The sequence below is a fragment of the Mesoplodon mirus genome (assembly GCF_964341445.2).
Source record: "Mesoplodon mirus genome assembly, chromosome: 1".
In the NCBI taxonomy this organism is placed as follows: domain Eukaryota; kingdom Metazoa; phylum Chordata; class Mammalia; order Artiodactyla; family Ziphiidae; genus Mesoplodon; species Mesoplodon mirus.
The window spans coordinates 41,246,567-41,534,924 of NC_138976.1; the positions used below are offsets into that span (position 1 = coordinate 41,246,567).

A 288,358-nucleotide genomic window follows, 5' to 3' on the forward strand; every position below is an offset into this window, starting at 1 on the left:
CTTTTCCTTGGTCGTTGAGCCCCCATATACGCAGGATGCACTGACATAGGTCAACTGTGGGTAGAATCTCTGGCAAAATGCAATGCTGAGTCCAGACCTTGCCTTGGTGAACCTGGATGACCAATGCTCCATCTGGGAAGCTTCTGTTCTTCTCCCTCTTCTCTTGAACATTCTCAGTAAAATAATAAGCTAGTCAAAAATGACTTTCTTGGGACTTCTCTGATGAGCTGTGGTTAAGACTCTGCGCTCCCAATGCTGGGGGCCCGGGTTTGAGTCCTGGTCCGGGAAATGGATGCCACGTGCATGCCGCAACTAAGAATTCACATGTCACAACAAAGGAGCCCACCTGCTGCAACTAAGATCCAGCACAACCAAACAAATAAATAAATATTTTTTAAAAAAATGACTTTCTTGACTTCTAGTGGGCCGATTCAATTTATCCTGGCAAACTGGACTTGGCAGCTGACATGAACGAACCGTTGCCTTAAAGTTTCAGCCTCTAGGTCCTGACTTACTCATAACCTAATGAAAAAGCATTGGTTTGTTGTAAAAGTATAAAGTATGTGAATGCTTCATTACCAAGTGGAACAATGAAACAAACCAGGTACCTGGTTTGGGAGCAGTGATTTCCTTATATCGTGTTCCTGGGGAAGGGACAGTAAGCCCACCCTGGTTTGTTTTCCTCCCATTAGCACTTTCACTGAGGAACTTGGTAGTGACTATTTTCAAGGATTCTCAGAGGGACCTTGGCCATTGTCCTCCCAGCAGTCTCTTCTGTTCCTTCTTACTATATTTTTAGTTAAAAAACAAATAAAACAAGTGATCATTATGAAAAACTTAGAAAGTACAGAGAAGCAAAATGGGAAAAAAATGCATTCAAAATCCCACTGGCCTCTTGACACCAGTAGACAACTCGGAATGTACTGTTTACTCATGCACACTCTGTTTTGAGTTATGGCAGTTGCTCACTGTAATAACCCTTGTCCCCATTTTACAGAAGAATAAACTGAGGCTTGGAGAGGTCTGGGGACTTCCTCAGCTGACAGGCAGTGTAACCCCAGACAAGCCAGCATGCAGCACCACAGGACTGTCTCAGACCCAGATTGAAGGTTGGTGGTCATTAAAGATCATTCAAGAGAATTACAAGAGGACAATAGTTAATGCTTTATGCTTATATGACCTTTCTCACAGTCCAGGGGAACAGCACCCAAGAGCCCACATCCTTCCCAGTGCCCTACACCAGGTCATTCTAGATACAGTCCCTCACCCTCTGCCACTGTCTCCATTGAAACATTTCTTGAAAGGGCTTCCTGTGCTCTGTGACTCTCCTCTAACTTAAGGGGAAATCCTATCTAGGCTGATCCTAGAGAGGGTGGGCTCTACAAGGTTCCCATGTGCTGGCTTGGCATGGACAGGGCAGGTCACACATCGTGGAACGACCAAGGGTGGCAAAATAGACTGCCCATGAGACCCCAGGCCCTTGGCACAAACTTGGGGAGGAGGAGTGGCTCCATGAAGAATGAAAGAGACTAGATTTTGCATGGACGGGGTCCAAGCCAGATTTAAGAAGAAAGGAATATGATAGCTCTTGACAGTGTGGGAGAGTGACTAGGTCCAACGGCAGGGTTACATTCATGGATGAATCTGAAAGGGGGTAATTAGTTCCCAGAAAATGGAAGGAAGTGCAGAGGCTGGATGAAATCTGGAGAATTCAAGTTTCCAGTTTCTCCTGAGGCTAGTCCTACAATTCCAGTGGACACAACTTAACTTCCAGTCCTACTCAGACCCTAACAAGGATGAAGTTTGACAAACAAAAAAAAGAACATGCCAGCCTCTCTGATGGGTTAGGACACTGTTGACGCATATCAGCTTTGGGTTCATGTTTCCTGGCAGGTGAACTCCCTTCCCACACTCCACTCTCCTCCGCCCTGAGTTCTATACAAAAAGGGAACCGTTCTTGGCTGGTGCCCCATGATCTGCCTCACAGAGAATTCAATGAGCTCAGAAGGATCTAAACAGTCTGGGCACAAATCCAGCCCAGGTTGTGTCAAATGCTATTTTTAGAATGGCCAGGTCTTCATGACAGTGACCGCCTATACACACGAGAGCCACGGGCCCATGAGCACATGGCTTGAGCTGAATGCAGTTGAAATGTGGTCCCCACAGCAACTTGGAGCAGTCCTCAAAGTACAATACTGTTTGCAGGGACTGGGTGGGTCACAGGCTGCTGTGTGTAAGATACACGGAGCGTGCTCTACCCCTGCTTGCTCAGAGCTCACGAGCGAAGATAATTCAGGCAGGCAGAAAGTCAAGGCTGGTCTGTCATACTTAAACTATAGTACCTGTAGCCGGACGTGTCTTGCTATTGTTACCGAAACCTCGGCCTCTCTGTACACCGGTGCCCAGTCAAATCTTGGAGACGGAGTTTTGGGTGTTTGGGTGAAGTAGAAAAGGATAGCTTTATTGCTTTGCCAGGCAAAGGGGGACACAGCAGACCCTTGCCTCAAAAAACTATGTATAGGGCTTCCCTGGTGGCGCAGTGGTTGAGAGTCTGCCTGCCGATGCAGGGGACACGGGTTCGTGCCCCGGTCCAGGAGGATCCCACATGCTGCGGAGCGGCTGGGCCCGTGAGCCATGGCTGCTGAGCCTGCACGTCTGGAGCCTGTGCTCCGCAACGGGAGAGGCCACAACAGTGAGAGGCCCTTGTACCGCAAAAAACAAAGAAACAAACAAACAAACAAAAAAAACTATGTATATGTCCCACCCCGGGAGGATTTGATGAGTGTTATATAACAGTGGTTCAAGGCTGGGATCTCTGATAAGACTAGGGTGTGAGCAGGGCCTGCTCTCCTTATTCTCATCTCAGGTTGTTTCTTGGTTGCTTCTGCCTTGATGAGCAACTGTTCAAATCTGCCCTTTGGAACTCAGGGAAAGTCATGGAGGCTGAAGTCTTGCCTACAAGAAATGGGACAAAAGGGCCTCCGTGCCCGGCAAGCCCACAGGCTCTCACTCGGTTTCACTACTTCTACCCATTTCCCAGGCACTCAGCACTGCCCTCCTAAGAGCAACCACCGCCGTTGTTCCCAACTTCCTTCTTGTTCTCTTGACAAGCTGGAGCCAGAGATCTTCCTTTACTCACCTGCTCACAGGGAAGCAAGCGTACTTTTCTTTATTGTGGTAAAATATACATAACACAATTTACCATTTGAACCAGTTTTGATTGAGTACATTCACAGTGTTGTATAACCTTCACCACCACCATCCATTACCAGAAATTTTTCATCATCTCAAACTGAAACCCTGTACTCACTAAATGCTAACTCCTCAATCCTCTTTCCCCCCAGTCCCTTAATTTCAGATATGATGAGAACAGTATTTTGAAATGATAATGTTTATTTCTTGCTGACCGTCTTATATGCAACCCTCCCTTGATTCAGCCTGCAGTTTCCATTCCTTGGGAGGTGTCAGGATTATTAAAGGAGAAATGAAACGAAAAAGAGACAAATGTTCAGGCTTTGACTTCCAAAATAGGACTTTTAAGCTCCTGGCGTTCAATAAAAATCTGGAGATTTTTATTATAGAGAAAGGCAAATTGTCCTTCCGAAGCCCAACGCGTCCTGAGAAGCTGGGTGGCCACCTCCGATGTCCTGACTCCAGACCCTCTTGTCTTCCACGACACAGAAGAATCAGCAAGCAGCGCAATAACAAAAAATGTTTAAGTGGCTATTTTGGATGACAGTCAAGATTTCTCTGTAACCTGGAAGACAGAACAAGGATGGCAAGTGTCAGTGCACTTATGAATCAAAACCTGCTTTTGTAATTCTCCAGCCCTGGGGCTGTTGGAGCAGAGACCGACTGACCCTTGCCATTCCTGGCGGGGTCATGCCAGGCCACCCGCCTGACTTCCAGGTTTCTCCTAATGCTGAGATCCTGTGACCTTCTTTCCAGAGCAGCCAGAATTTCCATGCTTCCTAAAGCCTGGCCTTGCCTGGAGAACAGTAGGTGAGTTTTATAGTTCTCAGGGGATGGAATCAACATGGCCTTGAAATATTTCACAAGAAGGGTCCTGTGGGGCTCTCCCTGCACTTCTATACACAGCAAAGAGCAAAGGCTTCTGGACAAACAAAACAACAAACTTTAAAGCCACACTGCCCATGACCAACTGGTCACTAGTCTTGTGACATAAGGAGAAAATAAGGACCACTGGATCCTAAGATTAGATTATTCAATTGAAAGAAATGTCCTTTGTCTAAGACTCTAACTTACCTTCTTTCCTTTTCTTTTTTTTGACATTACAATGTTTAAAAACTTTTTTTGCAATGACTGATGACATCATTTGGTAGCTGTTGCTGTTTCTAAGTGGTCTTTGCAAAACAAAGTGTCAGGCCCCCGTGACCTTTATGACATTTTACTAGTGCATGAAATTCTCAAAGTGGAATCACTGACAGTAATGCGTCTCAGGGTTCAAGAGTCAGTAAAACGAAAAGCTACTTATGATGGGAAAACAGCTTCAGGCTATAGCTTTTGGGGACAGAGAGAAGTAAAATTCACGTTAATTTCTCATTTTCAGGATGGCATTCTTGCCAAAATGATGAATGAGAATCAGATCGAGTCTGCCTTTGTCCAGTGTATGGAAAGAAAAGTAACATGTCATGAGGCGAAAGCAGTCAGCTAAATTCACAAATTAGAACCTTCTACAAAATAACCGGATTTGCATGTTTGCCCTGGGGCTGGGTGTTCTCTTCATGAAAGGGTCTTTAGTGGGGATCTTCACTGTCTACAGCCTGTTTTGACAGATAAGTTCATCCAGTAGTTTCCCAACATGCCAGACAGAGACCCAGCTGGACGGCTGGCTCCCAGGGTCAGCAATGTCTGTCGGCTGGAGAACTGGGACCCCTGAGCGGGATGGCAGGGGAGCCACACAAATAGAAGAGACCAGAGCACCAGGAAGTGCCTCCCCACTGACAGAAGCCTGCACAGAAACTCAGGACATCAAACCAGACTGAGAAGGATATCCCCCATGACAACTGGTTAATGAGTGTTCACAATTGCACGAACATATAAAATAAGTCACTAAATGAGAAAACTCAACATGTCAGAAAATCCTACAGCTCATATGTGTGTATATATATATATATATATATATATATATATATATATATATATACTTGATAGAGGTTCCCAGATTTGAAAACAATTCTCAAAATTTATATGGCATTACTAAAAATGAGTTTTGAAGCTGAGAGTTTTCTAAACAATCAATAACTATAATTATTAACTAATCATTTTCGTCTCTCATGATGGTGGAAAGACTGCATTTTCTTTCCATTCTTGCTAAAAGAATGATATTATAAAAGCTGTTATAAGCAGCAAAAAATGTAGTAAGAAAGCATCATAAGGTTAGTAGATAAAATAACGTTTTTCTGGGAAAATAGAAATCTAGACATTAGATTTCTATTTTCCCAGAAAAGAGAGCAACACAAATGCAATTTTTTACTCAGCAATAAACGCCTCTGTCCTTGGATTTTTAATTGTCATGTGACCACTCCCCACCCCCACCCCCAAATGTTTCATGTCTAACCCAAAATGTAGGGGGAAAATGTGCAAAAAGATGTTTATCCCAATTTTATTTATAATGGGGGAAAATGTTTGAGTATTTCATGGTAAGGAACAGTTAGTTCAATCAGGATATGACAACACTATTTGAGTATTATGAGCCATTAAAACTAATGTTTCTGAAGAGCTTCTAGTAACATTGAAAAAGAACTGTCATGTTACATTAAAAAAAAAAGCAAGTACACCAGAAACTAATAGGATATTATACGTCAGTATACTTCAATTTTTAAAAAAGCAGCATATAAAATTGTACATTTTGTGTGATTTCAGTTCCATTAAAATATTGTATGTCTAGGAAAAAGGTGAAAGGAAAAAAAAACTTTCATTGCATTGCAATTGCCCCGAAAGCCAAAGGGGCACTGTTGAGCCCCAGGGAGGGCTGGCATGGAAGGACCTTGGTTTGCTGCCTTTCAGCACAGAGGTGGGAGCATGGACTGTCAGTAATAAATGCCTGGCTTCTCCTTCCCATGCGAGTACTGGTCACAGAATCACGTGATTCAGAGGAAGCAGCCCTGGCCTCCCTCTAGGGTGACTGGCCTTCCCTTCTCGGAAGACAGGAAAGTCATCACTGACATTGGCTGTGATGTAACCCGAGGGCTGTGCAGAACCCCATAGGGCTCACACTGGAGGATGGCATGGAGTGGGGGGTAAGAAAATTCTTGTGATGCTCTGTTAGTCACCCTGGTTGTGGGAAATGGGCACTCATGGCTGAATCAGTGGCAATCCAGGCTCTTGGCCAGAAGAACAAGTCGTATGGTCAGGGAATCCCTTACCTCATGCATCACATATGCATACACACACTTATACAATACACACATCACACACATACACTTATACACATATACACACATGCATACACTCATACACAAACGTATACATGTATATATACATGTATATACACACATACACACATGCACATACACAGTTACATGTATGCATGGGCACATGCACACGCCACACATACACATATACTTATGCAATACACTTGTGCACACTTGTGCACACACACACACACAGTATACACACATACACGTGCACTCACAACACACCCACTACATTACAATATAAATACTTAGCAGAGTAGTATAAAGGGCCCCAGTTGTGGTCAGAGGGCCTGACATTTAGTCTAAATTGTTAATAATTGAATCGTGCTGTTTGGTCTAAATCTCTCTTTTTTTTTTTTGCGGTACGTGGGCCTCTCACCGCTGTGGCCTCTCTCGTTGTGGCGCACAGGCTCCGGATGCGCAGGCTCAGCGGCCATGGCTCACGGGCCCAGCCGCTCTGCGGCATGTGGGATCTTCCCGGACCGGGGCACGAACCTGTGTCCCCTGCATCGGCAGGCGGGCTCCCAACCACTGCGCCACCAGGGAAGCCCTGGTCTAAATCTCTTAAACTCTTTCCTTCCAGCCTCCAAAGAGCATGGTTGAATCACACCATCTGTAAGATCTCTTTTCATTGTAATATTCTGTGATTTCGATGGGACAAGACACATTATTCACCAGAAGCTTGTCCCGGTCCTTTTGCTGTACTGCTGACAGGAACCCCACAGGCCGAGTCACAGCCTTTGGTGCCTGGCCAGGCCACCCTCACCAAGCGTCAGCCCCTAGAGTGACGGGCATCAGAGTCCGATCCCAGGGAAGTCTCTACTGTAGGTACCTGTGAAGCTTCTTTCCTGCCCCTCCTCCCCACTCCCACACACTTCTTTGATTCTTCTGGTCCAAGACTTGCCTTGTGAACAAGAGTCACGGGCAACCTTCTGAGGCTGGGCGTTTCAGCCAGGACTAGCCGCCGTTTCCTGGGGTCATTTCCTGCTCCGCCACACACATTTCCAGAGATGCAGATGGAAGGGGGCTGACTACTCCTTCAGTCCCCTTTCAGGGGCACCTCCCTGACCAGGCGTTCAGTGGGGACAGAAGTTTCTGTCCCTGACGTGGCCCCTGCCTGGCAGCTGCTGAGTCCTCTCACCAGCATGTGACCCTTGGTTGCAATGATAAAAGTGACCTCAACCTCAGGTGGCCATCCAAAGTACAGTCACAGTCCCTGAAAATAGCCCCCTGAGAGCAAATTCCTCGGACAGTCGAGTTGAGCCCCAAGGCTGGTTAGGGGAGCAGGTGCCAGCCCACCAAGCTCTGTGTCCCTGTTGTGAGCCTGGAGCTGGCACCCATGATAGGCAATAGGTGCTCAGCAAACGTCTGGGGAATGATGAATCAGAGCATGTTACCCTCATAAATGGTGTGGCCTAAGTCGCCAAGAATCCAAAGTCCTGGGGCTTCCCTGGTGGTGCAGTGGTTAAGAATCTGCCTGCCAATGCAGGGGACACGGGTTTGAGCCCTGGTCCAGGAAGATCCCACGTGCCACGGAGCAACTAAGCCTGTGCGCCACAACTACTGAGCCTGCACTCTAGAGCCCATGAGCCACAATTACTGAGCCTGTGAGCCACAACTACTGAGCCCGTGAGCCACAACTACTGAAGCCCGTGCGCCTAGAGCCCGTGCTCTGCAACAAGAGAAGCCACCACAATGAGAAGCCCACACATGCAACAAAGAGTAGCCCCTGCTCGCTGCAACTAGAGAAAGCCCATGCACAGCAACAAAGACCCTACATAGCCAAAAAAAAAAAAAAAAAAAAAAAAGAATCCAAAGTCCTTAAAAGACTGTTGGTGCCATCTGAGGTATGAATTCGAACTGAAAAACAAACAAAAAAACCCCAAAACACTGAACAATCAACAAAAAAAGAAAAGAAGCCAAACAAAATTCTCACTTCTTCCTCCCATGATAACCATTTTACAGGTTTTTAAAAAATAAAAAATATCAAATCTTCTTAAAAGCAATCTTTCATTTTTTTAATCCCCCCTTCCCCATAGTAGGGGGCACAGGCTTTGCTGGGCTGCTCTGAACACATGGGTAGTTCTGTATATTACTCAGCAAGCTTTACTGTTACTGGATATTTTTAGGTTCCAGCTTTATCTTTTTTCTCTTGTTCTTAAAAAATTGTGCTAAAATAAATATAACATAATTTTTTTTCATTTTAACCACTTGTAACTGCATAGTGCAGTGGCAGTAAATACATTGACATTGTGTGCGACCATCACCACTATCCACCTCCGGAACTTTTTCACGTTGCAAAACTGCAACTATGCTTTTACTCTTAATGAAGCTTTTCAGCTCAGATCTACCCTTTGGTTTTACAGCCTGGCTGGCATCTAGCTGCTGTTGAGGCAGGAATAGCCAGGCCCAGCCTTTCATTTTGGAGTGGCTTTTCTGGGGTCACACCATCAGGGTTTGGTAAGACTGGTGTAGACTCTGGACACTGATAGGACCACATGTTAGTTTTATGGTTTCAGGAAATCCTGTAGTTTTAATTGTAAACCCCTTTCTGCCAAAAAGACCACCCAGAGTTCTGATTCTTATCCGAAGGTGTGGGATCCAGATTCTGGAAACAATCAGAACTCTCAGAAGTGCCCTCCAGCCCATGCCAGGGAGGCTTTGGGTCCCTGGGATGCTCTTGTCCATAGGGGAACCTCAGGTACCCCAGGGTGGCCACAGCTCCCAGGGGATGAGGAACCTGTTGTCCGAGTGCATTTTACAGCAACTCTAAGAAAAAGGGTCCATGAAAGGCTGCTTCTGGCTCCTGAGAAACTGTACCTTTTGATGCCCACTGTGGCTGCAGGAAGTGAGCTAGGAACGGCCTGGTTTCTCCCCTTCTGCAGGAGGCAGAGCCGGCTACCCATGCTGGGGCTTTGCCAGGCAGTTTCAGCCTAATCAGAGTTCATGGCACTGAAGACTCCGAGATGCCACCTGGAATGACCCCACAGCATTTCCCAGGGCAGGGCAGTGAGCTCAGTGGAACTTAAACTCTTCAAATTTGTGTAGTAATGATTCCGAAGTATGGCTTCAACATTTCAGGAGCTTAGGTGGTCCCATAGCCTTATGGACAGGCACCTGCTTAAAACAAAAGTATAAAGACTCCTGCAGTCTTCTGCTTCATTTGCACAGCATCCTCCCTCTGCCCCTTTCTCCTGTTAACAGGACTCCCTTCTTGGGGGAAACTGCTCCTTTCCCAACACTGTCCTAGGGTCCCCAGGGCCAGGCCAATCTTGTGACTCTCTCTCTCCCAACCACTGGGATGGCTCCATGACCCAGACTGGAGCAGTCAAAATCCTTCTTAGGGATTTTACTTACTGAGGCTGCCAGAGGCAGCCCTTGCCTCCTGGGTCCTAGATCCTGGTGTCAGATCCTGTGATATGAAGCACTTTTTTTTTTTTTTTGCGGTACGTGGGCCTCTCACCGTTGTGGCCTCTCCCGTTGTGGAGCACAGGCTCTGGACGCGCAGGCTCAGTGGCCATGGCTCACGGGCCCAGCCGCTCCGCGGCATGTGGGATCTTCACGGACCGGGGCACGAACCCGTGTCCCCTGCATCGGCAGGCAGACTCTCAACCACTTCGCCACCAGGGAAGCCCATGAAGCCTTCTGAAGCAGGAGAGATGAAGCTGATGTTCGGGAGGGAGTTGATTCACGAAAAGGAGGTTCTACTCCTCTAAGGCAATCACGATTTCAATTTCAGTGTCATCCTTTTGACGCATATTTACGTGTAGCTTTTAATTTTACTCCATTAATATTTCTTTTCTCCTTATAAAAGTAAGTCATGTTTATTACGGACCATTTAGGCAAAACAGAAATGAATTCTACTCCCACAACCGTAGAGAAAATCACCCACAACATTGTAGTCTTTTTCCTTCCAATCTTTTTTCTTTGCCCATTTTTTTTTTAAACCAGTCTTGAGATTTTACTAAAAATGGGTTTTGTCATTAGAGCTTTTGTCACTTACAGCTACCATGCAGGTCAAAACTAGGGTTTCTAGTTGATAGCCTGCAGTAGTGTGGTCTCTAAGTAAAGATGGGCGGGAAGGTATGTATCTTTTGTAGCAAGTTTTCTCTTGTTCCGCAGGAGCTCCCTCCACCTTTGTATAGGAATAGAAAGCTTCCTCTGTTCCCCCATTGCTGAGCCTGAATGATCCAATTTGGTTCGGGGGTTCACCCAAGGAAAATGGAAGGGGCCTCTTTTCTTTAAAGCAAAAATACACGTGAGGGGCTTCCTTGGTGGTGCAGAGGTTAAGAATCCTCCTGCCAATGCAGGGGACACGGGTTCGAGCCCTGGTCTGGGAAGGTCCCACATGCCGTGGAGCAACTAAGCTCGTGCGCTACCTACAACTACTGAGCCTGCGCTCTAGAGCTTGTGTGCCACAACTACTGAAGCCCGTGTGCCACAGCTACTGAAGCCGCATACCTAGAGCCCGTGCTCCGCAACAAGAGAAGCCACTGCAATGAAAAGCCTGTGCACCGCAACGAAGAGTAGCCCCCGCTTGCTGCAACTAGAGAAAGCCTGCACTAAGCAACAAAGACCAAACGCAGCCAAAAATAAAAAAAAATAAAAATAAATAAATTAAGAAGAAATACATGTGAAATCACCTGAGCTCTTTCTGCTTCCCCACACCATTCCCAACTTTAGTAATAATTAAGTACCTAATAAACTGGGTTGATTTCCACCCCTGAGAGTTTAGGTTTAATCACTTTCTGGACTGGTTTGTCCCACGAGGTGGGGTACTGGCAAATGAAAACAAAACAAAGAAAAGGAATTCCTTTTGAATTAGACACCAACAAACTAATGCAACAAGCAACAGTTTATTTATTTAAAAAAACGGAAAAGAAAAAAAAAGAACTAAAAAGAAAAGAAAACCTTTTTTACTACATCTTATAGATTAAGTAAAAATACCTGTATTAATATATATGTATATACATACTGCATATATATATATACATATGATATAACATTAAAATTACATGCTTCTCAGGACAGAAGAATTAGGACATGTTCCCTTATTTCGATTTAAAACTCTATCACAATTTAAAATCACTGCAAGAAAACTTGCTTCCTTTATTTTCGTTTTGAGACTTCAAGTACAGGAAGTTATCAAACCAGGATCTAAATGTGGAGAACCATCTGCTATGCACAAATGACAACAAACTGCCACAAATCATGAGTCGGGGGTCTTCTGAATTCTCACACAGGTCTTGGCTCCCTACAACAGTGTCAGCCTTCTACCTGAGATGACAGGGGATGATGAAGCGTGACAGTCTGCAGGTTCCACGTGGATGTTCACACTGACGTTGAAACAAAAGCAAACACAAACATGTCTTATCGTAGCAACAACACTGGCCATGAAATTGCTCTAGAGGAGGTTTCTTTCTCCCCTTTCCTTGTCAAAGGAAACATAAAAATTGCCAAAAAAAAACAAAAAAAAACACAAACCCTCGGGTGAAGCACCTCTGGCGATGATCAGCATACAGCAAGAGACAGAGAGGGAGCGTTTCTTTCGCGACAGCTCCGGGCTGACTTGGATGATTTCAAACACACCCTCTTCTGCAAAAGGCACTCACATATTGTCTGTTTATAAATCATACAGTGGGATTCCTTACATGGGAGTTTTTCCTACAAATATAAAAGAGATAAGCTGAGGACATGGTGTAACAAAGAAAAAAGTATAAGAAATACACATTTTGGATAAATGTGCACTTTTTTTAAAAAAGGACAATCAATATAATAGTTTAAAAAATTTCATTGAAAAGTTAGGAATTCCAGTAAAATTATCAGTAAGAAGCAAGGTACTAGAGGATGAGGGATGGAGGGAGGCTAGCTTTTCAAATGGCCAAAGGAAAGGATAGGGTCTGCTCTTAAACTAGAAAGACCATTCACACACAACGCAATGTGTGAGAGGAGGGAGGTAGTAGCAGAGAAATAGGTGAAGCAGAAGGGAGGGTGGCGTCCTTCAGGATGTGGGCGTAGGAAGGGACGCGCCAGAATCTGCAGTGGGAAAGATGGGCTGTGTTCCCCTTGCCTCTGCAGTTGGAAGAGACCCTGCCCAAACCAAAGGCTGCCCTCACCGGGACACGACCGAGCTAATGGAATTATAAGATGTGCCACTGTTGCAGCTTGAGGCGTAGGCCTCCTGGCCGTTGCCGTCGAGGTTGATTTTGAACACAGAGGACGCCTTCAGTAGGAAGTCCGCCGCATCCCGGCGCCCCAGCTCCCTCAGTTTGGACATGAGGATGCCGACCGTGCTCTCGGGGTAGGAGGTCCATTCCAGGAGCAGGGCGTGGACCGGGCTCGGGAGGAACTCCTTGGGAGACCCGTTATTGGTGTTGTACTTTGCCACAAGGTCGGGGAGACCCAAGTTCATGGCAAGAAGGCACCAGTCCTTCCCCATGGGATCGGGTGGGTCCAGCAGGCGACTGAGTTTCCTCCGGGTCAGGAGGTTCAGATCTGACGCATGGATGTCCATGCCCAGGCTGGCCTGTGAATAGACGTCGTGACAGCCGAAGCACATGATGCTGCTGAAGCTCTCCTTGTACCCGCCCATGGTGTTAGTCAGCGAGGTCTCCTTGAGGGTCTGTGCCCGGAAGAAGTCTCGCGGCTGGTAGATCATGACGGGCTCGTGGTGCTCTCTCAGCTGCTGGGGGCTCAGGTAGTGCTTCACCGTCAGCAGCCCGGGCAGCGTGGTGGCCATGACATTCTCGATGGTGCTGCACACCGAGTCCAGCAGGAGGCAGCACTTGATCTTTTCTGTCTCCAGACCGCGCACCTGGACCTCGAGGCCCTGGCCGTGGTTGACCAGGAGCACCAGCAGCTCGGCCCCACGGTTGGCAATCTTGCAGCCGTGCACCCACAGGCGGATGTCCGCGTCTCCCTCCGCGCTCTGCTGGTGGATCCACCTGCACAGGTTCACCTGCACCTTGTGAAAGATGCCGCACGGGAAGGGCGTGACGTGCTCCACGGGCACGATGCGCACGCCGCCGTAGACCCGCACCTCGTCCTCCTCATCCGTCCATGACCGGTGCAGGTTGTCAGTCTTGATCAGGGCGGGGATGTCCACCATGGTACCGCTGCTCAGGTCCCGGGCGCAGATATCCATGGCATCGAGAATCTGCAGCAACTCCTCCACGTCGCTGTCGGGCACCAGGCGCTGGACGTCCTCCATGGTGTAGCGGCCCCGGTAATGGTGCAGGGCCCGTGGGGTCTCGACGGAGAGCAGCTTCCCCAGAACGTTGGTGCAGAGCCAGCGGGGGTCTAGGAGCAGCACGTCCTGCACGGTTTCACTCTGCATGATGTTGATCTGCCAGAGGGGACAACGGGAAGTCACACATAGGAACATAAATGGCCAGATGCTTCAGCTGCTCAGAGCACTAAAGGGCCTGAGCAGGGATGAAATCTGTGCAGATATTGTAAGGAATGACTCAGCACATTCATATGGACAGATCTCAAAAATCAATACTGAGCCAAAAAACCAGCTTGGCAATGTCATAAGGGAGATTCTGAAAAGACTACCTTTGACCCCTATAAAAGGTCAATGTAATAAAAGACAGAGAGAGAGAGAGAGAGAGAGAAAGAGAGGGTAGCCAAATGCAATGGGTGATTTTTGACTGGATTTTGAATCCCCAAATAAATACACAAATGAATAAAATTAGCTATAAATGAAATTACTGGGACAAGTGGCAAACACTTGAATGAGGACTATAAATTCAACAATAGTATTATATCAATGTTATGTTTCCAGGAAGTGATAATTAATTATATTGTGGTTATGTGGGAGAATGTCCTTCTCCTTAGGAGGTACAAGCTAAATTTTTTAGGGGTGAAAGGTCATGATGTTTGCAAAGCAAATAAATAAATAGAAGAGAAAGAGATAAAGCAAATGTAGCAAAATGTAAACAACTGGTTAAATTAGGTGTTCAGGATATGAGGAGATATTGTACTAGTCTTCCAACTTCTCTGAATGCTTGAAATTTTTCAAAAAAGATTCAGAATGTTACAATATTAGACTGTTAGGTAAAATTTTAACACACATACATATAAAAAAGGTCTAGAAAGATATGCTACCACGACAGTGGTTGGCCCTGGAGTGGGGAGAGAGGAAAGTGGCGAGAGGTGGCCAAAAGGGACTTAAGCTTTTCCTGTCACATTCATTTCTTTAAAAAGCAGAAGTCAGAAAGAAAAAAAAAAAAGTGACCAAAAAATAGAAGCAACTTTCCCCTTTACGGAACACGTACCCATCCCTCCCTTCCCTCCCTACTCTGGGCTAGTTCTACAAAGAATGGTGATCCAAGGTGGACTCCGTTCTCACATGGAGGCTGAGACCCTGGACCTGTCTGCACAAGAAGTACTTTTCTCCCCACAGTCTGGTTTAAATCTTTGAGATGCCTTGTAGATATGATTCTGTTCAAAATTGAGACTTAGAGTGTACATTTCTGGAATGTAGAGCAGTATCTACTTAATTTTTGATAAGGCATTTGGTGGAATACTGCCTGCAGTTCAGTCCTAGACACAACTATCTCCTCAGGGTCACAAAAGACAGACTGATAGACTGTCCCGTATTGGAGGAGACTAAGGAGACAGATGACTGAGTGCAGTGTGGGATCCTGAGCCGAAAAAAGACAGGACAACTGATGAACTCTGAATAAGATCCTTAGATTACTTACTAGAGGGCAGGAATAGTACTGGAGGAGGGGCTGGAGGCCAATGAGAATGGGGGCCACCTGATTTAGATTTCCCTTCTTTGTTATTCTGTCTTCATTTACTTATTAAAGTCTCAAGGGCAAGGAGGGATGTGATGCCAAATAATGTGGATTAATCACTATGAGCTAGAAAATTGCTGGCAAATGCCACAAGGCAAGAGAATACTGTATTAAAAAGAGTGAGTTTATTATTATGGTTACAATATGTATTTTTATATCTAGCACTATATTACAAGGTAAGGTTTGATCCCTTGTTTATCCCCACCCTTGAATTCAATCATTTAAAGTACTGCTGGAGAGACCTTCAAGATGGCGGAGGAGTAAGACATGGAGCTTACCCTCCTCCCCACAAATACATCAGAAATACATCTACATGTGGGACAACTCCTACAGAACACCTACTGAACGCTGGTAGAAGACCTCAGACTTCCCAAAAGGCAAGAAACTCCCCATGTACCTGGGTAGGACAAAAGAAAAAAGAAAAAACAGAGACAAAAGAATAGGGACAGGACCTGCACCTCAGGGACGGAGCTGTGAAGGAGGAAAAGTTTCCATACACTAGGAGCCCCTTCGCCGGTGGAGACAGGGGGTGGGCGGGGGGAAGCTTCAGAGTCATGGAGAAGCGCAGCAACAGGGGTGCAGAGGGCAAAGTGGAGAGATTCCCATGCAGAGGATAGCTGCCGACCAGCACTCACCAGCCCGAGAGGCTTGTCTGCTCATCCGCTGGGACGGGTGGGGGCTGGGAGCTGAGGCTCGGGCTTCGGAGGTCAGACCCCAGGGAGAGGACTGGGGTTGGCTGAGTGAACGCAGCCTGAAGGGGGCTAGTGCGCCACAGCTAGCCAGAAGGGAGTCCGGGGAAAAGTCTGGACCTGCCTAAGAGTCAAGAGACCATTGTTTTGGGGTGCACGAGGAGAGGGGATTCAAAGCACCACCTAAACGAGCTCCAGAGATGGGAGCAAGCCGCGGCTATCCGTGCGGACACCAGAGACGGGCATGAGATGCTAAGGCTGCTGCTGCAGCCAGTAAGAAACCTGCGTGCAAGCACAGGACACTATCCACACCTCCCCTCCTGGGAGCCTGTGCAGCCCACCACTGCCAGGGTTCTGTGATCCAGGGACAACTTCCCCGGGAGAACACATGGCACGCCTCAGGCTGTTGCAACACCTCTGCCCGCCACAGGCTCGCCCCGCATTCTGTACCCTTCCCTACCCCCGGCCTGAGTGAGCCAGAGACCCCTAATCAGCTGCTATTTTAACCCTGGCCAGTGTGAGCAAAGAACAGGCACCCTCAGGTGACCTACACACAGAAGCGGGGCCAAACCCAAAGCTGAGCCCCAGGAGCTGTGCGAACAAAGAAGAGAAAGGGAAATCTCTCCCAGCAACCTCAGGAGCAGCAAATTAAATCTCCACAATCAACTTAATGTACCCTGAATCTCTGGAATACCTGGATAGAAAACAAACCATCCCAAAATTGAGGCGGTGGACTTTGGGAGCAACTGTAGACTTGGGGTTTGGTTTCTGCATCTAATTTGTTTTTGGTTTTATGTTTATTGTAGTATAGTATTTAGAGTTTATTATCATTGGTAGACATATTTATTGATTTGGTTGCTCTCTTCCTTTTCTTTTTATATATAGATATATATATATATTTTTCCTTTTTCTCTTTTTGTGAGTGTGTATGTGTATGCTTCTTTGTGTGATTTTGTCTGTATAGCTTCGCTTTTACCATTTGTCCTAGGGTTCCACCTATTTTTTTCTTTTTTAGTATATTTCTTAGTGCTTGTTATCATTGGTGGATTTGATTTTTTGGTTGCTCTCTTCTTTCTTTCTTTTTTTTAATATTACTTAAAAATTTTTTAATAATATTTTTTCTTTTAATAACTTTATTTTCCTTTCTTCCTCCCTTGCTCCATCCCTCTCTCCCTTCCTCCCTTTCTTTCTTTTTTTGTGCCTTTTCTTCTGAGCCATGTGGCTGACTTGGTGCTCCAGGCCTGGTGTCAGGCCTGTGCCTCTGAGGTGGGAGAGCCGAGTTCAGGACATAGGTCCACCAGAGACCTCCCAGCTCCACAAAATATCAAACGGTGAAAGCTCTCCCAGAGATCTCCATCTCAATGCTAAGACCCAGTTCCACTCAATGACCAGCAAGCTCCAGGGCTGGACAGCCTATGCCAAACAACTAGCAAGACAGGAACACAAACCCACCAATCAGCAGAGAGACTGCCTAAAATCATAATAAGGTCACAGTTACTCTAAAACACACCACTGGACGCGGTTCTGCCAACCAGAAAGACAAGATCCAGCCTCATCCACCAGAACACAGGGACTAGTCCCCTCCACCAGGAAGCCTACACAACCCACTGAACCAACCTTAGCCACTGGGGGTAGACACCAAAAACAACAGGAACTACGAACCTGCAGCCTGCGAAAAGGAGACCCCAAACAGAGTAAGTTAAGCAAAATGAGAAGACAGAGAAATACACAGCAGATGAAGCAGCAAGGTAAAAACCCACCAGATCAAACAAATGAAGACGAAATAGGCAGTCTACCTGAAAGAGAATTCAGAGTAATCATAGTAAAGATGATCCAAAATCTTGGAAATAGAATGGAGAAAATACAAGAAACGTTTAACAAGGAACTAGAAGAACGAAAGAGCAAACAAACAATGATGAACAACACAATAAATGAAATTAAAAATTCTCTAGAAGGGATCAATAGCAGAATAACTGAGGCAGAAGAACGGATAAGTGACCTGGAAGATAAAATACTGGAGATAACAATCGCAGAGCAGAATAAAGAAAAAAAATGAAAAGAATTGAGGACAGACTCAGAGACCTCTGGGACAACATTAAATGCACCAACATTCGAATTATAGGGGTCCCAGAAAAAGAAGAGAAAAAGAAAGGGATTGAGAAAATATTTGAAGAGATTATAGTTGAAAACTTCCCTAATATGAAAAAGGAAATAGTCAGTCAAGTCCAGGAAGCACAGAGAGTCCCATACAGGATAAATCCAAGGAGACACACGCCAAGACACATATTAATAAACCTATCAAAAATTAAATACAAAGAAAAAATATTAAAAGCAGCAAGGGAAAAACAACAAATAACATACAAGGGAATCCCCAAAAGGTTAACAGTTGATCTTTCAGCAGAAACTCTGCAAGCCAGAAGGGAGTGGCAGGACATATTTAAAGTGATGAAAGGGAAAAAGCTACAACCAAGGTTATTCTACCCAGCAAGGATCTCATTCAGATTCGACAGAGAAATGAAAACCTTTAGAGACAAGCAAAAGCTAAGAGAATTCAGCACCACCAAACCAGCTTTACAACAAATGCTAAAGGAACTTCTCTAGGCAGGAAACACAAGAGAAGGAAAAGACCTACGATAACAAACCCAAAACAATTAAGAAAATGGTAATAGGAACATACATATCGATAATTACCTTAAATGTAAATGGATTAAATGCTCCAACCAAAAGACATAGACTGGCTGAATGGATACAAAACAAGACCCGTATATATGCTGTCTACAAGAGACCCACTTCAGACCTAGTGACACATACAGACTGAAAGTGAGGGGATGGAAAAAGATATTCCATGAAAACAGAAATCAAAAGAAAGCTGGGGTAGCAATTCTCATATCCGACAAAATAGACTTTAATATAAAGACTATTACAAGAGACAAAGAAGGACAATACATAATGATCAAGGGATCAATCCAAGACGAAGATATAACAACTGTAAATATTTATGCACCCAACATAGGAGCACCTCAATACATAAGGCAAATGCTAACATCCATAAAGGGGAAATCGACAGTAACACTATCATAGTAGGGGACTTTAACACCCCACTCTCACCAATGGACAGATTGTCCAAAATGAAAATAAATAAGGAAACACAAGCTTTAAATGATACATTAAACAAGATGGACTTAATTGATATTTATAGGTCATTCCATCCAAAAACAAGAGAATACACTTTCTTCGCAAGTGCTCATGGAACATTTTCCAGGATAGATCATATCTTAGGTCACAAATCAAGCCTTGGTAAATTTAAGAAAATTGAAATCATATCAAGTATCTTTTCCGACCACAATGATATGAGAGTAGATATCAATTACAGGAAAAAATCTGTAAAGAATACAAACACATGGAGGCTAAACAATACACTACTAAATAACGAAGAGATCACTGAAGAAATGAAAGAGGAAATCAAAAAATACCTAGGAACAAATGACAATGAAAACAGGATGACCCAAAACCTATGGGATGCAGGAAAAGCAGTTCTAAGAGGGAGGTTTATAGCAATACAATCCTACCTCAAGAAACAAGAAACATCTTAAATTAACAAGCTAACCTTACACCTAAAGCAATTAGAGGAAGAAGAACAAAAAAACCCCAAAGTTAGAAGAAGGAAAGAAATCATAAAGATCAGATCAGAAATAAATGAAAAAGAAATGCAGGAAACGATAGCAAAGATAAATAAAACTAAAAGCTGGTTCTTTGAGAAGATAAACAAAATTAATAAACCACTAGCCAGACTCATAAAGAAAAAAAGGGAGAAGACTCAAATCAATAGAATGGGAAATGAAAAAGGAGAAGTAACAACTGACACTGCAGAAATACAAAGGATCATGAGAGATTACTACAAGCAACTATATGCCAATAAAATGGACAACCTGGAAGAAATGCACAAATGCTTAGAAAAGCAAAACCTTCCGAGACTGAACCAGGAAGAAATAGAAAATATGAACAGACCAATCACAAACACTGAAATTGAGACTGTGATTAAAAACCTTCCAACAAACAAAAGCCCAGGACCAGATGGCTTCACAGGCGAATTCTATCAAACATTTAGAGAAGAGATAACACCTATCCTTCTCAAACTCTTTCAAAATATAGCAGAGGGAGGAACACTCCCAAACTGATTCTATGAGGCCACCATAACCCTGATACCTAAACCAGACAAAGATGTCACAAAGAAAGAAAACTACAGGCCAATATCACTGATGAACATAGATGAAAAAAATCCTCAACAAATACTAGCAAAGAGAATCCAACAGCACATTAAAAGGATCATACACCATGATCAAGTGGGGTTTATCCCAAGAAGGCAAGGATTCTTCAATATATGCAAATCAATCAATGTGATAAAATATATTAAACAAACTGAAGGAGAAAAACCAAACCGTATTAACAAACTGAAGGAGAAAAACCATATGATCATCTCAGTAGATGCAGAAAAAGCTTTTGACAAAATTCAACACCCATTTATGATAAAAACCCTTCAGAAAGTAGGCACAGAGGGAACTTAGCTCAACATGATAAAAGCCATATATGACAAACCCACAGCCAACATTGTTCTCAGTGGTGCAAAACTGAAACCATTTCCTCTAAGCTCAGGAACAAGACAAGGTTGTCTACTCTCACCACTATTATTCAACATAGTTTTGGAAGTTTTAGTCATAGCAATCAGAGAAGAAAAAGAAGTAAAAGGAATCCAAGACAGAAAAGAAGAAGTAAAGCTGTCCCTGTTTGCGGATGACATGACACTATACACAGAGAATCCTAAAGATGCTATCAGAAAACTACTAGAGCTAATCAATGAATTTGGTAAAGTAGCAGGATACAAAATTAATGTACAGAAATTTCTTGCATTCCTATATACTAATGAATGAAATACCTAGGAATAAACCTACCTAAGGAGACAAAAGACCTGTATGCAGAAAACTATAAGACACTGATGAAAGAAAAAGGATGATACAAACAGATGGAGAGATATACCATGTTCTTGGATTGGAAGAATCAACATTGTGAAAATGACTCTACTACCCAAAGCAATCTACAGATTCAATGCAATGCCTATCAAACTACAAATGGCATTTTTCACAGAACTAGAACAAAAAATTTCACAATTTCTTTGGAAACACAGAAGATCCTGAATAGCCAACACAATCTTGAGAAAGAAAAATGGAGCTGGAGGAATCAGGGTCCCTGACTTCAGACTATACTACAAAGCTACAGTAATCAAGACATTATGGTACTAGCACAAAAACAGAAATATAGATCAATGGAACAGGATAGAAAGCCCAGAGATAAACCCACGCACATATGGTCACATTATTTTTGATAAAGGAGGCAAGAATATATAATGGAGAAAAGACAGCCTCTTCAATAAGTGGCGCTGGGAAAACTGGACAGCTACATGTAAAAGAATGAAATTAGATCACTCCCTAACACCATACACAAAAATAAACTCAAAATATATTAAAGACCTAAATGTAAGGCCAGACACTATCAAACTCTTAGAGGAAAACATAGGCAGAACACTCTATGACATAAATCACAGCAAGATCCTTTTTGACACACCTCCTAGAGAAATGGCAATAAAAACAAAAATAAACAAATGGCTCCTAGTGAATCTTAAAAGCTTTTGCACAGCAAAGGAAAACATAAACAAGACGAAAAGACAACCCTCAGAATGGGAGGGAATATGACAACTGACAAAGGATTCATCTCCAAAATGTACAAGCAGCTCATGCAGCTCAGTATCAAAAAAACAACCCAATCCAAAAATGGGCAGAAGACCTAAATAGGCATTTCTCCAAAGAAGATATACAGACAGCCAACAAACACATGGAAGAATGCTCAACATCACTAATCATTTGAGAAATGCAAATCAAAACTACAATGAGGTATCACCTCACACCGGTCAGAATGGTCATCATCAAAAAATCTACAAACAATAAATGCTGGAGAGGGTGTGTAGAAAAGGGAACCCTTTTGCACCGTTGGTGGGAATGTAAATTGATACAACCACTATGGAGAACAGTATGGAGGTTCCTTAAAAAACTAAAAATGAACTACCACACGACCCAGGAATCCCACTACTGGGCATATACCTTGAGAAAACCATAATTCAAAAGAGTCACAGGGGCTTCTCTGGTGGCGCAGTGGTTGAGAGTCTGCCTGCCGATGCAGGGGACATGGGTTCATGCCCCAGTCCGGGAAGATCCCACATGCCGCAGAGCGGCTAGGCCTGTGAGCCATGGCCGCCGAGCCTGCGCATCCTATGCTCCGCAATGGGAGAGGCCACAACAGTGAGAGGCCCGCGTACCACAAAAAAAAAAAAAAAAAAAAAAGAGTCACATACCACAATGTTCATTACAGCTCTATTTACAATAGCCAGGACATGGGAGCAACCTAAATGTCCATCGACAGATGAATGAATAAAGAAGATATGGCACGTATATACAATGGAATATTACTCAGCCATAAAAAGAAACAAAATTGAGTTATTTGTAGTGAGGTGGATGGACCTAGAGTCTGTCATACAGAGTGAAGTAAGTCAGAAAGAGAAAAACAAATACCGTATGCTAACACACATATATGGAATCTAAGAAAAAAAAGAAAATGGTTCTGAAGAACCTAGGGGCACGACAGGAATAAAGACGCAGATGTAGGGAATGGACTTGAGGACATGGGGAGTGGGAAGGGTAAGCTGGGACAAAGTGAGAGAGTGGCATGGACATATATACACTACCAAATGTAAAATAGATAGCTAGTGGGAAGCAGCCGCATAGCATAGGGAGATCAGCTCTGTGCTTTGTGACCACCTAGAGGGGTGGGATAGGGAGGGTGGGAGGGAGACGCAAGAGGGAGGTGATATGGGGATATATGTATACATATAGTTGATTCACTCTGTTATAAAGCAAAAAATAACACAGCATTGTAAAGCAATTATACTCCAATAAAGATGTTACCAAAAAAAAATAATAAAGTACTGCTGGAGGGGCCAGTAGATTAGCCTGTAGTTTCATTGGAATTCAAAGACTGACACAATCACTGCTTGAGGCTCTAGTTTCTAGGGTCGCTGGCTTCTTGATTCAGGTAGAATTTTAAACCTATGTAATCCATGGCCAAGGGCCCCACATGGCACCTGAGACTGGGCAGGGAAGCTTCTGGTTTGTAAAATTCCTGGAACTGCTTCTGGTTTTTCATATTCAGAACTGTTCTTCTTAGCCCATACTAGCTTACACTGTCTCCTGATTTTACATGATGGAAGAATGTGAAGGCTATGGCCCCTTGAGAGGTACAGGCAGCATATGAAGCAATTACAACAGGGTTCCCAAACTGTAGCCCAGAGCTGAACCAGGAAGAGAGATTCCTATCTCTTGGTCATTTCTGGGGATCACTGCTTGCCATGTCTTAGTGTCTCCACATGTTCTCTCCCTGAAGATACGTCACTACTATTTCTTGATTGTGTGTGAGCCCAAGAGGTCTGTTTGGAGCTGATACACTCCATGGAGAGCAGCCATCCTGAAGGCTGCAGGAATCACAGCTAAGCATCAGCTGCCCCAGGGAGAGAGAGGAGAGGCCCAGTCACCCAGTGTAGCAGGAACTGTGCTCCCAAACTAAGAGAAGCCGGAAAACAAACCAACCAAAGCAAGACAAAACAACAGCTCTTAAGGTGAACAGCAGAGCAAAGAACCGCAGTTCGGGGAATCACTTGAGGCTTCCTGTGATAGTCGCACGTCTGGAAACATCATGGGTAGTGGGCAGTTGCCACTCAGCCTCTGCAGCTCATCCCACCTTCAGACACCGGAAATGCATCCCAGGGCCCCCTCCCAGACCCTTGCCAGGGCTGGAGCCCTCACCTCGCCGGCACTGTGGAGCTGCTGGGCGATGCGCCGGAGGTCCACCTCGCTGGCCAGGGGGTTCAGCTGGTCCTGCACGTCGTACACAAACTGCTGCAATGACATCAGCTGGTTGGGACCATTGAGCTTCCTCCAGGAGGGCAGCGTGGAGATGATTTTCTCACACAGGTGAGTCATTGGAGGGCAGACCTAGAACATGCAGAACAGGCAGGTCAACGCACAGCTGTGGGGACTCAGGAGGAGCCGGGATATAACGATGCCGCTCACATCTGCACAGTTGCATGTAATTCTTTGGATGCACCAGTGATTTTTGGTTAAGTACTGGGGAAGTTTTGTTTTTTCAGTGTTGCCTTTAAGCAGAATCTATTGAACAAATATAAAATTTTATAGAGGCTTTCATTTCCACTGCTCGTCTTAAACAGATGGTAAGGATTCACAAACAACGGCTTTGGAATTGTGGACTCAATTAACTAACGTTCACTAACTCCTAATGTTTTCCTCCCTCCCTCTCTTGGAGTGAGGGTTTCAGCCAGGTGATGGCCACTTTATGAACAAAGAGACAGGAAAAGAGAGTAAGTATCTTTATCAATATTAGATGGCTTTTTACCAGTAAATCAGGTATTCATGGTAATAGGTATTCATACTGTTGAAATATTTCGAATTTGATTAATTCTTGGTAATTGGCTTGAAATGAGTTTTTACTCTCTTAACTTGGTTAAATAAATCAGTCTATGTTACAGACTCATAATCAGCACACTTTCCTAATTAAAAATGCCATGAGCCATACACTGCACTGCATCATTAATCAGGCAGTCCCTTCTCGAATCTCATCTTTTTTTTTTGTGGTACGCGGGCCTCTCACTGTTGTGGTCTCTCCCTTTGCGGAGCACAGGCTCCGGACGCACAGGCTCAGCGGCCATGGCTCACGGGCCCAGCCACTCCATGGCATATGGGATCCTCCTGGACCGGGGCACAAACATGTGTCCCCTGCATCGGCAGGCGGACCCCCAACCACTGTGCCACCAGGGAAGCCCTTGAATCTCATCTTTTACACCCCCTACCTATACAACGAACAATATTCCCAGGGATAAAGGCAGTTTGTTTGGTGAGCTTCATCTGCCTGACGGCAGAAGTTGGGGGTGTGCATTATGTAAAGCAGACATTATGCCACACCCCAGCTCAAGACTCTTCAGGGAGCACAGGCCCTCATCCCACCTGGTGAGCAGGCGCTGAGCCAGTCACAGACCACTGTTCCTGATCGCCACCCACTGGTTTCCGTGACCAGGTTCTCCAAGGCCCTCCAGGCTTACCCCCTGCCCACTGACTCTGCTGTAGTGTAGCCCCCTTTAGAAAGCGAGGGTCAAGCTTCACGAGAGAGGAGAGGGTTCCTGAAAATTCCAAAAGCATGTCTAGAACTGGAGCCTGGTATTGTAAGCACAGCACTTCTATCAGGCAAATGGTGAGTTATAACTAAAGACGGCACCTGCCAGGCAGGGGAGCAAAAGCCATGTCCTCCTTGTTACACTCGAGCTTAGAAGCAGGAACAGTCCCCGGAGCATTTTTTTTTAGGAGTTTTATCTTGGGATATTTGCCCATTTCTTACCTATTTCAGACAGCTTTTTTTTTTTTTTTTTTTTGCGGTATGCGGGCCTCTCACCGTTGTGGCCTCTCCCGTTGCGGAGCACAGGCTCCGGACGCACAGGCTCAGCGGCCATGGCTCACGGGCCCAGCCGCTCCGCTGTATGTGGGATCTTCCCGGACCGGGGCACGAACCTGTGTCCCCTGCATCGGCAGGCGGACTCTCAACCACTGCGCCACCGGGGAAGTCCCAGACAGCTTTTTGAATATTACGGATAGCAACCTTTTATATGCCAGGGGCATTGAGAATATTTTTTTCCCAATCTATCTCACCTTTTAACTTTGTCTATGGAATTTATTTGCCAGAAAAATCTTCTATGTTGTCAAATGTATTTGACAAAATATTGGTGTATTTTCTTTGAAAACTTCTGAGGTTTTCTAACTTGGCTTAAAAGGCTTCTCAAAGCACTTCTAAGTTATTTTAAAAATAAATTATCTTGCATTTACATCAAGATATTACTTTATTTTTTATATTTAAAAGCTTTAATCTGCCTACAGTCTATTTTTACGTTATGTAGTGAGCAGGAGTTCAACCTAATTTCCTTCTAGGCAAATAGCCAGTTGTGCCAGATCATTTATTAAATAAACATTTTCCCCATTAAATTTAAATAACATCTATGTTCTCTATTAAATTTCTGCAGATGTTCTGATTTACTTCAACACTCACTAATCTATTCCAGTTATTTATTGGTTTATTGATTACAGAGCCTTTATAACACGTTTCATTTATTCTTCTATTGAAATTTTAAGACAAAAACCCAATCTCCTCAATCCCATTCAGATGCTAACTGGAACTGTATGAAGTTTATATAACTTGGGAAAATGAAACACTTAGTAATAAAATCTTGCCATCCAAGAACACCATCTTATTCCATTTGGACAGCTATTATTTTATGCTCTTCAGTGAATTTTGTTGGTGACTGTTTTTCTACTTTTCTGCATTTCCCAAATGTTTCACAGTAAGTCACTTTTTTTGTTTTTTGTTTTTGTTTTTTTTGCGGTACGCTGGCCTCTCACTGTTGTGGCCTCTCCCGTTGTGGAGCACAGGCTCCGGACGCACAGGCTCAGTGGCCATGGCTCACGGGCCCAGCCGCTCGGCGGCATGTGGGATCTTCCCTGACCGGGGCACGAACCCGTGTCCCCTGCATCGGCAGGCGGACTCTCAACCACTGCGCCACCAGGGAAGCTCACAATAAGTCACTTTTGCATTGCTTTTGTAATTTCTAACAAACAATTTTACTTTTAAACAAACAACCAAAACCGTCAGAATTTCATACACTCTAACCTCGCCCATAACAACGCTTCATCTCACGGCCATCTCCTTGTTTCTCTACTCTTCCTTCCTTACCCCAGGGTAACAGGATAAAAACATGGCCACGCAGACACCACGTACTGGGTCCCATGAAAACCAGACCAAACCCAGAGGGCCACACAAAGAGGCCCAACTCCTGGGTCACTTAGATGGTCCGGGGGAAGGTTGGGTCCAGCCCTCCCCAGGTATACTCACCGAAACAATCTGGCTCCGTATTTCTTGCAGGTGATTTCGAAGTACCTTCATGTCCTTAGACCCAGAAGCCCCAGCATCCAGAACAAACAGCTTATTTGAAATGTGAAGATCGTTCCCAAACCTAAGGGAAGAGCAGTGACCTCCTCAGAGTGACGCAGTCTCACCGGGTGTTTCCACAGAGGGCCAGGCTCCTGCTGGCCCAAAAGGCTGGTGGGAGGCAAGGAAGTTCTGGTGGCCTTGCAGAGACACCCCACACCTGCTGTTGGCTGGACTCTGTAACGTCACCCTGGGGTGGAGGCCTGGGGACACCGCCTGCTCCGGGTGCAGACAGGTGCCCCAGCTTCCACAAAACGGGGGAAACAGCTTCCCCCGAGGCAGGAAAGGGGAGGCCTAATGCACTCACTTTACAAGGCAGGAGAAGAGATGCTTCTGCAGGTTGATGGAGTGAGAACAGAGGGATGAGTACGAAATAACACCTTAGATCTAAATATTAGTAGAAGCCTTATTTCTCACATCAGGAAGATAACAGAGAAGCGTTGTCAGTTGATAAACCAAGAATTCAAATGACTAACATATTAAATAGAACTGCAGGTTCAAACTGTTTTGGGGATAGACACTAAGTAAAAATAGATACTTTTACATTGTGATTCTGTGCACATCCATATTTATAAGTGAAAAAAAAGTTTTCCAAAAATACTTGACACAAAATGCACTCTGATATTTTCCATCATGTCCTTCTCCCCTCCACTCCACTCCAGACCTCCTAAATGAATTTCATGATCTACATTTTGAGAAATACTGATGGATGTTCTCACCAAAAAAAAAAGATAAATGGGTGAGGTGACAGACATGTTCATTAACGAGATGGAGAGAATCCTTTCACATTGTATACAGACATCAAATCACCACTTCATACAATTTAAATATCTTACAATTTCACTTGTCAATTATTCCTCCCTAGAGCTGAACAAAAATACATAAAACAACTAAAAGGAGTTACCTCTGGGCAGTGGTACTCGGCGGTGAGGACAGAAGTGAGAAGGCTGCTGATTTTTATTATGTGCCCTTTACTTCTGTTTGATTTGTTATTATGTGTATTTGTGGCTTTGGTAAAAAAAATTCGACCAAGCCAAAGAGGCCTTTCAGTTCTTTAACTCCTTTCTCTGGGTCACATGACTTTGGCTGTATCACCCCTGAAGACGCAGCAGCCGACTTACCTGTTCCTGACCTCTTTCAGCAACGAGGTGTCTTTGTCATATCCGAACTCGCCTCCAGCTGGACGAGGAATGTTCATGATGTCGGCGTGGGTGGCCACCAGGACAACTCGGAGTGGGTTCTTCAGCTTGCCACCAAAGGCTGAGGGCAGAGAGCAAGCCGTTTCACAGGTGGGTCCTCCATCCTGCCCAGCTAAGGTTGGGTGCTCTGCCTGAGGCCTGGGCCGTCTCGCCAGGTGGACATGCAACTTTGCCTGCAGACCTGAGGTCCCCAGGCCTGCTGCTAGGAGTGACCTCTGGAAGGCCTAGGCCTGGCCCAGAATGGAATGAGCCTATTTCCTGGGCCTGCAGGAAGATTGCTCAGAAGTGGACTAGAAGCGACCACAGGGCATAAGGCAGCTTCTCAGATCTTCCTCCAAATGGGCCTTGTTTGCATGGTGAGGAGAGATCTGGCCAGGGGGACACCTTTTGTAAGACCAGAGCAAGCCCGCTGAATGCAGCACCAGCACAGAAATGGCTCAGAAGGGAGACTCCTGCAGTTCACACAGGCAGAGAGCCTCTCACTTATGGGCGTGTTTAAAATGAAAACATGAAAAAGAATGAGAAAGAAAGAGGCAAAATTGGAGGTACCCTGAGGGGAATTAGCCCAATTTATTTTATTATTGTAAGCTTTTCAAAAAAAAATGACTGCTGAGTTTTGCATTTCATCAGGGAAGGCTGCTTCTTTTTTTGTATGAAAAGAACAAAATAAGTCTGTCCACACTGTCTTTTCCTCTAGGGATAAGGCTAAGATAATGCATTCAGTTAACATGGTTCCTTTTCTTTCATTTTTGATGGAACTACAGAACGAAGGAGAGCTCATTCTATTAATTATGTACCCATTAGGTAAGGCACAGTAGCTGTCAAAGGAGGTATTCCGCTTTGCACCTAACAAAAATGACCACAGCCCTAAAATATAGAAAGAAAGCGAGAAATGGCTCTCAAGGAATTGCTCAGAATTGAGTCTTTGTGGCAGAAATATGCAATCATGAAACAACTTCTTGCAGAACAAAACAAACAGCTGAGCCCTAGGAAACTTCCAGAGTGGAAATCTCCTGATAGGAAGCAGGAACAAGGGTGCCCGCAGCTGTTGGCCACAAGCTGCTGGATCCGGGCATGACCAGGTGCGAGGCCGGTAGGAAGTGCACGCCCTCCCTGAGGGGCACCTCGGCTTACCTATGGGTTCTTCAACCGGGACAAGAGACTTCAGAAAACTGAGCCAGAAAATCACTTGATTCAGCTGGATCTCGTAGGGTTCTTCTAGACTGAAAACGATGACATGGATGGACGTGGGATCATTTGCAGCAAAATAGTCATAACAGCAGAAGTATACAGGATTTCCAGAGAACTCCCACACACTGAAATCACCAACGCCTACAGAGAAAAAGAAAAAGAAAGATTATGATTGTGAAACACCACCACCAAATTTCAATCACAGTTTTTCTCAGCACTTTAGGGATGACCAGTAGGGACAGTGACATTCATAGCATTCATCTATTTATTTATGCATCTACTTAAGTATAGACCTACATATGGAATATTTACATTTCCCTATTTCTATGTCTATGTCTGTTTTTACATCCATGCCTTTTACAATATCTATATCCATAAACCTACTTATATCTGTATCTGCTTATCAATTTTCCTTAATGCCTTCATTATTGTATCATTATTGTACAGCCACTATGGAGAACGGTATGGAGGTTCCTTAAAAAACTACAAATAGAACTACCATATGACCCAGCAACCCCACTACTAGGCATATACCCTGAGAAAACCATAATTCAAAAAGAGACATGTACCAAAATGTTCATAGCAGCCCTATTTACAATAGCCCGGAGATGGAAACAACCTAAGTGTCCATCATCGGATGAATGGATAAAGAAGATGTGGCACATATATACAATGGAATATTACTCAGCCATAAAAAGAAATGAAATTGAGCTATTTGTAATGAGGTGGATAGACCTAGAGTCTGTCATACAGAGTGAAGTAAGTCAGAAAGAGAAAGACAAATACTGTATGCTAACACATATATATGGAATTTAAGAAAAAAAAATGTCATGAAGAACATAGGGGTAAGACAGGAATAAAGACACAGACCTACTAGAGAATGGACTTGAGGATATGGGGAGGGGGAAGGGTAAGCTGTGACAAAGTGAAAGAGCGGCATGGACATATATACACTACCAAACGTAAGGTAGATAGCTAGTGGGAAGCAGCCGCATAGCACAGGGAGATCAGCTCGGTGCTTTGTGACCACCTGGAGGGGTGGGATAGGGAGGGTGGGAGGGAGACGCAAAAGGGAGGGGATATGGAAACATATGTATATGTATAACTGATTAAATTTGTTATAAAGCAAAAAAAAAAAAATGCCTTCATTATTGTATCTGTATCTCTATCTCCAGCACATCTACTTATAATACCGCAGAGTGGTACACACACACACACACACACACACACACACACCCCACCCCACACACGTGTGTGTATATGCATGCCTATAAGCATAGATGGAAAGGTGTACGTGGACACATATATTTTGTTTTTCACCCCCAAATATTGGTATATTCACTATGAAATGTAACCTTAATTTTCGTTAAATGGTGACTAAATTCACCTTCCACAGGTGAGTGAGAGACCTGTTTTGGTCGGTCAGAAGGGAGCAGGCTGCCGTGCACAGGTGTAAGGTGAGGTAATTGATGAGCGGCTTTGCACAGGAAGGATGTAAGAGGAACTGAGGAAATTGGGTCCAAGAGGCCACCTCTGCTGGGGAGGTGGCCGAAGGGGCGGGGGGAGGAAGGCTGTGGGTGTGGGTAGGGGGGCAGCTACTCTCCCACTCTCCCACACAGGAGCTCTGGGGGCGGCTGCTTTTCCCGCAAGTGTCATGGGTGAGATTCCGACCTGGAGTTCCTACGCACCCGGAACTTCCTAATGACTGTGCAGACACATGGACACAGTCACCTCTACGCTGCCACATGCCACCAGGTCAGTGACCACCCACCCACTGGCCTCCGGGAAGCCAGGCAGGACCACTTACGTTATAGGATTTCAGGCTCCCTTTCCCTAATTTTTCCCCTTGGTGCTTATCCTGTGCCAGAAATTCTGCAGTCGAGAGTCATTCTGGAAGATCCATAGGGCGTTTCTAGAGCACAGGCGCTCCTGGGGAGCATGGCCCTCTAAGTCTGGCAGCTAAGGCCTTAGTGTGAATAGTTCTGGAACACAGAAATAGGCCCTTTGAGCTTGGGGAGCACTGCGAGCCAGACGTGGGATGGGGATAAGGCCAGGGGAGGATGAGGGATGAGGGTAGGGGTGATGGGTGCTGAGGACACACTTCTGCTCTCCCTATGCTGTGGGGCCAGCTTTGCTCCCGAGAGCTCAGAGAACACTCAGCTTTTAAGAGAGCAGAATGCACATGGACTTTAATTCTATTTCATTAGGGTCGCTGGCCCAGCAGCAGCATCACCAAGAAACTCCCCAGATGGGTTGAATCAGACGCTCGAGGGTGGGCTGGCAAGTCTGTGTTTTCACATGCCCTCCAGGGGATTTGTGCGTATGCTGGAGTCTAAGAACCACTGCTTTAGGTAAACACCCTGAGTATTCTATTTTTCACTGGGTTTAGTATAATAAAAGGACCTTCATGAAGATGCTCCCAATTTCCACTTTTTGAGAGCTTCTCCCTGCTAGACATTATACTAGGACCTTTAATAAACACGAGCTCGTAAAATCCTCACAGCTGTGGGAACTTAGCCTCAGAGAAACTGCTCTACCCGTGCTCCGGACCGTGTCTCAACGAGGCTTGTGTTCTAGTGCCTTGGGCCCAGCTGGGGGCCCTGGGAGCACCGGGGGAGCAGCACTTGGGTTTCAAACTCGGGTATGTCAAAATGCTAGTGCGACCGTATTTTATGAGATTTCCCATCCAAGTGGAAGTACGGCAGTACTTAAAAAAAAAAAAAAGGACTAATTTACCCAAGTCATTTATTAAGCACCTCTGTGTGCCCAGTGCTTTGCCAGGTGCTAGGGACACCAGGGGGTTTAGTTTTACTTTTTGGGGCTGTTAACCAGCCATGCTTCAGTCCTGGGTCACTCCCAACATCACTCTGCACTGGCCCTTCTTCCATCCTTTGTGTGGCTGTGATGGATGCCCGCTGGGCCAGGCTCCCCGGGGGAAACTCGAGGTCCTTCCCATTTGGGGTGGGAGAGCCATACCATTCAAATAGGCGTTCTGGATGTCGATGGCCTTTGTGGACTGGTCATCGGCGGAGCAGTGCGGGTGGTGGGACGGGGCCCCGAACACCTCTAGCATCCCCTTGGTGAGGCCCGGCTCGAACATCATGCTGCGGCTCCTGACGTTCACATTCTCACAGCCCGGGTACAGGTTGTTGATGCTCACGGAAACTGCAAGCCAGAGATCAAGCACGTTAGACCTTGCCCCCTGCCCTCCATCCCAGACTTTGCCCTCTGCCCTTGCCCCACCCCTGCTTCAGGCTGCTTTGTGTGTGTGCCTCTTGCGTATGCTGGGCAGCAATGTTTCCCAGGGACATTGTGTTGATTGTTTGCTTCACCTCCCGCATCCCTTTCTGCACTGCTCTGTGTCCCGAGAGGCTAACCCCATGGACTGCATCTCCCAGGCTTGCTTCCCATTTGCCTCCGGTGAGGGTCCACCAATGGGAGGCACTGTAGAGGCTGGGAGGAGAGAAAGGTCGAGGTGTATATTTTCCCTCCTCACTGCCTGCTGCTTTTCTGACACCAGTTGTGTCTCTGACCCTAGACCCCCTGGCGGCTTCTCCCCTGGAGCCCCAGCTTTCCCAGGATCATGAATTCTTCCTCTTGCCTTTTCAGCCTCAGGGGTGGTAACTAATGGCTCCCTTCTCTTCCTAGCCTCCGGATGCTTCACCGTCTCTTGTATGTTCCTATGAATTGTGCCTGTGACTTTGAACTTTCATTAAATCTCCACCAGGACCCTGACTGATACGGATGAGATGAGTACCACTCTGGTACACGAGATTGCTAGGTTGAATGCAAAATGATCTTAGACAGTAGCAGGCCATGGCATTAAGTAATGCTGAATCACACGGTGAGAAGGCCATTCCTTTATTAAATCCCCTTGAAGGTCTTTAAATTGCTCTAGTAGCAAGTCTCAATGCGTGACATTAAGTTTTTAGCATGTCTTCAATCCTTGCTAATCTTCCCTTTTAATAAAGAGGGAGTGTAAAAAACTATACTCCAATAAAAAAAAAAAAAGAAAAGAAAAAGATGGAAGCATGTTCTTCCTCTTTCTAGGAAAAAAAAAGAGGGAGTGGGCAACAGTATATAGCTAGATTTTAATCATATTGCTGTTCATTGCATTTATTTTTATTTATTGGTTGTAGTGCTATGGGTTTTCCATTTATGGTAAGGACATTATCGATTTCACTTTCAAACCTATGTCTTTTAGTAAATAAAAAGAATCAGTTTAAAAAATATTACATAAATAATAATGGTAGAACTTCGTGGGGCAGGGGAATCAGCTGAATAACACATTTGGGTCCCCTGGGCCAGGAGCGGTGCCCTGTGTGCCCTCGGTCCTGACCTCCTTCCGGCTTTTGCCCGTCTCTCCCAACAGACCCCCGACAGCACTGTGAAGGCAGAGCTGGCCTCTCCGCTTCAGGGCTAGAACTGGGGTGGGCACAGGGGGAGGCTCCGTGAGTGCATCAGGGAGGGGCTCAGTGAAGCGAATCGCACCATATAGTTCGTACCTTTGGTTCAGAGTTAATAGTGACAGTCACTGCAAGAGACTGAAGAAATGACCATTTCATCTGGGCCACCTGACTTTTAAAATTGGTGATCCAAACTCAAAGGTAACCCTTGTTTAAAGACCAGAGACTTCAGACTGAGGACAGGACAATGGGAATATCCAAGGGGTTGGCGGGGAGGAGGAGAAAACTGGAGCTCCCCACCGGCCCGGCTTATAAAAGTAGAAAACTTGGCAAACAGAAATGCAAATTAGAAAACAAAATGACTCAACTCTCTAGGCCAATGTGATGGACATTTAGTGTATTTCTTTAGAGATCGTTAGTCCAAGTCTGAGTAAAGCCATGCGACTTCACAAGAATGGGTTTGTCCATTTCCCTGTGCCCAGAAACAAGTCTGAGGAAAGCCATGTGACTTCACAAGAATGGGTTTGTCCATTTCCCTGTGCCCAGAAACAAGTCTGAGGAAAGCCATGTGACTTCACAAGAATGGGTTTGTCCATTTCCCTATGCCCGGAAACCTGTGTCCGGGACGACCCCTGTCGAGCATAAGCTTTGTCTTAGTGGCACTGTTGGGCTGGGGCTTGCCGAGGGAGACCAGAACGGATTCGGTAAATGACAGGCACTCCGGCACCTCATGGACAGTTTTTGTTGGGAGGATGAAAGGTTAGGACAGAGTTTGTATACAGTATTATTAAAATAACAATTTCACAGGGAAACATTAAAATCATAGGAGGAAAACATTTTTTGCTAACCACTGACCCCTAGTGGTAAAAAGTGGCAGGCCCCGAGGGAGAAGCCGCTTTTGCACCCTGGTCAGAAGAGACTTCCTGCAAACACTCCTCTTGGGTGAGCAGGCAACAGCCTCCTGCAGTGATCTTTCTGGCTGCGCGCTCCTCTGCTGGCACCGGGGGTTTCCTTCCTACCGCAGAACCACAGTGCAACGCCTGTGGCACTCAGCTGGCCACAAAGGCAGTGTGTGCGTGGCAGCCACGTGCCGTGAGCGGCTGCCCCCAGGTCCCCACACCACCCCATCCTGTCTCCTGGCTGGTGGTTCAGCCTTTAGCCTCCAGTGCAACGCAAAGCCAAGTTTCTAAAGGCAAACGACCTTCCTGCTGCCCGAGTGATGTAAATGTGCCCACGTGGGCACCTGTCCCAGGGAAAGGAAGAAGGCCTGACCATTCTAGCAGAGGTCAGGGGCATCCAGAGCTCTGGCCTGGGACACAGCAGAGCATGGCCCCCAGGCACTAGCAATGCCACTGTGAAGGGACAATGCTGTTGTTTCTGGAGACGGACTTCCTTCCCTGGAGACCACACTCCAGAGTAGGCTTTCCTCAAGTGCTTAACAAAGAAACGCGGCTCCGTCCATTCCCCTAAGGCACACGAGGCCCCTAGGGCCTGCCAGACGCCTCCGGCCAGGTCTCCCGCAGGTGGCCCTCCTGGCGCTTCCTATTTGTGCCACGCTGCTTTTCCCAGGACTCCCTTCTGCTGTTTTGTTAGGGCCAGGCCCAGTCGAGGACTGGTGGGGTCCAGGCCCTGCAGGCTGCTGCGCTCACTCAGCCCAGGGTGTGCTCGCCCCGCACTGGGCAGGGCAGGGCAGGAGGAGGGCCTGCTCCGGAGCCTCCTGCAGACACAGCCTCCTGGCTCTTCCCGGCCTCAGGCAGGACTAGAATTAACTGAGGACGAATCTTGTCACCTGCAGGGGCTGTCTGGATAGAAACTTCACCCACGCCCTTGGAGCAGACCGGCCACTTGGGCATGAAGCAGCGCGGGCCTCTTCCGTCCTTGCCCAGGCCCTGCGGGAGGCTGCCTGGCTCTGGCCAGACAGCTCTGGGATGAACTAGGTGTGACCTTAGTCCAGGGGTCACACACTCCAATGCACTCCTGAAATGTCATTTCTGCCACAGGGCAAACCTTCGGACATGGGCGTGGAGGGGTCTGCTCCTGAGCTTTCCCTCCTGGAGTTAGGGCGCTGTGTGAGACAGGGTGAAAGGCAGAGCCTGGGCCCCTCTACATGGGGTAGCCCCTCCTCTCCACTAACCGGCTCCAGGTGGAAATGTGAATCCAGTGTGGCCAGAGCTACCAACTTGTTACAAGAAACCAAATAGCCAACTTTTAAGGTGAGACCTCTTGATTTTATTTATTTATTTATTTTTGGCTGCATTGGGTTTTCTTTGCTGCACACGGGCTTCTCATTGCAGTGGCTTCTCTTGTTGAGGAACACGGGCTCTAGGCTCAAGGGCTCAGTAGTTGTGGCTCGCAGGCTCTAGAGCGCAGGCTCAGTAGTTGTGGCGCACGGGCTTAGTTGCTCCATGGCATGTGGGATCTTCCCAGACCAGGGCTCGAACCCGTGTCCCCTGCATTGGCAGGTGGACTCTTAACCACTGTGCCATCAGGGAAGTCCAGACATCTTGACTTTTAAACGTTGGAAGCTAATTCAATGTTCCTCCTTCCCCTCATACTACACAGAACGCTGCAGCTCACCAGGCTGCTGACCTCTGACCTTATTTCCCAGCGCCTCGAGTTACTTTTCTCTCTGATGAGGGTAGTGGGGAGTTTCTCCTGGCCCAGAGCACCTGTTGTCCTCGAGAGAATCTTGTGTCAGTCAGCGCCATGACCCAAGTCTCTCTAAGCCCTGGCTGAAGGACACAGTGAGATTTGCTGATAATCCAGCCATCCTGAGCTGCATTTTATCAAGAATCTACTTCTGGATTCTTCCAGGTGTGGGAAATTGACCAGAAGGAAGATGAATGGAGATATTACTTCTGAGGGGTGAGGGCTGAGCCGTCCTCCCTCCGGGGGAACCCAGATGTCACTTGATACGTGGCTGCTTCAGTTTAGCCCATGGGCTCCTGAGGCATAAATTCATATCCAATACGACTTATAAAAATTCCAGGTCACAGATCTGGATAGCTCTCATCTCTTTGTCTTTCTCTGTCTCTGCTCTTTGTCTCTGTCTCTCTGGCTCCCTGCCCCCGACCCCCCCAGACTCAGATTGGAGTGACCTTAACCCACATCAGGAGAGAGCTGGTTCCCTCTAGGGGTGACACGAGGAACTTCTAGAGAAGCTCACTTTGAACCTTGAAGCAATACTGGTCTGGCCCACACATAAGAGGCTCAACTTAATCATTAAACCTGGAAAACTATTGGCTTTTGAGAAGGGGTAGACCTATCTTACATACTGAAATTGAGCAAAATTACAGTGGAAAATGGAAAACATGAGCACAAATATGCCCCAAGTCAGACGGAGTTATAAGTATCATTAATAAGCCCTGGCTCAGAAGCCAGACACTTCATGAATCGCCAGCTGTGTGACTACGGGCAGTCTACTTGACCCCTCAAGGCTTCAGTAAAAGGGTGATAAAAATGCCAATAAGGCTGTCACGTGGATTAAATGAGGTGCCACACGTACCACAGTTTGCCCAGCTCCCGGCACGTAGTTAGTACTCAGTGTGCATTAGCAACACGTGTCAGCAATATTGTACTCATTGTAATTATATATCCATTTTGGTTACACTTCTTCCCCTAGTTGCAATTCTATTGCTGTGTTCAGAGGGGAGAAGTTGAAAGGGGCGTGCAGCTGTCCCTCACTCCAGCGAATGCTGCCCAGACATCCTTCCTCATGGAGACAGAAATTACATAGAAACACAAACTTTAAAACGTTTGTTTTCACCCTAGGGAACAGATATGACACCTTCGTAATACGTACAGAAAGTGAGTCTGAGGCACAGAGCTTCAACACTGACATTGTTTAGGAAACTCCCTGAAGGTCTCTATTCTTACCTTTGAAAACCTTAATTTCCTCACTCTAAAAGGGTGGGTTGGGGCTTCCCTGGTGGTGCAGTGGTTGAGAGTCCACCTGCCGATGCAGGGGACAAGGGTTCGTGCCCTGGTCCGGGAAGATCCCACATGCCGCGGAGCAGCTAGGCCCGTGAGCCATGGCCGCTGAGCCTGCGCGTCCAGAGCCTGTGCTCCGCAACGGGAGAGGCCACAACAGTGAGAGGCCCGCGTACAGCAAAAAAAAAAAAAAAAAAAAAAAAAAGGGTGGGTTTAGGAAAAATGACACCCCAGACTGCACCACTTCCTCTTGCTCGCTGCAGGTGTTTCTCCCTGGGGAGGGACAGGCCACCCTGGAGTTCCGGGTGTGAACCCGTTGATAATCGTGTCTGTGGGAGGTGGAGGCAGACGGCAAAATCGACTTCCCGACTAGGGTCCAGGTGAACAGACGGGCTAACTGAAAAGCCATAAAGGAGCCTTTCAAAGCCACCACCCCACTTCCAGATATATGAGGACGGGCTTCCCCGTGCACCCAGTTTTGTGGCTCTGTGTCCTCGCATTCCTGGATGTGCCCGCAGCTTTCCAAGAAGAAAGCATAAGGGGTGAGGACCTGTCCTGTGGGCTGATATTCCATCCGTGCAACCTTGAACCTATGTCAGTCCAAACAAGCTCTTTGTGTCTTCAAGGGCAGAGTCCCCAAGCAGAACACGATTGTGCTATTTTGCACGTTCGTGATTGTGGACCGTGATTTCAGTGAGGCCCTTTCCTCACTAGCACCAGGGCAGGGTGCGCTCACTAGCCAAGAGCCGGGAGGACCACACCTGGAAGCCACCAAGGTGATGGGAACCGGTCAGCCTCAGGCCAAGTGCTCCAAACAAAGCCACACCTCCTCCCAGACCTTGACCTTGGAAGTACCCAGTGGAGAGACAGGGGCTGGTGGGGTGCCTACCTGCTGGTTTGGAGGCCAGGGGTGAGGGTGGGAACCGGGTGGAGTTGGTGGAGGACAGCCGGGGCCGGCGTCTTCGGAAGAAGCTCCTCAGCAGCCCACACTTGAGAGATTCCACCAGGGTGGTCTTCCCAGACCCTGAGTGGCCGAACAGCTTCAGCTTGATTCTCGGCTGCAGGTTCTGTGTGGGTCTCAGTTGCTGGATGAAGAGTCCTCGGTGCGTGTCCTGAATATAGATGAGAGAGGGCCTGTTAGTCACAGGAGAAGAGCAGCCCCTGAGCAAAAGGCACACGCTGACTCCCACGGTTCAGGACCCCTGCTGCATCCTTCCGGTCTGCGAGTTTTCTTTGCTTTTAAAAAAAATTGAGGTATAAGTGAACTCTAACATTATATTAGTTTCAGGTGTACAATGTAAATGATGCGATGTTTGTATATATTGTGAAATTATCACCACAGTAAGTCTAGGTACCATCCATCACCACACATAGTAACAATTTTTTTCCTTGTGATGAGAATTTTAAAGATCTATTCTCATCAACTTTCAAATGTGTGGTACAGTCACCATGCTGTATGTTACATCCCCAAGACTTATTTAACTTATAACTGGAAGTTTCTACCCCAACCTGCAATTTCTACCCACGTGGCAGATACAGTCTGTTCTGTCCCCACTGCATTAAAAAAATTTAAATGTAAAATAAACATACAATTCACCATTTTAAAATGAACCATTCAGAGGCTTTTAGTGCATGTACAATGTTGTACAACCATCACTGCTATCTGGTCCCAGAGTGTTTTCATCCCCCCACAAGGAAACTCCGTGCCCATGAGCAGTCACTTCCCAGGCCCCTCTCTGCCCGGCTGTTGGCAACCACCCATGTGCTCTGTCCCAGTGGATTTGCCTACTTCCATTGCATTTTGATGCACAATGAATTGGATGGAGCAATTCCTGCCAAGTGGTCTATTTAAAAGTGAAACCAGGTCAGCCCCGTTAGACTGGTCAGGTGACCTCCTCCTTCTGTGTGGAGGGGTCTTGTTCCTTTACGACGCTCTGAAGGTACAAGATGATGAGAAGAAGGACATCACAAGGTACAAAGCTAAATGCTGGGGAGGGGCCTGGAGGCCATGACAACCTTTCCGCTTTCTTCTTTCTCAGCCCTACAGGGGAGAAGCAGGAGTCTCCGCAGCCCTGGATAATTCACAGATTCATCATCAAACATTTATGGAGGGCCTCCCGTGTGCTGGAACAGGAAGGTCTACACCCGCCCCAGATCCACAGTTTTGGGGGGACAGAGACATGCGAACAGTGTGACATCAAATGTAACATGGGTGCTTTTGAAGGGATGGTGTTGGTGAGGTGCTCTGTGCCCCCAGAGAACCCACCTCAAGGGCTACGTTGGGGGGGCACTGATCATGCCACCCTGGCTCCATCCAGCCTCACACACCTGGCCTGCTTCCCAGCTCCTAACCCAGTAATAACAGCCTGTCAAGAGCTGTGGCTTGCAGCTTGAGGTCGAGCCCTTCTCCCCTACCCACGATGATCCCCTCTGCTTTAGCTTGTTAACTTCCACACATCCCAGGAGACCTGTCTTGCTGTGGCCTCTCCAGGAGGTTTCCTCACAGGCAGGCTCAAGCGCACATGTGGCTCTCCATCGTCACCCCACTAGACTGTAGGGTAATCATGTGACACTCTTCTCTGTTAGACTCAAGGGCCAAACCTTGAGGGGAGAGATGGTATCCCCAGCACCTGGCACAGGTAGGATGCCCAATAAAGAGGTGTTGTGTAAATGATGTACTCAGGGGGTGACCCACGCAAGAGCGTTTCAGAGGCAAATGTCTGCCTTTCCCTTTCAGCGTGATCTCAGACCTGGCCGGACCACTGCTTCCAGACCCAAATCCTGGGAGGCGCTGATTTACTGCTGACCTCTTGCAGCTGAGCCACCGTTACTTTCTCCACCAGCGACCAAGGATGGGAGCGTGCTCAGTAACAAACACGGCTCTCCTGAGTTCCTACCCCCATTTTCTCTTGGTAAACTCTGACCCATCTTTCTCAGCAGGGGCAACACTGTCCCCTAGCTGGCATTTTGGAAATGGACGGTAGCAGCTTTAGTTCTCAGCATTGGGGGATACTGCTGGCGGTGGGTAGGTGGGTGCTAGGGGTCCTGACGTGTACATACAATGTCCTGAGCGGTAAGAATTCTCTTGAGTCTGCCTGACTTCTGAGTGTCTGCTGAGCATTTATATAAGAGAACAACCTTGTTTATGATCATCTGAGCTTAGGACTTAATTGCACGTTACATATGACCCAGAGGGTTTTGGGAGGGCTTGGTTTAATACATAATGACTTTCCCAAGAACGCAACTATTTTATACACTGGTGGAATTATATATACATGGGTTTGTTTCCTAATCTTTCATGCGCTGTGATCCCCACTTCTGAAACGTCAGCCTGTTGCTGCTGTATTTGAGTTGCTATCCCTCCCACATCCGTGGCATCTGAAGGTGTTACATTCAGTGATTCTGCAGATGGGTCCAAGTATCTGCCAATTTCACAATGTCTCCTCTTTGCCTGTGCTCCGCATTTACATACACATTCTATTATACTACATATATTCCTTCGATGTCTTTGTTATATTATAGTTAGGGCACTCTATTGATCTTTATTTTATTTGTATTTTAAAAATATTTATTTATTTGGCTGTGCCAGGTCTGAGTTGTGGCATGTGGGATCTTTAGTTGCGGCACGCGGGCTCTTAGTTGTGGCACGCGGGATCTAGTTCCCCGACCAGGGGTCAAACCTGGGCCCCGTGCATCGGGAGCACGTGAGTCTTAACCACTGGACCACCAGGGAAGTCCCTCTATTGATCTTTGAAAATTACCTGTGTAGGTACATTGTTATCTTTGAATTTTATTTTGGGAGAGTAAAGGGCACCACAATATGTACATTATAAAGTATTGGGTCAGCTAGGGTTGGAAACCATGGTTGGGACAGTGATCTGGTTTCTTTTTCTAACCTCAAGCACTGCATTGGGTGGAAAAAGCTGGGGTATCTTGCCAGCAATTCCCCTGAATTATTACCCAAGTCAGTACAGAAGCTGAAAAGTTCTACCCTGAGACAGTTACTCACTGGGTGCTGCTGAGCAGGCATGAAGAAATGGGGTGCTGGCATTCTCCCCCATGCCATCTACTGCTGCTGATGAGCCCATGACCCCCTGAAAGAAATCTACCATCTCTCATTCTAATGTAATCTCCGAAACCAGCCCTTTATCTTCCCTCTAAGTCAGGCCCCCGCTACACCTCCACCCACCTCACGCTGAGTGTCTGAACTGTGAGCATCCCCTTCTGCTAGGAGTACCTCACCGAGTAAATTAAAAACTTCTCCACCTATTTCATGACCCACAGCCACCTAACACGCACAGCTCCTTCGTGTGAAGCCAGTATCTGCTTCTCCTGACACAGTGCAAAGCAGAAAACCTGCTTCCAGCCTCAATCCCGTCCTTACGTCTGGACGCACCGTGCAGTGAATCGCTCGCTGCTCTCTTCTGTTTCGTGCCTTCCTGATTCTGGCACTGTGAGCTTTGGCCAACATGTCTGTCCTGTGTGAAGGGGTGAGGGCACTTCTGTCCCTTCTGCACGAGTCCCTGCAGGCCCTTCCTCTCTGAGCAGACTTGCACCGAGGGAACCGATGGACACAGGTGCTACCCTGCGTGCTTCCAGCAGCAGCTCTGAACAAAGGTGGGCTTGCCCCACGCAGCTGAGAGATGGTATGTCTCCACTTTGCTCAGCGCCGCCTGAGGCTGAGAGCCCCGCTCACTCCTCCCCACTCCACGCAGGGCAGTGGCGGGCCGGCAGCGGCTGGCGATCTGTTTGCCTGCTTCCCAGGTCAGCCCCAGAAATGGAGGCAAGAGGGAAGAGAAGCCAGTGACAGTGGGCTGTGACCTTGGTCCTGTTAGTCCAGGTTAAACAAGAATCCTGCAGGGTCACGTTTACAGAAAATCCCCCACCCCTGATATCTGAGCAAATTCTTCATGCCCAACCTTGATACCTGATCACCCTGGCGCGCCTTCAGCAAGAATCCAGATGAATATTATAACCTTTAAAACTTCCTGTTTTCCCGCTGCCTCAACGTCCCCACAAACAGGCTGTGAGTGCCGGCCCAGGTGCACCGGTGTGTAAGGTGGGCTCAGCCACAAGTTCCCCTTCCTACCCTCCCAAGGGTGACCCCGTGACATTCAAACGCACCAGTGACACTGCCCCCCGCTTCCCCTGCCTTTCCTCATGTACCCACCCTGATCCCTAGTAAAGACACTTGCCACGGGGGCTCGCAGCTTGCCCCTGGCTTGAGTCCGAGCTCTGTGACAATGCTCTAACCCCTGTCTTTCTGGGACCTATGATATAAAAAGCTGTTTTGCCCTGAGCCTCCCCTCGTCTCCTCTTGTGGCCACAACCGGCTGACCATCTCATAAGAGAATCCAAAGCAGTCAATCCAGCAAGAAGCCTCCCAGCCTTTGGGTTTCCTCTTAGCAATTTTCCACTCACTGACCTCCCCCCACCCTTGCTCCTTGGCTATAAATCCCCACCTGTCTTTGCTGAAGTTGGGGTTGAGCCAGTCTCTTTCCTCTGCTACACGCCCACGGCAGTACCCCCGGAAGGGTCATGAATTATTCTTTCATGAACAGAGGGAGGAGTTGTGACAGATGCATTTCCTGTCTGCAGGAGCAACTTCCACATTTGTATCTTCCAGCTTATGCTGGGTTTTCACTCACATCCCTTATTAAACCTCAAAGAAACCTTTGTGGTTAATGTGGTTCTCCCTTTCAGATGTGGAAACCAAGGCTCAGAGGGGCCAAGGCACTTGCCCAAGGCAAAGACAGAACTCACCACCAGGTCTCTTTTCTACCACTGCTGTCAGTGAAAGGGAGGTGGTGGGTTTCTCAGAAGGGGACTGGGGAGCAGGGAGCGGTAAACAAGGATTTGCAGATGGAGAGCAGAATCTCAAAGTGGGGATGTCTTGAGTTACAAGCACTGTGAATATCCAAGGAGGGCCGTTTCCAGTTTGTCCCACTCAGAAGACACTTCCCAGTTAGTGCAAGGTCCCGATTTAAAGTAAGATTTATAAGTCATTGCTACAATAAAGGCAAGTAGAATGAGAAGGGGGCCCCCCTGCTCTGGATTTGCATGGACAAAGGGCACATTTCGGCACCTCATTTTTCCTAAGCAAATGAATTGGATTGCTGGCCCGCGTTAACAGGCTCCACGTCTTCGGGGAGCCCCAGGGAGGCTTCAAGTTTTTTTTTTTTTTTTATGAAATTGCAGATTGAGCCTTCATCTGGAGGGGCTGTGCTCATCTCAGAACCCATCACTAGCTCACATGTTGTTTCCCCAATAATAACTGTCCTCAAGAAATCTTTTTTTTTTTTTTTTGCGGTACGCGGGCCTCTCACTGCCGTGGCCCCTTCCATCGCAGAGCACAGGCTCCGGACATGCAGGCCCAGCGGCCACGGCTCATGGGTCCAGCCCCTCCGCGGCACGTGGGATCCTCCCGGACCGCGGCACGAACCCGTGCCCCCGCATCGGCAGGCGGACTCCCAACCACTGCGCCACCAGGGAAGCCCAAGAAATCTTCTTTTGTCCAAGAAAATACTGCTTCACTGGACTGACAGCTCGGCTTTTACAATGTCCTCAATTCCAGACGATCATACGAACACACATGCATTCTCACTTTTCAAGTGGAGGTGAATGGCGGGCAGGTGAGAAAAATAATTCGCAGGCCAAAGAAAGGGGTACAGGGGTTGCAAGCCATCCCACCTTCCTGCTCTCTGCCCAGGGCCTTTGCACATCTCCTGGCCCTTCCTTTCCCCTTCCACCAGGACCTGCTGGCCTGGGCTGGGATGGACTCATTCACCCTTCACCTTGCCCTTGGGAAGATGAGCCAGGAAACTGCTCTCCATCAAGACTGACAGAATCCACCATTATCTTGAAAGGCAAGGAAAAGCAAGATATACTCGAGATTTCCTGTCTAAGGAAATTTAACCTCGTCCTCGGGGATGACCCCTCTTCGTGCTCACTAAGAACTTTGGAGAATCTGAACACAACTGAATTTGATATAGCAATCTGAGACAGAAGTTTCTGAAATCTCTCCCCTCCTGGTGGGTGATGAGTTTCCACTTTTCACCACTAGATGTCGCAGCAGGGACGGGTGGCGCATCCAGACCGGGGTCCCCAGGAAGGCAGCTTGCATCAGCCTAAGAGTGTGTGCTCTCCAATGCAGACTATGGTTTTGATGCGGAGAGGGGCAAAGGAAGGTACGGAGTGTGCTCTTGGCTAGCTCTAGAAGGTGGTAGGATATCGATTTCTTTGGAGGGGGAGCACTGAAGTCCATCCGTGGTCTATATTTAACAGAAGCTCTAAGACCCTCCCTGTGCCTGGGCTGGTCAGGTCCTCACTGGCTGGGCCGGGGGAGCATGAGCAGGGACACTGCCCGGGGGAGTGGAGGGTTCTTTGTTACCCAAGTCTTGGTTCATGCGTTGAAATATTCTTGTGTCCTGTCCCCCTCTCCCCCAAAGGCTGGCGGATGTGGCTGGGACGTGGTGAGGCCTCTTGCAAGCAGGCTGGGAAGCTGGGGGGAAGCAGCAGTGAACCCCGAGGAATCAGAACCCTAAACCAGAACCTGGGCTTCCAGGTGCTCACAAAGGTGCGTTTGTGAAAGTGGGAGGCTAGAGCACATATTTCCCCGTTAGCTTTAACTATATACTTTAAATATTTACACAGGAAAGTGAGCTCCCATTTGTATTCTTGCCCAAAGCTCACAAAGTAATTGAGCCTGGACAACTCTGGTCCAAGCAGCTGTCCTATCTCACCTGGCCGCCAAGACCACCTTCTATCTGGTCTCTCGGTCTGAGCAGAGGGAGATTCCTAACCTACTTACTTAACACACTTAGACCAGTACCCAATCACCTCACCAAGATCTGTAAAACTGGGCCTATCTTTCAGATCAGATCTCCTCGGGCATCATTTTCTGCCCCAAAGACCACACTCAAACTCTGTTGCTAACCCCATCGCCCCTTCCTTTTTGATCTGTTTCCTAGAACACACCCGACTCTTTACTGCCTCAGGACCTTTTCACTCATTCCCTCTGCCTTCTCCCAGCCCTTCCCCTGGTTGGCTCCTCTTTCTTGGCTTTGGGTGTTGGTTTAAATGTCACCATCAGAGAGGCATCCCCACACCAGTAAGTGGAAAGCAGCCACCACCTGCCATCCCCTTACTTTCTCTCATTTCACCCCATTTGAATCCCCTACACTTACACCAGGGGGCAGCAAACCTTTCTGTAAAGGACCAGGTGGTCTCTGTTGTGACTGCCACGTATGTGTCTAGAAACCAGCCAGAGACAGGAGTAAATGGAGGGGTGTAGCTGTGCTCCAGTAAAACTTTATTTACAAAAACAGGTGATGGGCTGGTTTTGGCTCTATGGCCATTGTTTGCCACCCCCTGACCTATCTGGCATTTTCTTATTTGCTTATCGGTTGGTCTTGCCTCTTGTTCGCTGTGGTCTCTTTGGTGCCTAGAACAGTTCTTGGCCTATAGTAGATACTGTGACTATCTTTTAAACAAGTATTATTTGGAAACTGCATTGCTTTTTGAAGGCCTGGTTAATTTGGGTTTCTAGTTTCCTTTCTTCCAGCACCTTTTGCCCCCTGGCAATTTAGCTTTCAGTTTCTCATCTGCAAAGGTAACTAAACATCAGCAGATTGACAGGGAGGACCATCTCCAATCTGGGAAAGCCAGATAAGAGCATGGAGAAATGACATGGCTTTCCACACGTGGCAGGATGCAATTAGACCCAGCAGGATGGGAGCGGCAACTCTTAATTATGCAAATGCAGTTTACTTGTGGTGAATTTTAAATTCTGGGCAAACTCCCAACTTTGTCCTATTTTTCAAAATATTCCTGGGCATGTTTCTTCACTGTCTAGTCTCAGGCTTAGGAAAAGCAACTACTTTTAATATCAGTTTACAGAAAAGCTGATTAGAAGGACAATCAAACAAAATAAAAATAAGCCAACTCCCCAAACCCCCTTGAAAGTAGTCTTTTAAAATCAGATGAGAATGGACCTTGCAGTGATAGTAAAAATGGATGCCAATGCAAAATCTAAGTGCAAGCCCTCCCCGCCTGTCCTAACATGCACTCCTCCTTTCTCTAGGAGAAGGAGAAGTGGTTTGGCTAAGTAACAACACAGTTCTTGGGCAGGTTTGGAGGGCTGGAGGGGGCTTTGTTTAGTAGTGGGGGTGAGCACCGGGGACAGTAGAGGGTGCAGCTCCTCTTTATAAGAAGGTGGTGCCTACAATGCAAGGTAGAATTGTGGGAGCCTCCAGAGACCCCGTAGCAATGGTGTGCTGGAAAACCAGCTCATTGCAGGGGGCTTGGGGCGGGGGTGGGATAGGCCTGATCTGTAGTGTTTGCTGATTCCTGTGGTGTAAATACCACCACCATGGCTGATTTCAAGCCCTGAATGTGATGGCACTGGACACGCAGCTGGGGAGAGATGTGTATGGGGGGCTCTCCCAGACAGTACCTGGGGCCCCAACATGCCACTACCCCCAAATCATCTCCTGTTGAACTGGATCAGAGACGAAGATGCACTGCGTTCTTCCTAACCTCACAAGCCCCAGCTCGGCCGCCCTCTCCCCACACCTGCCCAGATGTGCTGGCTGCAAGGGTCTCACTTCCCCGAAGTCAGCCCCCTGCTCAAAGGATCAAAATCTTCTCTCATTTTCCTCCGGCCCACCCTCTGCTGTCCCGAGCTGGTCAACATGGTGACTTTTCTTTTTTTTCCAAATTTCTGATTTCCGTGATTGGAAAGAGTCATGCATTCACTAGGGAAGAACAGACTAGAGAGGAAGATGAAGAATAGACTTTTAAACACATCAGGTTTGTGAATCATCAGATGGAGATCAGAAGATCTATGGACATGGGCTTCCCTGGTGGCGCAGTGGTTAAGAACCCACCTGCCAATGCAGGGGACACGGGTTCAAGCCCTGGTCCAGGAAGATCCCACATGCCGCAGAGCAACTAAGCCCACGTGCCACAAGTACTAAGACTGTGCTCTAGGGCCTGCGAGCCACAACTACTGAAGCCTGCACGCCTAGAGCCCGTGCTCCACAACAAGAGAAGCCACAGCAATGAGAAGCTCGTGCACCACAACAAAGAGTAGCCCCCACTCACCGCAACTAGAGAAAGCCCACACGCAGCAACGAAGACCCAATACAGCCAAAAAAAAAAAAAAAAATCTATGGACACGCAGGTGTGGGCTTCTAGAAGGAGATGAGGGATGGAGGGAGGGTTGGGAAGTCCTCAGTACGTGTCAACAGTTGAAGTCAAAGGCAAAGATGACACTACCCACTGGGAGGGGGTTAAGAGTGAACAGATGAAACTCTGGGACGTACCAACACCTGGATCAGGCAGAAGAACAAGATGACTTTGGTTCTATTTCCAGAAGAGAAAGCTCCATGGCTTACCCCTAACAAATGTTTTAAAATACGTTCCTAGGGGCTTCCCTGGTGGCGCAGTGGTTGAGAATCTGCCTGCTAATGCCGGGGACACGAGTTTGAGCCCTGGTCTGGGAAGATCCCACACGCTGCGGAGCAACTAAGCCCGTGAGCCACAACTACTGAGCCTGCACGTCTGGAGCCTGTGCTCCTCAACAAGTGAGGCCGCGATAGTGAGAGGCCCGTGCACCGCGATGAAGAGTAGCCCCCACTCGCTGCAACTAGAGAAAGCCCTCGCACAGAAACGAAGACCCAACACAGCAAAAATAAATAAATTAATTAATAAACTCCTGAAAAAACCAAACAAACATTCCTAGACTTGCCAACTGATTAAAGGTGAAAACACAGGGAACACTTCTGTTGTTAATTTGGCCCTTAGAAACCAAATGGCATAGCAAAGCAATTTAAGGCCAACCTCCCTGCTGTCCCAGATGCAGACTTCTCCCCATGACTGTGCTTAGGATTCACGTGGGGTGGGTAGGACTGAGGGTGGCAACACCCTAAGGGGTGTTAGGAAAGGTGTAGAGGCAGTTTTTTTGGTTTCCACAATGAATGGGGGAGGGAATACCTTAGACATTAGACGCTTGGGGGTCCTCATGTCCTCCAAGGACAGGAAGTTCCACCCACCCAAAATGCTGCAGCTGATAACACTCTGGTGAGAAACACTGGCAAATACGGAGGAGACAATGACATTGAAAGGAAATGGTGATAAGATGCCCCTAAGTATAAATTACCCTCTTCCCGTTCCCCTCATCCATTGTACCGGGTTGTGGACAGTCTCTTTCTGCAGATGATCCAGGTTATGATTGCACATAAATGTACTTTCTTGGCTTTCTCTTGGCTTCTCAAGGAGCAAGTAGAGCCTGCTCCTTGAGGCAACCGCCCACAAGTCCTCTGCGATGCATTCTCCAGGGAGGCACTGGGATATCGCGATCATTTTCAAGAATCAGGGTCCAGTGCTGGGTATCCCCAAATCCCAAGCAGTTATTTATTTTGGGATTTATTAAAAAAAAAAAAAAGACAGAGGGTGGTTAGAAATGCTTGGCAGCCAACTCCTCCCTTTCTGGTGACTCAGAAAGCTGAGGCCTAGAGCCGTTTGAGGGAATGACAAAGGCAAGCGAAAACACATGTCTCACTGAACACAGAGTTGGGGAAAACTCTGCTGAAGGGAATGGGGCTCTGGGTGACCCAGCGGAAGGCGACCCATGCCTGCCACAAAGCACGTGAGCTCACTGGGGGAAAGGACCATCCCTGGCTGGCGAGGAATCAGCATCGAAGAAGCCCTGAGCCCCTGATCGAGCCCTGAAAGCAGATATTTCTGTTTTGGTCTGGATCTCTGCTCTGCACTAATTAGTACGTTGCTCAACCTTGTGGAGTCCAGGTTTCCTGCAGGAACATCCCCATCTCAGGCATGTAAAATTACAGTGCTGCCACACATACCGAGGAGTAAATGGTGGCTGTTACTAAAAATGACTCTCAAGTGTACCCTGCCACATTTGCCATTGCTGACGCCCCACCATCTGCTCCTGGTTGGGGGGGTCACAAGAGGAGCCTCCACAGAAACCTCCATGTTTCCCCAGGACTCAGAGAGTGGTCCACAGGATGCAAGCAAGGATGCCGACTGTGGCAAACACATGGTGCTTACTGTGTGCAGGCACTGCTCTAAGGACATCATTTACATCACCCATCCGACCCTCATCACCATCCCGTGAGTAGCACTATATTCAGCCCATTTAACAAACAGGGAAAGTGAGGCCCAGGGCCGTTAAACAGTTGGCTAGTTCATCCAGCTAGGTGGCAGAGTGGGGACTCCTGAGTCTGTGCTCTCAGCCTTTACCCCAAATTTTGTCTCTCAAAGCAAAGATGAGAGGGGAACCTTTAGGTAGATTTTGGGCTCTAACAGGGATGATGTACTATATTCACAGGCATTGAAATGACTTTCTTTGTCTCCTTACAAAAACCACAGGATAATGGTAAAATACTAAACGTTGTAATATTTCCTCTTAAAAAAAATCTAGACACACAAAAAAACAAAGTGCAAATTAATGGAAGAGAAAAAAAAGGGAAAGCCAAACTGGGACCAAGCAAGAACACACACCACCCGGAATTCAAAATTCTGGTCTGGAAACAGCCACCGTTCCCTGAGATGCGAGGAGCTGCACCTCCTATATATATTCCTAATTATAAAAGTAGTCGAAACATATTACACCCATCCAATCCACCCAACCTCAGCTATCGTGTTGGGTGCTCTCCTTCCTGTCTTTTTTCTGGGCATTTATCCCTTGTTTCCAACCTGCCATAATAGACATCTGGGTTTGCACCCAGCGTAGCAATCTGTTTTTAAATAAAAGGAGGGATCTTCCTAAGGGGTAGATGGGCAGTAAAACACAGCACAGTCCAAGGAAAAACCTCGCCCCTCGGCCAAGGGTGACCCTCAGACCACTGGAGATCGTGGTTTGCAGTTGATTTTTGCTTAAAGATGAATAGACTGCACCTTCCCCTGGGTCACTGCTGTATAACAAGAGTTTCTGAGATGGTGAACAGCACTCCAAGAAAGTATGTGGCAATGGGATTGTCCAGAGTGCTACACTTGTGAGGGGGCTCCCCGTGTGCCAGCTGAGCCCACAAAACACCTGCAAGGACAATGCTGGGGCTCAGATCAGGACGATGGCGCCGGGAGTGGCAGGTGGGTTAAAATCTCAGTCTGTGGAATTTGGGAAACCTGAGAATACCTGACTCAGCATGTTTATATACCTGCTAAGGTGTTAAGCCTAATAAAGTGTTTCTTTCTACCAGTGGACCATACTAGAGGCTAAATAATTAACTGTAAAAATGTGTGCTCATCCAGCCTGTGGAAAGGCCAGATTTTGTTTCAGTTTCTTTCCACTATGGATGAATAATATAATGGGGAATCAACTTAAAACAGCTCTTATATTGTGACAGTTTGTCTATGAACGTAAGACTCCACACACACTCAAATGTGGGGCTCCCTACTATAAAATCCAGCAAAAGTCAGAGGTTGCAAACCGGTGGCCTGAAGTTGTGCTTCATTTGGCTGAATATAGCTTCAAATAAAGTGAATTTTAAGATTAGGAGGTTTTATGTGAAAATTCATTATTGATTTGCTGACAGACTCATAGGCTCCCCTGCACCCCCCCTTGTTTTGCCTGTAAACAAAAAGTTTTCTCTTGTTTTTCTAGTTCAAATTCTCCCTCACAATGAGACAGTCCGTGGTGGTACAGAGTAGGAGAATTCGAAGCCCAGAGTTAATTTAAGTCTTTCCTGTAAGAACGTGTGAATAAGGAGGGATCTCTTTCTAGAACCTCTAGATCAAAGGGGAGACTGAACCCCTGCAGTGGCCTGGGGGATCTCAGTGTTTATCAGTTCACAGGATCCAAAGCACAAAGGTGTGAAAATGAATTATCTTCCCCAGGTCAACTCCGAGCACTGGGGAAGAAATCATTCCAACCTATGTATGTGTCCCTTCTCACTGCCCCCTCAACCAGGGCCAGGAGACCAGGGGACCACTATGAAAATTCAAACTTTCAGTAGCTGTGAAAGTTACTGTGATTATAAGACATTATAATCCCTCCCCCGGGCACTTTTCCATTTATATGGCAGGATCTTTGTAGGATACCCCAAGCTTATTGTGGACAATACCTTTCAATGAGCACTTAACTGAGTAATTTTTTTTTATTTTTATAAAGTTTGTTTTTTGAAAAATTATTACATGATTATTATAGGAAATTTGAAAAAAATACAGTAATGTTTAAAGAAGAGTGTTAATTAAAAAAGCAAAATCCAAAGTCACCACTGTTACCCTTTTCTTTCCATGCATTTTAAAAAGACATAGCTGAGATTACAATGTGCACATAATTTATCTTCTGCTTTGAAGCCCAGGAACATCCTAAGCAATAAACTCCTGTTACTAAAACCTCTTCAAAAACATTTTAACGGCCCCAAACCACTCTCTTTTATATGTCTGTCAATTTACTAGACTTCAATGTTTCCAATTTTTATTACTGTATTATAAATAATACTGCAATGGACATCTTTGTGCATAGAACTTTTTTTCTCTGCGTTTCTTCCATTTCTTCAGGATAGAGTCACAGACATGGAATCCCTAGCTTAAAGGGTGTGACTATTTTGAAGTCTCTCAGTACATACTGCTATGATGTGGGCTGGAAAGGTACACCTGCATTTACTAATTTTTGTCATGTTTCCTCAAACCTTAGAGCAACAGTGTTTGATAAACTGGAGCACAAGTGATATCTTGGAGCTCGAAACATTAAGAAGGAAAGAAGCAGAGTCAGCTTTCTCATTTCCCCTCTACTTCACAGTGGGGAGGGGGCAGGTATTACAAAGCGGGTAGGAGGAGGGAAACCAGGCATAGCGACTGCAAAGAGGCCAATGATTTCCACGTCTCAATACAGAAGAAATCAGAGAGGCAGCCAATGTGTTCATGCAAATCGATATGCAAACCACAGCACAGGACCAGTGCCTTTTGGTACCACTTGTGTGTCCAAAGCCTCTTTTGTTCATCCTCATAGTTTACAAGGGAAAAAACAGAATCTTTCACATAAAAACAGAGCACTTCAGACCACAATTTCTCACCTTTCGGAGTCTTGTGAGGAGACCTGCTATCTGTTCATGCTGTTCCGATTTAGCAAGATCTTCTGCTGTCTTTCCATCCTGTTGGAGAAAAACGATTAGTATTTTCCTTCACGCCAGAGAGCTGTGTGTTCCATACACCAGTACTGCCATCTGAGGCAGAAACAGTGTAACAGGCATCAGAAGCAAATAAGGTGGACAAAAGACCATGTCCTGGATTATTTCCCTTTCTGTGGGATCCTTATTTCACTTGATTGTCCAAAAAAGGAAGATAAGAAGTAGAAAACAACGTGCATCGGTGCTTTGAGGGCCAATGGCGAGAAGTCTCAGGCCCACAGGCTTTAATCAAACCAGGCACCTTGTTAGCGGGCAGATTACCCTGCGTCCTGAACCCCCTCTCTTCAGTTAGGCCAACGATAAAGACTGCCATTTGCTGGCAAATTCTAGTTAGTGGAAGCTAACGTCTTAAAATCCTTCCATGGACAATCTGCATATCATATCAAGCTAGTTACTGGTAATTACTGTGCGTTTCAAAGAAAAGGCAGAGTTTTACAATTTTTATCTGAAGATTTTCGGTGAACATAAAAGGAGGAAATAAGGGTCCACAGCACTTTGGTGTTTGCTTTTTAATTAGAGAATTTTCACAGGGCTGCAGTTTCACACTGAATGAATTCCTTTCTGTTTCCAGGCCGTGAACATGCACGATGATGGCTAACATTTATTGAGCGACTCCTAATAATCTCAGTGCGCCGTGTGCAGTAACCTCAGAGCCACTCCAGGGTGGCAGTAACGCCGGCTGTTCACGCACTACCAAGGAGGGAACGGAGGCTGAGGGATCTTTCTGCTGCAGTTTTAGGAATTATTACAAATTTAAAAGTAGAAAAGATGAGGGCTTCCCTGGTGGCGCAGTGGTTGAGAGTCTGCCTGCCGACGCAGGGGACACGGGTTCGTGCCCCGGTCCGGGAAGATCCCACATGCCGCAGAGCGGCTGGGTCCGTGAGCCACGGCCACTGAGCCTGCGCGTCCGGAGCCTGTGCTCCCAACGGGAGAGGCCACAACAGTGAGAGGCCCGCGTACCGCAAAAGAAAAAAAAAAAAAAAAAAGTAGAAAATATGAGAGGCAACTTCAAAAGAAATAAAAGCAATATTTTTTTAAATAAGAAGACTAAGGGGCCTTTGGCCCATCTCTCAGTGTTCACCAGTGACAGTTAAAGTTCTATTCCCTGGTGAGGCTGGGGGAATGCCCGGATCTGACTGACAGCACACCTGCCAATCTCTCAACCCAGGTCACAATCCCTGCCGTCAGATCAGCTTTTCTCAGCCTCAGCAATAGTGACATTTTGGCCAGGCTGATTCTCTGCTGTGGAAGGCTGTCCCGTGCGCTGTGGGATGGCTTGCATCACCTTGGCCTCCATCACTAGACACCAGTAGCATCCCCCTTTCACCAGTTGTGACACCCCTGTGTTTCTGGACATTGCCAAACATCCCCTGGGGGGTGAAACTGCCCAGCTGAGAACCACAGCCGTAGGCTGTGGTCGAAGCTCAGGTGGGCACTCCGGAGGAGGCGTGCTTTATAGTCATGCCACCCGCCTCTCTTTGCCCCTCCTCAAGCGCTGAAATGGCTCCAATGGGCAGACGAAAGCTTCTAGTTTGCTTTGGGGTGAATTAGGTAATTTTTCAGACACCACATCCAAACCAGGGATGCATGCCAAACTGTCTAGATCCTTCCTGACATGATAAGAACAGGCCTTAGTTCCCAAATCTCACAGCACATTGGAATCACCAGAGTCTTTAAGAACTCCTGCTGCCGGGCTCCCACCCGTATGCTCTGCTTCTACCTCTCTGGGGTGCAATCTGGACATTAGGGTTCGAAAGCCCTCCCAGGTGATTCTATTGTGCAGCAAAGTTTGGGGACTGTTGCCTTAGTTGGAAGAAATCTGAGCTTCGACTTAAAGTTTCTGTCCTCTGGTGTGACTGGCCATGAATTTCTCTTGAAGACCTCAGATCTGCATAGCACACAGACAGAGGATGTTCACTGGCAGAGTTACTCTCCACTGTTAAGTCTCTCAAATGTCAGGAAAACAGCCATCAGTAACAATTCCTTACGTTTACACAGCACTTCACAGTCTGCAAAACATGTTGCTCTAAAGGACACTGTTTGGGCTTCCAAACGCAATGTCTGCCAGTGTAGGAGAAAGAGTTTGAACTTTGGAGTGAGAAGAACCCAGGTTTAAGTCCGGATTCTGCCCCTCCCCATCTGTCTGGTCAGTCACTCGGCCTCCTGAAGCCTGGGTTTCTTCATCTACAGCATGAGAAATGACACCGACTGCATAGGTTCTTGAGCAGGTTAGAGAAAACCAAATGGAAAGAACCAACAAAGTACCAGGCACAGAAAAAGCAAGGAGCAGTAATCATCAAAAAAAAACAAAGAGCTGAGAGTGTCCCAAAACTCCCTGACTTTCTGTCCAAGAGGGAGAAGGGTAGGAGCTGGAGCTCTTCATTCTGGCCCTGTGCTACCATACACCCCTAAGCAAGGTGCCAGCTCTGCAGCTGGCCCACGAGCGATCCTAGCACTCACTGCCCTGCTTGTCACACACAGTGGTCTGGGAGGTCTCACTGGGAAGGTTTTATATATATACATACATATATATATACACATACACATATATATATATATATACATATACACATACATATATATATATATATATATACATACACATACATATATATATATACACATACATATATATACACATATATACACATACATATATATATATATATACACATACACACACATATATATATATATACACATACATACATATATATATACATACACATACATACATATATATATATATATATACACATACACACACATATATATATATACACATACATACATATATATATATACATACACATACATATATATATATATACACATACATATATATATATATACACATACATACATATATATATACATACACATACATATATATATATATACATACACATACATATATATATATACATACACATACATATATATATACATATATACACATACATATATATATACATATATATATACACATACATATATATATATATATATACACATACATACATATATATATATATATATAATTTTTTTTTTTTTCTGGTACGCGGGCCTCTCACCGCTGTGGCCTCTCCCGTTGCGGAGCACAGGCTCCGGATGCACAGGCTCAGCGGCCATGGCTCACGGCCCTAGCTGTTCCATGGCACGTGGGATCCTCCCGGACCGGGGCACGAACCTGCGTCCCCTGCATCGGCAGGTGGACTCTCAACCACTGCGCCACCAGGGAAGCCCGAGAAGGTTATATTTGAGTCAAAACCTGAAGGAGGTGAGTGAGCAAGACATTTGGATACCTGAGGAAGTCTTGCAAAGAACAGCAAGTGCAAAGGCCCTGAGGCAGCAGGATGACTCTCATGTTTGAAGAATATCAAGGAAGCTCATGTGACTGGTGCAGGTGGAGCAAGGGGAGGAGGAGGAGGAAGAGATGGGGACAGGGAGGCAATGTGGATCTTTAGGGACATCCCCATCACAAGGACTTTTACCCTGAAGGAAGGTCTGAACAGATGAGGGACATGATCTGACGTATGTCTGCACAGGGTCAGGCAGGCTGCTGTGTGAGGAACAGACTGGACAGGGCAGGATGGGAGCAGGACACCAGTTAGGAGACCAGGACAAGTTACACATGATCATGGCCAAGGGCTCACAGCCTCATGGGAGAATCAGCGGTCAATTCCAACAGAGCAAGAAAGGGGGCAAATCACACCCACTGAAGAGGACTGGGAAAGAGGAGGTGTCCTGGGGCTCTACTTGAATACTGGAAGATGACAAGGAGTTAGTATTCTGGAATCTTCCTGACACCAACATCACACACTACTATGTGCCTGGGTGCCTACTAGGCACTGAAAGGCTCTCCCTGTGAAGGCAGAAGCATGTCTTATTGCCTCATGGCAGGGTTATGTGTGTGTACGTGGGGGCACTATGTACAAGGGGTGGGGCTGGAAACAGAGAAGGTTCCAGAGGGAAGGAACAGCATATGCCAACTGGATGAGGTGGGAATGAGCGAGGTCCCAGGACCTGCAAATAGTCCCACTCAGTTTGGTATAGCCAAGGGGGTGCAAGGTGAAGAGTGAGGTGGGCAGTGGGCAGGGACCAGGCCATGGAGGGCACATCCTGAAGGCAACGGAGCCCCGGGATGATTTGCAACTGGAGCCCACTGCAGACCGGCTTTTCCAGAATGATAAATGTGGTGCTGGGTCAGAACTGTCAGGAGGGCCATGAGGCTACAGATGAGGGACCAGTTCCGAGGCAGAGCTGGTCCTGGGGGAAATACACAGTGAGATTTTAACCAAGTGGAGGCAGAGGACGAAGAGCTGTGAGTTCGAGAAGAATCCAGGATGTGGCCACCAGCGTGATGCCAGGGAAGAGAGCATCCACATTTCCTGGACCAGACGATTGGATGTACGCAGAAGGCTTTTGCAAAGGGCAGACACTGAGGGAGGAGAGCAGACCCGGAGGGCGAGGATGCAGCGTGGAGGCGGGGGGCCTTCCAGAGGTGGTGTCCACCAGGCTGGGTCCCAGCGCAGTGCTCAGGGGACAAGTGGGGCCGGAGACCCGGATGTGGACCTGAGTTCTCAGGTGCAGCTGCAGCCCTGGGGCTGGTGAGAGGAACAGGGGGCAGAGAGCGGGAGGGCAGCTGGCCAGGTTGGGTGGAACAGCAGCAAGAAGACTTGGAGCTGGAGGAGGGCAGCAGAGACGGGAGGGGAAGCAGGGGCAAGTAGGATTTTCTTATCCAAGGCTGGAGAGACTGTCAAGGAAGTGCCATGTCCTGGAGAGATAACTAGACATAACTGCTGGCGCTTAGGTGAGAAAGACAACAAAGAAAGGTAAGGAAGGAAGTGATTATAGTACAACAAAAGTCAGAGTGGGGCTTCCACTGGGGGCGGGGGCAGGGGTGAGCTGCAGCTGGGACAGGCCACCGGGGGTTTCTGGGGTGGCCTCGAAAATTCTACCTCTTGACCTTAGTGGGGTTACAAAGGTGTTTGTCAAATCCACCAAGTTTTACTTTTGCTCATGTCCTTTCCTCAAAAAAAATCTGTTTTATTTTACAATAAAAAAATTTTGAAGGCGAGGTGACTGGGGCTTCTGCAGAGTCGAGGGAATTCCGGGAGTTGAGGACACACTGTGGCGGGCGGAGGAGGGGTTGGAGGGAAGGAAAAAGAGGACCGGACCTTCAGAAGACTCTTCTCAGTTATCCCGGCTGAGGACAGACAGGGAGAGGGAGGGTAACAGCTGGAGGCGCTGTAGGGTCCAGGGAGGTGGTGCCCGATGGGAAGAACCCTGCAGGCAGGCAGAGGGGAAAAGCTGGCCCACAAAGAGGGCGGGGCTGTGCCGTCCAAATAGGCGGCAGCCCAGCCCACACGCGGCTCCGCGGGGCTGGAAATGTGGCCGAGCTAAGATGTGCTGTGGGTATAAAACGTACCCAGATTTCCAAGACTTCAATCATAGAACTAGAAGTATCTCAATAATTTATAAATACTGATTACAAGTCAAAATGATAATATTTTGCACGTTATTGGGCAAAATACATTACTTTATATGTTCCTTTTAACATATTAAAATGTATTAGTGAAATTAATTTCCTCTGTTTCTTTTTCCTCGTCAGATGCGGCTACTAGAAAGTCTAGTACAGCACAGGCAGCAAGCTGTCCTTCCACGGAGCCGGCCTCAGCCCGCAGCATGGCACCTCTGTGATGACCTGCACCCTGCGTGGAGCCCACGTGGCTTCCCCACCCTAGGATACCCCCGTCTCCACCATGCCCGCTGGGGGGCCATGCACATCCAGCCCCACCAAGCCCCACCTTGGCCGGGCCAGTCCGGGCTGCGCTCCAGCTCACTGTCCTTCCAGCTCCGCCGGCCTGGGCCCTTCCTTCTCTCTCCACTCTCTCTGTGGAGTGCTCCTGACACCCCTGGAAACGTCCCTGGGGACTCTGGCTCTTAATTCTCACGGGTCCCATCTAGTAGCTGTATACTTACTGCTGTGACCCTTGGGTCTGACTCTCTCCCATTATTTTATTTTATTATTATTATTATTTTTTGCGGTACACAGGCCTCTCACTGCTGTGGCCTCTCCCGTTGCGGAGCACAGGCTCCGGACGCGCAGGCCCAGCGGCCATGGCTCATGGGCCCAGCCGCCCCGCAGCATGTGGGATCTTCCCGGACCGGGGCACGAACCCGCGTCCCCTGCATCAGCAGGCGGACTCTCAACCACTGTGCCACCAGGGAAGCCCCTGACTCTCTCCCATTAGACTAGAAGTTTCCAGAGGGAGGGGCCGCTTGCCTGACTTGGCCCCTCTGTGTTCGCTGTTCTGTGCCTGGTGCACAGTGTATGCTCAGTATCTGCTGAATGAATAAATGACTGAGGCCCCGTGGTGGACTCGTAGGGACCAGGGAGGAGCGCCTGCAGTGAGCTGGGAAGGGTGGGGAGCAGAGTTATCCCCGAGGGCCTCTTGGGGGGACGCCAAAGGCAAGGGGAGATGACCGCGGGCTCACAGTGGTCAGGGGGCAGCCTAAGGACCCAGCAGAGGCCGAAGGTCACACATTTGAGAGGTCCCGGCCCACACTGCCGGGTGGGCAGGAGCAGCTGCTGGCATCTTCACAGCCGTTCTCGACAGTTTACTTTTTTTTTTTTTTTCTTTTTTGCGGTACGTGGGCCTCTCACTGTTGTGGCCTTTCCCGTTGCGGAGCACAGGCTCCGGACGCGCAGGCTCAGCAGCCATGGCTCACAGGCCCAGCCGCTCCGCGGCATGTGGGATCTTCCCGGACCGGGGCACGAACCCGTGTCCCCTGCATCGGCAGGCGGACTCTCAACCACTGCACCACCACGGAAGCCCGACAATTTACTTTTTATGAGGCCACATCTGTAACAAAAAAATACTTCTCCCCATCAAAATGTACATCAATGCTCTATCGTGGAGTAGCTGGACCGAGTGCCAAGGCATGGATGGTCAGGGTTTGATAATGGCTCGTCGGGTCATTGCACGGCGGTAGGTGGGTTTGTGATGGGTGAGGAGGTGCCCTAAGAAGGGACAATCCCAGGTAGAGCGCTGGTAAGCACTGGGCCTGCAGAAGAGCCCAACTCGGGGCTCAACACTGCAGAGAACAGACCCACTGCTTGTGGGGAGGGAATCACATCCCTGTCACATTAGCGCAGCCAGGGAGGAAATGTCCTAGGCCAAGAGCCAGTACCCATTTTCTGTCAAGGGCCAGGTAGCAGATATTTGGGGCTCTGAGGACCATAGTGTCTCTGTTGCAATTGCTGTCTGCCCTTGTAGAGTGAAAGTGGGCACAGACAATGTGTAAACAATGGGCGTGGCTGTGTCCCAGTAAAACTTTATTAAAAGAAGCAGGCAGCAGGCTGAATTTGGCCTGTGGTCCACAGTTTGCCAACACCTGTATGACTCTCCAGCCTCAGAGCCCTGATTTTCCCAAGGTTGGCCACCATATTTCAAGACTCCGATGGGTCTCCTTAGAGAAACACTTTATGTCAGCAAAGTTCTAGTGAGTTTTAGGAATCTCCCACATGAGCAACCAATCCACTGTTGGGCCAGAGACAACTCAAATGATAACGTTTCACTGCAGCAGTAAAACAACAATCTTATCTCTTAGCGGACATATTTTTCCTCTTTGGTATTTCTTGAAATGTGAATCAAAGGGTTTCTTCTGCAGGGAGGTACCAGGTCTGGAATGGGGAATGTCGAGAGTGAGACACTTAAAAGAAATGAGATTTAAAGAAATCTCATTTTAAAATATGTTGTGGGCTTCCCTGGTGGCGCAGTGGTTGAGAGTCCGCCTGCAAATGCAGGGGACACGGGTTCGTGCCCCGGTCCGGGAAGATCCCACATGCCCCGGAGCGGCTGGGCCCGTGAGCCATGGCTGCTGAGCTTGCGCGTCCGGAGCCTGTGCTCTGCAACGGGAGAGGCCACAACAGTGAGAGGCCTGCGTACTGCAAAAAAAAAAAAAAAAAAAAAAAAAAAATGTTGTGGGCCTAAGAGCAAAGCTGGACTTTTTAAAAAAGAACAGCTCTTGTCACCTGTTCCCCCCACGCTGGGGGCCCTTCCTCCTCCCTCCCTGAAAGGAGAGGGCATGTTTAGAAAAGATAAACACACAACCTAACAGAAAACACAAAGGCCTGTTGTGTAACACAGGAAACGAAAAGGCCAGTGGGAAACAGCAGGTGTTCCTGGCAGTGCAGGCCTGGTGGAAGAAGAGGATGAGGCATTATCGGATCTTACCCCGGGTTTGTGTGGGCAAATGTTTACGTAACTGCAGCGGAGGAGCTGAAGCTTAACGGCAGCCTGTCTGCTCTGGAGTGCAGTTGCCAAGCAATACCTTTCCCCTTGTGCCCTCGAGGCCTGAGGGGTTTGCAACTGCTTTCTCCTGCCAGAGGGCTACTCACCGAAGTCAGCGCCTCCACGTTGGCGCCTGTCAGACAGAGGTAGCGGACTACATCCAGAATCCCGTTGTTGGCTGCAAGGTGCAGAGGCGTCCGTCCATACTGGAAGAGACAAGAAAGACCCAGGAAAGTCCTCACGGCTGCTGCTGAGGTTGACATTTATGGAGTGACCTCACAGGGCCATCATTGTGTAGGGATCTGGGATCCTCCAAGAAGAAATAGGAGGCGAGGTCTCCCTTCTCCAGAAACTTGCCATCTCCTTGGGGAGGCAAGCCGAGCAAAACATTTTCAAGTATTTCTCAGTTAAAAGAGTAACTTTAAAATAAAACTTAAAAGGATGAAAGAGTGGGAGGCTTATCATAAGATAACTAAATTAAGTCTCCTGCTGCGCCAGCAGAAAGGAGGCATGAGTCAGGGCTCAAGGGCCCCAAAGTTCCGGATAGATCTGCACCACAGTTCAAATTTAGATACAGCAAAGGAAAAAGGCATGGAAGCACAGCCACTGAAGACACTCTAATGAGGTGAAATTCCAAGGCCATACCCACCATTTTTTATGCCTATGGGTTCCCAAACCCAAGGCATCTGGAGGCACTACAGTGAATTCATGGGGCACTGAGGAACATTTTAAATTTTTGATGGAACCAGCAGGTTCAGACACCAGGGAAACTACTAGCTCCAGGTAGTTCAAAGTCTCAAAGTAGCTGGTACTGCCTTCCTTTCGATGACGTCATGTATGCACGGCAGGGGGTTGGTCGCTGCTGTGATAAGAGGCAAATATCTTGAGAAAATCCACGTAGAACAGGATATAGGGTGGTGGGGTCCACTCTGAGTCCAAGGTTTGAGGAGTTATGAGGTGCCCAACAAGCATACGCATGTCATTAATATACAACTGGAGTTAAATAAGAATGAAATAAAAATAGTTTTCTTTCAATTTATGTGGATCATTTATTCCCACAGCTACTAAGTTGTTAGGACATACATACTAGGTTGTTTGGATTGAACGACTTAACAAACAGAACTTTAGGTATTTCTTTTGCTCTGGGGGAGCCATGAAAAAGATCACTAAGACACTATGGAAGTTATGAACTGAGCAAGTCTGGGTATCTCTGCTTTATGCTGTTTATGTGCAATACAGGTTTCTGTTAGAAAGTTAACACACGCTCAGGTAGAATATCCAAACAACACAGAAGGATATATGGTAGAAAAATGAAGTCTCCTTCCCTCTCCCCCTCCCCCAAGTTCCCCTACTCAGAACTAGCCCTACTCAAACCTTCCAGGCTTTTCTCTACGAATCCATAAATGGAGAGAAATAATCTGAAAAGCCAAGACATTAATCACACTCCACCTTCTATTCTGTCCCTTGCTTTTTTCACCTAACAATAGGTTGTGAATAATTTTTCATGTCTATAAGGAAATCTATTACATGCTTTCAGATACCTGAATAACATTCAATATACGGCTATATCATAACTCATTTAGCCAGCCTGCTGAGGATGGACACTTAGGTGGTTCCATTTCTTGCGATTATAAATAACGCTGCAATGTATGTGCATATTTATGTTTTGTTTACTGTTAGCTTCTAGAGTGATTTAGAAAGCAGATACGAAGCTTTCAAATACCCTAGAGTTAAAGTGAGAAGGAAAGGAGGAGGTTTGGAAGACCTGGACGAAGAGTTTGGATTTCTGTGTAAGGAAGATAGTCTTGCTTACAGGATGCATAGTTTTATAGAAGGGAAGAAGGTCAATGAAGAGACGTGTGATGAATAGAATGGACTAGGAGAGTTTACACTTTTGATGGCCCCCAATGATTGACAGAACAAAACCCAAACTCCTTAGCATTACATTCAAGGTCTTTCACCATCTGGATTCAGTGCCCCTTTCTAGCTGCCTCCCTCCTCTTCTTGAAATAGGCTTTCCCCTCTTCTTCATCTGTCCAAGTCCTACTCGTTTAAAATGATCACCTCTGAAAAGCTTTTCCCAGTTTCTTTAATGTCCAGATGTCCATGTTTCTGGAGCACCTGTACCTCTATCACAGCAGTGACTGCAATATGAGATGCTGTTATACTGAAATGTCTGTGTGTCTGTCCAAAAGCAGCCCGAGGGCAAGAACCATTCCCTGCTGTCCATGCCCTGACTACCCCTGCTCCCCACCTGCGCCTGGCACAGTGTTGTCACAGAAGGGCATTCATCAATGCTTGGCAGGCACGGAATTCTCTTGCAGGCTCCTGGATGTGTGCGCGCATCTGTGTGTGTGTGTGGGTGCACACACACGTGTGTATCGACATGCTTTTTCTACTTTCGCTGATAAGAAGAGCCAATCCAGAAAGGAAGAAAGGGTTAAGGGCCGTGCACTCTGTATCATCTAGTTCCTCTCCTCTCCTGTATTTCCTGATGTGGCTGAGTAAATAGCCACTCTCTGGATTTTCACATGAGAAGAATGCAGACAAAGACATGTCTGTTTCACTGCAATGAGCGTCAAAAATAGTGACAAGTTCCTGTCACGTACTGCTGACAGGGGTAGGATCTGAATGACCATTTTTATCTCCGGGGGAATTGAGTCCAGGTAAGGAAAAGGCAGGACACACCATGGGAAAGGAGTGACAATCTGCCTGTGGGACATGGGCCGTCACTGTGCCACCTCCACGCTGACAACCGGTTACCGGGGTGAGACCATGTAAAGCCAGATGTGCTTTCTGGAGAAATAATGCCTTTGTCTTACTTTTCTGTGCATCTTTTAAGCTCCCCTACAGCTCCCATCATCTTTCCTAAAATAAACAGCGAAAAAATGAACAGGAAAACAAGCTGACACCAACCCTTCTGAAGAAGGCGTGAGACCCACAAAGTCGCGGTGTACAATGGCCAAGTCAAAGGTATTCAAATGAGTGCCACGAGGTTCCTAAAGCTGCTTTTTACTCATTTAAAGACTCCTGGAAGGAAAGCCAAGGTCTTGATGCTGCTTAATATTACATTTAGTTTCCTCCTTAAGCCACTTATATAACTGACTTGGCAAGGTTAGAATAGGATAAACTAAGAAAGCAACCAGCAGCTAATGGTTAAGACCTAGTATATTGTCTTTTCATATTTCCAGAATATGAAGATTACCAGTTTCAATTCCCATTAGAATTAATCACATAATATGCAAGAGGACTATTTTTTTGATAGAAGCATCATTTTCCAGTTGTTTCAAATATTAATTCTTTTTACCTCAAACAAATCATAATAAAATTCTGCTGGTATCATGTCGACCATTTATAAACAAACATTTCCTGCAATTAAAAAATTAATTCTACTTGGACTTTGTTTTTAACATAATCGTAACAGAATAGTGCTTGCCCTTCATACAGTTACAGGGCTGAAACCACATGAATATCCAACTGTTCTATCATATTTGGTAATGAAAATCTAGATGGTATTCAGGGAAAAGAGAAGGTGTTAGCTAATTTCTAGGAGTCAGCATATGGGGATTTTTATTTCTTTATCATTCACCAAATGATAGTATCCCCTTGGTCTTACCAAACTTATTCAGCACAAAAAAGATGTTATGAACTTTTGACCATAAAACTCTCAGTGGGGGAAACTGGAGAAATCTGGCCCTAGGAATTTCAATCACATCAGAACTCATTAGGTGTTTTCCTGAAGACTTAGTGCTCCAGGAAGATGCCCCAATTTGTACCACGTTCTCCGATTCCTCTACAGGAGGGGATGCGCGTGCGTGCGCACGTAGGCACACACACACGTACACACACGTTCTCTCTCTCTCTCTCTCTCTCTCTCTTTCTCGATGCCCATAAATGGTAAGCCAGGCTCAGCAGGAAGTACTTATTAATGTAATTTTCTGTTAGTTTAGGAAATTATTCAAAAGTCAGATGTAAAATATACTTAAAGTGGAGAGCCCTATAAAAATGAACAGGTTCATATAAGCAATACTGACTTCGAACAATGAAAAGATGAGGAGAGAACCTTGCCCAAACCCAGAAACACGTGGACAGACAGACACAGACAGACTCTGCAGGGATCTTCCTTCCAGCTTTACCTTGTTGGAGAGATCCAAATTGCAGTTGGCTTCACAGAGGGCCACCACAATCGGCACGTTGCCATCTTTGCAGGCCACGTGGAGGGGGGTGTTGCCATGCCTGTCTTGGAAATCGACGGAACAGCCCTGGCTGATGAGAGTCTGGATGACCTCCATCTGACATCGTCTCACAGCAAGATGCAGAGCTATGTGTCCGTCCTGAAAAAAACACCAGGGCCGTGAACGCTTTCGCCTGGGCACGTGGGCCTGGCCGCTTGCCTTTCCAGCTGTACTGGGCCAGGTTTAATTGGCAATGGGACCATTACTGCAAAGCCTGAAGGAGGATTAAAACCATGAACTTTACTCCTGGTGGGGTTGGGGCAAGGCCCCATACATCTCACTCTGAATAATCACAGACCAAGCTGACCGTCAGCTTAATTAACCTAGGCTTGGCCAGTACATTCGGGTAGGAAGACTCCACACTCCTTTTTGTCTCTGAATTTATAGGACTTCAGTTATGTTTGGTACTCCAGTGGCCTGTTTTATCAAGCATTTGAAAAACACTTTTCAAAACATTTGCTCAGCAACCTTTACTAACTTCCTAAGTAGAAAGTTTATTATTTTATTTTACACCAGGAGAAACTGAGAGAGCAAGGCGACTTGCTGTCATGTATATAAGCATCAGTCCAGGAATTCATTCCACCTGCTCTAGAACCCCCGGTGAAGAAGCGTGTCGAGTTTTAGGAGCTGGGTAGACAGAGTGTGGAAACATCTCTGTAACGTACTTGTTCTAGGGTTGCTCAGTGTCAGCACTACTGACATTGGGACCTGTCCTGGGAATTGTAGGCTGTTCAGCAGCACCCCTGGTCTTTATCTTCTAGATGCCCCACCCTGGCTGTGACAACCAAAATATGTCTCCAGCCACTACCAATGTCTCCTGGGGGCAAGGTCACCCCACTTGAGAACTACTTCTCTGTACCCAGAAAATACTCCACAAGTGGCAGTTCCTAAATTAACCACAGTGTGCCAGATCTAACTATACATAGCAACATCACAGCCTCATTGTAAGTACAAGCTCACAATAAGAACAGATTATGCTGAATTTGCTTAATTAAAAAAGGAAAACCTGGCCTGGAATTGAGACTGCCAAACAAATAAGAATAGTTTATTGTTTTTCTACAAAATAGCAGGTGATGGAAGTAAATAAACCACCTATTTCTTTGTCTGTCTACAAATTAATAGTGTGTTGCCAATTTCAGTCCTAAATGAGGATTTGTCTTGGGCTCTGTGATCATCACTGTACCTGCTGCAAAGCTAAAAAGGCTAAAAATAGAGACCTGAGTCATCTGACCAATTCATAAATTTTGTTACACCCCACAAATGAATATTAATTATTAAACAGAATCTAGAATCACAGAATCTTTGGATAGGAGAAGAGAAAGGATAATATAACTAGTTGCACTCAAGTTTGTTATTTTAGGTCAACTAACTGAGAAGTCTTGTGGTCCCTCCAGCCCCCCAGATCACTTTTCAGCGAGTGGGATATATTGACCCACTAAGCACCTTGTCGGATGCATTAAGGTCGGCTCCGTGCTCAGCCAGACACTCCACAATGTCGTGGTAGCCCCTGGCAGAGGCTGTCAGGAGGGGGGTCTCTCCTTCCCGATTCTTAATGTTCACATTGCAGCTGGCTTCACAAAGGGCTTTGGCCACAGAGTAATAGCCGTGCCAGGCAGCACAGTGCAGGGGTGTTTCTTCTTCCTGGCCAAGGAGACAAGTACATAGAGGAGGAGAATGCAAGACTATGAAAGAAAGTACAGGCATGGTGAGAGCCCTGGCCAAACCTGGCAGCAAACTCAAGGCAGCAGATTGAAAGAGCTTGTAGCTATTGGAGCAAAATGTTAATGTGAAATAATGGGCATGGGTCTGACGGCTTTCCTTAATTCGAATTCAGCTTTCTCAGCATTTTACTGACAACTGACTTTGCGGAGCCTACTGGAACCATGGCTCAGCTCTTCTGAACAATAGAGCCTCTGCGTGGGTGGATTTATAGCATCTGTCTTGTAAAAGTGCTGTCTGTCCTTTACTTCATTGGAGACTACGAACCATGGGACAGCACTTCTCTGAGCAAGAACTCTTCTAGCAATCTTGATGCCTCAAGATTCCTGTCATGTATATAGCATAAAGGTGAGTCACATAAATTGATTACTGCTCCGGCAAAGAAGGGACCAAGACAAGCAAGCTTTAACAAAAATGATTGGTCGTGAGGTCTACATATTCATGATCAACCTCATTAGACACATGTATCTGTCTATGAGAGGCTGCTGTACTGTAGTGGTTATGAACACAGACTCTGGAACCAGACTGTGTGGGCTTGAGCACTGGCTCCACCACTGTTGAGCTGTGTTACCTTGGGCAAGTTCCTGAACCTCTCTCTGCCTCAGTTTCCTCATCTGTAAAATGAGAATTATAGGGTTGTCCAGAGGATTAATGAATGAATGTTAGTGCTTTTGTTCGAGTCCCTGCCCTCTGTAATCTAAGCAGAAAACCTAACTTGGATAAAACTCCGTAAGACCTAAACACATCATCTGGCTGCCTGTATACCCATGCAAAAAGCAGAAAGAAGTGAGGACAGCATACCATGACCCACCTTGTCCTGGAAGTTGGGATTTGAGCCAAAGCTGCACAGTAACTGAACCACATCAGCATGGCCATAGCGAGCTGCCACATGAAGGGCTGTCTCTCCAGACTGCAAAAGACACAGCCAAAGATTCAGAGCCCCCCGGGAGCCATCCCACTCCCACCCATGCCTGGCTCCACATCCTCCCCTGAGGTGGTACCTACCCCTCTCAGGCCAGATGTCCCTTTGGTGACTGGGCCAAGGACCCTGGGGTGGGGCACCCACTATGTAGCTAGCGTTAAATCCACACACCTGGCTCATCCTGTGTGTGATAACCCTCCCTCCCTAAGTAAGAGTGCATTCCCTTTTTTGTGATAGCTGGTCTCAATTTTCTTTATATACTGACGCTTCCAGCTAGGTGATTTTTTTTCAAAACACAAAATTCCTTTTTTAATATTAAGTTCTTTAAACACAGGGTTTTATTTATTAGCAAGTTTCTGATTTCATTTTGTCTCTGTTTAGAATGTAATTTCTTACATTCTCAGAGATTTTTAAAAACATTACCATTAGCCCATAAAATAACATTCTATGAATTAGTAATAGATGCAACTTCCTTAAGATATTTTTTTCTATCTGCCATGAAACTGTCAGAATAAACTGATCTAAAAACATAACAGAATGAGATACTTGTTGCCACCCGACAGAAAACTGCTATAATAAATGTATGTCGGGACTTCCCTGGTGGTCCAGTGGTTAAGAATCTGCCTTCCAATGCAGGGGATGCAGGTTTGATCCCTGGTCAGGGAACTAAGATCCCACATGCCACGGGGCAACTAAGCCTGCATGCCGTAACTACCGAGTATGCGAGCCACAACTACAGAGCCCACATGCTCCAGAGCCCACGGGCCACAACGAAGAGCCCACGCACTACAATGAAAGATCTCAAGTGCTGCAACAAAGACCCAATGCAGCCAATAAATAAATAAATATTTAAATATTTAAAAAATAATAATGAAAAATAAAAAAAATAAATGTATGTCTTTAATGTGAATGTCCTCCCTTAGATATGGTGCAGTGCACAATCCATACAACTGTATGTGGCAGCCCTGACTGAACATGACAAATCAGTCTACTAGTAGTAGAATCAGAGAGGGGTTGCATAATGGAATACATAACAGATGAGAAAATAGGAATCTTAAGTTCAGGTCCCAGCCCTGCAATTAATTCACAGGGCCGCTGTGTGGACTGAATGAAACATGGGTACGTGAAAGTAAGGTATCTTCCTAAACCAATCATTTTGATAACATCTTTACCCCAAAAGCCTTACTTTACATGCATTGTCTCATTAACCCTTCTAGTGCCAGGGATCGTTAAGGTCAGCACTGTCAGTCACATCAAAGAGGAAGAGAATGGTAGAGATGTGCACATGGCGGGTCAAGAAGAGGACCAGGACTCAGGTCACTTTCTGGTTGTCTTTCTGGCTGAACTTTGAGTTTTCATGTTATGGGGAAGATAGTTCGCTGCTTATATAACATGGAAAACACTTGGCAGATTTCAGCTAAAATCAGATTTTAATATTAGACTAAGCCACCAGCAAAAAGAAACTTCTACTTAAATTCTCTATAGGAAGATTTTGGTCCTGAATCCTTATTCTTTGGGTCATGATGCAGATGGCATGCCTTTTATTACTTTCCTTAAGAAGAGAAGTGGCCTTACCTTGTCTTTAACATCCAAAGGGCATTTGTTCTCATTGAGAAATTTCAAGGTATCTACGTGGCCATGCCGAGAGGCCCAGTAGATGGCATTGGATCCACCCTGTACAAAAACCAAGGCAGAGTCACATTCCCAGACTGGATCTGAATGCAAACATCACTCAGTTGCTATATTTCCCTTCCTATGTGATGACAAACTCCAAAGGAGCAACTCCCAAGAGGAATAAAACCCCATTTCGCTTTTCAGTTTGACAAAGGGACCAAGGTTATGTAAGACATTAACATTCCAGGAAGCTGGGTGAAAGGGATAAGGGAGCTCTCTATACTATTTCTGCAGATTTTTTTGGGTAAATCTAGAATTATTTCGAAATAAAAAGTTGTTTTCTTTTCCTAAAACCTTCATTTCAACTTCTGGTTAGAATTCCCTATATTGTCAAGGGCCAGATCTAGTCCGTTTATGGCTCAGTTGAAAGTCTATGCAAGCTGATGACAGACCCGTTGTAATGACGCTTAGCTGATCATCACTTGTGTCTACACTTCCAATGTGGTCTACACCTCAAATCATATCCTCCTTACTCTGTTGCCCTAATTAATGTGTGGGCAAATACATTTCTGATGAGATTAATTGGATAATTAAAACATTTTCAATGTGACATCAAATAACACTGCTGAGTAAATATGATCAGTAAGGAGTCAATCTGTGATCTGTGATCAGTAAGGACACAAAGAAAGGATGATGTCGAGCAACAGAGCCACGAGGAAGATGAATGTTTGCCTTTTTTTCTGTAACATGTTAGACAGGAACAGGCTATTCAAGTAGTTCATCTTCCTTTATAGGAAACTGAGAAATGAAGTAGGGCATATGTGTTATTTTTCTCTATTACCTTTTGATTAGAGACATTTGGAAATACTTAAAAAATTAATTCATTTGCAATAAAACAGAATTATGACCTTATCCTGGACATCGATTCTTGAGCCTCTTTTAATGAGCAACTGTAGTATTTGAATATTCCCACAGCCAGCAGCAATAAGTAATGGTGGTGTCCCATGCTGGAAAAGGCAAGAAAAAAAAAATAACTATTTTTCAGGTTTGGTAGGAAAGGAAAAGTCCAAACTACCCCTGCTGCCCCAGACACCTTCCTGTGTCTCCACAGACACAGGACACATTCTTGTCCTGCGTGACAGGAATGGAAGACAGTCAGAAGGACACAACATCTTCCTCTTTTGGATTCACAATCAAAAGTGACATTTTCATTTGCATGATGAGTACATTTAAAATTTCATGGTTAGAGGCGAGTGCTAGGTGCGTGTAGAAAGGCCCTCAATGCAAAAAGACCTTATTCCTAACTCAGCTCACTTTCTAAGCAGAAGTGATTTTCCCCACAGTATGGAGTTTACAACAGTAAGGGAGAATGAAGAGCAGATGGGGTCTTTCCACCTTGGACTTGGAGGTGCCCAGTCACCATGACCCCCCGACCCCCACTACCCCTGGCAGGACAGCATCAGACCTTGTTGGGTTGGTTAACGTCATAGTTGGACAAGGAGCCCAGGAGGTGCTGCAGGCCTGGGACGTTGTCATCGTTGATGGCATGGATGATAGCTTTCATCACGAAGGAGTCTTCCTCATCCTTGAGAGAGACATGGAAGAGGGAAAAAGTGTTAGATTGCTGGTCATGCTGCTCCTTTTACCAACATCAGAGAAACCAATGCTCATTTATTAAAAGGAGTGTTCAGGGGAAAGTAAGCCATTTAATCCCCAAATCCACCTGGTCATGAAGGGAAGCAGGAGGTCATTTTTTGCCCCTTCCATGATGGGAACTAGAAGCACCTACTATTTATCTGTGTCTTTATGTTGCCTGCATTATAACCCAGAGAGCAAACACCTCTTAAGATTCAGATTTAGAACAACAATTGATGACAAACTACACTTGGTGTTTATCTTAGGAATCTTTAAAAACATACAGTCCCAGAAACCACTGTAGAAAATTTCAGGTGTAACTCAGATTCTAAAAACCATAGAACCAAGGAAATGATATCTTTGAATAAGAAAGTCTTACTTTGTAATTTTTGCAATTACAGATTTTCATTTTTTGAGCACTAGAAATTCTTCATTCTCTAGGTATTCTATAACATAGCAAAATTCTCTGAAAGCTGGTCACAATTATTTAAAAAAAAAAAGGTAGGAAAAGGGGAGAAATGTAAAAATAAAGGCCAGAAATGGGAAAATGGATACATTTCATTTACAAAGAGAAAATAACTAGATACTGTGGAACAGTAAGTTTGTTAAATTTTTGCTACTTTGTTAAAGTACTTCTTAAATATAAATAATAAGAAATTTGCACAATATGGTAAATTAAAACCAAAAAATAAGCTAGAAAAGTCCCAAACAGAAGTTTTGGACTTACAGAGGTACTGCTACTAAAATTTCAAATCTGGAAAAGCGTACCTACAGAGGCTGAACCTCTGCCTGTGAGGGGTGGAAGGGAGAAAGCATTTCTCTGAACTCTGCTTTCTCTTCTCTATAAATCTGAATCCAAACAAGCTTCATGAGGGACGTAATAATATCTGCACAAAGTACATGTTTAAGAACACCACTGGTTTTGCTTTTCTATCACAATCCAAGTTGAAGACTAAGAGACATTTGCCTGAAAGTGAGAGTGACAAGATATGGGAGAATGGGAGGAATAAGCACGTTGTTGTAACACGGCCTCACGATCAGCAGGACACTGAGATGATGAGAGAGAGACCCTGAGGGCTGGGGAGGGGGTTCTTCCCACCTGGAGCTTCTACACAAGCCCTGTCCCTCTCTTATCCTAAACTCTTCATTGCAACAAACTGTCTCCCAACTGATTATTCAGGGCAATTTTAATTTATAAGATTTCATTGTTCTCATCACCTTACTTAGATTAATAGTTTATATCTTGTCCTGGTTCCACTGCCACCCTCAAACAATTCCCCAGTCCAGCCTTCCTCCTCTTTCTCTCCCTTCTCCTCTTAACTTGCTTCTCTCCTACTTCTTTTTTTCTTTTTAAAATTTCCTATCTCTTTTCAGGCTATAAGGTTAGATCTGGAACTTGAGTAAAACTACTGGCTTCAGGGAGTAAAAAAAGAGCTGGTGTCTGCTGATGTGTGATCCTGCCCTTGGAGTTCCCGGATTCCACTCAGGAAACACTGACTATTCAGTTACAGGAGCAGGCTGGTTCCCACAGAACCACCCTTTCTGCCTTTTCTGGAGTCCCCTTTACCTCCAGGGTTCACAAAGCCCCGTTGTCTGACTGTTGGGGAAAGTCTCGTTGAATTCTGATGTGTCCAGTCATATCTGAAGAGTTAATCTGTGATTAGGTTTCAGTTTGGATTAAGGGAAAAAAGTCGTGGAATTGTTCTCAAGGGCCTTTGGAAGTCAATACAACATCAACAAAGTGAGTGGGTTTAGCCTTTTGGTCTACCATGAACTATATCAGCAAGCCCCACTGCATTTCCCCTGATTTTCTGGTGTGTTAGTGTGTGTGTGTATGTGTTCAGGAGGGTTGTCTGCCCCTTTTGTACTATTACAGTCTAAGATTCTCCAAGGTTGGTGGAAACAGAGGGCTCTCGTTTTAGTTCATGAAAATTAGAATGTGATCTTTCCTCTTCTACTGGCAAGCCTCTCTTTTATCAAACTGTATTGGGGGGAAGAGGAGGGTGGGAGGGTGGTAGTGTTAGAGGTAGTAGGTATAGCCAATCAAAACAAAGAGGAAAAAGGACGAAACAGTAATAGAGTAGATCAAATCAGCCACCCCAACTCCCCCACTCAAGAGGAGGAAGAACAGGCCTGATGTTTCCAAGACTTCAGGTTTTCTGGGTTGCTGAACAAATTAAACCACCTAAACACGGTAAATACACAGTGCTAAGAACAAACCTATCTGGGGAAAAGGTTTGCTTACCAGAGTATCATCGCTTCTGGCCACACTCATGTTACTTCTGGACAAGAATGACCTGGATAATCTTTGGCACAGTGATATCAAGCGAACAGATTGCTTTAAAAAAAAGAAAGAGAGAGAGAGAGAGTGTGTGAAAAAAATGCAGGGGGAGAGGAGGAGAGAGAGCTTACATAACAATACTCAAATTAGTGCAAATGACAAAGCCTTTGAGATAGCATTCAATGCTGACAGCATGTATTATTCTTCAGGGGTGGGCGATCCCACAAGCAGGTTGGAACATATTTGCTTAAAGAAATTTCTAAAGGTCTTATAAATCAGGACAACAATAGAGAGAGATTCTCCTGCATTTCGTTATTAAGCTGCAGAACTGGATGCATCCCTTCTCTCTCCATATTCACTCTCTACTCTTTGAGGAATGGGATCTTACCCTAACAAAGCCCTTGCACATCCCCCCTCAGAGAAGCATGGTATGCGAGGGTCTTGCCCTGTGTCCTTGGTGCCCAGGCAAGTTGGTAATGGCAGACAGTGTGACTCTCAAAACTCATCCAGTCGTTGGAAATCAGCAGGTTGGGGACTCTTTAGCCTATAGGACAAACACCTCTGCATTTACTCTCAAAGGCAGTAACAACAGGTAAAGAATGTGTGTGTGTGTGTGTGTGTGTGTGTGTGCGTGTCTGTATATGAATGAAAGAGAGGGAGAGAAAGAGAAACTTACGGTGGTTCACTCTACATTTTAAGCCTTATTTTCAAGGCTCCTTTGAGACTAAGAGTCAAGTCTTGAGTAACCCATGGCTGTGGTCCTCCTCATCTCTATCAAGGCATCCCCAACCTGATGAGTACAATGAGGTACACTTCTGGCCCAGTGATGAGGAGACATGGCGAGTACCTGCCTCCTCTGGGCTTGACATGACCCTGTGCACAGGAAGCCATCCTGTCCCCTTCTTAACCCTGAATTTTTATTTGTCCAAGTTTGGCTGGAATGCCCTTTAGAGCCACATCCTACTCAGCCCCTGCAGAAACCATCCACACTGAGAAGGGATCACATTGCAGATGCTCATGGTCACACCCCACCCCCATCCCAACCACTCACAGACCAAGGCTGGATTTAGAGAACCATTTACACAAGTTCTGGTATAATCATAATGCTATGGTGCTTACCACAAGAAACAAATCTATTTAAGATGTGGCTTGTTGCCTTTAGAAAAAGACTGCACTATAATTTTACTGTACTGATTTAAAAATTTGCCTTGGGAATGGTTTTAATTTTAAAAAAATGCAAAATTACATGTGAAAAGATGAGTTAATAGGACTGAAATAGTATTTTTGATTGTCTTTGAAAATAGGGTAATGGTACAGATGACTACAGAGTGAATTTTTAAAAAGGATGCAGTCCTGCATTGCCAGTATCAGAAGAAGTGAGCCCTGAACAGAGGGAGAGCCACAGGGGACACAGAATTAGTTAATCCCTTCAAATCAAACAATCTTACTTTCCATTTTTTCCGGGCTGCGAACTTCTTGAATTTCTCCATGTTTACTGCCGATGCTTTTCTACTAAGTGCTTGTTGGGTATCTTTAGGCTAAAATGAAAATCCAAGAAAGACAATTTAGAGCTCTCAAATTATAGACATGTGTTACATGACAACCTTTGAAAACCTCTCATTATTTGGGATGCTTACATATTCACCCTGCTAAACTAACAAAATGAGTTGGGATAATATGCCTGATCCAGGAACCTAGTCTCCAGAGGCTAAACTCTTGTGGCTAAGGGTTTGAGCAAATCCATGAAGACTGGATCTTGAGGGAAAGTTGAAAAGTTGAGCTTGGACAAGCTGAATTACAACTTTCCATAAGAGAATCTGGGAATGGCATGATTCACGGTGAGGCCATATTGCGAGGCATGTGAACTTATCATCAAGTAATTTAGAGCTGGTTGGGACCTCAGATGTTAGCAAATTCGGTCTATCTTACAGCATTAAAATCCCTCCTACTGCATTTTTTCAGGAGGCCATGCAACTCTACCTCTGAAGGAAGGAGACATCGTTGCCTTCTAGGGAAGCCCAGGCAACTGCCGGGAGCTGGCACAGGCAGAGGTCTCCAGCTGCCCCAAACCTACTTCTGCAATGCAAGTTACTGCACCACAATCCACTTATTGGTTCCATGATTTTATTCTGTAACTGCCATGCTTCCCCACCCTTAGTCCTTTCTGGTCTAGCTGAAGCAACTTCAGTTCTTTAACCCAAATGCTGACAGGCGCCAGGCAAATAATGTAAAGGTGTATATACGTCGGGGGTGGCTGCTGGCCTGGCACAAAGGCAACTGGGCAGAGTTTCTGGCAGCCTTGCGGAATGAGGGCTCAGTGTTGATAGATCTTCAGATTTTTCAAGAGAAGCTGGAAATCCAGATTTGATATGATACTTAAATGCTGGAAGTTAATTCAGGAATTTTCAAAAATATTGTTTGGGCTAATACCCCACAATCAAACTCAAGGCTGTTGAGTGGACCTGCCCTTCAGCTCCTCATCACAGTCCTGCACTGTGGTAGCTCACTCCTTTCTACCTCCGTTATCATGAGGGTCCTCTCAGCTGTCAGCTGTCTTAAAGTATGGCACCAACAGCGAACACAATACCCCAGATGTGACCGTGGTTAGAACCCAGTGCCTAGTGATACCCTAGGACAAACGAATTCCAGGTCGCCCTATCATCCCCAAACCAATCGCAATACGCAACTTACCTTGATCCAGGGATGCTGCAAACTATCTTGAATTGTCATTCTCTTCCTTTGTGGGGGGAGGGGAAAGAAAAAAAATGCGGTGACCATAGAAGCAAACACTAAGGTTGTTTCCATGCCGGCTGGGCCTACCAAGCAGATGCTCTGGAAAATGCAGTTCAGGGCCTGCTTCACGGAGCCGAAAACAACATCAGTCTTTGTGTGATTATTTCACTGTGCCCACAGGGGCTGACTGAGCAGGTACAAAGGGCCCTGCCTGCATTTTCTGAAGCGTTTCACATGGCATGCTTCTCTTTGCCAGGAGGAAACAACCAGGGTCGCATAAACGTGGCCGTGTGCACAGGACAGGTGCTAACTCTCGTCTAGCTGAGGCCACAGCTGGGCACCTTTCAGGTATAATGGACACTCACTTTGGATCCTTGACGAGGAGTCTTCTTATGAAATCTTTGGCTAGGGCACTGGTATTACTGAAGTATTCTTCCTCAAATTCGTAGTTGACAGCAGATACGTTCGCTAACGTTTCTTGTTTAGTGTCTCCAAGAAATGGGGAGGCCCCACTTAGGCTGTTAATAAAGCAGGGCACAGAACATGAGTAAGTCCCTCTTGTGTTGTCATTTTGTTCCTACAATATCTGATAAAGGGAGTGAGGAATAACATTATAATCTGGTGCTTGAGCAGTCACTTTAGAATTCAGTTACATTTTATAGGGCATTTAATTGCCATGCACAAAAGCTTCAGCTTAATGCAAAGGACAGTTAATTTAGAACAGCATTTAGTAGTTAAAAAAAAAAAAAGAGGGCTTCCCTGGTGGCGCAGTGGTTGAGAGTCCGCCTGCCGGTGCAGGGAATACGGGTTTGTGCCCCGGTCCGGGAAGATCCCACATGCCGCGGAGCGGCTGGGCCCGTGAGCCATGGCCGCTGAGCCTGCGCGTCCAGAGCCTGTGCTCCGCAACGGGAGAGGCCACAACAGTGAGAGGCCCGCGTACGACAAAAAAAAAAAAAAGAAAACCTTTCCTATTTTCTCAGCAGTAATAGACAGCCATGCTTTCTTTCAGTGATTATGCTGCAGTTTCTGATGACTCATTTCAAATTAGGAGAAAATGTTTAATTAGTATAAACTAAACATGTTGTGGAGGTGTAAAATGAATATGTTTAAAAAGCATACATAAGCTGAACTGATCAACATGACACATAGAATGGTCAGTAAAACATATGGTCTCAAAGAAAAAGGAAAAGAACATGAGCTGTGGATTTGGGTACTTACAGAATATAGGTTATTACCCCAATACTCCTAGACACAAAATAAAAAGAAAAACAACGTCAGAAGAATAGTAAAATAAATTAGAAAGGTGACAACATCAAGAGCATGCTCCTTACCACATGTCTGCCTCAAGACCAAGAGGTTCATAGTTGACTATCTCAGGAGCTAAGAGGAAATGAACGCACATTTAGTTTTGGAAGAAAGTGAACCAACAGATTCTAATCTTCATGTATAAACCAGAAACATGTACCAGGGAAATGATGCTGCAGCAGGGTGAATTTTGCCAGCCTAATGTTTAAGAGAAATGAATGATCACAGGAATAAGAAAACTTACCAACAAACTCTGGTGTCCCAAATATGTTCTTGAACTCATTTCCAAAGTCAATTTTATGGGCCAACCCAAAGTCAATGATCTTGATCCGAGGTTTGGGAACATTTCTATCCAAAAGCATTATGTTTTCAGGCTTTAAAAAAAAGAAAAATAGTACAGCAATGTTCATAGGTGGAAGTAACATGACGCCCATCAGATGAATGGATAAACAAAATGTGGTCTATCCATACAACGGAATACCATTCAGCCTGAGAAAGAAAGTAAATTCTGACATGTGCTACAATATGGATGAACCCTGAAGACACTATGTGAACTGAAATAAGCCAGTCCCAAAAGGAGAAATAGTGCGTGATTCCACTTACATGAAATACCTAGAAGAGGCAAAATCATAGAGACAGAAAGTAGAATAGTGGATGCCAGCAGCTGGGGGTAGGAGGGTTGGGGAGTTAGTGTTTAATGGATACATAGTTTCAGTTTGGGAAGATCAATAATTTCCAGAAATAGATGGTTGTGACAGTTGTACAACAATGTGAATATACTTAATGTCACTTAACTGCATACTTTAAAATGGTTAAAATGGTAAATTTTATATTATGTTTATTTTTCCACAATTAAAAAAAAAACCTATCATATGTTATGCTGAGGACAGGATGGCAGGTAGTTCTTCCTCTTCCCTGAAAAAACAACCAAAAAGTAGGGATGAAAGAGTAGTTGCAAGAGAACACTAGGAAAAATAAATGTCTTGGTTTAGATTCTCCCAGGAGCAGACATGTGACATGGATTTGGATGCAAGCAGCTTATGTAGGAGGGGACTCCAGGGAATACTTGGTAGAGGAATGGGGAGACAGGAAACAGAAGGAAGGAAGCTGATACAAAGTGTCTTATCAAGGTAGGGGTGACTGGAGCACAATCCCTTTGGAGGACTTGGGGAGAAAGGGCAGCACTCAGAATTTTCCAACTGAAGCACGAGGGAGTTGGGGTATTTATCCACCTTCTCCCCAGCTCCACTGCTAAGAGCTGCTTCAGTAGGCATTTACTCTTTGGCATTTCCAGCTCCCAGCAGCAGTCTTTGGGGTGTGTGTTAGTGTGTGTTGGGGGATCCAGATGGGGTCTTGACGGCTCTGCTACAATAAGTATGGAGAAAATCTTCCCTTCTCTTACATCTATCCTAGCTCCAATGATCTGAATCATTCACTTGGCAATCAACCACACACTTTTTGTGATAATCTTCTCGCTGCCTCGGATTGTACCCTGAATCTTACATTGCCACTTCTGTTGCTCATATGTATATCTTCCCCTCTCAGAGAGACCATCACCTCTGTGATGGATGGGAGTATGATGTGCCTTTTTATGTCCGATAATGCCTTGCCTCCAGCCAAGCAAAGACCACAATTAGCCAGTCTCAGAGTTTGGCTTGATTGATTGCCAGAGACTGAGTCAGCCCAGAAGCCTTTGCATCAAGAGGGAGAGTAGAGATCAAGACACCTTCCATCTTATATGCCTTGTAGCCAGAAGGGGATGGAAACTGGGCAGCCAATGGGTACTCTAGGTTGAAAATACCCCATAACCAACAGCAGCTCCCTTCCTTAAAGACCTGGTTGGTAAGACCCCTTGATTCTTCCCCAAGAATTCTCAAATGTAATCATTAATCTTAAGCCTCTATCTCACACATTGGTTAGGAATTCCTGTAGTAGGCATGCATTATACACTTGCTGATTTATATTGATAATTTCATTTGTTAAACTCCTCTAGGGAAAAAACATCTATCTCTTTCGGATGCCCTCAATTTTTCTTAGCAAATAGTGAATGTTGTGGTACGTGTAAGCTTTCATCTGATTCACACCAAGCAACATACCTTGAGATCAAAGTGGGCAATCTGAAGGGAATGCAGGTAGTAAACACCATTAAGAATTTGTTTGAGAAATTCAGTTGCTTCCTCTTCAGTCAGAGATTCCTTTTCAGCTAAGAAGTCAAAGAGCTCACCACCTGCAACACTGAAAATCAAGAGGCAGAGGTTACTGATGACAGTTCTGTCTCACATTGATTTGTTCTCTCATAGATGATTTGCACGCTCAAGTGTCTGGCAAGAAAATAGCATTGAGGACATGCTGAAACTGCTAAGCAAGGAATCAGAATTCTCTGTGCTTCTCATTGTTGGATAAGAATTCTGCATTCAGGTATATTTGTGCTTGAAAGCACTTGGGTACTGCTTTCCTAATGTGCTAGGTTCACAAATAGCGGAGAGAGTAGAAATGTGATGGGGAAAAAAATTAATGCATCTTTCAGACATCTTAATTAAACATGTTAGAGATGAAGTCTTAACTCACTGATTAAAAAAAAACTACAATCCAACTTTGTATAGAGTTTATAGAATATATCTTCCTAGCCCAATCAGAGACATCTGGAAAGTTCAAAATCTCGATATTAGTCAATTTTTTTAAAACCCAAATCACAATATATGGCCTGACAAGGATTTTTTGTTTGTATGCTTTGCATTTGTATATATGTAAATACTTCTACATTTATAAAAATCACATTTAGTAATGAATTTAACAAACACCTTAACAAATAAGAATAAACATACACAAAATTGAAATGCCCGTGGTTGTTGGGGATTTGATGAATCTGTCTCCCTGGCCAGACTGTAAATCCCTGGAGGGCAGCGGTCAGCTCCTGGCTGCTGGCCCACTGCGCACAGTCTCCCCATCCTTGCACAGGCCCGGCCAGCCATGCAGCAAGAATGAAAAAACTTTTAATTAAGTGGATGAATGAACAAACTCCCCTAAAAAAATCCATGGTACTGATTAATGGCAAATAACAGGGAACTTTTAATAAGAGTTTTTATAAGTTAATCTTTATCGAGTTTAACCATATGTTCACAACATAATAATTAACTGCAATTATGCACATAACCACGTGTGCATTATCTTTCTTTCAGCAAGACAGCTCCATAGACATACCTACCACATCTACATCCAGAATAAGAAAACTGGTGCCCCTGAGATTAAATTATAATGACAAAAAAGCTATTTTTGTAAAAGAAAAGTTTCAGATCCTGCACCTTCACCCTCCAAGTGGGTGTTTTTCTTAGCCTGGCTCAGGATCCCCTGGCACCAAAATTGCCTGGGGTGTTTTAAATATGCGGATTCTGGGCCTCACTTCCAACCTGCTGCATGAGTTTCTAAGAGTGGGGACCAGGAAGGCAGCATTTTAAACAAGCACCCCAGGTGATTCTTAGCACACTAAAAACTGAGGATCGGTTTTTGGAAGTCTTAATTGCATCCTCCCGCTGCAAATCCTCCCTCTGATATTTAAATTCAGGATGTTTATCCGGAGGGGAGGGCGAAGTGACTCCTCCGCCCCCAGGACCTGAGAGCGTTTCTGCCACAGAGCCTGAGCCTTGCCTGGGGGGCAGAGGCCTGCAGCTGATGCAGCAACGCCCCTCCACCAACGCATCGTCCCAGCCTCACCGCCCTTGGCCTTGTGCCCCTACACTGGCTCCCTGCCCAACTCCGTGGAGCCCTTTGCGTCTCACATTTTGTCTTCTTTATTCCTCTTAAAACCAACAAAACGGGGAGAGGGAATCCTTCAACTCTAGGGAACAAAAAGGAGGAAAAAATGGGAAGTTGTGAACCAACTAACGGTGAGAAAGATGCTCTATCATCCGTTTGCTTCTTTGCTCTCTGGCCCGCGCGGCCATTCCTTAGGTAAACTGTGGCATCACGGCCGCACGGTGGGGAGATGGTCCAGAGCTGGCACATCCAACGCAAACCTTAATTCTGCGGCCAGAACGTTACTCCTTCTTGCTGAGCCTCGTTTTCTTATCAAATGGGAATCATAGGACCCATTCCTCTGAGGGTTTTGAGGACTAATGATAATAAATATACGTAAAGCCCATGGCAGGCAGGTCTAGCTTTAGGCTGAGTCCCAGTAAGTGGAACCGGTACTGTTATAAAGGAAGAATCCATGCCACCTGCCTAAGGGCAGGCTCCATCATGAAAGTCCCCTTCCGGCCCTGCTTCTCCCCTCTCCCCATTTTAAGTCCATTGGTCTGGCTTAACCACTGTATTCCCGGTCAGGGGAGCATTACAGGCGCTCCTGTAAACGTGGTGTCGGCCTTTCCTCTCTTTGCCTCCCCTTCAGCGGCTTCCCCACTCCCCCTTGCTCACACAGACTGCTTGTGCCTTTAAAACACTGATAATGGGTTTCCCTGGCGGCGCAGTGGTTAAGAGTCTGCCTGCCGATGCAGGGGACGCAGGTTCGTGCCCCGGTCCGGGAAGATCCCACATGCCGCGGAGCGGCTGGGCCCGTGAGCCATGGCCGCTGAGCCTGAGCGTCCGGAGCCTGTGCTCCGCAACGAGAGAGGCCACAACAGTGAGAGGCCCGCGTACCACAAAAAAATAATAATAATAATAAAATAAATAAAATAAAACACTGATAAGTTTCCTGACAATAAGAAAGGGCTGGGGTTTGGTTGCTAGGAGTTGGGGCGAATCTTCCAGTGTCCACACAGCTGGGCACGATGTGGAGGCCTGAGTCCTTCCCAGGAACCCCACGGCTGCCCCGGCCAGGCCTTTGCTCCCCTTCCTTCTCTGGCTGGCTCTCCTCCCTCTCGCCCAACCTGAGCTTCCCTCAGGCCAATGACAAGGAGCCTATTTCATCTTCCTGAGACCTGGCGGAGGGTGAGGAGACCCTGGTTCAAATCCTGCCCAGTTACCCACTCTCGCCACACCTGGGACTCCTCTTTTGTGAAATAAGAGACACCTCCTAGAGTTGTTCTGATGTTCCAGGATATGTTGAGTGCCTCGGCAATCAATCAGCACTGCTGTCTTTCTTCTTGCCTTGCTTCAAATCGTAACCCCCGCTGCCCCAACCGTGGCAGCCGTGGTGTGCTGGGCCATACTTAACAACCGGCTCTCTGGGGTTGGGGTGGGGCAAAGCCCATCCCCGAGGTGTCATATTCCCACCATGGTCATTTCAAGCCACCCTCATGATGATGGCGACTGTGGAGGTGGGAAGGATGTGCTCAAACAGCTCCGAGACCCGGCCCACTGAGGCACTGTGGATTTTCCAAAGATGGTGCAACAGCACTTCCCGCCCCCTGCTCTGTGCTGTGATCTTGCATCTTGGGCTCCATCCCCTTGAATCTGGATGGGCCCCATCATAGCTTTGACCAATAAGACACAGCAGAGTGATGCTGTGCCATCTCCGGCATGCTTTTTCATGGGCCCAGGGCTTCCACATCCTGCCTCTTGAGTCTCTCCTGTAAGAAGTGTGATGATCCCGAAACCACACCGTGACATGGAGAAACCCCAGAAGATGAGATGCCCCATAAAGAGAGAAAGAGGCAAAGGAACAGTGAGTGAGGAGGGAATCTTGGCAGTGAACCCTCCAGCCCAGATGAAGCCATGGAGGTCAGACTGTCCACCTGAGCCCTTCCAGAATTCCTGACCCACCAAATGCAATGGTCATTTTAATCCGCTGTGGTGGACACCATGAGCACTGCCCACATTCCCCTTGAGGAAGGACCTGCTGTCCCCAGTGCTGGGCGTGGAAGCAGCACAGCCCTCAGCCCTCATCCAGCAGGGCTCACCTCTGCTGCAGAGCCACTGCCCAAGGTCTTGTCCTTTCCCTGGAAGCCCACAGCCAATGGCTACTGTGGAAACATAAAGCTGAGGTCGACTCACATCTAGAAATGGCAAGGTATTAAATATTTTAGGCTTCGTGGGCCATGCAGCTTCTGTCACAGCTACTCAGCTCTACCCAAGCAGCGTGAAAGCAGCCTTAGATCATACGTAAACAAAGAGGTGGAACCGTGTTCCAGTAAAACTTTATTTACAAAGACAGGTGGCCACCTGATTTGTAAGCCATGCCAGTTTGTGCACCCCTGACATAAAAGCCAGGTCATCTCAGCCTAATTTGGGGCAACTCTCAAGGGTCATTCTGGCTCCAGGACTCTGTTGGGCCAGCCGGGACTGTCACTGAGCTGCAAGGCAGCATGACTTTCTCTGCCCACTCCTACTGCTTCCTCTTCCTTGGAAGACTTGATTCTAAGAGTAGTTCTTAAGGAACATCCTGCATGCTCTTCTCCAGCTCAGAGTCTGCTTCCCAGAGAACCCACACTGCACCCCACTAAATTTGGGGGTAGTTTGTTATGCAGCAATAGCTGACCAGAACACTCACCATCTTGACTGGGTCTGTTTAATCAGTTCAGCCAAAGATCAGGTTTGCCTTTCTACAGGCTGGCCACCTCGTGCCCTGTCCAGTCTTCCTGTCCCGAGTAACTTAACTCCACAGTGCTTCCTGACAAGGGAAGTGAGAACTGGGAACAACCCTGGAGCCCCTGGAGTGAGGGACCAGACTGCAAAGTGGCAGTGCCTGATCACAACTGAGGGGAAGGAGGCAGGCGTCATCTCTGATTTTCTCTATCTACCCTGCTCGCAGGCCCTGTGCAAATCCCATGCTGTTCACGATGAGGTGTACACCATCGCTTGTGCGATGAGCTTGTGCTGGGAGCCAAATCGTTCAGCTAGACATCAGGAGGGTTAGGACACCCCCCATCTCACTGGGCCTGGAACCATCACCGGTTTCCTGATGCCCTGAAGGTCTTATCTACATTCTCATTCTCCTTCACGCCAATATGGGAAGGCAGATGTTTTAGCTGCTTACAAAATCTTTAGTGATTAATCAAAGTAATTGAGACTAAGCGATTTCAGCACAGGTTGGGGAGCATGATAAGCATCCTTTGTTAATTTACCCCCATTTGTCCCCCAAACTCAGAAGGTAGACAGTGACTTGAAGATTTTTTTATGTGGGAACTTTCACAGACATGCTTAGAATCAGAACTCGAATGCTTACAATGCAGCTGCCATACAGCAGAATACTGTTAACAAGAAGATCAGTCAAAACCCTAGGATCTTCCCTCTTTGTTCCAAATTTTACATTTTGCTCAAGAGAAGGAAGATTGATGGAGGGAGAGATGAGCAATTTGTTCAGCAAATTTAGAAAGCTAGTTTCACCTCCCTTATTAGGTCTTTCAGTCAGTGTTTTAAATTATAGCATCATCATGGAAATTGTGTGGAATGCATGCTAATAAGCATTGGCTGTTTTCATCAAGAGCTCTGGAAAATATGAAGTTTCTCTCTGCTCCCCATGCCTTTCATTACCACCAAGGCCTCCCCTCAAAGCTAGCTATATCAGAATGTCATTAGAACACATTACAGCTTTAAAGATAAGGTAGGCCTTCAGAGTGACATAAGAGAAATTATTATAGCATTCCAATTTCTAAATTAAAACACTATTCCGGGTCCCCGACTCTTGCTAGGAATGTCCAAGATATAACAGGACTTGATTCTGGACTAGATCTGGTCATAATCTAAACTGCAGGGGACTCTTGGTTATAAGCTGATGAGACTTTTCAAGGAAAACGCTGTGATTCCACAGCACTGGGCTGGATTTCCCTGTTGGTGTCTCAGAGCAAGTATGTGTGGTTGTTGAATTGGGGGCCAAGGCAACAATTCAGGAACCGAGTATGCTCTGCCAGGGCACACCATCGGGGTCCTGGCCAGCTATGATGCAGAGCCCTGGGAGGGGCGTGGCAAGAGGACTGGATGGGCCTCAGCACACACGTCCCCAGCTCCAGCTCTGGCCTCAGGTTGTGAGTAGCTGGAAGGAAAGTATGGAGGTCATGTCCTTTCTCTGGACCTCAACTTTGCTATCTGTACAATGACAGGGTTGAACTGGTAAGTGACTCTCTAACCTTAGTGTACATAACAAGAATTGGGGGGGGGATTTGGCAAAAATCAACTGGCTAGAACCCACTTCCTGAGGTTCTGACTCAGCAGGTGGGGCCCCAGAATCTGCATTTTAACAAGTCCCTCAGGTGGTCCTGATGCTGGTGGACCACACTTGGAGAAGTCGATCTCTCATGTCCCTTCCAGTTCTGATAATGTAAGATTCTATGAGCCAGCGTGCGAATGTAGCAGAGCTATGATCCCATTACACTTACCTTTTCCTCCTGGGTGCACAGCTAATCTGCACTTCCCAACTCCCTTGAGTCAGGGACTAGTTCTAGCCAGTGCAATGTGGACCAGAATGACGTGTGCCACTTTCAGACCAAGCCCCTGAAACATCTCACATGATCTTCCACTCTCTCTCTACCCTTTCTCTTTTTTTTTTTTTTTTTTTTTGCGGTACGCAGGCCTCTCACTGTTGTGGCCTCTCCCGTTGCGGAGCACAGGCTCCGGACGCTCAGGCTCAGCGGCCACGGCTCACGGGCCCAGCCGCTCCGCGGCATGTGGGATCTTCCTGGACCGGGGCACGAACCCGTGTCCCCTGCATCGGCAGGCAGACTCTCAACCACTGCGCCACCAGGGAAGCCCCTACCCTTTCTCTTTGGCTACCTGAACACAGATGACCCAGCAGAGGACCCCAAGGAGGACCGGGGACAGCAAAGACATTAGGTAGAAGGAATATGGATCCCTGAGTCAATGCTTGTAGGAGAGCCACCCAACCTGTAACATCCACATTGGACTTTGAGTGAGTGAGAAGTAAATACTATTAGGTTAAATCATTGAGATTTTGTGGTTATAGTCTGTCTTCTCTAAATATAAAACTGTTTAGTCAGAAGTAAAAATTCAATCCATTTTTTAAATTAAAATTAAAAGAAAACAACCAGTGCAAAGCACAGAGTACACTAACTGTCCCAGACATCTACTGCTGTATAACAAACCTCCCCAGAACTTAGCGGCTTTAAATATGGCAATTATTTTGTGATCTCTTAAAGCTTCTATGGATCAGGAATCCAGGAAGGGCTGGACTGGGCAACTCTGGCTCAGGGTCTGTTATGGGGGTGCAATCAGATAGTGGCTGAAGCCGAAACCGTAGGGTTGCTGGAGCATCTAGGGGCTGTCTGGGTATCTCTCTCCATGTAGTCTTGTGTCTCCATGTGGTCTCTCCATCTGGGGTAGTATGGGCTTCCTCACAGCACGGAGGACTCAAGACAAGTGGACTATTTACACGGCAGTTCAGGGCTCCAGGGCAAGTGTTCTAGGAAACAGGGTGGAAGCTGCCTCAGAAGTCATAGAACATCAAAAGGAAGTCACAGCCTATCCAGGTTCAAGGGGAGGGGATTTAGAATTCATCTCTTTTTAAAAAAAATTTATTTATTTTATTTTTGGCCGCATTGTGTCTTTGTTGCTGTGCACGGGCTTTCTCTAGTTGCGGTGAGCGGGGGCTACCCTTCACTGTGGTGTGCGGGCTTCTCATCGCAGTGGCTTCTCTTGTTGCAGAGTACCGGCTCTAGGTGCACAGGCTTCCGTAGTTGTGGCACGTGGGCTCTAGAGCACAGTCTCAGTAGTTGTGGCACACAGGCTTAGTTGCTCCACAGCATGTGCGATCTTCCTGGACCAGGGAGTGAACCCGTGTCCCCTGCATTGGCAGGTGGATTCTTAACCACTGTGCCACCAGGGAAGCCCTAGAATTCATCTCTTGATGGGGGAATTTCAAGGGTCTAGACAGACATGTAGGACAGGGGATGATCTTGCAGCCATCTTTGGAAAATATAATGTCACATTAACTATAACAGATGAACAGAAATTCTCAATCTTATTTATCCTACATGTGTATTTTATAAGGGTTAGGTAGAGGTAGCTGTATTAGTTTACTAGGGCTACACGAACAAACTGTATGGCTTCAAATAACAAATCTATGGTCTCACAGTTCTGGAAGCTAGAAGTTCGAAATCAAGGTGTCAGCAGTGCCTTGCTCCCTCTGAAGCCTGTAGGGGAATCTTCCTTGATTCTTCCTAGCTTTTAGTGGTTTGCCAGCAACCTTGGGCTTTCCTTGGTTGTTGATGCATCACTCAAATCCTATACCTGCACATGGACTTCCTTCTCTCTGTGTCTCTTCACATCATCTTCCCTCTGTGCACGTCTGTGTTTATGGCTAAATTTTACCCTTTACATAAGGACACCAGTCAGGTTGGATTAGGGCCCACCCTAGTGGCCTCATTTTCACCTGATTACATCTGCTAAAGCCTTATATTCAAATAAGGTCACATTCTGAGGTACTGGGGGTTACAGCTTCACCACATCTTCTTTTTTTCTGGGGCGGTGGGGCACAATTCAAACCATAACAGGTAGTAATTGCTCACGGGCTGCAAACAAAGTATTACATACGGGATGTCTAAAGCAACTCAGGAAAAGGAAAGGATGCAACAGAGAGAGAGGATCATTAGAATCTACTGATGTTTTTTGTTAGTCTTGCTTTCAGATTCTCCTGTGAAGGAAGGGTTCATTCATGCACTATTATAAAAATTTTTAAATTCAGGTCAGAAAATGTGGGAGAAAAATGCATATCTGATCCCATGCTGAAGTAATTTCCCCATCACTTTGAGATGCTGCTTCTTTGAAACCTAACTCTCCTGGTGGACCGTGCTGTGAAGGTGTGAGGGGAAGTACCCAACCACTTCTCGGCCCTGCCTCTAAATAAACCCCAAATTAAAACCCAAGGCTCCATTGTCATCACCAACTGTTGAACACTCTTTCTTGTTAATCTAGGGGAAGTCCTGAAGGGTTTTCACATGCTCACCTCTCACACTCTAAATTTCCTGGGTTACTGAGGACTTTGAGGAATGCAAAACTGAAGCTGGGGAATCCAAAGGAAAGACGCAACATGATACCTTCCTTTTTGCATCTGTGAAATAGGTGTGAATTTAAGGTCACAGTAGGTTAGGAGTCTGCGAATACCATTCTCTGATTATATACTGTTGCCTCAAATCACATAAATAATATCAAAGGAGTCCTAACCTTCAGGCCTCCTCTTGAATTAGTGCAAGCTGTATCTGCAAACACATTTTCTGTCTGTTTTCACTTCAAATTTAAGCAACAACTTAAAAGGAGTTCTGGGCATTCTCAAGGAAAAGAATGCCCGGCACTCAAAATTCATGGGGGAAGTGATCTTTCATTTCACTCTGGGAGGTTGTGCACAAAGCAGGGAGGAGATTTCTGAAGACTTCTAGAATGAAATCCCTAAAGGAAGAATATGGCTCAGGTTAAAAAGCATTGGAGGCAGGCATTCTGGGTTTCAGTCTGGACTCTGTGACCTCAGATAGGTTAAGTTCCTTTCTGAGGCACAGTTCCTTTGCTTGTAGAATAGGAATAGTAACAGCTACTGTTCATTATTACCTCTGGGGATGAATGGGGATAATATGATGTAGGATGAGTGTGTCTGCCACACGGTCAGTGGGTCAATATTCCATGCAGCCATCCTGGGCCTTCACTCCTCTTAACCACAGGTGTCTGGGTGAGGAAAACCCTCAAAGCTACTCTCTGTGTATCTCTTGTCCAGCTGCCATCGTACGGTGTGGGCTTCTGATGTGGCTGTCATGCTAATGGCACAACGAGACCACACATTTGCCTACGGTTAAACAGAAGAGTTTTCCTGAAATGGGGGGACATACCTGGGGCCAAAAATCTGGGGAAGAGGTAGGTTCCTAGACATGAAATAGGTAAGTTGGAAGGGTGCCTTGGCCCATTTTCCTTGGGTCTAGACATAGAGGAGTCTAGACGTGCCTGAGAGCAGTCGGCAGCGCAGGGATGAGAGCCTTAAGGGAAAGGTGGGAGGGGCGGGCAGAAGGCAGTGCTGGTAACCTCAACCCAATAGGGTCCATCTAATGTGACTCTGGTGCCCTTGCTCCTGGCCAGCCTCAATCTTGCAACAGGAAATTAAGGACAAAAGCTTTTCCTTGCTTAGGCACAAGTGTTAAGAGAACATTGAGGCCTGGACGAAGGTGAGAGAGAGAGAGTCCTCAAGGGAAGTTCAAGCTCATGGGCCAAAGTGAGCACCACTCACACACCCCTCCCCAAGTGGTCCCTGCATGGCCAACCTGGTAGATGTGGGCTTAGCCAGGGAGATGGCACATTCCCTCACAGAAGCCCTTCCCTGTGGGGAGGACCGAACTTTAATTTGGTCTCTTGAAAATATTATACAAGAAATACATAAATATATTCTCCTTAAGAAAAATTATAACATCCATATATAAAACTAAAGTTCCTTCTATCTCCCCTTCTCCCCAGTCCTGGCCCTCTCCCTCCCTACACCCTCCACAAAAATACAGATGGTGCCAATTTGACTTATGATTTTCCAACTTCCTGATGGTGCAAAAGCCATAAGCATTTGGTAGAAACTGTATATCGAAATATGAATTTTGATCTTTTCCTGGGGCTAGTGATACATGGTACACTCCTCTCCCGTGATGCCGGGCAGCAGCAACCATGTGATCACGAGGGGAAACGACCAATACTCTATAAGGTACCATGTTGCCAGCATTTATTGTGTATTGTATTTTATGTTTCAAATCCCACCATGTCTACAAAATGTCCATCTGTGTCTCCTGCTTCTGGTGAGAAGAAGAAGAGGAAGGTAATTACTCTTGAGCTTAAACTCAAGATAACTGCCCAACTGTAGGCTGATGAGTGTCCTGAGCATGTTTAGGGGAGCCCAGGCTAAGCTACTGTGCTTGGGAGGTTGGGTGTATTAAATGCATTTCCAACTTATAATGGGTTGATCAGGACATAACCCCATCATCAGTCAAGGAGCACCTGTGTACACTATTATGGTATATAGGCCCTTGGAACTTTCTATGGATGTTCTACGGACTACACAGCATTCTTTCACCTACATTTTAAGAACATAAATGGTACTCGACTGCCTGAGCCGTTCTAGAATTTGCTATCTCACCTCAGCAATGCCCGTTGGTACAGAGCTCCTGTGTCCTCTTTTTCACTGCTGCCTGGCGCTCATAGGGATATCTAGATCAGAATATACTTAGCTATTCCCCGACTGAGGGGCTTTATGTTGTTTCCAATTTTTCACTACCGCAAACTACAAGACGGATGATCTTTTTGTGTCCCTGCCTCCTCTGAAAATGTGAGGTTTTTTCTAGGCCCGATTTGGAATTTCTGGGTCAGCGGTTATTTTGTAGCCATGATGGGATTTGAAACATAAAACACAATACGCAGTAAATGCCGGCAACACGGTACCCTGTAGAGTGTCTGTCCTTTCCCTTCGTGTGGCTGACTGGAAGCTGCTCAGCATCATGGGAGAAGAGTGTACCATGTATCACTAGCCCTGGGAAAAGATCAAAATTCAAACTTCAAAGTATGGTTTCTACTGAGTGCTTATTGCTTTGGCACCAGCATAAAGTTGAAAAATCATTAAGTTGAATTTGGACCATCTTTACTTTTGGGGAGGTGGGGGAGGGAGGGAGGGAGAGGGCCAAGATTGGGGAGGAGGGGAGATAGAAGGAACTTTAGTTTTGTATATGGATGTTTTAACTTATGTTCTTCCAGCTGCAGTCAATGAATGTGCTCTGATCACAGCCTCACTTGCTTGGTATTATTACTTTGGGCCAATCTGATGGATGAAATAAATGAATCCCACTATTATCCCATTATTTCTCTGCTTAGTAGTGAGACTGATGTTCTTTCATGCTGAAAGGCTAATCATCTTTCTTACATTTATCAGCCTTTCGTATTTGAGTAGGTATACACTGTACGTCCACACCCTTTGCCCATTTTTCTACTGGACTGTCTTTGTTTTTAATTTTAATTGATTGATGGGTGTTTTTTACATCCTTTCGACACTAGGCCTGGATCTCTTAAGATTCCACATGTTTTCTTCCAATCTGTCATTTACATTTTACCTTTGCTTAAAGCGATGTTTTCTTAAACGGAAGTTCTCAACTGGCATGCAGTCCAACTTATCACTCTTTGTAGAAATCCAGATTTTCTAAACCGAATGTGAGGCAGGAAATGGCAGTTGGAGTTTAGCAGCTGTGTAATCCAGGGCACGGTACGTAATCTTTCTGCGCTTGCAGATGCTAACGATGGCTGCCCAGAGAGGCAGATGGAATGTCGAAGGTTTCCCAGCACTACTGTCCCTCCCTGCACACCTGCAGCTCTCCGCAGTGGGAGCTACTGGAGGGCAGCATTATATAGCATCGATCCCCGGAACCCATCACAGTGGTAAACTGGAACTCCTGCAGCCGATTATGTGCATCTCTTCCCAACTCCACCTTTCGTGACATCGTGTCGGAACTGAAAACTGACCATGGTTTTCAGCTGTGACCACGGTGGGATTTGTACCAAAGAAACAGACACACATTACACGTCAGGGTTTTTCTTCCCTGGAGAGCTGGTCGTGACACATTTACCAGCACACCACTGGCAGCAGCATCCTAGGCACAGCCCTCTGCCTGCGTGGCCTTCAGCTGAGAGCTGCTGTTCCTGCACGTGGACAGCTCTACACAGAAAACTCTTATGTGGACCTGAAATCTAGCTCTGCTAACACAGTGCTGATTCTGCCTTCTAGAACAAAGGTCAACTAACTGTTTCTGTAAGAGGCTTTGCGTGCTATACAGTCTCCGCTGCAACTCTTTGACTCTGTTACATATTTTTCTTGCTGTTTTCTTCAACCATTTAAAAATGTCAAACTATTTTTTTTCTCGAGGGCTACACATAAACAGGTGGCAGGCTTTGGCCCACCGGCTGTAGTCTGACAACCTCTGCTCACGAACAATACAGGATGCAGAATATAAGCCACGCCGTGACCTACACAACCAGCTTTCCCGTATCTAAAAATGGTTCTCACGTACCCCTGGGTCTTTTCTTCTCAGGCCTAGGATTCTTCCAGGGATGTTCTTAAAGTCAATTCCAAATACAGGTGAAGTGATTTAGGAATGTTTCTAGAACCTGCTTCACTGGGCATTGACACTACAGACCCAGTTAATGGCAGGAAAAGGTACAGAAATCTGGACTGAGGTCTGTCAGGTGCTCTGGGCACCTCGGGGAGTGTCACAGGATCTAGAAGATGCGGAGCAGAGGGGACCTGTCAACGTGCTAGCTGTGTGATCCAGGACAAGGCACTTAACCTTTCTGGGCTTGTGGAGGATAAAGGTGGCTGCCAGTTTTTTGCCACTGCCCACTGAGAGCTGTGGCCTCGGTCTCCTCGCCTCACACCTGAGCATGCTCTGTGTCTGCTTGACCAATAGAAGATGAAAGAGGGCCTCCCTGGTGGCGCAGTGGTTGAGAGTCCGCCTGCCGATGCAGGGGACACGGGTTCGTGCCCCGGTCCAGGAAGATCCCACATGCCGCGGAGCGGCTGGGCCCGTGAGCCATGGTTGCTGAGCCTGCGTGTCTGGAGCCTGTGCTCCGCAGCGGGAGAGGCCACAACAGTGAGAGGCCTGCGTACCGCAAAAAAAAAAAGAAGATGAAAGAAGTGATGTTGTGTCAGTCATAAGACACTGGCAGTTTCTACATCCTGTTTGGAATTCTTGCCCTTGGAACCCAGTTGCCATGCTGTGGGAGAGCCCAAGCAGCTCTGCGGAGAGGCAGGCACACATGGAGCAAAGCCAACACCCCCGGCTGAACTCCCAGCTGACGGTCAGTACCACCTGGCCCGTCAAGTGAGACAGCTGTCTTAGAAGGGGGTCCTCCAGCCCCAAGCAGTCACCTGCTGATGCTACAGGGAGCGGAGAGGAGCTGGCGCCATTGATCCCTGCCCACATCAGAGATTCAGGATCAAAACAAATGACTGTTGCCATTTTAGGTCATTAAGCTTTGGGGCGGCATTATGCAGCAAAAGACACCCATTCTGGGGCCTCAGAACACTACCTCCTTGGGATTTTGTGTGCTTAATTAGCTCAATGCCTGGCACATACAAAGTCCTCAGTAATGTCAATTACTATTCAGAGAAAATACAGCTGCTTGAGTTCCCTTCCAGGGATAGGGGAAATGTTTTACTTCCTTATCTTAGGGGGTTTGCTCCTAACGCTGAGCTTTCTAAAGAGGCTGATGACTTTTGTGGCTTCTTCATTCAGAGAGATTCTATGAAAAGCACTTAGCAGAGTATGGCATAAAGTAGTTGCTCATGAAACATCAAAAACCCTTCTGCTTTGGCGTTCGGAAACTTTCACACAAGCTCTATCTCATTTCACACCTCCACTCCCAACCCACCCTCCAGCCCACCATGCAACCACTACACCTGGGCAGCTCTGCCTGGTCCTCTAACTCTTCAAGAATGAACAATTTCATTTCAGTTCCTTTGCATCCCGGTGGACATGGCACCTCCATGATTCAAGAATGATTGACTGAAGTAACTGGCAAGAAAACCTGAAATGGTATTAAATAAATAGAGAGTTGGTCTATGTGCTTTTAGGGGTGTACACTTTGTGCAAGAGGCACCAAACTTGTTAGCTCTGCCAGCTGTGGCAAGAAAAGGAAGATTCCAGTCTTGTACAAAGACATACATTTGGAAATAAGCTGGGGTCCCCAAAAGGTCCCTTGCCTCAAATATCTGGTCTTCTATTGTCAGGAAGGACCAATCTGTGAAGCTGGGTTAAAGTATGACTTCTGTGAAGAAATGAAGATTTTAAAGCAGTCACTTTCATTCATGAATGAAAGAGCAGAATCATGACTTTCTTTCAGTATCCAGGATGGAAATAGGATGCTGGACTGGTAAACAGAAAATGCATCATGATTTATCAACACAGCAGGCACGATGCACAGGGCCAGGCCACATCACTCCGCTGTTAAGAAGATGGCAGTAGCTGTGGACAAAGCATAATGAGCGATTGTGCCCCAGTCCGAGTGGTCCCGGATGCGATTATCCAAGCCCCTCACTTAAATGACCACAGGCTCAAGTTCAAGGTCGAAGGAGAGAGCCGCAGTTTGCTGAGGCAGACTTTCAAACAGGAGGCTTCAGTTCTCAGCTAGACGTGGTACTAAACAAAATCCCTAATTTTTTTTTTTTAATTGAAGAAGCTCTATGTGGAATATAATGAGGCATTTACAAAACAAGCCAACAAACCAAAACCAGTTTTGTTTCTTTCTTCCTCTTTCGGGAATCAGAATCTACTTGCCCTCTACCACTGACTAGCTAAAAATCATTATGACTCTTGAAAATATGTTATCGGTTCAGAGACGTGGTTTGTTAGTGCAGGTCTCTGGAGAAGAAAACCTTGATGGCTGTTTTTTAGGTGTCAGGGCCTGCTGCTCAGGCAGTGGGGTGACACATCATGCTGCAGGATGTCTTATTTAGGTGGTTATCACACCTACAGTAGATTCATGTAAGCCACAGCCCTCCCACCCCCAACCCTGAGCACTGCCTCATTTCCTGATCCCCTACTTGCATTTTTCCCCCATACTGGCTAGGGAGTAAAGGGACATGGGAAAGAGAAAGGGATGGGGGAGGGAACATAAAAATATGCCAAATAGATAAAATCAGTTTCAAGTTTCCAGAAACCTCCCAGAAACAAAAAATGATGGAGTATATCAGTTTAGGAGGGAAAAAAGGGAAAAAGGTATAAGACAGCAAGAACAAAAACCTCTGTAGAGCAATGGCTCAATGTGCTTCCCCGATAATTCCATGAGACCGAAGGATGCCCTTGGAGAGAGGGAATAGTGTGCGAGAAAGGGCCGTGTTGGGAGCCCAGCATGCTGTCTGGAGAACCTTGCGTTTCTGAGTTAGAGGGATGAGCAGCCCCGGATCTGGGGGCACCCAGGCCTCTGTTCTAATGGGGGTGGTGGGGAAGAAGAAAGGGAGGGTGGAGAGGGAGAGTCAAACATGTCGACTCCAGGTGAAATTATAAAAAATTCAGATGAGAACAAGCAGATGCTAGCATGCAAGGAAGGGAACTGGCATCAGAGGAGATCCTCAGCCACTTGTGCTGGGAATGCACAGTGGATTTAAAACCTGAAGACAAGTGGTTCCCCATCCGTCCACATCCTGAGGAGAGCGCACAGTCCCAGCCCTACATTTCAAGAGAGAGATAGAGTCTGGAGGATCCCCAGGAAATGCCACGCCAACAATGAGGGCGATACACATGAGGCTACATGATACACATAAAGACTGCTCATCCCTGAGGAGCTTAGGGAGGTCAGGAGATGCAGAAAGGCCAGACACAGGTGGCCCAGGAATGCAGGAATCCCAGCTGAGGTGGTTCAGGCAAGAAGCTTGCTAGAAAGGCCACATGTAGCCTCCTGGGCATGGTGTCCCAGAGTTCAGTGGCCGAGCCTGCCAACTGGGTTACCACAGGTGGGGTACAGATGAACAGAAGTAGAGGGGTCCCAGCCTTCAGGTGTCTGGATGGGGCCCAGGGGTGCCCATCTGAACCTAAAGTATGGTCACCTCCAGCCATGAACAGCCTCATCAGTTTACCCCAAACCAGTGTCACATGACAAGGGATGAGCCGCACTGCTGTAGGCTGGGGGCTGGTAAAGAAGGTGCTGAGAGACAGACTGGTCCCTCCTTTCAATATGTCCATGCAGATTTCTTCAACAGAAGAAGGTACTCACGTAAAGGGACACGAGAAACTCAACAGCAAGACTGACCACGGCATCTGATAAGCCTCTTTCTACTTTAATGGCTCCAGAGGTCGATCAAAAGTGGGGCAAATGGAAAAGCTGGGCAGCCAGACACCTCTTCAGCCTGGGTCATTGTAACTGGTGTGAGAACAAAAGGCCAGTGGGAAGTAAACCACACTGGAGCAGCCAGAGATGGAGGCTGTTTCCAAAATCATTCTGGCTCGTCTAGTTGCAAACAAGGCAAGGCTATTATCTGGGGAAGCACAGGGATCTATCTCCTCCAACTACTCCTTGATCAGCTTTATTCTCTATGACAATCCATCCCGAAGGGCTCAGATGAAAGCTGCTGACTATTGCTAACGACCTGGAAATCACAGGATGAAAGACCAATGGCCTATCACATAGGTGGCACCGGCCAATCTGAAGTACACACAGTGTGGGCCAGGCTACCCGCGATGTGGAAAACTGTGATTTTAAATAGGTGTAGAGCAAAGTGGTCTTTCCCTTGAGTTTGAGGATGGATTTGAGGAAGAGGAATAAGAGTTGGAGGAGGAGGGGGTGGAAAAGGTGAGGGAGTTGATAGTCACTCAGCAGGTGGGAGGCTCTCAGGTCATGCCCTACTTTGGCTTCCCCCTGACAGCACCAAAAACATGGCCGCCGGCAGAAGGTGGGGAGTCATGGGTAGAGGAGTGGTGTGGAGCTGAGCGCCTCCTACTGGCCACCTTGGTCGGTAAACGGAGGGAAGGAAAGGGAAGCCTGAAACCTACTCCTTGGAAGAGGAGGCTGAGAGCAGAGAGTCACCCCCCCACCGGAGGCCTCGAAGAAAGATGGAGATGGGATTTGGATCTCTTTTCCAACAGCATGGTCAGCCTGGGACCATACCCGGGTTTGAGACGGGCAGGCTCTATGCAGAATGCTATAATGGGCAAGGGTGACTTTTGATGGTCTGAAAAGCTTTCTTTCTTTTTTTCATTTGCATAAATGTTTATTGAGTACCTGCCATGTGATGGGCATTATTATACCAGATGCCAGTGACAATCAGCAGCTTTAATTTTAGCCACTTACCTCTGATTGTCATTGGCGTCACAATGTCAGGCATATTGTAGGTTCTCAATTCCTGACCCTTGGAATCCCATCAACTATCCTTCTATCCTACTCTTTCCTCATCCCATGCACCCAGCTTAAACATATGGTCCTATTCAGGACCAAGATAGAAATTAGCTAAGGTGACCAACTGCTCTGTTCTCAGGAGAGAGGGCAACTTTCACAGGTCACAAATGAAGCAGAGCTTTTGGCTTTGTTAATTCTTTTCATCCCCACTGTCCTAACTCTAGAAAAGCTACTCATCGCTGTTCATCAGGATCTCCCTGCTAGTCTCCTTAACTGAATTCAACTTCAGGTGCTTTTACCGGGCACTGCCTGCGCACTAGTATTTATGCCCTCTTCTAGGGGCTTGAGACGGAAAGACAAGTAAATAAAACACTAGCATATCTCCTGGAAAGCTCACAATCCATTACAGGAGAACAACACAAAAAATATATATAAAAGTATATATAAATATATATAAAATATAGTATGGTCAGTGCTATAATCAACACACTTCTCAACGGCGACGAAAACACACAGGAGAAAGCAATTAAATCTAACTGGGGCAGATAGGAAAGCCAAAGAGAGAGGGTGATGTGTGAGCTGAGCTTTGACAGATGGGTAGGAATTCTCCAGGTGGACAAGGTATGGTGTGAGAGGCAGAGGGGGCAGCATAAACACAGGTTGGGGGTGCCTAGAAGCCTGGCAAAATCTGAAAAAGACAAGAGATTCTCTGTGAATCATGCATCAGGGGCACAGGAAAAGGAGTGCAGGGGAAGTGGTTGGATATAAGGAGGGGACTGGACATGGGTTCAAAGATCCTACACCATTCTATGGATTGTGGGCTTCATTCTGCAGGCAGGAGGGAGCCATCAAAGATATCTTCTAAAGCTTTCTTGAGATATGACTTCCTATATAATTGACTCTTTTAAAGTCTACAATTTGGGCTTCCCTGGTGGCGCAGTGGTTGAGAGTCTGCCTGCTGATGCAGGGGACACGGGTTCGTGCCCCGGTCTGGGAAGATCCCACATGCCGCGGTGCGGCTGGGCCCATGAGCCATGGCCGCTGAGCCTGTGCGTCCGGAGCCTGTGCTCCACGACGGGAGAGGCCACAGCAATGAGAGGAAGTCTACAATTCAACGGTTTTTACTATATTCATAGAGCTGTGAAGTTATCACTACAATGTAATTTTAGAACATTCTCATGGTCCCAAAAGACACTTCATGCCCATTAGTAGCCACTCCTCATTCCCTGCCACTGATACCCCACGTTCTTGAGGCAACCACTAATCTACATTCTGTCTCTACAGACTTGCCTATTCTGGACATTTCATATTCGTCAACCATATGATATCTGGTGATATCTTTTGAGACTGGCTGTTGTCACTCAGCATAATGTTTTGAAGATTCATCCACAGTAGCATGTATTAGTACCTCTGCCTTCTTTACTGCCAAACAACAGTCCATTGTATAGTACATTGTATAGATTTTTGTTTATCCATTTATCAGTTGATAGACATTTGGGTTGTTTTAACTTTTTTGGCTATTGTGAATAATGCTGCTACATACTTCATGAATAAGTTTTTGTATGAACATATATTTCCATTTTTCTTGGGTATAATCTGAGGAGTGGAAATGTTGAGTCATATGGTAACTCTATGTTGAACATTTTGAGGAATGGCTAAATTGTTTTCCAAGTAGCAGAACCATTTTATATTCTCACTAGCAATGTAATTATGTTACATTACATTTTAATTACATTGCAATGTTAATGTTTTGGAAAATGTTCCAATTTCTCCAAAATCCCACCAACATTTGATATTGTCTGTGTTTTTTTATTATGGCCATCCTACTGGATGTGACGTGGTCTCACTGTGGTTTTGATTTGTAGGGATACCTAATGATGAACGATATTGAGGATCTTTTCACATGCTTATTCACATCAAAGATTTTTAAGCAAGAGAGTAGCTGTTTTATAATAAATCTGGGGGTGAGTTGGACAGAAGAGAAACTAGAGGATGTTGTAATAACTCAGGGGAGAGTTAATGAGATCCTGGACCAGGGAAAAAGTATGAGCATGGTAAGAAAGAGAGGGATTCAGGAGCTCTTTCAGAAGCAGCACCCACAGGATGTAATGAAAGATTGGCCGTGTAGGTCAGTGGGGAGTGAGGGGAGAAGGAAGTGGCAAGGGTGGTGCCAAGGTTTCCAGGCTGGGCAACCAGGACTATGGTGATGCCACGAACTGAGCTAGAGAAGGAGAGGGGAGAAGTAAATTGGGGAGTGCAAGATAATGAGTTCAGTTAGGACATGTTAAGTTTGGGGAGATCCATTTGGGTAGAGATGTTGAATAGGCAACTGGAGGAGCAATTGTGGGGCTGCAGAGAGACTGAGAGATATAGCTGTAGGGATATCAATATATTGGAAGGTGATAGTTGAGTATCATGGGTTGTATATATATTAAAGAATTTTGCGAATCAGAAAGCTCTGGCAAGAGTCCTTTCAGTGGCAGATAGAGAAATGGAAGGTAGATTAAAGTGATCTGAAGAGGGAATGAGAATCACAGGAAAGAAGATACACAGTGCTTCCCATCTCCATGGAAATCCTTCCCACTGCCGCCATTAGACACATGGATGCCAAGGAGCATGAAGACAACTCCTGTCCCTTCAGAGAGGGACACAGCACTCAAGGGGTAAAAGAGGCAGGATGAACACAACTCTCCTGCTGGGTGAGTTACCCTGGCAAAGGAGAACTGCCGCCTGTCAAAGAGCCAGGACTCCGAGCCTTGCCCTCCATGTCTCCACCTCTTCACTCCAATAGAGTTTTTAATAAAGTGAAAAATGGGGAAAACAAAAGGGAGTCATGTTTCAAAAAAAGTACTTCCTTTTTACAAATGTGTGATGGGCACACAGCCTTTGATAAAAGAGGGCATGAGATCAAATGGATCCTAACCATCCAGTGACAAATTGGTATTTTTCAGGTCTGGACAGACTTCATGAGGGGGTGCCAGGAAGTTTGGACTGTAACTACTTAGTGTCAAAAGGATTAGAGAATCAAGAAAAAAAAAAAAAACCCTCTAAACCCAAAGCAAGATTATTGTCTATTTACCTCTCCAGGTCCATGTTCTACTCTTCTCCATCCACTTCTGGGTGCAGGGAGGCTGCTGACTGAGACTGAATGAAAAGGTTCCCTTGTCAATTGGCTTCAGGTTTGGTTTGGTTAATAGGCAGCATCCACAGGGAAGGAGAGTGAGGTCAACCTTGTTTCCCCTGCCAGGTTGCCAAGGAAGGTCCGAGTCCCTCTACTGAGCGCTCAGCTCAGGTCGGGTGGTTCTTCTCTCCAGGAAGTTATCCTTTCCTAAGCCACTCCCTCTCCTACCCTTCAGATCTAAGGGTGGTGGGAGCACCTTGCTATCATTAGTTCCAGGGTGCTTTCCCAGCACTTGTTTTCTTTAACCCTTGGACACACCTTTATTAATTGTCTCTTTATTAAATGCTCTTCAAATTTCCCTGCTTGTGTGTGCCATCTGCTTTCTGGTAGAATCCAGACTGACTCAAACCCTCAGGTTGAAGGTTTTATTCCTTACTCTCTAAGAAACTTAGTCAAGAGTACTACGTTTCCTGAAGCCCAAGCAAGTCAATCAGCATCTCACAAAGAAAAATGTCTCCGTCAGTGGTCAGCTGGCTCTTGAGCCACATGTGACCCCTTCCATCATATTATGATGTTCTTCTGACTCTATCTGGACTTTGCATACATTTGTTGGGCCAAGAACAGTCTTAAGTGCTGTGGGACCCAAAGCAGGACATGGTCTTGCCCTCAAAGAAACATATTGAGGGGGGCAAATACACACACCAGGGCCCTCACAAAGCTGCCCTGGACACCATCATTCCCAGGGGAACACTAGAACGTTTTCTGCTCTCTCCCAACGTCATGGAAATACTAAGAAATGAGGGGTAAGAACAACATGACTGTCGGAGAAGCAGAACCAAAGAGAGAAACAGAAAGGTCCTCAAGGTCCAGATTGGCTTTCAAAAGCTGCTCAGTCACTGCTTTGAAATTGAGAGGAGCAAATGCAGCTCAAGAGCCACTGGAATGAGCATCACTGCCCTTGAAGGTCATGGTCCAAGGTGACTGCAGCCCTAGATGAGGAAGAGGGTGAGGGGGCACACCTGGAACACCCTCCCTGCTCCAAGATGGTCTTTTATTTCATTTACCGCCTCCCCAAACCCCAAAGATGACAGCTTAGCCCTGTAGGCTAAGTCCTACAGGGCCTCAGTAGAACTTCAGGACTCAAACAAAAAATTTCCCTCCCTGAGAAGCTGTCTGAGAGTTAGAATCCCCCATCCCTCTATCGGGATTGGATAGGCACAGCTTTCCAAATCTGGACGGTAGTGACAATACCATCCTCCTGGGCTTGTGCCCAAGGACTAAATGAGAAAACATAAGGCAGAGGCCCCGCAGAGACTGACTGACCCGAAGACTCAGTGAACTTCAGCTTCTCTTTCTTCTCCAAGGAAAGTCTCTCTTGTCCTTTATCCTCTCTCTCAACGAAGTTTATAAAGATCCACACCAACTGCACATGACTCAAAACAAGTGAACATTCTACACTGTGTTTCTTAAACAATCAATTCTACTTGAATTTTATCATCAAAATATTGGGGGAAAATATTCTGTATCTAGGGAGAATGAGGTCCTTTAGCCCATGTTTCACTTACACCTAGTTTCATCAATATAGCAGCATTCACGTTTCACTGCAGCCATGACTGGTAACTACATTCGTGTAGAGGCTGGAAATGAAACTGACATTTCAGGATGGAACAAGCAAATACCGACTGCTGAGCTTCCTCATCGGCGTTAGAGTGATTTTGACCATAATGAAAACAAGTTAGACACATGATAAAAAAAAAAAAAGAAACATAAGAAAGTGAGGTAGGGCTTCCCTGGTGGCGCAGTGGTTGAGAGTCCATCTGCCGATGCAGGGGACACGGGTTTGTGCCCTGGTCCGGGAAGATCCCACATGCCCCGGAGCGGCTGGGCCCGTGAGCCATGGCCGCTGAGCCTGCGCGTCCGGAGCCTGTGCTCTGCAACGGGAGAGGCCACAACAGTGAGAGGCCCGCGTACCCCCCCCCCAAAAAAAAGAAAAAAAGAAAGTGAGGTAATATTCAGTTACTTGGAAAGACAAATAAGGGAAAAAAGCAATATAAGGTTGCTTTTAGAACTATTTCTGTTTGTTCTTTTTTTAAAAAACATCTTTATTGGAGTATAATTGCTTTACAATGTTGTTAGTTTCTGCTGTATAACAAACTGAATCAGCTACATGTATATATATATCCCCATATCTCCTCCCTCTTGCATCTTCGTCCCACCCTCCCTATCCCAGCCCTCTAGGTGGTCACAAAGTACCGAGGTGATCTCCATGGGCTATGCAGCTGCTTCCCACTAGCTATCTATTTTACGTTTGGTAGTGTATATATACATCCATGTCACTCTCTTACTTCATCCCAGCTTACTCTTCCCCCTCCCTGGGTCCTCAAGTCCATTCTCTACATCTGCGTCTTTATTCCTGTCCTGCCCCTAGGTTATTCAGAACTTTTTTTTTTTTAGATTCCATATATATGTGTTAGCATACGGTATTTGTTTTTCTCTTTCTGACTTACTTCAGTCTGCAGGACAGACTCTAGCTCCATCCACCTCACAACAAATAACTCAATTTCGTTTCTTTTTATGGCTGAGTAATATTCCATTGTATATATGTGCCACATCTTCTTTATCCATTCATCTGTCAATGGACACTTAGGTTGCTTCCATGTCCTGGCTATTGTAAATAGAGCTGCAATGAACACTGTGGTACTTGACTCTTTTTGAAATATGGTTTTCGCAGGGTATATGCCAGGTAGTGGGATTGCTGGGTGGTTTGCTAGTTCTATTTTTAGTTTTTTAAGGAACCACCAAACTGTTCTCCACAGTGGCTGTATCAACTGACATAACCACCAACAGTGCAAGAGGGTTCTCTTTTCTCCACACCCTCTCCAGCATTTATTGTTTCTAGATTTTTTGATGATGGCCATTTTGACTGATGTGAGGTGATACCTCACTGTAGTTTTGATTTGCATTTCTCTAATGATTAGTGATGTTGAGCATCCTTTCATTTGTTCGTTGGCAATCTGTATAACTTCTTTGGAGAAATGTCTATTTAGGTCTTCTGCCCATTTTGGGATTGGGTTGTTTTTCTTTTGATATTGAGCTGTATGAGCTGCTTGTAAATTTTGGAGATTAACCCTTTGTCATTTGCTTCACTTGCAAATATTTTCTCCTATTCTGAGGGGTGCCTTTTATCTTGTTTATGGTTTCCTTTGCTGTGCAAAAGCTTTTAAGTTTCATTAGTTCCCATTTGCTTATTTTTGTTTTTATTTCCATTTCTCTAGGAGGTGGGTCAGAAAGGATCTTGCTGTGATTTACGTCATAGAGTCTTCTCCCTGTTTTCCTCTAAGACTTTTATAGTGTCTGGCCTTACATTTAGGTCTTTAAACCATTTTGAATTTATTTTTGTGTATGGTGTTAGGGAGTATTCTAATTTCATTCTTTTACATGTAGCTGTCCAGTTTTCCCAGCACCACTTATTGAAGAGACTGTCTTTTCTCCATTGTATACTCTTGCCTCCCTTATCAAAAATAAGGTGACCATATGTGCACAGGTTTATCTCTGGACTTTCTATCCTGTTCCATTGATCTATATTTCTGTTTTTGTGCCAGTACCATACTGTCTTGATTACTGTAGCTTTGTAGTATAGTCTGAAGTCTGGGAGCCTGATTCCTCCAGCTCCGTTTTTCTTTCTCAAGATTGTTTTCGATATTTGGGGTCTTTTATGTTTCCATACAAATTGTGAAATATTTTTTCTAGTTCTGTGAAAAATGCCATTGGTAGTTTGATAGGGATTGCATTGAATCTGTAGATTGCTTTGGGTAGTACAGTCGTTTTCAGAATGTTGATTCTTCCAATCCAAGAACATGGTATATCTCTCCATCTGTTTGTATCATCTTTAATTTCTTTAATCAGTGTCTTATAGTTTTCTGCATACAGGTGTTTTGTCTCCTTAAGTAGGTTTATTCCTAGGTATTTTATTCATTGGTGTATAGGAATGCAAGAGATTTCTGTGCATTAATTTTGTATCCTGCAACTTTACCAAATTCATTGATTAGCTCTAGTAGTTTTCTGGTAGTATCTTTAGGAGTCTCTATGTATAGTATCATTTCATCTGCAAACCGTGACAGCTTTACTTCTTCTTTTCCGATTTGGATTCCTTTTATTTCTTTTTCTTCTCTGATTGCTGTGGCTAAAACTATGTTGAATAATAGTGGTGAGAGTGGATAACCTTGTGTTGTTCCTGTTCTTAGAGGAAATAGTTTCAGTTTTTCACCATTGAGAATTATGTTGACTGTGGGTTTGTCATATATGGCCTTTATTATGCTGAGGTAAGTTCTCTCTATGCCTAGTTTCTGGAGGGTTTTTAACATAAATGGGTGTTGAATATTGTTGAAAGCTTTCTCTGCATATATTGAGATGATCATATGGTTTTTCTCCTTCAATTTAACATGGTTTATTACATTGATTGATTTGCATATATTGAAGAATCCTTGCATTCCTGGGATAAACCCCACTTGATCACGGTGTACAATCCTTTTAATGTGTTGTTGAATTTTGTTTGCTAGTATTTTGTTGAGGATTTTTGTGTCTATGTTCATCAGTGATGTTGGCCTGTAGTTTTGTTTCTTTGTGACATCTTTGTCTGGTTTTGGTATCAGGGTGATGGTGGCCTCATAGAATGAGTTTGGGAGTGTTCCTCCCTCTGCTATATTTTGGAAGAGTTTGAGAAGGATAGGTGTTAGCTCTTCTCTAAATGTTTGATAGAATTCTCCTGTGAAGCCATCTGATCCTGGGCTTTTGTTTTTTGGAAGATGTTTAATCACAGTCTGAATTTCAGTGCTTGTGATTCGTCTGTATTTTCTACTTCTTCCTGGTTCAGTCTTGGAAGGTTGTGCTTTTCTAAGAATGTGTCCATTTCTTCCAGGTTGTCCATTTTATTGGCATATAGTTGCTTGTAGTAATCTCTCATGATCCTTTGTATTTCTCCAGTGTCAGTTGTTACTTCTCCTTTTACATTTCTAACTCTATTGATTTGAGTCTTCTCCCTTTTTTTCTTGATGAGTCTGGCTAATGGTTTATCAATTTTGTTTATCATCTCAAATAACTAGCTTTTAGTTTTACTGGTCTTTGCTACTGTTTCCTTCATCTCTTTTTCATTTATTTCTGACCTGATCTTTATGATTTCCTTCCTTCTTCTAACTTTGGGGTTTTCTTGTTCTTCTTTCTCTAATTGCTTTAGGGGTAAGGTTAGCTTGTTTATTTGAGATGTTTCTTGTTTCTTGAGGTAGGATTGTGTTGCTATAAACTTCCCTCTTAGAACTGCTTTTGCTGCATCCCATAGGTTTTGGATCTTCGTGTTTTCATTGTCATTGGTTTCTAGGTATTTTTTAATTTTGTCTTTGATTTCTTCAGTGATCTCGGTTATTTAGTAGTGTTGTTTGGCCTCTATGTGTTTATATTTTTTACAGATTTTTTTTCCTATAATTGATATCTAGTCTCATAGCATTGTGGTCAGAAAAGATACTTGATAAAATTTCAGTTTTCTTAAATTTACCATGGCTTGATTTGTGACCCAGGATATGATCTATCCTGGAGAATATTCCATGAGCACTGGAGAAGAAAGTTTATTGTGTTGTTTTTGGATGGAATGTCTTATAAATATCAATTAAGTCCATCTTGTTCAATGTATCATTTAAAGCTTGTGTTTCCTTATTTATTTTCATTTTGGATGATCTGTTCATCGGTAAAAGTGGGGTGTTAAAGTCCCCTACTATCACTCTGTTACGGTTGGTTTTCCCTTTTATGGCTGTTAGCATTTGCCTTATGTACTTAGGCGCTCCTATGTTGAGTACATAAATATTTACAATTGTTATATCTTCTTCTTGGATTGATCCCTTGATCATTATGTAGTATCCTTCTTTGTCTCTTGTAATAGTCTTTATTTTAAAGTCTATTTTGTGTGATATGAGAATTGCTACTCCAGCTTTCTTTTGATTTCCATTTACATGGAATATCTTTTTCTGTCCTCTCACTTTCAGTCTGTATGTGTCACTAGGTCTGAAGTAGGCCTCGTGTAGACAGGATATATACAGGTCATGTTTTTGTATCTACTCAGCCAGTCTATGTCTTTTTCTTGGAGCATTTAATCCATTTACATATAAGTTAGTTATCGATATGTATGCTCCTATTACCATTTTCTTAATTGTTTTCGGTTTGTTACTGTAGGTCTTTTCCTTGTCTTGTGTTTCATTCCTAGAGAAGTTTCTTTAGCATTTGTTGTAAAGCTGGTTTGGTGGTGCTAAGTTCTCTTAGCTTTTGCTTGTCTGTAAAGGTTTTAATTTTTCCATCGAATCTGAATGAGATCCTTGCTGGGTAGAGTAATCTTCATCACTTTAAGTATGTCCTGCCACTCCTTCTGGCTTGCAGAGTTTCTGCTGAAAGATCAGCTGTTAACCTTTTGGGGATTCCCTTGTATGTTATTTGTTGTTTTTCCCTTGCTGCTTTTAATATTTTTCTTTGTATTTAATTTTTGCTAGTTTGATTAATATGTGTCTTGGCATGTTTCTCCTTGGATTTATCCTGTATGGGACTCTCTGTGCTTCCTGGACTTGATTGATTATTTCCTTTCCCATATTAGGGAAGTTTACAACTATAATCTCTTCAAGTATTTTCTCAGTCCCTTTCTTTTGTTCTTCTTTTTCTGGTACCCCTATAATTCGAATGCTGGTGCGTTTAATGTTGTCCCAGAGGTCTCTGAGACTGTCCTCAATTCTTTTCATTCTTTTTTCTTTATTCCGCTCTACGGTAGTTATTTCCACTATTTTATCTTCCAGGTCACTTATCCGTTCTTTTGCCTCAGTTATTCTGCTATTGATTCCTTCTAGAGAACTTTTAATTTCATTTATTGTGTTGTTCATCATTGTTTGTTTGCTCTTTAGTTCTTCTAGGTCCTTGTTAAACATTTCATGTATTTTCTCCATTCTATTTCCAAGATTTTGGATCATCTTTACTATCATTACCCTGAATTCTTTTTCAGGTAGACTGCCTATTTCCTCTTCATTTGTTTGGTCTTGTGGGTTTTTACCTTGTTCCTTCATCTGCTGTGTGTTTCTGTGTCTTCTCATTTTGCATAACTTACTGTGTTTGGGGTCTCCTTTTCGCAGGCTGCAGGTTCGTAGTTCCCGTTGTTTTTGGTGTCTCCCCTCAGCGTGTAAGGTTGGTTCAGTGGGTTGTGTAGGCTTCCTGGTGGAGGGGACCGGTGCCTGTTTTTTTTTTTTTTTTTTTTTTTTTTTAAATTAATTAATTTATTTATTTTTGGCTGTGTTGGGTCTTCGTTTCTGTGCGAGGGCTTTCTCCAGTTGTGGCAAGCGGGGGTCACTCTTCATCACGGTGCAGAGGCCTCTCACTATCGCGGCCTCTCTTGTTGCAGAGCACAAGCTCCAGACGCGCAGGCTCAGTAGTTGTGGCTCACGGGCCTAGATGCTCCGCGGCATGTGGGATCCTCCCGGACAAGGGCTCGAACCCACGTCCCCTGCACTGGCAGGCAGATTCTCAACCACTGCGCCACCAGGGAAGCCCCCCGGTGCCTGTTTTTTAGTGGATGAGGCTGGATCCTGTCTTTCTGGTGGGCAGGACCACGTCCAGTGTTGAATTTTGGGGTAACTGTGACCTTATTATGATTTTAGTCAGTCTCTGTGCTAATGGGTGTTTTAGTGTTCCTGTCTTGCTAGTTGTTTGGCATCGGGTGTCCAGCACTGGAGCTTGCTGGTCGTTGAGTGGAGCTGGGTCTTAGCGTTGAGATGGAGATCTCTGGGAGAGGTTTTGCCATTTTATATTACATGGAGCTGGGAGGTCTCTGGTGCTGAACTCAGCTCTCCCACCTCAGAGGCACAGGCCTGACACCTGGCTGGAGCAGCAAGACCCTGTTAGCCACATGGGTCAGAAGAAAATGGAGAAAAAAAGAAAGAAGAACAGAATAAAATAAAATAAAATAAAGTGAATAAAATAAAAAATTTTAAATTATTAAAAATTTAAAAATTAAAAAATAATTTAAAAAAAGAAAGAAAGAGAGCAACGAAACCAAAAAACAAATCCACTAATGATAACAAGCGCTAAAAACTTTACTAAAAAAAAAAAAGAGAGAAAAAAAAACCGGACAGATAGAACCTGAGGATAAATGGTATGAGCAAAGTTATACAGACAAAATCACACAAAGAAGCATACATATACAAACACACAAAAAGAGAGAAAAGAAAAAAAATATATATCTCTATATAAAAAAAAAAAAAAGGAAGAGAGCAACAAAATGAATTTAAAAATCTACCAAGGATAATAAACTCTAAATACTAAACTAAGATAAACATAAAACCAGAAATAAATTGGGTGCAGAAAGAAAACCCCAAGTCTACAGTTGCTCCCAAAATCCACCTCCTCAATTTGGGATGCTTCGTTGTGTATTCAGGTATTCCAGAGATGCAGGGTACATCAAGTTGATTGTGGAGATTAATCCGCTGCTCCTGAGGCTGCTGGGAGAGATTTCCCTTTCTCTTCTTTGTTCGCACAGTTCCTGGGGTTCAGCTTTGGATGTGGTCTCACTTCTGCATGTAGGTCGCCTGAGGGCATCTGTTCGTCGCTCAGATAGGATGGGGTTAAAAAAGTAGCTGAGTGGGGCTCTGGCTCACTCAGGCCGGGGGGAGTGAGGGGTACAGATGCGGGGCGAGCCTGCAGCGGCAGAGGTCAGCAGGACGTTGCACCTGAGGCACGCCGTGTGTTCTCCTTGGGAAGTTGTCCTTGGATCATGGGACCCTGGCAGTGGTGGGCTGCACAGACTCCCCGGAGAGGAGGTGTGGATAGTGACCTGTGCTCGCACACAGGCTACTTGGTGGTGGCAGCAGTAGGCTTAGCGTCTCATGCCCGTCTCTGGTGTCTGTGCTGATAGCCGTGGCTCGTGCCCGTCTCAGGAGCTCATTTAGGAGGTGCTCTGAATCCCCTCTCCTCACGCACCCCGAAACAATGATCTCTTGCCTCTTAGGCAGGTCCAGACTTTTTCCTGGACTCCCTCCCAGCTTGCTGTGGCGCACTAGCCCCCTCCAGGCTGTGTTCATGCAGCCAACCCCAGTCGTCTCCCTGGGATCTGACCTCTGAAGCCCGAGCCTCAGCTCCCAGCCTCCACCCACCCCGGTGGTTGAGCAGACAAGCTTCTCGGGCTGGTGAGTGCCAGTCAGCACCGATCCTCTGTGTGGAATCTCTCCGCTTTGCCCTCCACACCCCTGTGGCTGCGCTCTCCTCCGTGGCTCTGAAGCTCCCCCCTCTGCCACCCGCGGGTGCAGCGAAGGGGCTTCTATTGTGTGGAAACCTTTCCTCCTTCACAGCTCCCTCCCACTGGTGCAGGTCCCGTCCTTATTCTTTTGTCTCTGTGTTTTCTTTTTTCTTTTGCCCTACCTAGGTACGTGGGGAGTTTCTTGCCTTTTGGGAGGTCTGAGGTCTTCTGCCAGCGTTCAGTAGGTGTTCTGTAGGAGTTGTTCCACATGTAGATGTATTTCTGATGTATCTGTGGGGAGGAAGGTGATCTCCCCGTGTTACTCCTCCGCCATCTTGAAGGTCTCGACCTTCTGTTTGTTCTCTAAACAACATTTTTCAATGACGAGAGGCAGAAGGGAGGCTCCCAGGGAGTCATCGATGTTCTGGAGAGATTGTTACTGATCTACTCTAAATACTAGCCTAATAAGGGAATCCCACCCATGACCTGTGATCTGGATGCTCTCTCTTCTGCGGCACTGGCTTGGGGGAAGTCCTCCCCAGGTTCTTGTTCCCAGTTTTGGGAACCACACCCCAGAATTCTGGGCACAGTGTGCCTAGACGTGGGTGTTGTATGAGCAGTGTGAGGCAAGCCAGGCAGAAGGTCTGGACTGAACGTGGACCACCAAACCAGCAGCCCTCGACCAGGGAGGGACCTGGGCTCTGGGGGCAGAAAAGAAGCTGAGCAGTGCAGCGAGGCTGGGATTGTGTCCAGGATGGCCCCCACCTCGGACATACGAAACCAGAGCAGCAAGGAGAGGGAGCAGAGCAAGAGGGGAAACCAGAATGCCTGCGGGTCATTTGAAGCCACAATTCCACAGAGTAACCTTGTGTTGCATGCTCTTGAAGTGTTGATCAGGAGAGTGGTTAACCAAGACAGAAAGAATAATGAGATCTGTGACATGGCTGTGAGTTTCCAAGAGGAAGTGTGAACAGTTCCTAGGGATTTGGAGTACCCCAGAGCATCATAAAGTAGAATCTGTGGTCCCTGAGGAGGGATTAATAGCCCATCACTGCAGCTATGGAAGTCTCTGAGGCTGGCAGGCAGCAGTGTTACCCCAGTTTACCAAACCTTAACAATTATACACCTTTCTTGGAGATAAGCAAAGATTTCAAATACTCACTATCTATAACTTATGTATAAAGCACAGAGTAAATCGAGCCAGATATTAAAATTATGAATATATGATAAAAACTGCACATCTATGAGCTCACAGATACTATGTGTGATTTGTTTTTACGATATTCATTGTCCCAATTTTTCTAAGACCATCTGGAAATCAAATAATCCATTTAAGTGAATAAAAATGTCCATTTAATAAACACTAAGGAAACACTTTCAACCGAACTAGCAAGAAGTAAGAGCATGGGGGAAGACATACATATAGGGTTTTATTTCTCAAGAGAATGCCTGAGTGGAAAATAACCTATTCTACACAAATTTAATTCTGTTGTGAAAGGTTGAGACTGTTGCCAAATGCATTTCAGTTCTCTGTTCTTGCCTAACAGTAGATATCTGAGGATCCAGAAGCCAAAAGTGTAACCCAGAACAGTTCTTGAAATTACTTTTGTGAATAAAAACAAAAGTTCAAAAAGTCAAAAGAGCTGGCTGGAGCTCAGAGAAGAGAGAAAAAAATGTAGCAGCAAAAAGAAAAAAAAAAAAGAAGGAAGGAAGGAAGGATAGAAAGAAAGAAAGAGAGGGGGAGAAAGAAAGAAAGAAAGAAAGGAAGGAAAGCATTTAAGCAATCTTAATGTGTTTTTGTGTCTTGTGAGGACCAGGAGAGCAGTAGAGAATGGGGGTGGGGGACTGAAAGGCCCCTGGCGTCAGATACGCCTCATTTACCAGCAGCACTTATGTCCCTACAACTGCGTTCAGCTTAGTACAACTTTGCCACTTTTAAGGTACCCTGAAACCATCACTTTAATCACTGCATTTGCTTCTTGAAAGGCCCTTGCAATTCTGGATTTGCTGTCAGTGAAGCATGAACCTATCCACATACATCCACTGTACTGAGGTACAATGAAACAATCATATTTATATTCTTATAAGTCTGCATCTCCATTTGGCTATGAGAGAGTGAGCCAACTTAACAATGACCCTGCATAAAGTGTTCTAATATTACACAAATATCTGAATACAACTCGGCAGTTGTTTGCAATGAACAAACTGAATTCCAGAAATTATTAACTTAGACAAAGTCAAAAAGAGAGCTGAAAAGGAGAGTTGTTCTTCCATTGGTATAGAGTTTCCATTTTGCAAAATGAACAAGTTCTGGAGATATGTTGCACAGGTGAATATGTTACGCTACTGAACTATATACTTAAAAATGGTTAAGATGGTCAATTTTATGTTATGTGTTTTCTACCACAGTAGAAAAAGTAATAAAATTTACTTTATTAAATAAATAAAAATAGAGTGCATTAATTCCATGTCCTGCACCTGGCTATAACCACTGCATACTGCACTAATTAAACTGAATTTCCTATGAGAAAGAGAGAGAGAGAGAGAGAGAGAGAGAGAAAGATTACTCTAACTTAAAGACCTGCTTTAAATTCCAAGCAGAACAAATAAAGGGGAAAATTTAAGGTTGGAGACCCAAACTGGCTTGATTTCTTTGGAACGATCCACTATGCCAAGTTTACATGGCAATTCTAGGATTTTTACTTTATAAATCTTAACAGGGTAATCTTTCAGACAGGTCATCCAAAGCTCAGGTGACCCTCCTGAAGCAGGCCATGACAGGGTGATGTCCATTCCTGACTTAAGGTAGACCCAGGATCACCTACCCCGCTCCAGCCCTCCTCTGCGCAAGCTTCCTGCAGGGAGGAAGAGTCACACATCCCACTGTTTCTTGGTTGCCTGATGGAACTACCATGATTAGGTGTTTTACTTTGTTGTTAACTGGCTTACAGAATTTTTGGTTAACACATGAGTGGGCTCGCAGTCCAGCAACGGGTAGTTTTCTATTCTAGTGCTTCTGTATGAGTTTGCTAAGGCTCCTGTAAAAAGGACTACACAATGGGTGGCTTAAAACAGCAGAAATTCATTGTCTCACAGTTCTGGAGGCCAGAAGTCTGAAAGCAAGGTGTGGGCTGTGGCTCCTTCTGAGGGCTCCAATGGGAATCTGTTCCAGGCCTCTCTCCTAGTAGCTTGTAGATGCTACTATTGCATCACTTCAATCCTCCATCTCCACATGGCCTTCTCCCCAGGTCTCTGTCTCCACATGGCCTTCTTCTTATAAGTTCACATGGGATAAGGAGCCCTCTCTACTCCAGTATGACCTCATCTTAACTAATGACATCTGCAATGACCCTATTGCCAAATAAGGGGACACTTTGTGATAAAAGGAGTTGGGACTTCAACATATCATTTTGGGGGAGACACAATTCAACCTACTACAGCTTCTCAAAAGGTGAACCCTAGACCAGCAGCATCGGCATCACCTGGGAATTTGTGTAAAATGTAAATTCTTGGGCCTTACCCTAGACATACTGATTCAGAAACTCTGGAAGTGCAGCCAAATAATGTGTATTTTAACAAGCCTTCAGGAGATTCTGAAGCACGCTAAAGTTTGAGAACGACTGTTAAACCACACTGGACATTTAAAAAATCATTTTGTAATGCTAAGTGTGTATCTTGCCTTTCCAACAGAATTGCTAGCCTTTTGGGGCTGTCTCTGACTGTATTTATCACATGCTGCTAATACTTATTGCTTACATAAAACAGGCTAGAATCTGGAGTTCTGTGAAGGCCACATGTGACCTTCAGGAAGGTTTTATTTTGTCTGCTCATGAATACTATGAACTAACTGCCAAAATTAAAAACCTAGATACCAGACTTTTCTTGAAAAAGATCGCAGGATCTGGCAACACTGGATCCAAAATCCCACATGGCAACAATCAACTGAAGAGTGACTGAGGGTTCAGTTAGCCACTGTTCCCACCATTCCCTGATGCCTCCCTGATTCTGAGGCTTTGTGTAGACCAACCTCACTCATTTACATCACCTGTCCAGCCCCTAAAGGCATTTGGGTTTGACCCATGTCTGGGCAGAGGGAACCTAAATTATCCACAGCTTGAAATACTTAGCTGTTTCTGAGCAGCAAGTTTAGGAACAGAATTCTAGAAGCCAGTGTCTCTGATTAGCACAGACTTTGTTTGGCTTCACTTTTCACCAGGTAACAGGGCAAGTTATGAAATGACTCATTCACTGAAGATCAAAGTTTTGTAGTGGCTTGCCCATGTGACAATGTACGGGTGAGCTGTAACAGAACGAAGAGATTTTTGTATGACCTCATTATGGAGCAATGCGATGTGGAGGACATGGAATTGTGATTTTGAGACATCAGGTTTGCCTCCTTGGTGTATATGCTCTGCTGAGCTGCAATAGCAGATAAGGTGTGGAAAGATTCTTTTCCAGAGAAGCACGTGGGGGAAATATCATTCTTTAAAACTACTTTCAGGGCTTACAGAAATTTTAAGTCAAATCCTGGAGTAGGTCTTGACAACTGTGCCTTTAACACAGACACCAAGTAGCTTCTGTATAAAGGACGGAAAAGATATCATTTCTGTATCTCGCCCAGATCATTGGGGGCAGCTCATTAAATAGTGCATGGAGTGGCGGTTTGGGGTCTCTGTCTCAGTGGTAAGGACAGGGCCAGATGTGGGAGTGAGAACTCACACATCCACGTGGAAACAGGCTTCAATGAGGGAAGTTTCAACAAGGGAGCAAGCTTCATTAGTAAGCCTGAAGGAAGCTCTATTGCCATGGAGTTCATCCCAAAACAATAAATCAAAAAAATGTATCCACTTAAAGATTACTGAACCAGAGGATACAGACAAGGGGCCACTATTAGGTCATAGGGCTAGTTTCTGACAAATTCTTACATTTTATTCTCTCCTTAACCACCACTGTATCCCAGCATTCTTAAGAAAGGAAAGAAGAGATGGAATATGTCACTGATGACTAAATCGTCCTTTAAAACTGTTAGAATTTACAACAACAATAATTTTCTCAAAGGCAAAGATGACTCTTTCTCCTGGGCAGACCTAATATTTTGAATAGTCTATTAAAAATTAAAACACCTCTTCATGGCAAAGTAAATATAGATATAAAATGGGACAGACTTGTGATGTGAAAACAAGGGTGCACTTTCCCTCCTTAGCCTTTGGTACCACTGTATTCGTCAGGGTTCTCCAGAGAAACAGAACCAAAAGGATGTACAGATAAAAAGAGAGAAAGAGATTTATTTTAAGAAATTGGCTCATGCAATCATGGAGGCTGACAAGTCCCAAGACCTGCAAGGGGAGTTCACTGAACCCAGCTGGTGACCCAGGAGGGCCAACATATCAGTTTTAGTCTGAAGACAGGAAAAAGCCAATGTCCCTGCTTGAAGGCCATCAGGTAGGAGGAATTCCCTTTTATTCAGGGTATGGTGAGCTTTTATGTTCCATTTGGGACCTCAACTGATTAGATGAGGCCCACCCCCATTGGGGAGGGCAATCTGCTTTACTCAGTCTATGATTCAAATGTTAACCTCATCCAGAAACACCCTCAAGACACAACCCAGAATAATGTTTAACCAGATGTTGGGACACCCTGTGACATAGTCAATTGACACATAAAAGTAACCATCACTACTCCCCACATGCCCGGTGGGTGAAAAGGCTAGGACAATCAGCTCACAGGGAATGCTGGAATCTGTAAGGAGCAAATACCCAGGGAAGACAAACATGCATCTGACCCTGTGGGGGAGGGGCCATCTTCTAAGACTCCTCCTGCTCCTTCCACCTAACAGTTGCTCTTTGTGAGCTAACTCAACTTTTTATTTTTTTATTTTTTTAAATTTTTTTGCAGTACGCGGGCCTCTCACTGTTGTGGTCTCTCCCGTTGCGGAGCACAGGCTCCGGACGTGCAGGCTCAGCAGCCATGGCTCACGGGCCCAGCCACTCCGTGGCATAAGGGATCTTGCCAGACCGGGGCACGAACCTGTGTCCCCTCCATCGGCAGGCAGACTCTCAACCACTGCGCCACCAGGGAAGCCGCTCAACTTTTATTCAAGGTCTCCACATAATGAACTATGTAAAGCTGTGTGCCACTATCCATCTAATAGAATGGCTACAATCAGAAACAAATATTGACAATACAAAGGGTTGATGGAGCAACTGGAACACTCATTCATTGCTGGAAGGGCTGTAAAATGGTGAAGCCACTTTAGAACACAGTTTGGTAACTGTTTGTAGAGTTAGATGTACACTCACAACATGACCCAGCAAACCCACTCAGTGGTATTTACCCCAAAGAAATGAAAACTTATGTTCACACACAAGTCTGTATGTGACTGTTTATGGTAGCTGTATGCATGATCACCAAATATTAGAAACAACCCAAATGTCCTTCAATGGGTGAATAGATAAACAAATACCACACAATGGAATACTATTCAGCAATAAAAAGGAGCAAACGACTCATGCACAAATCTCAAAAGCATTATGTTGAGTGAAAGAAGTCAGTCTCAAAAGATTGAATACTTTATAATCCTACTTATATAATTTTTGAAAAGACAAAACTACAGTGATAGAGAATGGCTCAGTGATTGCCAGAGGGTAGAGGGAAGAAGGTTGGTGTGACTAGAAGGGGAGAGTACAAGGGAGTTTTTGGGGCAATGGGACTATTCTGAATCCTGATTTGGGTGGTGGTTACACAAATCTATACATGTGTCAACTTTCATAGAATTACACAACCCTCCCCCAACATCAAATTTACTATATAATAATTTAAAAAAATTTAAATCAAGTTGTAACAAAAACCTGTGTGTTATCCATTTTATGCACAGGATAAATGCACCTAGTGGAAAATACCTATGAACTGGGAGTCAGTCAACAGAAGCTGAATCCAGAATATACACACGCAGGTGGCAGTAACTCCCCGGCATCATTTGTACATTCTGATATACAAAGGGAGCAAATTATATTCTTGACTTACTACGCATGACCTGGTAATTCTCTGAAAACGCAAAACAGTTGTGATCTACATAATTTCTTTCCCAGGAACTTTGCATTCATGGTCTCTGACAACAGCCTTAAGGGAGGAAATTTAGGCTTAGAGATAGATGGTAAAGGATTTGCCCTGGATTTTGATCTTGGTTCTGTCTGGTTTCCAAGTCATCATATAAAGCCATAGCAAGGATTACACTCTGATTCCTGTCTTTTCTCTGCTGAACCCTGAGCAGGCCCCTTAATCCTCTGTGCCCTTAAAACCCTGCTCTTCCTTTAAAGCAGTGGTTCTCAAGGAGGGGGTGGGGGGATGGGGAGGCAGGTAGGGAGAGAAAAGAATCTGCCCCCCAGGGGACATGTGGAAGTGTCTGGAGGCATTTTTAGTTGTGACAGCTAGGGAAGAGGATGCTATCTGGTGGGTAGAAGCCAGAGATGTTGCTAAATATCCTACAACACACAGGATGGCCCCCTGAACAAAGGATTATGCAGCCCAATATGTCACTAGTGCAGAGGTTGAGAACTTCCCAGAAACATGTATTAGACACATCCATGAGCCAGACATGTTTATGTTCTCATCTCATTTATCTCCTCAAAACCCTTTGGGGTAGGTATTATTGACCCCAATTTAAAGTGAAGAAAGTTGTTGCTCAGACGCATAAAGGTATGTGCCCAGATCCCAACGGTGAGGCAAGAGGCAATGGGCATCCCAGGCCCTTGTGACTGTAAAGCGCAGGTCCCCATAGTGCGGGGCCCCCAAGGCTGGGCTCCCTCTGTATACCTCCCTTCACTTCCATCTCCCCTGGTCTCAAAAATCACCTCTTAGCCCTAAGAGATCTGCACATAAGGGGGAGCTGCTGGGCTGGCAGAAGGACACATCTTAATTCGAGGCTCCAGGAAATGGGTGGTTCACTAAGAACCACCCAGGATTGCTCCATGCATCCCTCCCTCTGCCCTCAGGGTACTAATGTGTGTCCTCCATCCAAACAGCCCAGAGACACTCCCAGTTGCGTGTTCTTGATGACTTCCTCTCCTCTCCTGCCAGCCCATGTTGCTGGACTCAAAAGGAGTGGGGCGCCCTCAGGCAGAGGGCCAGGGACAGGGGGACAGAGTCACAGAACATCACGCTACAGTTTCCCACAATAACATCCGATGGGCAGGGTGTGCCTGAGAAAATCAGCAAAACGCTTTAAAAACAAGTCCTATAATCACCCCTGAGTGATTCTGGTTCCATTTTACCCTTTCATATGAGTGTTGACAGTTCCAACAGTTAAAAATAGGGTGTGGTAAGACAGAGGGAAGAGAATACAGAAAGAAAGAGGAAAAAGAGAAGTAGGAAAACAGAGGGAAGGCAGAGGAACAGCATGACAGGAGGGAAGAACATAAGCCTAAAGCTTAACAAGAAACTCAAAACTCAGACGACCTCATGACAAACGAGGAAGAACCCCACTGGGGACCCGCTTGCAAATCAAGTGGGACCATATCAATGGAAGCTGCTGCAGAATTACTCCAGGTAACTGCAGCCAGCCTCACGGCGCACCACCCACTGCAGTTCTCGAACTTGGCAAAGCCAAGTCAATCCCTGACGAGGCTCCGGGGCTGGTCACTGCGCTGTCCAGCTGCCGGGGAGCCTGCAGCCCACCCTCCTCCCCGCCCAGCCACAGCACTCACAGTTCCAGGATCAGGATGACGTCCGTCTTGTTCTCATAAACCTCGTGCAGGGTGATGACGTTGGGATGCTGGATCTCTTTCAGGATGCTGACCTCCCTCTCGATATCCTCACGGCTCACGCCCCGCCGGCTGGATTTGGTCCTCCTTTTCTTGATGAATTTGGCGGCATACTGTAGACCGGTGCTTTTCTCACGGCATTTCTTCACGACTGCAAACTGCCCACTGAAGAGAGAAGGCAGAAGAGGTCCCAGGTCATTTATACATTCTTTATTGTTCACTAAAACCCAGGTTTGGGCAAGGATGTGGCTCCATGCCGGTGGTGGGGTGGGGAGGCGGCCGGGGGAGGACAACAGGATTACAAATAGGAAAGTCCAAATTGTGGGAAATTAACAAATTCACCAGAGAAATTTCTTCTATATTTCAGTTCCATTAAGCCTGTCTCTTTATGAACATTGTTGCAAAGAACAAAAATTTATTTTCTTGAATTAAATTTTATTCATTGGTAATATGCCCCCGTTTCTCTGCTCTCCTCCTTCTCCCCCATTTCAGATTCAGGGGCCACAGGAAGGAGCTCCCTCCTGTCTGACCTCATTTCCTTGTTCTTATCCTGTATGTCTAGGAAAGCAAGGGGTCAGGACCAACAGAAAAATATATAGGGCCCTGCCTTCAATGACATATTTCTAGCACCAATATTTGTCAATTGAAACACAAAACAACAACAAACAACACAGGTATACCTCATTTTATTGTGCTTCACTTTATTGTGCTTCACAGATATTTTTACAATTTGAAGGTTTCTGGCAACCCAGTATTGAGCAAGTCTGTTGGCTCCATTTTTCCAACAGCATTTGCTCACTTTGTGTCTGTGTCACGTTTTGGCAATTCTTGCAATACTTCACACTTTTTGATTATTGTTATATTTGTTATAGTCATCTGTGATCAGCGACCTTTGATGTTATCCCTGAAAAAAGATTACAGCTCGCTGAAGGCTCAGATGATTGTTAGCATTTTTTGGCAATAAATTATTTTTTAACTAAGGTGTCTACATTGTTTTGTTTTAGATAAAATGCTATTGCACACCTAACAGACTACAGTATAGTATAAACATAACTTCTATATGCATTGGGAAACCAAAAAATGCCTGTGACTCATTTTATTGTAATATTTGCTGCATTGCCGTGGTCGGGAACTGAACCTGCGATGTCTCTGAGTCTGCCTGTGTATATTTTGTTCACACTTCAGGGACTGATAAGTCACATGACCTAAGTAAGACCTTTTGGAGAATGTGAGACAAAGATTTTTTCTGAGACACTTTGACCCCCAAAATCTGCTGCCAGTCATCTTGTGACCACTCTTTTTTTTTTTTTTTTTTTTTGGCGGTACATGGGCCTCTCACTGCCGTGGCCTCTCCTGCTGCAGAGCACAGGCTCCGGACGCGCAGGCTCAGAGGCCATGGCTCACGGGCCCAGCCGCTCCGCGGCACGTGGGATCTTCCCGGACCAGGGCACAGACCTGTGTCCTCTGCATCGGCAGGCCGACTCTCAACCACTGTGTCACCAGGGAAGCCCTTGTGACCACTCTTGATCTAAAGCAGAGGCAAAGCTGGTAAAAGGAAAGAAACCAGTAACACTGCAGTAACACTGTGGAGTGGCTGGATCAACCTTAGCCTGAAGTTATCTGCCTTTAGATTTTTCAGCAACATAAGCCAATACAATTCCCTTTACCACTAAAACCAGTTTGATTTGGGTTTTTTATTTCTTGCAGAGGAAAGTATCCTAAATTCGACAGCAAGCAACCAGAGTCTCCTATCCACATATACAAGAATATAATAACAGAGCTTGACACAAAATAGTAAAGTGTGACTATGTAAGCAGCTGAAATCTTGAGAAGCAAGTAGGCTACCCTGAAAGTAAGCGAAACACAATGGAAGGATGCTTCCTGTGTCAATGGTGGCACCTTCACCTCCTCCCTAACACCCTAGTGCCCAGAGTCCATCCACTCATCACAGGATATGTATATTTCTTGGCACCTTCTGGGGAACTGCTATGTGGAGAATTATCACAGTTATTTCTAGCTAGCTTTATTCTCCTCACATGAAGACAAAAGGGAGATAGAAAAATAAAATTAAGGTTAATATTTTGATGTTAAAGAATCGATACTTTAAAACGTTACTCATTTACTTTGGCAGCGGGAGGCCAGTGAAGAAAAAATACATAATGAAGGATTATTTTTATGGCAGTGTCAATTTTTTTGCATGACAACTTATTAATACCATCTTTCCCCCTGCAGCAGGATAGCAGAGAAGCTGAAGAATAAATCACATCGTAACACTAGCAAGTATTGCCCATAAACTCACAACCTTAAAGAGTCATGGGATCTGTTATGACTTTATTACAACCATTTCCTGATTTCTTTGGGAAGTGAAGAACTGGGCTTTCTCTCTGGTGGGGGGTGGGGGGTGGGGGGTGGGAGGTGGGCACAGAGATGGGGCTTATGGAGGAAAGAGGAAGAACAGCCTGAATACAAAACAAAGTTAGTTACTGCTTTACAGAGGCCAGTGAAGTGGTGCTTGTATCCCCTCTCCTCTCAAAGACAGTACCATGTCCCCACTGAGTGCTCTCAAGGGGCCCCAGGCCAGCCGAGGACCCCCAACCCACAGCAACCCATGCTTCCAGGAGCTGGACCTTGCACATATCTTGCAGTCACAGTCACTTGTCTCAGGGGCTGTAAAGGCAGACGCAAAGCAAACTCAGTGGTTTGAATCACACTGCTTTAAAAAACAAAAGCAAAGAGCCAAAAGCTTGCTGAATGAAAGCCTAAACTCAAAGACTATCCCGAATGTGTTCTCACTGCCAAATGTTCCATGCTGACCTTTTTTTTTTTTTTTTAAGTTTTGGACATTCTTTTTTTTTTTTTAAGCTAAACTTAAAAAAAAAATTATTTGTTTATGGCTGCGTTGGGTCTTCGTTGCTTTGCGCAGGCTTTCTCTAGTTGCGGCGAGCGGGGGCTACTCTTCATTGAGGTGTGCAGGCTTCTCATTGCAGTGGCTTCTCCCGTTGCGGAGCGCGGGCTCTAGGCACCCGGGCTCAGCAGTTGTGGCTTGCGGGCTCTAGAGCACAGGCTCAGTAGTTGTGGCCCACAGGCTTAGTTGCTCCGCGGCATGTGGGATCTTCCCGGACCAGGGCTCGAACCCGTGTCCCCTGCACTGGCAGGAGGATTCTTAACCACCGTGCCACCAGGAAAACCCTTCACGTTGACCTTTGATGCTTTTAATTATGGGAAGTGAGAGCATCAGGCCCCCCAACCCTAAGGGCTGGGTTCAGGCATGGTTCTGAACATCCTATGTGTCGAGGCCAGTAGTGTGTGCACAGATCTAAGCTGACCATGTTGCCCAGGTTTGCAGTGAAACATCTGGAACCCATCCCCTCACCAAATCATTGATCCCCCAGTCACACTTCAGGGTCCCCTCATGAGGGGTGCTGGTGGGAGAGGAGGGGCCGGCAGGTGGGAAAGGCCCCCGCGCAGGAGAGGATGTGATTCTAGTGCCCCACGGCAGCGTGCTAATGTTCTGGATAACCTTGGCTGCAGAGGGTCGGACGAGGGTGTAGAACAATTTTGGAAAACACCTTAGACTTACCTCAGTGCTGTCTCTTTAAAGACACTTTTCCTTATTTATTGCCAATTCCTGAACAATCTGCCTCCCCACTCCCTTGCTGCAATCACTGCTGCACCCCTGAGTCCACAGGGAACCTCATACCCCTCTGTGGCACCTGCTGTTTCCTGTTTCTTGCCCATTTCCACCCCTCCCAAGACCGTAATCCCTTCAGGACCGAGGGCTGTTGGGTGCATCTTCTATCCCCAAGGCCCTTGGTGCAGGGCCCCGCCAGGAGCCCATGCACAATGCTGATGTCCTGCTCCTGAATTCCGAATCTATAATCCTAAAAACCAGAGGTGCTAACCTGAAGCCGCCTCACTGTAATTCCATAGAGCCGTGGAGCCGTGAGGGGCTCAGACTGCCTGTATTTGAATGCCTAGTAGCTGCGTACGTGTGGGCTTACTTAACCTACTTAACCACTCTGCCTCACTTTCCTTACCTGTAAAGTGGGTACAATATAGTGCCTACCTGGGAGGGTTGTTGGGATGGAGGGAGCAGGAATAAATGAGCTAAGATGGGTCAAGTGGTTAGAACAGTTCCTGGCAATAGTAAATCTTCAGTAACTGTGAGCTATTTTCTTCCAAAACTGGAGGATTTTTTGTTTTTCTTTAATTTATTTTTTGGCTACGTTGGGTCTTCATTGCTGAGTGTGGGCTTTCTCTAGTTGTGGTGAGCAGGGGCTACTCTTCTTTGCGGTGCACATGCTTCTCACTGTGGTGGCTTCTCTTGCTGCGGAGCACGGGCTCTAGGCATGTGGGCTTCAGTAGTTGTGGCATGTGGGCTCAGTAGTTGTGGCTCACAGGCTCTACAGCGCAGGCTCAGTAGTTGTGGCGCACAGGCTTAGTTGCTGTGTGGCTGTGGGATCTTCCCGGACCAGGGCTCGAACCCGTGTCCCCTGCATTGGCAGGCAGATTCTTAACCACTGCGCCACCAGGGAAGGCCCCAAAACTGGAGTTATTGTCATTAGCTCATGGTTGCTCAAATCTCAAAGTGCTGCAGTATTACCCCAAAAATGTCACCTCTCAGGACTGCCTGGGGGAAGAGAGCCCTAAAAGGAAAAGCAATACAAAACACACACACAGCAGGGCGATACTCTGCTAAAGTATGTAAAACTGCTGCTAAATCTGGAGGCTGGCTCCAGCCTTCCAACACAGCCTCCCGTCCCCCTTTTTCTCACTGCCCCACCCCGAGGGAGAGCAGCTGCTCAGGACTCCTGGTCCCTGAAGCTGGCTGCACTCAGCGCCTGGGACGAGGATGGAGTCCCAGCTGAGCCACATGCAAGGCCCACGGGGAGGGGCTTGGTGTGACTCAGTGACGCTCGTCGGGCATTTCCACAGGGCCACCTCCTCAGGTGACCAGCAGGCTGAGGACAGACTCCTCGGAGAAGACATTCTTCGCTAACACAGTGATTTGCTTTGCGAGGCCTAATTCCAGTGGGGCTGTTGGTTAACTGTTGCTGTCATCCTTCCCTGCCTGGGCGCCTGGCCCCCGTCTCCCTTGCGCCCACATTCCACCCTGGATTTGGCCACATTGGGGGAAAGTCCTCTTCTCCAAAGCCCCCCCAATTGAAAAGACAATTTGTTTGGGATTTTTGTGGCAAGGGCTTTTAAATTGTGGGCTCCCAGAGCAACATCCTGATCCAGCTTCCAGGGTGAGCTCTGGGCAGGAGGAGAGTAAGCACACACAGAGAAGCCAGGCCACCACTGCTGCCCACTTGGGGGACTGCTTGTTGCTCCAGCCCCCATCCCGTGACAAACACTCGAGGCTCCTCAGTGAATGATGTCCACACAGGCTGTGGTGACGGTTCTGTGGATGGGGAATGTACCTTCCTCACTAGAAAACAAAAACTCACTGTATATTATCATTTAAACTTGACGAAACAGAGTATAGGCTATCCTCATTTCTTGTGGGATCCATATTTGTGAATTCACTTACTCCCTAAAATTGATTTTTAACTGAAAAAATCAATACTCACAGTACTTTTGTGGTCATTTGTGGATTTGAATAGCCAGATGTGCATGTTCCCAGCTGAGCTCGGTCAAGGCCACACTCTGCCTTCCTTTTTCAGCTCTCACACTGTAAACAGTGTCCACATTACAGTCTGTTTAGTGCCGTGGTTTTTGTTTTGTTTTTTGTTTTGGGGTTTTTTTTTAAATTGCATTTTGTGCTTTTTGTTTGTGATTTCGCTATTTAAAATGGCCCCTAAGCATGGCATTGAAGTGCTGTCCAGAAGCACAGACGCTATGGTGCACCTTACAGAGAAAACGTGTGCTAGATAAGCGGTGTTGGCTGTGAGTTCAATGTTAGTGAATCAACAATATATATTAAATAAGGTGCCTTTAAACAGAAACACATACCAAACAAGGCTTTGCATTGATCTGTTGATAAAAATGTGACCAGAGGCTCACTGGTACCTAACCTTGTATGTCCTCCAGAACCAATGGTTCAGTATCCATTAATTCAGCTGTTTGTGGTGAATTTATAGAACATACCACAATGAGAATTAACTGTGTGTCATTTTAAAAAACTCTACTAACATTCCGTCATTTAATAACTGACAGTTTGCTGCACTAGGTACAGACAGCCACACTCATTTTAAAATGAAAATTGTCACTTCAATGTAATAAACATTTATAAACCTCTACTGGTCAGATGAGTATAAAAAGAAGGAGACCCTTCCCTGCATTAAAGAATTACCTATTTAAAAAAATGTGTTTTTTACATAATCACAAATTTTATTAAAAAGAGAAAAACTTAAAGGGCAGACAGCAGAAGCAAGAAAAACTACAATCCTGCAACCTGTGGAATAAAAACCACATTCACAGAAAGATAGACAAGGTGAAAAGGCAGAGGGCTATGTACCAGATGAAGGAACAAGATAAAACCCCAGAAAAACAACTAAATGAAGTGGAGATAGGCAATCTTCCAGAAAAAGAATTCAGAATAATGATAGTGAAGAAGATCCAGGACCTCGGAAAAACAATGGAGGCAAAGATCGAGAAGATGCAAGAAATGTTTAACAAAAATCTAGAAGAATTAAAGAACAAACAAACAGAGATGAACAATACAATAACTGAAATGAAAAATACACTAGAAGGAATCAATAGCAGAATAACTGAGGCAGAAGAACGGATAAGTGACCTGGAGGACAGAACGGTGGAATTCAGTGTCATGGAACAGAATAAAGAAAAAAGTATGAAAAGAAATGAAGACAGCCTAAGGGACCTCTGGGACAATATTAAACGCAACAACATTAGCATTATAGGGGTCCCAGAAGGAGAAGAGAGAAAGGACCCATGAAAATATTTCAAGAGATTATAGTCGAAAAATTCCTTAACATGGGAAAGGAAATAGCCACCCAAGTCCAGGAAGCACAGAGAGTCCCAGGCAAGATAAACCCAAGGAGAAACATGCCGAGACACATAGCAATCAAATTGGCAAAAACTAAAGACAAAAATTACTGAAAGCAGCAAGGGAAAAAAATGACAAAAAACAAACAAGGGAACTCCCATAAGTTTAACAGCTGATTTCTCAGCAGAAACTCTACAGGCGAGAAGGGAGTGGCAAGATATACTTAAAGTGATGGAAGGGAAGAACCTACAACCAAGATTACTCTACCCGGAAAGGATCTCATTCAGATTCAACAGAGAAATCAAAAGCTTTACAGACAAGCAAAAGCTAAGAGAATTCAGCACCACCAAACCAGCTCTACACAAATGCTAAAGGAACTTCTCTAAGTGGGAAACACAAGAGGAGAAAAGGATCTGCAAAAACAAACCCATAACAATTAAGAAAATGGTAATAGCAACATACTTATCAATAATTACCTTAAATGTACATGGATTAAATGCTCCAACCAAAACACACAGGCTTGCTGAATGGATACAAAAACAAGACCCATATATATGCTGTCTACAAGAGACCCACTTCAGACCTAGGGACACATACAGACTGAAAGTGAGGGGATGGAAAAAGATATTCCATGTAAATGGAAATCAAAAGGAAGCTGCGGTAGCAACACTCATATCAGATAAAATACACTTTAAAATACAGAATGTTACAAGAGACAAGGAGGGACACTCCATAATTAATGATCAAGTGATCAATCCAAGAAGAAGATATAACAATTATAAATATTATGCATCCAACATAGGAGCACCTCAATACATAAGGCAACTGCTAACAGCTATAGAAGAGGAAATAGACAGTAACACAGTAATACTGGGGGACTTTAACACCTCACTTAACACCAATGGACAGATCAAAAAAACAGAAAATTAATAAGAAAACACAAGTTTTAAATGACACAGTAGACCAGCTAGATTTAATTGATATTAATAGGACATTCCATCCAAAAACAGCAGATTACACTTTCTTCTCAAGTGCACACAGAACATTCTCCAGGATAGATCACATCTTAGGTCACAAATCAAGCCTCAGTTAATTTAAGAAAATTGAAATCATATCCAGCATCTTTTCTGATCACAATGCTATGAGATTAGAAATCAATCACAGGGAAAAAAAACTAAAAAACACAAACACATGGAGGCTAAACAATACGTTACTAAATAACCAAGAGATCACTGAAGAAATCAAAGAGGAAATCAAAAAATACCTAGAGATAAATGACAATGAAAACACGAAGATCTAAAACCTATGGGATGCAGCAAAAGCAGTTCTAAGAGGGAAGTTGATAGCAATACAATCCTACCTCAAGAAACAACAAACATCTCAAATAAACAATCTAACATTACACCTACAGGAACTAGAGAAAGAAGAACAAACAAAACCCAAAGTTAGTAGAAGGAAAGAAATCATAAAGAGCAGAAAAAAATGAAATAGAAACAAAGAAAACAATAGCAAAGATCAATAAAACCAAAAGCTGGTTCTTTGAGAAGATAAACAAAATTGATAAACCATTAGCTAGACAAATCAAGAAAAAGAGGGAAAGGACTCAAATAAATAAAATTAGAAATGAATAAGGCGAAGTTACAACAGACACCGCAGAAATACAAAGCATCTTAAGAGACTACTACAAGCAACTCATGCAATAAAATGGACAACCGGGAAGAAATAGACAAATTCTTAGAAAGGTATACCATTCCAAGACTGAACCAGGAAGAAATAGAAAATATGAACAGACCAATCACAAGTAATGAAATTGAAACTGCGATTAAAAATCTTCCAACAAACAAAAGTCCAGGACCAGATGGCTTCACAGGCGAATTCTATCAAACATTTAGAGAAAAGGTAACACCCAGCCTTCTCAAACTCTTCCAAAAAATTGCAGAGGAAGGACAACTCCCAAACTCATTCTATGAGGCCACCATCACCCTGATACCAAAACCAGACAAAGATAGTACAAAAAAAGAAAACTACAGACCAATATCACTGATGAATATAGATGCAAAAATCCTCAACAGAATACTAGCAAACAGAATCCAACAACACATCAAAAGGCTCACACACCATGATCGAGTGGGATTTATCCCAGGGATGCAAGGATTCTTCAATGTATGCAAATCAATCAATGTGATACACCATATTAACAGACTGAAGAATAAAAATCATATGATCATCTCAATAGATGCAGTAAAAGCTTTTGACAAAATTCAGCACCCATTTATGATAAAAACTCTCCAGGGGCTTCCCTGGTGGCGCAGTGGCTGAGAGTCCGCCTGCCGATGCAGGGGACACGGGTTCGTGCCCCGGTCCAGGAAGATCCCACATGCCGTGGAGCGGCTGGGCCGTGAGCCATGGCTGCTGAGCCTGCGCGTCCGGAGCCTGTGCTCCGCAATGGGAGAGGCCACAACAGTGAGAGGCCCACGTACCGCAAAAACAAACAAACAAACAAAAAAAACTCTCCAGAATGTGTGCATAGAGGGAACCTACTTCAACATAATAAAGGCCATGTACGACAAACCCACAGCAAACATCATTCTCAATGGTGAAAAACTGAAAGCATTTCCTCTAAGATCAGGAACAAGACAAGGATGTCCACTCTCACTACTATTATTCAACATTGTTTTGGAAGTCCTAGCCATGGCAGTCAGGGAAGAAAAAGAAATAAAAGGAATACAAATTGGAAAAGAAGAAGTAAAACTGTCACTGTTTGCAGATGACATGATACTATACATAGAGAATCCTAAAGATGCCATGAGAAAAATACTAGAGCTAATCAATGAATTTGGTAAAGTTTCAGGATACAAAATTAATGCACAGAAATCTCTTGCATTCCTATACACTAATGAAGAAAAATCTGAAAGAGGAATTAAGGAAACACTCCCATTTACCATTGCAACAAAAAGAATAAAATACCTAGGAAAAAACCTACCTAAGGAGCCAAAAGACCTGTATGCAGAAAACTATAAGACACTGATGAAAGAAATTAAAGATGATACCACAGGGCTTCCCTGGTGGCGCAGTGGTTGAGAGTCTGCCTGCCGATGCAGGGGACACGGGTTCATGCCCCGGTCTGGGAAGATCCCACATGCCGCAGAGCAGCTGGGCCCGTGAACCATGGCTGCTGAGCCTGCACGTCCGGAGCCTCTGCTCTGCAACGGGAGAGGCCATAACAGTGAGAGGCCCGCGTACCGCAAAAAAAAAAAGATGATACCACAGATGGAGAGATATACCATGTTCTTGGATTGGAAGAATCAATATTGTGAAAATGACTATACTACCCAAAGCCATCTACAGATTCAATGCAATCCCTATCAAATTACCAATGGCATTTTTTACAGAACTAGAACAAAAAATCTTACAATTTGTATGGAAACACAAAATACCATGAATAGCCAAAGCAGTCTTGAGGGAAAAAGACGGAGCTGGAGGAATCAGACTCCCTGGCTTCAGATTATACTACAAAGCTACAGTAGGGCTTCCCTGGTGGCGCAGTGGTTGAGAGTCCGCCTGCAGATGCAGGGGACACGGGTTCGTGCCCTGGTTCGGGAAGATCCCACATGCTGCGGAGCGGCTGGGCGTGTGAGCCATGGCCGCTGAGCCTGCGCGTCCGGAGCCTGTGCTCTGCAATGGGAGGGGCCACAGCAGTGAGAGGCCCGCGTACCGCAAAAAAAAAAAAAAAGCTACAGTAATCAAGACAGTATGGTACTGGCACAAAAACAGAAATATAAATCGATCAATGGATCAGGATAGAATGCCCAGAGAAAAACCCACACACCTATGGTTAACTAATCTATGACAAAGGAGGCAAGGATATACAATGGGGAAAAGACAGTCTCTTCAATAAGTGGTGCTGGGTAAATTGGAGAGCTACATGTAAAACAATGAAATTAGAACACTCCCTAACACCATACACAAAAATAAACTCAAAAAAACAAAAAGCAAGAGAAAAACTTTAGCTAAAAGGAGCAAAGTTTCATATAAAACAACCTAATCTAATTTCCAATCTGATTTTTTGGTCTAATTTACCAATATATCTAATTTAAACAGTACCCTTGTAGTCACTCAGTGAACTGTATCCAGGATGCTATGCAAGGCATTTTACACGTATTATCTTATGAATAACCACAACTATGAGATTCACATTATCACTGTCTCTTCTATCAATGAGAAAACCAAGCCTCAGAGAGATTTTTAAAATCGCCCCAAATCATTCAGCAAGTAAGTTGCATAATTGAGAAATGAATTCAAACCCAAATGCATTTGCCTCCATAGCTCTATTCACTGAGCACAGTTGCTGTGCTGGGCTTGTGTCCATTTTGTCTGAGATACAAGCCACTCCTGTGAAGTCACAGACAGGACTGGAGCATCATTCAGGAAAGAGTTTTGTGAGGGCAAGGCAAAGAGAGGGGCCTTGTGGTTAAGTAAGTTTGGGCAATGTAGCCTCCTCCTCCCCAATGAAAACTCAGACAGTGTTTTAATTAGGTGAAACCATGGCTTTAACATGCTCAGAGGGGCTCTGCAATAAAAAGAGAACCCTGTTTGTATGTGTGCTTAGGAAGCACGATACTAACAATGAGAAAGAACCACAGAAGGTTCATTCTCAAGGTCAGCACACAAGGATCACACACAGTTGGTGAAGCATTTGTGTATATTTCACTGCGCATTAAAAATAAACTTATTGTGGGACTTCCCTAGTGGTCAAGTGGTAAAGCCTTCCAATGTAGGGAACGCGGGTATAATCCCTGGTCAGGGAACTAAGATCTCACATGCTGCAGGGCAACTGAGCCAGTGTACCTCAACTAGAGAGAGAAAACCTGCATGCCACAACTAGAGAGAAGCCCGTGTGCTGCAACGAAGAGCCCACGTGCTGCAACGAAAGATCCTGCATACCACAATGAAGATCCCACGTGCCACAACTAAGACCCCATGCAGCCAAAAATAATACATACATACATACATACATACATACATACATACATACATACATACACCTGTTGAATTTTGTTTAATCCAGTCAGGATTTTATTTTATCTTATTTTATTTTGGCTGGGTTGGGTCTTCATTTGCTGTGTGCGACTGGGTGATACCCTTCGCTGTGGTGCGCGGGCTTCTTATTGCGGTGGCTTCTCTTTTTGTGGCGCACAGGCTCTAGGAATATGGGCTTCAGTAGTTGCAGCACGTGGGCTCCGTAGTTGTGGCACATGGGCCCTAGAGCGCAGGCTCAGTAGTTGTAGTGCTTAGTTGCTCCGCGGCATGTGGGATCTTCCCGGACCAGGGATCGAACCTGTGTCCCCTGAACTGGCAGGCAGATTCTTAACCACTGTGCCACCAGGGAAGTCCCCAGGTTTTGTTTTCAAATTCGTTTCTCTGTGGCAGTTTTGCCCTCACTTGGGGAAAGACTGGATGGACACACAATGTCAGAGAAAATGCTGCATTTAGAATGAAGAGCAAACTGGCTGGAGTGACAATTTTTTCTACCTTATGGGTTGGTACCTACCCCAGGGCCTGACATTTTCATCATCGACCTTCATCCAGACACTACATTTGAACAAGCTCCCACCAAGGAAGGTGGGTGCAGATTCAAAAAGAGTGACTAAAACAGGGTGTAATTTTTTCTTTGATTTTAAATATGTATCTACCCAGTGCATATGATAGTTAAAATTATTTTTGGTAACTATTTATGATTGTGACTTCCCCACATTAATGCTGGAAACAGATCTGGATTAAATCAAACAGCTGATCAGTTCCATCTCTCCCCTCCTCCCAAGATTTGCAGAAAGGTTTTTAATTAACACAAAATAATTTTTACTTTTGAATTCATATATCAAGCCCATGGCAAAATTTTAGTGTTGGTTTATGGGTCATCTATTTTTCTTGAAGAGCTGCATTCTGAGAGTGGCATTGACTCAAATCCTGCTAGAATACTGAAATTACAGGTCTTATATAAGAGGTGAGGTGACAGAAAAGATTTTTGAAGGACGAGTTAACATTTGATAATAATTCACATTTATGGCAGGGGATACAAACCCCAAAGGGTTTATAGAATAAAGGAGGGAGAAGCATGTAATGCTATAATGTGGAAAGGGCCACAAAGAGGACATAGCCACTCAGGGCCACTCCAGGGGAGAGGGTGAGGTCAGGAGGCCCAGGCTGTGTCCTGAAGGCTGGGCTCCAGCCAGGAGAGGAAGAAAGTGTGTGGTGGAGGGATGGCTTCCAAGAGCAGGAAGAGCGTGACCTGAGGCAGGGAGGCATGAAAGAGCCTGCATAATATTTCTGAGGGAGGAGGAAGTGATGGGAGAGGCATGAGGGATCCCCACAATCATGGCCCTGCCCAGAGTGGAGCAATGCCAGTCCTAACTCTGCCAACAACATGGGAAAGCAGGGACCTCGCGGAGCCTCAGTTTCCACATCTGTGCAAGGGCAATGGCAACATGAAATGAGGCCACTCATGTGAGTGCAGCACATCAAGCACATGTAAAGAATGAAAATTAGTATGCTGTCTCAGCTTCAGATTTCTGAAAGAAGCCAAGATGGTAGTATTTCAGAGGCTGAAAAGCAGCACCTAATTTCTTCTTGGCATTTTTCTTCCCAACATCTTTGAAATCAGAGTGTTAAGTCTCTACATTTTTTTTCCCCATTAGGACTCAACAAACCTATTTTCATTTTGGGTGGGACCTATTTGATTTTTCCCCCCTTGGTTCCTAAAGAACCTTGTGGCTTTGTTTGTATGCTGAAGTTTTAGCCTGTGGGTAGGTGATGGGAAGCAGACTGCATTTTGTAAAGATGGCCTCAGCCATACCTTCCATCTCACATGCTCTTCCGCAGTGTGGTCCTGCCTCTCCTATTATCCTGGTCCCCTGGAATCTGAGCATTGCTTGACCACTAGAATGAGGCAGAGGTGATTCTGGGGTTTCTGCCTGGGTTGCTCAGCATGCACATTCTTCGGAGCACCCTCTGGTAACCCAGCCACCATGCTGGGAGAAGCCCAAGCTCTTTGGAGAGACCATGTGGATGTGTTCCCGTCAATAGCTCCAGCTGAGCTGACAACAGCTTTAAAAGGCCAGCCAGGAGATTGGTTTAAGATGGCAGAGTGGAAGGATGTGCACTCACTCCCTCTGGCAAGAGCACCGGAATCACAACTAACTGCTGAACAATCATCGACAGGAAGACACTGGAACTCACCATAAAGATACCTCACATCCAAAGACAAAGGAGAAGCCACAATGAGATGGTAGGAGGGGCGCAATCACAATAAAAGCAAATCCCATAACTGCTGGGTGGGTGACTCACTAACTGAAGAACACTTATACCATGGAAGTCCACCCACTGGAGTGAAGGTTCTGAGCCCCACGGCAGGCTTCCCAATTTGGGGGTCCAGCAATGGGAGGAGGAATTCCTAGAGAATCAGACTTTGAAGGCTAACGGGATTTGATTGTAGGACTTCGACAGGACTGGGGGAAACAGAGACTCCACTCTTGGAGGGCACACACAAAGCAGTGTGTGTATCAGGACCCAGGGGAAGGAGCAGTGACCCCATAGGAGACTGAACCAGACCCACCTGCTAGTGGTGGAGGGTCTCCTGCAGAGGCGGCAGGTATGGCTGTGGCTCACTGTGGGGACAAGGACACTGGCAGCAGAAGTTCTGGGAAGTACTCCTTGGCGTAAGTCCTCCCACAGTCTGCCATTAGCTCCACCAAAGAGCCAGGTAGGCTCCAGTGTTGGGTTGCCTCAGGCCAAACAACCAACAGGGATGGAACCCAGCCCCAGCTATCATCAGACAAGCGGATTAAAGTTTTACTGAGCTCTGCCCAACAGAGAAACACCCACCTCTACCCACCAGTCCCTCCCATCAGGAAACTTGCAAAAGGCTCTTAGATAGACTCATCCACCAGAGGAAGGACATCAGAAGCAAGAACTACAATCCTGCAGCCTGTGGGAAAAAAAACCCGTATTCACAGAGAGATAGGCAAGATAAATAGGCAGAGGGCTAAGTACCAGATGAAGGAACAAGACAAAACCCCAGAAAGACAACTAAATGAAGTGGAGATGGGCAACCTTCTAGAAAAAGAATTCAGAATAATGATAGTGAAGATGATCCAGGACCTTGGAAAAACAATGGAGGCAAAGATCGAGAAGATGAAAGAAATGTTTAACAAAGATCTAGAAGAATTAAAGAACAAACACCTAGAAGAATTAAAGAACAAACAAACAGAGATGAACAATACAATAACTGAAGTGAAAAATACACGAGAAGCAATCAGCAGCAGAATAACTGAGGTAGAAGAATGGATAAGTGACCTGGAAGACAGAATCATGGAATTCAGTGCTACAGAACAGAATAAAGAAAAAAAGAATGAAAAGAAATGAAGACAGCCTAAGAGACCTCTGGGACAACATTAAATGCAACAACATTCACATTATAGGGGTCCCAGAAGGAGAAGAGAGAGAGAGAAAGGACCAAAGAAATTATTTGAAGAGATATAGTAGAAAACTTCCTTAACATGGGAAAGGAAATAGCCACCCAAGTCCAGGAAGCGCAGAGTCCCAGGCAAGATAAACCCAAGGAGAAACATGCCGAGACACATAGCAATCAAATTGGCAAAAACTAAAGACAAAGAAAAATTATTGAAAGCAGCAAGGGAAAAAATGACAAAAAACAAACAAGGGAACTCCCATAAGGTTAACAGCTGATTTCTCAGCAGAAACTCTACAAGCCAGAAGGGAATGGCATGATATATTTAAAGTGATGAAAGGGAAAAACCTACAACCAAGATTACTCTACCCGGCAAGGATCTCATTCAGATTCAATGGAGAAATCAAAAGCTTTACAGACAAGCAAAAGCTAAGAGAAATCAGCACCACCAAACCAGCTCTACTACAAATGCTAAAGGAACTTCTCTAAGTGGGAAACACAAAAGAAAAGGACCTGCAAAAACAAACCCATAACAATTAAGAAAATGGTAATAGCAACATACATATCGATAATTACCTTAAACATGAATGGATTAAATGCTCCAACCAAAACACACAGGCTTGCTGAATGGATACAAAAAAAGGACACATATATATGCTGTCTACAAGAGACCCACTTCAGACCTAGGGACACATACAGACTGAAAGTGAGGGGATGGAAAAAGATATTCCATGCAAATGGAAATCAAAAGAAAGCTGGAGTAGCAACACTCATATCAGATAAAATACACTTTAAAATACAGAATGTTACAAGAGACAAGGAAGGACACTCCATAATTAATGATCAAGTGATCAATCCAAGAAGAAGATATAACAATTTTAAATATTATGCACCCAACATAGGATCACCTCAATACATAAGGCAACTGCTAACAGCTATAAAATAGGAAATCGACAGTAACACAATAATACTGGGGGACTTTAACACCTCACTTAACACCAATGGACAGATAAAAAAAACAGAAAATTAGTAAGAAAACACAAGTTTTAAATGACACAGTAGACCAGCTAGATTTAATTGATATTAATAGGACATTCCATCCAAAAACAGCAGATTACACTTTCTTCTCAAGTGCACACAGAACATTCTCCAGGATAGATCACATCTTGGGTCACAAATCTAGCGTCAGTAAATTTAAGAAAACTGAATTTATATCAAGCATCTTTTCTGACCACAATGCTATGAGATTAGGTGTCAATTACAGGGAAAAAAACGTAAAAAACACAAACACATAGAGGCTAAAAAATACGTTACTAAGTAATGAAGAGATCATTGAAGAAATCAAAGAGGAAATCAAAAATTACCTAGAGACCAGTTACAATGAAAACACGATGATCCAAAACCTATGGGATGCAGCAAAAGCAGTTCTAAGAAGGAAATTTACAGCAATACAAGCCTACCTCAAGAAATAAGAAAAATCTCAAATAAACAATCTAACCTTACACCTAAAGGAACTAAAGGAAGAAGAACAAACAAAACCCAAAGTTAGAGGAAGGAAAGAAATCATAAAGATCAGAGCAGAAAAAAATGAAATAGAAACAAAGAAAACAATAGCAAAGATCAATAAAACTAAAAGCTGGTTCTTCGAGAAGATAAACAAAATTGATAAACCATTAGCTAGAAAAATCAAGAAAAGGAGGGAGAGGACTCAAATCAATAAAATTAGAAATGAAAAGGAGAAGTTAAAACAGACACCACTGAAATACAAAGCATCCTAAGAGACTACTACAAGCAATTCTATACCAATAAAATGGACACCTGGAAAAAATGCACAAATTCTTAGAAAGGTATACCCTTCCAATACTGACCAGGAAGAAATAGAAAATATGAGCAGACCAGTCACAAGTAATGAAATTGAAACTGTGATTAAAAATCTTCCAACCAACAAAAGTCCAGGATCAGATGGCTTCACAGGTGAATTCTATCAAGCATTTAGAGAAGAGTTAACACCACTCCTTCTCAAACTCCTGCAAAATATAGCAGAGGGAGGAACACTCCCAAACTCATTCTATGAGGCCACCATCACCATGATACCAAAACCAAACAAAGATGTCACAAAAAAAGAAAACTACAGGCCAATATCTCTGGTGAACATAGATGCAAAAATCCTCAACAAAATACTAGCAAACAGAATCCAACAGCACATTAAAAGGATCATACACCATGATCAAGTGGGGTTTATCCCAGGAATGCAAGGATTCTTCAATATACGCAAATCAATCAATGTGATACACCATATTAACAAACTGAAGGATGAAAACCATATGATCATGACAACAGTTGCAGAAAAAGCTTTTGACAAAATTCAACACCCATTTATGATAAAAAAACTTCCAGAAAGTAGGCCTAGAGGAAACTCACCTCGACGTAATAAAGGTCATATATGACAAACCCACAGCCAACACCATTCTCAATGGTGAAAAAATGAAACCATTTACCCAAGATCAGGAACAAGACAAGGTGATCCACTCTTACCACTATTATTCAACATAGTTTTGGGAGTTTTAGTCATAGCAATCAGAGAAGAAAAAGAAATAAAAGGAATCCAAATCAGAAAAGAAGAAATAAAACTGTCACTGTTTGCAGATAACATGATACTATAAATACAGAATCCTAAAGATGCTACCAGAAAACTACTAGAGCTAAGCAATGAATTTGGTAAAGTAGCAGGATACAAAATTAACGCACAGAAATCTCTTGCATTCTTATACACTAATGATGAAAAATCAGAAAAAGAAATTATGGAAACGCTTCCATTTACCATTGCAACAAAAAGAATAAAATACCTAGGAATAAACCTACCTAGGGAGACAAAAGACCTGTATGCAGAAAACTGTAAGACACTGATGAAAGAAATTAAAGATGATACCACAGATGGAGAGATATACCATGTTCTTGGACTGGAAGAATCAACATTGTGAAAATGACTATACTACCCAAAGCAATCTACAGATTCAGTGCAATCCCTATCAAACTACCAATAGCATCTTTCAGAGAACTGGGACAAAAAATTTCATGATTTGTATGGAAACACAAAAGACCCCGAATAGCCAAAGTAATCTTGAGAAAGAAAAACGGAGCAGGAGGAATCAGGCTGTTGGATTTCAGACTATACTACAAAGCTACAGTAATCAAGACAGTATGGTACTGACAAAAATACACATCAGTGGGTCTGGATAGAAAGCCCAGAGATTACCCATGCACATACGGTCACCTTATGTTTCATAAAGGAGGCAAGAATATACAATGGAGAAAAGACAGTCTTTTCAATAAGTGGTGCTTCAAAAACTGGACAGCTACATGTAAAAGAATGAAATTAGAACACTCCCTAACTCCATACATGAAAATAAACTCAAAATAGATTAGAGACCTAAATGTAAGATGGGACACTATAAAAGTCTTAGAGGAAAACATAGGAACAACACTCCTTGACATAAATTACAACAAGATCTCTTTTGATCAACCTCCTAGAGTAACGGAAATAAAAACAGAAATAAACAAATGGGACCTAATGAAACTTAAAAGCTTTTGCACAGCAAAGTAAACTACAAACAAGATGAAAAGACAACCCTCAGAATGGGAGAAAATATTTTCAAGTGAATCAACGGACAAAGGATTAATCTCCAAAATATACAAACAGCTCATGCAGCTCAATATTAAAAAAACAAACAACCCAATCCAGAAATGGGCAGAAGACCTAAATAGACATCTCTCCAAAGAAGACACACAGATGGCCATGAAGCACATGAAAAACGGCTCAACATCACTAATTATTAGAGAAATGCAAATCAAAACTACAATGAGGTATCACCTCACAGCAGTTAGAATGGGCATCATCAGAAAATCTGCAAATAACAAATGCTGGAGAGGGTGTGGAGAAAAGGGAACCCTCCTGCACTGTTGGTGGGAATGTAAATTGATACAGCCGCTGTGGAGAACAGTATGGAGGTTCCTTAAAAACTAAAAATAGAATTACCATATGACCCAGCAACCCCACTACTGGGGATATACCCAGAGAAAGCCATAATTCAAAAAGACACATGCACCCCAATGTTCATTGCAGCTCTATTTACAACAGCCAGGTCATGGAAGCAACCTAAATGCCCATCGACAGACAAATGGATAAAGAAGATGTGGTACATATATACAATGGAATATTACTCAGCCATAAAAAGGAACGAAATTGGGGCATTTGTAGAGACGTGGATGGATCTAGAGACTGTCATACAGAGTGAAGTAAGTCAGAAAGAGAAAAACAAATATCGTATATTAACGCATATATGTGGAACCTAGAAAAATGGTACAGATGAACTGGTTTGCAGGGCAGAAATAGAGACACAGACATAGAGAACAAACGTATAGACACCAAGGGGGGAAAGTGGGGGTGGGTGGGTGGGGGTGTGATGAATTGGGAGATTGGGATTGACATGTATACACTAATATGTATAAAATCGATAACTAAGAAGAACGTGCTGTATAAAAATAAAATAAAATAAAATTCAAAAAAAATAAGGCCAGCCAGGTGAGTCTTCAGATGGCTTAAGCCCCAGCCAACATCTTAGTGCTACCATGTGAGAGACCCCAAGCAAGAACACTCACACAAACCACAGAAGAATGAGCTCATAAAAAATTGTTGTTTTAAGCTATCAAGTTTTGGGGTGTTTGTTCCACAGCAATGGATAAGTGGAACAGCCACTATTTTTGTTTTTTAAACTGATGACCCCAGAAGCTACATGAAGAAAGGATTCAGTACAGAAGGTGAGGCGCCAGAAGGTGACCCGTGTTGCTGATGAGCCTAAAGGGAGAGCCTGGGAAAGGAGTGAGAGTGTCCAGACCATTCTGAACGCAGGTCCCCCTGGGGTGGGGTAGGGCCTCCCACAAACAGTCCCCTCGTTACATCAGCACATGTGGGCTCACTTTTCAGATTCTTTGCTTCTCATCTTGGCAGAAATTCCCCCTCTTTCAAGAAAAATGCTGCATCATTTACAAGGGACCTCTGTGCCAGAACCCCAAACCGATGACAACAAAACCCAAAGATCTCACTGAAATGCTTTCGCAGATTTCTGCCTGAGCTGTGCTCATCTCCAACCTACCTTTCCCAGTCTCTCTGGTGAAGCAGGTCCCCACTCTGGGAAACACACAAGAACCAAACTCTCCAGCAGGACCCAGTAAACATATAACTGTTAATCTCCATCCTGACTGCTCTGAATGTTCAGGGCCTACCCCTAGTGACATCACCTGTAGGGGTCTCTGGTGAAGAGGAAGCACTTTGTCCTCGTTCAGAGGAAACCTCCCCTTCCATCCTAACCCACTGGCTGCGCAGATTTCAGAATATGATGGTGGCTAACTCAGTATGGGAACCTGGTACTTCAGCACCAAGTTAAATTCCCTTGGAATGTTTCCATGGTGCAGCCCACACTTGGAAACTGCTCTCTTTCTGCCTTTTGAGAAGCTAGCTACATGTGACAGCAAGGGAAACCACTTTTTACAAAAAAAACAAAACTGGTGATTTATCACTATTATTATTATTAAAAAAAACAACCCTCCAAAAATTATTTTGAACTGCTGCCAGGGGTCAGTTAAAATGGCACATGATCTGGAGAACAACAGTTCCCCCACCAGTGAGAAAACAGAGCAGGTTGCCAGGGCACCAACAGGGAGAAGCAGAGTTTGCCAAGGGGATAAACAGCAGCACGTCACGCCAGGAACCGGGACAACACATGCGAGTCAGATGCAGAACACAAGTGCTGCTGGAGGGTGTGCTGGGAGCCACACACTGGGCAGAGGAGCTCGGACCAGAGGCCACCCCCTTGGGGAGAGCATCCTCCCAGGAGACAGGACACAGAGAACTCCAGGAGAACAGGGCAAGACCCAGGACCCATGGTAAGGGCAGGCAAGGGTCTCACTTCCCACCCAAGTGTGGTGCTGACAGTGGGTCAGAGAAACCAAATACACGGAGTATCAGGTGGCTAGAGCAGCCTCATTATAATTAAGAAATTAGCAAACCAGAGCAGGTGAAGACTCAGAAATAAGGAAGATCAGAAAGAGAGCAGTGGATATCTTTGTTCACTCCACTTGTCCCCAGGATACCTCTTTGGAGGGGGAAGGTCTGAGATCCACCTGGAACAGCATTTCCCAAAGTGGGTTCTCTGGAGCTCATATTTGGGATTAGCAGATGCAAACTATTACATATAGGATGGATAAACAATAAGGTCCTACTGCATGGCACAGGACACTATATTCAGCATCCTGTGATAAACCATAATAGAAAAGAACATGAAAAAGAAAGTATATATGTAGAACTGAGGCACTTTGCTGTGCAGCAGAAATTAACACAATATTGTAAATCAACTATACTTCAATAAAATTAAAAAAAAAAAGGCTACTTGGAGAAAGAGTTTCATGGCTAAGCACTTTTAGGGAAAACTGGGTCAACAGAGTCACAACAGGCCTCTGTGTGAAGGACCCAGCAGAGGGGGCACAGCATTCAGCGCTTCAGCAGGTTGGAGGGTGTTGTTCACCTCTTTTTTTTTTTTTTTTTTTTTTTTGTCGTGAAGTCCAGTTTTCTTACCGAGTTTGCTTTGTTCCTCTCTCCCAGTTAATGGTCAGCTTCTTAAGAGCTGGGACTAGACTTAGAGAAGGAACTTATGGTTACTGGGGGGAGGGGTGGGGGAAGGGATATTTAGGGAGTTTGGGATTGACATGTACACACTGTTATATTTAAAATGGATGACCAACAAGGACCTACTGTATAGTACAGGGAACTCTGCTCAATGTTATGTGGCAGCCTGGATGGGAGAGGAGTTTGGGGAAGAATGGATACATGTGTATGTATGGCTGAGTCCCTTTGCTGTGCACCTGAAACTATCACAACATTGTTAACTGGCTACACTCCAATATAAAATAAAAAGGTTAAAAAAAAAAAGAGCTGGGACTGACTCTGGATGCACTGTTTCCTTTTCCTTTTCAACCAAGAGCTGCATTTTGAGGTGTTTCCTAAGGCACAATGTCAGTCACAGGCCTGGGTGGAGCTGAGTGCACAGCTCGATGGAGGTGTCCATGGGGGTCCAGACCCTTTTGGGGCTCTGGCCTATTAGAAGAGTGGGGACCATCTGAGTCAGGCCTGGGAGAGGAGGCCACCTGCCGCCTCGGGCCTGGGGCTCCCCGGCCTCCTTCTGGCTGCTGGTCTGGGCTGCTCACAGGAGACAGGCAAACGCATGATGGCCTCAGTCCTAACAGAAGCCCAGTACCACTGGAGACCAGCAGGGAATTTTGTGTTTTCCTTTTCTTTCAGACTGTCAGTTGGGTTGGGTATTTACCGTGGCAACTGAGAACAGGCTGAGTAGGTGTGGAGAGTGGGAGCTCCAAGGCAGAGCGCAGTGATACTTGCTGGATGATTTACAGGTGACGTGTGGAGCCCTTGCCACCACCTTGGACCATAAGCACCAGCCCTGAGAGGAGTGTGGTGGTGGGAAGGAGGCTGGATCCTGTGGAGCCCTTAAAGTGAGTCCTGAATGGCCTCCCCCAGCACTTGATTTGCAGGAGCCTAGAAAAAACATCTTGTTCTGGGTGCAGTTCCTTCGGTTTGCATTACTCATGCCTAATCATCTTGCCTGATTCAGATCCGATCTGTGACTTAAGGAACTTACAACCCACAGGGATTAACGAGACTTTATACATTTCTCTATGACAGAGCTGCGCATGCTACGTGATGGAGGTGTGCAGAGCAGGTGGGTGTCCTGTTCCAGCTGAGGGCTGAGGGGAGTTTTATCCACTCTGCTCAGCACCACTCCTGGTACCGAACTCAGGGCCGGGTACAGAGCACGGACATGGTGTTTGAGAGCTGTTTGTTTTTTTTTGTTTTTTTGTTTTTTTGCGGTAGACGGGCCTCTCACTGTTGTGGCCTCTCCCGTTGCGGAGCACAGGCTCCGGACGCGCAGACTCAGCGGCCATGGCTCACGGGCCCAGCCGCTCCGCGGCATGTGGGATCTTCCCGGACCGGGGCACGAACCCGTGTCCCCGGCAACGGCAGGCGGACTCTCAACCACTGCGCCACCAGGGAAGCCCTGTTTTTGTTTTTAAAGCCAAAAGGGAAAGGAAAGAAGAAAACGAGTACTGGAAAAGTGTCATTTAATACAATCTAAACAATGCTCCAATGGACCAGACAAAACAAACAGCAATACTCCAGATGTTTTCTCCAAATAGTAAGTCCCACATCGGAACCAGGATTGCTTGTGGATCCAGTTTTATGGAAAGTCAAATGCCTTTACAAAGACAGGGTGTCACTCCAGGGTCAGCTCGCCCATTTAATGAATGGTGACCACATCGGGGGACTGGCGATTGGGGCTTCCTGCCCCAGAGAGCTGGAGCTGCAGGGGGCCCTCCGGATGTCCCATCGAGACTCAGAGGGGTCCGTCCCTTGTTTGATCACTCCAACCTCAGCAACCTACCCCCTGGGCCAATCCCATTATTTGATCATCCTGACTTGGTCATGGAATCCCCTTCTAGCTATTGGGCTAAAGGTAACTGGGCCATAAGGTACGATCTGTTTTTAACTCAGCAAGCCGTTCTCAGGGGAAAAAAACAAAAAGGGGGCAGGAGGTTCACATAACTTCACGGGAAGAGAGAAGACAAACGAGGAGCTGAGCTGAAGTTCCTTATGCCTCAGCCAGAGAGAAAGGTAGATTCGTTCAAGGTGCTAGGGTTCAAGATGAGGGAACGTGCTCAAGGGAATGAGAAAGGACCAGTTCCGCAATCTGATGGGTATGGGTTGTAACTGTGCAAATACCGTATTGAGTTGCATAGACTAAATGTAACTTATAGGAACTGTGGGATGACTCTGCCCAGTTCTGGAGCCTTTGAGGTGCTGAACAAAGTTGTTTCACTATTTTCATGTCTTCCCTCTCAGTTTAGGTAGAAATACTATTTCCCTGTGTGTTTTCATGAGCAGGGTTGGGACCCTCCGTCACACTTTGTCATGGGAAGAATCAGCTCTATCTTATTCCAGGAAGTCGGGTCTATATTAGTGAAGAGTTTGGACTTGAGTGACTTGAAAGAAATTCAAATACGCTTGGTGTTACATGGCTTTTAGTGCAGCCATAGACCGATGATCTTTGGAGACACTGCTCACGGGCCTGTCTGGCTCTGGACACTGAATACAGCTGGGGCAGTGGCTTCCTGAGGGTTTGTCTTCTCTGGGGCAGCAGAAGTCGCAGGCCCAGGTCTCAATGGGGCAGCCAATTGCTGTCTGGCCATCAGCTTATCTGGGAGGAGTCCTTTCACAGCGCTCTTGGCCAAGTCTTTTCCCATGATGTCTATGGACCTGTCACCTTGGCTCTGAATCAGGAGGGGACTCACCTCCCGGAGGAAGTCTGGGGAGAGGAGAAAACAGGTAGAGGACCGAGGGGGTCACTTCAGGCCAGGCAAGGAGGGGCTGGCAGGGAAATTCACTGCTGGAGTTACCTGAAGAGAGAGCCACGCAGATAAAACTGAAAGATGATAAGTTAAAGAGAAACCAGAGCCCCCGGGAAGGCTGAGTATTCCCTCAATGGAAGCAGAACTCCCTGGAAGCCTGCCACGTGGGCTGACCTCACCCCTGCGCCCTGACCAGAGCAAACACGAAGCTTATCGCTGGAGGCCGGGAGGGCTGTAAACGGCCCAGCCCAGAGCCCGAACACACGGATGACGTTTCTTCTCCCGGGAAGGGAGACTTCTGAGGAGCAGGTGTCCCTTATCAGGTCTTAGGTCAAACATAAAAGAAAATGAAAAATAAGTCACGTGTATGAGATATGAAAGTGATTCTTCCCGAAGCAGGGGCTTCAAACCCCAAGGCCTTTTCATGACATGTCGCTTCCTAAGCAAATGTGGAACCTGCATTCAGGGAGACTCAGAGTGATTGTGCGCAGGGGCTTCAGAAGCTTTGTCTGCTGGAAACTTCTGGAACGGCCCCTGAAGAGGTACAGGCGAGAAACCCTTCTCCCGCTTCCTCATCTGCAGTGTGGGGCACTGAGGGTCTCTGCGACCCCACCCCGGCCCCACTGATGGCCTTGGACTCCACAGAGCTGAGTGACGCTGCTGAAACACCTCCCCGGAAGGTCTACACTGTCTTGTCACCTGGATCAAGAGCCTGTGCTTATCTGCAGTTTCGTAGAAACACCTGGGCCAGGCTACTTGCTTTAAAGATCCACAACTTCGGGCTTCCCTGGTGGCGCAGTGGTTGAGAATCTGCCTGCTAATGCAGGGGACACGGGTTCGAGCCCTGGTCTGGGAGGATCCCACATGCCGCGGAGCAACTAGGCCCGTGAGCCACACTACTGAGCCTGCGCGTCTGGAGCCTGTGCTCTGCAACAAGAGAGGCCGCGATAGTGAGAGGCCCGCGCACCACGATGAAGAGTGGCCCCCGCTTGCCACAACTAGAGAAAGCCCTCGCACAGAAACGAAGACCCAACACAGCCAAAAATAAATAAATAAACAAATGTGGGGTTTAAAAAAAAAGAATATTTAAAAAAAAAAAAAAGATCCACAACTTCTGGGCAGGTAATGAGGCCCAAAGGAAACACGGCTATGGGCCTGGAGCAGCAGACAATCTAATGGGAATAAACACACTCGTAATGCCCTAGGCCGGCACACCAGAGGTTACGTGCAACACTCCAGGTCACTTGTTTAGGCCTTACGGTCTAGCGGCTGACTTCTGGGGGTTCTAGAGCAACTTGAGAAGGGAGGGCAGCTGGACTCAAGTGTGGCTAGGTGGCTTCATGGTGACAGTGGCTGCAGAAGTCCAATATACACAATTTGGAACTAACTTTCCACTTAACAGGCAAGTGAATGGCACAAAAGTAGAACCCATTTTTTTAGCTACTCTGTGACCTGTTAGGCATCCATGAGAGATACACCACTAGTTATGACATTTAGAACCACAAAGAAGTAACATTAGAAGAATCGTCTATTATAGAGTCTGAATTTTAATCCCCTTCATAGTGATCTACCAATATATTAACTTCTAAAATATTGTTTATATCACATTTGTATACAGGATCCTTCCTGAAAATTGACACCACTACTGAGTACCAAGAGACCAACATGATGCATTCAGTACAATTTTGGAATTAATACATGTTGACTCAATCACCTTACAGGTCACCCTAAATTTACATGCTGACTAGTTAACTGTTTAAATTGTTTCCACTGACCTTCTGGACATGGAAAAACAGTTGTTCCAGTATTTTAAAATATCACACAAGATGTCTCATCATTAGCTTTCAGAACTTCCTGGCCCTAGGCAGTCCATGTGCATTTACTTTTCTCCAAAATTTACTGGGCTCCAGCCTTGTGCTAGGTCCCAACTGGCCCCCCTGGGAGCTGCCCACCTGCATTAGAAGCTGTCAAAGGGACAATCAGTGCATTTGATCTTGTACATTCATTTAAAAAGCAAAGGTATATTATGGTTATCATAGGGCTATTGACACTTCTCGGAATTCCCCCAGTCTCCTTGGGGCTAAGGTCTCCTTAGGGCCAAGTGCTTTTCCCAAGCAGTTGCCTTAGGTTATAACTTTAGGTAAATGGGTAAATCCCCTAATTGAAGCACAACCTAAAGATTTTTTAAATAAGAATTGCTCATAGTCATTAAGCAATTTGTAACTGGCCCTTGAAAGTCCAATGCAATTTGCAAACTCCATGAGGTCAGATTTCTGAAGAAGAGAAAATGAGGAGGTTAGTCTCATGCTCTCATATGTACACAACAGGAACCCTAAATGAACTAAGATTTGGAAAAAAAAAACCCTCAAAAACTTAACAGACAATGGATAGAAAAGGGCTAAAAACGGCTGGTCAGAGTCGACGGTGTAATAGACATGTAGGAAACAAAATTAATTCTCTTCAGCTTTCATTTTTTTAATGTATGAGGCCAGTGGTCTTCCCTTAGGGAAGACTGGTAAAGTGGAACCGAAGCTTGAGTTTAGAAAAGACATGGTAAAAGATTGTCTGGCTTGACAAATAAAAGAAATTCCAATCTACAGGTCTGGGAAAGTTAAACCTCAGTGTGGCAGAAGCAATCTCAATTGCTGGTAATCTTGGACAAATGTTAAGGAGTGATGTTGAACTGATGTTCAAAAGAGGACCCACTGGATCCCTATCTAAGATCAATTAGCTTGTTATTAGTACCCAGCAAAAACTGAGGATCAGTTATCAGTCAGATGAATTAAAAACAGCAAGTGATCAATAGCATAACCAGCAAGAACTTTCCCACTGTCCCAACTGCGTTATAAGACAAGCAGAAATGGGAAATGCTACAGACAAGAAAATGTTTTGATTTCAGCAGGGCCTGTGACATAATTTTTCATGACATTTTTGTAGCTGAAATGGTGAATCACCATGTGGCGGATTTTGGCAGGCCATAAGACTCTCGAGTTTAGCACTGTTCTAGACATTTTTCAGGGTATCAGATGAAAGCATACTTACCACATTTTAAAATAACTAGTCTAAAAGTAATGGCTGTATTTACTGACAGAACCTAGAGTCTAAATTATCCCAACAGGCTGAATAATAAAATTCATAAGAGAAATAGATATCCCTAAAGTTAAGTTCAAGGAAATGAACCTCACGGGACAGCAGTTCTTATAGAAAACAGATGATGGTTCTATCTGACCACACATGACATAAGCACAGTGTAACCTCACTGTCCATACCGTGCACTTGGTCCCAGTGTGCTGAAAGGGTGCACTGCTCCTGCTCTCAGCACGAGCCTGGGCCTCATGCTGGGCACTTGCACTTGGTAGGAAAGACGCTGGCAGTGTAGGTGGCAGTCGGGGGAGGACACGGACAATAGGGAGGTTTTGCTTCTGGGTATGAGAACTGTCACTATCTGAAAAGTTGTCAAGAGGAATCAGGCCATCAGCCAGGAATGAGTGGGAGGTTGGACGATGGTCTATTAAATTCCTTCCAACCTTAAGATGCTCTGTTTCTAGGTGTTGCAGAAATTAAGACTCTGGCTTGCTATACTCCTCACTTAACTAAAAGAAAACATATTATTGAGTATACCTGAAATCCTATGACACTATTTTTTCTTCATGCATTTTCTGAATCTCTGTTATATTAATGATCTTCCCAGACTGGAACTCAAAATCAAATCCATATTTCCATCAACTTCTCTAGACTCTATTTGGAAATACATTTTATGCATCTGCACCTTGAGATTAACTCTCCAAAATGAGAGACAGTATTAACAACCTGAATGGAAATGCATTGTGGGGAGGGAAGAGAGCTCAGCCAGGAGGCAGCTGACCCCACTCTCCCGTCTAGCAACAGTGGGAACGCTGATACTTTAGTACCTTTCCTGAGCCTTAGCATGGTCATTTGGGAAATTAAAAAATAAAAAACACACACACAGGGCTTCCCTGGTGGCACAGTGGTTGAGAGTCTGCCTGCCAATGCAGGGGACATGGGATCGTGCCCCGGTCCAGGAGGATCCCACATGCCATGGAGCAGCTAGGCCTGTGAGCCATGGCTGCGGAGCCTGCACATCTGGAGCCTGTGCTCTGCAACAGGAGAGGCCACAATAGTGAGGGGCCTGCTTACCGCAAAAAAAACCAAAACCAAAACCAAAACCAAAAAACACCCCCCCCACCACACACACAACTGAGATTAAAGATGCTTAGCTTATAGGACTGTTGTTAAGACTAAAAAGAAGTAAAAAGACGTGATTGTGATTTATACACTCCATACTATCACACAAATACAATGTTAATAATTGGAAATATTTAAGTGATATCACAGCTGGGAATAAAACTCCTTTGTCTATGTCCAAAGATCTCTAATAAGTTCAGGTCAGTCTCTAATAGGGGATGACAAAGGAAGGAAAGAATTATTTTAAGCAGGATTTAGAAACAGCCCATTCAAGTCTTCCAAAATGAAAACTTAAAATAAATGTCTAGACAGATAAATCTGCATGACATCATGTCTCTCGAACTTTGGAAAGAGAGGGCCTGGTTTCGAATCCTGGCTTTGCCACTTACAAGCTGCATGACGAGAGCAGGAGAAAAGAGGATTTTTACTTCTATGGAAAAAAAAACACATTTCTGTTACTCTTTGGATTTCTTGCAGTTAGCAGAAACAGGTACTAATGTAGGTTTTTCATAAAAGCAAAGTGGTATAAAATGAACTTTTGGAAAGCGGGGGATACTCTTCACTTTATGCTATTTCAGCTTAGGAGAGGCTTCATAGGAATGCTCTACTTTCGGGTAGTGGGAAAAACCTGTGCTATTATTGTATATCGTTGCTTAAAACCATCTGCATCTCTTAGACACATGTCAAGGCTCTTACACTGTCTTACTAGAGAAATAAGAGAAGGAAAAATTTACGCAATTTCTTTTTCACCCTGTTCTGGAGACACTGTCTTGAGCGTGGGCTGCTGAGTGGATCTCCCATGAAGGCTGATGGCTTCAGAACACCTTGGCATGTAGGGAAGGTGCTAATCACTTGGACTTAGGAAATACTGAAATATTCAGGGTGAAGAGACAGAAAGCATGAGAACAAAAGTGGCCAATTTTCACACCTTGGGTCCTTGACTAAAATCATTCTGACATCTTGCTGGCCTCATGGCCTCAGGAGTGACTGGATGGTCAAATTCTGTGGGGCAACCTCACCCTGGGACAATTATAGGTCCATCTCTTGGACAGCCATGGAGGAAAGACTCTAACTGAGGCTGTCTGAGGCTGTTTCTAACTCGAGTTTACCTATGTTCAAAGAAGCCTCAAATTTCTCAAGCTAACAATTGTGACTTTGATCATTCAAGACCAACATTTATCACGCACAAGAAAAATAAGATTAACAGTTTCTAACGCACAGACACGCTCTGTGTAGGTAAACAAAGCATTAAAAAATTAAATATAGGGCCTCCCTGGTGGCGCAGTGGTTGAGAGTCCGCCTGCCGATGCAGGGGAAACGGGTTCGTGCCCCGGTCTGGGAGGATCCCATATGCCGCGGAGCGGCTGGGCCCGTGAGCCATGGCCGCTGGGCCTGCGCGTCCGGAGCCTGTGCTCCGCAACGGGAGAGGCCACAACAGTGAGAGGCCCGCATACCGCAAAAAAAAAAAAAATTAAATATAGAAAGGGAGTAGAGAAAGATCTGGCCTTGTTTTTTCTTCCATTATTAATAACATAAATGTGAAATATTATCATCTACCTGCCATGAAGACAGGGAACACGGAGGAAAGCTTCATGCCTGGGAGCTAGCTGTAACTCTGTCCCTATAAACCCGAGAGCGATGAACTCGGCAACCTGTAGCTACTAGAACATACTGTGCGCTTCTGAATCTATGTCTTTGGGTCTGTCTACAAACCCCTGAACCGTACATGGTGAGGGAGAAGAGGAGGTCCAACCCTGCTAGGACACCTCATCTCCCTCTTCCTCTCAGCAAATGTTTGCTGAATGGGTGGATGAATTAATTTGTTTAGCCTTGGGCCTTGGCATTCCAAGCTTCTCTTGTTAATTTTTGATTCACTAACCCAATTAAAGAAAATGTTAGATGTTTTTCATTGTTAGGTCCATGGGATATGATAAAGACATATGTAAACAAACGGAAGAAAAGGACTTTTAGGACGTTGAATTAACTTTAAAAATTCTGGGTGTCATGTCACTATATAACTGGTTCAAAAGAGTTAATATCTGTGGTTCAGGGCAAAGCAAACGGAACTGAACTTTGCACTAGTTCCAGAATTCTAACCTCTCTTAAGCAAACATACTTAGAATAAAATTTCACATAAGAAAAGCATTAAAAGCTTGCAATTTAACTATATATTAAGGTCAATTCAATTTACATTAATCTATTTAAGTCCCAGTGTCAATTAATTTGTCCAGAAATGTACCTAATAGTTTTTTCCTATAGTAAGTGAATTACAAATGTGTAATCTTATATATTTATATAAGATTTATATATTTACATAGTTATAAATAAATATGTAATCTTCCTAATTAGGACATAAATATAAAATTAAGTTTTAAGCAATAAACATTTATAAATTAAAACATGACTTATTTAAGACAGAGCTGTCCAACAGAAATATAATACAAGCCACAAATGCAAACCCCATGTGCAACTTAAAATTTTTGAGTAGCTACATTAAGTAAAAAGAAACAGGTAAAATTAACTTTAATAATATATTTTATTTATCTCAACATATCAAAACGTTATAATTTCAACATGTGATCAAGAATTAAAAATCATTATGACTTATTTTACCCTTTCTTGGGTGCTTGAGCTCCAGTGTGTGCTTGACACCCACAGCGCACCTCAGTTGGGACTGCCACACTCCAAGGGCTCTATGGCTACAAGTGGCTGGTGGCTATTGTGTCACACAGCACCGCTTCAGGCTAATTTTATAGCCATAATATAAAACTGGGACATAGCGTGATTATTTTATTTACAGAAGGGAGGTGGAAAGGATACTTGTGAAGTCCCTGGGAGGTGAACCATTGCTAATTTAACACATTAACCATTGGAAGATAAAGATATTACCGCTGACGTTATTAGAAGAATAATAAAGACCAACATTCTCTTGAAAACCCAGACTAGGTATTCTGGATATTCTTCTTAAAATTATGTGAATAAGTTTTCAATTCTTCATTTACGTGCCCTAAGATAGTTTTCTTTGTAAGCGTACACTGCTGTTTAGAGTACGGGAGTCAACTGGATAACCTGTGTGCTTTAACCAACTTTTATGCATTTGAAGGCATTTACTAAGACTCTGTATAGCCTTCTCTAGCAAATTCCTGCTACCATGAACCACTGTTTGGTGTAGACAATCTTAAGGCTCCAAAAAGGCAAATGTCAAGATTTCTAAGCAGCACACTACATGAGGCTACAAAAATACATCCACCCCAGTGAGAAACACAGAGATTATGATTCAGCTAACTTTAAAAGTTTGACCCTATTCGGTAAATTGATTTTGGATATGATCTTATTTATTTCAGTTACCCCCTTCTCCTACCCAAGGGCTAAAATAGAGAAGAGTGGTGATGGATATGGAAAAGTGGTAGATGACTGCAAGTTTCCAAGGAGGCCAGAGTATCTATGGTGTAAGGGGTGGGCAGGCCAGTGCGGGAGGTGCTGTGAGAAGGGCTGCTTGGAAATGGAGATATTGGTAGAGTCTCTGGTGACACCATGAAGCAGAGGAAAAGGATACTGGAAATGAGAGGGTCAAGGAAGTAGGAGGCAGGGTAATGGTTACATCATCCACAGGGAGGTTAATGCTGCTGACAGGATGGCAGGGGAGCGGTGAAAGGGAAGCCTGCAAGCCCGGATTTTCATGTTCACTGACATCTGCCCTCTCTATGCAGCATATTTCTCAAACACAGGGCTGATTCATTTCTCCCTCACTTGTGAGACATCATAGTATTGACATCCATTATTTCCCCTTGCTTGGGAAAGTCATAAGAATTAACAAGCCTATCACACAGAACTCACTAAATCTGCCATAGGCATTTATGTACAGTGTGCTTAGCGTTCCTGCCAGATGGCAAGTTTAAATATGCTGAGAAAAACTGGGGTCTCTGCCTGAATTCCAGGTGATTGTTCCTTGCATGCATACATTCACTCATTCACTCACTCAGTGAACACTTCTTGAGCACTGTCTGTGTATCAGGCACAGTTTGGTGGGAGTTTTTTCTCCTAAAATATCACAAAAGGGGCGAATCTGTAACAATGAAATGTTATTCTTCCCTTGCCTGGCTGAGAATTACATCTCTAGGACTCTTTCTCCCCGTTTAGGGAGAAGCAACTGAAGTAGAATGTCAGTCTCAACAAACTTGCCAGCCACTCCTGACCACATTTTTAAGGATTCATCCTTCCGTTACACTGAAGAGCAGTGAAGACTGTCACTGAATGTCAACCGTTACTGGGCCCCAGAAGGCTACAGTCCCAGAGACTCTAATGACTGTTGTTTCTCTATTGTTTTTTTCATGACACGTCCAGCCTTTTAACTCATTTCACCTCATTAAGGGTTGAATGTTTGTGTCCCTCCCCCAATTCATATGTTGAAGCCCTAACTTCCAGTATGTTGGTATTTGGAGGTGGAATTTGGAACCTTTGGGAGAGAAGTAGGTTTAGATGAGGTTATGAGGGTGGGGTCCTCATGATGGGATTAGTGCCCTTGTAAGAAGAGACACAGCGAGAAGGCAGTCATCTGCAAGCCAGGAAGAAAGTTCTCACCAGAAACCAACCATGCTGTACCCTATTCTTGGACCTCCAGCCTCCAGAACTATGACAAAATACATTTCTGTTGTTTAAGCCATCCAGTCTATGGAATTTTGTTATGGCTGCCTGAGCTGACTCATATATACCTCCAACTTCACTTTGCTTTAAATTATTTGGTACAATCAGAAAAGCTGCCAAGATGTAGCAATTCTTTCAGTTTTACTTTATGTACACTTCATTCAGATCTCGCTAGATACTCCAGCTCATTAAGAAGGGAATCAGAGGAGAAGGATGCACCTGGTAAGGGGCCACATTCCAGCAGAACACAAAATCTATCTTCGTTGAAAACAAAAAGTTGATTGTTTTAAGTGTATAGCTTTGAAGGCCTTCTAAATTAGTTTTCTTTTGAAAAGTTTAGTTATTTTTTTGTAGAATACTGAACTCTATATGTGAGGCCCTGTTCAAAATTTCAGTTACATTTTCTTATTACATTAACCCCAGAGTTTCAAATGAAAGAAAATGGGACGGAAGAAATGTTGAAAAATACATATGACCTCCGGGCACATGATCTACTCCAGGTGAAGGGCATAAGATGAATTGCTGGTTTGTTCCCTGGCCACGACCCTCTACCCCTGTGGGAAGTTTCTCCAAGTTTCCAAACTGGTTCAGTCAGGCAGGTTTTAAGGCTGGCTCTGTTTTGTAGGCTGGTCATGTGAGCACATTGCTTTCGACCCACAACAGCTTACCCTCCACATGGCCAAGAGGGAAGTGGGGTAGTTAGGGAGAAGAATCAACTTCTAATTTCCACCCCAACCTAGCCATAAATAACATGTGGATCTCAAAACGGAAATGAGCTTAAACACTTCTGAAAGCACAGGACCTGGAATCAGCTTATTTATTATTGATAAGGATAACTACACAATTTAAAATCCATTTTGATTGCAGAATATTGTTTAAGTAAAATTAGCTAAGTTTTTTTAAAAAGTCACAGCTTGTTTCCATCATCACGATTTGTGCTCTGGCAAAGCTGAGTCTATCTGCCTACAGATAGAAGAGCTTTAATGATGGATTAAGGTAACTCCCACCACTCACTGCCATTCCCCGCTCCTCCCCTCAGAAGGAAAAATGAAAACAAAGGCACAAAAACTATGCAATTTAAGGATTACAGTTGGTGTGCAAGGAAGCTATGTTTTTGGAGGCTGGTCTGAACAGCTGAGAGAAACAGCCTGCATCGTGGTTTTAGATGGTGAGTCTAAAAGTGGTCAAGGAGACTGAGCGGGTAGAGAGACCACTCAGAGAGGTCACCTCTGACTGGGGCACGCAGTCCCTCTCTGCTGACTTTGCTTTTTTTAAAAAAAATTTTTATTGGAGTATAGTTGCTTTACAATGTTGTGTTAGTTTCTACTGTGCAGCAAAGTGAGTCAGCTATACGTATACATATATCCCCTCTGTTTTGGATTTCCTTCCCGTTTAGGTCACCACAGAGCACTGAGTAGAGTTCCCTGTGCTATACAGCAGGTTCTCGTTAGTTATCTATTTTATACATAGTATCAATAGTGTTTATATGTCAACCCCAATCTCCCAATTCATCCCACCCCTCTCTTTCCCTCTTGGTATCCATACATTTGTTCTCTACATCTATGTCTCTATTTCTTCTTTGTCTATACCAATTTTTTCAGATTCCATGTATATGCATTAATATAAAATATTTGTTTTTCTCTTTCTGACTTACTTCACTCTGTATGACAGTCTCTAGGTCTATCCACGTCTCTACAAATGACCCAATTTCCATTCCTTTTTATGGCTGAGTAATATTCCATTGTATATATGTATCACATCTTCTTTATCAATTCCTCTGTTGTTGGACATTTAGGTTGTTTCCAAGTCCTGGCTATTGTAAATAGCACTGCAATGAACATTGGGGTGCATGTACCTTTTTGAATTATGGTTTTCTCAGGGTATATGTCCAGTAGTGGGATTGCTGGGTCATATGGTAGTTCTACCTCTCCACTGACTTTGTAGTAGGGGGAGTGGGGATAGCATCCCACAGAGGTCTGTGTCATCTCTATTTTACAGTAGAGTCAACACCAAGTTGTATAAAGGCCACACACTGAAATAATGATGATGTGTTCATATTACCTGTCCTCACACACTGTTGGAACCATACTCTGAGTACTGCTTCTCCCTAAAACTTCCAAAATCCTCTTCAGAAGTTTAACTTTGCAGTCCTACCTGGGAGAGCCATACATGTGCTACCTTTATGGGGCAATCAGATCACTACTGGGACACCACGGAGGGCTGAGATGAAGGGAGTCTTAGAGCAGGTGGTAAAGTCATGCAAAGCAAGGGCAGGTATCAACTTGTGTAGTTACTCTTATGTTAGCCTTGTATACAGTAAGTGCTAATAATATCCAATAAACTAAACTTCGGAGCGAAAAATTCCTCCAAAGATAAAGGGATGGAGGATAGAATTCATTCCTGTGTAACCTGCTATGGAGATTGTACCTTTCAAACCCAAAACCAGGATATGTAGTATAAAAAAATAAAGTATACTTATGAGGACAAACTATTTGAGATTGCTTCTGCACTGGAACACCCCACTCCTCATGGTAGTTTCCTACTGCCATCTCTACAAAGTCCCCTTTACCAGGTTCCAGGGATTAGGAGGAAGACATCACTGCGGGCCATTATCCAAGCCTACCACACCTGTAAAATGAGCTAAACATAACCATAGACCTCCTTACTTATTTATTTTTTAGATTAGGAACTAAAAGGAATTGTCTGGAAGAAGGAGCAGACTGGGCAGTTCTATCTATAACCTGGAGGTTCTCTTACCCACAGTTAAAGCTGTTCCCCGCTTGCCCCTTCAACCACTATTTACATGCTGTAACTACTGTCTTTGAATAGATTAGGCCTTATTATTGGCTAATTTTCTATTTGTTTGTCATAATGTCCAGTTTAAGTGAAAAAAATCTGCATATGCCAGTGAGTCCACACCAGGCCACTCCTAGGCCTCTGAATACATAGCACACACTCGTGTTGTACAGCATTGCAGTGCTTCAGAAAACCATGGACCACAGTGGCTGCTTTCTAGTAGTAGGTGTTCGATAAATTTGTATTGGAAAGATAGATGGGTGGATGGATGTATGGGTGGCTGGGTGACTGGCTGGCTGAGTGGCTGGGTGGGTAGCTGGCTGGCTGAATGGGTACGTAGGTGGATGGATGGATGGGTAGGTGGGTAGATGGATGGATGGGTGGGTAGATGGGTAGATGGCTGGCTGGCTGGCTAAATGTGTGGGTAGGTAGATGTATGGATGGCTGGATGGATAGGACAGAAGACATCCAGGAGCCTTTGGGATAAAAGTAAGGCCATCAGTCTGTTTCTGCAGCATCAGTTATCTGATTTCCCTAAACTGAAAAAGAGGAATCCCTTTGCAAACAAATAGAAGAGAATGTGTAAACCTGTGGCCTTGACCCTGGAATACAAGAGTTCAATCCTTCCTGCCCTTGTCTCTCCTGAACTTCCCCACCTCTCAAATAATGCGAAGTTCTTGAAATTCACCAACAGCTGGGCCTCTAACTGTTATTCTTCCCAGACAGCAGATGCTCTAAGTTTGAATTCAAGCTGGCAGGTAGTTGTCTACATTTCCAAAACTAGAGCACCTAGGATGTGAAGGTGCCGGAAGCTTCATGAATTAGAGCAATGATGATTTACGACTTCGTCAGCACCCTTCCAGCACAGAGACTTTCCTAGGAGGTCCCAAACCTAAAGGCAAGTTATCTTAGTTTTATCTACATGGCCTTTGTTACAAGTTGGGATGGCTGCACGATGTTAAGCGTGGATAGTGGAAATGTTCTCGACCTCTTCCTTCACTGAAGCAAGGCACATTCAGTTTAAAAGGAAAGTCTACAATTATAAGTTATTTGGTGCTTCAAGCAAATATCATTTGTCAAGGAAGGCCAAGAAAATGAATTCTCTGATTCTTTCAGCTGAGGGTCCTTAAAAGACTTCCCTACATGATGCACTATAGAAATGCACTTGAGGGTGTGTGTGTGTGTGTGTGTGTGTGTGTGTGTGCAGATGCAGTGTCCTTCTGCATTAGATGACTTACACCTTGGTTGATGATCTACAATAATTTAACTTTGACTGTAATCTGATGTATGCCCTTTGCTGTCATATCTCAGAGCACTTATTAAGGGTCTCTTGAGCGTACTGTCCTAAGTGTCTTCCTGCTAAGCTGGTGTGCATGGCATGAATGGGTTCAAAGGTACAAAGGCAGTGAAGATGAAGCCCAGATACAGTGAGGATGGAGCTATAAGAGAGCAGAGTTGGAAATTCCAGATGGTCTCAAATCCCAAGATAAGATGAAAATTCCCAAACTAGTGCTGTCAGACATTAAAAGATAAACATGATCCAAAAGATGAATGAAAGGAAGATAAGACACGTGTTTAGAAATCTGTGACCATGTCCACAGAGAGCTGCTAGAGAGCAAGAACACGACCACCTGCCTCAGCAAAATGACAAGTTTTGTTTGTTTGTTTTGTTTGTTAAGATAATAACCAATGTTAGCAAAAGTACAAGCAAACAGAACACTTTCAGAGAGTAGGAGTGAAAACGGCACAGCCCTTTTGGGAAACGAATTTAGCACTAGGTAACAAGAACTTTTAAAGTTTAACTTTTGGCTCAGTGAGTCTACTTCTACGAATCTATTCTAAGGAAAATAATCAGAAAAACAAGGACTTATTTACAAGGATATTTGAACTTATCCTGGAAAAAAAAGAATGGAATTAACCAGAGTGAAATGGCTGAGCCAATTACAACAAATCCACAAAGTGCAATTTGATGCTGGCTTTGAAACGGAATTCAAAGAATATCATACAAAATTATCATAATATAATGTTAGGTAAAAAAGCAAGATATGCAACTATATATATCATCCTAATTTCATATTAAATATGACATATAAGTGCAAGACTGGAGGCTAATATAGCAAAATGTTAACATTTAATGGGATCCTTGGAGGAATAGGATTATGGGGTATTTCCATTTTCTCCTTCAAAGTTTCCCAGGTTTTTTCAAACTTTCTACGTGAGCATGTAGTGCACTTAAAATCAGAAGACTTCCATCAAAAGATAGCACAGGGCTGTAGGAATGAGGCAAAGGCAATGGAAATTTTCTGTGGTCTGTGGGTAGCATCTCACCCACTCCCTGTGAGCCCCTCTGAGCTCATGTTACAATTCTCTCCCTAATTCCAGCATCCCACCCCAAAGAGTAGATGAAGGAGGAGAGAAGAGGAGGAGGTGGGGAGGGGAAGAGGGAAGGAGAAAGAGAGAAGATGAGATGGAAACTCTTTAGAGAAGAAATTTTTTAATCTTGGCACACAATGGAATCACCTGGGAGCCTTTAAAAAATCCCCATGTCTGGGTTCCACCCCAGACTCCCAGCATCACAATCTCTGGGATCAGGGCCCAGGCGCAGGTATTTAAAAATGCACCTTGGGGCCGGGGGTGGGGGGTGGTGCTTCCCTGGTGGCGCAGTGGTTAAGAATCTGCCTGCCAATGCAGGGGACATGGGTTCGAGCCCTGGTCCAGGAAGATCCCACATGCCACGGAGCAACTAAACCCGTGCGCCACAACTACTGAGCCTGCGCTCTAGAACCCACAAGCCACAACTACTGAAGCCCGCACGCGAGAACTACTGAAGCCCACGTGCCTAGAGCCCATGCTCTGCAACAAGAGAAGCCACTGCAATGAGAAGCCTGTGCACTGCAACGAAGAGTAGCCCCTGCTCGCCACAACTAGAGAAAGCCTGTGCACAGCAACAAAGACCCAACACAGCCATAAATAAATAAATAAATAAATAAATAAAATAAAATAAAATAAAATAAAATAAAAATGCACCTCAGAATTCTCAGGTCCAGCCAGGTCCGAGAACCCAGATGTAGAGAGGAGTGGTTCTCAGATGTTAGTATACATTCAAATCACCCAGAAGTCTGGTTAAAACGCAGATTGCTGGGCTCTACTCCCATAGTTCCCAACTGACAAGTCTGCGGTGGGGCCTGAGAATCTGCATTTCTGATGATTTCCCAGGCGATGATACTGTGGGGCTGAGGACCACACTTCAAGAGCTACTGATGTAGAGCAAGAGCTTCTTGGATTTGCCCCAGGGACCTTGAGTCCCATAGCAGATTCTCAGATAAATTTTAGTGACAAACCAGATTATTATTTCTTCCTCTAAACACTGACTAGCAGGTTATTTTTTCCAAAGAAGGCAAAGGTCCAGAAAATCAAGACAAAGAAAGAAAATGCCCATTCACTGAGCAGCTGCAGGGAACTGGGCACTGGGCTGGACCCTTCACATCCTCTAGAGCTTATTCCATCCTCCTGTGAGGAGGCACGGCCATCTCTATCATAGGAAAATGAAAACTGGCATCCAGGGAAACAGGGTCATTTGCCACGGATGGGCAGCTAGTGAAGGGTGAGGCCGAGATGCAACCAAGGCTTGTCAGATGCCCAAGTCCTGGCTTCTCTCCCTCGGAGAACATACACACATTTTACTAGATAAAACCTTTCCTCTAAGCAAGTATCATGCTGCCTGAAAAGACATGACCTATATAACATGGGGAAAATGCAGGAGCAAATGTATGGGTTCATTATGCTTTTTTAAAATTCTTACAGTTATTAGTACAGGAAAGCAGCAGTGCATTCAGTATAAGAAAACAGCCTGCCTTTAGCACAAATTCAAACGTATTTTCCATGTGTATGTCTGTGAAGAATGAGTCCATCAAAATCCACTGAAGTTTGGAATACACTGGACACTGATATTAAAGAGGATTACACTAAAGCAGACATCCTGAGTAGTCAGTAAAAGCAAACCATCAAGCCATGGGAAGCACCTGTAAAAGACGTGTGATTTGTCTACTTTGGTTTCAGGACGTAACTATATTCACAGCCTCCCCCTGCAAGACGTGGCCAGGTCTACTCACACCTTCTGTTCTGCTCTAGATTCCACTTGTCAGGGGAGTTCCTTATTACCTGTGTGAGGATTGCTTTGTTCCAACTGTTTGGAATGATTAGGTTGAAGAAATTTATTCTTATTTTCCCACCTCTCTTCGCCATTCTCTTCTAAAGAGAAAACTTTGTGTTTGCTGTTGGGCAAAAAGAGGGGTGGGGGGAAGTGAGGTGTTAACATCCATTTATGGGCTATACAGAAGTTATCCTAGGTATTTTCTAAGAACGAGGCAGAACATTCTACAAAAAACACAGAATGGCCCACTCAGTCGTACACTATCTGAGGAAATCTATTTAACTATCAATGTTTGAATAATATGGATGCCACTCCTCAAACTGCTTCTTTGAAACCCCCATGAAGACTGACACCCCAGGTACTTCTAGATCTGGGCTTTCATTTTACAAAATAAGGATCTCAGGACCCAGACACTCCTTAAGATTCACAGGTTCTATCATGCTCCAGAAAGCACCCAGTGCTGACTCAAAACAACCATCCCTTCTGGTGCTAAGACTTGGTCCATTTTTCTCTTCTTTCCGTGGTTATAGTTAATCTTTTTGCCCGGCTCCAAACATATGAACAAGCAGCTCCAGCAAGCTGAAGACGGCATCAGGGGAAATGCTATCAATCTACGAGTCTTGCGTTCTGCCTTAAAGCTTTGATTACTGCCAGCAACTCTCTCCTTAAATCTGCATTCCACATCAGCCCTAATTAATTAAATTATTAAATCATAATTAATTGAATAAAAGTATAATGGCCAGCTCTGGCTCCTCCTGGAGGAATGCCTAAGAGATCCAGCATAACCTCAAACCTCCTGTGGTACATAAAGTGGCTTGGAAGCAACAATCTGAAAATCTGGTTCTAATTCAAACACTACTTGGGTTTGAAAATGACCTTAAGAGCTTGGTGAGGCATGGCCAGTTGTCAGTCCTAATATTTGATCTTTCCTTTGTCTTGAGTCCTAGAATTATCAATTTTCAGCTGATAATCAGGCCACTTGATATAAAGACTACATTTCCTAGCCTTTCTTGTGGCCATGAAACTACCTAGCTGTGGCCGGCCATGTAACGACATTCTGGCGAACAGAATGTGAGCAGAAGTATTGTGTGCAATAGTCAAGGAATGTCCTTCATGAGAAAGGGCATGCCCTTCTTTCTTCTTGCTGGATGGAATGAAGATGTGATGGCTGAAGCATGTGCAGCCATATTGGCAGAGTGACATCATAAAAGAAGGCAAAGTCCTTGATACTACAGAGCTGCCACAGCAGCTCTGGACTCCTACACAAGACAGAAATAAAGTCCTATTTTCTTTAAGCCATTATTATTTTGGGTTTTCTGTCACAAGCAGCCAAAACTAATCCTAACAAATATTCAGTAATGAAAATATCTTCAAAACTCCAGCTTGCGTTAGAGTCATAGAGATCAGGGGCACGAAGTGAATCCTGTAAGACCATTTCATAAGCTTGCTGAGTTCCTGGACACTTAGGGAGATTGAAGCTGTGCAGAAGTGACTAGAGAAGGTCCTGAGGCCACAGGACACTTACATAAGGTGCTGGCTAGAACTGGGAGCACTTCCACAAGTCTGAGCCTTCCTGGTCAGGGATGGGCAGCAATGATACAGCTATGCCGGAGAAGCCCCCAGCTGTGCTGTTCACCTCTGCAAACATACCACACCTCCTTCAGAGCCACTTATCCCCACTGCCCCAGCACCAGCCCCCCGTCCTCCTCACATCACCTCCTGATGTTGTATTAATAAATGGCCGTGTGCAAGGACAGAACTCAAGTGTCACCAGCTCTTCAGGGAGCAGCGTTTCCATCTTGCAGAGACAGAGCCTTAGTTGTGGTGCCACCTGGGAGAAATGTGTAGCACACAGTGAGCAGTCCAAGGAGGAAGACCAGCTCAGATCATGTGGCAGGAAGTGAGGCCCATTCCTCCCAGCAACCAGGGCGGTTTGCCAGCTGTGCAGATTCGGCAAGAAGGAAAGAAGATGTGAACTTGGGTGCACATTTCAGCACGTGATACCAGTCAACGTTAAGTCACAGGTAGTGTGAGGAACAAGTGTGTTCCAGACCCCAGGAGGCTGGATTCTTGCGTGTGATCTTGTATAGATCACAGTTTCTGTGATCAGGGCCACAGTTTGCTCATTTTATAAAAGTAAGGCTGGTGTCTTAAGAATCAGCATCTCAAAGGTGGAAGGGAAGCTATGTGTTCCAGAATCTCCGGGCAATTCCAATGATCAGCCAGGTTTGGCAATCTCTGACTCAGAAACTTGCCACCCAGAGTGTTCCGTGGATCTGCAGCATCACACTCATTAGAAATGCAAACTCTCGGTCCCCACCCACACCTACTGAATCGGAATCTGCATTTTAATAAGATCCCAGGTGATTCATGTACACACCAAAGTTTGGGAAATGCTGGCTTAGGTCCATGATGTCATGACTTCACGGAGAACATAACACATTTAGCCATTGTCCTGAGATCCAATCTCAATACTTGCTTTTCATTTTGTTTCATTTTTTAAAATAAGAACCACTTATTGTAAGGATTATAAGTGATAATGCTTATATATGTTATGATATAGTATAAAAGGTCAAAAAAATTCTAGTTTTGTTTTTGCTACCACTATTATTAGCTGTGATATTCATTGGTCTTGATTTACCAGAACTCAAGAGAACCACTGGGGGAAGAGGAATTTCAAATTCTGAAGCAACTCTTTTTACTTGAGACACTTTATTCCCAACCCCTGGCAAGTCAACATTCTCCCCAATGAACCAAAAAACATTCAAAATCTCAGTCTTGGCCAATACTCCAAAGGCAAAAGAAAACAAAATGTCCTGGGACTCGGGGTCATCAACCAAAGTGCTGGCTTCAACCAACAGCAAAGCCAACTCCTTAGGCACTCTCAGGAGAGAAAAGGCTTCCTACCCTGACATCAGCATTCAAGGAGGTACAGTGTCATCACATTCATGTGACAGAAGAATCAAGGGACTGCCACCATCTGCCCGAAAAGCTGATGCCCCCCAATTCTCACACTGGCACATACTCATTGCCTGCAGATAACTGAACAGTGTGTAAGTGCTTTTTAAATGGATTTAACCAAAGTTGAACTGCTGACAAGCAGATGGGCAGCCACATGACTGATGCAACCTTCAATGTGTGTCACTGGGGCTTTTGCGAGGAAGAAGCAGATTGAGTGGGGGAACCAAACTCTCTCTTTTCCCTTTTCAGTCTCCCCCTTCGGCTTGACATCTGGTCTTTGTTGGGGGACTTGGGGCCCGGATGCCTGATCTCTTCCGAATAAGCCTGGTCCCCACTTTGCCACATTCCTCTCAATTGTGAGCACCAGGAGAAACCACTCTACGGGTTACAATTTCAAACGCAAACAGTGGCCACAATGCAAACATTTGCTCTGGGGTTCCCAGCAACGCTGACTTTTGTAAAGAGTGAAGCAGGGTGAGCAGAAGCCTGGGGTCTCCCATCTTGTCCCCAGGTAATAGCTTTTGTTCCCAGGGCACAATTAAGTCACTGTTCACTTTTTGGTGTGTGGACCAAATACACAATGCCTTCCATTCTCAGGGACTAAGGAAAACAGGAGTTGGCATGAGGTGTCCACATTTTCCTTAATGAAATGAACAGCCCAACCCGAAATTCAAGTGCTAAACTTTCAACAGCAAACAAAAGGCTCGTGTTCCAGTCCGGTTCACTGAAACCAAGTGACTTTTATATCAGCCTCAAACCTTGGGAGTGTTTACTTACTTATTCTTCTCTTATCAGCACGTTTAGGGGTCAGTTCCACATGTAAGCAAGGAAAACAAATTGAGCAAATGACACTTAGGATGAAAAAAAAAATCGCTGAGATGCATAGCCAACACCCTATGTGTTCCTGATAATTTCTCTCCCTCTTCTGTCCCCCAAATCTAGGGAATCAGGTATTTCAGACATTTGAACAGAAAATTCAGTCTTTGGAATAAAATCTCCTAGGGTGGCTGCTGGAAATAATGATTCCCTTCCTTCAAGAAATTCCTGAGAAAAGGACATGCTCAGCGGGGTTTTCACTCCCTGCACAAAAGTTCTTTGGTTGTAGGTGTCCCACGAATTCTAGCTCTGCACGCAAAACCTGTATTATTTACGCTATGTGCAACTGGCTATCCATTTGCATAACAAAATAATAAGAAGAATGGAAAAGAGCATCGCCCAACTGGAGGGTAATATCCTTGGAGTTAAAGCAAAGCACTTGACGATATATAAAAAGATACATATGGCAGATTTCCATCAAAGCCATTTTGAGATGTAATAAAATTAGCCCTAAACCTAAGTTTTCTCCCCTTTTCTGATCAACTCAGTAGTAGTATCTCAGAGTGTTAATAATTAGACAAGGTTGGAATCAGAAGGGAAGTTTCTAGTAGACAGAGAGGCTTAAACAGTCAGAATGAAGTGCGTCTCCTGTAGATACAAGAGGGAAACGAGGTCAGGAGTCCATACAGGCCCAGGTGATATTTGATCTGCAGTGTTTGTACCTTCTCTCTCCTGGACTGCAACTCACAGAAATTCTGCTTTTATCACAAAAGAACAACAAAAATAATATTAGCAAGTGACTCAGTTATGCACAGACCAACAACACTAAATGTGCAGTGCAAACTTCAAAATGAGAGGTGTAAGAATCAGATGCGGGAAAAAACAAACTGCTTTTGTTTCATAAGCTTTTCTAACAACTTAAGACCCAGAAACACAAATATTATATTGCCAGCTATAAAATCATGACCTTCAGAGTTTTTGAAGTTGTGTTTTATGGTGATTTCTTGAATCAAAAGAGAATAAGTAAAACTTTGTGTACATTATTGGTCAGAAGTGTTTTCTGTAATCGAAAGAGAACAAAGCAAGGGGACAAATAGCTCTCAGCCCTGCATTTACAGCTGTTTGGCACCATTTCTACAAATGACACAAGATCAACAGGCTGGAAGACCTCTCACAGGGAAAGCCTGAGTTTAACCAGAAGCCCGGCCTGATCCGGTCCTCACTGCCCCCTCTGACCCCACTCCCCAGCAGTTAAGAGTTAGGCAGTCACAGCCTTTGTGCCTTAACTGACATCTGTTTCAGGAGATCTATTTTCACCTCAAGTGCTTGCCAAAGTGGGACACTAAAGTGTTTCTATTTATTGGTTGCACATGGTATCTTTGTGTGTGTACTTGGGTGCCCACAAGGTAGGGGGTGGTTTACAAAGGGCTGCTCAAAACCTAAGCCGAGGATCATCTGGGGTCTTTAAAAAATAAAGAGTCCAGGGCCTCCCTGAGGTTCTTATTCATTGGACAGGAGAGGGGTTGCAATGCCCATGTTAACAAGCCCCCCGGGCTCTTTGATGCTGTGAAGTCTGAAACCCCCAAACCTGGAGTAATTGTTCTCAACCAGGGTTACAGGGAGCCGTTGAGAATGCAGGTGCCTAGACCAGACCTGGACCAATTAAATCTAATCTTGGAAGCTGGGCCTGGGTAGCAGTGGTTTCTAAAGCTCCCAGGAGATTCCCCAGAACCACTGAGACTAACGCAGACCGGAGCCACTCATGCAAAATGAAGATGGCCTAAGGCGTTCCCTATATCAAGAGAACCCCCCAACCCCCATATTTTTAAAATCACTCCTGCTAGGTTGACATTCCCTTTTCGGAGCCGACTCTATGTTCCTCTAAACTCCTTTCCCAGTATGAAGTCTGCTCATTACCTCAGCCCAGGATTACACCAAGTCCCTTCCTGTGGCAAGATCCTCCTTCAAACACAGGGCGTGGGTGATTAACAACTGCAATTTAAAAATGGATCTGCTTTGCAACAGCTCCAAACTATAAACTACAGCTCAGACAGTCTTCTTCCCCCTTTCCAAGGATTTTTGGAAAATGTTTTTTTAATGACTTCTGTGCATCCCCCAAGGTAAGTTTAGATAGCCTCCCCTTCTGTATCCTGGTGGGCAGCCACCTTGTGGAGTTTAGACCCCTGAACGGGGGCAATATGGTTAAGCTGCGGGGTGATGTCATGCATACTGCATCTCATTTTCAAACTCTCTTTAGCCAAGATTTGTTGAAGCTGAGGGACTTAAAAGCAGGCTCAGGAAGGTAGTGCTGGGGATGAAAAAACATCTCCCCCATGGACTGCATTAATTAGAAACTAAATTGCTTCAACAAACTCTTTTAAAATGCAAGTACCCTCAAAAGAAGCGAAGCCTCATTCACCACCAGGGAATGTTACTTTAATCCACTGATCAAACTGGAGGGTTGTGGGGATGATTTTTGTTTGAGCCACAAAGTGTGAAAAGAAATGAATCCATTGTCAATATTTTAAAACGAATTCTCAGCATTGCCTAGACTTGGAAGAGCTGGCAGTGCTGGCCCAGTCCGCACATACAACCATCACACGGTGAATAACGGCAGCCCCCTTGGGATGGCCCTGTGCTCTCCAGCTGGACACAGGCCTCACTGCTCCCTATTGCCTTGTGCCTGGTCAGCTTCACATATTTGCTGCTAGGAGCAGAGGCCCTGCGGACATCTGAGTTGGCAAACTCTTCTTTACTCAACGACTCACCCTAAAGTGACAGAACTGGTAATAGGATCTGCATTCACATTTTTGGTCTCCTACTCCTTAGCTATGAGGTCTTAGATGGTCACAACCTCCTCCTGGGATGGAGCCTTAGTTTCTTTAACATTACTATTCCAATTGAGTAGTGACAGCTTCCTGGGGTGGCTATGAGTATTGAAAGGAGCTGAAGGTGAATATGAAAGTGTTTGGAAACTAAAGTAGTAGGTACATGTAAATGACAGTTGCCCAGTCAGCTCAAGACTGCTGCTGGGAACAGTTGAATCATGCTTGGGTGGGAACGCCATGGAGGGCAGTTGGGGGCAGGGGCCGGTGGTAGAAGAGGCTGGGCTCATGAATTAATGAGACGGGCAGGCAACCTGGGGAATCCAGGTGCTAGCCCCCTGGGGGCAGAGACCACAACCCTCACCTGGAAGAGCGCAAATCTGACCAGGGCTTCCACCACGGCAAGCCCACCAGTGGAAACCAAGCCAGCTGCTGAGTTCAAACGAAGAGACTAGTTTTGGAGGTTGCAAAACGTAGTCTTACAACTGAGCCTCCTAGTTGCCCCATTACTTCGGGTCTGACCCAGTATCTCCAATTGAGACAGGGGTCTCCTGATCCACACCTGGTCTTTCTCTAACAGGAAGAAATACAGGCAGAAGGAAGACAAAGAGGAGCTGAGAAGACAGCCACTTATTCCTACCCCATCCCCCCACAGACCTTATCTTTCCCTTTATTATCAGTTTAGTAGGTTATTTGCATTTTGGCAGGATTTCCCTTTCCCAGGGCCTATCAACTGAGTCTGGAGGAGATGGCAGATGGCCTGCTACACAGCTAATCTGAGTACATATTCAAGACAATAAACAGCTACAGATTGACTTGGCACCAGCCAGGAGGGAGGGGACGCCAAGCATTTCTCAAGTCCCCTCGACTTTGCCTTTACTTGCTGTGTCAATAGAAAGAGTATATTTTAATCTCCTAATAATTTGTTTTGGAAGGAACTCTATATTTCATAAGTAGTCCAACTATATCTTCAGATGAACTACGAGCACGAATTCTAGGGCACCTCTCTTTGCATTGGTAAACTTTATCAATCAGTGTTCTTGCTGCTTTGATTTACAACTAGTCATCAAAATGTACAAATATCAGGCTTCCCTGGTGGCGCAGTGGTTGAGAGTCCGCCTGCCAATGCAGGGGACACGGGTTCTTGCCCAGGTCCAGGAAGATCCCACATGCTGCGGAGCGGCTAGGCCCGTGAGCCATGGCCGCTGAGCCTGCGCGTCCGGAGCCTGTGCTCCGCAACGGGAGAGGCCACAACAGTGAGTCCCCTGTACCGCAAAAAAAAAAAAAAGTACAAATATCTTTTCAAACATACACACTGTACACTTCCAAACATACACACTGTACACTTCCAAACATACATGCTTTTTCCATATTGACCACAGGATGTGTCCCAGGTAGGAGTCAAATGAAATCCGCTGTGTGCCAGGACCACACTTCTCTGTTCCCGCAGCCCAGTCATCTTTTCAAATAAGAAAATAAGGTTAGCCTGATATGACCAGCTCCCCAGTGTTCACTGCTTTCCTTTCATCCTTCTAAGAAGCCGATTAATGTGTCTATCCCATCCTTGTTCTTCTTCAGAACACCAGTCTACAAAATTTTTTTGTTTTGTTTCTGTATTTAGTATCTGTCAGAAAGTAGGCTAGTTCTGTAGTCAACAGTACTGATATAGTTCATGCTCCCCACCTTATTTCTGGTAGATCCTTTAAAACTCTGAGCTTATTTAGAACACTCCTTTCCCAATAACTATTTATCTCCTTCTACCATTGCTCTTCAATTGGAGCACCCTTAAAATGATCAAGCCCACTTTATTTGCCATATTCTGTAATCTACGGCCATCAGCACTGCTGTTAAGACTCATCCCTATTAAGTGTCCATCAACAAATTCATGAATAAAGATGTGGTGTACAATATACAATGAAATACTACTCAGCCATTAAAAAGAAGGAAATTTTGCCATTTGCAACAACATGGATGGACTTTGAGGTTTATGCTAAGTGAAATAAGTCAGACAGAGAAAGACAAATACTGTATGATATCACTTCTATGTGGAATCTAAAAAATGTATCAATAACAAACTAGTGGATATAACCAAAAAAGAAACAGATACACATATAAAGAACAAACTAGTGGTTACCAGTGGGGAGAGGGAAGCGGGGAGGGGCAACAGAGGGGTAGAGGATTAAGAGGTACAGACTATTATGTATAAAATAAGCTACAAGGATATATTATACAACACAGGAAATACAGCCAACATTCTATAATAACTATAAATGGAGTAAAACCTTTAAAATTTGTGAGTCACTATACTGTACACCTGTAACTTATATAATATTGTACATCAACTGTACTTCAATAAAAAAAGACTCATCCCTATTTTTTTTCTCCATGAACCACTGAGGACCTCTGTAACTACTGATTGTTGTTCTTGGGTACCTGGGTTATCTCATGGCCTTGCTACTCAAAGTGTGGACTGCGGGGGCTTGTTAGAAATGCAGACTCTTATACCGTATACTAACACACATATATGTAATCTAAAAAAAAACAAAAAATAGTTCTTTTTTGAGAGAGTGGCATGGACATATATACACTACAAAATGTAAAATAGATAGCTAGTGGGAAGTAGCCACATAGCACAGGGAGATCAGCTCGGAGCTTTGTGACCACCTAGAGGGGTGGGATAGGGAGGGTGGGAGGGAGATGCAAGAGGGAGGGGATATGGGGATATATGTATACGTATAGCTGACTCACTTTGTTATAAAGCAGAAACTGACACATCATTGTAAAGCAATTACACTCCCATAAAGATGTTAAAAAAAAAATGCAGACTCTTGGCCCCTCTCCAGACCTACTGAATCAGAGTCTGCGTTTTAACAAGATCCCAGGCGATCACGTGCACATGGTTAAGGTTTGAGAAGCACTGCTGTATGATATCCAGTTATAGTCAGGACTCGGCAGCCATGTTCCCACTACCAGTGCAGTGCTCACCCTCACAAAGGAGTTATTCTCCACACTTTGTCTCCCAATGGGCTGCCACGTCCACTGTGTGTCAGGATCTGAGTAGAGGCCCAGGAGTCAGTGAAGGAGAGGACAGCCTCTTCCCCTAGGAGGTCAGCATCTATCTAATGGGAGATACCAACCTGTAAACAAAGAACCACAGGACAACAGAGAAAGTATCAATAAAAGACGTGTATCGAGGGCTCCAGGGGAACTCAGAGAGGTACCTGGATCTTGAAGATAGGACAGAAAGTTCCAAGAAAGGAAGTGAGGGGCGGGCATTCTAGGCTGAAGGGACAACACGTCCAAGAAGGAGCCCCAAATCACATCATATTGGCGAATGACAAGAAGGTCGGTCTGGCTGGGTCAGTGCAGGAACTGGGCAACGGTCAACCACTGGGCACAAAAACCACCCCAAACTTAGTAGTTCAAATAACAATAACTGGCTTGCTCACAGTTCTGATGGTGGCAGTATGGGCTGGGCTCAACTGGGCAGGCTGTCCACTCCTCATGGTGCTATCCGGGCTCATTCACCTGTTTGCAATCCAGTGGGATTGGCGGGGGCTGATGGCCTTGCTTACGTGTCTGGTGGCGCCTGCTGGCCGTCAGCTGGGCCCCTCCTTCCACGTGACTCTCATCCTCCAGGACGTTACCCAGAGTGCCCTTATGTGAGGATAACGTGTACCAAGAGAGCCTGGCCTTGGAAGTCACAACATCCCTTCTGAAGGATTCTGTTGGCCAGGATAAGTCACAGGGCCAGTCCTGATTCAAAGGGAAGGGAAGAACAGCAATGCCAAACTGCCAAGGGGTGTGCCACCAAGAGGTTCCTTAGGGACCATGAATATTACGATCCACCCCAGAATGGAAAGAGATATTATTAGGGCATGAGTTTATACCTTCTCTGTGGGGCCCTTAAATTCAAAAGCATTCAAGTAGCCTAAAATCCTATTTACCTTTGTAGCCCCAACTGCAACTCCCGTAATTCTTTCCACACAGTGGGTGTTTAATAAATTCATGTGGATTAATTAAATTGTCACAAATACACATAATTATAAACTTAGGAATTGGAATTTATCAGCAGAGAATTCCCAAAGGCCCAGTTAATAAAGAATAAAAAGTCTCTTTTGCTTACAAAAAACGTTGAGACGACAGAATAAGAACATGACCGTTTCACAAAGAGTATGTGCCCTGAAATTCACAGTAACAAATCTCCAAGTAGACTGTTGCCCTCCTTCCATTTTCCAACCTTCACTACAAATCCCATCATGTGTCATGATGGAAGTAAAAAAGTTTAAGAGGTCAGCACTTGCTTTAGGTTCCATTGAAAAAGCAGAGCAGTCATCACGTCTGGGCAGAATCCTCTTTAAATCACCCTTTAAGCTTAATACACAGCAAATTGTCTTTCCTCGGCAGTAACAGCAGACTGCTGTTTCAATCTGTCCTCCTAATCTGGACAGCTGACAAGCTATCATTCTATGAGTTAGACTTGGCAAGATTTATTTCCTTCTGGACATTGTACTTGAGATTAAGCTAAATGGTATGGTAAGGTTATATGGGAATCTCAGCTTTCTTCAGGTGTAAATAATGTAGGGACTTGGATTAGCAAATGACCCAGTTCCTGACCCCTTTTCTGTAAAAATATAACTCTTTATTAAAATAACTACTGTGGCAGTGCTATTCATCACATATTTCAGGGACCTTTCCGTCAGGATATGGTAGGAGGGCGCCCCCCATGCTCTTCAAGTTAGGCTTGGCCATGTGACTTCCTTTGTCCAATGAAATGTGAGCCAAAGTACTTGCCTTGGATGAAAGCTTCAAGAGCCAGTCCTCAATATGCCACATCCTCTTCCCTCACCAATGTGACTGTCATTTTTCAGATGGTAGAGCTTTGGTCCCGTGGTCAAGACATGTGAGACAGAACCCCCAGCTCACTCATACTGGGCACTGGCATTGTTTGTTATAGCGGCATGACTTTGCCTGTCCTAACTTACTATAACTACGCTGAACACATAAGTATCCTTAATTGCTAGGAGGAAGAAAGTGATAGCCCGTTTAAGCAAGATGACTCCTGGTTTTAGAGCAGTTTACGTGCTCCTCACTTCCCTCTGCCTAATTGCTCCTACTTCTCTGTCCTTGCCTGCCTTGAATTTAGGAAACTGCTTTATTTCCTTTCTTTGCAGGAAACGCACAGAAGTGACTGGGTTAAGGGAGAGAGCTTGGGGTCTATCAAGTTCCTCTCTGGCATGGGATCTTGGCCTTGACCCCCCTCTTTTTTTTTTTTTTTCGGTACATGGGCCTCTCACCGTTGTGGCCTCTCCCATTGCAGAGCACAGGCTCCGGACGCGCAGGCTGAGCGGCCATGGCTCACGGGCCCAGCCGCTCCGCGGCATGTGGGATCCTCCTGGACTGGGGCACGAACCTGTGTCCCCTGCATCGACAAGCGGACTCTCAACCACTGCGCCACCAGGGAAGCCCCCTTGACCCCTTTGATAGCATCCCCAAGTCTGGATCATAGGGTCAGAAGGTATTTGTGTTGCCCATTGGGGCCATTTCATTCACAGTCCTGACCCTAAGTGGCAAAGAGTGAGCCACTTGCCTAGAGAAAGTAGCAAACCCAGGTCTAAAACCCGGCTGTTTTCCTGGGCTCGTGGCTGGCTCATAGACTGTCCCCCCGACACTAGTACATACACTGTATGGAAGCCAGTTCTTGCCTGTCTTCTCTTTCCCCTGGAATCTGACTTGCCTTTTCTGCCTCTATACAGCTGGTCTGAGGGTTTCGAGGCTTGAGATTCCCCTGCTTCCCCAAGAGGTTTCTTTTCTTTGGTCCCACAACTATATCGCCTCAAAGGCCAGCCCCTGGATGCCTAAAGCCTACCACTTCTGTTCACAGCGACTCAGCAAGGAAACCCTGCCCAAACTCTCCAGCACTCCCACTGAGCCCTCCAAAGTAGGGCCTGGAACCCTGACTGCCCTGTTCCTACTTCACTACTTCGAGGAGCCAGGACTTATGACAATCCCCACACTCCCTGTGCCCCCTTCCTTCACAGGCCCCCTGTGAAGTGTGGAGGAAGAGTAAATCACCTGTCTGCTCAAACCACGAGGGTATCTGGGCAATCGCAGTCTCTGCAAACCAGCCTCAATAACTCTCCCCCATCCTTTCTAACAAAGACCTAATCACTATGAATGAGTGTCTTTATTAAGCTGCAGTCTGATGAACCATCGTCTGAAAGAGACTTCTTTAAGGGGACAACCCTTTTTTTCCCCTTTCACATTTAAAAACCCATTTAAATAGAAGAATTTTAAAACAGACCCATGCAGAGGAGACCTCACAGGCAGCTACTTTATCCCACACTTCTCCGTGACCAGAGAAGAAACCAGACACAAAGAACCAGGCACAAAGAAACCAGACAGGGATACAACACACTCTTTTCCTCTATTTTTGGAAGAATTTAGAGCCCGCACTCACAAAGCGAAGCTGGCCTGCTCTAGCAGCAAAAGAAGCAGACAAATGCCTCTAGTATCAAGGGCAGGCCATTTGAAAGGGGTCTGTGCCCCCAATTCTTGGTACCACAGGCTGAACCCCAAGAGGGTGGATGCTGAAGCCACCAGATGAGCTGCTGGCTGCCTGCCCTATGTCCACCCGCTTCTGTCTTCCCACCAGAATCAAACTTTATTCATGGCAGCCACGTGCCTTGCCTCCCATGCTCTGGCGGTGGGGCCAGGGTACCCTGCGACATAGTCTGGCTGATAAGCGGACAGCGCCTTGGGTGGCACCTCTGGGACCCTTTACGCTTCCCATCCTCTTGCCTGAACCATGGGCATGGTAGGTGCAGCTTTGGTGGCCACCATGGAACCTCACAGATGACAGTGACCCCTAAGGATGGCAGAGGAGACACCCAGGAGTCTGTGTCTCCAATGGCACCGAGGGGCCACCATGTCACACTCGGCCACTTACCTCCCCACTTTTGGAGAGAAAAATTAACTCTTTAACATGTCAAGAGTACTGTCACCCAACATACCCAAACATTACCCCAATGCAAAGCCTATCCGACCTACCATCTGAGCAGGGTCATACCCTAAGCAGACCTGGGGAATTTCTTTTTTCTATGGAAAGTCAATGACCCAGAGAAAGTAAAAGTCAATAGGAGGCCTCATTAGACTAAAAATCCACTTTTGGCAGACACATTTGGTACATTTTGGGGTGATGATGGGGGGAGAATAAAGGTTCAGCACTTGCTGCTCTTAAAATATGAAATAAGTACAAACTGATCCTCATCTAATATAATAATTGTTTAGATATTTTAATTACCTATTATATTTGGAGGGAAATGGGAGGGAAAGGAAGAAAAGATAAGACGGAAGGGCACCTAAATATCCATCAGTGGATGAATGGATAAAGAAAATGTGAGATACATTCAGTGGAATACCATTCAGTTAAAAAGGAACCTCTAGGCCACCACAATGGACAGCACAGAACATTTCCATAATTGCAGAAAGTTCTATTGCACAGCATCAGTATAGACACTATACTGTATACTACACTATACTATACAGTCATGGGAGGAAGCGTTCCTGGGACACTGGGAACTTGGGGGGTACCAGGGATGACACACAACCTCTCTCTGCCTCAGCTTCCCCATGTGTAAAATGTATTACACCTAACATACATATATGTTATACGAAAGTTATAGTATTAGCATGTAACTTATAATGTTGTTAAATGGAGTAAACGAGATCACACCTGTAAGGCACATGGTAGGAGCTCAATGAATGCTAGGTATTATTTTGGGGAAGGGTGCAACTAGAATACAAATGTACACAAACACACATACATTTGGGACTCCTTGCAGCGAGAGAGCATGAATCAGTCATCTGTACACCTTCCCTATCCACAGAAAGCATAACAGATTCTGATTAAACAACTGAAATGGACAGCACCTCCAAGATGGCCCACCAGGTACCAGGCACGGTGACCAGGTGCAGGGAGGTCTGGTCTCCCTTCTCCCACCTGCCTATCAGGAGTCCAACCAGGGGGAGTGAGGGGATGGGGACCGCAGGTGGGAGGCCACATGGGTAGGTGCAGCCCAGAGCAGGCTCTGACTGAGCCCCCACTTGGCCCCAGCAGGCTGTTCAACGAGGCAAGTGAGGGATCCACAGAGGAAAACTGCTGCCCGTGTCAACAGGAACCCCTTTAATCTCAGCCCTTCCTTCCAATGACCCTGCAGGATAGATAGCAGACACCCAGGGACCAGGTGGTACCAGGAATTGTTCATATCCCTCAAGAGGGGCACTGACATGCAATGACTGTCTGGCACCTTGCCTATCTGCTACTGTGTACGTGTTTATGTGTGTGGACATATATATGTGTGCATTTATGTATGTGGAGTATGTATTCAAGTGATTCCAGGCTCCTTTACTTATTTAAGATTTTTTCACGGTTAAAATATATCCCTTGATTTTATAGGCTTGCTTGCTTTATTTTCTCCCACTAGTCTGTGGGTTTATTCTCAGGTTTTGTAATGCTGCCTGCTGGTTTACTCACGACAAAAGGATATGACCCATATTGTTTAGTATCTTCCTAGGAGGCCTCAAGGACGGTATAGACAGGCCAAGACACCCAGTGTGCAGATAAGACATCAGCCCGGGAGATTCTGTGACCATGATGTGAAACCAGACAGATCACCTGTATCCTGCACTTGGCTTCCAAGGGGCTGGCAAGATGATAGGACGTGTGACAAGCTAACTACCAGTTACCACGTTGGGCTCTCACTCAGGATCCTGATCACTGAAGTTAAAGTTAAAGACTGATCATGGTTGGGTAAGTGAAAGAAGGAAAATGCTCTAAGGATTAATAACTGACTTCTCCAAGAGACACACTTGGCTAAAGGATTAGGTATTTTTAAAAACCCAACACGTTTTTCTCTTAATAGATAACTTCTCAATAAGTAATGGTTTAAGTAATAAGGGGAGGATCCTGTAGGAGGCAGAAAAAAAACACTAATGACTAAAATTGTTTGTTTGTCAATAAGAGCAATGAACATGGGGAATTCCTTGGCGGTCCAGTTGTTAGGCCTCTGTGCTTTCACTGTCAAGGACCGGGGTTCGATCCCTGGTGGGGGAACTAAGATCCCACAAGCTGTGCAGCATGGCCAAAAAAAAAAAAAAAAAAGCAATGGACACTCATTATTTTTATTTATTTATTTATTTATTTATTTATTCATTTATTTATTTTTATTTGGTTGCACTGGGTCTTAGTTGTGGCATGCATGTGGGATTTAGTTCCCTGACCAGGGATGGAACCCAGGCCCCCTGCATTGGGAGGGCAGAGTCTTAACCACTGTGCAACCAGGGAAGTCCCTCAACATTATTTTAAATGTATAATTTCTTAATCTGCATGGCTTTAGAGCTCACAAAAGAGGCTTCTTTGAGTCACAGAAGGAAAACTGTAATATTCTTCTTGAATGCAGCGCATCGGAAGCACGAGGAAGGGGCCAGATGTAGTGAACAGAGGGCAGGACAAAGACAAGAGGTGATTCTCCCGAGGCCCAGCCACGGAGGAAAAGGCAGATCCCAGGCTTCTGGACTCTTCTCAGGAGTCCCACGGGTGCCTCAGAGGGCTGCCTGGCACATGTGGGGCTGCCAGGTAACATGCTTTGAACAAAGGGCTCGAGACCAAAGAGGATTTGAAAACCACTGGCCTCACAAAGCCAGATACTGAGCTCCGAGAAGCCATCCTGCCGAGAAGGGAGGTGCTGGCCCTCCCTTCTTGCAGAGCGGCCTCAGGGAGGATGAGGTTAGAGGCCAGGCCTCGACCTTCCTCTTTCTTTGACCCATAAAGGGCGTGAGCAGCTGCCGGCCAGATGGGAAAAGCTGAAGGTCCTCCATCCACCTCCACCACCAGGTCCGAGGAGCTCTGCCCACCCGGCTTCCATCTCTGGGCTGGCCCCTCGGGAAGAGCAGCTCAGAAGGCCCAAGTCCCCAGCCTCTGGGCCCTACCTCAGTGACCGCACCCCATTTCAGCCTGGCAGGGGCAGGTCATTTCCGTTCTTAGGTCCTTCTCGAGAGCAAGGACAAGGGAAGGCAATTTTGCCCCCTCTTTATATAAAAACTTGAGGAGGAAGTCCTCCTCCTGAGGGGCTGGGTGCCACACAAGCCTGGGCCAGAATCCTCACATCGTGTTCCGAATACCTTGGCCTTGAGCAAACGACTTCACCTCTCAGAGACCAAGGCTGCCCTCCGTGGAAGGGCGGTGGAGCTACTTCACTGGGTTTCAGTGGCCGCACCGCCGCCAACCCCTCATCCCCACCAGACCACGGGGTCATGCTGTCCTGTCCACCGAGGTACCCCAGGGGCCAAACGCTGACCAGTGTGTGGCAGCTTTCCCATCAATATACGGTGGTAAATCAGTGAGCCAGAGAGCAAACTGGGCGTCGTGAGTAGCTGAGAGGGTGTGGGGGCACACGTGGGCACTTAACCCAGCCTTGCCACCTTTGACAGGGAAGCTTGGGCAAGGCCCTCCAGCTCCCTGCCTCAGCCTCCTCACCCACAAAATGAATATGCAAGGATTGCAAGGATTAAAACGAGATAATACACGAAAAAGCACTTGGTGCCGTGCCCGCCCCTCACAGCTGCTGGGCCACACAAGTTGCTGTTAATGAAATGTCCACCCCAAATTGCCTTCTCCTGTTTTTGGTCCTGCCTCACCAATGAGTCCCGGTGACCAAGATTAGAAAGAAGATAAATGGCTCCTCGTCTGCTCCGTGGCAGTAATTATGATGGTCACCTTCGCACTTGCTCCTGCATTCATGATACTTACTTTTCTCAATTGTCTTTTTAAGAATAAAACAGTATCTCCCGCGGTGGCAGCACGTGACTACCTCCATTCCTTTAAATGATAATTTTTCTGTGCACTGCTTAATCATATTGATATGGAACTCACCTACTTTTTAGTTGGCCAGTACATTTATAATAGTGCGCTCTTGCATGACTGCATATTTGTGCTTAACAGTAATTTTTTTTTTTTTTAAAGTATTTATTTATTTATTTATTTTTGGATGAGTTGGGTCTTCGTTGTTGCATGCGGGCTTTCTCTAGTTGCGGTGAGCAGGGGCTACTCTTCCTTGCGGTGCACAGGCTTCTCATCGTGGTGGCTTCTCGTTGCAGAGCACGGGCTCTAGGCACGTGGGCTTCAGTAGTTGTGGCTCACGGGCTGTAGAGCGCAGGCTCGGTAGTTGTGGCACACGGGCTTAGTTGCTCCGCGGCATGTGGGATCTTCCTGGACCAGGGCTCGAACCCGTGTCCCCTGCATTGGCAGGCGGATTCCCAACCACTGCGCCACCATGGAAGCCCAACAGTAAGTTTTAAGGTGCTTCTAGTGCTTAGTTTTTTTAACTTGGAACTTAAATTTTTGGTTTTGTTTTTGTTGTTTGTTTACTAATATTTCCCAAGGAAAGGACCAGATGACCCCAGGGTATCAGTCCCAGCTTTCCCCTGTGTCCATGAGACAGGAGACAGGCTAAAGGGAAGGACAGATACGTTGCATTAGAAGGTTAAGACCAGGCTTAGCTCTGATCTAATTGCTTCCTGATTTAACATCTGCTTAAGAACATGCTATATTAGGGAAATGCTCTAATGGGACAGCTAGATCAGGAACTGGGTCTTCTCAGAGCAATGAGATTCAGAAAGAAGGAACTTACTTAGCTGAGAAAAAGGGATGTTACATAAACCCCCACGTCCTTAAAAGTTATACTAGTGAGGCTGCCCTGAGCACACAGCTCTCCTGTATCTGCTTTGCTGCGGCTCTGAGAGGCCGGTCCACAGTTCCTCCTCTGTTCCAGAAAGTCACTTGGCTCCCTGACCCATCTAAAGAGCCATCATTACAACATCGCTCCAGGTTCTGGTAGAGAATTTGTCACCAGCTGGGCTTCTCTTTAAAGACCTCCTGGAGAACCAGCTGAAGCTGAGAGCAGAAACCCCCTGCTCCAGGTGTCCAGGGGAGGTGGTGCAGGAAGCCAGGGCGGGACCAGCTGCCTCTGTCCCTCCGACTAGTCAGCAAGCCCAGAACAGTTGATGGGCTTTGCTTACTTGGGTCCAGGTTGCCATGGAGATCAGGAGTCTCCCTGGATGCCCCCCCTACAGGACCACTGGAGGAAGCTAAGTGAGCACCCATAAGTCAAGGCAGTGCGCGGGGTTGGAGGAGGGTTGTGTACAGAGTTGGTAGGTTGGGCTCCCCAAGGTCCCGCTGAGTCAGAGGGAGTGTTCTGGCTTAGTCACTGTTATGTCTGGAGGGACAGGATTTTTTTCTTTAAACTGAATTTTCTAGATGAAATGAAGATGACTTTTTTTTTTGTATTACATTTTACTTTTATTGCTTCCAGTATTCCACAATTATTTAATCATTAATTAAATTAATGATTGCTATTGAACTTAAAAAAGACCTTGAGGGGGACTTCCCTGGTGGTTCAGTGGTTAAGAATCTGCCTTCCAATGCAGGGGAGGGGACACAGGTTCGATCCCTGGTCGGGGAACTAAGATCCCACATGCCTCAGGGCAACTAAGCTGGAGAGCTGCAACTACTGAGTCCTCGCGCTCTGGAGCCCGCGCAGCACAACTAGAGAGACGCCCGTGCCCAGCAATGAAGATCCCACGTGCCGCAAAATAAATATTTTTAGAAAATGCCTTGAGGCATTGCACAAGACGGGAATAATAATCATTTTCAAAATGGTAGTCAGCAACAAGAACCCTTAAAAGCATCGGTGTGACCGCACTTGAGAATATCCTCCTTTGCCTCCCTTGCACTCATTGAGGAGATTACTGATGGCAAAACCTAGGGTAAAATTTTAATGCATCTGTAGCTCCTTATGAACTAAACTACTTAGATGAAAATAAAAATTCTATTTTTTATGCCTCAGTATAGGATTTCTGACCTGCAGGTCTATGAGCGGGCTATGTGTTTGAGTATTTGAGGGCATTTTCCTGAGAAAGGGGTATATATAGCTCTCAACTATTCTCAAAGGAGTTCCCCCAAATGTTTAGAGTCTACTTAATTGATAGCAAATTCACCCAATCCAGTTCCTTTTATTCCCTTGAACATGTCAATACTTGGTGGAAGATACATACGGGGATGTTTTCCTGCCTCCCCTTTCTGCCCCCAAGTTACACACCTCATCCTCTCTCTTCTTCCTTTTCTTCCTCCTCTCCTTGTCACCCTCATCTGGAGAATATTTATAAATAAATAAATACTGAGCACCATGTGCTAGACATAGTGTTCAGTGTTAGAGATACAAGGACAAATCAGACAGGGCCCATGTTCTCAGGGAGCTCAGAGTCAGATGGAAAAGAAGGACACAGAAATAGATGATCTTATCTATTAGATGCATACGAGCAGATTATTGAGATGCATACGAGCAGAAAGCTGGGGGAGGTTCAGAGATTGCTCTGTAGGTGTCAATTTCCAATCCCCAACCCCACCCTATGTCACAGACAAAAATCAAGGAAGAACATATTCAAAGAACCTGATGAATGAGGTTTTGTTTGGTTTCTTGCCTAGTTGGCCGGCTGGAACTTAAGTATTGATGAAATAAAATTCATATTTTACAGCAAGATGAGAAAAATTTAAACATAAAATTTTTCTCTGCCTGTTTGGGCCTCCTCCCTCCCCGTTAGTGTGTGTTGTGCATCTGCGTTATCCAGACCTCCTTAGGAGATAACATTCCTTCTTAATCTCATCAAGGGTCACAACTCCTCAGGAGGTAACCTTCTTTCTTAATCCTGTAAGAGGCCAAGATGACCCATGACCCACTACTCGCTTTGTACATGTAGATCTGGATTGTGTAAACTGTCAACAATACGTCATTTGATGTATAATCCTTTATCTCAAATACTTATTATAACTGTGCTTTGACCTCTAATGGTTGGTAGCAGTCCTCAGAGATTTCTGAAAGACTGTCTCCCGGGTTATCATCATCAGGGTGGCCTGAATGAAATTTTCCATTTCTTTCTTAGATCAACTATTGATTAATTTTTTTCGTTGACAGTATCAATAAAAATGTCAAGGATGAACTCAAGAGCAGTCTTAAATTCAGAGACAGAAAGTAGAATGGCTAGGAGGAAGGTTGGGAATGGGGAGTTGGTGTTTCATGGGTACAGAGTTTTCACTGGGAAGATGAAAAAGTTCTGAAGACGAATGGTGGTGATGGTTGCCCAACAATGTGAATGTACTTGATGGCAGTGAACTTAAAAATGGCTAAAATGGTAAATTTTATGGAATGTACATTTTCCCACAATTTAAAAAGAGAAAAAAGTAGTGGTGATTTTTCTGTATGTGATTGGCAAAAAGAGATGTTACTGGCACCCATTTCTGTGAGGGTGCTAAAGAAGATGAGTCTGCTGGGCCCAGAGTCTCACAAACCCTGATGCATGCCAGGTTCTTTCTTAGGCAGTGTCCCTGTCCATGCTCAGGCCGACACTCCCCTCCTTTCTCTCCTCTGGGACGTTCTCAGGGCTGGAAAGGAAGCCCTGAGCATCCCTGACCAGAGCTGCAGTGTCTGGCAGCCTCATCTGACAGTGGCAGTCCCCACACTCGGAATGGTCACCAGCTGCAAGCTCTCCTGCCTGCTCCTGGGCTCCCTGCCGGGCCCAGAGAGTGGACCCCGGACAGCATCACGTTTCCATCACTAGCAGCCTGAAAAGTGAGCTGCTTGTGGGGAGAGTTACATGGGCCTCCTGGTCAACTCAGAACTTGATCTTGGTTATCACAAAGCCCCCAGGCTTACTGGCAGCTGAGATTATCTGGAGTGCAGTTCATCTAGATTGCCTGTGGATTGCCATCCCACAGAGGGATCTGAAACTCCCGCATCAGCTTCAGGCTCGCATGTCTATCGCTGCAGGGAGATGACTGTACAGGGTGATGCTTATCTTTAAGATCCGCCTTCAGGGTTCTACACCCGCTGGTTTCGTTAAGGCTTCTCTGTGCTGATGTATCAGGCACCTGAGCTGCCTTGGAAGCGTGCGGGGTGCTGATCGCTTGCTTCCCCATGGCAGGATGCAAGGGACATCCTGCTGGGCTGGCCCCCAAGGATGCCCAGGGAATTCTGTCCTCCTTTTCCTGCAGCTCTGGAGGACTTCACCTTCTTCTCTGTCCTTCATCAGCTGCCAACAGAGGCCTGGGGACTATCTCCCCAGCTCCCTTTGCTCTACTGTCCCAGTAACACCCTCAGCCACTGGGTCTTTAGGGACTTCATCACTAACTTTAGAGGGAGACCAATAGATCCTGGCCTAGGACCTAAATGAAGGGACATGAAGATGTCACCCACTTTTTTTTTTTTTTTTTTTTTTTTGCGGTACGCGGGCCTTTCACTGCTGTGGCCTCTCCCGTTGCGGAGCACAGGCTCCGGACGCACAGGCTCAGCGGCCATGGCTCACAGGCCTAGCCACTCCGCGGCATGTGGGATCTTCCCAGACCAGGGCGCGAACCCGTGTCCCCTGCATCGGCAGGCGGACTCTCAATCACTGTGCCATCAAGGAAGCCCGATGTCACCCACTTTTAAGAAGGAGGGTCTGTGGTTTGTAATTGCTGCCTCCCAACTGGACTGTATCCCAGCAACACTTCCAGGCTGCTGCCCACAGCAGATGGGGGTGGGGGTGGGGGAGTCCACCAGCTGGGGTCCTCTGGCCTGGAGAGGAATGCCCTTCAACATCCACCCTTTCATCCTGAGTGAGCCCCTCTGGCTTCTCTGTGGGTGGAGCAACTTCTCCCTCCCAGGCTCTCTAAGAGTTCTACCTTGGGCACCAGGCTCTTCTGCACAACCCTGAAAAGGCTTTTATTTATTTTTATTATATATAAAAATATAACACACACATATTTTTGGTCTTTGCCTTCCTGAATATTGCTGCTTCTGGACGCTGGGGCATCTCATCCTTGTTCCTGGTCCCAAGACCCTGAGATGACACAAGCATTCAGACTCTCCTCTGATTGTCTGAATGAATGAGTTTGAGCACATTTTCATATATGTGGATAACTTCATCTATGTAGTACCCCTTCAAGTCTCTTTTCTGATTGTCTTTTTATTGTTGTTTGAATTTGTAGAAGGTTCTCATAAATTCAGAATATAACTCCTTTGTAAATTATATATGATATAATACTTTCTTCCACTCTGCCTTTCTTTTTTTAAAATTTATTTTTGATTGAAGTATAGTTGCATTACCATGTTGTGTTAATTACTGCTGTACAGCGAGGTGACTTAGTTATACATATATATACATTCTTTTTCATATTCTTTTCCATTATGGTTTATCACAGGATATTGAATATGGTTCCCTGTGCTATACAGTAGGACCTTGTTGTTTATCCATTCTATATATATTTGTTGAACCTCTCTCACTGTAAGTCAAGTAGAAACTGACTTTCTCATTATTATTTCACTGTATACTTTCTATGCTGTTAAGGAACATTTATGGCCAAATGTCAATCATTCTATAGGAGCCATTTTATGGCAAATACGAAATTCACTTGTTTTTCCACTTTCCCCAAGTCTGCAGAGCCAATATTCAAAGGTTACTGTGGTTACTGTCCTACAGCTGACAGGACTTGACATTCTGGGGAATCCTCCATCTCTTGGTTATTATTGTAGAGAAATGTAGAAGGAAGCTATTTTCTTCAAGATTTTTTATTTACTCTAATAATCTTCATTCCACAGATATGGAAACAGAAGCCCAGAGGTTTACTTCTGAATCTCAGTAGGTTACAGCTGGAAGGAGATAGGCCATCCATTCCACACCAGGTCTACATCCAAGAGAAACAAAAGCGCAAGTCCACAGAAAGACTTGCTCAAGAAGGTTCCTAGCAGCTTTAGTCACAACAGCCAGAACTAGTGCCCACCAACAGGACAGTGACTAAGCAAACTTCAGTTTACTTTTGTGATGGAAAACTACTCATCAACCAAGAACAAAGTACTGACACATGCAACAACCTAGGAGACCCTTTCAGTCATTTGTTGGGGTTCTGGGCTGAATTTTTTTTTTAATTTATTTATTTTCATTTTTGGCTGTGTTGGGTCTTCGTTGCTGCCCACAGGCTTTCTCTAGTTGCGGTGAGCGGGAGCTACTCTTCGCTGTAGTGCACGGGCTTCTCATTGCGGTGGCTTCTCTTGTTGTGGAGCACGGGCTCTAGGCGGGTGGGCTTCAGTAGTTGTGGCACATGGGCTTCAGTAGTTGTGGTTCACGGGCTCTAGAGCGCAGGCTCAGTAGTTGTGGTGCACGGGCTTAGTTGCTCCACAGCACGTGGGATCTTCCCAGACCAGGGCTCGAACCCATGTCCCCTGCATTAGCAGGCAGAATCTTAACCACTGTGCCACCAGGGAAGTCCGATTCACAATTTTTTTAAATTAATTAATTTATTTATTTATGGCTGTGTTGGGTCTTCGTTTCTGTGCGAGGGCTTTCTCTAGTTGTGGCAAGCGGGGGCCACTCTTCATCACGGTGCGTGGGCCTCTCACTAGCGCGGCCTCTCTTGTTGCGGAGCACAGGCTCCGGATGCGCAGGCTCAGTGGCCATGGCTCACGGGCCTAGCCGCTCCGCGGCACGTGGGATCTTCCCGGACCGGGGCACGAACCCGTGTCCCCTGCATCGGCAGGCGGACTCTCAACCACTGCGCCACCAGAGAAGCCCCATAGTCTGTACCTCTTAATCTCCTGCCCCTGTGTTGCCCCTCTCCCCACTGGTAACCACTAGTTTGTTCTCTATATCTGTGAGTCTGCTTCTTCTTTGTTATTTTCACTAGTTTGTTGTATTATTTAGATTCCACATATAAGTGATATCATACAGTGTTTGTCTTTCTCTGTCTGACTTATTTCATTTAGCATAATACCCTCCAGGTCCATCCGTGTTGTTGCAAATGGCAAAATTTTCATTCTTTTTTATGAGGGATGTCTATTCTTAATAATCCTGAGGATAACCCAAACCAACAAACCACATAAAAATTAAATTCACATTCAGTGCTGAGTTCTCAAAAGTTGTGTCCTGTATAGCCTCGTGTGGAGGCGCGGCATTGACAGAAGTTCCGAAAAGCAGAACCAGCTACTGAAACTTGATGGGGAGACTCCAACTGAGAACCTCAGAGTGTGCACACCAGGAGGAAAATCAGCACCATGCTCCCCAAGACGGCAGCCAAATATGGGGAACTGGCTCAGAGACAGTAACTTAAAAGGAAAACCTTACACAAATAAGAACAATGCTATGCTTTCCTCTTTGAGTAAGCGAGGTAATTCTGAATACACAAGTTTAGCTGTTCCTGTAGAATCAAAGAAGCAATTCCAGCATTTTAGTATTAAAGGAAAAAATAATGTAAATCAGTTTAACTCTTCAATAACCAAATGCCTTTTACCGATGACGTTTTCAAGCTTATATTTTGCAGAATAGACACAGCAATAAGAAAAATGTAGTTCACAAAATGATGAGAGAGAGAAATGCAAACAAAATGTTAGGACCCTCCCAGCCTCCTTCCCCTCAAAAAAAAATGCAAGGGGAAAGAATTATCCTTCCTATATTACAGATGATGACTCAGAGGTTCACAGATACTCAGTGACATACACATCACACAGCTATTTAAGGGGCAGAACTAGGGTTCTAACCTAAGCCTTCTGACTTCAGCCCCTACGAGAAAAAAGTCTGATGTTTAGAAAGCAACTCTGCCCCTCAAAGCTAGGGGAGGCTCAGTAGAGGTGGTGGTAAAGCACGACCTCTGTAGCCAAGCTGCCTGGGTGTGAATCCCGATTTACCAGCTGTGTGACATTGGGCAAGTGACTTACCAGGTGCTTCCGCAATGTTTCCTACAGAATGTACAATAGCACTTATCTGGTGGAGCCCCAGGTGAAGTGCCTGGCACACTACAGGCAGAGTGTCCTTACATGTGTGCTGTCCAGCACTGTGGCCACCAGCTGGGGTGGCTATTTAAATTTAACTTTAGGTGAGCTAAAATTAAAAATTCAGTTCCTCAGTCTCACTAGCTACTTTTCAAATGCTCAATAGCCATATGCGGCCAGTGGCTCCCCTACGGCACAGTGCAGATACAGAGATTTCTATTCAGAGAGCTCTCTTGAACGGCACTCCTCTAGAAAAGGAAAGGAGCCTTTCCCTAGGAAGCCAGTGGAGAAATTATCATTTCTACTATCATTACATCAGGTAGTTAAAAACCCCCTGTGAATTTTTTACTTATAAAGGTAAAAAAGAACGCAGATTGCTCTAGTCAGTGCAGCCTTTTTTGGACTTGATCTGAATCTTCTGGTAAAAGGAAGGGCCAGGAAAACAAAAAGAGATGAGGTAGGAGGCAGAGAGAACAGGGCAGAAGAAAGGAAGCGAGGTGCATAGAAGCAGGGCGTGGAAGAGGGGGAAAAAGGATGTGCCTCTTGTCATCCAAAACCAACACATTGCCTGCATCAATCATGCCTTCTTATTTTCTATATTCTGATGCTTTGCTCTATTCCAGGACCTTGCAACCCAGGAAGGAATGCTCTCCCAGGATTAGCCAGTTCTTAGATAATAACACACCTGCCAGTGTACCTTTCATATTCAAACCAACCAATCCAGAGCCCAGACCCCCACCCCCACCCCCACTCCCCACCCCGACCATCACCATCGCTATTAGGCCCTCACACTCTGGGCCAGTATCCCTCAGTCTCACTCCAGGGTCAGGTATCAGAGAGCTCAGACCGCTCCTATACCCCAGGACCTTCTGAAGCTACTCAAACTAGGCAGTCTGGCCCACTCCTTTCTGCGGAAACCACAATAAAGGCTCTTACCCACATTTTCCCCTCAGTCCTGCCTCCTGACCACCCGGTGCTTCCCCTGGTGGCCCCCCGAAAACGTGGTGTGCCCCCTCCCCTTGGGAACCATCAGTAATAAACCACCTTTCCAGTGGCAGTAGTCTCCTGACCTGTTGACCTCACCATACCTGAATAATAACAAAATCTACATTTGAAAACAGCTGCACCCCACCACACCCAGTCTTACCACTGGAAAACTCAAGTTTGTTTAACTGAAAATCAATTTCCTAGCCAAAGAGCTGGAGTATGTTATTCAGCTGTGCTGTGGGAAGTATTAAGGATATGTAAGTTCTGCAAGACAAACAAAAAAAGGAACAAAACAAAAAAACCAAAATACCAAATCAAACCAAAAAAACAAAACAAAACTCCTCTTTTATAGTTGTTTTTGGATGCAGCAAAATGGTCCATCTTTACAGGACCATGTGCAATCGCTCAAACCTAATTGTCAGATGATCACACAAACACCTTTATTTTACAACTGAAACGTCTCGCCCAAGGTCACCAGCAGGGGCAAAGCTAGGATTGGATCCCTAAATGTTCTGACTGATGTCTGTCTAGCATATTTTTCTCAGTCTGGTCCACATTCTTTCTAAAATGGAAAGAAACTAATACATGACGTAGACTCTTGCTTGCGGTTGTCTAATCCTCTATATTATGTATATTTTCATTAAGCAGCCATTAAGATCTATTCATCCCAAGTAACTGCTGGAGTTGAGATGATTAATAAATAGTTTAGCTGTGGGTTCAGGAACCATTCTCAAGCTAAGTCCTTCCTAACATCTCACCAGGGAGCCTTCTCTGGGAGAAGCAGGGAGACCATGCTGCTGGGGGCCTCTGATTTTCTGAATAAAAGGTGGTAAGCCCTTCAACAGCTGGTCTGACAGCCTCTGCTCTTCAGGAGTTCCGTCCTCGCCTGCGAAGTACAGTGGTAGCTGACAATATCTTCCAGATGGGAAGCAGATTTGAAAGCAAGCAGTGAGATGCTGGAAGCAACCTAGGGAGTGTGAGGCCCGCACACACAGTGTGCGAGGTGCAAGAGTGGGCCACAAACGTGCGGAACATCGTCTACCTGCCACAAAGCAGAGCTGTTTTGCCAGTTCCACCTTGGGGAACTGGGAGCGGGGCGGGGCAGGGACCGAATGAAAATCTTCACTTTTCTATTTCATCCTAGAGGAAAATGCTTTTCTTCCTGCATTTTGGATACCCGAGGGGAAGTTAACTTTATGTCAATCTTAAACTCTCATTTAAAATTCAACATTTTCAAGTCGTCCTGCCTTCCCTGTTTGAAGTGGGACATATAGAATCCACCTTGCCAGGGAGAGCTTGGAGGAAAGCACCATCTGTAGGGACTACCCAAATCTTGCTATGAAAAATAAATGATACGGTCACTAAATACAATGCAAAAATACTTATCTTCATAAAGATGCGGATTGTGTTTTGTAAGAAATATTAGACAATTTCCTGAAATGTGTGTACGTATATGTATACATGGATACACATATCTCTGTACACACTCAGATTCTCAAGTACCATATATTCTTGAGTAAGGTATTTATAAAATTTTTCTCTGCTCAGGCATGCAATATTTAAAAATGAAAATCTGGTGAGCTCACTGTTTTATCTTTATTGTCAACAAGCATTTATTAACTCAAAATCATGACAGGGTTTTATTGAAATAGTGGAGCTGTGGGTGAATTTTCTTCTGTTTTTTCAAAATTTGAATAATGAATCATGTTCCTTGTATAATTTTTCCTAAGACAATAGATTTATATATTTAATCATGTATATTCCTCTTCTGAAACATTATCTGAAATAAGTTTTTGGATAGAACCCCTGCCTTCTGGAGGATTATATATTTACAACTTCTATCTTTATTATATCAACACAAGTTTGTTTAAAATATGACAGGTCACTAATTCAGGCTGCAATCTTCTTCTAAGTCCTCAATCCTTAAACCTACAGTACAGTGTTACAATAAACAAACTCTAAACACGTAAGACTATACTGAATTTAATCTGGATATTTAAGTGAGGCTTTTACATTTTTCCCAAGTTTATACCACTTCATTCAACTCACAATCTGTATTACCAAATAATGCAATGCTTAATAAAGCAACTGCAGGAAAAAAAACCCATATAGGGATAAATGATAAATATGCAGAAAGCTCCATGAAATGAAAAGATAATCCTTAGAGTCATTTAGGCTGATTGTGTTGTTTTTATTAACTATGTCAGAATCTGCTTATCTACCACCAGAAAACATTTATTAACAACAGTGTATTTTAAAGAAATTGGGTTCAAAATGATTAATAGTTATATTTAATTGGTGAGCGAAGGAAATTTTCTGAATGAAAAGCGATTTTTAAGAGATGAGCATTGAGAAAGATTCAACCTTATGCCTGTGAAGGAGGCCACCATAATTTTGTTTTTTATAAAGGTTTCCTGCCCCTCCCCCTCACCTTCGGGGCTAAGGCATGTTCCTTATCAGATCATTTGTTTTAGACAAGCAGAACTATCAAGACAAGAATTACATATTTTGCACATAAATGTGCAACCCTAAATAATACTTTTAGAACCTCCTTTGGGCTTCCCTGGTGGCGCAGTGGTTAAGAATCCACCTGCCAATGCAGGGCATGCGGGTTCGAGCCCTGGTCCAGGAAGATCCCACATGCCGCAGACTAAGCCCGTGTGCCACAACTACTGAGCCCGAGGGCCCAACTACTGAAGCCCACGCGCCTAGAGCCCGTGCTCCTCAAGAGAAGCCACCCAATGAGAAGCCCACACACCGCAAGGAAAAGTAGCCTCCGCTTGCTGCAATTAGAAAAAAGCCCGCACACAGCAACAAAGACCCAGTGCAGCGCCCCCCAAAAAATAAATTAATTAATTTAAAAAATAACCTCTTTTATGTTAACATTCTCTAACTTGCGCTATATAATATATGTCATATTTTAAATACTTATTAAAATAATTCCTACAAAATGTCTACACGCTTCACGGTAGAAGCAATAAAAATTTATTTTCTGATTTGTCACCTGTCCAGTCACATTAGGATAATTAGTTATAAAATAACATGCTAACAATAAGCCAGGTTATTTGAACATCTATTTAGGATCCTGATAACATTTCCCGTATTTGTCAATGAACTCTGTGGTGATAAGGGCTAGTAAACCTGTGCAGGGCATCCAATCATTTCAAGGCCTTGGGGAGTGGTTCTGCGTTGACTCTGAAGCCAGCCCTGGGCAACGGCAAAGGTGTTACACTTGACTTCAGACAGACTTGGGTTCACTTCTCACTGGCCATCTGTCTTTTGGTGACTTAGCCACAAAGCCATCCTTAAAATGGGAATGATCCTTCTAACCGCATAGGGTTTGGCGAGGCTTCAAAAAGTCACTGAATGTAAGTCAACCAGCAGGGTAGGTACTTGATAAGTACTCATTAGCATGCATAGGAAAACCTAGCTGGAACCCCTGCAGCACAGGGTAGGTCTGGTGAGGCTTGCAGGTTCATATGCTGGACTGCTGACAAAGTTAGCAATGATGGGTGGAGCACAAGGTCTGGGACCAGGAGGCCAGACACATCTGGGCTCAGAGTCTGGCTTTATCCCTTAGTCTCTGTGTGACATGGACAAATCCCTTTACCTGTCAAGCCTCGGTTTTCTCATCTGTAAAATAGGCGTAACAGCAGCAACCTCTTATGATTGTTGTGATGACTGTGGGATAATCTGCAGAAAGCACTGCTAAACACTAACACTGTCTTGACTTGTCTCATGTTTTCAGGAAATGCTACCCATTATTATTAATAAGTAATTTTTGCACCTTATTAATTTTTTATTGTTAATCTGGGATTAAAGTGAGCTAAATCATTATGAAGGGACAGATTAGCACAAAAGTTTGCTGACAAACCCTATAAGTTATTTTTTTTTAGTTTAACTAAGTCCCTGATTCTTTCTTATCAGAGCAAAGGGCTTATAAATACTGCTGTAGTCCTTAAATTCAGGGTCTAAAACAACCTGCTGATGTCAATTTCTTCAAAAATTCATTTAATTCTGTGTAGTTATCGATACCACTTTAAAAATGAGCAAAGACATTCTCTGACCTGAGAAACAAGCAACTGCTGAAAACAACAAAATCCAATTGTAACAAACAGGAAAAACATAAATACGTAGGGACTACACAGATATGTGATAGATATATAACAGAAAAATGAGTCAATCACATTAGTAACAGGAATGGCCCTACAGATCACCATAGTACCTGTAGGAATGTGATGTGTGATTGTAGTTAATGAAAATATATTCTTGAGAGGTTCTAGCTCTTCTTACTACTATCTTCAGTTTAAAAATAAACCTCACATTTCCCCTTTTGCACTTCTTCATTGGTTAACCACAGTGTTTTGAGGAAGTTTTCAGAAAGTCACAAGTTTCCTCCAGTGGCATGCAGTTTGCTCTACTGCCTTTCGTTGTCTCTTGTCATCATTCTTTAAGTGTTAGAAGAAGAATCACTTATACTTGAGCTGGTCATAAACTACACAGGAATATATAAGCATTTACCAGAAATGGCTGATGGAGGAATAAAAGCAGTAAACTATATTCAATGTTTAGTAAAAGGATGTTTTATTTGAATGTCTTGATTTTGTCTTTACTTAACTACTTCTGATAATTTATACATAATAATATTACTATTTCTTTTTGAAAATCTGGAGTACTTTAATTAAAATGTGGGAAAGTATGAGAATGCTCCTGGAAAGTCTTTCAAATTACTTTCATTTCTGTGTGAGGTTGAGATTGACATGGAAAACTGAAACAGATTTCTGTGGGATGTATGTCACAGTCCAAATGAACTTGGGTAAAGAGAAAGTTCAGAGAGAGGGTCTTTCATTATTTAAACAATTATTTCTATCTCAAGTACATGTCAGCCCTAGGAATTAAAAAATGATTAAGACACAGCTTTCACTAAGAGTCTCACAGTTTAGGAAAGAGACAGATGAGTGAGCCACTACATTGTCGTATAATGTGTATTATAATAGAATTAGTTACTGTGGTCACACTGATACTCCTATTATCAACTACAATTATTTGTCCTATTAAACTAACTTAATAGCGGCCAGGAAAAGGTTACATCTAGCTTTTACCAGCATATATAACCTATACATCTTAAACTATACATCTTAAGTCTATATAAAATCTACACATCTTGAACTTCAGTAACTGTCTTAATGTAAGTCTTATCACTTTTAGGACACTTAAGCTAACACCAAGAGTTTTCATAAAAGGCCTCCAAATACATATCAATACATAACACAATTAGGGTGTTTAGCCCACTTTTTAGAGTACAAGGCCTTTACTGTCTAACAAGTACAAAGACATCACAGCTAAAGACTCAAAACCATCTAATTGGGCTTCCCTGGTGGTGCAGTGGTTGAGAGTCCGCCTGCTAATGCAGGGGACACGGGTTCGAGCGCTGGTCTGGGAAGATCCCACATGCCACGGAGCGACTAGGCCCGTAAGCCACAACTACTGAGCCTGCGCGTCTGGAGCCTGTGCTCCGCAACAAGAGAGGCCGTGACAGTGAGAGGCCCGCGCACCGGGCCCCCGCTTGCCCCAACTAGAGAAAGCCCTCGCACGGAAACGAAGACCCAACACAGCAAAAATAAATAAGATAAATTAATAAACTCCTACCCCCCAACATCTTCTTTAAAAAAAAAAAATCTAATTTTAAAAATTGTTAAAATTAAAACAACAAAGCCAACAAACAGTTTATAAAGTTATACTAATTCATTGTTGTTTTGTAATTTAATTTTTTTAACATTTTAAATTAATCAGACGTAAGGTTGGTTTTGTTGGTTTATTTATTTATTTATTTATTTTAATCTCTCACAATGAATTTTTAGTCATATGGGCAATTCCTGTAGAATGAGCCAGCAACAAAACATCCGGGCAGAAAGTCAGTCTTGTTTAAATATTGTATCTCGTATATTTCAGGATTTTAAAAGAATTCTGTTCAAATATTTGTTCTAACAGCAGGTCTCCAGGATGTGTGAACTGTGACATATTGGGGATTTCAGATAAAGGCCTTTTAAAGGGAGACAATAATAGAATCTTAAGTTGAATGGAAAGATATTGGCCTTTAACTGCAAAACAAACCAATACACACACCCCTACACAGCCTCAGACATCTGCATTTATGATTGGGAAATGAGTGAATATTTACAATGATTCTCTTTGGGTGGGGGGGATTATAAGTCATTTTTCTTTTCTTTCAGGTTTTTTTTTTTTTTTTAGTGACCATTTATTACTTTTATAATTAGGAAAGAAAAAATTCTTTTTTCATTTGCGAGGAAAGAACTGTGAACTCCTGCTGGTGGTACCAGAAGAGGTGGAGGCCCATCAGAGTTGGAGGGCTGATGTGTAACACAGTTCTACCCAGCCTTCCCTCACCTCAACCCCCGAAATCCTCTGTGATGTGCTGTGGCCTCTACAGTGGGTCTGCCCTTGCCACGTCCCCAAACATCTCATCGGGTTTTTCCCCTCAGATTTGACAGTGCAATAGGACAGACGTGTAGACTGTTACAGAACCAACCAGCGTTACTTGTTCTGGGAAAGGAAAGTAGGAGCTCTGTGTGCTTAGGGCAAGCTATGGAAGACTTCTGTTTTATTTAAGAGAGGAGAAAGAAAGGTGGGTCTTAGCTTATTTCCCCGTTTCTCTGAGGACTTGCCAGAGGCTCTGCTGGAGTTCACTGCTGCTCTGACTCACCTGGAGATGCTGCCTTCACTTCCCCTTTCCTGGCAACCAGTGGGTCTGAAGACACAGTACAGGCAAAGCCCATGTGACAGGTTTGAAGGACTTAAGCAAAAAGGCCTCTCAGGAAACCATCTCCAAAACTGCAGCAGCAGTACGGCATGCTGTCTCCAACCCTCAATGCCGCCCTTACCCCGTTTTTAAGAGTGGTTTATGGCCATCCTTGGAGTTTTATAATGAAAAGTTCTCTAATATTCCATGCCGGCTGGTTGAATCCTGCGATATTCTAGTGTGACAGGGTGAGCTAGATACCTAAGAGGATGTGGCCAGAACCAGGCTGGGGCAGGCATGGGCAGCCTGTCCGCCTCACTCCAGCATCATCCCTCACACTTCACTGCATTGCATTGGTTTAGGAGGCTTTGAGGCACAAGATAGGCAAAAGGGCAGTTTTCCCAGCTGACCCACTCTGGCAAAAATCAGGAAAAAAATAAGACTGCCTTTGACATCAAATTCTTCTAGTTTGAGACAGAGTTGGGCAAGGAAAGTATTGGGAAGATAAGCCTTCAGAGACTTGGAGCAGCTAGAATGGGTAGAAGTCCTAGGCTTGGAGTCACTATAGTGACGAAGCAGAGCCCTCACGTTGGGTGGATATGTGCGTACGTTACGCTTTGTCATCTCTCTGTAGCTTCCTTTACAGATCAACTGAGAATGGACCCGCCCCCTACCTCTTTAAATAGTTGTAGGCCACTTTTCTCCCCGTAACTTGGGAAAACAAAAGAAGTAAGGGTCATACTACACCGCCTGTCACCACAGTGGCTGTGGTTGTCTCAGGGCAGGTGGGCAGGCAAGGATGGCCTGTCCAGCCCTCACAGGTCAGTGGCTTCAGCAGGTCTGAGAGCCGTCCCACTGGCCAGACCTCTCCAATAGCAGAGCCAGCCTGGGGCTTGCATGTCCAGCCTGAGCAAGCTTAACGGGATGAAGCTGAGGCTTTCTCCCCACTGTGACTGGAGTGCATGTTTACACCAGCACTTTTTCTGCACATGTATCTTCAATCCAACAAGGCCGTTTTTTATGCTGAGTAACAGAGGCCACCAAGCGGCAACTGCATTACACCCTCTCAGCCCGTGGCCGCATTCTCTCCTGCACCATTTTCTACACCAGACCTGCTTGGCACCACAGGGAGCTCTTCGCCCCTGCACGATGACATTCCAACCACCACCAGCCAGAAGTTACAGCCAACCTTGCTCATTGTCACAAGCAGGACCTTGGGTCCATTGGCACTGTCAGAGATGTAAGCCATTTCCTGGGAGGAGAAGGAAACTCCTCACCACCAATCTGCTTGGGCCTGTGCAAATGGCACTTCAAAGGAGTCCCCATGCACTTGGAGTCCATGAGCCAGTGGGATATATGCAAAGACGCTTAAACATTTCAGGGCTGGTTTCTCTGTTCATATCCAATTCTGGTGCTTAGGAACAGGGACCTATGCTGATGCCCAAGGGCAAAAAGCCCCACTTCCTTTAAGAAAGGGGGCAGGCCTGACCCTGATGCCCAGTAAGGGGCAACCCTAGGCTTTTTGTTTTTCTTGTTTTTATTCCTTTTTGTTGGCCTTGTGCTGGGTTTGTTTACAAAAGATGTATTTTGTTTAACCAAATATTAAAAATGGAAAACTCCAAAAAAAAAAAAATGTACTCCAAAAGGGCAGATCCCTAAATCATTCTTTAGTGTAATTATTTGGTTCAGTTATTAGTATACTACACTTCTATAGAAAATTAACATCTTAAAATGTCTTTAAAAAGATTCCACAGCTATAGTCTTAGTGAATTCATTTAAACAATGACATTGAGATTGTAGCTTTAGCTTTAATTAGAATCCTTTAACTTTACAGTAAAAATGGGAAGATACTGAATTCTTCAAGCCATCTGCTGAATTACAAAGTGTTTCGGACCAGTAAAACAGTTGTAATTCCTATGGGATTGTGGATCGACGCTGGCAGCCACTGCTTTTGTGAATGAGAGCACATTTCAGCTCCTCTCAGCCCCTGGGTGGCCTGAGGCTCTATCTGATGTTTATAGTTTTAAGCGGTGGATGTTATGAGGATGCTCCTTCTCCTTCTTGGGCCTGAGAACCAATCTGGTCCTCAACAACATTTTCTTCTAACTTTACAGCTGCACATTTCATTCCACCTGCTGTTTCTTGAAACCCTTCTCCCTCCATTAAGCAGAGAGTGAGAATGCATCCTTTATGGCATCCACTACTCCTGACGAGAACACACAGACACACACCTTACACATCACATACTATACACACGCACACACCCACACACATGCATCCCATATACCACACACATATACACAGACCCTACCACACCCAGGAACATCTCCCCGGACCCCCAGCCTGTCCAGTGGGGGAGGTAAGACAGTGCTGTATCACAGGAGACGCTGATGTCCTCAACAGGACTTCCAAAACACATCAAAACCTCATCTCTCATCAGTATCAATTTTTTCTAAGTACAATTTAATTAAATTAAATTGTCTCCACACCCATGTCTCAGCCAGTGAGGCCACTCTGGTGATAGCAGACTACCCTTACTCCTGAGCTCCTACAGCACCTGGGGTTGACCTGAGCAGTAACCTAACCTAGAAGGCAGTCAAGGACACCAGGTAGAACCCTGAGGTGACTGCCATTGATAACAGTGTATTGTATAATGGACATGTGCTAAGAGAGTAGGATTTAAATGTTTTCACTTAAAAAAAATTTATGTATAAATAAAAATTATATATACACACACACATATACACATGAAGTGATGGATGGAACTAACTAAATGGGAGGAATCCTTTCACAATGTATATCAAACCACCATGATGTTCACTTTAAGTATCTTAAAGTTTTGTCAATTATACCTCAATAAAGCTTAAAAAAAAAATTCATGTGAGTCCTGCCTCACTTGGGAGGGAAGAAAAGCTGAGGGGCAGGTATAACTGACTTTATTAATAAAAAAAAAAAGTAGAGTATCATTTTGTTCCATTTTATTAGGTAAAACTTCTACTATAGAAATTTTAGAAAACCAATGAGCAAAAGAGAAACAAAAATCACCAAGATGCAGTTTTCTATGGAAAGATAACCACCACTGGCCTTTGGTTTATATATCCAACCCTTTTTCTCCCTATACGTACAAATATATTAATTTGCCTTAACAATGTGTCTTAGGCAAAAGACATTTACTATATCATGATCTATTTTATTAAAAATAATAAACAGTTTAATAATTTTGTAAAGAATTGGTGAAGCAAATTTATGGATCTGGAAATACTCTAAGATATCCTGAATTATGTGAATTATGTTATGATATAAAGGGAAATAAAATTCTAAAGGACTACGCATCTAAATTAACTAAGGTAAGACTATAACCTTGCTTAGAAAAAAAAATCATATTTATAGATAGTATTACATTAAAAATATATTACATTATATTTGACACCAAAGGAGACCTTCACACGTGAGAACTCCATGTTAGGATCAACTGAACCTCCTTGTAAGTTATTCTGAGTGTCTATAATTTACAATATAAAATGCTGATGCCATAGAAGAACCAGTTTCAAATTTACAGGACTTTTTTAAACCACGCTCAAAAGTTAGGACTTATAATTTTTATGTAAATCAATATCAAAAAAATTAACTTCATGTCATTACTAGAATTGAACACTAAAATAAATCTAAGAACACTGGTGATACAGCATGTTCACAAGCATCTCTCTGCTGATTTCTGCTTGATGCTGTTGAGGAAACAATAATCCAGAGTCAGGTAAACCCAGAAAAGGGGAGTTAATGGAAAAGCAGTTCATAAACCACGGTGAAAACACAACAGGGGCCATTACAATAGGATTAGCCAGGGGCTAGAAACACACAGAGAACACGAAAAAAAGATATGTTTTCTGTGTCATCCAATCATTTACATCACGTAATTTCCAGCAGCTAAGAGTTGATGAAGATTTTTTATTTATTCTTTTGTATGTGTGTGTGTGTGTGTGTGTGTGTGTAATCCCTTAGTGAATTTCAATCATACAATAGCAATATAGTGTTATCAACTATAGTCACCATGTTATACATTAGATCCTCAGACCTTATTCATCTTGTAGCTGAAAGTTTGCACCCTTTTGACAACCACTCCCTATGTTACCCTGCCCCCAGCCCCTGGTAACCACTTTTCTATCTCTTTTTCTGTGAGTTTGACTGGGTTTTGGGGGCATTTTTTTTTGATTCCACATAATATAAGTGATACCATGCAGTGTTTGTCTTTCTGTGTCTGGTTTATTTCATTTAGCATAATGCCCTCAAGGTTTGTCCATGTTGTCACAAATGGCAAGGTGTCCTTCTTTCTCATGGCTGAATAATATTCTATTACCACTTCTTCTTTATTCATTGAGACATTTAGGTTGTTTCCATATCTGGGTTACTGTGAATAATGCTGCAATGAACATGGGGGTGCATATATCTCTTTGATATACTGTTTTCATCTGCTTTGGATATACCCAGAAGTGGGACTGCTGGATCATATGGTGGTCCTATTTTTTAATTTTTGAGAAACCTCCATACTCTTTTCCATAGTGGCTGCACCAATTTACATTCTTACCAACAGTGTACGTGGGTTCCCTTGTCTCCACATCCTCACCAACATTTATCTTTTTTTATGATAGCCATTCTAACATGTGTGAGGTGATATCTCATTGTGGTTTTGATTTGCATTTCCCTGATGATTAGTGATGTTGAGTATCTTTTCATGTACCTGTTAGCCATTTGTATGTCTTCTTTGGAAAAATATCTATTCAGTTCTTCTGCCCATTTTCTAATCAGATTGTTTGGGTTTTTTTGCTATTGAGTTATATGAGTTCTTTATATATTTTGGATAATAACCTTTTATTAGATATGCAAGTATTTTCTCCCATTCCATAAGTTGCCTTTTCATTTTGTTAGTGATTTCCTTTGATGTACAGAAGCTTTTTAGTTTGATGTAGTCCCACTTGTTTATTTTTGCTTTGGTGTCAAATCCAAAAAATAATTGCCAAGACTGATATCAAGGTGCTTTCCCCCTATGTTTTCTTCTAGGAGTTATATTCAAGTCTTTAACCCATTTTGAGTTGATTTTGTGTATGGTGTAAGATAGGGGTCCAGTTTCATCCTTGTGCGTGTGGATATCCTATTTTCCCAACACCATTTATTGAAGAGACTGTCCTTTCGTAAAGTCTTGTCTCCTTTGTTGAAAATTCACTATAAACGTGTGGGTTTATTTCTGGGCTTTCTATTCAATTCCATTGATTTATGTACCTGTTTTATGTCAGTACCATACTGTTTTGATTACTATAGCTTTGCAATATTGTTTGAAATCAGGAACTGTTTATTTATTCCTTAATCTTCTGAATAACGTCTTCCAAAAAAGTATTCTTCATATTAATAAATACATTTGCACAAATCAAATCGACTATAGAAAACAAATCAAGGAAGAATACAACACAAGGAAGAAGATAATTTTGAAATAATGGTCACCAACAGAAAGGTATTTCACTTGTTCACAACAGTATCTACTGACAAGAACACCGAGTGTGCCTAAAGTTGTTTTTGCTGATCCTTGAGTCAGAGATGGAATCAAAACTAAGTCATCTTATCAATAACTCAAAGTCAGTTTAAAGTAAACATTACAAAGTATCTGCACGAGGATCAGCATTATGTTAAGGGCCTTAGAAGGTTCAATTAAATGCCCAACAGAGTACCGGAGCCCTCAGGGAGTAAAGATTGGGAGGGACAAAAACTGTCAATTAAAAAACTTCTAAGCCAAACCAGTTGGAAGAGCATTATAGCATTAAAACAAAAACCAAAAACAATTACCAAAATAAGCCATCTGTATTTTGCCACATGTGGTGTATAGCTCTATGTACATTTACTGGTAAATTGGTTCTAGTGTTTATTACACAATTTTCCCTAAGAACTCAAAGCAATTTGCAAAAAAAAAAAAATTCTCCTAAGAAATTGGGATAATAACCCGCACACGATCATAGTGACGGCTAATACCACCCATGAAAAGTGCTTTAAAATTTGTAAAGCGTTATGCAAACACATTTAAATACGCCACCAGGACAGGGAGCTGAGAAGCCTGTGACACAATGAATGGACATAATGAGTTAGTTAAAGATTAATTGTTCCTGTCCTAAAAGGCTTCTCTGATAATGTTTCCTCATTGGTCCTTCAGGTAGCAGGTTGCCTAATGCACTTCAGACTTTTCCCCAGGCACCTGGCTCTGCTCCCCAGAGAGCTGCTTTCACACGTAGACACAAGCACATTCTGGACTGGCTGGCTTCTGATCCTGAAGGTAGCTCTCAACCCATCTGAAGCCGCCTGCAACACACAGACACCACTTTTCCTGCCTCGTCCCACTCCTCGGATGCTCTCCTGAAGCGGAGCCAAATAGGTTCAGGCAGAACCGCAACACAACTACAACTTCAGGAGAGCTCAGGCTTCTAGAGGATACACCAACGAAGGGCAGGGAAGTCGAGGCTGCCCTGGCGGTGCCACGTGGCCTGGCTAGAAACAGGGCTACCCAGGTGGCCACGTGTTTCCTTCCTTAAAACACACCGGCCCCCAGTCTAGACACTCAGCATGGCCTTGTCTCTGGTATCTTTAATTTCACAACACTGTCCTGGTGTCCAGGCACAGCTACACATAGTTCATTCCCAGCAGCTGCCTCTGAATAAGCTTCCCTAAGATTCCATTACTTTAAGGACAATTTTTGTCCTTTATTTTATATGTAGACATACATACATATATACACACACATGTATATGCACACACAAGTTTACAATGTGTGTGTGCACAAACACACACAAACACATGTATTTTTTTTAAACCCAGGCTTTCATTACATTATATCTTTCTGTTTGCTCCTATCTGCTTTTACCACCTCCCTTTTATTCCATTCTGAGAATGAAAACATTCTGGTTATGCCTCATCAACAGTGGAAATAAAAGTAACCCATGGTTGAAATGTAGTAACATATGCAACTTATTTTAAAATGCATTGAAAATAAGGTACACCGATGGATAGATATAGGATAGAGGAAATAAAGCAAAATGTTAGCAAATGCAGCATCTCAGTGGTGGGCATATCAGTGTTCACTGCATAGTAAATTTCTCTGCATATTCCATCAACTTCTCTGCATATTTGAAATTTTTCATAATAACATGTTGGAAAAAAAGAAGGGGGTGGAAAAGGAGGGATGAGGATTTTCTTCTCTTAAAGCATCAGAGCGTTCGGTTATGGACACCTGGCTCTGTGTATTCAACAGTTTCAACATTGAGTCACTGTCTGGCATTTTCAGGTTTTTATGGGGGCATGAAAAGTGCTGTCAAAACAAAAATGTTACATTATAATGTAAATGGGATTAATTGAATACATTTCAGATCTCAAAGTTTAAACAACAGGACAACGGTACAACATGCACAGTCCAATGATGTAAACCAGGGATTGAAAACCTTTTTCTGTAAACAGTTAGATAGTAAGTATTTTCAGCTTCAAGGGCTCCAGATCTCTGCCACAACGACGCAACTCTATAGCATGAGAGCAGCCGTAGACCAAATGTAAAAGAATGGGTGAGGCTGTGTTCCAATAAAACTTTATGTGTGGATATTGAAATTTGAATCTCATAATTCTTACATGTCACAAAATATTATCTTCTTTTGATTTTTTCCAATCATTTAAAAATTTGAAAACCATTCTTAGCCTGTGGGCTGGACAAAAAGGCATTGGGCCAGACTTGTCCTTCGAGTCATCTTTTGTGACCCCTGATATAAACCACAGTACCCTGGCCACTTCTGGCCCCAGTTATCAACGGCACATAAGGGCTTACAAATAGGAGGAGCTCAAAGGGTGTCATTAATGCCCATGTGGCCAGAAAGAGAGCAGGCTCAGCATAGCACTAAAGCCCGTTTAGGAATATGAGATGGTGCCTCGAAAAAGGAAAATCTAGAGCCAAGAAAACTCTCAGCACTACCTGTAACAGATCATGGGGCAAATGCCCAGGGGACGCACAGGGGGAGAACTGCAGAAATAAGAGAGTCCAGGGGATTGCTCTGAACTGATACCCATCTTTCAGGCCCCTCTCCCCCCAACTTCCTCACTCCAATATTCTCCAATATTCTGTAACTCTCCTGTAAGCCAGAGAAAACAATAATAGTTTAATTTTCAGGTAACTAGCTTTTAAAACTATACGTAATATCTAGTCCTGTATGAAATCCTGAAGGATTCCATGCCCTCTGTCAGAGAGGGGGTGGCTTTTTCTTAGCATTAAACAGAATTGGTGACTTTTTTCTATTCGTCCTGGGTCACTAACCTTGCAGAGGTTTGCACTGGCCTGAAACCCACCAGTCTTTGCTGCCCAGTGACCGTGTTCTCGCACCACCTCTCCCTCTCACAGCTTACAAAGCCTTCAGGTGGTCTCACCTCATGACCCTTCTTTTTGCTATTTATCCTGTTTTCCCCAATTATAATACAACATATTACATGCTCAGTAAAGAAAATGCAGGAAAGCCCAAAGGGGGGAAAAAAATCAGGCCAGCTTTCAAATATTGTTTCTTCTTTGAACAACAGGCTGGAGGGTGGTGGCCCAGTAATGCACTCCAGCAGAGGGCATGGGGCACAGTCCTCCACTCGGAGGGGACCGTGCACAAGAGGACTTGTGAACAAGCCACGATCCATCACGGGGTGCAAACGAGAAGCACACGGAACCAAACCCACTGCGTGCAACCCAGAACTATCAGACCATATTTTCCCTAAAAAATGGTTCTGTCTCTTCTCTCCCTCTCCTCCCTTCCCCCATCTCCTCCACAAATGCACCTCTCTCTAGCTTTCACTCGCACTCTCTGGCTCTCTTCCCTCCCTCTCCGTCTCCTTTGAGGGAGAGGGTTAGGTAGATAGATACTTTAAAATATATCCATGTCTCGACTTGACTTTCTAAAGGGTAAGCATTTCTTAAATTCATAGGTCTCTGTCTTTAAAAGGCCAGATGCTAATCCTTGGTTCACAGCTGCTCTGTCCCCCTGGGGAAGGAAATTACTTAAAAACCTCCTTTGAAGGGGAGACCTGCATGAATATGAAGAGGTCACAGATCTGGGCCCAATGAGTATCTTTGTTCCAGGGAGCCTGACCTTCAAAAGGGCCCCTCAGGGATATCCTTGGATGTCCTTTCCCACCGGCCACGAAGGCTCCCCACTGCCCATCTTTTTCATGTAGCAACACCCAACCCAGTTCATCTAGGCTGTCCGCGAATGCCAGAATTCCATTGGAAAGTCGAGTTTAGAAATGAAATAACATGTTTATCTTTTTAAAGAGCCACATTAGTATTCCTCAAAAAGAGGAAAACTGCTCTGGAATTTTCGAAGAAATACAGTGGATGAAAGAACTTTTCGTCCGTTATTAAAACTAAAAGGGAGGGCATGCAGCTGCCTATTACTGTCTCTGCTAACTTCAAAATGGGTGCAGAAAGCAGACCTATTATCTGACCCTCAGAGAGCTCGAGGCTGTTAATGTGCTGAATATAAATTGTACATACAAAACAAACTTGAAATCAACTTGCAAACTGAAAATCAAGCTACCTTTAAAAGACTAAAGGCATGAACTGATAACGCAACCTATGCTGGTAACACAGGGTCTCTGAGGTTGATGCTAAAAGTCAAAAGAGCTCTCAACTGCTTCTCCTACATCTCTGACAACTGCACAAAAGTGACAGTCTCAATGTTCAGCTATTTCTCCAATTCTGGAAAATGCTATGTTGCTATGGCATAAGTTATGGTGAATAGAAGAATAACAACAGAACACAAGAGAAACCATGTAAGTTCTTTTTTTTTTGAAAAGGTGCTTATATATATACATATTTTAAAAAAACATCTTTATTGGAGTATAATTGCTTTACAGTGGTGTGTTAGTTGCTGCTGTATAAAAAAGTGAATCAGCTATACGTATACATGTATCCCCATATCCCCTCCCTCTTGCGTCTCCCTCCCACCCTCCCTATCTCACCCTCCTAGGTGGTCACAAAGCACCCAGCTGATCTCCCTGTGCTATGTGGCTGCTTCCCACTAGCTATCTATTTTACATTTGGTAGTGTATATGTCAATGCCACTCTCTCACTTCGTCCCAGCTTACCCTTACCCTTCCCTGTGTCCTCAAGTCCATTCTCTACGTCTGTGTCTCTATTCCTGTCCTGCCCCTAGGTTCTTCAGAACCATTTTCTTTTTTAGATTCCATATATATGTGTCAGCATACAGTATTTGTTTTTCTCTTTCTGACATACTTCACTCTGTATGACAGACTCTAGGTCCTCCCACCTCACTACAAATAACTCAATTTTGTTTCTTTTTATGGCTGAGTAATATTCCATTGTCTATATGTGCCACATCTTCTTTATCCATTCACCTGTCGATGGACACTTAGGTTGCTTCCATGTCCTGGCTATTGTAAATAGTGCTGCAATGAATATTGGTACATGACTCTTTTTGAATTATAGTTTTCTCAGGGTATATGCCCAGTAGTGGGATTGCTGGGTCGTATGGTAGTTCTATTTTTAGTTTTTTAAGGAACCTCCATACTGTTCTCCATAGTGGCTGTATCAATTTACATTCCCACCACCAGTGCAAAAGGGTTCCCTTTTCTCCACACACTCTCCAGCATTTATTGTTTGTAGATTTTTTTGATGATGGCCATTCTGACCAGTATGAGGTGATACCTCACTGTAATTTTGATTTGCATTTTAGAGAAACCATATAGGTTCTTGTTGGGGAAAACAGGAGGGCAAGATTAGGCTGCGCTTTTTAATTCTAAATACGGATGGTAGCAGGGAGGGAGCAGTGAGCTTAAAAATTAATGACAGCACTGCAATAAGAAGTTGTGGACATTCTTTCATTTAATGCACACAGATCTCTAAGGCAGTTCTTAGGATCCTATTTTGCAGATGAGGAAGCAGGAGTTCTGAGAAGTGAAGGAGACATCAAATACTCCACCACCCCAGGTATTCTCATAAAACCCCAAATTTAAAGGGCCAGAGGCAACAAGGAAGAAACTTACAGCAGGAGACCAGATCCCAGTGCAACAGAGGGGATCTGCCCTGCACTAAGGGGCAGGTGACCAGGACCCCTCCTCCTGGGCTCCCCCGGGCCAGCCTGAGCCTCTGGGGCTGGCAGCTTCCTTGCTCCAGGCAGCCTCAATGTAGTCAGTTATCCAGCAGGAAAAGGGATATGGGCTGCAGCCCATGTGGTGTTAAAGCTCGGTCTCCTCCAATGCAACCTGGGCCTTCCCTCCAGCTCTGCGGTCAAGAAATGAAAACAAACAAATAACCAAATAACTATGCCATTCATCCCCCCATTCATGCATGCATTCACTCCTTCACTTTTTATTGAGCATCTACTATGTGTCAGGCAGGTACTGTTCTAGATGCCTAGGACAAAAGAGACAAAGATCTCTGCCCAAAGAGTCACAGAATAAATAAGATCCTTAACTTTAAAAAGGTAAGGTTATGTTAGTAGTATGTTAGAAAGTGCTAAGTGCTGGGGGAGAAACAGGGCAGAAAATGGGGTACAGTGTGGGGTGAGAGGTGATTTTAATAGGGTGGTAAAGTTTGGCTTCATTGAAAAAGTTACACTTGAGCAAACACTGAAGGAGGTGAGGGTTAACATGTGACTCTCAGGGGGGAAGAGCATCCCAGGTAGAGGGAATAGACATCGCATTCCAACAATAAGCTTCAACGGATAAAGCGTCCATATATTGCTGAAGTACTCAGAAGAATGATTAACGTAGAAGAGTGTTCAACCATCTGGATATTAGGCTTACACGGCACGTTCGTGTTAGTGTCACCGGCATTCTCTGTACAAATGTGGCTTACTATGTTGACGAACGTATATGATGAATTCAAACTACCTATGCATACAGGAGTATGAAATAATGTGGCCTACACAGTGTACCGCGAGTGCTTCTGAAATCTAACTTTCCACTTCAAAGTCACTAGAACGCAGCAGCAAAGGAGGACTCGTGGTTTCTGCATTCCAGTCGACAAACGATCACTTGCAGATAAGACCTCAGCCAAAAGATCCCTTCCAGTCCTTGGATTTTTTCCTGGCTTAACATAGCGTGCTATCAAAGGAGAAGTATTTTAAATGTCACTCGCGAGAAGAGGAGGATGTGAAATAACCACCTGAGGTAAGTCCCAATAAGTCAGCCAGTGACAGCTCAAAAAAAAGCTCAGTGTTTGGAAATGACCCAAAGGAAACATGAAGTTTGTGTTTTGGAAGACGGTATTGCATGCACATCTATAAAAGGGATTTTCAAAGGCTCTGGAGATCTTTTGCCAGATCACCTTCCTTATAGGCCTGGATTCAGAATGCATCAGAGAAGCTTCCAGGGAAGTTCCCAGGGGGAGCAAGCTCTCTCTGCACTCTGCTAGGGGGGCTTGGCCAGTCCAGGCTTGTCCTACAACAGAGCATTCCCCCCACCGCCATGCTTGGTGAGCAGTGATGGCAGCAGGGGCTTCCCTGCGGTACCGAGCTGTTGCTTCTGGACTTGCAGACCCAGCAGATGCAAAGAGCCAGTATGTGCTGGGCTCTGAGAGGGTGAGATCAGTGTCAGAGACCCAGGAGGCCCATCCCCTCCAAGCCCCTCATTCTAGCAAAGAGGAACTGGAGGGTAGGTGATCCACCCAAGGACACACAATGCTCAAGAGCACACAAGTCAAGGTCAAAAGATAAGTTTCCTCAATTCCCTTCTCGGATTTTTTTCAGTCACTGAGAGATCAAGACCTAGAGAGGCAGAGGGTTGCCCTAAATGAAACAACGTATCAGTGAAGTATGCAGACCCCAGCTCTCCTCACTTGAGTGTGCAGCCGCCTACTAGGCTTTGGTCTCACAGAATGTTTGTGGAATTCTGCTTCCATCAGCTAAGTAAGCACAGACAACTAACATGGCCTTTGGCCCTCCACCCTTCAGGCATCCACTTTCACAGCCTGCCTGAGACCAATGTGTTCTGTTCAGGTGGTTCTTTCCATCCCCTCCTCCTTGGCCCCACTGCCAAGAGTCTTCTCTGTTCTAATGGGAAGGAATTGTGTCGAACTAGCCTCTCACTGTCTTTGAAGCAGAAAACGGCATATGGAGGTGGTTTAGTTTGGGTTCTGAGTTTTTCAGAGAAATGCCTTTATAACATTTCCAATTGGCCTCAACATCAAAGAAGGTGCGTCACTCACCAGAGAGAGCAGCAGAGAACAATTAAGGATGGCTGAATGGTGAGATGTCAACCAGATTTGGGCAGTGACACCACCATTACCATCGCCTTAAAGGACCATTCAGTGCACAACTACACAGCAGTGTCTTGGGGGATGTCTTCGAAAAAGATACCAAACATACTTGGTTAGGACCATAATGATCCTCTAGAAAGCTTCCCACCCACTAGCAAATGGAGTCAAAATGCTAACACTGGAAAAGCCCAGACATCCTTCAGCTGGTGAATGGATACACTGTGGCATGTTCATAGGACAGGGTACTACTCAGCAATACAAAGGGATGACTGATATAGCCAACAACTTGGATGAATGTTAAATGCATTATGCTACCCAGGCTTAAAAGGTACACATGCTATGATTCCATTTCTATAGCATTCTCGAAAAGGAGAGACTAGAGGAACAGAAAACTGATAAATAGTGGTCAGATGCTGGGGACAGTGGGGGTGTTAACTACAAGAGGCACAAGGAAATTTGGGGGGATTACAAAACTACTGTACCTCTTGATTGCAGTGACAGTTACATGACAATATGTATTTGTTAAAACTCATAACACTGTACAATATAAAGTATAATGTTACTTCATGAAAACTATATCTGAAAAAAAAGGCCAAAAAAAAAATCTAATAGTAACCAGGAAAAAGAGCAAAACCCAACAAAGAATTTAAATATTTGCTGTTTCTAGGTGAGTTCCACTTTAATATTTAAAAACAAACTTACTGGGGGAGAATGGATACATGTATACATATGGCTGAGTCCCTCTGCTGTGCACCTGAAACTATCACAACATTGTTAATTGCCTATACTCCAAGATAAAATTAAAAGTTAAAAACAAATAAAAAATAAAATAAAACATAAAAACAAATTTGCATCTCTCTGTACATTGGTGGCTCAATTGACTGGCTGTGTCCTTCGGAGCAACTGACTTCTCACCCCATGGTGGGAGCAACAGGGACAGGTAATTAAGCTCCTCAAACTTTCAAGCATCCAGTATGAGTCAGGTCTAGAGAGAGTAGCTGGGAAAAACGGAGATCCCCCAGTGCCAGGCCTTGGAGAGCTCACAGGGGAAGGGATGAAAACACACAGGGGAGGTAGACCAGAAGTCCCCAACCTGGATATGGCTGCTCTGCAAAAGAAATACCACAGGTTTTTCTGGAAGTTGACATCACGTCGTCCATTAATTCAACTCATTTTTGAGTTAAGCACAGTGAAAAACAGAGATGCAGAAAGTCCTGGAACTCACCCCCACATATAGAAAGACATTCTTCCACCCAATTGCTTCCATTGGGCCACCACAGGCGTCCACGGGATAAAATGGGACCCTGGGGAGACTGCAGGGCATACCATTCATACAGTTTGGATGTGAATGTCTGTGACTGGTGTCCCCTGGAATTCTGTGAGGAGGTGGTTCTGGCAGGAAACCCACCCCAGCTCTACCTGCGGGCTTCTGAGAAAGATGCAAGTTCAAGAGGTCAAGTCTGTGCTTCCCAACCTTTCTATCCCACCTCATGGACCATACAGAAAGGATATCTATGCTTCTTGCAGCCTGAGATAACCAGCCAGGGGGCTCCAATGCCCCCAGGCCCTGCCTAGTTACCCTGAGAGTGAGGGCACCGACCCACAGCCCAGTCCACCTGGAACGTGAGGGATGCTCCTTGATCCTCCACTCGAGGAGCCTGGGAGGATCCAGGAGGGTGCTTGCCAGTGGGTCTAGAGACCTGGGAAACTGAGTTCTAGTGCTAGGGCACCTCTGGCCTACTTGGAGCCTTTGCGAAACACGTGCCCCCTCTTCCAGGAAGAGGTCCCAGAGCATCAGCTGGATTACAGTCCTGACCCCACCCCTTCTCAGCCTGCTGCAGAGCCTTTGGCAGGGTACAAACTGCTCTTCCTGCAGGATGGTCTTGCCTAAGAGCCAGAAGTTCTGTCCTGTGTGCTGTACATATCCTATCCACCTCTGTCAGGGCGGACAGACTGTCTTTCAGCAAATTCAAAGTACTGACTAGCATGTCTGTGATTTTTTTTTTTTTGAGGATAGCAAACATAAATACCTAGGAGTTCATAGTTTCCTACAATTCAATTTCCTCAGTCTAGGTCAGGCTTAACTTCTGAAGTACCCCACGCTCACATGGACGGCTCAAAGTGGCTTCCTCTGCTGCTTCCCTATAGCTACGGAGAACTGAATCTAGCTAGTCCTCAAACCTGTTTGATGGCCAAATGGCAACCAAGGAGCTCCCTATCTGGAAAAAGTACACTTGGAGTCATACCTCACACTTTATACCCAAAGGAATTCCAGATGGATGACAGAATTTAAACATAAGTAATAAACCATAAAAGTACGAGAAGAAACTATAGAAAATATTTTTTAATGAACTCAAAGTGAGCAGAGACTTTCTAAATGTGATACAAAACCTAAAAAAGATGAAAAATTTTTGATAAATTTGACTACTTTAAAAAAATATCTGCTTGGGATGATGAAAATGTTCTGGAGCTGGATTGTGGTGCATAACCAATGTGAATGTACTTAATACCACTAAACTGTACACTTAAAAATGGTTAAAATGGTATATTTTATTTTATGTATATTTTACCATCATACAGAAAAACATATCCATCGGGGGGGAAAGACCAGAAACAAAGTCAAAAGACAAAGGACAACCTAGAGAAAAGATGTCTAAATCATGCCATAGACATAAAGCAATTTTTAATATATAATGAGTTCCTACAAGTTAATAGAGGTCTAAAAAGTTATTGAAAAATGAGCAAATAGTATGAACTGAAAGTTCACAGCAAAGACAAATAGTTCTTAAACACATGAAGAGAAGCTTATACTCATTCATATTTAAAAATTAATGAGGGAATTCTCTGACGGTTCAGTGGTTAGGACTTGGCTCTTTCACTGCCGTGGCCTGCGTTCAATCGCTGGTTGCGGAACTAAGATCCTGCAAGCCATGCAGCGGGGCCAAAAAAAAAAAAAAAAATTAATGAAACCACACTTATCAAAATAGAATGCACCCAGAAGTTTTAAAAGAAGGTAGAGAAATCAGCTCTCTCAATTTTGGGTCGTTGGGTTATAAACTGGCTTATCTTCTATGAAGAGCAACTTGGCGATATCTACCAGAATGACAAATACTCATACCCTCTGACCCAGCTATTTCACTTCTAGGAATTTATCCTACAGATAATTTCAACCTTTTATACAAAGGTATTCACTGAAGAATTATTTGTAATAAAAAATTAGAAACGGGGCTTCCCTGGTGGCGCAGTGGTTGAGAGTCCGCCTGCCGATGCAGGGGACACGGGTTCGTGCCCTGGTCCGGGAAGATCCCACATGCCGCAGAGCGGCTGGGCCCGTGAGCTATGGCCGCTGAGCCTGCGCGTCCGGAGCCCGTGCTCCGCAACGGGAGAGGCCACAGCAGTGAGAGGCCCGCGTACCGCGAAAAAAAAAAAAAAAAAAAATAGAAACGAACCCTAGAAGTTCATAGATAGGGAGAGGGTTAAATAAATTACGGCAAAGTCAAAGAACAGAAAGAGGCATTTCTCTTTCTGCAGTAATGGGATGATTTTCAAAATATGTTGTGAGGTGAAAAAAACCAAGTGTAGAACAATGCATATAACATGATACCATCTCAGTAAAAACATGAAAATATGCATAAGCTTACTGACTGAAATATGCACAGGCTCTACCTGGAAGGATCCCCAGGAAGCTGAGGAGCTGGTAGCTGGAAGACAGAAGGAGGGACACGACTTTCCCTGCATGTTCTCTCTGACGTCTGTGTTGTGTGAAAGGTATGACCCGTTTCATTTTAGAAGACGTAAAGGGATCTATATGTCTCTTGTTCCCCATAACTGGTTACCCGCATTGGGTACTGATAACTAGGGCAAGTCCCCACACTGGGAGACAAGAAGGCCCTGCCTTCCCTAGAAGATGGGGAAGAAAAATGCCAGACTTAATACAGCTGGAAGAAAGGGACACAGAAGGAGATGCTGTCCTCTCTCCTCTTCTTTGTGTCACTGTCCGAGCGCTAACATCCCACCAGAAGGCAGGGCTCTGTCAGGCAGCTCTGATGGTGGAGATGGTCTCCGGTGCCTCTTCCTTCCTGAGCTTCCTCACTGTCCACCAAGGACCTTGTCCTCAAGGGCTGCAAACTAGAGTCCCATGAACTGGCTGCTGGTCCCAGCTTTTTTTTTTTTTTTTCTGCTGGTCCCAGCTTTTTTTTTTTTTTTTTTTTTTTGCGGTACGCGGGCCTCTCACCGCCGTGGCCCCTCCCGTTGCGGCGCACAGGCTCCGGACGCGCAGGCTCAGCGGCCATGGCTCACGGGCGCAGCCGCTCCGCGGCATGTGGGATCCTCCCAGACTGGGGCACGAACCCGTGTCCCCTGCATCGGCAGGCGGACTCTCAACCACTTGCGCCACCAGGGAAGCCCTGGTCCCAGCTTTGAAGTCTCACTCATCCATGTGAACAACACTTTCTGAGTCTCCAAGCACACATCTGGCACCAGCCTTGGGACTGGGCTCAGCAGTGAGTAAGACAGGTAAGCAGTTGCCTTTTCAGACAACTGCTTAAAAACGGAGCTGGGGAAGCGCTCCAGCCAGTCCGTCCTGCTCATGAGAGCCTACTGCTCATTTTGCAGAAATTTTGCGAGCTGCGTGTTAAACGTAGCCACTGTTAAAGAATACAGAATCCAACAATGTCCCAATCCCGGCAACGACACCAAAAGCTAAAAAGATAGCATTACTGCAATCAGCAGTGCTGAAGCTGAGCGAGGGTTCAGTTTACTGAATATCATTTGTACAAGGGTGAGAAATCGTTGGACAGCGATCACATGCCAGATTGAGTGGCAATCAATTTACTGGGAAAAGAATCAGCAGATGGGGATGCCTCTCCATTTGTCAAAACATCATCGAGCATAGGTTGACCACAGCAAAAATTAACAAACGCATTCTGGCTATATATATGGAATTTATAATAATGAATATGGATATTTTGTGATTATGTGTAAATTGTTACACATCCTTCACATCAGTAAAATTTACAATAAATGTATGTATGGTATATGTATACATGTGTATATTATATATGTATATATATATATATGTATGTATGTAAGTATATACACACATGCACGCATTTCAATTCACACTGAATTGAACTCTGCTACCTTGAGATTAACTTCTCTAAACTCTGGTTTCCCAATCTGAAAAAGAAGCATAAAAAAACTACTTCCCACCTGCCTTCAAGGGTCAAAAAAGAAACTCTAAGCCATAAAGTTGAATCCTAGTTGTCTCCAATATCCTGATTCTTCCCATCCCACGGTGGCTGATTTTTAAATACCTGTTCGCAACAACTGTCCTTGGCTTTCGAGCAGCTGTCTTCTCGCCTGTAACCTCTTTATTACCACAGGAAGGAATGCTACCCGAGAAACAAGAGCTGCACCGCCTTGGAAACTGCTCTGGCTCCAGATGTCCCTGCCCTCTCAGAACAGGGCTCCCCCAAGCTGGCAGTCCCTCCACTTGCTCCCTGAGTGGGGAGGCTAACTGACACCTTGTCGTAAGGCTGGCAACGCTCCCAAACCCTCAGGATCAGGAGCCCATTTTCCCATCAATCCGTTTTACACGATTCTGCCAGAGCCCTGTTTCTTCTCTCTGGGTGCAACTCCAGCACTTTCTAGAGAATTAATTTTAAACCATAATTAAAGCCTATCTTTTAAGAACACATAATACACCTTTCTACTCACACTAGAATCAATTAAAATTTACTGGGGAAGAAGTCAATTCTATATTCAGACTTCCTTTTGGCTTTCTGAAGCCCCAGTTTTCCAGCATCGCACAAAAAAGAGAGCAAATTTGATGGTACTGAAGAGACTGCCGACTGCAGAAAGGTTTAACATCAAGTCCCATGGTTTTCACTTTTAAACTGCAAATATTCCAGGGCAAACGGTTGTGCTGTAGAGGCTCTGTTCACAGACTCAGCACAAACATGTGCTGCTTTCTCTAAGAACCACGCTAGCTGTGACATGGGCACATCAACAGCTGGTGCCTATTGCCTCTAGTACCTACTTTCCCTTCAGTAACTGAGAGGGGGTCAACCACAGTGTATTCCCACTAGACTCCCCCATACTTTAAAATCAGACAATGAGAATAGGTAACATGATACAAAAAAAAAAAAAGTACCAATAGGTTTGGGGGAAATCATCAGGATTTCTGCAATGGAAATTGTACAATGGAAAGGATATAGCCGTCTTGTCCATATCCTACTCTCCAGCTAGCAGCTGAAACTGGGACCCAGGACTGTCGCTACCCAGGGCTATTCCAAGGATGAAAACATACTATGCATCTTGAGGAACTTTTTAGTGATTACTTACCCACCTTTAAAACTCATAGGAACTATGGTACAGTCCTTCATTTCAGAATATTGTGATATGACCAATTAAGACAACAGGTATTTCTGGAATATTTTCTCTGTGCAAGATGCTGGGAACAAAAGAACTATGACACCTTAAGGGACTTACAATCTAGGGAAGATAAACACAGATACACACACACACACACACACACACACACACACACACATGCAGGGACAGCCAGCAATGCAACATGGAGAGTCTAAATGCTGGATGACTGTGCCAAAGAGGAAATATCCAGGAGTTTGCAAGAGGAGGGAACACTTTGAAAGGGGATGGTCAGGAGTGACTTCCTGGTAAAAATGGAATATAAACCCAGTATTCAGAGTAGGAAGGAGGACCCTGCACACTGAGAGTACAGATTCTGATCACCTGCCCCAACAGAGGGGAGCAGTTCCATGGCAAACCCAGCGCTATTTCACAGCTGTCACTAGCGGACGCCCCTCTCCTGGTTACTCTCCATCTCCTCCATCTGTCCACACGCCACCCTCCCCACCCCCCCAATCTGTTCTTCACCGTTCTCTGCCCAGCTGGAGGCTGCCCCACATCCTGCTCCCTGGGGGGTGGAGGGGTTAAGAGGAGGCACTGGCAGAAAGGGGGAGGGAGAGGTCAGGGTGTGTCTTCCCCAAAGTAGCATATGTGCTGAAGGCCCTCCTCAGTGGCCCCAACTCAGCCCTAGGCACAGTATCAGCTTCCCAGACTGTGTGTACTTGGCCGTCCTTCACCTTGACCATCAGGAGTGGACTCATTTCTTTTTTTTTAATTTTTATTTATTTATTTCTGGCTGTGTTGGGTCTTCGTTGCTGCACGCGGGCTTTCTCTGGTTGCGGCGAGCGGGGGCTACTCTTCGTTGCGGTGTGCGTGTTTTCGCTGCGGTGGCTTCTCTTGTTGTGGAGCATGGGCTCTAGGTGCGCGGGCTTCAGTAGTTGTGGCACGTGGGCTCAGTAGTTGTGGCACATGGGCTTAGTTGCTCCGCGGCACGTGGGATCTTCCCGGACCAGGGCTCGAACCCGTGTTCCCTGCATTGGCAGGTGGATTCTCAAACGCTGTGCCACCAGGGAAGAGGAGTGGACTCATTTGTTGCCAGCACCCTGATTGACCCATTTCCCTTCCCCACCGTGCCCTCCAAATCAGCCCCTGTCCTTTCACACCCTCCACCACTGACAAGCTTCCCCAGGTGACTTCTGTATAAGTGCCCCTCCCCCAGGGAGCTGGGAGAGGGCAGAGAGCACTCTTCACACCTCCTGCCACATCCTGAGACCTGACTTTTCACCTTTAAAAGCCCCCTGCTGGGAAGAGGGGATACTGAAGGCAATAACTAAGCTATATGGGTTCCCCACAGTCACACAGCATGCTATGTCATCCAGCCTGCTTGAGAGGCAAGATCGGGGGCCTAAGAGAATGAAAAGCGAATAAAAAGCAAGGAGTTATCTAGCTTTGACTAAAAATTAGAAATCAGCATTAAAAACACACACACACACACACACACAAAGCTATTAAGCAGGTTAAAAACAGAGTCATGGAGACGGCAGCAGAAGGCCCCCCTTAGGAGACAGGAGGGTGGACTGAAGTCAGGCAGTGATGGGAACCCAGCCGAGCCATGACTCAGAGAAGCCTGCTCAGCAGGGTGGGGCAAGGCAGAAACTTCGATGTTGGTCATGGGTGGCTACCACACTGGACAAGCGACATCAGGAAGTCTCTCCAGGTCTTACTCATTGTTGGTGCCACCCCACGCCTCTGGGAAACAGCAGACACACCCACTCCAGGGACAGTACATAAAAGCCAGACTAAGACAACACCTGCCTCAGACCTCTGGCTCACACCATCTGCAGCCTGCTCTCTTCCTTCCCAAGCTCTGGACACCCAAGGTCAATACCTTCCTTCAGGGGCACTTTCTTTGCTCACTGGGTGCAGGATCCTCCTTGCCTACTACCCGTTCCAACCCCTAGGTCCATTTAACACTTCCCTGTCCTGATCCTGTAGCCCAGTGCTTCTCAACGGGCTGGGGCGGGGGTGGGGGCAGATGTTACTAGCATCCAGAGGGCAGAAGCCAGGGATGCTGTTAAACATCCCACAACCACAAAGAATCATCCCTACCAAAATGTCACTAGTACCAGGTTGAGAACTTTCAGTTTAAAGGAAGGAAACATTGGGCTTCACTGGTGGCACAGTGGTTAAGAATCCGCCTGCCAATGCAGGGGACACAGGTTCGAGCCCTGGCCTGGGAAGATCCCATATGCCGCGGAGCAACTAAGCCCATGAGCCACAACTCCTGAGCCTGTGTTCTAGAGCCCACGAGCCACAACTACTGAGCCTGTGTGCCACAACTACTGAAGCCTGCGCGCTTAGAGTCCGTGCTCTGCAACAAGAGAAGCCACTGCAATGAGAACCCCGCGCACTGCAACAAAGAGTAGCCCCCGCTCGATGCAACTAGAGAAAGCCTGCGCGCAGCAACAAAGACCCCACACAGTAAAAAAATAGATAAATAAAATAAATAAATTTATTTAAAAAAAAAAAAAAGGAAGGAAACATGTATTGAACACATTGTATGAGCCAGGCACTGTGCTGGATGTTTTAAAGTTCTTTAAACTTCTCCCTTCCACTACAGGGCAGAGAAGCAGGTCACAGAGTAAGCCCTACCACCCATCACCCAATCTCCAGTCATGACTTAGCAATTTTGGGTGTCCAGTGGTTGCCTCCACCATCTTAAACACATTATCCAAGGTCAACGTCTTTCCGAACCTCGGTTTTCTCATCTGTAAAATGTGGATTAAATACCTCCCTCCAGTCCCTGGTCTAAAATGGGCTCCTAGTAAATCTTAGTTTCCTTGTCTCCTCCTTCATGTCTGAGTTCCAATTTCTTCCAGGGAATAAATGGGTAGACACACGTGCACACACATATCCGCTCAGGCACCCACCTGCTTATGTTTTTATGTCCCCACAAGAATCTGAATGAATGAGTGAATAAATGAATGAACCCTCCAAGTCAGAATGGCCTCTTCTTGCCTGAACTCCAGAAATAGTTTTTCATACTGAATTTCTCTCACCCCTTATTTAGGTTTTCTATTATCATTGGTTGTATAAAGTCTGTCTGCCCTACTTGGTTAGGAACTTGCTGAGATAAACGGTCCTGCCTGACACCCCAGCCAGTGCCCTATCATTCGGAAGTCCAATCAACCCTGGAGGAATGAATATGTGATGGACGGATATCACAGTTCACACGACACTTTTGTTAAACAGTCTATTTATGTTGCCTGTTTATAGTTAGCATTGTCAACTCCCTGATATTTCACTTGAACTTACCTTATAAACCCAATTTCTGGGCATTTTCCTTTGCAAATCTGTGAGCATCTAATGTCACTTTTATAAACTACAGATATCTCTACTCAGTGGCCCAAAGAATAAGGAAGCATCCTTTAAAGGGGCCTCTGGTGCGAGCGCCATGTTCCTTGAACAAATGGGCCCCCAGTCCAGGGAACAAGGATGCACTCAAACGCCTAAGTGGGCATTCACTCCCAGCAGCTGGCAGAACCTCACCATTAAGTAAATCCTAACAATTCAGCCTTTCAGCCACCAACCTAATAGGCTTTTCTTGGCACAGGCAATTCTGGCTTGGCCAAACACTTATTTTCACATCTTAAATCAGTACGTGTCAGAACTGAACAGAGGCTCAGACCTGCCGTACGTCTTGCCTTCTGCGGCAAGTTCATCTCAGAATGGAACTCACACACTCATTCAGATTCCTTCTTCCATAAAGAACTGTTAAGAAAAATCAATGATTTGTTCATCTGATCAAATTCCTAGTCTCTTATTGGGCTGCCTAAGGCAGTTTTTTCATTTAAAAAGCAGCTAGAAAAAATGAAATTGACTTTTCAGGAAGTTACAGTACACCCTGTTAAAACATAAATTTGTGTGCTGACATACCTCGGGTTCTTAATGATGCCAGGATGACCGTCCCTCTGAGCATTTCCGAGCAGCTCTCTCCCGGCTGTTGTGCAGCTTTTAGTTGTCCTGGCTTCCCTGAAAGCATGTTTTCCCATCTTAATAGACCCTCCTTGACATGAGCTCCTCCCTCCCTCTTCCAGGGGCGTCTGGGTGCACTTTGGCAATGGCATCCCTGTAAGCCCCATCTCCAGCAGCCCGCTTTCAAATGCATGGCTAAATTCCTGGCTAACTTGTTTCTCAGGAGCTCTGCAAATCATTGACCACGCTACTGGGCGGACCCACCATGGAGCCCAGCACATAAACCGAGTCCTGGGTCCGAGCCAGCCGGAACGGGCAGCTAGAAGGGCAGATCACATAAATGACGTCAAACTTGGTAGAATGAGCCCACCCTGCAGGCTGAGCCAAAGATGGGGAGAGAGACAGAGGAGAAAAGAAGAGAAGGAGGAAGGATGGAATTGAGAAGAGGGCCGTCACCCCCACCCCGCCCCTGGGAGACCAGGTCAGAACCTGGGTGGGGAAATGAGGAACTAGCAGGAAAAGGCAGGACCCCCGTGACAAGGATCCAGAGGCATGTTCAGTCTCTCCTGCGCTCTCTGTCTTATTAAACAGCCGCCCCTTCTCCAACACTTACAGTGTGCCTGCTACTGGGCCAAGTGCCTTACACACACTACGTGTGTCTTCACAACAACCTTATGAAGTAGGTATGCTTATTATCCCCATTTCACAGATGAGAAAACTGAGTCTCACAGAAGTCAAGTGACTTTCCCAAGGCAACAGCTAGTGCACTGTGGAGTCAGGGATTTGGGTCAAAAGCTCTGAACCACATTCTAACTTCTGGACATGTACCTTCATAAGGCAAATAAACAAAGCCTCCTGTGGGCTTAGCTGAATCCCACCCCATGTAAGAGACACAAAAAGCCATGCTTTCTACTCTCAGAAAACTCACAATTCAGAGAGAGCCAAGAATCACATGAACAAGCCAAGTGTAAAATAATACCAAGTGCCCAGTTATTTACTGCACATTGTTAAGGGATATAGCAAATAAAAGAGAGAATCTTCACGACTAGCCGTGGACATGCTCCACAGAAGCCTGCAGGCCGAAACAGGCCAGCTCACTTTGCATTCGCTTTTTAGTTCTCCAGGTTAAAACTTGTCTCTAATACAGATAATTTTTTTTAATTAAAAAAATTTTTTTTGCCGCCCACCCAGCCTGGGCCGGAGGGGAGGCGGCTCGGGGTCGGCGAGGACACCGGCCTCGGCGCCGCTGCGTCACTCCTCTGGCCGGCCTGGGCGCGTGGGTCGGTCAGGACCCCGGCCCCGCGGGCGGAGGGCGGAGGGCGGGCTGCGCCGGGGGAAGAGGCCTTGCAGCCTCCCCGCCGCCTCCCCGAGCGAGTGCCCGGCTGCGCCGCAGCGTTTGCACAGCAGAGCGGTCCCTCAGGTCGCTGTGGGCCCCTCCTCCGTCGGCGGCTTGGTTCAGAATACTTTTTTAGATGGGGTCAAAGGGCACACTGGGGCGCGGGGTCAGGCGAGGGTACGGGGAAGGGGCGCCAGAGACTCGGGAATGTTGGGAGCCCAGACCCGCCGGGACGCGGGGTCCTGCTCCGCGGTTGCTCTGCCTGACCTTGCCCTGCGGGTGCAAACATTTTTTTTTAATGTTTTAAATTATCTGCATGAAAGAGAATGTTGCTTCTGAAGAGGAGGCCTACAAAGGATGGTCCATATTAATTGGTAACATTAATAAAACCGGATATACTCATTCAGTGCCTGAAGCATGTTTAGCAAAACCGAGGGATTTCATGCTTCTACACCACCTCGACTTACCTTGCCTGTCCACTGCCGTATTTGCCAAGCTTTCCTATCTCTGTGTGCCATGGGAGGGGTGGGGAGGAAAGCAAGACCGATAAAACTTCATCCTGGAAAATATTCCAATTGTTCTAATACACTTCCTCTCCCAAATAACTGAATCAGCTTCCTGAAGCTCCTGAGGGGGGATATCGGCCAGGTGCTCAAACCTTATCCATTCTAAATGGGGAACTGTAAATATCTTCCCTCCATTCCAAAGCTAGTTTGAATTACATGGCAAAGAAATTCCTAGGACAAGGTCTCAAGCAGTCATTTTATAGGTTCTCCACCAAATGGGATGACAGGTGAAGATTCTACTTCACTCCGATTGTACAATGTGGAAATAGAGACATTAGGGAGAAGACAAGAGCAGAGGTGACTTACATCAGCCAGGCCTTGTCCTGAGCACATTGGTGCCACTGCAATTATGGCCTGCAGAGAAGTGTAAGCCGGCCACGAAAGGGGAAGGAAATAAACCTGTGATTATCCAAAGACAGGGGAGCTCCTGAGGATATTCTGGTGGAAGTTTCTGGCATTACACACAGCAGTTCACATGCTGATTCTAGACACTCTGGCAAAGACAACATTTAGAAAGACAACTTTCTATATTCACATTCCAAGTGTACATCAGAAACCCCTGGCAGGATCTGGTTTCAATTACACTGATTTATGTACCAGTAAAAGAGTATTTTTAAGATAACAAATAACTTCTTAACTTTTTTTGGCTTACCAAATTTCTCAGGACAGCTCCTCTGGGTATCAGGTGCAATTCAGCATTTCCAGCTTCAGCAGTTAGCTGTGAAAAGTCTATTCTCTACAGTATTCGTATACCTACAGTGCCCACAGCTTTGTTTTTATAAAGGGAAGCAGCTTGCAATTCTCAGTTTATTAAATATTACACTCAAAAGGTTGCAGTCTTTCATCACTCTCCCAGAGACACATATTTCTGCCGCTTACCCATAAACCACAGATGGAAAAAAAAAAAAAATTGAGCTCTACCCAGAGGAGGCAAAACGATTTAGAAGAACTTCTCAAAGGAGGGCAGAAACATTAGAACAGAATCAGCACTAACTACTGACCTCTTCTCCTCCAAGCCGCTCCATCTATGTGCCAACGTATGTATCCCTCTGTCACTATTTTGTCCTATCACCTGAGTCGTACCTACCCTCCTGCATATACAGCCTGGTCGTAGACGGTGGTATGAGTTGCTAGGCAGACATAGAGACAGGCAGTTCAGAGGGAAATCTGACCCTCTTCATGATGGGACCAAAAAAAAGGTACTGATTACCTCTCCTACATTTCTTTTGCAACTGGAAAATTCCACACTGGGGGGCCAGGGACAAGAGCATGGAGGACCAAAGTAAGGTCTCGAAAATCCTGACAATCCTTACAAGTTAAAAAGGGAAGGGTTGCATAGTTTCAAAAGTGGAAAACAATGAACTATAGAAAAAACTATTTAACAATGGAAAAAAATGCAAATTCACTCATTCCTTATACGTGAAAACTTACTATATCAACTGTACTGGAGATATCTGAAAACCAGCCCCATTCATCACATTATATCTAAGAAAGAATAATCAGACAGTTTTGACCGAAAATAAAATGTGTCCCACAACAGTCCACACACAGAGCTAAATTTCCCAGCTGAAAACCATCAGGCTTATGAATATAAGCACCATCAATATAAACCTTTCAAACACCAGAGATGGGCAGTTCACAGCATTCATTTGTTCAAACATTACATTCCTCATCCAAAGTTAAATGTTTGATAAAGGGAAAAATCAACAACTTTCTCCCTGCCTCCTTCCCCTCCTGACATCTCTGAATGTATCAATACATTATATTACTGAATAAAATTTATCAAGTTGACAATTGGAATGTCGACAGGTAGGGCATAGGGGAAAGCCCAGTGGTCATTTCTCAGAGGTTAGCAACATTATACTTAAATGACTGCAGTGTGGTCTGTAAGCTACACGAGCTCTCAACGTCACCTCCAAAAGACAGAAGCGATAAACAAGAGTCACTAAGGATCACACCTGTCAGTTATCACCAGAGATTAGTTACCAGCACATGACTGGTTTTGTTTTGTTCTGGACTGGGATTGAAAATAAGACCAACTATTTCAGGTTTCAGACTTTTTCCCTGTAAAAATCCTTTTAGTACATTAAACCTAGAATAGGCATATGACACTTTCTGTTTTACCTACAAAAGATATACTAGTTAGACAAATTTATTTTTAAACCCATTTTTGTTAGATGATGTAGAAAAACCAAAGGTCAGTCATTTTTTCCTCTACTCTCTCCTAACTGTACATTTACAGGAATTAATTTAGAATGTAAACAAAGTGATAGACTGGATATACAATAAATAATTATACTATAATATAATCTCTCTCAAGGCCGAGGGTTGATGCATTCTGTTGTGATAACTCACCACAGCAAACCAGAGCAAACCAATTAAGTATCACCTTCCACATAAAGCCTCAAACAATCACACCCCAGCCTTAAACCAGACGGACTAGGGCGACTTAATGAAATGAGAAACTGTCTTTTAGGGGGGTTGCCTAATGGGCAGAGCGATGACTCTTATACATTCCATGACTCAAAGGTCAAATAGTAATGAAAGTGTTCTGTGAACTTTCTAAAAAGCTAAATTATGGACTTTGGCACTTGGCTAAAACTATGGCACGTACGAGCACCATTCATAACTATGGGGCACAAGCCATTTGGAAGAGGCAAGAAGGTCACATGTGTTGTCAAGTGCCAATGAGAGTTCTGCACTCAAAGCGTCAGCCTCTCCATGGGGTGAAAATGGAAACCCACCATGAAGCAGTTACTAGTTACTCCTGACCATCCTCTCCAAGCACGTATTAAGATGGAGAGGCATTAGATGGCTGCCCAAATCACTTCTGTTCAATATCAACAGTATCTGGCTTCCAAAAAAATGAGAATTGTCAAATCCTAAGTAGTGTGAAGAACATAATGAAAACAGTCCTGCTAGGGAGTCTAGGTCCATCTCTTGCTACCTGATAGCCAGCTACCTTGAGAAAGCCACTTGACCTAAGGACGGATGGGATGAAACAAGGAAGGACTCACTGACTGCTCAGCTTCTTCTAGGTCTAAGTGCCCAAGGGTCCTGGGCTACCCTTCACCAACAAAAGCCCCTCCCCTCTACCAGCAGGTGGCATTCTTTGTCTCCTGATCAGAAATATGTTTCCATTAAAATCATGCTTTATTTCATGCATATAAAATGCCTGATTAGGTTAGGTTAGGTACACATTGCAACTGGGTAGAATTAGGGGTGAAAGTTCATAACTCATTCCCCAACAGGGTGTCCCAGAGGTCAGACCACCTAATCTTGACCTTGTCGCTCCCCCCCGTCATCCCCCCACCACACCATCTCTGAAGGTATCCACACACCCCCACCCCAATGCCTGAAGGAAATGGTCTCTACCTTTCTGGGGTTACAACTTTGCTGGGAGACCACAGGATACATCTGATAATGTCACCTCTTCTGATAAAACCCTGTATTGCAATTACTGAAATTCATCTGAGCATCCATCTCTGTAAGCTTATTGTGTTTTTCACAGCTTTGCGGGGGCGTGCCAACGCTATGGGGCCTTTAGGTTCCTAAGCGGCTGGGTGAGACACAAGCCTAGGGTAAAAGGGCATAAGAGGACCAAAAAGGCCGCTTCAACGTTCCCTGGCTTCCCCATCAATTAGCGTCTCCATACCCTATGTTCCTGATGGTATGTCCCGCCAGGTCCCAGTGAACCTAATTTCTACATCCCCAGGTGGTCCAGAGGCGCATTCCCAGTGCTGGCAAGCAAGCATTCAACCCAGCTGCCACTCACTACTGTCACCGTGCCCTCCCTTCACATGCTAGAAAATTGTTATTAGACCTCCCTATAATGCGCAAAATTTTAAAATTCCTGATTGTTAACTCTAATACATATATTTGAACTTTATCTCTCTTAAACCTTTGCAGCCTTTCCCATCAGAGGAAACAGCTGAGGGCACACAGAAGCAGAAATGAGAAGAGAAAACTCACATTCAGGGAGGTCCTACAGGATGATCTCACTAGTCAACCTAGTGAGCCTGCGAGTCCCACTTCCAAGGAGAAAACACGCTGGGAAGTCTCTCCCTCTCCCATCCCCATGGGATTGCCAGTCTTAGGACTGATTCCTGCAGTTCACAGTAAACCAACAGGAAGATGTACTCAGACTGTCAGGGTTTATTACAATTCCTCACGTCAATTAAAATGCCTCTGGATTTTATGCCAAAATGAGAGTGTTTTCACTTTAAATTATTAGCTTCCAGCAACCACACAAACAAATGTAGAATACTTAATGCTCCACTTTGTTTTGTTTAAAACTGATCTTGTGCTTGGATATGCTGGCTGCTGTGCACCTTAGCCACAGAACGCAAAAGGAAAAACAGCTTTTATTTTGATGAGCTGCAGCCTTTAATATCCTAAGTTCATCCCCACCAGAGTCATCACTCATTGAGGGCCATATACATGTAACCATATATATGTGCATGTGTATGTGTACTCATGGTGCTTTACAAATATTAATCCATTTATTCAATCCGTCAGCACTTATTGAGCACCTACGTCATGCACCTAATTAGGCATAAGAGATAGAAAATGATGAGCAAGGCCAAGGTCACAACCCTGTGACAAGCTGTGGCGGAAGCAGATAATCAAACAAGTAATGAGTATGCGTTGTGGTAAATGCTGTAACGGGGAAAAGAGGTTATTAAAAATAATATCTGAGGCAGCGACTACGTGTGAGATGTTTACAGCCACTGCCTCTAATTCGTATAGCATCCTGCAAAGGTAGGTGTCTCCCCACTTCCCAAAGGAGGGTGCCGGGCTGTCCCACACTACACACCACCTCTCCATCGGCCTCAGCACCCGCATCAGCATTTGCATCTCAAATCCCTATTCTGGTCTCAGTATTGTACCTGCCGCCCTGCATTAGCCTATTCAGGCATCGATTAAACTTTTGCCCAGAATTATACAGCACATTGCACACCCACAGGGGAGAAAAGAGCCCACAGCGCACCCTGAAGGAACTTCTAAGCCGGCTACATGGAGTTATACAAGAATATTAACACCACAAAGCAAGGATGGAGCATGGACGGGGCAGTCTGTGGTCATGACCAGTGGAGAGCTTCAGAGGGCAAGTCATTTGGCTTCTGAATGGGAGAGATCATTGTGGAGAGATTTATTCAGGAGGTGGGACCCAGGTCTTCAGATCACATAAGGTCAGACCGTGTAAGAGAAAGAAGGCCAGTTCTCAGGAAGGCGGTGTTCACAGAGGTGCCAAGAAGGCTCGCAGGTTAGGCTGAACCACGGCCAGGGATGTAACTGGAGCACGATGGTGGGACAAGCTGGCCTTCAGCTGCCCCGAGTGCCAACTGATAAGAGATGCTAAGCCACCTGGGGCATTAAAATGACCTAGTGTAACAGCACATGGAGAAATCCGCATTTATAAGAACCCCTCCCAGAAACCACTACATGTGACAGAAGCAGTTCTTCGTTCCACCTCCTGGGATAGAGGGTGAGACCCAAAGGGCCTCCTGGAGTCAACAAAGGTCACCAAACAACATTCTAACCATGACAGTCCTTTTCACTGCAGGGACTTATTTCTACTTGAAGGGTGTGCAAGTTCAAGGCCAGAGCTGCATTATTCAGAATCAGAGTGGAGAGGCCAAGGGCTGTCAGCAATGGGTATCCCCCATGACCCTTTTCCCACAGGACCTCCCTTCCCCAAATTGGTAAACAGAAAAAAAGAATATCAAGTTGCAAACCAAGTTATTAGCATGCCTGGAATACTCACATGTCTCAACCAGTCCTGCTGATGATATCTATATTTGTTTAACTCTTGACTGCTGATAAAATTCTTTTACTTGGTATTCACAACAGCCATGAAATAAGCACTAGGCCTCTCATTTTATAGAAGAAGATCCTGAGGGTTAGAGATGGTAAGTGACCTATTCAAGGTTATACAGCTAGCAAGTTCTAGAGCCAATTTTGGACCAGAATATCTGTCCAGTGGTCTGTCTGCTCTATCACTACTACAAATAATCATAATACTTTATAAAGTTCTTTAGAGTTGACAGAGAGCTTTTACAGTACACCTGGGCAGTACACACACTAATATACATAGACACACACACACACACACACTCTCACCCTTGTACACACATACTGTTTTCCTAAAAGTAAAGTAACAATAGTAATAATCAAAATACTATATCCCTCTTGTTTAAAAACCCATCCTCCCTCCTCTAGCTATGGACTTTGTCTTAGACCATTTATAAAGTAAGTGAGTAGCTATTAAGTAGATTACTGCTAAAGATATGTGGATGAAGTTTTAAATCATAGATGTTGGTTTGTTTATAACTCACTGCTTAGAACAAGCCTGCTTTTGTGTTAAACATCTGCCCACTTTCATTTTCCACTGCTAAGCTCCTGCCTCTTCTCCCAATCTTCTCTCAGTGACACATGAAGCAGCATCTTTCCTATATGTCCATCTTATGCCAGGATTTGTTTTCAGGAAGTGGCTGTTTCCTGGCAGACATAAAATTCACAGGACTTGAAAAAAACTTTGAAATAAAAAAATCAACCATTTACTGCATTTTTAAACAAAAGCAAAAGACCTATCAGACAGATCAGCATGTATACTTTATTTTAAAAAATCCCCAACTCCCAGTTTGTCAAAGCACTTCTTTCAAATTCATAGGTCACACAAATTAAATTATTCAATAAACAATTTGTCAATTAGTCTTGCACAGTGGGGAGAAAATTATACACAGAAACGTAGAATGAGCCAAAATCAAAGCAAAATCTAGTGACAAATGAGCAAACTGCTCTCCATCGCAGAGGCAGAGGGCCTGTCATCCCACCCACGAAATAAAGATCACAAACTCCCCCGCCAGCCACAGGGAGGCCTCATTATTTTTCCTTCTCATAACACAGAATTCTACCAAAAGATCTTAATGAAAATAGGTCAACATACTTAATCTATAAAGCAATCATCTCACCTACTTTTAATCATCTTTCTTTATAAGAGAATTCATATAATCAGGCCACACTACACAAACAGAATTTAAACATATTTTTTTGCCTTTTTCCCCTGCTCCCAAAGGAAAACTCCATGTACCACTCATCTTGCTAAAAACCACAGGAATAAAGTGACTTAATTATAGTTAAACCAAGTATTTCAACCATATACTCTTAAACCTTAACATTAAACATATCCATGAAATATTTTTGAGAGCTTTCCTTCTTACTTATTCACTCAGTAAATCCCCAATATATAGTAAGCTCCTCCTAAGCACAAGTTCCCAGTGATGTTCTGAGTCCATACTAAATGTATACAGAAATATTTTGATACTATATCTTTTTAAAAATTGCTTTTGTTCTGAACTATTACTTGAACTTGAAAAAATTTTAGTTAAACTCAACTTTCACAATTCTCACAAGGTCATCTAGGGTGTGGGTATTTTTTAATTTCCTTTTCATGGGGAAACAGGAAGCACTGAATCAGGACATCAGGTGTATATGGAAAAATACATATTTTGATACACATGTAAATAAATACATACTTTTTTGTTAGTTTAAAGATCCTTTTGCCTACTTGACTCACAATACAAATACACTGCAGTCAAATTTCTTATGTTGAGTTTAAATTTAGGTGTGAAAACTGGGTTTTCAGCTCAAGTCAGACCAGAGCATAACACACCCTGTCAAATCCCCAGTCAAGGGGAAACCCATCCAGCCCTTAGAGGCCCCCAAAGAAATCGTTCTTTGTTCACCTGGAACTGAAAGGCTTCACATTCAGAATCACAGCTCCTGCAGCAATGGAAGTATGCTCTGAATCCAGGTAGACATATTAGACTCTCAACTAGGGATGTGTTAAAAATTTAACATTGTGAATGAAACCAAAGCAACCACTGACACCAACTGGGTAATTAAATTCCTGGTTCAAGGAAGTTTCAAAATCCAAACCCAACATCAACATCTGGCAAGTCTCCATGTGTGACCTACCAATACTTGTGCATGCTATTTTGAAAATTCAGAAAGAGGGAAAGTATTAAGCCTTTAAAAGCCTATGAATTAGTTTGTACTCTCTGTACACATAAGGGCTAACTCACAGTTAACTGAAGCTAACTCCAGTTTCAACTATATCTCAGCTTTTGCCTCATTGTCTCAGAAGGGTAAAAGCTGACAAGCGTTACTGCAGACAACTAAATCTATTCTTGTCCAGGGGTCTTGATCAATACACTCTGCATCACAATCTAACACTGAAATAGCTTCTCCGCCGCCAGCCCCTTGTTTTAGGTAGTATATTTCTGGTCCCTAGTCCTTGCTAGGTTAGTTAACTCTTTTCTCTATAATTTGCACATCTCCTGGAAGGACGAGGGAGACGCCTGAATTCAAACTGCATTTGTTTACCACCCACTGCCCGCAGTACTGTGCATTCCCACAATCCAGAAACGTGCGCTTCCGGCACCCCCAGTACCTGCCAAGTTCCTCGCCGGTGTCGTAGTAATCATCCACGTTTTCCTGCCTGAACACGGTCATGATAAACTGTCACGCCTCACGGAAGCCCAGCGCACTTCAGCTCCGCTTCCCAAACCATCACCACCGCTCCTGCGCCTCCGTGGGCCCCTCATGCATCAGTCAACAGTCCTTAAAAAAAAAAAAAAGGCAATAACAACAATAAAATGACAACCCCAAAACGAAGTACCCCTCCCCAGGGCTAAGACTCGCTCGCTGAAGACTACCTCTCCGGAGTTGCCGCACCCCGCCGTGTGGAGAGGAGCACTCTTTGTTAAACCCGGGCCAGAGACGCCCCCAGCCCCGCATCTCCGGCGCACGCGTGGGGCCGGGCACAACCGCACCCCAAGGTCCGCGTCCCCGAAAGCAGGGCGCTCGGCACGGATCAGAACCCGCTCCGGAAGTGGCTGGCCTCCCCGCCTCTCCTTTCTCTGCACACACGCCCACCCAGCTCCCCACCTCCAGGGGCGCAGCGGAAGAATGAAGCCCTCGCCGGGGCCGAACGCGCCTAGCTGGAAGCATCCGTCTCCTGCCTGGAGCGGCGGTGCAACCCCCGCGCCACCTCTCGGCTCCCGCACCTCCCCGGCCGCCTCAGCCACCTTCTCTCCTCCCTCGAGCCAAGCAGTCCCCAGAGGCACATTCCTGGCGACTCCAGCTCCGTTACCCAGCCGACCCGGCGTGCGGCCGCCCGGGGGAGCAAGGGAGGGAAGGGAGCGGCTGAGGGAGGCGCGGCCGCCCGCTCCCGGTCTCCGCGTCCCGACACAAAGCGCCCGGCCCGCGTCACCTGTTCCCACCCGGCCCGCGGGGCTGGGGGCATCTCCTGGCTGCGATTCCCCTTCTCCCCTCAGTCAAGTGTACCCCGCCTCGGCCTTCCCGGTTGCCCTGGGCGCTGCCCGGGCCAACCCCGCCGCGCCGCGGCCGCGAAAGCAAAAGCAGGCGGCGGGGCCCGGGAGGAGACGGGGAGCCGCGAGCGGCCACTCACCCGGGCGCCCGGGAGCTGCCCGGGTCTCTCCGGGGCGCTGTCGGAGGTCGACGGTAGGCGCCAGCGCCGGGGACAAGCGGGGCGGCCGCGGGAGAGCAGGGAGGCAGCGAGTGGGGGCGCGGATCCCGCGCGTCCGTCCGGAGTCGGCTCGGCCGGGCTCTCCCACTCCTGCTCCGGAGCAGCCCCTCGGTTCCTCGCCGCCTTCCGGGCGGAGGGCGGCCGGCAGGCGGCCAATGGGGACCCCGCGGGCGGGCTGCCGACACGGCCCACCCACCTCCGAGCTGCCCGGCCGGGCCGGCGCTGCGGGTGCTGCGCGGCGCTGGCTGCTCCTCCCCGCTCGGCGCTCTGGGCTCGCTGGCGCGCTCTACCGCGCACACCCCCGCACACACCCACTCGCCCCACACCCGCGCCAGGAGCTCAGCCAGCACGGCCGCGCGCAACATGGGCGCCCCACCTGTGACACGCTGCTACGCTGCCCCCTTCGGCGAGGCTCCAGAGAAATGAGATTCCTTCATCCCGCAGAGGTGTCCTGAGCGCCCCGCGTGGTCCAGGCACGGTGCTCGGCACCGGAAAATCACAGAGACCATAATAGGCTTAAAAAAATCCCTGCCCTCTTGAAACTTACATTCTGGTGGAGAAGCTAGACAATCAATATGTAAACGAATAAATGAGATCATTTTAGAAGGGATTGGTTCCATGGAGACAATACTGCAGGGTAACGGAAACACCTATTCTGTTCAGGATAGATGTTTTGAGCTGAGATCTGAACTGTAAGAAGGTATGAAACCAGAGAAGAAAGGTTTGAGGTCTCAGAGGCCCAATGCAGCAACAGAAACGAAGGGTTTATGTGTGCAGTCCAGTACAGTATTGTCCATTGATGAGTTGAAATGTGGTTAGTCCGGAATGAGGTGTGCAAGAAGTGTCAAATACACATGGGATTCCAAGACTTGGTATGGACATAAGGATGAAAAAATCTCTTGAATATTTTTATATTAATATGAAATGCATGTTCAAATGTATTTTGTACATATTGGGTTAAATGAAATATATTATTAAAATTAATTTCACCTTTTACTTTTTAAAATACAGATACTAGAAAATATGGTACCTATGTGGCTTACAGTTATATTCCTGTGGACTGTGCTGGTCTACACTGGAGACCCTTATCCATTCTCTCTACTTCTTACCCCAGGCCCCCACCAAGCCCTAGGGTTCAGGGGGAACAAAAAGGATGTTTCCCCATAGGGACTGCTGGGGATCCCTAAACAGAGAAAAGCTCCTATAGGGAAATTTGCCTTACTGCTGAGAGTTACAAAAACCGGTATGTGAACGCTCTGAGATTTCAGATCCATGTCATCGTTCAAATTTCCAGATTTTCTAAAATGAGATGGTTTAAACTCTCTTTAGTTCAATAGAAATTCTTGGGAGAAAAAAAAAAAAAAGAATGCCCCTCAGATCTTATGCCAGACCCTCCTCTTAAAGAACATTTCGTTCAATGGCCCACAGGAAGGGCACACATTCATGATGATGGAATCAAGGGAAGATTACAAATTGGGTGGCGGCATCAACCTTAGTGATGGGTTTGGAAATTAATACAAAAGGATCTTGAGAGGTGAGATATACAGTCAAAAATAACAAAAAAAACGTGGTTCATCTAGGGGAAATGCAAATGAATACATCTGTTGGCGAGGGATTAAAAACACAGATACTTGGAAACTCGGAAAGTGCTTATGGATGACTGCTTTAAGGGTAATATTTTCCTGCAAAATACATGTTTAAGTGCGCTTTCCAAGGCAATGAGAAGAACTGCCTCTGTTTGGGGACTAGCATGTCTTCCCTATTCGACATGCTGATCACAGGAGGTTTTCTGGAGTAGTGAAAAAAAGCAGGGGCTTGGGAGTCACACATTTGGATCTAATAGTGGTGGAACCATTTAACTCTAGCTGTGAAAGACCCTGGCTGTGTCCCTTACCTGTTATTTTCATGTCTGTACTAATTCAGGAAAGCATTGTAGAGGGGGAAATGTGCCCCAAAATTCAATGAAGAAGCAGAGTCTAATTCTCCTCCCTATGAATATGAGTTGTCTGTAGTGGCTTGATTCTAAGAAAATGTAGTAGAAGTGACACAGTGTGATATCCTTCTAAGGTTGGGTCATAACGTGTTAGAGCTTCTGCCTAACGTTCTCTTTCTCTCTCTCTCTTTTTTCTCTTGCTTGCTCTCTTGCTCTTGCTCTCTCCACTCACTCGGGAAGCCTTCAGCTGCCATGGTTACCCTGGGGCTGCCATGTGGAGAGACCATGTGGAGAGACCACAGAAAGAGAGAAGCCCAAGGAAGCCAGCTGTTCCACCCTACCCCCACCCGCAGCTATTTGTGTCTTCACAGCCCAAATTCTGCTGGCAGAATAAATGATTGCTGCTGTTCTAAGTCATTATTTTGGGGTGGTTTATTACAAGGCAATACATAACATGTAAGAAAACTTAATTCTTAACATGTACCAAATGCCAGGCAGACTAAATTATTCTCTTGCTTTATCTTCAAACAACTCTGTAAATTGTTTTCTCCACTTTATCCTTTAGTCTCAGTTTCACCACCTGCAAAATGAGGATAATAATAGATCCTTGTGTATTCCTCAGAGTTGCTGGGAGATTCTAAAACAATAATGCATGAGACAGGGTTTTTTACATTATAAAATACATCAGAATGTTGGTGTTATATTTTCTATCATAGTCCAAGCAAGAAGAGCTCTGAGAGACATTTCTGCTATGGAAGACAATACTATAATCCTGATATTATGAGATTCAAGCTGGAAAGGACTTCCATGAAAAGAACTTGAATATGATATGGACTATGGCTTATGATAATAATGGTGATAACATTTAAAACAGACTCCAGTATAGAATTTAGGACATTATTTTATAACTGCATTAGTCCGGGTAAAATAACTGCTGCTATAAAACTCCACAGATCTCAGAGGTTTGACACATTTAAGGCTTATTTCTTGCTGTCAGCACAGAGGTTTGCAGAGATTAGAGAAAGGGCTCCACTCCACCTAGTCATTCAGGGACCCAGGCTTCTGCCCTCTAATGGATCCATGGCTCCTCAGTGCATTGAGTTTCTCAGTTGATCCTTTTCATCTATAGGATGATGAGAGATGAGAGAATCCAGAGAGGACTGGAGTTTTTTTAGTGGGTCAGGTTTGAAGTCTAAGGCTTAACCATTTCTTGGGCAAGATGTTCTAAGATTAATCAAAGTGGAACACACTAGCTCAGTTCACCTTTGGATTACTTTTTAATAACATGCCTTTGGCTTTTATCAAGGGCTAATATTTTTAAATGACCCCATGAAGAATGTTTCTGCACCTGTGGTTTCCATGTTGAAGATATTGCCCATTATGCAGTTGAGTGCCTCTTATGTAGACAGTCACATGATTGACTCTAATTCCTCTCAGCACTGAGCGCTAAGAGAACTCATTACTCCTGACCAAATGATGTTTCTTTTTTGTCAGACAATGAAAATTGTAGAGCTCACTCTGTTCTCTATTTTCCAGAGTGAGAAAGCAAGTAGCAAGATCAGAAAATGTAATCCTCCAAGTTATGGCCAATTTGCCATATTCTCTGAATAAGCTTTTATTGTCTAACACATATTAGATACTAAGGATGCAAAGATAAATAAAACATTCTCTGTCCTCGAGTAACTCAGTCTAGTGATGGAGACTAAAGAACAAAGAGACAATTCTATTAAAGTGTGGTTGTGCTAGATATAATCCATTTATTTCTCTAGATGTATTTTCTATCCTTCTCCACCCTTACAGGTCTGCAGGCTGAGCTGTAAGATTATTTTAACTCATTTCCTTGTGTTCTGGCTGCAGGTTGGTTTGGCCAATGGGGAACATGGTATGGGGTCAAGGAGAAGGGAGAAGAATGAGGCCAAGGTAGTTATTGTCCTGCTTTTCTCACTGCCAGTTTGCCTTGGTCACTATCAAACAAAGGTCACCGCTCCTCACCAGATAAACTCTTCTACGTGACTTTCTTTGTCCACGTGTTGGTAACCACTCTCTCCCCTAGTCTCTTCAGACCTAGAGTTGGTGGCAGCTCCACGTTACTAACCTGGGGTTCCTGCCCCATCCCTTATGGCTCCCCTGCACCTCTCCCACACCTCCTTGAATCATCCTAATTTGAGTGTGCCATCTCCTTCCTCTGCAGCCCTGACAGACTGCTGTGGAAACACGAAGGGAGGGCACTTAATTCAGATAAAGGCCAGGGATGGAGGATGATGATAGGGGTGAGCCTGGGGTTTCAGGGAAGTTTTCTGGAGGAGTTGACATTCCCACTAGAACATGCGTAAGATGATTAAGAGTTAGCAGCATAAAATGGTGGGTGATGGGGTGGTGGATTGTGGGGTTGTAGAGGTGGGAGAGAAGGACATCTAGAGAGAGGAAAACAGTGAGGATGAAATCATGGATGTGAGAATGATAATGGCTCGTTCAGGAATCTGTAAGTAATCAGAGTTCAGTCGGTGAAATGTCAAGAGGTAAGAGTAGAGAGGGGAAGGGTCTTTTGCACTGTGTCCAGGACTTGGATGAGAGCGGAGAGGTAAACCAAGGGAGATCTTTGCAGTCTTGTCCATTGTGCTCAGCACTTAGGTCTTCACTCTGAAGACTCTTTGATACCCAGGGTGATTAGTGCTAATTTGGCACATTCTTGGAGATGGTGGGTAGAGAAAAACAATGAGAAACTTTCATGAGGTAGAAATCACAGGACTTGGTACTAGAGGAAGATGACAGAGTCAGGGCAATATCCAAATTTTTGGTTGAGTGATTAGGTAGATATTGCTGCTGTGTGGGCTGAAATACAGACGGACAAGCTGTTTGGGGAAAGAGAAGATGAGGTCAATCTGGGAGATATGAAGTCTGAGGTGCCCATGGGGCATCTAGATAATGTCCAGGTGGAGTTAGGTACCTATGGGATAGCCGAGGGTAATTTTTGTGTACACCAGAGGAGCTTCAAGCATAAGAGTAGATGAGGCTATTTAGGAACAGGATTCAGGACTGAAAAGGAGAGTGCTAGGGGCAAAACTCTTGAGAACAGAAGCATATTAACTCAAGCAAATACAGAGGGGCAAGTATGCCTCGCCAATAGCTATAGATTGCCAATTAGTCTGCTGAGCAGCTATGGGTTTTACTTGTGTTTCTTGGAGTCAGAATGGGTACCACCAATGAGTGGTGAATTATGACCTCATGAATATTGAGTGCCTTATATGTCTCCTGTATGTATAGTGCATCATAAATATTTGCTGTCTTCTTGGTCTAATAGGTTACTAACTTCCTTATCTGTGCTTAACAAATCTCACGAGTTTCATCCATCCCATTTACTTTCTTGTTTTCTGTAACAGAATTGAATATTCACAAACAAAATATCAAATGCACATTACACAACTCCTTCTGAGCTGTGAGATGTTTGAAGAACCTCTCCGACCCCTTCTCCCACCATTGTACCAGACTCACAGCCTTTTTGTAGCGCATGGGTTTAAAGGTTAGAGCTTGACATTACCTGCCTGGCCCTCTGCACTGGAGTATGGGACCCGGAGTTTAAGACCCCATGGCATGGATTTTGCCTACTTGTCTATACCTACGTTCCCTCCGACTCAGTTTCTTTCCAATTTTTATTTATTGTATCCTGTGGTATTGAATGCATTGCTAACCCTCATTAAATCCTTTGTAAAAAAAAACCAAGAGGGATGTAAATAAACACATACAGATCACTGACCAGTGTCTGAAAGGCCACAGGAGATTATAAACATCTGGGGATACAGGTTTGCTTTGGTCCTTAGCCTGATTTCTTTTATTCCTGGCCCAATTTCTTTTAGGTTCAGACACTACCTGAAGCAAAAGATTGGTAACATTGAACAGCACTCATAAAACTCATGGCCCAGAATGTCAGCCAGGTTCCTAACTAGAGGTACACAGAGCTGTCTTTAAGCACTGTACATGTCACTTATTTTACTATTAAATGCAAATGTAGCATTCATATAACACGTATGCTTCTCTCTCCACAGAGTTCCTGCTATTGGATTTTTAGTGCAGTTAGCTATCAGATTCTACATTTCCCCATTTGCATAAAATGGATATAATTGGGATTATATCCATTTGGATATAATGGGGAAGGGGAAGAGTGGAACATTCAACAGAGTTTCTGTTTTGTCAAACAAACTTAAAGCAAGACTGAAAGAAAAGTCACCCAGAAGGAAGAGGTCAACATTATTCATCCATTAGAACTGGATGTACAAATCATAATTACAGATAAAATCTAAACCTACAGCCACATTGATTTAGTGAAGGTAGTTCTATTTATTTTCTACTGCTTCTAACTTTTTTTTCTCCGTTGGTAACTAATGAACCTCTTTAAAACCATCAGATAATATCATTGATTTCTATTTATTTTCCTCTCAGAAAAAAATTATGGTAAAAGTATTTTCGGTCAGTATCAAAATTTGTCTTTTTTGGGGACTCAGAGATATTAAATATTACAGGAGATTCAATATCAATGAAAGCCTCCAGGTTTCTTGGCATGGTTTCATGAAATAAAAGTCCCATTACTCAAGCCAGTGAAGTGATTTACAGCCTTATTCATAGCAGTTTGATAGGGTTTATAGAAACATTGCTTTTTAAAAAAGACAAACATCATAAATTTTTCCAGAGGGTTTTGTCAGTCTGAAGATTTGCAAATAAAGCAATAATCTTTGACCCTTTCAGTGCTGTATTCTCATAAATTTACACACCTATAGAATATCGATGTTTTTTGTTTAGACTTAATAAGTCCAAATATATTCTTTTCAAAAAACTGTATAAGAATAATGGGCTTGGGCTTCCCTGGTGGCGCAGTGGTTGAGAGTCTGCCTGCTGATGCAGGGGACGCGGGTTCGTGCCCCGGGCCAGGAAGATCCCACATGCCGCAGAGTGGCTGGGCCCGTGAGCCATGGCAGCTGAGCCTGCGCGTCCGGAGCCTGTGCTCCACAACGGGAGAGGCCACAGCAGTGAGAGCCCCGCATACCACAAAAAAAAAAAAAAAAAAGAATAATGGGCTTAATTTAATTTGTTGTTTAAGTATTTCTGCCATTTTCTCTTAATTTTAAGAAATGTCGGATGATGAAAATTTCTGAGGAAATACCACTTAAGAACACTACACTGGGTTTATAACCTCCTAGGAATTCAGAATTACTTCTGGTAATTTAATGTTCACTCATTGATTTAATGGTAAGGATAATGGTGAATAAGACAAACCCAAGGAATAATGACTAAGAAGTAGTCACGTTTTTTTTGTTTTTTGGGGTTTTTTTTTTTTTGCGGTACGCGGGCCTCTCACCGTTGTGGCCTCTCCCGTTGCAGAGCACAGGCTCCGGACGCTCAGGTTCAGCGGCCGTGGCTCACGGGCCCAGCTGCTCCGCGGCATGTGGGATATTCCTGGACCGGGGCACGAACCCGTATCCCCTGCATCGACAGGCGGGCTCTCAACCACTGCGCCACCAGGGAAGCCCAGTAGCCACGTTTTATATTTCTGTAGAATCCTCTTAAAGAAAGGATCTACTTGGTTTTTCTGAAATTTCCTACTTAAGTTTCCTAGAAGAAATCCCCCCAGTGGAGCTCTCCAGCCACAATCAATGAGAGTAGTTCCTAGTCAAGGTTATGCAATAAAAAAGACACAATAGTTGAAAATGCATTTCCCACCTCTTCTGCAGACCTCCATGCCGCTCCCATCTCTCCAGTCTACCTCACTATCTTCATGTTTAAAAAACATAGATTCCCACCCCACCCATCCTATCCTAACTTTTTGCAAAGATGATTAATTTTTCAAATATTAACTAGATTCTTTCATATATTAAAGAAAAATTTACATTTTGGGGGAATTCCGTGGCAGTCCACTTGTTAGGACTCGGCACTTCCACTGCAGGGGACATGGATTCAATCCCTGGTTGGGGAACTAAGATCCTGCATGCCGCAGAGCGTGACCAAAAAAAATATTACATTTTCATTGACTTAAGTCTGTCTTAAATGACTTAAATACATCTTTTTAAAAATGGGTTTTGCCCATTTGATTTGCAAAATCAAATATTTTGCAAATATTTGATTAGATATTTGATTTATATAAGCTTTTAAAATACTTGTAGTCCCCTTGAGTGTTAGAGGTCCATGTTTTATATCTTTTAGAATATCTCAAAAAGCTAGTACTAAAAAAGCATGGTACTAGGCACATGATGGCACACAGTGAAATATTTTCCTGGATTAATTGCCTTTTGGTGTAATTAATTAGCTACAATCATGTTCTGATATACAAACAATTTTCGCTTTTAACCAAAATGCATTCCAGGAAACTAGAGCATCATGAAGCCTATGGTGTAAACATATAGTGCTTTTCCATGGAAAGAATGCAATAATTGAAGGTTGTACTACTGACTAAGGAAAAACTATGGCAGTAAACAAAAATATGTGATAAAAGCCAAGGCTCAGCAACAATAACTCCATAAAAATTCAAAAGAGTAAAATTATGCTCCAAGCCTAATAAAATGGGCATAAATGCACTGTAGGCATCACCACAGCACTCCACTATTATAGATACATGTGTGTATACATATGTATATCACATAAAATGCAACTTTATGGTATCATAAATTCTAGTTAAAGTAGTATGCTGAATAATATATGTGTTAATTAAACAGTTCATCAACAATAATTGTGCTTATCTTCTTAGAGTTTGGAAGGACATTGGGGGATAATTGGCATGGGCCAAATTTCCAATATCTGTCCAAGAAGGTTTAAGCTGATTCCCCTTTCTCTCTTAGAAAAGTTCCTTAAAGCAACAAGAAGCTTTGAAATTCGTCAGTGCTGCTTCAAAGGATAGTATGAGGTTATGAACATGTGTTACTTGCTGACATCAATGGCTGCTACACAGAGAAGTATTTTTTTAAGAATCTCAAATTTGACCAAAAATCTATCCCATTCACTGTTTGCTGCTTCCTCAATTTATTTACAAATTCTGTTTATCGTGAAATATAAGGAAAGCTCCCAGAAAAGAATACACAACAGCATTTTCCAGTTCATTGGAAAACTTTGAACTTCTAATAGTAGTTTTATGTATTGTAATAGAGTTATCAAGAAAGGTGTATAACATAATCTGACCAACCTGAGCTGTTCCCTTGTTCTCTAACAGAAGCCATGCAGTGAAAGCTAAAGGGCATTTTGAACTTGGCTGTATGGTGAACAAGAAACCCTAAAACCCTCTAGCTGTGAGGTATTAGAAACACTAATAACATCATTTAAATGCACATCTGTACCTGAAAGAAAGTAAGAAAGATACAACCAAAAGAATAAATAAAGGTACAAGTGGATCCTGACAGAACTGGGGATGGGTGTCAGCCTCAGGAATATAAGGGGTTGGGATTTTTAATACTCAAGTGGGACAGGAGTTGAGACTTCGGGCAGTTTTAGATAAAACACTCTCTAAGAGATTGAACCTTCAGTAAGAGGTGGACTGGATAAAAACCCACCCATTAATATGGGTTGATGACAAAAACTGATCTGCCACAAGGTGTTTGAGAATTTGTAACATCAGGCCTCCTTCTCACATGGAATTGAGTTTAAAATGGACACTTTATGTTGGTCCAGAATCACCTACGTCAGGAAAGTAGTCCTGAACTGGTAAACTCCTCTGGAGAGACCTGCCCTCATCTCACCCCAGGAAGGATACCCAAACGCTGCTGAAGATGAGCTCATAAGTGAAAACTGTAGAACCTTCAAGGAACCAGTACAACAGAATTAGGAATCACTAAACTTAATCAATGATGGGAATAACTTCTCTCCCCAGAATTTTAGTTAATGGGACAATTGGATAGAGGTTGTAAAATAAGAATGTTTAAAATGATTAAAGCCATTGAAGAAGGAATCAAACTTAAAAATGATAAAAGGACACAAATGGAAAAGGGTCGTTAGGTTACTGTCAGGCACTATGGAATGCAAGAACTTCCATATGAAAAGATGAGAAGTGGGAGCTGAGGGTCTTATACATGTTTGACTAAATCAGATCATTTTCCAAATACTGCATTCAGCCATGATTTTTTTAAATGTCTGCTTTTTCAAGGTAAGGATTGGGTGGAAGTACACCAGTCCTTAAGGAGAAATAATAGATTTGTGTGGTTAAAAAGTAGACCACAGGAAATTCCCTGGCCGTCCAGTGGTTAGGACTCCACGCTTTCACTGCCTAGCTCGAGGGTTCAGTCCCTGGTCAGGGAACTAAGATCCCACAAGCCACGCAGTGCAGCAAAAAAAAAAAAAAAAAAAAAAAAAAAAAAGAGCAGAAATCCTTATGGAATTGGTTAGTGATTGCAAATTCTTCTTGTGATCATCTTTATGCATTTGAACAATTTTGACACTTTTAAAACCATAAGGCATTTTTCTTTCATCACCTTAAAGATTATTTATATTTGGCCACATTTAAGTAGGTTACATTTTTTAGGCTCCTATTTTTTTCCTCTCAATATTAGTTGTGACATTGTTCTAAGCTGTTCACCTTTCTTTCTGAGGGTTTCAGGATACAGACAAGGAAGCTTCTGTAAGGTAGAACTTTGCAAAAGAAGCGCAAGACTGGCGTTGAGGAGACCTGGGTTCCGCCACTCACTGTGCCATGAACACCACCATGGGGCCTTGGGCAAGTCACATAATAGCTCTCAATGGCAATTTCTCTCTCTCTTTTATAAATGAAGCTTTGTACCAGACAGGAAATGTAAGGAGGTAAAGTAGCAAACAAAATATGTGTGTGGACCAGATTCCACTGATGTGTAATGCATGCCTGACTGGGTTACTTTTTTTAATAGACTTTATTTTTTAGAACAGATTAATGGAGGGGAAAGTTTAGGAGAAGGTACAGAGATTTCCCATGTAGTTCCTGCCCCTCACATGTACAATTTCCCCTATTATCAACATCATCAACATCCTGCACCAGAGTGGCACATTTGTCACATTGATGAACCTGTATGGATACATCATCATCGCCCAAAGCCCATCGCTTACATTAGAGTTCACTCTTGGTGTTGTACATTCTGTGGGTTTGGACAAATTGATAATGACATGTATCTACCATTATAGTGTCATACAGACTAGTTTCACTGCCCTAAATATCCTTTGTGCTTTGAGTATTCATCCTTCCCTCCCCCACCCCTAATCCCTGGCAACCACCGATCATTTCACTGTCTTCATAGTCTTTGTCTTTTCCAGAGTGTCACATATGTGGAATCATATAGTATGTACCCTTTTCAGATTGGCTTCTTTCACTTAAGAATGTTTTTAACTTTCCTCCGTGTCTCGTCATGGCCGGATAGCTCACTTCTTTTTAGCACTGAATAAGTTCATTGTTTGCATGTGCCACAGTTTATTTATTCATCACCTACTGAGGACATCTTGGTTTCTTCCAAGTTTTGGCAATTATGAATAAAGTTGCTATAAACACCCATATGCAGTTTCTTGTGTAGACGCTAAGTTTACAATTTGGGGAGGTAAATATTAAAGAACGTGGTTGCTGGATCCTGGTTAGGTTTGTAAGAAACTTCTAAACTGTCTTCCAAAGTGGCTGTACCATCTTGCATTTGAAGCAGCAGTGAATGAGAGTTCCTGCTGTCCCACATCCTCACCAGCATCTGGTGTTGTCAGTGTTTTGAATTTTGGCCATTCTAATAGGTGTGTAGTGGTATCTCGTTGTTTTAATTTGCATTTCCCGGATGACAAATCATGCAGACATCTTTTCATATGCTTATTTGCCACCTGCATATCTTCTTTTTTTAATTTAAGTTTTTATTTTATATTGGAGTATAGTTGATTTACAATGTTGTGTTAGTTTCAGATGTACAGCAAAGTGATTCAGCTATATGTACATATATATATATATATATATATATATATATATATATATCCATTCTTTTTCAGATTCTTTTCCCAGATAGGTTACTATAGAATATTGAGTAGAGTTCCCTGTACTATACAGTAGGTTCTTGTTGATTATCTAGTTTATGTATAGTAGTGTGTACACATTAATGCATATCTTCTTTGGTGAGGTGTCTTTAAAGTCTTTGGCCCATTTTTAAAACTAGGTTGCTTGTTTTTTATTGTTATAGATTTCTATTTCCAATCTGTGTCCCATGGAATTCAGTTCTTTGACATGTGTATTCTGTGTAACATGTATTTTGTGAGAGTGTTCCATGGTCAGATAAGCATGGAGAATTCTACAGTAAGTAGAGTTAAACAGTTTCTCTTCAGCTCAACTTCTGAGACCTTTAATATCATCAATTGTAGGACTCCAAGTCAGGAATTTGGTAAGCCTGGTCTCCCTAAATTATTGGATCTTCTCTTTTGCCCAGGAATTCTAGATGTGCAAACTACTTTTTATATCTTCCAGTTCTATTGTTCTGCATATAAGGATATGGATACACTTTTACTTATGTGCTATTTCGAAGTCAATTTAGGTGGATATAAATATAGATTATGCCACTCCATCAAAATTATTACTGTATGTACTGAAGTATTCCCAAATTTGGAAACTTTCTGTTGAGAATATTAACTATCCCTTAGGTCCAGAGCATGTCCTGTTTTCTCCATAAAAATTTCCCTAATACTTATGGTCTACATTGATCTCTCTTCTCTAAACTGCTTTGACCCTTTAGGTCTTTCGATACAATTTATTCCCAAATATGTATTCCCTTATATAGCCTTCATTGTTCTATGTTTGCTGCTCTCATCTCTCAGTACAGAGTTTGCTTCTTCAGGAACATGCCTTGTATAACTGCTGAGTGTCCTACACCTGGTATACACATAGATTTCAATTAAAACTGCCGAATAATTGTTTCTTTCCTAGGTTTTCCTTCTTTACCTTTTGATTAAATATATGTTAATTGAAAGCATAACAGTTCTACCTATTTTCTAAGTGGATCACTGTAGTGCTAAATTAGATCAGCTGGCTTTTAATATGAAAGCTGTTTAAGCACACCAAGGTACAGGTGTTCTTAAGGTGCAAAATTTACAGCACCTTTAAATTCTGCATTGTGGCAATCTTTCTCAATGACTGATAGGTTGTCCACCTGCCAAAAAGCAGAAAAATTTTATTTAATAATGATGAAATGCATTGTATTTTGACAGTGGAATAAACCATTTTAAAATATGATTGCAAAAGACAGACTTATAGGCAGCTTTGTAAATCATGGCCTGCCCTTGGAGTCTTTTGTGATATTAAATAGGATTAACCAGGTGGATTTATCAGTATTTTGATTACAGTGCAGAGGCAACCAAATATTTGTTAAAAGCTGTCATCAGGGAAACCCAGGCCTTTCAGTCTTCTAGCTAGCAAGAAGTGGGAGTTCTGTGCAAATGAGTAACCTAGATACAGGAGCAACCAAAACACCCAAAATGGAAATGATTCATATGATTGAGGAAAACTCAATGCATGGCTTTACCAGGGAAAATCACTTTGAAAAAGAACAGCAAATGTACTAAACATCATTGAATTGAACACTTAAAACAAGTGAATTTCAATAAAACTTAAAAAAAAAAAAAAAGAATTGCAGAATTTTAGCCAGAGTGGCATTGAGAAAACTCTTGAAATTCTTGAAGGAGAGTACTGCTCTGATGTGATAGAACATACCATCTTACATGTAATATACAATATAAATATATTCTTTTTAAAAATTAAAAAAATTTTTTTAAATTTTTGGCCTTGCCTCGCGGCATGTGGGATCTTAGTTCCCAGACCAGGAGGTGAACCCAAGCCCCCTGTGAGTCTTAACCACTGGACCACCAGGGAAATCCTAAATGTATTCTTAAAGTCTCTGGCTGAATTTGTTGTCAGAGAACTTACAGAACTGACATCCTCATCAATTGTTATTACAATAGATTTGTTTTAAATAATTGTTCACCATTTTATTTTGTATTGAAGGATAATTTCAAGGGTAGTGACTTGCAAGATACTTTTTTTTTAAAAAAAAGCTTTTCATCATTTTATTGAAAACACAATGTGTTTATACTGGAGCAAGGCCATTAATTAATTCTTCACTTGAGAACAGACAGGAAGATGTTGCCGTGCAAGGACATTCCTCAATAGTTCTCAGCATGTAAATACCTGAATAAAGGATGTGTTAATTAGCCTTGAAGGTTTAGGTTCCATCTATTATGATAATAAGGAAGTGACATCAAAGAATCACTTGTGAGCAGCTAGCAGTGGAAGTTTCCAATCAGTCCGTCAAGTGTATATATGATGCCTTCTCTGCAAATCATTCAAACCAGCTTACGGGATGTGGTCCAGCCCTGAACTTAATAGGCAGTCCTAGGAGTTACTTTTTACTTTTGTTTTTTCATTTATGCTTCGGTCTTACAACAAGAGGATATGATCACCTGGGGAGACACCCAGTTTCTCTCCTAACATCACCTCTTGCAGTCATGTTTGATTGACACTTAGGACTGCTGAGGTCTTATCTTTCCCGATTTTATGTTTTCTCGCACAAAACGCTTCAATCCCCCAGGCCGGATGGGGGAAGATGTTCAAAGGTTGTCCTGAGTCACCGACAGCACTGTGGGTGGTTTGGTTAAATGTTAAAATGATGTTATTGTCATAGTGGTGACATTACCTCGTCACCTTCACAGTTTGGGTGAATCTCCAAAAAATGGTGATGTCATTTAACAATGTGAATGAGGAAAGTGAAGGGTGAAGAGAAGAAAGGGCCACTAGAGGTGGCTTCCTGGACAAGAATGGTCATGAAGCCAAGGAAATCTGCTACGGCTCAGCCCCTACAAAAACCACACGCTCCAGACACTCACTCATATGCTGGGTGTTGCTCACAACTCCAGAAGCCTGAGAGAGACAGAGACAGAGACAAGAGACAGAGAGACAGGACAGAAAGACAGAGACAGACAGAGACACAGAGAGAGACAGAGACAGAAAGAGACATTCTGATTAGCTGTTTTACAAGCATTTATCACATTCATTCACAGATGATTTTTTTAAATAAATTTATTTATTTATTTATTTATTTATTTATTTATTTATTTATTTATTTATTTTTGGCTGCGTTGGGTCTTTGTTACTGTGTCCAGGTTTTCTCTAGTTGCAGCGAGCGGGGGCTACTCTTTGTTGCGGTGTGTGGGCTTCTCATTGCGTTGGCTTCTCTTGTTGCGAAACACGGGCTCTAGGCGCGCGGGCTTCAGTAGTTGTGGCACGTGGGCTCAGTAGTTGTGGTTCGTGGGCTCTAGAGCACAGGCTCAGTAGTTGTGGCGCATGGGCTTAGTTGCTCCACAGCATGTGGGATCTTCCCGGACTGGGGATTGAACCCAGAACCCCTGCATTGTCAGGCGGATTCTCAACCACTGCGCCACCAGGGAAGCCCCAGATGATATTTTTTAACATAAATATTCTAGGGGCAGAATTAGCATACTGGGACCCCCCCCAACACACACACAGAATTTTGAAAAACGTAAAATATCCTGCATATGTAAAGTACGATTAATTATTTATTTTTCTACCCCCACTGTATTTCTCCTGCTTCCTGTTCTCCTTCAAGTTGGTGAGGCTGAGATGCTCCCATCACTTCCCCACTCACACATCCAGCCCCAGCACCAGGCTGGCCCCATTGCTCACCCATTATGTGTTATCTCCTCTCATTTCTCCATTTTGCTGCACTCCCCAAACTGGGAGTGTGTGGCCCAGACAGTCCTGCTGGGCTTCTAGGGGTTTCTGTGTGTTTTCTTACTATCAAGCTGGCCTAGGAGAGAGGGCAGCAGGGCATGGGCCCCATGCCGTGCCCCCATACTCATGGGGCCCCTGAGTTGGGCCCCTCTTGTCTGGGTCTGCCACATCACAGGCCCGGCTTTGAGCCTAGTTTGTGCTCTGTTGTGAAACATGGATTTACCCTCCAGGCCCCATGCATACCCCTTGTTCTTGGGGTCGAGGCATGCCCTGACCCCTGTCTTGGGATGGCAGCACTGATACTCTTTCCTGGTCTTGCAAGGCCCTGCTCCCGGGAGAGGAACATGTTCATGCCCTGGGATGGTGCTGGAATATGCCCGCCCCCCAATCCCCCTTCAGGAATAAAGCACTGACCTTCCCAGCTGCTGGGAGTGCCGCGGGCAGAAAGCCCTTAGTTGTTGGTCCACTGGAGGACTTTCCTCAGCTGACAAGGGCCTCCCGATGCTGCCTGGGGTGGACTCATCCAGTGACTGCTGGAGGTGGGTACAAAGGCCCAGTCTCTTCTAAGAAATTTGGGACAACTCTGAATGGGTTAGCCCAGCTTTAGACTTCCTGGTGGGTTGTCTATGGCCTTCTGCTGCTCCACTTCTCCCTCTGCCCAATCCTATCCCTGTCCTTCCTCAGGTGTTGATCTCAAGACACTCCTTAACTGACATCCTGCAGTCTGATTTCCTAGGCTCAAAGTCTTGGGGAATTCAGGTCCCACACCCCAATACCCAGGCCTCCAGGGCTTTGGTAATGGCAACCTCCGCTTATCTGGTGTTCTGTATTCAGAGCCACCTGGATTCCTTTGCTGGACTCTGCCCATCCAGCTGGCCACCATCCATCCAAGTATTTCCTGAAGTAACACTGAGTTCTGCTGCTTTAAATATTTGGAAGAAGGTAAGTTTGTTAAGGTTTCATGTATAAGCTTAAGGAAGATTTCTCCCTGTAAGAAACAGAAATTATTATATTTTCTATGCCTGAGAGACCTTGATGCTATATTATAGCTATTTTCTCTCTGATATTTTGCCCCAGTTTTCTTCCAGTTATACTTAGAACCTACTGAGTTTTCTGGAGAGAAACAAGACCCACCTCCACCAACTTTTAACCATTCCTGCTCAGCCTGGCTGCTCTGATTAATAAGCAGACTCTGAGTTTAGAAGTTGCAAGATAAAATGCCATATGGAGAGACAGAGCGAAACTGCACTGACCACAATTTTATCTTTTCTTTAATGATCCAGAAAGCACAGTGAAATCTTGAAGAATTATGAGCATCTTTTATGGAAATTCCAGTTAACAGAGATTTGGAGGGACTGAGATATTGCTAAAATCTGCTGTAATGCCACATAGAAAGTGAACATCTAGACCCCAAATAGCCAAAGCAATCCTGAGAAGAAAGAATTAAGCTAGAGGCATCACACGCCCTGATTTCAAATTATATTGCAAAGCTGTAGTAATCAAAACAGCATGGTAATAGCATAAAAAACAAACATATACATCAGTGGAACAGAATAGAGAGCCCAGAAATAAGCCCATGCCTATATGGTCAATTAATTTATATCAAAGGAGCCAAGAATATACAATAGGAGAAGGACAGTATCTTCAATAAATGATGCTGGGAAAACTGGACAGCTATATGCAAAAGAATGAAACTGGACCCCTATCTTATACCATGCACAAAAACTAACCCAGAATGGATTAAAGACTTGAACATAAAACTTGACACCATAAAAATCCTATAAGCTAACATAGGCTTTAAGTTCCTTGACGTCAGTGTTGGTGATGATGTTTTGGACTTAACACCAAAAGCAAAAATAAACAAGTGGGATTACATCAAACTAAAAAACTTCTGCTCAGCAGAGGACACCATCAACAAGATTAAAAGGCAACCTATGGAGTGGGAGACTATATTTGCAAATCATATATCTGATAAGGAGTTAATATCCCAAATGTATAAAGAACTCATAGAACTCAATAGCAAAAAAACCAAATAATTCAATTAAAAAATAAGCCAAGGATCTGAACAGACATTTTTCCAAAGAAGACACACAGATGACAAACAGTCACGTGAAAAGATGCTCAACATCGCTAATCATTAGGGAAATGCAAATTGAAACTACAACGAGACATCACCTCACACCTATTAGAAAGGGTGTTATCAAAAAGATGACAAATAAAAAGGGAACACTTGTGCACCGTTGGTGGGAATGTAAACTGGTGCAACCACTATGGAAAACAGTATGGAGGTTCCTCACAAAATTAAAAATAGGTCTATCATATGATCCAGCAATTCTACTTTCAGATATTTATCTGAAGAAAATGAAAACAATAACTCAAAAAGACATATGCACCCCTATGTTCACAGCAGCATTATTTACAATTGCGAAAATGTGGAAATAACCTAGGTGTCCATTGATGGATGAATGGATAAAGAAATTGTGCTAAACAGTGGGTTATTATTCAGCTGTGAAAGAGAATGAAATCTTGCCATTTGCCACACCATGGATAGACCTTGAGGGTATTATAAGTGAAATAAGTACTGTATGATCTCATTTACATGTGGAATCTAAAAAACATAAACAAAAACAAAAAACCAGCTCATAGATACAGAGAACAGATTGGTGATTGCCAGAGGTGGGACTGGGGGGTGTGGAAAATGGGTGAAGGAGGCCCAAAGGTACAAACTTCCAGTTGCAAAAGAAAAAATTATGGAGATATAATGTAAAGCATAGTGACTATAGTTAATAACACCGAATTGCATATTTGGAAATTGTTAAAAGAGTAGATCTTAAAAGTTCTCATCGCCAGAAAAACAAATTTTGCAACTATGTATGATGACAGATGTCAACTAGACTTATTGTGGTGATCATTTCACCATGTATATAAATATCAAATCATTATTTGTACACCTGAAACTAATATAATGTTATATGTCAATTATACCTCAATTAAAAAAAAGAAAGTGAACATCTGGTACCCTAATATTTTTGTCTCTGTGTTTAACTTGAGCTGTTGAATTGATTTTGAAAGCCACACCCTTTTACCTAACTAAACTCACCTATTTGAGAGGTCATGAGGTGCAGAGAAATTGGTTAACTGAATAAATGGTTCTAGTTTTACCAAAAACTCTATGAATCTGGGTAAGCCATTTTCCCACTTTAGACCTCTGTTGTCACTTTGGTAAAAAGAGGGAGATGGGTTGGGTGTTGCCATGGACTGAACATTTGTGTTTCCCCTGCCAGCAAATTCATATGTTGAACTCCAATGCTCAATATGATGGTATTAGCACCTCCAAATCCCTAATCCTTTGGGATTAGGTTATGAACGGGATTAGTGCCCTTATAAAAGCAACCCGAGAGAGCTCCCTTCTCTTCTACCATGTAAGGATATAGCAAGAAGTTGGCAGTCTGCAGCCCGTAAGATAGCCCTCACCAGATTCCCAACCACACTGGCAACCTGATCTTGGATTTCCAGCACCCAAAACTATGAGAAATAAATTTCTGTTGTTTACAAGCACCCAGTCTATCATATTTCATTATAGAAGCCTGGACAGACTAAGACAGGTGTCAAGCTCTATGTCTGTGATTTCTCACATAAGCTTTGCTGCATCACAGAAATCCTATTATGGTCCTTAAGGTCAAATGGTTGCTGTAAACGACCTCCCAAACCTCCACCTCCATGTTACAGCTTATTGTCCCGTGTAGATTCACAGCTCACCTTCTGACTGGCATCTCCCTTGAATGAGGATAAGGCCACCTACGTATTCGCCGTGTTTCCCTTTGGAGTATTTGTGTTCATTTGTTCTACCCTCATCGAATGTTGTTTCAAACTCCCACGAAGGAAGAATAAAACAAGAAAATAAAACCTCACCATTTTTTAGTGGGAGCTGTGCACGTTGTTATGACCACAGATGGTCTCTGCAGTTAGGTGCTTCATTTTAAATCTCAGCCCCGTTCCGTGTAAACACAGGGAAGTTACTGAAGTCCCCTATACCTCGGTTTTCTCCTTAGAAAGATGGGGACAACAATTAGTCCCTACCTCATAAGGTTGATGTGAGTTTTAAATATGTGTATAGCCTGGTGCCTGGCATACAGTAGGGCTCAATGAATATAAATTTTGTTTTTATTATTCGACCTACAATATCATGACCACACATAAAATTATGAGGGGTTGGATGATTACTGTTATAGAGATATAATTAGAATAAAAATAATGCTTACGGGCTTCCCTGGTGGCACAGTGGTTGAGAGTCCGCCTGCCAATGCAGGGAACACGGGTTCGTGCCCCAGTCCGGGAAGATCCCACATGCCGCGGAGCCGCTGGGCCCGTGAGCCATGGCCGCTGAGCCTGTGCATCTGGAGCCTGTGCACTGCAACTGGAGAGGCCACAACAGTGAGAGGCCCGCATACCGCAAAAAAAAAAAAAAAAAAAAAAAAGCTTACAATTAAAGAGCATCATTTAGTCTTAGACAATAGCTAAATTATTAGCCTATATCTCATGCTATCTTTATGATCATGGGAGGAAGGAAGACCTAGCATTGACTCTAATATAAAGGTCTAGAGAAAGGATAACAATTGAATAGTTAACAGTTTATGAGCTTAAAATTCATTCCTCAGCAAAAATAGAACAGTACATTTTCTCACATACTCTACGTTCTGAGGAGGGAAAAAATAACTCACAGAGGGAAAAGGATAAAAAAGTGTGGGAGTGTTTCAAATTGGGCTGAGAAAAAGAGTCTCCTGGTTGCTCCTTTGAAGTTAGATTGAAATGAGTCTATTCTCTACCCAAGAAATGAAGGCATGATTTGCAGTGTATGTTTAATTTTTGCTAAAAATATGTGGCTAAGAGAAAGCCAAAGAAATATTTTCATTTAAGAGAAGCCAACTTTGCTGTTGTTTTCTGTGTGGGTGGCTGTGTTTTTATTCTTGCCAATCAATAACCAAAATTCAGAGTCTCAATACGCATTCCCATTAAATGACTATAACCTGTCTTGTCTTTAGGGAGGTGAATGTTGAAAGCAGCAGGGTGTCCAAGGATAAACCTTTCTTTCTCTGGTTGAAGTGTGTATTTCCCTGATGTACAACCAAGAAGTTACTTCCAATGTTCTGTCAATGTTTTGTTCTGCTTGAATTTAAGCCCCATTCCTCTTGTGGGTCACATGTGGACATAAACGAGAGCACTTGACATGTTATTCTTTGCATACTTGGAGCTGAGGTGGGAGGCATGCAGGGTGCTGGGGGTGGTCAGAGCACAAGTTCAGAATCAGAGAGACCAGGATGGAACTGTGTAGCTACCTTGTACTTCAAGCCTCAGTTTCCTCATTTGTCAAGTGGGGATATAGTAATACCCACCTCATGGGGCTTTTGTGAGAATTAATGAGGTAACACGTGGGGTATGATTTCATTGCGAGGTAGTATAAGTAGTGGTTAAGGCTCTGGAGATTTCAAACTGCCTGAATCTGAGTCCCCATCTCCATCACTTAATAGCCATATGATATTGAAAACACTGGGGTTCGTGGCTTCATTTAGAAAATGGGGATAATGATAGTTGCTACCACATTAGGGGGAGTTGAGATGATTAAATGAAATACCATGTAATAACGACCAACACGTGCTTGGCTACTGTTGATTAGCAGTGTTTCTTCTTGGTCTTCTCTACTGAGAAGTCTGTATTTCTTTAGTCTTTTATCATGGGGATTGTTTCTCAACCCTTTACCCTTCCTTAATTTCAGATTTTTCTGAACTCCTGTAGTAATTTTTGTACCTCTCTTACAGCACTTATCCACGGGATAGTTAAACTTACGTGTCAACTTGGCTGGGCTGAAGTACCCAGTTATTCAAACACTGGTCTAGATATTGCTGTGAAGGTATTTTGTAGATGTGGCTAACTACTTTCGTTGACTTTAGGTAAGGAATATTACCCTGGATCATGTGGGTGGGCCTCATTCAGTCAATTGAAGACCTTAAGAGCAAAGACTGAGGTGCCTTGGAAAAGAAGAAATTCTGCCCCAAGACTACAGCATCAACTCCTGCCTGAATTTCCAACCTGCCAGCCTGCCCTATAAATTACAGGCTTGCAGTCCCCATGCCTGTTCCTTCAAAGAAATCATAAATCTCAAACTCTCTGTCTCTCTCTCTCTCTCAATAGATAGATATAGATATAGATAATAGACAATATATATTGGTGTATATATATATATATATATATATATATATATATATATATACACACACACACACACACACACACAGAACCAATAGGAGGAGAGTCTACTGGTTCTGTTTCTCTGGAGAACCTTGACTAATACATGCTGCTCCCCACCTTTTTTTCCCCTTTGTATGCAGTTTAGTTGTATGCATCATCTGGATAGGAAGCTGCTGGATGACATGGCACATGCTACAGATCTTTGTGTCTGACCCAGTTAGCACCTATGACTGTATTTACCCCATGGTAGATTCAAAGTCACAACCTTGCCTGCCCCCGCTTGGCTCTTTTCATTTGGATCTGCACAGTATTTTAAAAATTTTAAAAATTACTTGCCAATGTTAAACAAAAAAGGGGTATTTCTCATAAAAATTTGTGGATTCAGTTTCTCTTATAAAATCAGTAGATTAAGAAAGATGGAGCCCATGTTCCTCCATGGCAAAAATTCAGGATCTTTTCCCAGACCAGGGCATGAACCCGTGTCTCCTGCATTGGCAGGCGGACTCTCAACCACTGCGCCATCAGGGAAGCCCACAATTTGGGATCTTTATGGGGGTTCTTTGCCCAGGCAGAGCTGTTCTCTAATGCACTATGGACATCTGCGTTTGCCAGCTCTTTTTTTTTTCCTGCTATCAAGTCAACATCAATTTTCCTTGCAGAAGGAAGTTCAAGTCAGATCGAAGGCCAAGGAAAAGGGTCACTAGTTTGGTGTTAGTTTATTGTAAGCACAGGATCTTTGACAGCATAACCAGGTTAATGAACTTGCTGGGGTGCAGAAGGAAGCAAGTTCATCCTTCCCCCACCGCAAGGTCTTGCAACGGGAGATTCCCCCTTCCCTGCCCCCATACAACTTCCTGGGCTCACTCTATAGCCTCCTGGGCTGCTTCCATTCGTAAGAACAAGTCCCATTTGGTCAGTTAAGATCTTTTCAGGTATTAAAACATCACGTCGAAGTCCAAACTTCTCTGTCCCTCCATATTGAAACATCCCTCTTCCTGTAGCTGAGGCTGAGTCCACTTGGGTCAGAAGTGGGGAGGGATGTGGGAATCTTCTTCCCCTTTTTCTTACCCATCACTCCTCCTCCCTACTTCTGGGTCTTTCTGGGTCAGAGCAGGGTTGAGGGGACCAGGAGGTGCTCAGGGGTTTTGCTTGGTGGCCCTCTTAGCAGTGATCTCTTGACTCTGAATGTTCTGTGTCACAGGCATCACGTGCTGCTTATGAGGACCCCATACAGGGCCATTCTCTCTACACAGTTCCTGTCTGTGGTTGAGAAACACTCTGTCAGACCTCCTGTGGACGGCCCCAGCATCCCACCTTTGCCCCTGACCCTCACAGAAAGTCCTCTTACTGGGACATTGGGATTGACATATATACACTATTGATACTATGTATAAAATAGATAATGAGAACCTACTGTATAGCACAGGGAACTCTACTCAGTGCTGTGTGGTGACCTAAATGGGAAGGAAATTCAAAACAGAGGAGATATATGTATAGGTATAGCTGATTCACTTTGCTGTATAGTAGAAACTATGTGTTTGCTAACTCTTGATGCTTCACATGTGTTTGTTAAGTACAGAAGGATCAGTGGGGAATTAAGTTAAATTTGTATATTTTTATTGGAATATCCAATGTATTTTTAAAGTTATGGTGGCCCAACTATTTGCAGGACCTTTAAGGTTATCTATCTATCTATCTATCTATCTATATTAAATAACCTGATTATTTATAACCTAAAAGTTGAATTAAATAACCTAAATATTTACACTACCTAAATTCCAGGAAGGGAAAATAAATGCTAGAATGTTCGACCGGGGAAAGGGCCTTGAATGCAAAGTTCCAGCAGTGACAGGTTGTGACAGTGGTTTGGCCCAAGTCCTCTGAATGAAACCAAGGCCCTTAGTGAAATGCGCTGGTCATGGAAAACACATACATTTTTATGGTATCAAGTAGATTTAAAATTACTATAAGGACTCCAGACTACTTTGAGTTCAATTCCCTGTAGATCAGCCATTTCTTATTTTCAATTTGTTGCTTAATGAAATTATTCTGGAGCCTCTCCTGATTCATTTCAAATTAGAACCAGAAGAAATTAACCTCCGAAAACAGAACCACTATGGTCTGGTTTCTGTGAAATGACTTAATACTGAGTGAAGTCATATTTTCTGAACTAGAAATTTGTGACTCTTTGTTAAAATATTGAGCTGCTACCACTTCATGTATCACACACATGTATCATTTCATGTGTACATGTATTGAGGGCAATTCAAAGACAAGGGCCAGTCACATTTCTGGGTGAGTACGCATCATAATGCAGAAACCAGAAGAAAGAAAATTGCCCACCAACACCTGCCTAGGGTGAACTAACAGGAGATGAAGGGCAGAGCTGTGACTCAGTGACAGCAAAGCTGGGGTCATCTTTAACCAACTTGGGCAACACTTCATTAAGCCACACTGGGCTCATTACTGGTAACCTCTTCCCCATATCCATTTGGCGCCTCTAGGATGGGATGGGAGAGCAAGAAGTGGAGTTAACAGGAAAGAGCTGCCACAGGATCCCAAAGGGGCTTTACTGACTGTCTTGTGGGATGTGGAGAGCTGTATGATGGTGGTACCAATTTTAATTATTAGCTGATGGAATTAACAGGCTTGCTTTGAAAGGAATTATAGTTAGGTGTCATTGGCTATGCCCCTGCCCCTCAGCCATACCACTTTAGCACATGCCACCTGCTAACACTGATGTCTCTTTGCCTGCGGGCTTTCTCTGTCTGCGTCACACAGTAGGACAGAGTGCCTGGGATGAACACATGCAGCCCTCCCAGCAACTTTAACTAATGATAGATAGGAATGGTGTGGAAATACCCTGGTGGAAGGAGATAACTTCAAAGCACTAATTCTGTGCTGTTCCCTAAGGTTTCCCAGCAGGATCAAGTTCTAGTCACCCAAGTAGTAACTGGCTTGAGATCACACCATTTATTAGCCTTCTTCCTTCCCAGTTTCACTTCTCCACTCCCTGGCTTTTGTTTTTGGCGCCTCTAGGATGGGATGGGAGAGCAAATAGGTAGATCCCAAATAGATCACTTGCACTTGAATCCTTGTCTCAGGGACTGCTTCTGGGGGAACCCAAACCAACATAGCTACTATTTTTCAAAAGTTTCTCCTTTGTCTGTGGAATAATACCGTGAATGCCTGGGCTGCCATATGTTCATTCATTAATTCATTGACCCATTCCCTCTTTCCAGAAAATATTGATGGGTTGCCTATTTGATGCAAAATCACTGAGCTAGGTGCTGGAAAGAGAGTAGTGAACAGGCGTAAGCTTTGTCCCCTAGAGCAGCTTGTCCCATAGATATGTTATATGCCACACGCATAATTTAAATTTCCTAGTAGCCACACTGCAAAAGAAAAAAGAGGAAAAAGAGAGAAACCCAATATAGTCAAAATACTCTCATTTCAACGTGTCCTCAGTCTTTGAAATTCAGTGTTTGTTTTATATCTGCAGTGCCTCTCAATTTGAGCCAGCCACATTTCAAGCACTCAGTAGCCACACGTGGCTAGAGGCTTCTGCCATGGAGAACAGCCCAGCTCCTGAGGTTATGGTTAGTGAGCATGAGGAAGGAGAGGGTCACCTAAGAGGCAATCACACAACAGGAGGTTGGTCATCTGAGCTGGTGGCCTCCCAGCTTAGTGTGTATCTGAATTGCCTAGAGAGCTAATACAGGACGCAGAGTCCAAGGCTCATGGCAGTAGGAGACAGCCTGGGACCAGGTATCTTCACCGAGTTCCCCAGGGGATCAGATACACAGCAAAGTTTCACTGCTACCACCCTACCTCACCCCAAACCCAATCTCCTCACTCTCGGTTCTTTATGAAAGTGTAGGGGAGGAAAAGTAATTTTCCCTTCACCCTTCCAGGTTCTTGGCCCCTTGTAATAAAAGACAGGTTAACAAGAGAAAAACAAATGAAAGTTTACTAGCGTGTATACCTTACATATACATAGGAGATGCCCAGGAAAACTGAGTAGAGCTCCCTGAAACGGCCCAAGCTACCACCGTAAATATATCTTCAGTGAAAGACAAAAGAAAGGTGTTGGGGGTGTGGGGTGGGCAGGAGGCGAGCCAGTTGTGGGAGGGTACCAGGAAAAGCCCAGGAAAGGAGAGTGACGTTGTTCCGCAGACTTGAGTGGTGCCTTCTCCACTGACAAGTTTCTTGTGACTTACAGCCATCCTGCTCCTCCTGGTATAGAGGGAGACATCCCTACAGATGGAGATTTCCCTTATAAATGTAAATGTCCTTAGTAAAGGATAACTTCTACTCTGTTTTCGGACCTTCTCCCGTGTCTGCAGTTTCTCAAAATAATCTTTATGCCAAAGATGCATATGCATATTTTGGCGTGGCCTAGTCTGCTACTGTGCATGAGACAGCTGTTCTCAAACTCTTTTGTACCTTGGATACACCTAGGAAGTTTTTAAAAATACTGATGCCTGGGTCTCATTCCAGAAATTCTAATTTAGAGGTCAGGATTGAGGCCTGTCCATCAGGGGATTCAAAGTCTCCCCAGGTGATTATAATGAGCAGCCAAGTTTATGAACCACTGACCTAAAGTATGGTGTGTAACAGACAGCACTTACTTCAGGGGTCCAGTTTTGTAAAAACATTATCTCTATGTATGTGTGCCCACAGGAAGGATCTTGAAAGACATGTACAAAAATGCCATTCCAGGAGATGCAAGTGTGGCTGTAGACGTGTTCTTTCTGATTTTTCTGTGCTGGGTGTGCACAACTTTTGAAATGCAAGCTAATAAAAAGAAACCCAGTGAAAGAAACTATATGAGTTGGATCTAGATTTATTTGGAGTTTTTCTTTGGGTTCTGCTTCTAATTTTCAACCTATTATGTCTGCTCTGCTCTTTGGCAATGCTTTCCTAAGTGTTTAACTTGGCCTTGAATTGAATGGTGGGGTAAATATTACTCATCCTTGCCCCTGGAAGGATGGCTCTGGCAGCCCCATAGAGACCACTGGAGGGGGTAAGAGGTAGGCAGAGAAACCAGTTAGGTAACTAGTGTTAGGCTTTTCAGGACTTGGTTGCATATGTGGGTGTGCCTTCCTGCACTATTTCTGGACCTCTGGTCAGTGGGCCTTGAGGTTGTGGTCCTGAAGCCTCCTTGGCACCTGGGAGTCTGCATGAGGCTTTCTTCTGGGTTGGGCTGTTGGGGATGAAACCCCCATGAAATGTCAGGCCTTGGCTTTGGGCATAAACCAACTTGCATTTAAATTAAATATTGAATGAATTTAAGGCTATAAACATTGATCTTCTCTGAGGACAGTTGCATTTAAGTCTGAGTGGTCAAATTCAGCGGTGCTAAATTTTGTGTGTTTGTGTAGCTAATCCCTGATGTTTGAGATTGATTTGAATGCATTCACTCGGGCCCAGCCATATATTATCGAAACAGAGTCTGTCTTCTCTTTCAGCTGCTGCGAAATGTGTTTAGTGTTTTAGTTTATTCATGAAAGTCACATTAAAGCAATTTTTAAAGTTCACTTTGAAAATTGAAATAAAATTAAGTTTAAACTTAACTTTAACTTGCTAACTTTTAAAAAGTTGTCTACACAGTGGTTTGATCTGTTCTGACAGAAATGACAAATTGAAGCCAAAAAGAAAGTGCATCATTTTCATTGTTCGATTTCATTGTTGTCTTCCTTGGTTTTCATATCCATGTTTATGTGTTTTGCTTTGCATTTCCTTCCCAGTGAACTCAACCTGAATTGAAAGACTGCTTTACAGTAGTCAGATGCTAAATTTGTTTTAGCACAGTGCAAACTAGTTTCATTCTTTCAAAATAGGCTTTTGTGGGACTTCCCTGGCAGTCCAGTGGTTGGGACTTCGCCTTCCAATGCAGGGGGTGCGGGTTCGATCCCTGGTCCGGGAGCTAGGATCCCACATGCCTTGCATCCAAGAAACCGAAACATAAAGCAGAGGCAACTCTGTAACAAATTTAATGGAGACTTTCAAGGTGGTCCACATCAAAAAAATCTTTAAAAAACAATAGGCTTTTGTTTTGGAATATAAGACGAGGGAAATGCATGTAGCCGAGATCTTTACTTGAGCTTGTTACAAGGTTCAGACCTGTGTGACGAGCTGTCATTAGGCGGTGATTTGCCTGAGTTGGTCAGCATCCAGCCTGTTTTTTGTTGCAGGAAGGGTGAGGAGGATTTTGGTGTGTCTGGGAAGAGATAGGGGCGTGGGGAGGGTGTTCTTGCACCTGTCCTGTCTCTACCTTGCTGGCCTTGGGGAGTCATTGGTGAGAGACTCAGCTCCCTCAAGCTCCTGGTGACAAAATATAGCCCAGAGTCAGTGACGCTTTCTCCCCAGTCTTCGGAGAATATGTCACTAGACTATCATTGAGGTTTGGTCCAATCGGAAGCATTCAGAGAGAGCCCCACCATGGACTTGGACCTCCGTGTGATGGGCACTGGCAGCAGAGGCCAATGTATCTAAAGGCAGAGAGCATCAAAGAATAGACCAGGAGAGAGAAAGAATGTGGGAGTCCCTCTTTGGGGATGTAGGGGATATAGCTGGGGGTCAAATTTGGAGCCCAGATGAGACACAAGTCGGGGACACTCAGACAAAACCTGTGACACTTTTCAGTCAAGGATCAGAGAAATATGGGCTTTTCCCATGAATATGACTCCATTTATACCCATCTCCTGTATTAAAGGCAGACAGAATGGAATCACTTTTATTCAGGACTGATGGTTTACATTAACAACAGAAATGCTTCCTTATCTGAATAGGTCCCTATGTGGGAAGGTCCGTGGTGAGAGGCTACACATCCAGTCTTTGGTTATGGTTACTAGAAAGGGTCCTAGAAATCTTGCATAACAATAAATAAGCAATGTTTGGATTTTCACAGAGGAAATGCCCTTGGCCAGCAGTTCACAGGAAATCTTCAGAAATGCACGTGACGCCCAAAGAGGTGTTGTTTTGGGAATATCTTGTAATTAGTTCCAAACTCTTACCAAACAGCGGCACAGCCTATAATTTCTATGTAAACTTAGCTCACTGTTTGAGTCATGCTATGTTTCTTTCTTTGCCCAAGATGTGTCATCCATTAAGAAAACCATGCCTTTGGGCTTCCCTGTTGGCGCAGTGGTTGAGAGTCCGCCTGCTGATGCAGGGGACACGGGTTCATGCCCCGGTCCGGGAAGATCCCACATGCCGCGGAGCGGCTGGACCTGTGAGCCATGGCTGCTGAGCCTGCGCGTCCGGAGCCTGTGCTCCGCAACGGGAGAGGCCACAACAGTGTGAGGTCCACGTATCGCAAAAAAAAAAAAAAAAGAAAGAAAGAAAACAACGCCTTTGGCTATACAAAATAGGCAGTCACCTGAAATTGCTGGAGGGAAAGGTTACTTTGTTCAATGAGGAGACCCAGAGTCAGGAAGCCTGGGTTCCTCCCTTACTCACTGTGTGACCCAGAGTAAGCATCCTCTGGGCCTGGGCTTCCTGTCTTGTAAAATGAGGGCCTAAATCCAGGCTTTTATTCAATAACTACTTGTTGAGTAACAGATTTGTGTCAGATGTTTCCATAAGACTTCCTCAACCCAATCATCACCACTTCATTTCTGATTTCCAAGGTCCACTTCAGTCCTGAGAGTTTTATGTGTCTGGGAACTTAAGTTTCAAATTCTGTGAGAAACTTACTTGGTGTGTAATAAAAATGGAAACATCTCAGTTGATTTTCCTGATTTTAATTTGCCAGTTATAAATATTCATACAATACAGAAATTCATAGAATAAAAATCACTTGTAAGCATACCTCTCAGCAATAACCACAGTCTGTAGTTTGGTGTAGACACGTCTAGACCTGTTTCTGTGGAGACTCATACACATTTATTTTTCCTAGGGTATTTTCAGAAGTCTTCCAAATCTCCATATGTCTTTCCCCCACCTCATGTTATGTGGATATCTTTCCATTTCAATGTGAAAACTTTTCATGTCAAGAAATACAGATCTACATCCTCATTTTCAATGTCTTCAGAACATTGCATTGTATGGTTAAATCATAATCTATATAATATTCCTTGTTAATGGACATTGGGGTTGATTCCACTTATTGTATGAAAACAAAGAGAAGATGAATATCATTGTATCCATCTTTGTGAATATATATATATCCCCATTTATATATATCCCCATTTCTCTATTTTTTTCCCCTTTAGATAAATTCCTGCGAGTGGAAATCCTAATTCAAAAGATACCCAGTGAGGCTGTACCAATTTACATTCTTACCACAATGTATAAGAGTGCCCATTTCTCTAAACTCTAGCTATATTAGCATTATTGTCCTTTTTAATTTTTACCAAACACCAGACAAAAGGCAGTATCTTGTTTTTATTTCTTTGACTACTAGCAAAGTTGAACATCTTCTTATGTGTTTATTGACCATTTTATTATTTTCTTTTGTAAATTGTCTATCTATAACTTTCCTTCATTCTTTTATAGGAAAATATTTTCTTATTGCTTTGTAAAGACTCTTTCTATTTTAAGGATAATCTATAAGTGCTAATACAGACAGTGTACCTTTATTCTCAAATTACTCTCCTTCTAAGTTAAGGCTTAATTCATTCGTTAGTATATAATGTATAAAAGGAAAATTTGAGGTATGTTGAGAAGAGTAGATTGCTAGATGGAGGTCAAACCTTATTTTATATAATAATTTATTTCCAAACTTTACTTTTTTCTTTTCCTTTTATTTCACTCCCACTCTTTGTATACAACCCTTTCCTAGCTCCAGACTCCCATTTCAACTCCCCAAAAGTGAGGCTATTAAGATACTGAGTGATTAGAGGATTTGAACATTTTGAAAGAGAAGTGGGTGGTGACGGCACGTTATTGAAACTTGAAAGAAAGCCAGTGTGATATAATTTCACACTGGGAGCTGATCACTATGGTAACAAAGAACGAATTTTGAAAAATAAGGTTCAATATAATAGAATTTGGGGAGAAAATTGATTAAAATAAAAGGACAGTTTATCTTCTGTTTTACTCTCAACCTGTTTATCATATGCACCAAAACTCTACATGAGCGCCCAAGAACATATTTCTGCTTTTGAATGCAAACACATTTTCATTATGTTTACGTGGTATGAAGCCACAAGAAGGTAATGTTTTTGGTAATATTGCTTTTGTTTGTAATAATAGTGACAGTATCTGTTTGGAGTGTTTTACTTGAGAAGAAATAGTGTGATTTACTATATATACATAGCTTTGAATTTTTTTTAGTTTCTACCTTAATACTTTCATCCACCCATTCATTCATCCAACAAATATTAATTGAGGCACTGTGCTAAGAATTGAGAATACAGTGTTGAGGAAAATCAGACCTGGTCTGTATTCTCAGGAAGCTTACATACTATAGGAGATATTGTCACATATTCTTTGAAACATGAATTCAGCTGTATCTAATGTTCCAGTGTATGTATACGTGATAATTTAATTATCTTATTATTTCTTGACATTCAGACTGATTTTAATTTTTTATGATAATAAATGATTAAATGATGAGCATATCTGTATATTAATCTGAGTTTCTGATTGTTTCCTTAGGATTGCTTCCTAGAAAGGGAATTACTAGCTTAAAATATCTAAACTTCTCTCTTTAAGAAAATAGAACTTTAAAAATGATAAAAATCACAGTCTTTCCAGTAAAAAGACTATCCTATCTATAACACAATTCCTAGAACTACAGCATGGCTAAGATAGGGCAATAAATTCCTTTATTTTATTGGTGTCTCCTAAAGTAGGTATGGAGTGCTGAATTTTGCTTTAGAAACCAAACCAAAGTTTAATAAAATGTCAAAATTCAATACTACTCTTTGTATAGAGGCTGTGTGGAGAAGGTCAGCTTTTGATCAGAAAGAAAAGAGATGCCTTATCTACGCATTAAGGTTGTGTTTGAGGGAAAAACATGGTCCAGTTTAGACGTTAATCTCCTCCTTCAGGAGTTTATTCCCAGAAGTCAACAGGCACATTAGGAATGTCAGAGTCCAGTGGTCTAAGGAGTCAGTCAAGAGGTGACTGCCTTATTGGTCTGTCATCACTCATGACCATAACTCCCTGTGACCAGTGATGGCTTCTTGCCACCCCGTTTTTTTAAAGACTTCTCCTTTCTTCTGTCAATTATGTCATTTTCCAAAATATAGAGTATTTATATGGAATGCATTTTATTTGCTCAAAAGACATTTCCATTACATTTTGCAAATCATTAGACCCACCAACATAGTAGTCTACAAAATTTGCATTTGCAAGAACCAAAATTATAAATGCTGCTTCCTTTCATTTGGCTCAAAATATATCTGTTCCAGTGAGTATTTCTCAATTAACTAACTTCTTCCTGATGAGGAAATGAGAAGAAAACGGCACAAGACTAGCGTGCTAGTCTTGGGTCTGAATTTATATGACTTCAGGCAAGTCACTGAGTCTCTCTGCGTCTGAGTTTCCCCACCTATAAAATGAGGAGGCTGGACTAGATTATCTCCAGTCACGTCCAGGGGTCCTTCTTTCCCTTTTCATGCCCTCACTTGTGGTTTATCCCATTTTCACTCATTACCATACTCTACTTTGTAAAAGATCTTGAGAATCAAACCTGTATATATGCTATTTATGAGTGCTGGACATTCAGAACCAAAGCGTAAACTTCCTGAGAAAACAGCACTCTTGCTCCTCCTAGCTCCTCTCTTCTCCTCTCCTTCCTCCTCTTTAATTTTTATTGTATTAAAAATTTTTTTCAATTAATTAATTTTATTTTATTTATTTTATTTTTGGTTGCGTTGGGTCCTGCATGCGGGCTTTTCTCTAATTGCGGTGAGCGGGGGCTACTCTTCACTGCGGTGCATAGGCTTCTCATTGCGGTGGCTTCTCTTGTTGCAGAGCATGGGCTTCAGTAGTTGTGGCACTCAGGCTCAGTAGTTGTGGCTCACGGGCTCTACAGCACAGGCTCAGTAGTTGTGGTACACGGGCTTAGTTGCTCCGCAGCATGTGGGAATTTCCCGGACCAGGGCTCGAACCCGTGTCTCCTGCATTGGCAGGCAGATTCTTAGCCACTGCGCCACCAGGGAAGCCCCCTGCTCCTCTTTATATCTACTCCTCCTTCTTGTTCTGCTCCATATCCTCCTCCTCCTCCACTTCCTCTACTGCTTCTTCCTCTTTTCTTCCTCCTCCTTCCTCCCTGTGTGGCTGTCTATCCCCTACTATGGCTTTGCTGTGGTTTTGTTCAAAATTAGGTGCCTCGAGGAGGACAGAGCTCAACCATCTTGGTATGTTTTGCTCTTGCCTCCTTTTTCAGCCTAAACTCCCAAGACATCCCTTTACACACACACACACACACACACACACACACACACACACACATTAGGTTGAACCATATGAAATCACTGTTTTTGCAAGTAAAAAGCAATTTCAGATGGTTCAATCTAATACAGTTTTCTGTTTGGGAGCTATGGTTACCAACTAAAATCAATCTCCTTGTCTTCTCTGACATGCCGCTTACATGTTTCTTCTTTAGACTAGAGCTCAGGCCCCTTCTCAGGGTTGGTTCCCTGTCCTGCTTCATCTCTTGAACCCAGTTCAAATGGGCCTCCTTCAGGACGCCTTCCACAGTGCTCCTTGCAGGTTAGGACAGCATTGTGATTTCAACCACAGACAGCAGCCCCATCACCATCCCTTTCTATCTGTAGCTCCAGACACACATCAGTAATATACAAAAATATCAAAATATTAAATACATAAATAAATAACAAAGGCATGCAAGATAAAGGTCCTCCAAGCAAGATAAAGGTCTCTCGAGACCCAAACACAGGACGGAGCAGTGAGCAGGGCTGAAACTACGACTGGCTGTTCTCTGGGTCTGAGGGAACAGTTCAATGTCTGTGGGGTAATTGGGACCAAATACCTCATGAGAGGTGCATCAGGCACACTGCCTAAAACTGGGGAGTTTCACCAAATCCTGGCACAAAGAGAGGCTGAGGGAAGTGCTGGTACTACCTGAAGGGGCAGTGTCATAAACTTATGAGCCTGAGTGGAAGAAGGAAACAGATGCAGCCTCAGTCTAGGAAGGGGTCCAATAGACTAGGTAGCCTCAGTCAATACCTCTGTGATACCTTAATATCACCTTCACGTGGGAGCCCTGAGATTCTCCATTAAGATCTGGATCTCCCTGGAAACACAGGAGTAGATTGTGGAGGAAACAGCAAAGTTGACAGTAAGGGAAGACTAAACTAGAGAGAAGGGAACATATATATCCTTGAACTCCTACTCATGAAGAGCTCTCAGACTCCAAGTCCAAAGCATGTGAAGAAAGCTGATGCTGAAAAAAGATTTACTCCCAAGGAAATGAAAATAATGGAGCAATCTGAAAATGACTTTAAAGTAAATATGTCTGCAGATGGCCAATAGGCACATGAAAAGATGCTCAACATCACTAATTATTAGGGAAATGCAAATCAAAACTACAATGAGGTATCACCTCACACCAGTCGGAATGGACATCATCAAAAAGTCTACAAATAACAAATGCTGGAGAGGGTGTGGAGAAAAGGGAACCCTCCTACACTGTTGGTGGGAGTGTAAATTGGTGTAGTCACTATGGAAAACAGTCTGGAGCTTCCTTAAAAAACTTAAAACAGAGTTACCATATGATCCTGCAATCCCACTCCTGGGCATATATCTGGAGAAAACTTTAATTTGAAAAGATACACGCACCCCAATGTTCATAGCAGCACTAATCACAATAGCCAAGACATGGAAGCAACCTGAATGTCCATCGACAGAGGAATGGATAAAGAAGATGCAGTACACATATACAATGGAATATTATTCAGCCATAAAAAGAGTGAAATAAAGCTATTTGCAGCAACATGGATGGACCTAGAGATTATCATACTAAGTGAAGCAAGCCAGAGAAAGACAAATATCATATGTATCACTTATATGTGGAATCTAAAAAAATGATACAAATGGACTTATTTACAAAACAGAAACAGACTCACAGACATAGAAAACAAACTTATGGTTACCAAAGGGGAAGGGGTTGGGGAGGGATAAGTAAGGAGTTTGGGATTAGCAGATACTCACTACTATATATAAAATAAAGAACAAGGTCCTACCTTATAGTACAGGGAACTATACTCAATATCTTGTAATAAACTGTAATGGAAAAGAATCTGAAAAAGAATACATATGTATGTACACACATACATATATATACTCATACATAGACACATAGATGTAACTGAATCACTTTGCTGTACACCAGGAACTAGCACAATGCTTTTAGTCAACTATACTTCAGGGACTTCCTGGTGGTGAATGGTTAAGACTCCATGCTCCCAATGCAGGGGGCCTGGGTTCGATCCCTGGTCAGGGAACTAGATCCTGCATGCTTGAACTAAGATCCCGCGTGCCGCAACTAAAAGATCCCACATGCCTCAACTAAGACCCAGCGCAGCCAAATAAATAAATAAATAAACAAATAAATGTTAAAAAAACTACACTTCAATAAATAAATAAAGTATGTCTAAAATCAAAAGAGACAGAGGAAGGAAAAACATTCATTTGAACCTACAATAACTAGAAAAGGAGGTGTCATTTTGTTCTTTGCTAATTAAGGGTCTGAGGCTTAGACAGATTAAGAAACTAGCTCAGTGTCCCACAGCCAGTAAGTAGGAGAGCAAGGTGTCACAGTCAGGGGTCTGAGTACAAAGCCAATTAGTTAAGCACTGTATTATTATCCCCATCAGTGTCAGGGCAAAAATGTCTTTGCCTGTTTCAGACCATCCTGAAGGAAGAAATACGGCAGCATACTTCTTTAAAAATAATTTGGGGGCTTCCCTGGTGGTGCAGTGGTTGAGAATCCGCCTGCCAATGCAGGGGACACCGGTTCGAGCCCTGGTCCAGGAAGATCCCACATGCCATGGAGCAACTAAGCCCGTGCACCACAACTACTGAGCCAGTACTCTAGAGCCCGCGAGCCACAACTACTGAGCCCATGTGCCGCAACTACTGAAGCCTGTGTGCCTAGAGCCCAAGAGAAGCCACTGCAATGAGAACCCTGTGCACTGCAACGAAGAGTAGCTCCTGCTGGCTGCAACTAGAGAAAATCCACGCACAGTAACAAAGACCCAACGCAGCCAAAAATAAATAAATAAAATAAATAAATTTATATAAAAAAATAATAATTTGGGCATGCAGAGATTTGGCCTCCACTGTATGCTGGACTAGAAAACGATAATTCATTCCATAGAATTCCAATTCAATAAATATTTATTGAGCATCTACATCTTGTCCAGCTCCCTGCTAAGTGCTGTGAGGCTGTGTGATGGTGGTTGGGAGAGAAAACAGTAGAATTTACAGTCTACTGGGGAGAAGGACCTGGGCCTGTCCACCAGTTTACCATAATGTTCAGCAAGATGTGGCTACACGGGAAAAGGAATGGTGCAACCAACCAGACAATCAGGATATCAGAGAAAGCAGTGCCAGCGCAGGCATTCAAGTAGGCTATTGAAGCATGTGCACGATCTGGATAGGGTGATCTGCCATGAGAGAGAACTGCAGGGAACAGGAATAACTTGCCAAAAGGAAAGAGGCAGGGAAAACAGAGCCACTTTCAGGGCCCAGTAAATATACCAGAAGTATACCGATTAGCTAATCTAATCGCTATACCAGATTAGTGATTAGAGAGGATTCCACTGAGGAGGTGGGAGAATGCATTTGTATAGATCAGATTAAGACCAGGCTAGAGCTATCCCTTGCTTAGTAAGTGTCATTCATTCCTGCAAATCTTGCTATAAAGTGAAAAGCCATTAAGGGAAGAAAAATTTCCATTAATTTTAATAGGAAAAATTAGAATGTGTTCCAGACCAGCACTAAGATGCCCAAACCATGTGCATAGGTAGAAAAGTACATCACTTGAGCAATGACACTTTTATATAGGTCCTAAAGAACAATCTGAAGGTTAATAAATACAGTTTGTCCATGATGCGCTAAAGGTTTTGGTTGCCAAGAAAGAAGATGATGGCTCCTGGTGGTTGATGGAGGAGAGACACCATGAAGTCTTTTTCTCTCTTCTGTTCCATTTTCTTCACCAATTTTTCTACCTTTTGAGGGCTCATGATTTTCTTGCATTAAAACTGCACAGCCAAATGAAATTTTAACTCAGAAAGACATTTCTGGGGAAAAATGAAAGAGGCTGTGATGAAACACCTGGAAACAGGCTGCACAGCACAGGGGGAGGAGTTGTTGGAGGTGGCACTTCTACATCCCTCTGGTGTATCTAGGCAAAGCCAAATGGCTCAGAGTCACCCGAACGTGGAACACGATCCTAAATCATCCCTCACGGGCGTCTCTGGATAAACTCACGTGTTTGGAGTATGGCTTTGCCTGAACTGTAATGTTGAGCAATCTGTTTGCTATTTAAACTGTGGGGTTAAAAGTCATTATGTTAGAAAAAAAGGAATTGGTTGTTTGCAAAGTAAATCTTTTCAAGAGTCTTTAGTGTGAAGTATAGTTGATTCACTTTGTTATACAGCAGGAACTAACACAACATTGTAAAGCAATTATATTCCAATGTTAAAAAAAAAAAAGTTGTTAACTGAACAGTCCTTAACCTTGTGAAGTAGGTCTGTGCTTGGGAGGGTGAATGCGAGGTGGAGGTTTCTGGTGAGGTAACTCAGCTCTTCCTCTTGGAGGCAGATGCCACTACCAAGAAATACCTGTTTCCACCCGTGTGCAGGTAACCTCCCATTGTACTTGGAGGTAAACAGAGGCAGCTGCCTCGGTCCTCAGATACACTGTGGTGGCCTTTTTCTGTCAACACCTAAGGAATGGGATGTTTGAATTGCAAACAATTATGTATCACATATTCATAATATTTGTGGTCTTATGAAAAGTGTGTTACCTCTGTGTGTGACCTCCTCGGTAAATACCTTCTGAGGCCCTGGCAACCTTGTTATCAAAATAGCGTAACAAAATTATCAAGACCAATTCATTTGTTATAACAAGAGTTGTTTGCTTGATTTTCTAGTTTGAAATGTAAACTAAGACAAATATTGACTTCACTGTTCAACTTGATGCTTCCAGCCTATATACCACTAACCTCCTAATGAGGGGACATCTGCTTCGAGTGGTTGTTATAAATGATATTTGGGGAACTGCAGGGAGAGCTCCACAAATAACAGTTAACATTTCCCTCCTTACTTTGTTGATTTAAACAGGGTTCTGTTCACCAGAGCTGGTTTTAAAATGAGGAAAGGGAACTCTCTAAATAAAATGCTGTTTTTTGGAAGCTTTCCAAATCACATGGTTTTATTTTGTTAAAAAAAAAAGAAAAGGTATAGCACAGGAAACTATACCAGTATTTTGTAATGACCTATAAGGGAAAAGAATCTGAAAAAGAATATATATATACATATAACTGAATTACTGTGCTGTACACCTGAAAGTAACACAACATTGTAAATCAACTATACTCCAATATAAAATAAACATTTTTTAAATGCAAAAAAAATTTTTTTTTACATTTCTAGGTACATCCCTTTCTCTGCATGTTTCCCTCAGCTCACAGGGGAAATATTCTGTTGGAAAGAACCTTAAAACCTTAGTCCAATGTCCCATCCCTCTGTAAAATTATTTCTGTCTTGTGGCCACCCGTACCCTCCCAAATACCTCAAGCAGTGCATTACATATTTGGACAGTACTGATTATTGACAAGTTCTTTAAAATACTTGCCTAACAATCTGTGTTCTTTTACTTATTGCTCCTACTTCTACCTTCTGGTGCTGCAAAGGTAAATGGTTTCCTATTTTACTCAATAACCCTTCAGATATATCTTATATCACTTCATATCGTTCTTGTATGTTTTAAATTATTACTTATTTATTCAATTCATTCAGAAAAGAAATTTTACTTACTACCTTATCAGAAGCCGTACTTGGGACTAGGGGAGTACAACAGTAGGGAAAATGATGCAGTCCTTAACCTCTTGAAGTTTATTTACAGTTAAGTCTTTTTTCCAGGTCAAAATTTCTCATAAGAGTTTTTTTCAACTCAATAGCAAAAAACTAACAATCCAATTAAAAAATGGGCAAAGGATCTGAATAGACATTTTTCCAAAGAAGACCTCCAAATAGCCAACATGTGCATGAAAAGGTGTTCAACATTAATAATCATCAGGGAAATGCGAACAAAACCACAATGAGATATGACCTCACACCTGTTAGAATGGCTATGATCAAAAAGACAAGAGATAACAAGTGTTGGCAAGGATGTGGAAATAAGGGAAGTCTGGTGAACTGTTGATGGGAATGTAAATTGGTGCAGCCACTATGGAAAACAGTATGGAAGTTTTTCAAAAATTTAAAAATAGAACCACCATATGATCCAGCAATCCCACTCTGGATATATATATCCAAAGGAAATGAAAAATAGAATCTTGAGGAGATATCTATACCCCCATGTTCATTACCATGTCATTCACAATAGCCAAGACATGGAAACAACCTAAGTATTCATCAATAATAAATGAATGGATCCATGGATAAATAATGGATAGTATTATTCAGCCATGAGAGGGAAGGAAATCCTGCTGTTTGTGACAACGTAGATAGAAATGATGGAAGTTTATTGAATACCTGGATCATTCCTAAATAAAATAAGATACTGAAACATTACTGAACATAGGCTTCCTTTCACAGAAAAACTGAAAATTTTTAGGACTATTAATAAATGTGTTTGGTGCCACACTGAGACATTTTCTATAAGAAAACACATGTTTTTAGAAATTATAGAAGGGCTTCCCTGGTGGCACAGTGGTTGAGAGTCCGCCTGCCGATGCAGGAGACACGGGTTCATGCCCCGGTCTGGGAGCCTGTGCTCTGCAATGGGAGAGGCCCTCATACTGCAAAAAAAAAAAAAAAAAAAAAAAAAAAAAAGAAAAGAGATTATAAATAGCATTCATAAGATTGTCATTCTACAGAATGCTAATGCAAAGGACAGTTTATAATTGATTACTTCTTAGTTTTTACTAGAAATTAAGGTTTTTAAAGGTTAAAGATTCTAATTAAAATATTCTAATTAAAACTACCAAAAATTATTTGGGAAAACATCACTGTATGCAAAAGAAAGAAGATATAAGGAATGGAAGTGTATTTTGTTAAGGGAAAAGGTCATTTCGTCCTAAGAAAAGAGTTTACAAAAAGAAAAAAAGAGAAAAGGACAGAATCTGAAGGTGAAGAGAGAATCTTTGAAGTTTTGTGGAAAAGAAACCCTGAGAAAGGAGTTTTATGTGTGATCAGAACTGACTAAGATTGGAAAGAATTTTAATAGTAAAGGTAAGGTGGTACAAAGTTAGAATTTGGTTTCTCTCTGTTAAGAGGACTAAGTTTTCTTAGACTATTGCTCTGATGTTTTTTCCTTTTTTATTGAAGTATAGTTTATTTACAATGTTTTAATAGTGATGTGCTTTTGACAACATTATAAAATCTCTTTACCTTTTAAGTAATCTGTTGCAACTCTCTGTATTTGCCTTTGAAATCTTTTATTGTCACTAGGCTAAATGAATAAGCATTGTTTCACAGTGACCTATGATCATATTTGACCAAGTGTTTTAAAACCTTTTTTTTTTTTTTTTCAGTACACGGGCCTCTCACTGTTGTGGCCTCTCCCGTTGCGGAGCACAGGCTCCGGACGCACAGGCTCAGTGGCCATGGCTCACGGGCCCAGCCACTCCGCGGCATGTGGTATCTTCCCGGACCAGGGCACGAACCCGTGTCCCCTGCATCGGCAGGTGGACTCTCAACTGCTGCGCCACTAGGGAAGCCCTTAAAACCTTTTTTATATCTTTGATAAACTTCCTTAAATCAAATCTAAATGAAGTTATTTTGACCTCTAGCTAACTTTGACATGCTTTAGAGAACCCCTGGAACATCTCAGAGAGATATTAAACTAATTAGGCTTATTTAGTATGTTAAATTGCATGGGGAACATTGTCAAATGAGTGGTTATAAACCTTCTTAGGTTATATTGTATGAGTAAATGTCATTACTATAAATGTTCTAGAAATTAGATGGAATTTCTAATAATTGAATGTGTCCTGGTATAATGTTATTGGTCATAATTCTAGTTAACATTTTAATATTGTATGTCCAAAAATAACCAAATTTCTTTGACAATTACATTGTAATCAGGCCTTTAACTGTGACTTTTTGAGTCTTTTGTCATTTACAGACAGTTATTGTTTTACTATGCTGCTTTTGCAAAAATCCTTCATCTTTTTTTTTTTTTTTTTTTTGTGGTACACGGGCCTCTCACTGTTGTGGCCTCTCCCGCCGCGGAGCACAGGCTCTGGACTCGCAGGCTCAGCGGCCATGGCTCACGGGCCCAGCCGCTCCGGGGCATGTGGGATCCTCCCGGACCGGGGCACGAACCCATGTCCCCTACATCGGCAGGCGGACTCTCAACCACCGCGCCACCAGGGAAGCCCCTCTTTCATCTTTAAGAAGAACCATAGAAAGAAATTTTTAACAAGCTAGGTTTCTGATAACTTTCAGATCATACCACTGAACTGGGTAATAAAGAATTCTAATGTAAAACCTAATGGCTTCATAAATTGTTAACTCAAGATCAACAAGAATTAGATAGAGCTGAATGATCATTTTTATGACTTTTTTTCTGAAATATAATGGCTTTAATCTTTGTTTTCCAGATACAAGGGAACCTTTCCCCTTAAGCTAATTATAGCTTATAGCAATTTGGTAAATTATACCTTTGTGAGCAGAATTGAAACATTTTTTCTCTCTAACTGATCCCTCCACAATCTAGAAACTCTTAATGAGATTGTTATTTTCATGATAGTATAATTATTTGCATAAGTATAATGAGAATCTGTTTTTCTTATAATAGGACATAATTGGAAACACTGGTCATATTATCATGGCTTTGACTGGAATGTCATATTTGAGAATGTGCATAGAATCAGGTAAGACCAGATGGCTTTAAAGAACTAAGGTAGACTTTATGGAGCCATAAAGCTCCTTGGAAAAACAACCTGGTACTTTGCTTACAGGGTTCCCAGAAGCCTTACCAGGTAAATAAGAAAAGTCACTTTCTGGCAGGTACAGGAACCTCAAAATATTTTGAGAACCTCGAGAAGAGAGGAACCAAAACAAATCTGTAGATATTGTAGGAGAAATCTGATGACAAGTCCTTGGCATGGCTCTCCTGGTCTTGAGAGATCTTTTAAAAATTCAATCTGAGATTCCTTATAGAAAGTTCCAGCAAAGCCAATTTAAAAGAGCCTATATCGGGACTTCCCTGGTGGCCCAGTGGTTAAGACTCCACCAAAACAAAACAAAACAAACAAATCAAAGAGCCTATATGATCAATTATACTTATGTAAATAATCAGGCCAAGTTTATTTATTTATTTATTTATTAAAAATTTTTTTTATTAGTTTCTGCTTTATAACAAAGTGAATCAGTCATACATATACATCTGTTCCCCCAGCCCTTCCCTCTTGCGTCTCCCTCCCTCCCACCCTCCCTATCCCACCCCTCCAGGCGGTCACAAAGCACCGAGCTGATCTCCCTGTGCTCTGCGGCTGCTTCCCACTATCTATCTACCTTACCTTTAGTACTGTATATATGTCCATGCCTCTCTTTCGCTTTGTCACAGCTTACCCTTTTTATTAAAAAGTTTATTAAAAGCCAGAATTATTTTGCAAGCAAATTAGTCTTAAGTTGGCCATATTTGGTAGAAATGAAGGTAATTTTAGAGAGAAAAAAATTATGCTTCTAGTTAATAACTGTCTTTGAGGTTTTGTATTTAGTCTGTCTCACTTCCTAGATGGCTCCTTGTTACTATGTTGCATTATTGTAAAGTTTAATTGAATCATTAAAAGGACATTCTAAACTTAAAAAACAAAACAAAATAAAACAAACAAACAAACAAAAACCAGGGTTCTGCTCACCAGAGCTGGTTTTAAAATGAGGAAATGGAACTCTCTAAATAAAATGCTATTTATTGGAAGCTTTCCAAACCAACATGATTTTATAAAAAAAAAAAGAGAGAGAAAAGGTATAGCACAGGAAACTATACCAGTATTTTGTAATAATCTATAAGGGAAAAGAATCTGAAAAAGAATATATATATACATATAACTGAATTACTGTGCTGTACATCTAAAACTAACATGATATTTTAAATCAACTATACTTCAATTTAAAAATGCTAAAAAAAAAAAGAAAAACCATAATAAACAAACAAAAACCAATACAGAAAACGAGGAAGTCCTGCCACACTCTCTTCTTAATTGCTATTCACAGGCGATTCCACTCAGTCTTCTTTAAGGTGAACATTCTGACTGAGGGTTTTTCCCAAAGGTGCTCAGAAGGAGAAATCAAAGAAAATACAAAATGGGCGAGAAATTCTGGTTACTATCGTGACAAAGGGAAATAGATAAACTAGTCATTAATCTTTAGTAATCGGTTTTTTCTTTTCGGTCATTTTCAGTGTCTCTCTTCTCTCCAATTTCTCAAATACAGAAATAAACAGATCAAATCCTATGCAGGCTTTACAACTGGCTATTCCTCAGAAGAAAAGGGCAGTAAGTCTGCAGGTCTTATCTCTGATTTTGGCTGAATATTTTTTCTTTCATCTCCATCAAAATGAAAGCAGATGTATAGTGAGGTTGAACTTCACATTCACAGCTGAATTAAATAATAACAAGAGAAATAAGAGGGCCTCTCAATGTTTACTGACACTTGACTACTCTATTAAATAATTAGTTAGGGCTTCATCATTTATGGTTAATAATAAGGATGATAATAATTAGTTATGCAGAAGTGACACATGAACCTTGAGGCATCGTGGGCCATCCTCCCTACTGAGATGTTAAAGAGCTTTCAGGATCTATCTAAATAAAGGCTAATTTAGTCTGAAGTAACTATGGGCAGTGGAGCAATTATATCAAAGGTATTTGCATCTTTGTATATATTGTAGCTCTCAGACCTGGGACCCCTTTAGGTGTATATATTTTTCAATCTTAATGTAGAACACAAATTTAGCCCTAGTTTATATTCAGGAAGACTCTGATTGAAGAATTCTTAATAACTAATGCATGAAAACCAAGACTACGCATGTATGTAATGGCTAGACAATTATGTTAATGGTTAAATAATGTTCTACCACACATTTTAATTATACATTTTATTGGCAGGTTGCTTTTAGAAGTGGCTTTCTCAAAACAAGGCTGAACTTGTTATCCCCATTTAGCAGAAAGGGGGGCATATGGAGCAGACCTTGCTCAAGGTCAGAGAAGTAAAGTGGGAGATAGAATTCATAGCCCTTGAGCTTGAGTTGTTTGCTTAGCTCTTCTTCATTGCTTCTGGTCTGTTGCCTAGAAACAGCGGTGCTTCCTTACCCAGTAGCATAATATCTGCAGAGCATGCTATATATCAGTGTGGAGTTTTTAAGCGGAACTCAAATTCTTGTTAAGTCAGTTCTTTGAATTCTGTATGTGGCAAAAAAAAAAAAAAAAAAAAGAAAGAAAGAAAGCAGAAATTCTTCTGAAAAAACCATAGTTTGTGGAGGGTGAATTCTGTCAAGGTTTGAAAAAAAGAATTCTTCTCCCAAGGACTTATATAGTGTCACTTTTCTTTTGGAGTTTCCTTTTCTTTTTATTTGTTATTTACCCTTTTAATTTATTTTTTTGTCTTTAAGAGGTGATATCAGTATATCACAGCCAAAAGGAATCTGTTGCTCCTAGGAGAGAACAGTAATGGAAGAACTTTGAAAGCAACAAGAGTAATAGCTGATAATAATTGGTCATTTACTATATGCCAACAGTTTTCAATATTTAGCTTGTAAACGGTGGCATCAGAATTTGAGCCTAGGACTCTTGATACCGACATGCAACCATCAGGCTCCTGACATTACCTTAGGATAGTGCAGTGGCTATGACCATGAGCTCTGGGGTCAGCCTCAACATCCTTTCCTGGCTGTACTCTTTATTACCTTGGACATATAGTTCTAATGCTCTGGTCTTTCTTCTTCAATGAAAAAAAGGGAGGGTAATAGTATTCACCTTTAATACAATTGTTACGAGGTGTCAACTGACATAATGCATGTCACGCACCTTGCACTATGCCTGGCACATAGTAGGTGCTCTGTGTTAGTTATCACCATTATTATCTGTATTATTAATCAGGAAAGATATCTGCATGGGAGACAGAATCTACGTGCAAAATATGGCAGCCTTTCAGAATTGGAAGGGATCTTTAAGTTCACTGTTCAACTTCATCAATTTCTAATGAAGAAACTGAAGTGGGAAGGGCTAAGTGATTCATCCAAGGTCCCCAAATTAGACAACGCCGAAGTCAGCAGTGGTCAATGTTCTCAAGATATGTGAGCTCTCAAGAGTGGGAGGGTGTGTGTGTGTGTGTGTGCGAGCAGAGGTAGAGGGGGGACTGCAGAAATATAATGGGAGATTCAGACAGCTTTGAGAGCCAAGCAGGGAGGTGTGCACGTGCGTTTGTGTGGTGGTGGGAGCATGGGTTTCTGGAAAGCCAATTTGGTGTAGCACAGAAACTATGGAACAGTACAGGATTTGAGTATGCAGAGAGTCCTGTCTATGAATACAGCTGATGGACAATGAAGGATGCATATGAGGCCCAGCCATGGAAACAGGATGTCAAGCACACCAGAAGGAGGCCCTCTCAGGTTACCAGAGAAGGGGTCAGCAGGGAGGATGGGGAGTACAGAACCCCTGCTACCCAAGGGACCGCATGGCCATGCCTGCTAGTCCAACTGCCACCCAGCCCATTTACAGAGGCCTCTGCTTCCTCTGTAGCCCAGAGAGATCTATCTCTGGACCCTGCTGGCTGCTAGGTCAGTGGCTGGGTGCTCACTACTAATCACTGCAAAGAGCCTGAACTTACTGTTATTAGCAACTGAATTTGCCAATCATAAATAACTTAACTTTATAATACCCAATTTCTGCCTATCTTGGATATTTTCCTAACTACCTCTTATAGGATGTGACCTTGGGAAGGATATCTAAACACATGTAAAACAACTAAACACAATCTCCAAAATACTAAGTTTTTACTCCAAGATCTTCATTTACAGAATTTAATTCTAGCTCTAAGCTCTTTAAGAGAATAAATCAGCTCTAATCTGTGGCTCTTCATCCATTACCATGCTAACTTCTCCTTGCTGAGTATTGTCTGGGCTTTGCGCGGATAGGTGGGAGGCACCTCTCTTAGTGAGGATTGTGGGCCCTACAGGTGCTCACACAAAGCAGCATTACTGGTAGAGCTGGGTTGGACAGAAGACCACAGCCGCACCTGGGACAGCTATCAGGAGTGTCAACCTTGAGGGACAGGTTGAGGATGGACAGGCAATGACTACTGAGATGGGAGAGAAGCACTGGTAAGGGGTGGGAGGCTTGCTGGGGTGAAGCTTGCAGGACTGATTGCAAACAGACATGATGTGTGTGTGGATATGTTACAAAAAAGGAAGCCATAGGTTTCTTTTACTTTCTACCTGATGGAAGCTAAAGTTTTTTTTTTTTTTTTTTTTTCATATACATTAAGACTTTTCAGAGCCCTCCTCTTGAGAGCCTCTCCTGAAAATGACCTCTTTGGGCATAGGGCTGTACTCCAGATTCTCCCCCAGGATTAAGTGTGGCTGCATATAACAGAAGACCCCAGTGTGCAACCTAACAAACCAGAGGTTTGTTTCCCCCTCTTGTAAGGAAGTTCTGGAGGTAGGCAGTCTAAGGCTGAGATCAGGCAGTTGAAGCTCATGTCACAGGGAGCCAGGCTCCATCAGTTCTTCTGTTCCACCATTTCAGCAAGCATCTCCCATACTCTGGAACCACTGCCTTGTGGTTCCAGATGGCATCCGGAACTTTAGTCACTAAATCTGAGTTCATTGTGAAATCAAGGAGAAGGGGAAGCGTGGAGGGGTACACCTCTCAGCTGAGTCAGTCCCCTTTATGAAGGATCAAGGGAGCACTACTTCACCTCTGTTTACATCTCATTGTTCGCTCCTAGCAGCAAGTAAACCTGGGAAATGTAGTCTTTGAACTAGGCTACCCTACAGTTCTATTAGTGAGGAAGAAGGGAAAATCGATACTATAAAGGCAACCAGTGGTCTCTGCCACACCCCACCCCCACTGCATTACACTCTTTCATTCATGCCTCTCCTTACTCTATATCAAAAGTCTCCTGACTTGTCTCTGATTCCCAGATCTTTTCCTAGAATTTTTTTTCTAACATGTTAGTGGCTAGGAGGGCTTAAAATGCAAGGTTGCCTCAATGAGGAACTGTTAATGGCATAATTTCAGGTAATTATGGAGACCTGAAGATAAGATGAGGGGAAAAGATAAATTATTAGGCAAATGTACTTTACACATAGAAAACCTCATTGTAATGTCACCTCCTTCCCCTAATCTCAGGGACTTGCTTGCCTTCCCTCCCCCTATTCTGTGATTTCCAGAGCTGGATCAAACAGTGTTTCTTACCTCCAGGCTTTGGGCTGCTCTGATATCCAAGTCAGTGAGTTTTAACCCTGGCTATGCTTGAGAAATACCTCTCTGTCCATAACACATGTATCTGGGCTCCATCACAATATCTGAGGTTGTATTATGGTCATGTTTATTTTGAAAGAGCACCCCAGTTTATACTGGTGGGCATTCTTTGTGAGAACTACTGTTTTTAGGCATTTCTGGTTAATGTGGGAATTTTTTTAATGCTTCAGCCTCATCTCAGAAATAATGAGGGGGACTTAGCATTGAGAATGACACCCACCCCAAATCCCATTAGCCTTGCCAGGGCTGCAGTGCCTGTTGGAACATGGAACGTCTGGAGTTCTCCATCAGTGCCAGAATCACAGAGCCCTGTCACTGAGTGGTCCCTGCGCTGAGAATGAGGAACATCTGTCTGAGATGCTTAAAATGGATTCTGCATTTTGCTGAACTAGACTTTCCTTGAACCCAGTTCTAAAATGGGTGGCTATCTTGATTATACAGTTTACCATAGTGAACATCTGTTATTTGGGTCTGGGAACATCTCTTCCTTTGGGACCTATTTCTCATCCTGGTCCATGTGGTTCTGATGGGGCTACACAACAGAAGACCCTGTTACCATGCCAACCACGGGGTTGGTACACCACATCAAGCAGGGTCAATCAGACTCTTTTTCACAAATTTGAATCATTAACAAATGTGGTTGGAAGAGAACCTTCAGGAGACAGTCTATACATTCCTGAATCTGAGGTTCCTGAAACTTACCATTCCTACTTTTTCCAAAGTTTGGTTGTTAAGAAGTTCTTTTGATTTTATGTTACTGAGTTTATTCCCAATTAGCCCCTTTTTTTTTCTTATTTGGGTTAGTCAGAATTGATTGTTGTTATTTGCATCCAAAGATCCCTGAATCATACAAAAGTTGACAGGAAAGAGAATGAAGGGGTGGGTTGCAGAATATAGACCCTCAAGGAATGGGGATTATTAGAATTCGTTATTCAATCAATTTTAAGAGAATGAGAAATTCTGGGAGCATAGGAATAGGATGGTTTCTAACATCATTGGATATTTTAGCTGTATCAGATTTTGAACTTCCTCAAGACATGGGATAAAACTCAGAATCTTTATGAGATTGTGATTGAAACCCATTATTGTGTAGTCATTACCAAGAGTTTAAAAATAACATATAACAGAAGAGAAAATACCAAAGTACATTACATATAGTTGGAGTAAGAAATATTTCACGTAATTTTTCATTCAACTGTATGTATGTGTGAACTTATTTGTGATAGAAAATTATTTTACATGAATAATGTAGGTTATGGCCAAAAGTGCTTGAAAAACACTGAATACTTATAGCTTGCTTTTGGCTTGTGGACGTGGGGCTAAAATAGCTAAAAATGAAATTCACAGACTGACTCTGCAGGTTGCTAATTTAAGTACCAGTTTAATTTACAATCTGACCAGGTCTTTTACTAAACATTAGGGCTTTGACCAGGGACCTCGGTAACTGGAGTGGGAAATATGGTGAGATTAAAAATGTTTTCAGATTCTCCAAACTTTCTAAAGTCAGCATTTCCCTTAACAGATGAAGCCACATCTTCTATGTAGAAGAAAGACAATAATTTTCCACATGCCCCATCTCTTATTGATGCTCCAAAGATCACCAGGATTTAAACACAGTATGGTTTAGGAGGATGAAGTGCAAAATTTAGACACTGTGTTTAGGAGAATCTAAAAGGATTTGTAAATTTATATCATTAAATGTCTGGATGGATTTTTCTGAAACTGATTCTGAGGATGTTTCACCAAGGATGCGACTCTATTAACATGGGTGTACTTACTAGAAATTCAGCATAAAGTGGGCTAGGGCTAGTTAACCAGCTGTGGTTCTACTTGTTTTCTGGGTTAATTTATATAATCTTGGATTAAATGCTGGCCCTTACTAAATGACACAGAAAGACTGATAAGGGTCTTATAGGCAGGAACAGTAATTTCAAGAGTTTGTCTAACAGACGCTGAACTGGATCTATCACATATGCCTGGCCTGCCCCCTTATTCTATCTCCAGATAGGACCTCTACCCTTGCCATGAAGACTGTGTTGATGAGAGAAGCATCACAATATTTAAAAAGAGCTTTACAACCTGTTCTTGAGAGATCAAAAATGCTGATGAAAAATGCTGCAATTGAATCTGGTTCCTTGATCTCACTGTTGTTGAAAGAAGCTCAGAATGCCTGAGTTCAAATGACAGCAGAAGCCAAGTGGATACGGTCATTTCATTATGCAGCAGGGAAAGCACAGTGTGAAGAATTTAAGAGATTATCAGACATGTATACATTTCTGGCTGTGGTGTTTAAATTACAGGCTCCTTAGAAATGAAATCAACAGGCAGTCCATGGATGAAAGGAAAATTTGGTTCAAGCTATTACATTAGAAAATGAGACTTCTTACCCAACTCCATAATATGAGTCAGTCAAAAAATCTAGAGCCTCTTGAATGAAGGTGAAGCTGAGTACCACCGATGAAAGGATGCGCTATATTACTGCATGCATCTAAAAAGTTCCTTCTGACATTCTCCCCAAATAATTGTGGCTATTTTATTGGGAAAACTATTATATGCTAAGATTAAATGAATTCTCAGTAATGTAGAATGCCAGTTTAGTTTATTGATCAAAATAATTGGCCAAACCCACTGAATAGTACCTAGAAAGCAAAATTCTATTTCTGGGGAATTTCAGAGATTATGTCACAATCAAATATTTGAATATGAATGTCTAATGGTCCTTTATTGCATTCTGATATATTTTCCAGCTTGGCAAATGCAAAAAGTGGAATGATCCTGTATAATAGTGGTAAATTATAAATGTAATTAGGTGGTAATTTCCATTGTGGATGCACATCACACTGAATTTTATTACTGGAGCAAATTTATAAAGCTCTTGTACTTGATGGGCAGCTATTTAGCTGGTATATTATTTATCTGTTTTAATAAATGGAGAATACCAGAAATATCTTGCTTTCACCCGGCAGGTCAGCAATATACATTTGCCATCTTGCCGCAGGTATCAACTCTGACTCTGTGCCCCACCCTAATCCATGAAGATTGCAACCAAATTATCATTCTAAAGTATAGACCCCTAATGCTTGCACTGATGACATTAGGCTGACAGACTGTGGAGAATAGAATGTAGCAGGTTCTTTAGTTACTCTCGTAAGGCACATGAATCAAAGATATTGTAAAATAACTTATATAAAGCTTCTGGAGTTCTAGCGCTCTGGGGAATATTAGGTTATTATCTTTTTCACTAGGAAACAGATGCTTCTTAATATTATGTCTCCTACCACCAAGAAAGAGGCATCGTTCAAAATAAGCCTCTTTGGATATTGTGTGTTCTATTTGGACCAATTTACCAAGTGGACCTCCAAGCTGTCAACCTTGTATGAAGCCTAGAATAAGGTATGACTCTCCAGTGGACTTGCTTTTATTTTCTTCTTTTGGCTCAGAACATTCAATGATTTCTAGAGGACCTGTGGTGTAACAGAATGTATATGAAGCTCATGGTAAGTCCTTATGGGAGAATCACTACAAAAGCCCCAAGGAATACTGAGCAATGTCATGCTCCTATAAGCAAGTAACTATTCTCTTTTGAGAAACAGCTCTTGACTTGTTACTGGGCTCTGATCTAAATGCATGATCATGAACTGGATACTATCTGACCACCTCCCTCCTGCGCACACAAAGTCAGGCCGCAGTCATGGAGTATGAGAAGCAGTTATAGGGGTAGGCCTGGGCTGGCTCTGAAGACACAAACAGGTTTCATGACCATGTGCTTCAGGCTCCCAGCCTGCCTACTCCATCCACACATCTGTCCTTCCTTCAGCCCACACTTGTGCCCACGTGGAGAGCTCCCTGTGACTGAAGTTTTAAAAAAAACCCAGCTTGATCCTGTTCATAGATAATCCTTCTAGATGCCAGCCTCTGCCAGAAGTAGGTAATAAAAGCATTTCAATATGAGGGTAGTGAGGAAGGGAAACCCTCCCAGTGGGCAGGATTTTGAACAGTATATCTCTTTGTCCACTTTCCTAGAAGGGAAGGTTATCTGGAGTAATAAAGATTTACTCTGATTTCTGGATGGTGGTTCTGGCCAGATGATCAGGAGTTTGGAAAGAACAAGATTGGAAGATTTGGACAAGGGGGTCTGAAGAAGGCACCAGTCTTCTCAGAGTGGGTCCAAGGTGTGAGAATCTTCGTGTCTCATTTGGATGGTGGCAGAACTTGTCTGGAAGTTCTCTGAGCTTCCCTGGGTATAGGATGAAGAGAACCTCACTTGAGAGGGCCGTAGGAGACATTCAACTTCAGGGAAGGGCATGGAAGTGGAGGCAATAATCACGAAGGTGTTGTGGATAGAAGGAGCCACTCAAAGTCTGGGGAGGGAGGAAAAGAATGTGAGTTTGTACTGGCGGAGCACAGTACAGTGTAGGAGACTCTAGGCTTAACAGGGAACTTATATTCTGGGTTTTGACCAAGGCTAATAGAGAGGTAAGACATGGAGGGTTTAATTTGTCAGAGGGAGTCCTGAATCAGCTAAGTGTTAAATACAACTAGTTGTTAAATACAACTAGGACTCCAGCGGGAGAGGGAACTCTGACATCTGTAGAAGGATCCAGACATATTCAGGACTGGTGGTCCAGGGCTTCAGGGAGGGACTCCAGTCTGGGGATTGACATCATCAAATAGCCTTTTTCTCCTCCTTTCTTACTAACATAACCTGGCTTTTGTTCAGGATGGCATGCACCACTGCCCCAAATCACTTGATTTCTCAGGCTCTCTAGCGATAACCATGTGATGTAAGTCTGAAAGTCCATTGGTAAGGCTTCTTGGAAAGCTATTATTTTCCTGTTAAAAAGAAAGACTCCACAGGCATGCACTGCTTGTCCATTGACTGGCTCCCTTTCTCCTGCCTGAACCCAGTTGTGCTGACACCTTGCAACCATAGGATCAATGCTTCAAGCAAAGGATGGCGGAGAAAAAGTTAGGGGGAGCCTAGGTCTTTGATCACCTCCTCAATCTACCTACATCAGCTCTGGACTTCCCCCTCTGGACTTCTTGTTTAATGAGAAAATTAACCCCTCACTTGTATAAGGCACAACTGTTGAGTTTCTGACACAGGCAGCTCAATGTAATCCTTGCTGAAAAAGCTCTGTGGGTGAAGATGGATGCATGGATAGAGGCTTGAAGGATTGGAATCTAGTCTCCAAAAGTTGAATTAATTTTCTTTCTCAGTGTCTCATTGTTGGACCCTGGACAAGATGAGAAGGTGGTATTAGGGCAGAGAGGAGAGGACACTAATTCAATTGCCTGGTGAGGTATGGGCTTATCCTTATGCAATCAGTACAACAAATAATTAAACGATAGCAAGGTCTCTTGGCAGTCAGCAGCCCCAAATAAGCCATACCTCTATGCTCCTGTATATTCTGGACTCTATCTACATGAGAATCCCGACCTGGGAAGATTTAAATCATGGAATAGCAGAGGAGAAACAGTGGGCAGAACTACACATGCCCAGGATTACCAGTCAGTAAAGTCATCTTACCTCCTCAGGGGCAGAGTGGATAAGAGAAGCCTGTATTGTGCTCTGAAGCAAAGAGAAACATGAGTCCTACTGCATTCACACTTAGACTAAACCTCTAGTTCTAAAACTCTGCCAAATCCTTTCTTATGACTTAGCCAACAGGTTAGAGACCTAGGCCCCTCAGGGTCCATACCTTATTCCATCCATGATGTTTACGAAAATGTATGTAAATCATCAAATATGCAGAGCCTGACACATAATCAATGTTCAATATGGTAAGAGAGCATCATTATTTTCTGTTGCTATTATTAGTAAATATGGGAGGCAGTTTAGTGTAGTAGAAAGACTATGACCCAGAGACCTGTGGTGTAATCCCAGTTCCACTCTTAGTAGCTAAACGACTTGGAGAAGCCATCTTCTCTAAGGGCCTTGTTTTCTTCATCGGTGAGGGTTTGATAATCTGTGTGCAGTGTACAATTCTAGGAGTCACCAGCACATAGAAGACAGTGTAACATGTATTCGCTGGGGTTGTGCAGTGTGAAGGGCCTGCAGCTGCTAAGTTCCCTTGGTGGCGGAGCCCAGTAAGCATTGTGACTTGCTTGGCTTGGAGTCAATGCTATCTGATTGCCCTCCCCCCAGTCAAGCTGTAATCCATTAGTCAACGGAGTGTGCTTGAAATCACTGAGGAAATGCCCACCTGGAAATTAGCCAGCCCAGCTGTAATGAGCTTTAGGCTGGTGAGATTGTACTATTTTTCAGGTGGGAAGCAGCAAATATATATCTAAGAGGGAAGCAGAATGCTTACTCATGTTCTGAAGTTCTAATCTCTACAGGAGATAGCCAATCAGGCTAGCCACTGGGCTCTTGAACTCTGAGCTTCCAAGAACCCTGGAGATAAGTTCTGACAGGCTACTGGAACATCAAAGGAGATTGGGTGGAAACAGGAGGGGCCAGCTGATGCTGAGAATAACCTGAGGCTCCTGTACACATACAGGGGAATTAACTATTGGGATGGTTGTCTATACATCATTCACCTCTCTCTCCTCACCACCTTGCTTATTGTCTTCTTGTGGACATCTTCACTTCTTTCCTCTTTTGGCATTAGCTTGATGTTTGTCATGAATCAGAGTTCACTTAGATACAATATTTTAGGAGTGGTGTGTAGTATAAAAGGGTAGAGAGCACATCGATTCCCCAGTGTCATTTGGAAAATATACAATCCAGATAGCTCTTTAAAAAGTTAATGGTCTGGGCTTCCCTGGTGGCACAGTGGTTAAGAATCCGCCTGCCAGTGCAGGGCACATGGGTTCGAGCCCTGGTCCAGGAAGAGCCCACATGCCGTGGAGCAACTAAACCCGTGCGCCACAGCTACTGAAGCACGCGCACCTAGAGCCTGTGCTCTGCAACAAGAGAAGCCACCACAATGAGAAGCCCGTGCACTGCAACAAAGAGTAGCCCCTGCTCGCCGCAACTAGAGAAAGCTTGCGTGCAGCAACGAAGACCCAGCACAGCCAAAAATAATAAATAAATAAAATTAATTAATTAAAAAAAAGTTAATGGTCCACTTTTGGTCAAGTAACAAAAGTAGAGGTTGGAAGAAGGGTTTTTTAAAAGGAAATACCTAAAAAGCTTGCCCCTTATTGGAGGTCCTTTTCTATGATGTACTCTGCTGCTATCATATTCTATCTACTCCAGAGTAGCCAGACTACATTTTAAAACAAATAATGTGGGTGCAATAACCCTGCGCATTGCGTGGTAAGGTGTATGTTGCTGCTACAAACTGTTATATCCATTGTCTCTCCACCTCCCCCTTATGCCCCATTAAAGCATCCTGTAAGCACCTCCCATTAATTGCCAAATACATTAATAAAATAAGCCTACTCTGCTGCTATCATATTCATAGCAAATGTTTGAGTGGATGTTTCTGCTTGTGTAGGGACCCAATGATTCGTTTCAGGGAGACTTTAAAATAGAGTTAAATAAAGTTTTATTTTGGTAAACGTTTAACAACCGATTCTCTAGAAAAAAACAAAACCAAACCCTAATTTATAGCATTTGCCAGTATCTGTGGTGTAAATACTATCACTGTGGCCAATTACAATCTGCCAAAGTGCTCTCCTTGGATGCAGAATTAGGAAGAGAAGCACATAAGCAGCTTACATGAGCGGGTATGAGCCGCTATCTCACCACCAAATGAGTTCCAAAGCTCACTGTTTAATGCAGGAGAATTTCATACATCTGCCAATAATCCTGCAAAATCCAAAATCCAAGAGGATTTAGTTCAAAAGGTAAAGTGTTCAGAAAACAAAACCAAAGCCAAAAGGGTTTGGTTCCATCAACTCACAGATATGATTAACTTGAGCTTTTGAAGAAACAAGGGATGGAGCAGAAACCACAATCCTTTAGCAAAGTGTCTGGAAATTATAGTAAGCACCAAATTATTACTTGTAAAACTTCAATCATATTTGATTATTGACTGTACTCTTATTTACTTAAATATTTTAGTTAATTTTATTTAACTCATTTAAAAAACTTAGCTTCATCCCAAGCAATTATATTCATTAAAGCATGGAGTTGGTGAGCTGATTATGTTTTCAAATATACATTTAAACAAATATATAACCTTAAGTTAAACATTCATCGTTGGGGGAGAGGGATAAATTAAGAGGTTAGGCGTAACATATACACACTACTGTATATAAAATAGGTAACCAACAAGGACCTACTGTATAGCACAGGGAACTCTACTCAGTATTTTGTAATAACCTATAAGGGAAAAGAATCTGAAAAATAATATGTGTGTGTGTCTGTGTGTGTGTGTGTGTATGTGTGTGTATAACTGAATCACTGTGCTGTACTCTTGAAACTAGCACAATACTGTAAATCAACTATACTTCAATTAAAAAAAATTCATCAGATAGGACCTAAAATCACTTTGCATACCACCTCTGGCATCTGAACATGTACTTGGGCCATACTTTGCGAAACAATGCACCAAGTAAATGATGTCCATTATTAATATTTATCTTTGGAGCCTGAGTATTGAAAGGCTTCCTCTAATAATGCAGGTGGTAAATTCTCAGTACTATATTTAGAAAAATCATCAGAAAACTTGGCTCCAAGTATCTTGAAAAACCTTTAGGAAAAATATATCTGACCTTTCTTTAAAAGGTCACTGCTGCTAAGCACATCTTTCTTCTGGGATGCTGACTAGATTTCTTAGATTTTATTAAAGCACCTGTCTTGGTGTGGGTGGAGGTGGAGGAACGCTTTCTGTTTGTCTGACATGTTAGTAGCATAGGAAGCACAGGAGGACCACAGGACTGCATACAGAAGTGTTCGTGACTTTCCTCCCCCACCCCGCCTTAAACATCTGCTGTGGGGGGCTGTGCTGTAGGCAATACTCGGGAAACTGGAAAATGAGGAGCTCTGTGTTTCCACCTTGGGTCTGCCGCCTCCTTGCTAGGTAATCACTGGGCAGCCGCCCAAACAGGTTTCCTGTTTGTCAAACCGGTTAGAGCAGGAGCCTGTCTCTAATTGTGGGGAAGATCAGATTTCAGAAATGGAACATATTCTGCCCATCCTCCCTCCTGAGTTGATCAATGGTAATTATTAACGACAATAACACATTGCAGGTAATTTTCTTTGAATTCATTGATTTCTAACCATGTTAGAGAGAGCACTTCCACCGTAAATCTGGAAGAGATGTACTATGCTCTGACATTAAATTTTTCCCCCCTTGTTTTAAAGGAGGCTATAGAGTTCAAACACAAATCCAAATCAAAATCCAGATTCTTTAGGTGGTTAATTGAATGAAAAGAAGAGTTGCTCATAATCACCAGCTATCTCCTGATTGCAGGGTTAACTGTATTCATCCATAACTAGTAAATTCATAATTTATGAGGCCCTACACAGCCACTTGCCTTAACAGCCTTCATTTTAGAAAGCTCATGTCTTCGAGCCAAAGGATGCTTAACACAATATTTATTAACGTTGATATGCCTTGATCAACTGTTCTGAAGTAAATGCCTGTAGTAAAGGAAGTACTTTCTAATTCATCTCTGTCTCTTTTAGACCAATCCACCCCAGCTCCTTCCCCCCAGCCACAGAAGCATAAGGCTGGAAGGTACAGGAAAACCCCCAGCTGCTGAATCTGACTTCACTGAAGAAGCCAAAACAGTTCAGTGCATTTTCAATCCTCCAAATATCAGCGGGTGTGTAGCTGGTCCTCTAACATGTCACATTTTGTGTTCAATGATTCCAACTTCTTTCTTGACAACAGGTACCAGAACTCCCAGTTTCTCAAGAGACCAGTCTGGGAAAGAGACCAACAGGAAGAGGACTCTTGCCTCTGGCAAGATTTGACCACAAGTTTAGAGCAGGTTACAGTCATGGTTTCTGTGAAGGCGGCTGTTCCTGGATCCGAGAGAAGGTCCGAGTCAGCAAATTTGAGCAAAAAGGGCCACGTGGATGCCACAGAAAGGTCAAATGCACCACAGAGAAGACTCCCAAGCAAAATGGATTTAACTCATGGGCAAGTATGATCTAAGAAAAGACATACAGTCTCAAAGATTCTGACTTAAAATCCTCTTGGAGTAGGAGGGAAAACTACAGTCTGTGTGATGCACGGGGCTCGCAGTGACCTGGTTAGACCTGATGTTACCACCTAGCTTTGTGATATTAGGCAAGCACTTAACTTTTTCTGTTTTCTAAGCAGGAAATGAGTTGGACAAAATACTTTCTAAGATACCCTCTAGTTCTATGGCTCAATTATGTATCTTTACTTCTGGAATCTCACTGATTCCTCTGAACAATTAAGTCACATTTCCAACTGGGATTGTAGTATCCAGAAGTTAATGATATGGAGATTAAGAGTTTCTAGAGTCTGCATTTTCTTCCCCAAGGCATTTCAGTACTCCCTTTTACTCTTCCTTCTGGGCTTAGAATTCACTGCCCAAGAATGCCATGGATCATGCCTTAACTCCTTTCTGCTTAGTCTCACCAATGAAAAATGGAATATACACACTGGCATAGAAAGAATGTAATAAGCTTTGGAGCCAGAGAGACTTAGGTTCAAATTCCAGCTCAATCACTTTCTCTCTGAGTGATGTTAGGTAAGTATTCAAGGTACCTTGCCCTGTAAAGTGGGGATTAAAATGTCATACCATGTGGAATTGTTGAGAGGATTAAATGCCCTCCGTATCTCAAAGGCATTTAATGGCACAGTCCTTTAAAACTCATCTTTCACTCCATTCTCAGAGATTTCCACAATCACATGGATGATCCGTCTTTCACGTTAGAAGTTCAGTTCCTCTTCCTCTTCATGTTCATTATTTTCTTTTATCCCAACGAAATTATCGACTACCATGGTGAAAACATGAGCTTTTCATCATCCTGAAGTGCATGATCCTTGAAAATCAACTTCAGTATCCCATCCTCTGACCACCACCTTCTATCTCCCTTATTCTAGAACCTCCACTCCAACAATTCTGCAGCCTCAGCAAGGACTCTAATCCTTTGATCCTATTATATTTTCACTCTCAGGGATTTATCATATTTTCATTTCCTTCCTACTCAGGTTAGAGTCCATGGTCCATTCTCCTCTTGCACATGCCATGAACTTCGTAGACCCTCTCCCCAGTGGCTTCTCAGCACACCTGAAATCTTGATTGAACGCAGCTCTCCACCTCCTCTGTGCCTTCACTCGAGCAGCTAGTTATTGCTGGAAAATAGTGCATAACTGCCTTGACTGGTTCTTGCTTTTGTTTCATGATGACAAATCTCAATTGTACACTCAATGTCAACCTTGTTAAGCTTTTCTAATGGCTTTGTGTTCTCAGTATGTAATATGACTGCTTTACACCTTCTTCACTCCCCTCAAATCTTTTACATTCCTCCGTATCTGCCTCATATTCAGTTGAGGAAATGAAACCCCTTAAGCACACACTCCCTCATCTGCCTGTGCCTTCCCATTAATGACTATGAAGGAGGGCCAGCACCTCCACTTTACTCTTGGGTTTCATCTCCCCTTATCTGCTCAAAGGCTTTATTTTTGCAGTTATTGACCCTCCCCATCCTCCCAGTCCTCTTCTCCCCACCTTGTAACCTGCTTTGTGACAAGCTTTGAGCTGGCTCTGGAGAACAACAAACAAGACACCATTCCTTCCCTGAGGCTCTCCCAAACAGATGCCTAGACGACTAGCTGTAAGACCACGTGATTTGTGCCTTTCTTGGGGGAGGTGCAAAGTTCTAAGTGGACACAAGTAGTTCAGGGATACACTGGGGTCAGGGAGTGGGGGTCAAATAATTCCCATGTTCAGTGGAGATTTAGTGGTGATGCCATAAATCGTCTTTGCTTATTTGGGGGTGCATTAATTTTCTCTTTGTTATTAATGATAATCTTACTCTTATTAGGGCCCTGGACTCCTTTTTACTTTTTATAAAGTGAAATCCTTCTCATTCACATAAGATCAGTCACCTAAATTGATGGAGATCATTAATAATGTCTGTTATGTGTGTTCCAAGGTTTTTTTTCTATTTTTTACATGGTTACTCACATTTTATCACATAGAAACTTTCAAAATGGTATGAAGTCAAATTTACCTATTGCTTTATAATTTTGTTTTGTTGTCCTGAAATAAGAAGACCTTTCTTCTCCAAAGCATATTTTCCCATTCATTCATTAATAATTATTATTGGAATGCCTATACTGACTCAAGAATTTTTGTTGGCCCTGAGCATATATACAAGGCAATCTCCTTTGGGCAACTTGTAATTTTACTTGGGAAAGGGAGAAAATATCATTTGAATGATAATTTAGGATTGTCATCAAGGCTTTGAAGGACATAAACGAAGTGATAGGATTGACACCTCCTGGGGAAGGGGTGAAAGGGCCACTTGAGATCGAATGCTAAGAGATCTGAGACCAAAAGGACGAAGAGGAGCCAACCCTCCATGTCCCCTGTAGGGGAGGGAAAGGTACTTAGGCAGAGGGAACATCGAGGACAGTAGTTCTAAAGCAAAGAACACTGTGGTGTATCGAAGCAGTGAGGACAGATGGTTGCAGATGGAGTTTTGTGAGCAAAGGAAAAGTGTGCTGAGATGAGATTGGGGATTAGACAGGGCCTTGTGAATGATGACTTCTAAGACCAGTGGGAAACTACTGAAGGATTTTAAGTAGATGAGGGCACAAGAGCACATGTGGTCCCCAGCAGCTAAGATGACATCAGCCCTGCCTTAGTAGGGGCTGTGGGTAAATTCACTTGATGAGAACTGTCTACAAAAGTCAGGGAAATTTTCCAGAATTTTTTTGCCTGGAGACCCAGAGCCACATCTTTTATTTCCATACTTACTGTTTGGATCAGGAGTAATTACATGAAAGTATATTATATTATTCTTCTGCTTTCAACAGAGGGATATATTTAAGGTGTTACACTGGAGGTTCTGCTTCAGGGAATGCTCTATTTTCAAAGTAAATTGCAAGATTCTAGATGGTTCATGAACTCAGAAGCAGGATTCTTTCAACAGACACATGTAAGTGAATACTATGAAGAAGATGCTATGCAGTAAACATAGTTTTATAAGAAGCTGCCTTTGTCCTCCGGAGTCTAAAATCCATCAGTGAAGATAAGACAAGAACATAAATACCTACAATATGTGATAAGGCTCTGAAAAGCTAGAGTCTCCTCTAGTTCAAGAGAGAGCTATGCTTGAGGGCTGGGGAGACCAGGCAGTGTTTGAGCAGGTTCTCCGGGAGCTCTATGATAGATGCAACCCAAGGGGGAGCATTTCCCGCTATAGGAAATTA

General features: G+C 44.0%; 1 protein-coding gene across 2 annotated transcripts; it reads right to left on the reverse strand.

Annotated features, from left to right (window-relative positions):
* Positions 1-11,289: 11,289 nt before the first annotated feature.
* DAPK1 (death associated protein kinase 1) lies at positions 11,290-227,668 on the reverse strand. Of its 2 annotated transcripts, XM_082619891.1 has the most exons (27): positions 227,445-227,668; positions 226,425-226,594; positions 216,029-216,124; positions 118,499-118,720; positions 79,803-79,941; positions 77,951-78,080; positions 77,733-77,781; positions 77,620-77,646; positions 76,767-76,919; positions 76,360-76,405; positions 75,117-75,206; positions 73,633-73,725; positions 71,218-71,337; positions 70,661-70,759; positions 69,714-69,812; positions 68,028-68,126; positions 66,941-67,138; positions 65,399-65,596; positions 61,370-61,468; positions 52,849-52,926; positions 38,697-38,919; positions 32,448-32,636; positions 29,415-29,612; positions 28,203-28,341; positions 26,986-27,106; positions 23,841-24,029; positions 11,290-13,785 (listed from the first exon to the last, which is right to left on the reverse strand). In XM_082619891.1, the coding sequence occupies exons 2-27, from the start codon at positions 226,484-226,486 to the stop codon at positions 12,553-12,555; spliced, it is 4,389 nt and encodes a 1,462-aa protein (XP_082476017.1). In that variant the 5' UTR covers positions 226,487-226,594; positions 227,445-227,668; the 3' UTR covers positions 11,290-12,552. The 2 variants fall into 2 exon arrangements, with proteins under 2 accessions (XP_082476017.1, XP_082476018.1); XM_082619892.1 differs by lacking the exon at positions 216,029-216,124.
* Between the last annotated feature and the right edge of the window lie 60,690 nt (positions 227,669-288,358).

What these genes read in the sequence shown, in the direction of transcription:
- DAPK1 (XM_082619891.1), bottom strand. Translation starts at nt 226,486, where the DNA reads ATGACCGTGTTCAGGCAGGAAAACGTGGATGATTACTACGACACCGGC. An exon ending in CAGCCCGGAAAAAATGGAAA is followed by an intron (nt 73,726 to 75,116) that starts GTAAGATTGTTT and finishes TTTTTTTTAAAG; the next exon opens with CAATCTGTTCGCTTGATATC. An exon ending in CCAGAACGCCTATTTGAATG is followed by an intron (nt 29,613 to 32,447) that starts GTATGGCTCTCC and finishes TTTTCTCTGTAG; the next exon opens with GCGTTGGTGATTTCAGTGTG.